This window comes from Caloenas nicobarica, chromosome 16 (genome assembly GCF_036013445.1).
Source record: "Caloenas nicobarica isolate bCalNic1 chromosome 16, bCalNic1.hap1, whole genome shotgun sequence".
In the NCBI taxonomy this organism is placed as follows: Eukaryota; Metazoa; Chordata; class Aves; order Columbiformes; family Columbidae; genus Caloenas; species Caloenas nicobarica.
Window position 1 is genome coordinate 12,610,580 of NC_088260.1, and position 243,793 is coordinate 12,854,372.

The 243,793-nt window shown below is 48.6% G+C and overlaps 6 protein-coding genes and 1 long non-coding RNA gene across 14 annotated transcripts; 2 read left to right on the top strand and 5 right to left on the bottom strand.

Annotated features, from left to right (window-relative positions):
• Window positions 1-9,811: 9,811 nt before the first annotated feature.
• On the bottom strand, window positions 9,812-15,753 carry SPRING1 (SREBF pathway regulator in golgi 1). Its single transcript, XM_065646369.1, has 5 exons — window positions 15,461-15,753; window positions 14,673-14,829; window positions 13,265-13,416; window positions 12,645-12,758; window positions 9,812-11,591 (listed from the first exon to the last, which is right to left on the bottom strand). Exons 1-5 carry the CDS (start codon window positions 15,569-15,571, stop codon window positions 11,508-11,510), a joined length of 618 nt encoding a protein of 205 aa, XP_065502441.1. The 5' UTR covers window positions 15,572-15,753; the 3' UTR covers window positions 9,812-11,507.
• Window positions 15,754-15,817: 64 nt separating this feature from the next.
• Window positions 15,818-43,757, top strand: RNFT2 (ring finger protein, transmembrane 2). Of its 2 annotated transcripts, none has more exons than XM_065646285.1 (11): window positions 15,818-15,988; window positions 16,666-16,852; window positions 17,845-18,335; window positions 21,097-21,575; window positions 22,703-22,779; window positions 24,249-24,457; window positions 26,839-26,992; window positions 35,687-35,836; window positions 40,184-40,249; window positions 41,678-41,779; window positions 43,552-43,757. In XM_065646285.1, exons 3-11 carry the CDS (start codon window positions 18,253-18,255, stop codon window positions 43,684-43,686), a joined length of 1,455 nt encoding a protein of 484 aa, XP_065502357.1. In that variant the 5' UTR covers window positions 15,818-15,988; window positions 16,666-16,852; window positions 17,845-18,252; the 3' UTR covers window positions 43,687-43,757. The 2 variants fall into 2 exon arrangements, with proteins under 2 accessions (XP_065502357.1, XP_065502358.1); XM_065646286.1 differs by having other exon boundaries at window positions 24,249-24,349.
• Window positions 43,758-60,760: 17,003 nt separating this feature from the next.
• LOC135995106 (uncharacterized) lies at window positions 60,761-62,749 on the bottom strand. The gene is made up of 3 exons (XR_010607073.1): window positions 62,002-62,749; window positions 61,708-61,828; window positions 60,761-61,445 (listed from the first exon to the last, which is right to left on the bottom strand). It is a non-coding gene; the product is annotated as an uncharacterized LOC135995106 (long non-coding RNA).
• FBXW8 (F-box and WD repeat domain containing 8) lies at window positions 61,160-113,969 on the top strand. Of its 3 annotated transcripts, XM_065646155.1 has the most exons (12): window positions 61,160-61,887; window positions 62,020-62,134; window positions 66,062-66,166; window positions 72,552-72,716; window positions 73,316-73,404; window positions 86,380-86,537; window positions 94,127-94,323; window positions 95,831-96,040; window positions 106,314-106,441; window positions 110,036-110,209; window positions 111,719-111,835; window positions 112,514-113,969. In XM_065646155.1, exons 2-12 carry the CDS (start codon window positions 62,114-62,116, stop codon window positions 112,656-112,658), a joined length of 1,509 nt encoding a protein of 502 aa, XP_065502227.1. In that variant the 5' UTR covers window positions 61,160-61,887; window positions 62,020-62,113; the 3' UTR covers window positions 112,659-113,969. The 3 variants fall into 3 exon arrangements, with proteins under 3 accessions (XP_065502227.1, XP_065502228.1, XP_065502226.1); XM_065646156.1 differs by lacking the exon at window positions 61,160-61,887 and having other exon boundaries at window positions 61,967-62,134; XM_065646154.1 differs by lacking the exons at window positions 61,160-61,887; window positions 62,020-62,134 and adding an exon at window positions 62,680-63,000.
• A 3,991-nt stretch (window positions 113,970-117,960) lies between these two features.
• On the bottom strand, window positions 117,961-125,825 carry TESC (tescalcin). Its single transcript, XM_065646581.1, has 8 exons — window positions 125,742-125,825; window positions 121,832-121,901; window positions 119,695-119,775; window positions 119,307-119,446; window positions 118,889-118,950; window positions 118,711-118,818; window positions 118,231-118,278; window positions 117,961-118,128 (listed from the first exon to the last, which is right to left on the bottom strand). The coding sequence occupies exons 1-8, from the start codon at window positions 125,797-125,799 to the stop codon at window positions 118,051-118,053; spliced, it is 645 nt and encodes a 214-aa protein (XP_065502653.1). The 5' UTR covers window positions 125,800-125,825; the 3' UTR covers window positions 117,961-118,050.
• Window positions 125,826-127,609: 1,784 nt separating this feature from the next.
• FBXO21 (F-box protein 21) lies at window positions 127,610-149,992 on the bottom strand. 4 transcript variants are annotated; one of them, XM_065646538.1, is made up of 13 exons: window positions 149,768-149,992; window positions 146,689-146,824; window positions 144,884-144,978; window positions 142,858-142,979; window positions 141,277-141,423; window positions 140,657-140,790; window positions 139,436-139,572; window positions 138,461-138,637; window positions 137,597-137,729; window positions 135,202-135,392; window positions 134,054-134,211; window positions 130,928-131,102; window positions 127,610-130,177 (listed from the first exon to the last, which is right to left on the bottom strand). In XM_065646538.1, exons 1-13 carry the CDS (start codon window positions 149,977-149,979, stop codon window positions 130,042-130,044), a joined length of 1,953 nt encoding a protein of 650 aa, XP_065502610.1. In that variant the 5' UTR covers window positions 149,980-149,992; the 3' UTR covers window positions 127,610-130,041. The 4 variants fall into 4 exon arrangements, 3 of the variants coding, with proteins under 3 accessions (XP_065502610.1, XP_065502611.1, XP_065502612.1); XM_065646539.1 differs by having other exon boundaries at window positions 127,610-130,181; XM_065646540.1 differs by lacking the exon at window positions 127,610-130,177 and having other exon boundaries at window positions 130,450-131,102.
• Window positions 149,993-152,107: 2,115 nt separating this feature from the next.
• On the bottom strand, window positions 152,108-236,126 carry NOS1 (nitric oxide synthase 1). Of its 2 annotated transcripts, none has more exons than XM_065646766.1 (29): window positions 235,981-236,126; window positions 202,111-203,205; window positions 192,086-192,218; window positions 186,746-186,883; window positions 186,136-186,281; window positions 185,338-185,500; window positions 184,092-184,183; window positions 183,713-183,854; window positions 182,302-182,441; window positions 181,692-181,866; window positions 180,048-180,149; window positions 179,076-179,270; window positions 177,009-177,094; window positions 173,752-173,896; window positions 173,228-173,332; window positions 172,983-173,041; window positions 169,809-169,925; window positions 169,393-169,567; window positions 168,846-168,984; window positions 168,020-168,098; window positions 166,970-167,163; window positions 165,867-166,036; window positions 165,424-165,634; window positions 164,590-164,677; window positions 164,187-164,308; window positions 163,548-163,696; window positions 162,119-162,313; window positions 160,999-161,117; window positions 152,108-159,764 (listed from the first exon to the last, which is right to left on the bottom strand). In XM_065646766.1, exons 2-29 carry the CDS (start codon window positions 202,830-202,832, stop codon window positions 159,749-159,751), a joined length of 4,317 nt encoding a protein of 1,438 aa, XP_065502838.1. In that variant the 5' UTR covers window positions 202,833-203,205; window positions 235,981-236,126; the 3' UTR covers window positions 152,108-159,748. The 2 variants fall into 2 exon arrangements, with proteins under 2 accessions (XP_065502838.1, XP_065502839.1); XM_065646767.1 differs by lacking the exon at window positions 235,981-236,126 and adding an exon at window positions 226,502-226,604.
• Between the last annotated feature and the right edge of the window lie 7,667 nt (window positions 236,127-243,793).

The following is a 243,793-nucleotide window of genomic DNA, read 5'->3' on the forward strand; positions in this document are numbered from 1 at the left end:
ACCACAGATCCTGCCCTAAGTTGTGGAAACCACCGAAACGAAATAGCAAAGCGCTTTGGCTTGCACAGAAGTTATTATTTTGACACATACACACCTGAGATAAAATCATCAACTATTTATTCAGCAGCTGACAAAGGGTACCACTCACTAACAACATCTGCCATGTAATTCCGTACTGGCACAACCACTTTTGACTCAGTGATCTGCAGTGTTAATTGCACAGTATCACCTATGAAGAGCATCCACAGTGCACAGAAGTGTTTATTTATAAACTGCTCACTCCAGCTAAAAGAGTACTCGGGCTGTAAAATTTGCTCCAACATTCATATGCACAATAGGGTGCGTTTAAACATGTCAACTGTCAAATACATTTTCTGACAAAGTGTTTGCTGATACGGATACTAGATAATAGCTGTATGAATGGAGTTGAGCATGACTTGTAAGAGACCAGGACAGCAGCATTTCAGGCAGCAGACAACAGATTAGAGAAAAGTGACAAGGCTGATCTCTGCAGCTGCAATTAACTGTCTTTCCTTCAGCCTCTCCTGCACAGTTCCAAAAGGGCTACGTTTTCCTCCTGCTGCTGAAGGTTGATTAGCAGTCAGGTGGGGAGAGGCTCTGGGGATGGCATGACACATTAATTAAATCACTTCTACCAGCTAAGTGATGACACTTTGATTCATAGCAGAGCTCATTCAACTAGACGATGGCATTTCCTGGGCACCAAGACGAGGAAAAGTCAAGCTGTGAAAGCAGGTGGGAGAAGAGGGGATGTGCACAGAAAGGAAAAAGAACAAAATGTGAAATAAATACCTGGAGCTCATAGAGGCCATTTTCCAAACAGAGTGCTTGCAGGAGCACTAGGAATGACCATGAAAAATGAGCTGAAAATTATTTAATTCATGTTGCTTATATAGAGAAGATTTTGTTTTGTCTGCATCTATAAGAATATCTACTTTAGGAGAGACTCTTGTAAAAATCTCTCAAATTAAACATAATATGCCTTATTTCATGACATGAGTCAGTGCTATCTTCAGGCACAACGGCAGCAATCTCAGACAGAGAAGGTAGAAATATCCAGAAAGCAAAGCAGGACAGGGACCCAGGGACCAGTTTGAGCTGCTGTGCCCCAGTCCGCTCCTGCTGCATCATCTGACAAGACTGATGTCTCCTAAACACTGTGTTTCAATTTCTCTATCTGCCAAAGGGCGATAACGTTATTTCACCAACCTTTGTAAAGGGTCACCTTTATCCAACTTTATCTATTTTGTTTAGGATTTTGACATTTGAAAAGGCTAACTTAAACAGTCTTCCTATTAGAAAAGCTTCTCATTTGGTGACAAGCCTACATATTCTTCCTTGTGAACCTTGTGGTCAAAATCAAACCTGCACAAGGGAGAAAATACTTCCACACTCTGGAATTTGAAATAGGTCAAAGCATGATTAGCATTACAGCAATATTTCACTCCCTCTTCTGAGTCAAGCATGCGTTGGTAATTCTTGGATTACTCTTTTCTTTGAAAACCTCAAGCAAGCATTTTAGAACACTTGGGATCCAAAAAATTCCACTATACAGGCCTGTGATATTTTTCAGTGAGGCATATCTTTATATTTCTTAAAACAAAGGAGGTTGGTTTGCTCACAACATTCTGTGAGGTGAATACCACATTTATTTTTTTCATAAAAGCTCTTTAAAAGATATGCAAATTTTTAGCAAAAATCATTTTGGACCTCTTAAACTACACCAGGCTCAATCTTGTTTCATACATGGAGAGGGAACATTAAAGGAAAACATCAAACAGTAAGGCTGATTCAGAGGGTATATTCCTTTTAGTCAATATTGCTATCTTTCTAGTTAACCTGTGTTGCTGCAGCAGACAATGGCCTCAGACGAGACTGAGGTCATGTCATGGTAGTTGCTTATAAGAAGATTTAATAAAAAAAAAATTCTTATTCACTAACCTTTCACTAACAAACAACAACAAAACCCACAAACAAACCACCTCTACTGATATGGCTCCCCCAGCAGTAACCAGTAGCAAAATGACTGCCCTTATTGTAAATCCAAATTCCGATCACTAAAAAAACCTCATGAGCCTCTTTGCTTGAGACATGCGTCATGTACATTTGTCTTATGTCATTAACTTTTGCTTATCTAAATTATATTTCTTCTTCCAGCTCAAAGCCTTGCTGTGTCTTCTATATACAATTTCCACCTCTCGATACTTCATCTCATTTATAGGTGCGATTACTGTTACACTTGATAATACCTTGAACTTTCCTAGCATACCCCCTACGACCTCCAAGTGCTTTATGGCTAATTTATTGTGGAAATCAGATGTGAGAATCCCTTTCCAGAAGCAGCGCCAACACAAATTTGGATCATAAAGGAACTCTGTAGCAGACCAGTACCTAGATCAATGTTTAACCAATATAATTTGTCCTTGTTAATGTTGTATAATGTATTTGAATTCTTTTGCATCATCGGCTCTTAATAACAAAAGATTTTATTTCACACTGAATTTGGTGGGTAGCCAGGTGGCGGCTGGAAAAAAAGCTAGCTTGCTTTTAAATAGATCCACATGCATCTCCTTTTCATCATTAGAATAAATTTCCAGAGAGGTGAGCAGAGGTTTAGCTGCATGACTCTCATTAATGTTAACTTTATTTCAGTAATGAGGTGAAAGCACAATCACTGGAGCCAATATAATCAGAGTGATGAGACAAAAGTCTGCTGCTGTAAATACTGCTGAAGATGGTGACACTGACAATATTGATAGGTAAGGAAAAATACGTGTCAGTAGCAAAATGATGCAGTGAGGGTAAAGACCTTGCTTTTACATATAGCAGTAAAAGTTAAGACTGACAGAACTGTTGCACTGATAGCAGTCAGACAACTAACAGTCCTGTCCCCTTAAAAATCATTTAGGAAAGATAAGGAGGATTAACATGATAGCAAAAAGGGAATGTTGAGATAAAAGAAAACAGCAGGTGTAGAAAATCAAAAGCTATTGGTGACAGCCCCAGAAGACAATCTCAGTAATCTATTGCACCAGAAAGACCTTATATAATGAAATGTGTGAGAGCCATCATGCCATTGCACTCCATTACTTTAGTTAATAGAATGATCTGAACAGAACAAGGCTGGGAAGAATTTTATAGTAATTAGCAAACCTGTTAGTGCTCATTTTTCTTCTGTGCAACAGAGGAACAAAAGAAAAGCAGACACAGCTATTAAGGGAAAACGACAGGAAGGAAAAGTGGGAAGGCAGACAATGAGTTGGGTACCTCTGCAGAAATAAAAAATAAAGATTACTCTTTCTTTTCATTACAAAACTGGCATACGAGGATTTTTAGCTTTGCACTAAAAAAAATATGCTGCCATATGAACACTACTAAATATATAGCACATAATCATCAACATCCAAGTACTACTAATAGAGAAGGAGCAGAGGAAACATAATGTATACATCCACTCCATATAATTCTTGCAACATTCAGTACCACTGTAAGTAGTTCAGTATAACTTTATCCAGAAACCACAAGCGAAGCTTTTTTTAAATCATGTGGAACTGATCCACTGCAAGCTGTTTGTACTGAATCCATGATTTTAACCTTATAGCTACAAATGAAGTGTATTTATAATGACACGAACAAGATGTGCCCTTTTCACTTGATTTCAGCATCTTACCAACCCTCTGAAGACTGGAGCAAAACTGCTCTGAAATTGGTGATGCTCAGCAGAGAAGCTGGGTGGTAAACCCTCTCGCTTTTTGGATCAAGTCAAAACATATTTGGTTTTGCCATCCCAGTTTGCTGCATTGCCCTAGTCACTGTTATTGTAGATATCCAACCACAGCAAGCAGAGCCTTGATCAATATGTCTTTGTTGTGTGGCCCTGAATTAACTACATCTCACTTCCCTTTGACAGCGACACACATCACATGCAGCTGCTGCTTCCACAAGGAGAAACACGAATTCTGGAAAGCATATTCATTATCTGGTTGTTAAAAGCAACGGAGCATGCAAGCCTCACCCTGCCTGGGTTACCCGAGAAAGCAACACCCTCGTTTGATTAAGTGACTGCCAGCCAGTCACCTCCTCACTCTAACCTTGATGTGGCAGGGCTGTGACAGGCGCATAGAGTGTGTCATCACAAAATGTTTCCCCGATGCTCACAAATAGACGGCTTAATTTGTTTTAATAGCCTGGTCCCTTGCAGCATTTCCACTGCAAACTCTGGTTTTGAGGATGGAATATATCAGCTCTTTCTACGGAACCCACCTGCAAAGCCAACTGGCAGACAGCCAGGGAGAATCTTGATGAGGTCCAAAGCTCTCAGTCTTGATCCAAAATACAACACTCAATAAATACCAAGGGAATTCCACCTCCCCTCCTTCCACCGTTTTTTCAGGTATAGGACTCAGAATCAGAAAAAAAATTACTTCATAAAAATTACAGCTCCTTAACAGATCTTCTGTAGCTATTACTTGTGTACCAAGAAAACCCTGAATGAATTTCCTTTTCATATACAGAAGCAACTAAATTCCTTATAGGGTAAAGTTTGATTTTTATTTCACTCATCTTGCAGAAACAGCAGGGCTGTCAGTCACCAGCTCCTACGATATTTTCATGGATCTCATAATATTTGCTGTTTTATTTCCAGTTGCAGCTGCTGGAGTAAGGTGACAACATAGAAACCTCAGTTTTTACACAAGAAAGAAAAACGAAACCTCTACAACTGTAGAGAGTAACTCAGACCTTTGAAACTTCGTTAGTCTGTCTTCAGAAGATATACAAGCACAGTTCTCACTTAAATTTATTTTGCTGTTAGGAGTGGACCAGTGATTGCTGAACACTAAGACTTAGAACTCTCAGCATTCAACACCGCTGCTTGGGTGTAAATCCAGTAAATCACCTCACTTCCACCTGCAAAGCTTTTATAAATAGGAATATGCATGATACGGATAGAGCCCAGCCTGAATTTACAAACTAGCGGCACGGGAAAAAAGTATGTTGAATACTGAGAACTAGTCTTCCCAGGTATGACTAAGCAAAGGAGATCATTGTTTATATATCTTTTTAGAATTACTTTTCAGCATCAGGCTGGGCTTCCCATACAGTGAGATGAAGGTTAACAAGCACAACTCATCTGGGCTCGTTTTGAAATAATAAAAAAAATTTAGGCAACTACGAAAAAAAAAACTGCTTGGCTGATCCTGGTGCTATTTTGGCATTACAACAAATTCTAAATAAAACTTTTCACAATGAAAGACTGCAACCAGAAAGCATATACACCTTTCTCTTTGGTAAGTCGTATTTCTCCTGCAAGCAAGTCTCACCTGCCGTTGGCAGCAAGCTAGGACATCGTAATCAGGGCAAACGCTTTCTTTGGCAACCTAGAGGTTTGCAGTAACTTTCAGATAGATTCAGAACTCTTGTTGCTGAAAAAGTAACTGTATGCTTACCAAAGTGAACCCTACCCATTTGAGATGCACTTGTGCAGCCGGATCCAGGTCTGAGATCTGAGTTCTTAGGGACAAATGCAACATCAATAGGAAAATTCCTACTCTACTTCCAAGCTCAGTAGAGCATAGGTGCCAAGAAACGCTAGCTTTCTCTCCTGAAACTTTGGATGGGTATGGCTTTTAACACGCACTGCAACCATGGTAGCATGAAATTTTGCGTAAGTTCTCAATGCAAAGGGGTACTGAGACACTGGAAAGCTACGGCAAGCACAGACTAAAGTGGGGTGAAGGGGAGAAAAAGAGCAGAGAGACCCCATTACCGGAAAAGCAAGGGAGAGTGCTACGCTACCTCTCTCTACTCAGAAAAGCAACTTTTCCTTCAAGAGGGAGAATTCCTGCTATTTTATTTCAACCTTCAGTAACTACAACTGAGACAGATCCAAGGCAGAGCAGGGGAAGGGAGAAAAGATACAGGGGCCTGAGGAGAGGAAAGGAGAAGAAGAAAAAAAAAATAATAATAAACCAGAGCAGTCAGTGAGCTGAGAGAACATGAAACAGGTTTATGGGTGGCAGGAGGTTAAAAAGCTGAGCCACAGACTCTGCGGTGAGGGGCTGGGAACAGGGAGGAGGGAAACGGGGCTGTGAGGGGCTGAACCCCCGGGAGCAGAGGCGGCTGTGATCACCGCACCCGCCACAGGCCCCGAGCACGAGGGACACAACCCTTGGGCCATAGGGAGGTTAAAACTTAACTACACGTTAAAATACGGCCCAGTGCATGTTTAACAAAAAAACCCAAAACCGCAGCAGGCTCCTTCAGCTATAATCAGAGGAAGCTTCGACGAAAGTGTAAACAAAACTACTGCTGATAGAAAGCAGCGCCTCGAAGCCGACAGGCGCTCGACAAGACCTCGACTGCCGCCTTACCTCGTTCTTCCCTGGCGGAGCCACCATCGAGGAGTCACCAGGCGGCACCGGCGCTCCAGCCGCGGTCACGGAGCTCTGTCAGCAGCGGGAGACCGGCCTGAGAGCCACGGGTGCCCTGTCCTGTCCGAGAGCCTCGTTCCCGGGCCCGGTTCGTTACCACAGCGGCCACCTCAGCCCAGGGCTTCCCTCACACCCGGCCGGGCAGAAAGGGGCAGCGTGAGGGGAAAAGGGCGGGAAGCGGCGCCGAACGCAGAGGTAGCGCTGGGCCGGGGAGCTCACTCTGTGCCCCGCACCACCGAGCCTCGGCTGTGCCAGTACCGCAGCCCCAGCCTCGATGGCAGAGCCCTCCCCTCACACCTCCAGCGCCCGACTGGCAAAGAGGAGCCTTTTTCACTGCCCTGTCAGAGCGCAGGGGCACAGCAGCCCTGCTGGGGGCTGAGGAGAAGCCGCCATGATGGGTCAGCACACAGCACCAGCTGGGCAGGACTCTCCAGTTTCCCCCAGTACTGTAACAGCCAGATTTTTTCAATTCTTATCAACAGCTGTCAATCAGGTTGCCCCAGTACCATGGCTATTTTCCCACATTAGTACCCAACAGCTTGAAAACAGCAGCCCTCAAAGATGAGTTTGTGGGATTAGGTGGCCAGCCTAAAAGTGCAAGGGTACTAAGAGTGCAGGGGTAATTCCAGACAGACACTCCACACGTTTTCCTGGAGCAATGTAATGATTTGTGTTCTGTACTTCTAGCTTTGCTGGCTTTTGCCAAGTGAAATTCAGCTGTGGGGCCGTCGCCAGCCCGGCTGCACACAGACCAGCTTTTTCCAAGTGCTGTGGTAACCTCTGCTGGCTGATCCTCGCTGTTACACCCGGTAAAACAGGCTGAGAAGCTGAGAAGACAAAAAGACATCAGAAGAGGTATGTCACTCTTGCTTATACTTTTGTATGCATTTGCTACTACAGACGATTTTAGTTTAATGAGGTTTTTTTTAACACATCAGTAATTTAGATAAATTAGGACCCTTGTTTTCCATGTATAAGCACATTTATTTCCTCGGAAAGCACAACATTTATTACCAAGCAGCTCTGTGACTGTAGTTTGAAAATAATCTGCATTTTCCAGTTTGAATATGTGGATGCATCTTACCCAGTGTCATCCTACACAGCTGATAGATGCGGTTTTATGCATATGATAATGTCAATAACTAAGGACACTACTTTGTTGTTTTAAAATAAACATGTCACACCTGTAACTTACACCCAACCTTATCCCTGTTCTTCAAATGGTGATAATTCATATCTGTGTAAGAAAGGTATTACTCATATCAATAGGTACATTAAAGCCCCCAGGTGAGGCTGTGGGCAGCAGCTGTAGGAACTACAGCTTACACAGAGGAGTTTAAAAGTCTAAACAGATTTTGTGCAGGACAGGGACAGAATACAGACGATTGACATATGATTCCCATTCACTGTGATTCCTGTTAGTGTGCCTTACTCTGTAGGTTCATGCAGAGAGAGAGAAAACCTGGGATAAATGAAAGCTGAGTTTTATTGGAAGCTTCCACTAAACTGGCAAGAAATCAGGTGCTTGTCCTCATTTTAACCATTAACAGCAGAAACAGATTAATTGTAATCTCATGAGCGGAAAACCTAACACTGGCCTCCCATTCCATTTGCAATTATAGCTTGTGGTCTTCTATGCCCTTAATTGAAACATAGCTAGAAAAGCTTCTACAAGGCAAGCTTTTCAACCAGAAATATTTATTTTCTCTACTCTGCAACTTTGTGTTATTTTACCATAGGCAAAACAGCAGTACACAGCAACAAACATGCTTCAGTCTAAAGGCATCATGAGAATTCTTGCTTAAGACCTATACTTCTAATTTACCAAGAACCATGATTTCTAAGAAAAATCCATGGCCTTAAAATGGAAAACATCAGGTAGACCACATGCATGTTTCTACAAGTCAGACCTTATTTGACCACAAATACTAGATAAAACTACCTGTTTAATTAGCCACAGATCAAAAATTAGAAACTAAGTACTTTCCCATCATTCCCTACAGGTTTCAAAGTTGGCATTTTTCCCTGCTGCATATAGTTAGTTGTTTGCCTCAGGTTGTAAAAAAAAAAAAAAAAAAAAAACCACAACACAAAAACCAAAAACCACACACACAGAGGGCTCTTATTAAAGCACCAATAATTTGCTGAACTCCATCTTTTGTGGAACTTGCTGAGTTAGAAAATTCCTTTTCACCTCCTCCCCCACCTCTGCTTGACTAGAACAACTGAAGAACAAATATCACATTATGGTGCTAGGTTAAAGGATCTAGAATGTTTGCAGTTTAAGAGACCAGCACAAGACAGAACAAATCCTAAAGCTCAAGCCTGTCCAGCTAAATGGCAAGTTAAAAAAAAAGTAAAAGGCATTTGCTTTTTAAAAGCATGTCAGAACAAAGACTCATGTTTAGGATTTGCTGTGCTTAGTGCTTTATATGCCAAAATTGATCACTAACATAGTTTCTAAGAAAGTTCTCCAAGCAATTGGAGCCTGAAAGCATACAGGAGATAAGAGTGAAGAATTGCCACTACAATGAGCGAGATTCTGAGAATGCAGAAGCTGTGATCCAAACTCATCAACTGTTTAGCATTGGACTCAAGCCACAAGTCTGCTTTTGCCTTTTCAGAACTCCAGCCTGTCGCAATAAGAATTTTTATGCAATTCTCCATGTACCATCCCAGTGGAGCAGTACAGCTGATTCTTTCGAGGCCAATGGCTCAAGCTTAAATTGAGCTAATGTGGCAGTTACTGCTTTGCCCCTCTGCCATAGATTACAGGCAAATACTATACCTGTTCCTCACTGATGTCAGCTGCTACCATTTTTCACTAGCATTAATTTTCTTGTGAACTATAGAAATCAAGGAGTACACAACCCATTCAATTATCCCCAGCACTGACCTCCGTGCAGATAAGCAGAGCTGGTCGCTCCATTAAATGCTCTCATTAAATCTGCTGCCAAGCACAGATCAACAACTTGAGGGTCTTGTCTGTCTCACAAATAGAGATGTCAGGCAGCCACTGACAACCACAGAATGCCAGAGGGATGGACATCACTTAAACCACACAGGAGCATTACCAAGAAACACAGATTTGACATTTCTCACCATATCTTCACAATGTGAAGCAATCATTTGAATTTTTCCCCTGCTCAATCCACTTTTGCAAAGGGCCAGACCTGTCTGTGCACCACTGAGAAGTGTGCGCTTTTCTTAGATTGAAATCAAATTTCCCAATTCCCTCTACTTGCTTACCTTTACTACACATACTCAAATTAGTGCCCCTCTGCTCTGCTGCATTCCTCAAACTTGTGTTTTGGTACAGTCGTCTTGTAATTCAGGGAAAGACATGAGAACAGGCAGTATTTTGGAACACAGATAATTTTTTAATGATTTAACATACAGTACAAACACTAGTTGAACAGCTCAACAGCCAGGGAGGGAAAATGCACTTTCTGTCCCACTGAACGGACAATGGTCACAATGCACTTCTGATCACATCTTGTTTTTCTAGAAGAGAAAGAGGCCAAGAATTCCTACTAATGTTTTCTGAATTAGATTGGTTCTTATGATTTCTTATGATTACTGCTTCAAGCAGCGGCATCACCCGCAAAGGAATTAACACCAAGTGGGAAAAGAAAGCAAGAGCAAACCATCAGTGTCTCGATCTCATCAGTCACGGTGCAACAACGTGAAGTGCTGGAAAACATCTCAGCAGGAATGCTACAACAGACCAACCTGAAGGCCTTACCCAAGGAAAACAGTTATGAAGTGCTGGAACAGTGACTTGCAGGGGGAGCACAAATTTAGTCAGCATTTGACAGTTTCTCTAACCATCTTTTCAGTGCTGAGTGGCCTTAAGAGTGAGACAGTTTAACCTGGAGCTTTACAGAGTTAGGAGAACCAACCCTGTGCTAGTGCCATTCTGATCACACGGAAATTCCAGAGTAGCAAGTATGTCAAACAGCAACCAAACCCATCACGACTGTTTAACTGAACTCATGCAACACAGTTGTCCTCAAAGAAAGACTTGCACCATGTTCTGACATTCTAATTACTTAATGCACAAGGACATCATTAAACTGAAATCCTAGAACAACTCCACCCTTTTGCCTCCTGCACAACCAGGAATGCACTACATTTGAATTACTGAGGCCTGAACAAGTTCAAACAAATCATCAGTGCTGCCTGTCAGAACGCGGAGAGCTGTTTAGAAGACTAAGACTCCTCTTCGAGGAAACTGTTGCAGAGAAATAAGGGAAGTGTTTAGAGGCAATAAACATCCCATCCTAGCCAGATCCCTGCTCTTCTGTCATGCTATGGGACTTTGACAGAATAACAACTCCATTGGAGTTTGGAATGCTTTAAACTCACTAAGAGGAACATAAGCACTATAGTGACAAATCCCCATACAATTCCTTCAGACTAAGGAGGAAAAAAAACCAGCCAATTTTAGTCAGGATCTAAAACATCCTTTCTACCTGACATAACGAAACAGGGACTGAAAGACATCAACCACTAGCCATGCAAAGCATCAATACTTGCAGCTAGTAATCCATATAAAGTGAATAAATAATTCATAATTACATATGCAGTGTATACTCTGCATGGCAAGAACTGCTCCAGAGAGAGAAGCACAACGGGCATGCTTTACCCTCTAAAAGCAAAAATCCTCTTATTATTACTGTTACTCTGGAAAGTGTCTGGACTGCAGAGACACAATTGAACCACTATGTACAAAGCTACAATAGATTTTTTTTTTGTATGGTGTTTTATAGCTTAGATCAACTCTGTCCATCCTAAAATTTAGGGGAAGTATTAAAAGAATGTACTAGCACTCTAGTACAGTACTAGTACGCTAAAGCAGGTGCATAACAAACTGAAGAAGGATTAAATCCTGAAGAATTTAAGTCCCCTGCTTGAACCGTGCACCTCTGGGTTTGTGCCCAGAAACAACATAAGCCATTTACACCAAGGCTCCTGTAAAGCACCAGCTGTTGTCTTGCTCTTTTGGATTCCAGTCTCCAGTTCCTCCTCTTTGTTGCTTACATCAGGCAGCTTTCAAACAGGCAGAAGCTCTGGGGGATATTCGCCATAGCAATATTTTGCAATTGGATCTCTATAGGTGTTTTCATGCTGCACGCTCTGTCAGGAACAAGAAGAGAAGCTTTAACAATACACACATATTGAAATAATACATCCTCCCTTCACTGAGGGCCAAAACCCAGAGCTTTTATACATATGCAAAACATTTCCAAAATTCTTCTGCACATTAGAGTATCATCTGGAGTCAAACATCACCACACTCCTACCACATAAGACAGTTGCTATAATATAGCACATTAACATTGAACCACACCCAGAACCTCCTTTTCAGGAGACTATCCAAGTAGGTAGGAACAGATTCTAAATTTAAAAAAAAAAAAAATCATATACACTTAGGCAGTATTGTCAAATGCCCTAAGCAGGCATAATGAAGTTCCTACTTGAGATGCAGGCTTTTTTCTTGATAAAGCTACAGTTCAGATACTGTGGGTAAAAAAAAAAAAAGAAAAAAAAGAAAAAAAAAAGCAGCCTCAAAGACATTTGGCACGACATCTTTCATTTGCAATCTATCCCTATTGCTATATTAAATACTCAAGTTGCATGACATCTCCAGCAGCACTTTTTAAGAGGGCCAGTGCTCGCTTAGACCAAAAACTCTGGTAAAATCACATGGGTAACAGAAGTTCCCCACTCTTCTTAAAAAGCAAAAAAATTACAACACACTTTGAGTTACTATGCAGATGATTGTCAGCATATGGTAAGTTTAAAGAGATACCATAAATAGCATTCTGAAGCTGCTGGGAACAACCCTCCCAGTTTTCATCCTTACAAGATCTTCACCAGTCACTGAACTCAGCTGGTCTCTTTTTAGTTAAGCATCTCTTTCCTAAAGACAGTGTAGAAGTCATCCTGCTCTAAATATGCACTTTGCCCTTCATTTACTGCTGATGCTGCTATTTCACCTTGAAAAAAAAAAAAAATCAGACTATTGCCTTCAGATTAGCTCTTAGGCATAGCTTCAGCATTTACGAAAACGCCCGCATGCATGCAAGCACAACAGACCAGAAATTCATAGGACCAAGGCCCATTTTTCAATGGCACTTTTCAGGTGTTTTTCCATTTTTGAGCCCTGAACATGTACTGGTGTCTTACCTGTGATGAGGTCCTACATTTTGCCAGACACAACTCAAAGCGATCTTCCACTGCCATGAAGAGGTTTTGGAAAGCAACTGCTGCCCGATTCAAGAAACGTTCCAGAAGATGTTGCTAAAACGGTTAGCAAAAAAGATAACAAAACAAAAAAACCCCCACAAACATCATACTTTAGCAAGGAGTAACCAAAGTCCACCTTAACCTACGCAGCTCAAGAATCAGAGGAATAGTAAGCAACTCCACTTAAATTTTCTAGCAAGCACTGCAAGGTTAATACGTCACAGAACCCCAGCAGTAGGAAGAAAAGAATACAGGGAAGTACAAATTGCAAAGTTGATACTGGCTAGAGTAGCTTTTCTGCAATCATTTCTCTCCAGCAAATGCAGTTCCCCTGAAGGTGAAACATTTTGCCAGGCTCCCAGTATTTCCTCTCAAAGGTGAGAAGAACTTTTTTTTTTTTTTAAAAGCTTTATGTATAGCTTGCCATATGATCCTTGCAGGCCTTCCTCATCCTTCCAAGAAAAGGAACTGTCCCCTCTAAGGGAAAAGCTCCTCACAAACAAGCGCTTTTAGCCACATAGGAACCTGAGAGCACCCAAAAAGCAGGAGAGTCACTGCACCTTGCTGGGCTGCAGGCAGCAGGACACACAGCACTCGTACACGCTGCAGCAGCCGTTGGGAAGGCAGCTCTCGCAGCTGTACAGCTTTGTACTGGGCACGTTGACGTTACAACAGCCATTGACCAGTAGGTCCTTCCTCTCACAGATGTATCCTGAAAAACAAAAACAGTAGGACTGACAAGAGGTACTTGTTTGTACATTCTGTAGAAATGCTGTAGTAAGATTCACATTACTTAAGAACAGGCTTATTTATCATTAGTAGATTATGATCCTCTCTCTTTGGCTGAAGTCCTAACTAGCAATTATTTGAAATAACACTTGGACATAGAGCTGAGTTTTACTACAACCTGGTGTTATCTGTACAACTATTTTGTACCTACTCTACTATGCTGCACATACAGTAGGAGTCTTTAAATGCAGAATACTTAAGGTCCGATTCTTTTCAACATCATTCATTGTAGTGATCGGAAGGGGAAAGGTGATCGGTGATGACTGTACTGGAGAAATCTATGACATACGTTCTTTCAACTGGTCTGCGTCAGGATAATTCTCTTTACAGTTCCATATGAAGAGACTTAAATTTATCCATGCAGGATAGCTGTAATGTTCGTTGTTGAGAGGAATCCTTAATAGTATAGAACCACAGTGTATGTCCTTAGGGAAACTACTACCACAGTGTTAGACCGTGAAAAATCTGATTTCAGAGGCCTTAGTGAATCAGCAGTACGCATATTTCAAGTAGTGCTTAAACTTAATATTGATGCAAATCACAGATGATGTGGTGGTTTTTCTACAGCCTTGATTTCTGGTCAAGAAAGGCCCAGTGTCTGTGCAACAGGCACGTCTGCAGATGGCAAAAAAGGCTCCATACACTTAAAACCAGTGATTAATTTGAGAGCCTGCAAGAGATATCCTTGGGTTTACAAGGGTCAGGTGAGCCTGTTAACTGTGACTGAGCACTAATTACACCAGTCCTGAGGTGCCTCCACACAAGGCCAATCAGGTGTCCCTGATTACTCTCCCTAACATACCTGGCAGTAGGAATACACTGCAGGGAGGTACAAACAGCTCTGAAAGCAACCACACTAAATTTAGCAGGACTCAATGTTTGAGTTCTGTGCAAAGGTGACTGGAGATCATTGAGTCTAAGGTGGTCCTGGAAACAGTAGAGCCACACTTCTAAGCTGAGTCCAGCTGGACCCAAGCCTGCTGTGCACAAAATTAAATCTGCAGAACCTGCAGCTATAGCAAAATTAATCCAGTCTGAGAATAAAATGCCAACAGCTGAGGTTCTGCAGTAAGAATGCCTTAATAAAGCACAGTTCTTGCTAGGAAGTGCCATCAATAATCGGACAGGCAAACATTCAACACTGCAATACGCAGAATAAATTCTTAGTGTCAAGTATACCCAGTTCATCTGTAATGAGGAGCTTCCCCTGCACAGAATTCCTGCACTGGTTACTCAGCTGACTGCCGTTTCCCGAACTGAACTTCACCTTCCACACGATCGGCTGCTCGTGCTCTTGCACTTGGAGGAGGTTCCGATCTCTCACTGTCCTTTCTTCCTGCAAGGAAAGACAGCAATGCCACCAAACACACAAGTTCCTTCTGCCCTTCCAGTCCACGTGCTTTTCCCAGAGTTAAAAACGCTTAGTAGTTGTAAGCTCCACAGCATGGGAAACGCACAATGGAGTAAGCAACATATGAGTTGCAGTAGCTGACTTGTTGCTACACGCAGCATGAGAGCAACATAACCCCATAAAACAGGGGTGTGCAGGTTCACTATGAGATCAGCTCACACAGCCAAACTCCGTTACTACAACCACAAAAGCAGCATATATTAAATAGCCACAGCTACACATATTTCTCTTTTCCAAGCCCTTTGCTAGTGGAATTACAGTTCACAACAGATATTACAACAGAACAATCAGGCCGCTTTGAGATTTTTTTTTTTTCCCCAGTTTTGGCTCAAAACACTATTGCTGTCAAATATAATATCACTCCTGGCTCTTTTTCAGCTCTTGGCTTTATTTAATAATAACGATGTAATTCTTAGGGCAAACATATCCCAGGAGTTCAGTGACAGCACTCGAAGAACAAAAGCAATCCCGGGAGAAGGGATTTTTCTAACCCGCCCCGCAGTGTGCCGGGCCGGGGCCCGCACGTCCCGCCGGGGGCTGCGGGGAGGGCACTGACCTGCTTGAAGGTGCTGCTGAGGAAGTAGACGAGGGAGAGCCCGAGGACGAGGCCGAGGACCCAGCGCTTCCTCAGCAGCCGCCGCCACAGCACCGCTCCCCAGGGCACCATGGCGGCCCCGAGCCCGCGGGCTGGACCCTCAGCCCCCCGCCGCCGCGCTCGCCCGCCGCAGGGGACAGTGCTGAGCAGGGACCGGCATCCCCGGTTCAGGCAGAGAGAGGAAAGAGCGAGAGCGGGGCCCGGGCGGCCTCCCGGAGAGCGCGGCCCAAGCGCTTCCGCCCGCCGCGGGGCGGGGGAGGCGGAACCCGCGGATGTGCGTGCGCGGAGGGGGCGCGGCCAGGGCGGGGCCGCGGCCGCACGGTAGGTACGGGGGACCCGGCCTCCTTGGCTGGGCTTTCTGCACCCCAGAGCCGGCCTTTTCCCGCCCCCGCTGGGCCATTTAGCCACAGACTCCAGCGAGAATCTCCTTCCCCGACCTAACTGGAATAAAAAGGCCCCACCTGTGTCTCTCTGTGTGTGTACATATGTGTATGTATGTGACTATTTATAGATATATATATGTGTTTGTGCATATATACTGTTTCCCCGAAAATAAGACAGGATCTTATATTAATTTTTGCTCAAAAGATGTGTTAGGTCTTATTTTCAGGTGGTCTTATTTTGCCGTGAACCCATGTTGTTTTGGGTCTCATGGGGTCTCTTGAGCGCCATTCTTTGGGGGGGTGTCTCCTTTTCTTGGTAAAGGGTCTGTCTGTCCTGCTGCATTCTGTTGCCAGTTAACTTTACTTTTTTACATGTATAGCTGCCTGGACGCAATTTAAATTGACTTTTTTAATGAACTGTAACTAGGGCTTGTTTTTGGAGTAGGGCTTATATTTTGAGCATCCTCAAAAATCCTGGAAAATCATTCTAGGGCTTATTTTCCAGGAAAAAGGGTATAAATACATTTATGTATATATGTATTTAGCAGACACTGACACGTGTGTGTATAAACAAGGAAGGCAGAATACAGCCCAGCAGGTGCCTGTGCAGCAAGCAGAGCTGTAGGTGCGGATCCCAGAGGAAAACAGCCTTATTGGATTGTGCACGCGTGCAGGGGTTGAAGCATCAACGCTTCCTGCTCCTCTCTGCCTTTCCCAGGGAAATGGAGAGGTGGAACTCACTGTGCTATGGTGAAAATGACTCTATGCATGTGCTTCTTACAGATGCGCCTGTTTGAGTGTGGCAATCAAGGGGCCTTACAGTCATCCAGCTTGAAGACCTGTGATGGGTTTGAAATTTGGACCAGCTTTGATTATCTGAAGGACTCCATGTGTGAGATGTCTGCACCCTCTTGAGCTTCCCTGTCTCCCACCGTGGCACCTTGCACCTCTGGTTAAACCTGTTGTCCAGGTACTGTTAAAAAAAAGTGTTGCCAGGTGAAAACCCCCAATCCAGAAAAGGCAGGACCAGTCAGTATTGAAGCTGAGTGCCTTTTGGAACAAAGTCCATTTAAATTCTTTTGGATCATAAATCTGTAGGGCTCTGGGCAGAACAGAGGATTACATCTCCTGACGTCCTGCATCTTCAGTACTTAGCGCTCATGTCACTGTCCCCTTCATGGCTGATACCAAAAGAAAAAGGTGTCTCCCCATAGAGCCGCATGTGCCTTTACAGAATATAGATATAGGGCTACGCGTTTGTTTACATATATTCATGCAGTATGAAATGTTATAAATAGTGTTATAACTTTCAATATGCAAAAGTATTTTCAAAAGCCTTTTACATTTTATTCAGTAGCTATTGTAGTCGAGGGCTGAGTAGGATCAGACTTCAATATTTAAAGGATGTCTCTCTGAATCATCTATGAAACACCTGTGGGCACCTGGACAAATCACTTGCAAAACTAGCCCATTTCTCAGGTTTTATACAACTAATATAACATAAAGCAGTGTCAGACTATTTGCCAGGGACTTTGTGCTGTGCCTTGGTGATGATGATTCTGTGTTCTTCTTTGCTTTTGAATTACCTTTATTTTAAAGACGTAATGTGTTTGCAGTTGCTCCCTTAAAATTAGACACTTGAAAGCAGAGAATTAAATAACAAAACAAAGAACTTCTCTCCTTGTTCTAGAAAAAGTTCCTCAAGTTAATGCAACTTCAATGCCTTCTCATTTCTCACTCCAGACCTCTCTTTATTTCTGCTGGCAATTCCAGAATGTGGAGCAGGAAGATGTGATCTTTTACATATCTGCATATTATTTATAACCATTGTGCAGAGTTTGCTAATGGCATTTCTGTGGTTTAAAAGGGATGAGTTGCTTATTTAAAAGAATATTATCATGGCCTGATTGTATTTTTTCAGAAAAAAATGTTTATACATTTTCTTTTTTTCCTCCCTCTCAGTTTTGCTTTACAAAGGAAGTTTCTTCAGAAGGGGAAGAAGGGATTTCATTTCCAGAGAGTGTATGCTGATTCACATGTCACATCGAGAGCTACTGTTCGTTGTCCTCAAGTTCTTCAGCAGAACATGTCACGGCACAGCTGGACGCTCCCTGTGACTGCCACACACTGCAGAAGGGGATCAGACTAGTTCCTGCCCTGCCTGGAGGCCTGTTGACGTGCGCTTCCATTTGCCAGTTGAAAACTGTTTCTTCGCCAGTGTACTGAGAAACAAGTGCGAGCTTGAGGGGCTGTTTCAGAGAAGCACATGGTTTGTGCCAGCCATGTCACCAGCCGAATGGGCTCCACAGCCCTCTGACTCTGTGGGGCTTTGTTAGTTGTCGCACTGGGAATCGTTGCCCTACAACGTTCATGTTGAGCGTGTTGTGTTTTAAGGTTTTGAGGAAAATGCAGAGACGGCATAGCAGCAACACTGACAACGCTCCTCCCGAAAGGTACAGCTTTTTCTTTCTTTTTTCCTCTGTTTTCCTCTCCAGAGGGAAATGTTCTGATTAAAGTGCATGGTGTGTTTTAGAAGATGAAAGTTCAAAAAGTGCATGTAGTGTGGCCAGGCGTTACGCTTGAGTTTAGAGACAGATTGACTTTCCTCCTCCATGTCAGTTATTGACTGCTGTGAAATACAGTGTTTCAGGTTTCACAATCCAGCATGGCACATATGGAGACAGTTGGCTTAGCATTGGCAGGACGTTTTGGAGCTCTGCAAGAACAAATCATGGCACAGTCCCATGGGAATCCTGAGTGCTATCCTGAACTGAAAGGATCTGCCTATATGAAAAAAAAAAAACAATTTATACTTCTGTTATTAAGGTATTTAAAAAGTCTGCTGGTCTGAAGCTCCCAACTACTATGACAGTATTTTATAAAGATTTTGGGTGATCCTTTACATCATCCCAGAATCCGTACCTAGCTTCATGTATGTGAATATTTAGAAATAGAATACCTCTAATTCATTTCTGTAATTATCACATTGGCAAGGGAGGCTTGCCACTGTTGTTGTTCTGGTACTAAATATTCCCTTGCGCTTTCCCAGGGTTAGAGCTTGACTTTTTTTTTTTTCTGAAGAAGAAACTAATCTAATTACTCTAAGACAAAGACGGAACTGACGAATTTCATTGCTCTGGCTAAGCTGAGATTGTAAGTGAAAGATGGTGATCACAAGCAGTCACTAAGTATTTCGTAGTGGTTTTGCAGGTAGAGGTGAAGACTGATGTCGTGACCACTTCTAGCATGGTACCATTCTTAGTTTCAGGGGAAAAGAAAGCCAGCTTCAACTTTTTCTGCATGATGCTGCTGAAGCCTAAGTGCAGCCTGTGGGTTTTACATGAGCAGGCAAATCTGGGCTCAAGAGGCACATAAGATGTTGTATGGGCCCTCTCATCTGCAGTGTAGAGCTCTCAGAGTCTGTACAGACTTGTAAGGCACTTTAGGGTCTGTTCGAATGGTTGAAATGTATTCAGGATAGGTGTCTGTTACTGACTGCAAAAGATAAGCAGAGTAATGTCAATTGTTTTTTAGAAATACTTCTGGTTTTTAACAGGGTAAATGTATGTTGTCAGTAACGTAGGCTGAAGGTTTTCTAGCTGTAGAATTAAATGCAGTTGCCACTGGTCTCCACTTCTGTTAACTTCAGCAGACTCAGAATTAAATCCTTGTTTGTTTTTAAATGTGTTCCTGATTAATTCCTTCCTGCTGAAAGCATAGTCTTGTATCTTGGTAGTGTTGTTTCAAACAATACTTGTGCCGTTATCTGTAACACTGGGTCCCACCCAGTTTGTTTGTTATGCTCCCGGATGTAAGTACTGTCACATTATGGCCCTGTCTTGTGTGTACATCCCTGAATTGTAACACTAGGCGTAAAATCCGAGACCTGGTTGATGAATATTTTGAACCAAAAAGAGATGCGCAGTGTCTTGTTGACTCGATTCCTTGCTGGAGCCTGTGGAGAGACATTGGGAATGGGGTGTAGCTATAAAAAGCCTTATTAGGAGTTTACTTGGTAGGAAGCTGTGCCCAGAGAGGTCTGAAGCTCTCTCCAGAGTGAAAGGCAGTGCTCTGTGCTCTGTGCCCTGTAAGATGCCCGGGGAGGCTTTTGAACCCAAGGGAGAAAGAGGGTTAAGGGCCCTGTGTGTGCTGCACATGCTGCCTCACTTGTGACCACTATTTCTAAAGTTAGAGATCTCCAGGGATTAAAATCAAGAGAGACCAAAGCTCTGCAACGTGCCTTATTTGTGTGCTTTGCCTCTTGCTGAGCTTTATATATACTTTACTCTTCTTTTAGTTAGAAAGGTATTTGCTGTTTGCCAGGCATTTAGTGCCTAATGATTGTTCTACTTGTTACCTGTATTGTTCCCTGTCATCTAAACTGTCCATGTATTCATTTCAGTACCACAGTACTGAGTTCAGGTGAAGAAATACTATTTTCTTTTGGTATTAGGATGAAGATAGTTAAGACTCTCCTTTTGGAATCTGGCTATAATCCAAGAAGCTCAGAAAAGAATCAGTGCCAGATCTAATTCTGTCCAGTGCCCAGTAATTTGGGTACATCCATGTCCAGTTTTCTGAGAGCATCAAAATAAAACAATTTCTCCTGACCCATGAGCACATCCTTCACTTTTAGTATTTGTTGTGTCATGGACACACAAGCAGCTCTGAACACTTTTCTTCCCCAGTTGACTCTGTCTCTTGTTTGTGTTTTTAATTCAGTAGGCAAGCAGCCATCATCCTGAAATAGAGAGAGAAGATTTTGGGGATAGATCATTTCTTTGAGTTAGCTTGATTAATTTGTTTGTATGTAATGTGACCTGTCTTGGTTGTGCTGTGTAAAGTTACTTGAGGTTTTGTATGCTTTTCTTTAAATGTTAAAATGCTTATAGAAGATGATGGATTTGGTATCATATGTCTTATTTCTTTGGTCCTCCCAAAAGTAAAGGGGATGTCTGGGAGCTCTGTTCCTTAGATGAAGGAACTGGTATATTTTGATCAGTCCTTTAGAACTACTCTGATCTTACCTTAGGAGTCTGGTTACTGGCCTCTAGTTCTGTAACTGTGACTTTCCAACAGCAAATAGAGAGAAAAGCATCTGTCGTCTGGAGACCTACATATTCTAATAGTGTGTGAGGAACTCTTAAATGACTACAGTCAGGACTGGGCTAAAAGACTGTATAACGACTTTTCTTTAATCTCCATCCACTGCAGAAACCGGAGCCAAACAGTCAGTTCTGAAACCAGCGTGGATGAAAGCGGAGTTTTTGAAAGTCTGAAGGCCGAAGCTTCCTCACCGCAACAGCTGTTCTCAGGCCTGGCAGGAATTCCGTCAGGCACCATCACAGCCACGCCGTTCCAGTCAGGTTTGGTTCTGGGCTCTTCTGCAGGCGGTGGGGAGGTTTTCATTCAGATGCCAGCCCCGAGGGAGGAAGGGGCCAGTCGTACGGAAGGAGCCCCTTTTCACCACCGGCAATCGTCACATCCTTTCCACCATGGCCACCACCGGGGTTCGTCTCTGCTGCACATGGCAGGAGGGGACCGCCACGGGCACGCTGAGGAAGGCAGCGATGAACAGGCTGGGACGCCAGCCCCAGCTCTTTCTGAGTTAAAAGCTGTGATCGGCTGGCTGCAGAAGGGACTCCCCTTCATCTTGATCCTCCTGGCTAAAGTTTGTTTCCAGCATAAGCTTGGTAAGCATCTATCCTTTCTGGATTCTAAGAGGGTGGTTGGGAAGCTTTATCATGCTGTGGTGTCTGATATATTTATCGACGTGACAGTGTCTAGAGGTAGTCTAGCATGAAGGGGTTATATTCAAATGCGTGGGATAATGCATTTGATAAATGCACCCTACTTTCAGTCCAAGATGTTTTCATCTGTGTCAGTCCCATCTGTTTGCTGTCCTGGGAGATCAGTTCTGTACCTTTTCCTAATTTCTACTTGACATTCCTGTAGGGGCTGAGGATGTTACCAAGGCTTCTCACACAGACCTCTCTCTAGGAGAGATGTGGAGAGCTCACGTTGGTGATGAGCAAAGGCTTCTGTGTAGCACAGAAGGGTCCAAAGGGATGAGACACTTCTATAGCTGGAAGGATCATAGTTGTGAAATCAAACCAGTTACATCCTACAGTCGAAATCTTCAGAGTTCCCTAAAGAATATGTCTGTCCAGGTTTCTTTAATGGTATAATACCTGAGTATTTCATCCCCTCCATGGTCACATAAAATCTATTAATCTAATCCTACTCTTACTATGGAATTTTATGTGTAGCATAGCTGAGGATCTTACTCGTGGGAGTGGTATGCTGAGATTATTATCCCAGGGAAGCCAATAATGCTTGAGTTTAGTCCACTTACCATTCTGTCAGCATGCCCAAAACCAGGTGTTGATTCTTGTCTACAACATCTTGTTCTTTGAACCTGGTATCATGTATGGTTTTGAAAGTGCGCCCTGTCCTCCATGAGCTGCTGAACTGCTGTTGTAATATTGTCACCGAGCTGAGTTCTGTTTGCAAAGTACAGCCCCAACTTGCAGCACTTGGGTTCTCCTTCAGCACAGAACCTGACATTAGGATGGAGTGTCTGTATTGGGCTGGGCGGCAAGTGCTCACTGCAGCACCTTCATTTTCGTTTAGCTTGAATTTGAACTTCTTACGAGTCCAGACTGCCCTGTTTTAGTCACCTATATATTTTAATTCTCAGTGCATCCAGAATATCACCCAGTAAATTTTTTTCTAAGCTTAAGATGCTGACACTAAATGGTTTAGGACTGCAGATCCTCCTGCCCAGCATCACGTACTTTGACAGTGCCTTTCCCCGCAGGGATTGCCGTGTGCATTGGGATGGCCAGCACCTTCGCATACGCCAACTCAACGCTCCGAGAACAGGTTGCTCTGAAGGTGAGTACAGCTTCTTACAATCTGTCAGAATAAGAGCTGTAATCTTCGCTTTGTCTTCTTCCTGCTCCTCATCAATACTCTCCCACCGTTTCCATCCTGCTCTTTTGTGAAAGTGTGACGTGATAAAACAAAGAGAGAAAAATCAGGGATTTTGTAATCTGCTTGTGGCTCTGCCACTGACTGGCAGTGCATCTTTGAGCTCTTCTCTGCGCCTTAGTTCCCCATTATGTACAGCAGAGGTGCTGAAACCTATTTCACTAGTTAATGATGAGATTTAATTGATTAGGATTTAGATGCTGTTTTGAAATGTTCAGCTGAAGGATTTTGTAGATGTATTACTTGTTGGTATCTTATAATGCTCTGTTGATAATATGCTTAAAATATAAAGAAACCAGCAGATCTTTACAGGCCTTATGATCTTTGATGTCAGCAGAATATTTCAACAGCACTAAAAGCACAAGACTAGAATTGCTTTTTTGTAAAAATGATGTGGGTGGCACAAGTGTATATTTCTACCTACCAGCAGCAGTGGAATAAATGTGAGACAATGCTGAATGAACAGATAAATTGCACAATCACGTAATAGATTGCTGTTGCCTTGCACTTTCCACCTCTGTCTTTCCAGCAGTGTGCCCCTTAATCCACCTGCTTTAAATCTCAGCCTAACATCCCTGGCTGTTGAATCACTGCAAAGAGCTATTTTCATAATAAATCATCTCACAAGAAAAATGCGGGTGTTTTTCATCCCAGGAGTAAAATTTACTTTCCAGAATTACACTGGACCAAGACCCAGGACAAGATCTTCTGCCATCCAGCTTCCGTCTATAATGTTCCATGTCTTTTGAAATGCAAAATTTGCACTTCTTTTGACCTTTAATTATTTCTCCAATCAAAAATGCTTGTTCTAGAACCTCCATGCATTCAGATAACATTCATAGGTGCTGCATGTAATGATGGGTTATGTTACATTTGATTTAGTTAAGCCACCTTCTAAGTGACTTTGGATCTATTTGTCAAACATTCCTTTGATGAAGTGTCGTTCCAAACAGGTAACAGCTCAGAATTACAGTACAATATATGGAATTGATTTTTTCTTCTTTTTTAATCTGCTTGTCAAACCGCATTTTAAGTATCAGGAGAATTTAGATGTCCCAAGAAAGATCCCTACTCTGAAAATTGTGTTTTGCAAGTAAGGCTGTCATTTTCACCATTGTATTTTGATTAATTTCTCTGAAGTTGCTTTATTTGAAAAGGTTAGGTGAGTGAGAGCCATTTATGCTTGTCTTTGTATACGTCTTTACCTAGCAGCCTATTTCTGAGTCTCAGTCCTATGTAAATAAACTAATTACTGAAGACTTAGTTGCGTATTTATGTCCCCTGAGTTGGTCTTGCATTGTTTCAGCAGCTGAAGGCTCAGAGTGCAACCCTTGAGACTTTTGAATTTATCTTTGCTCCTTTTTCTTGCTCAGGAGAAGAGGTCCGTGTTGGTTGTCTTCTGGATCCTGGCCTTTCTCACCGGGAACACCTTTTACTTGCTTTATACGTTCAGCTCTCAGCAGCTGTACAACAGGTGGGCAAAATTTACGCTGTATGTGATGGAAGCAAGTGGTAATTGCCAGAGAGGAAAAGAGGGAAGCCCACTTTTCCCACACTTTGAGAAGAAGTGTGCGTATTTAAGGTATCTGCTGTCTTTGTTAAATCTTTTAATACCTTTCGATGGAGGAAAATAATGTCAGCATAGCCAGGTCTGAATGGGCCAGGCTGTGATGTTGCTGCTCGAAACATGTACACTTGCAACTTTTTTCTGTATCGAAGCAGGGTGGATACTTTTTTATAGTGGGACTTCTGAATTTCCATTCTGACCATGGTGACCGAATATGAAAAGCAGGTGGTAGAAGCAGATAAGAAACTGACCCACCGATTTTCCTCTTCCTGAAGTGTTTTCTTTTCCCTTCAGTCTATTGAGCTTTGAGTCTATTACAGGAAATAAAGCAGAGGTGAAATAGTAGTGTTTTCCTTCAGTGTCCTCAGGGCTTGGAGGCATTCGGATCTGAGGTAGCTAAGATAGCCTCCATTTTCAGATTCTGACTAAAGTGGTCCTCAAATACAGAAAAGTTAGTACCCGTGGATTTGGTTCAGTACTACCCTTGCTTATTATAAAGCAAGGATTAAATGGCAGATAGGAAGCAAAAATACAGAACTTAAATGAGGCAATGTTAGTAGAATAAACAGGAAGAAATGGAGCAATATCAAGCCTCGTTCCTTGAAAAAATAGTTTTGATATTAGTAGCTAAAACTGTATGAATTATCTTCCCAATGAAAATTTTATTTGTCCCATTGAAGGGGACTTAGAACTTCAGACTGAAAACACAATGTGTGTAACACGCGTCTGTTGGGTTATGGCTCGATGGCTGTTGGGTGTGTTTTTTCTGTTGTTTATTTTATTGCATCCCTGCTTCTTCCCATCAATACTGTCTATGCAGTGCAGGAGTCACAGTCTGCCCACAACCCTGGTATCCTTTGGAATTGCCCATAATGGGTTTGGGTATGAACATTGGAAAGCTGGGTATGCAAACACTTCTAGAAAGGGGGTGAGATGAGAAGGCTTGTATGTGTGGGTCCAAATAAGTGGTGGCAAGTGTGGGACATTCTGTATGGGGCTTGTGGAGGGAACGGAAAAGAGAAACAGGTATGGCAGCAAGGTGTGAGAGCATTAAAAAGAAATTTGCACCACAGGGAAAAACTGTGGCCCAAAAAGAGGGTTAAGGTTAAAAGCATGAATGGGATTAGTTTAAAATAAAGGATATATAATCTAAAAGAAAAGGGTTTCAGCAAATTGGGGGCATCCTACACGCTCTTTAGGGTGTGGTTTATTAACAGTGAGCAGACTGGGCAAGAGCTTCACAGAAAAGCCCTATTTCTGCAAGTGTTGTGGTGCCTACTGTATTGTGCTTGGGCTAGTGTGGAGACCTGTGACTATTCATGAGGGAGGCCTGTGAAATTAGAAGCAGTTGCTTTGGTTTTGTTTCTTTCCAGCTTATTTTTCATTTCCTGATTTATTTACTTTTTGCTTTTTTTCTAGTGCATGAACAGTAGTAAAGTCTCTGATTCTGTTTCTGTTTTTAGGGTGTAATTTTACCTGTTGTGCTGTGCCAGTGTTGTGAGTATTTTAAATTCACATTCAGGCTTTTCATTTTGGGTTGGTTATTTCACTTTTGGATTTTTTTTTTTTTTTTTTGGTTAAGTTTTTGCTTTCTACCATGAGACTTTAGTAGGTAAATATCCTGGAGAAGAATCCCGGTCTTTCAGTCTGAGTAGGGTCCAGTCCTCATTACTGCTCAGGTCAGTAGCTCCTGCCCATTGCTATGTGAAGTTCTGCTGCCCTGGGCTCCTCCTTTTAAGGAGCAAATGTTCAGCCCAGTCAATAACATTATGTAAGGGGCACTACATTTTTGATCTTTGGTTCAGTTAAGAGTTGCTAATTAACACAGCCCAGCTCTTGGTCTGCTTCAGACAGTGGCAACGCAGTGACACACCTGAAGTTCTGACCTGTCTGCCGTGTCTAATACACCGCTTGGTTTCACATGCACAAGTAGCTTCAAGCCACACTCAGAGGAGCAACACACAGTGGCCTCAACTTGGCCATGACTTCCCCAAGGTATCGTAACTACCAATGACTTGGGCTTCAACAGAAAAATCTTTTACAGTCAGAGCTGATAAAGCAAGCTTGTGGACTTACAGCACTGTCATTGGACAAAAGGCTCTTTTGGATTGCAGGTTATGAAGAGTGCAGTCTTCCAAAGCACGTTTTTTGGGTCCTGTTTTTGGATAGTGGGCAAGCCTGCTGACCTCAGTAGAAATGGGCAAGAACAAAGTCAAGAGGCCCAGAGGAACCATGGGACTCATTTGCATGTCTTATTCCTATTGCCCTTGAGAACTTTGTGGAAGTTCAGTGCAGTTTATAGGCTTTCTCTAGCCAGCAGTGGATACAGCTGGTGGCAAGAAGCTTCAGCAAGGTTCTCCTCATTGGTATTTGAGCCTTCTTGTCATGCTTTTCAGCCTCATATTTCTGAAACCCAACCTTGAGAGGCTGGACTTCTTTGACCTGATGTGGATTGTGGGGATCGCAGACTTTGTACTGAAGTACCTCACCATAGCATTGAAATGCCTGATTGTTGCCCTGCCTAAGATCATCCTAGCTGTCAAGTCAAAGGTAAGAGTCTCTTTTCTTCATGATGTTCAGATGTCGTTGATAATCTGATACCTTTACAATGTGTTCACAGCATGAAATATGGGTGGAAGAATAAAAATAATACAATCTCTGACAAAACTTTGGCAGAAAGTCACCTGAGTAGTGAGTTTTGGTTTTTGAGCCATCACAGACCTGAGCAAGGGTTTGGTAATGCCAGCAAGTAATTATAGTCCAGAGAGAGGTAAGCATTGCCTGAAAACTAATAGGTACTAGCAGTGAGTTAATTGCTTTTCAGTTTGATTGTGTTCCAAGTCTTGTTTTCTGAGTAATCTCTGTAAACAGATATTTCTGAAGCACAAATCTCTTCATTTAATGGAAAGAAATTGCAAGTGCTTGTCTCTTTGGCTTTCCACTTGGGTCAAAGCAGCAATGGTATTAAATTGAAGCTACTGATACCACAGAAGACAGTGCCAGTTTTAAGCATGGATGAAGAAATATTTTAACTAAATGGTTAACATACTTAAGTGTTTATAAAATCATATGTAGACTAGGTCTAACTTTTGAAACTTTCTCACCACATTCTCTCTCTTGAAATACCTTCTCATATTTTTTTGATCTTGCAGATCTGTCATGTTGCCCCTTCCTCCACTTAGTAGTGTCTATGTTTCAGTGGCAAATGTAGCAACATGTGTTGTTTGCGTTTGGTAAAGAAACTTTCTGGCAGCTAAAGGGACTAAACGCACTATATAGATGCAAGATATTATTAATCACTGAAATTCTCGGGCAGGGCACTTAAGGGGATATCTAAACTGGGAATAGTTTTGCTTACAAATGACATGGGTGGCAGGGGAGTTGAGCAGTTTGTTCCTGCACAGCAGGGCTATATGAGATGGTTATTAATTTATTTCTGGCAATTGTCCAGCTCTTTTTTTCCCCTTCATCTTCTATTATTATTATTTTATTTTGGGAGATTAATGTGCTAGGTCAGAGCATAATCCAGCCTGGGGAGGGAGGGTAAAGTGATGTGAATAGTCTTCCCAAGATAAATTGCAGCGTTGGAAAAGGTTCACAGCCTTTGCTTGCTTGTCTGAGAGCTATCCCAAGTACTCATTAATCCTTGTCGGGAGAGAAGAAAGAGAAGGGGTCTTTATTTGCAGCTACAGTGGGAGGCTGGTAAGACCACATCTGTCAAGGGCCTATAATGACTCAGAGCACAGATGCTTCATTTTTAATACCTTTTTCTGGATAGCAATATTTCTCACTTTTTTTAAGTCCCTTTTTGTCTTAGGATGCTGTTGATGGTCTCAATATCCCTTGACATCTGAGACTGCTGTTACCTACTACTATGGATCTGGATTTATTTTTATCCCCCTCTCTGCACTGCATCCATTAAGCCAACCAGGGATGAGATCTGGTGTAACAAATTCAACAAGATCAAACTGGGATGGGAAACCTCCAAGAGAACCCCAGGATGCCACAGAAATTGTAATTGCTAACCACATAGCTGAGCTCTTTCCCTGAGCTTGAAGACCCAGCTTACTTCTTAAGCCAGCTCAATGCGACATCTTAATTTTCAGATGATTATTTTTAATGTAAGCTTTTTCTGAGCTAGAACAGTTCTATTGCACTTTAGACAACCAAATTCTTTTCAAGTTATTTGCTATCTTAATACTTGCCAGACACAAAGTTACTCTCTTCCTCCCCCTGTGCTTGTTGTGGTGTTCCTGCTTGAAGCCCAGCTTGTAGTTTATGAACTCCTGGATGGCTGTCACTTAATGATAGCAGGTAGAAAGCTGCTGGAGAGATATAAATTAGTCACAGAGTAGAGCTAGAAGATGTTTTCAAGATACTTATATATAAATATATATATATATACTGAGAATTCTGCTGACTTAACTGGTCAGAACAGCAGCCTCTAGCTCTCCACAATACAGGGCCTGAAGTTGTCAATGGGGTAAAGGTATTTAATCCAGAGTGTTTAATCCTCATAGTACCTTCTTGCTGGCAGTCAGTAATAGATAATAAAATTTGCCCATAGATGAGATATCTCCCCCTCAGTTCTCTGTAGAATGAACATCACCAATTTTTTGAGTGTTTTCTTGGAGATCACTCATTCCAGATCTTATTCTCTTCTGGACTGTCTTCCGTCCCTCCTGTTTTCCAGGTCTTTTCTCCAGTCTGTCAAGTTGAGTTTGGATTATAATCCTTCTTTCTAGTGCATTTTACAGCCTTTCCCAGTTTGGTGTCAGCTGCACATTTGATAAGCATTCTCTGTTCCATCAATATCATTAATGAAAATAGGGGGTAGTACTAAACTCCATTTATCTCAGTTAGATGCATCTTTTCATTTTGACAATGAGTAGATTACAATTTTGGGCTAGAGCACTCAGTTCTCCAGTCTAAAGTACCTGGATCATGTCTTTCTAGTATGGCCCCATCACAGGAAGGGCAACATTTGGTTTAAAATGATACCAAGAACCATCTTGAATTAGTAGCATCAGTTTACCTTTTAACTGAGAAAAAGTAAAGTAGAAATAAAAGGCAGAAAAAGAAGTTTGTCTTTGCCATCAGAATACAGAGAACAGTAAACATGATGAGTGCTTAAAGCGTGAAACATGAAGACTGCTGTATTATCAGGATACTAGCCAGAGTTCTCCAAGCTTGAATAACTCAGGAAGGGAATATCCCTGCAAGCAACCCCTCCAAAAAACGAGGAAAGATTGAAAAATTGGCAAAATAATCCCCGACTTTCCCAGGTTCCAAACCAGCTCAGAAAACAGAGGTGCCCAGAGAGGCTGTGAGACAATTGGGCTGGAAGGCAGGGAAAGAAGAGCTTGCAAATAGAGGAAAAAAGCAGAAAAAGGAAGGTAACCCCAACATCAGACTCTGATCTTACACCTCTGCAGTCAGGGGGAGAAGGATCATACCTGTGGCCAAGGGTGTCCTCTCCTCCCCGTGCACATCCAGCTGAGTACAAGTTTTAGTAGCAGCTGGGCTCATAATTTCTTTGGAAAGGGGGCTTGGCTCCCACCCTGCATGCTGAAGGCTCTCCATTAAAAAAAGGCAAATAAGATCATTTGGTTCAATATAAAATGAATTAAAGTAAATTAAACTGCAGGAGCCATGTGGCCTGCAGAGCCCTCCATTGTTGTACACACATAAATGGCAGCTTTTCATTTTCACTGCTAAGGAATGACAGCTTGAGGGGGGTGGAATTAAAAATAAGGAAATAAATAATAAAAAGACACAGTTGCCAAAGATTTCGTTTAGGAAATCCCAGGTGCCTGCAAGTCTCCCATCCCCTCCTCATGCTGTTGTCAGCAATCTAAGCTGATATCCTGGAGAAGGGAGTGAAACATGGAGGGTGGGGGGGAGAAACCAAACTGTAAGAAACTGGTATCCCATGTTGTTTTATATAAAACACATACATATATCCTTATCTCTATAGGGGAGAGAGATACCAAGGACACGTGTGTTTCCAACAGTCTTGGAAAACAGTATGTAAGAAAGGTCCTAAGTAAGACTTCTTTGTGTGCCAAATACAACCAAGTTACAAGGGGCTACATTTCCAGAAGACCGAAATTTCAAAAGAAAGACACTAACATTTGTCTGTTGAAAACATAGCATGAAATTCATGTTGAATAAATACTTAACAGTTTTGTTTGAAAGCTAGATCTAGACATTGCAAGTTAGGTTTCTTTGTGGCAAGACTGGCATTACTCATGTTTTTTCTTTGTGCTGTTCAAATGGTGTCAGTGGCAAGTGTACAAACCATAGTCAACACTAGCACTGTGAACTCACTGCATCTTTGAAAATATTTGAAATATTTGCTTAGGTTGTGTTTTGTTTTGAAGTACCAGCTCATCAAATCTGGTTGGAGGACACTTGGCCCGTACGTGGCAGCCATTCTTTACACAGTTTTGCACACAGACTCTGGACCAGATCCCTTTTTCAGGCACGTACTATGTTTCCTAGCATAGATGGGTACAGCTCTGCCATGTAAACTACACATTAAGCTTTCTATACGCCTTCTGAAACTGCACCTTGGACTTGAAAGAAATATCAGAATGTCTTCTGCACAATATTTTGAATCATTCAGCTGAAGCAAGCTTTAGGCAATATGTTAGTGTCAGCTGATCCGTGATAACTGTGTATCCTGAAGCTACTAAGACTTGATTTTGAGTAGCACCAGTGCTCTTCTGTGTTCTAAAGGAGCACAAGCCTGTCCACAGTTACTTTGGTTCTTGTGTCTCCACCTGTTTCTGTCTCTGTGCACAGCCTTGTTCAATTAAACTGTTATTGTAAGGAACACGAGCACTTATAATGATGAGAATTGTTCTGCAACCTGCCTCCATCTTGTGTCAGAGCTCAGCTCCGTGGGAGACCATGGTCCTGCATGGATTTTCACCAGCATCCTCTGTACCACAATCCTGTTTACTGCTCCTACCCAACACCTTCTTATATTGGCAACATGACCTGCAATCCCAGCAGAGCCTGCTCTCCTCTGATCCAAATTGCCAGCAGGTCTCAAAAGTTTTTTTCCAGCATCTTCCTGTTTCAGAATATGTCCTAATGCTGCTGGCAACAGAACAAGTGAGACTTGGATCCTCCCTTGAGTGCTAATCACAACTTACAGTTGCCTCATTGCAACTTCTCTCACTTCTTTTGCATCCCGTTTTAATTCCACTGTGTAAAACCTTAGCATGCCTTTCTGTTTCCTTCTGTGGAGGCAAACATGCACACATATGCAAAGCCTTATGTCAGAAGAGACTAGAAAAGTTAACACTCAGGCTATGTGGGAATTGGCATTGCTTCTGCAGCTGTAATTTGCCCCCCTTTGGTGTGTATATATTATGATTCGATTTTTAATCGTGTGACTCCATATTATTTTTCTGTAAGACTCCTTCCATCCGTCACCTGTGTGTGCTGTGCCCCACGGATGAAGCAAGGTGAGGTGCTGAAAGAAGCTCTTGTAGAAAATGGAAAGTGCATAGAGAACAAAGAGACCATTGGAAGAAGAACATTCTACAAGTTATAGTTGAATGCTACACTGGAGAATTAAATTCCATCCTTTTCTTTGCCAAATTACTTCTATGTGATTCTAGAAAAGCCATGTACAGCTGCAAACTGAAGTCAGTGGTTTAGCTTTTAATGGTAACCTGGTCTATAAAATTAAGTGCTTTACAAAAAGTCTAATCCCAGTCATCTCCATTTGGAGACCAAAACAACCTTACCTTAACCTTAGTGTTTCCACATCTCACATTTTCATTTAGAAAGTGCAGAGAACAGCGGTCCCTTATGTCAGCCAACAATGTGAAAATAAGGAGGTTTTTTAAAAAAAATCTTTTACTGTAGCAGTGATGTCATTAAAAGAATGAAGAAATTTTATTAATTTTCTACTCTGAGCAGAGCTCAAATAGCATGAAGTGATAGGATGCAGACCTGCCATCAAGTAATGAGGCTGTAACAAAATAGTAAAAAGTCACATGCTTAATGAGTACCACTCACCCTCAAAAAATAGTATGTGCTGACATCATTACAGACTTTATAATATTGCATGGTCAGAAGGAAAATTGCAATTGTACTAAAATCCTGAGTTCTGTGCATGATTTAAAGTGTAAAAATGATCTATGTGATGAAGAAGGTAGAGGGAAATGGAGGGTTACACATGAGTAGTTGATTTAGTTTTTAAAAAAGCATTCTGGGAAAAAAAAGTCAAAGTTCAATCTCTGTAGAGTGTAGTCAACAGAAGAATCCCAGATTTACATGGATTTTTATAAAAAAGGAAAAGTCACCTAACACAAGCAAGGCTTGCCTTATTTCAAGCTGTTGTTCTGAGTCAGATAAACAGGAGAAATAATTGTACTTGTGTATAATAGAACACAAAGTTTTTACTAATCTTGATAAACAATAGCTGAATTATTTTAGCTGAAGTTTTCAGACAAAATACAGCTTGAAACAAGTATTTGGCTTTGAAAACTTCAGCCTAGATATCGAAGATACAAAACCAGCTAAAAAGCAGAAGACAGAAAGGTGTATTGAATGTGCTTCCAAGTGACGGGCACCATCTGCAATAAGTTCCTGCTATCAGAAGGCTAAGTTTTGCTGCTCAAATTATGGGGAACAACCTGTGTTTTCTAAGTGTCTGGCTGAGAAGGAAGATGCTGCTTCAGCTGCAGCCCTTTGTAGAATTACTTCTGATTTTCTAGGCATTTTCCTAGTCTAAAAAAAGGGCTGGTGAGTTGCACTGGGGACTAAGATGCCAGACAAGCCTTGCTTTTCTGTGATCATTTACTGGAGCACTAGTTCTCTTCTAAAGGATGCTCAGCTGTCCTTGTATTGCTTCCCTCCTCCTTGCTGTGATCACCCTGAGCTTATCAACAAGCCTCAAATAGTCAAGTGGGTGATGTTAATGAGCTGGATGGAGAGATGCATCCCTTTAAAACATAACTACGCGCTTGTAAGGGTCTTTACAAGTATCTAGCTGCTCAGAAATCCTGATACTCTGCAGTTAGCACTGAAAACTGAAGATCTGCATTAGATAAAGGAACTATGAAAGCTTTGTAAAGGGTGGAGATTTTGTGGTGAGGAAACTGAAATTTGTCACTTGTTGCTTGTTCATTTTAGAGCCACACTCTGTCACTTCCAGTTCCACAGTCTGTCTGGACCTCTAGGACTGCCTGTGACCCATTTTTCCTTAAGTTTTGCTGTGGGCTCTAGTGTTCTAGCACCTCAAAAGCTTCTGTTGTACAAGAATTTCAGCTTTGATGCCCCAAATGCTGGATCCAGAGGTTCCATCTGATGCAATGAGAAAGTAAGCAGTGACCTGTCCCAGCCCAGCCTGTTAGGGAAGAGATAAATAAGAGATGCTAAATAAGAGATGATGGGTATGAGCCTGGTGGGAGGAACAAGTCTGAGATGGAAAAAAAAAAAATACAAACAGTTTGGTGCCTTTAGCTTGCTGATGGCTTTCATCAGAGCTGGCGAGGAGGGGGAAAAGAAGTGACAGCATAGTCATTAGCAGCCTGCGACCCTCTGTCACAGGAGCTCCTAAAATAAACGATGATTATATTGAAGCAGGAGGCTGGATAGAGACCTCTGTGCTAATTTAATAAATTGCTTGCATTTAGGAGCCCAGATTGTTGCTGTTAGATTTTTGCTATGTGATGCCACCTGGGATTAACAAGGAGGAGGGGATGGGGGCAGGGAGAAGAGGAAGAAAGCAGCTCAGGTCCGTTAGCAACCGCTGGTGTGACCTCACTCCTTGTCCTGGGGGGGAAATGAGATCATGAGAATGCCAGAGCTCTCTGAAGGATTCGATTTGTTCGGTACATCAGGATGGCCTGCCGGATGATCTCATCCCCAAGACCCGAGGGAAGGGCGCGAGCTGCCGCCAGCCTCACGGACTGCAGAGGACTTAATCCCCCACTTCCAAATCTCTCCAATTAACAACTGACCTGAGATGACATCACTGATGACAAAGCTAACTGGGACAGCACAGCAAAATTCCAGGGGAATTTCCTCTTCTCCATGATCTTATCAAATAAAGGAATTTTGACATGTCAAAAGCAAATCTTTCAGTCCAGATAATGAATGTCACTGCAGATTAAGCATCGTAGTCGGCTCACAGCTCACCCTGAGTGCCCTGTCACCAGGGTGGGACAGAACATAAACAGGTCCTCATTAAGACTGGGGAGCCCTAAATCAGCCTTATTTAGCCAGCTTCTCAGCCCTAGTCTTACTTTAAAATAGAAATTACACGGTAAGAAAAATCCATTTCAGTTGTTACACGTCATGGTTGTAGTAACCCAGGAGGGAGTTTGTTACCTTGCAGGTATCCTTCAAGGAAGGAAAGTTTTCTCTAATAATTGGAGTAAACACCAGAACAGCAAGGACAGCTTTAGTGAAGGTTTACAAATGATATTGCCCATTCTTCAAATCTCTTTTGAGAGAGAAGTGTTTCAACCAGCATGCTTTCACTATTTTCTTCCTTAAAGTCCTGGGGAACATTTGGTATCTGAGAGTTCAAAAATGCCTTGAGGGTTTGTTTTTGTGGTGGGGGTTTGTTGTTGTTGGTTGGTTGGTTTGGTTTTGGTAGTGGTGTTGTTTTCCCCAGAGTCAGTCTTTTTATCTGTGTACTGCACAAAATCCAACATACCCAAGTAGAAAGGGAAGGACACTGGCAAACTGATAATTATTTGGATTCTTTAGAATTGTCTAGAAGGTTGTTAGAATGACTGATCTCACCTTACATTTAAATCTTTATACCTTCAGAAGGAGGTATAGGATCAAAGAGGCTTGCCTTCCATTCTTTTTTCTCATTATTAATAGTTTCTACAGTTTACATCATTTTCAGCCCTGTAAATCTTAACTTCCACTGCCAGCATTCCATAGCGTTGCACAGATATGCAATAAGGTGTATATCTATAACCTGCTCTGAAAGTTTAAGATTCAAAAATGTAGAATAGCTGTATAAATGACAGAGCAAGAGGAACACTAAGGAACAATTAAGTGATAGCTGTCCTCTCTAGGCACTGACTTCAATGGCTGCAGAGAAAGCTGCACCTCATGGGTACTAGTCTTTGCACCATTTAACAGAGTGTGTAGGTGCACAGCGAACACAAGTCCTATAAACTTCAAGCCCTGTACCTGTTAAGTGCTTTTCTTTTGGCTCCCTGATAGTAATAGTGTATCACTTGTTTGTCTGTTTTCCAGGGAAAGTTTTACCTGGTTATTGAAGAGCTGAGCCAGCTGTTCCGCTCCCTCGTCCCCGTCCAGCTGTGGTACAAATACATCATGGGAGATGATCCATCCAGCAGCTACTTCCTGGGTGGGATCCTGATCATCCTGTACAGCCTCTGCAAGGCAAGTACCACCTCATTAATAACCCTTCTGGGAGCTGTAGCAAAAGCAGAGAAAGCAGCACAGCTGAGGGGAACAAAGACACCTTTTGATTGTTGCTGTCACTACCCAGGAGCAGAAGCTGCAGCAGCTGGGGACAAGATGTACTTTAGTTGCCAAAAGCATTTTGTTTTGCCAGTGTGTGGGCATTGGTGAGCTCAAGGAAGATCTGTGACTGCTCATGTAGTGTTGCATCAGGCTGATGAGGTCATTGCTGCTTTCTAATACTTTTCATTAAAGGCTGGAGGAGAACAGGAGTGGAGTCTTGGGGAACCGGTACCGGAAGAGAAATCAGCTATCCCCAGGCTTCTAGAGGCAATACCGAAAGGAAGGTTGCAAACAGTTAAATGTTTCTCTCTAAGCCTTCCTCTGTCTTTCAAGGCAGGAGAGGCTCTATGTCACTCACAGCACTGAGTGCAGCAGGGTGAGAGAGAATCATCCGAGTGCTGCCTAAATAAAGGTTGTACTGGTCTCACTTTGGTTCCTGGTCTGGCTGATAGAAGCCCAGAATCTCAGCAATAGACAAGAGTAATTAATGTTTCCTCAAAAATAAGAATGCTAAGAGCACAAAGTCTGCCTGTACAATTGTAAATGAATAAGTGTGACTTATTTAGAAGAGTCCTAGCTCTGAGGTCTAGAAATAGCCATGTTTCTAATTGTGTGTTGAACCCTGCCAAGGGACAGGGTAGTAACTGAAGGAAACAGTGATATACCTGTGTTATCCCTCCCTCTGAGAAAGGCCAAGTGAGTCAGGCTTGCTGCAGCCCTGGTGCTTGTTTCTGCCTAGAGAAAAGGGACTATGGCCTTGCAGACTGAAGAACAGAGAAGAGAGAAAATATCTGAGCTGAAAACAGCTCAAAGGGGCTAATGGATTGCTGGGCAATACAATATAATGCTATAGTTCTTATGTGATATGTGGCTGCAGTTGCAGCTATATCTTGTATAGGAATGGGGCAATGCGACCCCTGCTGTAAAGGAATTTAGAGTTTTTGTAGTCAAGACAGGCAGAGGAGGTCATGGGAGGTGACTTGGTCACAGCAGGTCTGATCAAGCCAGAAACAGAGCAAACAGTGCTAGAAAGGAAGGCACATGAGACCAGCGTAGTTCCCTGCACACCCATCCATTCTATCAGCTGCATGTTTCCTGCTCTTTGCTCTGTGAGAGGATTGTTGCCCCTTTCAAAGATGTCATTGTCTGGATCCTCTCTAGACAACAGCATCCAACCCTTCTGTGCCCTTCTGCCTTGTGAGGTCAGGTATACAAATCACAATTACAAGAACAGATTTCAAGTGATCTTTCTGATGTCCCTTCTTGCAAAAGTAACTCATCACCTGCAGAAATGATGCTTACCTGCAGTTCTACACGCCACTTGTTATATCTGGAAAAATCATAGTGCGAAGAAGCACTGGGGTCCACCTGCTCCTTGGAGAAAGGGGAGCCAAGCACAAAACCACAGCTGGCAGAGCAAGGACCTCACCAGCCAGGGCCCAGCCCCACAGCACCCAGACAAGGCAACAGGGCAGGCCTGGGGTAATAACCAGGTTCAAAGAGTCCAGGTCTTCAGTAGCAAGACAGGTCTAAGATAAAGCCCAAACACCAATCCACAGGTCAGGATGGGGTCTGGTGAAAGCAGCTGGGGTCAGACACAGTCCAGGAATTGCAGCACAAAGCCACAGTGGTGAAACAGGCTCAAGGACACTCTGTATACTGGGTGTTCAGATCAGTAGTATCCATAGCAAGGCACAGCCATAGCTTAACTTGAAAGTAGCACTTGCACAGCTCATGTATGAGCTGAGGCCTCTAGGCCTGAGTTTAAATAGAGCTCCTGGCCCATGGGCGGGGATTGTGGGTGGAGACCCCAGGTGAGGCTCGTCAGGGCCTGAAGGCCTATTAATGCACTCAGGCCATGGCACATGGGTGTGACTAGTTCTTCCTGGACTAGCTTGATGTTTATTTACTATAAAGCCTTTATAGGTTGTGTTGTGATAGTCTGCATTGGAAAAGCAACCTCATTTTGAAAAGTTCTGCTGCTCTGATATTTAGAAGCTCTATGAGGAGAAGATTATAGCTGTTTACTGGCCTTGGCTATAACTTAGGACTAGGACTGTGGGGCATGCTTGTGCGAAAGTGTCTTGGCTACAGCCTGTGCCTCTAAGGTATGTGTTTCTTCTTTTGATTCATCTAGCTCGTCAGTGGTTTAAATGGATGGATAGGCCAGCTGAAGGGTGGTGGCTCCAGGAACATGTCCCAGGTCACTGTGTAGCAGCTACTTAGTATCACAGATGTGTCCAGGTTGGCATTAGACCTCTGCACAGTGAAGACTTTACCTGGAAGCAAAAGCAAAGCGAGAGCCCACTCCTCCAGTACAGATCACAAAATACTAGGTGTGTGCATCCCATTTACAATCACAAGGGTTGCAGGTCTAATTCCTTGCCTGAGACACTGAAAATATACCCAAAGGAGTCCACATTAGCAAAGCCACAAACCACATTAGAAAAACCACAGAAGCCAATTTGGCACTCAGACCTTCTGTGCTCCTGGCAGAAATCCAGGGCTCAGCCAGGGCCGCATCCCCTTCCCCTACACAAAGGGCAGGCTCGACTTCAGTGCAGCTGGTGGGAGCTGTCGTGGTGTCTCTCACTGGCCTCTGTGAACATGAACCTCTGATTTTGGCAAGGAAATCCCAAATGTTCATCAGTAAGGGCATCCAGGTCTTATTTTTTTCCCTACCCCGAACAGAAGCACTCACTGTGAACGCAACTGTTGCAATCCTATTGCTAGCAAGATGACTGATGCAACATAGACTTCAGTGCAGGGGGTGATAAATGGATGTTAAAGAGACAACTGAAACATGCATCTTTTGGGAGTACAGGAAACTCCGGAGGAAAAAAATTGAAGGTGGGAAATAGATGGGGAGAAAAGGGGGCATCAGAGCCAGAGCAAAGGTACTAGAAGTCATGCTATAAGCAAAGCAACCAGAAAAAGCTGTGAACTGGACTGTAGGAAAGAACTGATCCCTGTCCTTGTTAGAAGATAAAAAGCCTGTAGCAGCCAGCAGCCTCAAGTGCTGGTTGCTGACTGAAAGCATTACTGGTAGGACCCCGGGAGCCTTTTTACGTGCTGACTGGAAGCATTATTGGTGCCTTCATTTGATTCCACATCTATTGCACGATGATCTCATTGGCATTCCCTGCAGTGAGCTCACTTAATCATGCTAACCAAAAAAAAAAAAAATAGAAAGCCAGCTCCAGGCATTCTGGTGCCTTTCTACTGCTGGTCCAGTGCAGTTCTGCATATTCTGCATCACGTCTCCCCCTGCCCTCGCTCGGGTTAGAAATGGAAAGGTCCTGCTATGTCATCTGGCCCTTCTCCCAACAGATGCAGGGCTGTTCTTTGCACAATCATTTCTTCACATCTTGTCTAGTTCATAGTGTCTTTGTCCCCGTGTCCTGCCAGACAGGGAGGATGAAGGTGGCATTCCAGATGAGGTTTGTCACACTGTTTTCCTTTTTATTAGTACTGTGTCTTCACTTTAACAATGCTGGGTGTGTTCAGCTCTTTGATATTTGTAGGCAGTTTATCATCTTTTCCCCTCACTTTTGTACTGCTCAGCCAAGCTGTAAATATTTATGTCTTTCAGTCTCTTTTCAGAAATCAGTTTTCTGTTCTTCTCTGAACTGCTTTCAGTCTTTAATGAGGAGCCCTGAATAAGTACGGCTCTGCAGGTGCAGTTACATCACATTTACTGGGCTATGGAGGAAGTGGGGGAGAAAAGGACCTGGTGGTGCCCCTGCTGTTGTCCATCCTGGGTGGATTAGAAGGGAGGTGGTCAGTAGGTGGAGAGGCTGTTCTTCTCTTGGCAGCATTTAATCACTGCATTCTGCTAAATCGCTCTGCAGCACGACAGGCAATTCCCACTTCTTTCATAATATCACCTGGGCATTCAAATGCCAAGCTGTGTGGCAGAGCCGTGGGTCCATTCAGCCCTTTCCTACCTACTGGGGCTGGGCAGCTTACTCTGCCACAATCTCCTCATGTCTGCACCTCTTTCTCTCCTGTAATGCCTCTGATCACAGTCCATTGCTACCAGAGCTTTTCTGGTTACCCTTCTGCACCGTTAATTCTCATTCATTACATATTTTGTGATCACTATGAAATATTTTTTTGGCAGCATTGTTTCTTAGAATTTTTGTTCCCTCCAAGTATCCATTTGGAGAAACCGCGCCACATGTTTCCTGCGTTTCTGGACTGTATACACACATGCGCACACGTTGTCTGAAAGTTATCTAAAATGGAATGTCTTTATTGCAGTCTTTTGACATCTGCAGTCGTGTGGGAAGTGTCCGAAAGGCACTGAAGGTCCTTTGCACCCCACAGGTAAGTAGTCATATGTATTAGACCAGTTTCATAGGTGGAATCTTGTTACTGTTGAATGATGGAGTTGACAATTACTCAGTGTGTCAGGTCCGTAGAATAAAATTTGTTGTCCCATGTCTGGATAAGCTGGTGTCTCTTGTCAGGGATGTTAGGAACATTTTGTCATATCTGCCCGGTCCCAGCTGGTCTGGCCTGTTTTGTCTGATTGGAAGCCCTGTGTAATAAGGATTAATCCGCTGAGGCCCAAACTGCAAGAAGCTGACAAAACTTCGTAGTGCAGAGTGTGAGAAAGACTTTGAGTAGGGGTATGTAGAGCCTACTGTGCAGTGACTTTAAAACAGATCCTACAATTGTTGTGGTTTAACTGCAGCTGGCAACTAACCCCACACAGCCACTCGTTCACTCCCCCCTGGTGGGATGGGGGAGAGAATCAGCAGAGTAAAAGTGAGAAAACTTGTAGATTGGGATAAAGACAGTTTAACAGGTAAAGGAAAAGCCCAGCATGGACGTCATACAGTGCAGGGTATCCCCTGGTCACTGGGGTCAGCTGTCCCCGCTGTGTCCCCCCCAGCTCCTTGTGCACCCCCAGTCCACTCACTGGTGGGGTGAGGAGCAGAAAAGGCCTCAACTGTGTAAGTGCTGCTCAGCAATAATGAAAATATCCCTGAATTATCAGCTCTGTTTGCAGCACAAACCCAACTCACAGCCCCGTACTGGCTGCTGTGGAGAAAACTGACTCTTCCCCAGCCAAACCGAGCACACAGGAGCTGCCGCAGGCACAGCATTATGCGGTCCTGATATTTAGATCTGCTGCAGTGAAATACTGCGACTCGTATTTTAAAATGGTCAAATCAAGGACTGTAGAGCAAAGGAATATAACATCATAGAAGTTTGTTAGAGCTCGGCTTGCTTATTCTGTGGGCTCGGGCTGGTCATTTTTCCTCAGCATGTTTCCATTTCCCCTATTACTGTTACAATAGGAGAAGCAACATTTACCTTCCACATATTTAAAAAGTGAGAAGCCTGTGGGTTCAGCTGCTGTTATTCTTTCTTCTATTGTCTAACTTGCTAATAATAATACCTCCCACTATCTAAACACCTCTGCAAATGATGCTGAATTAATCCTTTCAGCTCCCTGTTGAGCTCATTAAATTTCATTATCATTGCTCTGCAAGTGGAGGCACTAAAAGATGGAGTCAGCTCGGGGGGAAAACAAAACAGAGACCGCAGAGCTACAGACTCCCTGTGTTGTGTGTGCTGGTGCCCAAATCTCCCTTCCCCATACAGAGCGACATGACACCGGTGTCCTTCCCAGGCCGTGCAGGGAATCTGGGTGTGAAAAACAATGTCTGTGTGGCTGCTTAGCCACAAACCAGATTATCTTCAAACTGTTTGACAGTGGGGTTTTCTTGCACCTCTCCCTGACAGACCTATGGAGTTCGTGCCACCAGCCAGCAGTGCAGCGAGGCAGGTGACATCTGTGCCATTTGCCAAGCAGAATTCAGGGAACCTTTGATCCTGATGTGCCAGGTAAGACCCCGAGCTTCCCACGTCAGGCTCCCCCGTTGGCATTGCTGTGGTTAACTTCTGCAGCTGGGAAGAGGCACAGGTAGCCTGAGAACTTCTACAATTATTTGCTAGGTCTTGATCAAGGTCCTAGTGAATATTTATTGCCAGAGATGCACGAGAGCTGGGCCACTCTTGAGGAGCTGATGAGCGAGATGGAAAAGAGCAGCCCTGTGGTCCAGGGCCTGCAGTTGGCAGTCCAGACCTTGGATCTAGAGTGCAAGACGTTTTTATCTGACCCTTGGGGAGACTGGCTGGTCAACAGGCCAACCGAATTATGGGCAAGTGTGATCAGAGGGGCACAGATCCAGCCTGGGCCTGATAGGATGCACGAGGACTGATGCAGCACCGTGTAATTACAGTCTGGCCTCTGAATGCCTGGCCAGGAATAAAAGTAGTTCTGCGTGTAGAAGTTGGGCGACGCTGCCAGCACCTGGGAATTGTTTTGTTTCTCATTTGGTAAATGCTGGCAAAACCTAGAGCTTAAGAACGGTGTCCTCAGAGTAATGCAGCAGTCATAGAATCATAGAATCATTTCAATTGGAAGAGACCCTCGGGATCATCGAGTCCTAACCTGGTGCTGGTAAGACCTGTCAAACACACTGCGCTGCCCTGGGTTCTGCTGATGTACCAGAGGGCAGCTAAAGGCATCACAAGGTGATGCTTCCCCAAGATTTTCTCTTCAGTTGCTTCTGACCCGGTCACGCTTCGTCTGTTGGGAGTTGAAATTTTGCATCCCGGAGCCTTTTTCTGGCTGATGTGTGGGAGCCTGCAGGAAAAGCTCTGGCAGAACGATTCAGCCTTTTCTGGGGATGGAATTGGTGGGATATCTGCTCTCTTGTGATATCGGCATAAAGCTCAAGAGCCTTTTTCTGAAGAGCTTTAACATTCTTACGCTTTGTAACAGGGTTATCAAATTAAAGCAAGTAGGTCACGTGTGCATCAAAAGTGCTATTCATGTGAACATCTGTGCAGATGTTACCAAGCTGTAAGCCCCAGAGAAACTATCTTTGTATGTGCTTATCAGAGTCGAGATTTTGAGGAGTAACATTTCTGCTGATTCCACATGTGTTGACCACGTCTCAGCTTCTTACAGCTTCTAATTCTCCCTTCTTGCCCTGTTGCCTAGGAGTTGGACTCGATCATCTTTATGGGTTCCTTCCAACTCAGGACATTCTATGATTCTATTCCTGCTCTTCCAGTCTGGGGTGGACGGGTCACGTGCTGGACAGTCATCCCTCCTCATTTCTGTTAGTAACTCTGTGTAGAAATGAGAGGAGATAAGGGATTAGAACTAAGACTTATAGAGAAGGAGAAAGTGGGACTGCGAAGCTTCTGACTAGGAGTGGGTGATGTTAGCAGAAAAAAACAAATGCAATAAGGAATAGGGGAAAGAAAAGGGGTTGTTTGGGCTAAGACCTGTAAAATAACCCCGGGAATTGAGGATGGGAACAGGGTAGACAAAAACCCTCTGAGCTGCTTTGTCAGCCCAAGTGTCGTTGGCCTTTTTAATGTTTCTTTCTACAGCTATATTAAGAAACGATGTAATATATCATTAGCTTTGGCAGACTAACATACTAGTAATGCTGGGATTTATTTTTTGTACCATGTGAGTGTTGCTGATCAGCTGCACTGTCCACCTGAACTGGAATCCTTCCTTACTCCCATCGCTGTCCTACCGAGTGTGCACGCGTAGGGACAGACCGGACCTTGATGATGCCCTTTTGTCCCCGCAGCACGTGTTCTGTGAAGAATGCCTCTGCCTCTGGTTCGACAGGGAGAAGACCTGTCCTCTTTGTCGCTCTGTCACAGTAGAAACCCTGCGATGCTGGAAAGACGGCACCACCTCTGCTCATTTCCAGGTGTATTAAGCCCAGTACCTACGGACAAATGGAATAACACATGCAGAGAGAAGGAAAAGCTGGAAGACCTGGTGATCCCACACCCCTATTTAGTTGCCTGTGCATCTGTTCTCCAAGAGCCAACATAACAATTGTGACTAATTGGAAACTTTATCCTCAAAGGCAAGGAAGATGTTTTACGTTATGGCAAACTCCATGGCTAAATTACAGCCAAGGTTTTTTCTTGGTTGTAAACTGCCTGAGATGTTTCCTTTTCTTTTCTGTCCTTTTAGTATAGATAAAAATCGTGTGTATAAGGAAAGCATGCTGTGAATTGCATGTGTATAACCTGGTATACTGGAAAAATCTGTCCCCCTGTGGCTCAAAACATTGATTTTTCACATTAAATGGGGATAACTTCCCTGAATCTGTAACTTCAGAGTATATCACACTGTTGCTCTTGCAAAACACTGTTTCAGAACCACCAAAGTTTCTTTGGGGTCAGAGAAATGTCATTTCTCAGCAGCCGTGTTTTTGCAGTTGATTCCACAAATTGCACATGTTGTTATCATAACGAAATCTCAAGAAACTTGGGAAAGACCATGCTAGTGAAGCTGGAAATGTTGCTTGCTTTTCTCAGGAAAGTTTCTGCTCTTTAATTTTCATAATCAGCCTTTCTGATTTCCTAGCATATGGAGAGAACAGTGAGAGGCAAGGAGAGACTGAAGTCAAGTTGGGTTTGACTAGGTGAAAAGTTGAGACCCCAGCCAAGAGCATCTCGCCAATTCAAGTATCTCTGCAACATGCACAGCCACTTGAGACAAGGCGTCTTGGCTTTGAAAACCGGTGCTGCTCCGCATCCTCAACCTGCCTGGGTCCAAAACCAAAACAAAATGTGCTCACACAGCACAGAGCCCATAGAGCACGGCTGGTACCAGCGATGTTCAGGCATCCGGACGCAGGGCCCCCTGCAGAACCTGGGTTTAGTCAGGTTGACTAGTTTGAGGGCAGAATTACAGAGGCAGCTGCATTGCTTCAGAAGCCCGCCTGGCTTACACCGGGGCTGGATAATCCACTTGTGGTGGTGGAGTCGTGATGGTAACACCTCTGCTTCAGAAAAAGCTCTTCAAGGAGATACCTCGGACTGTTAACAGAATTAACACAGAATCACAGAACGTCAGGGGTTGGAAGGGACCTTGAAAGCTCATCCAGTCCAATCCCCTCGCCGGAGCAGGAACACCCAGCTGAGGTTACACAGGAAGGTGTCCAGGCGGGTTGGAATGTCTGCAGAGAAGGAGACTCCACAACCTCCCTGGGCAGCCTGGGCCAGGCTCTGGCACCCTCACCGGGAACAAGTTTCTTCTCATCTTTAAGTGGAACCTCCTGTGTTCCAGTTTGCACCCATTGCCCCTTGTCCTATCACTGGTTGTCACCGAGAAGAGCCTGGCTGCATCCTCCTGACACTCCCCCTTTCCATATTGATCCCCATTAATGAGTCGCCCCTCAGTCTCCTCTTCTCCAGCTCCAGAGCCCCAGCTCCTCAGCCTTTCCTCACACGGGAGATGCTCCACTCCCTTCAGCATCTTCGTGGCTGCGCTGGACTCTCTCCAGCAGTTCCCTGTCCTTCTGGAACTGAGGGGCCCAGAACTGGACACAATATTCCAGATGAGGTCTCACCAGGGCAGAGCAGAGGGGCAGGAGAACCTCTCTGACCTACTGACCACCCCCCTTCTAATCCCCCCCAAGGTCCCACTGGCCTTCCTGGCCACAAGGGCCCAGTGCTGGCTCATGGTCATCCTGCTGTCCCCAGGACCCCCAGGTCCCTTTCCCCTACACTGCTCTCCAACAGCTCGTTCCCCAACTTACACTGGAACCTGGGGTTGTTCCTGCCCAGATGCAAGACTCTACACACTTCATATTGCCATAGTTTCCATCTCTGCTGAGGGGGCCTCGTGGCACTTGCGTGCAAATGGAGCTGCTGTTTGTTTGCTAGAGCTTTCTCTTTCACTAAACCCAGAGAAAGTGCCTCATTAGGCACTGGTGGCATCTTCCGCGCTCATTACTATGGAAATGGCCGTAAGGTTACAATCCCACTTGAGTGGATAATCAGGAGGAACGGTACCTGGGGGAAATGAGCCGGTGTGTGTGGATGTACTGACTGCACCTTCCCCTCCTGCTGTGCAACTCCACAGGGAGGAGAATTAAAGCAAACAGGAGCTCGTGGTAACAGGATTAAGGCTGAACATTTATTTGGAAATAGTTCAGTATGACTAGAGGAGAAACGAGGAGCAGCAGAGCCTGACCGGGGAAGATGCTCCAAATCTGGCCTGAGAGGTATGGGGAAGTTAACGAAGAAAAGCTTGACTTTCTGAAATAAAGTGATGTGATTCTTGCCAAATGGATCCCTTGAAAGCGGAGAACTAAGCCAAGGAATCCAGGGGCCATCTCCGATGGGAACAGCCTTTTTGGGATGGGGGAATAGAGTTCAGTAGGACGGAAGCAGGATTTTCAGTGGCCATAAAGATGTTGTTATGTACAATAGTCTGGTATATTCACTAGGAAATTGGAAAATTATTCTGTGGACACTCAGTTTATTAAAGGTTTCAGCGACAGTTTTCAGGGTAATGCCAATTAATTAAAGGGTTGGTGGTATCTGCTTTGAAAATGTTTGAAAAGCCACCTCTAATTCTGATTTTTTTTCTAAATGCTCCTGGAAAATGTGGATATTCATTCTACTGGAAGAGATCATCGTAATTCCTGCAAGATTAAAGAATTTACTAGAGGCCACTATTACATAGCTTTTAAATTAAACCAACATCCTTCAGCCCTTATTCTTCGGGCCCGGACGCCGTGGCAGGAGTGGCTCTGTGATGGGTTTGGCCAGCGGGACAGCTCTGCTTTCCGACACAACACCACACTTGGACCAGAAAACGTACAGGGGAAACTTCAGTTCTAATGACAAGTGATGAGAAACGTCTGTTGATGTCCATGGAGAAACAGGGTTGTGGAAAGAAATTATTCTCTCAGAAAGGAAACAAAACTCGGAGCCTTTTTTTCGCCATTGAACAGTTATTTTTCTTTTTTTTTTTTTTAATAAAGTCATTATAAATATGTACAAAGAGTCTCAGCATATGAAATTCCTTTTACAAAAGAGAGAAGCCACATCCAACCATGACCAGGAGCCTTCATGAACTGGGATGATCAGCAGGGAGCAGAGGGGGGAAACTCGCACAGTGACTCTGCAAGAGTTTAAATCCAAACGGTCCTAAAGCGGGAATGTGCAGGGAGCTGTGGATTCACTGCGTTTCCTCTGGGTTATCCCGTTAGCAACGCACCTGGGAGCAGACGGGAAAATCTGCAAACGTCCTAAGGACTGAAGGTGATGGGATAAACTCTGGTCTTTGAATGGATTGGAAAGGTTGTGCTGTAATAGCCCTGAAAGCCCAATTGCGTTGTAGCTGGTTTTGCTCTCTGCTTAGATAGCATCTGTAACTAATAACGGATGTAACTAATAATGGCAGTTCAATCCCCAGATGCTTTCAGTGAATATTTGTCAAAGCTCCAAAGTCACTTTCTGTAAATATTAAAAAACCCGTGAAATTCAAGTACTCAAGTATTCATGCACTGAACGCTGTAGAAGTGTCATCGGAGGTACATGAAAATTCACTCTTGTATTCAAATAAAGATTGCCAGAAAAAAAAATAATAATCACCTGGTTTGTATTTTGTAGTTTTAAATGGAAATTCTGCAGGTTTGAGTGGCCCCGTCCGCTTTTCCACACAGCTGCTCAGGGCAGAGCTGGTTGGAAGACCCGAGTTTGGGGCGAACGCTGATGCATTCTCATCACGCAGCTGCAGCGTGAGCCAAGGCAGGAGGGAAGAACCACGAGAGTGTCTTAGACTGGGAACAGGGATGGATTAACACCTGTACAGTGAGCAAAGCCGGGCTTTGGAATGAAAAGGACAGACGTAAAGACCAAGGTAGGAGCAGCAAGGGAGGATTCCTCTCCTCCAGTCAGACTAGCTGATCTACTAGTCTCTTCCTAAGGATTTCCTAAGCTTTTGGATTCTGAAATAACATGGGCAGTGTCTCCTCTCCTCACCTTTTGTACCATGAGAGATGAACAAGTCTCGCTCAGCACGCAGCAAGCAGTGCCTCGCAAAGCGTTACACAAGAATGAGGCTGATCTTGAAGCTTGGATTCAAAATCAAATTTGCCGTTAGTAAATTTGCTCTAAGAAATGTTGTGAAGGTAGAATACCTTAAATTTGCTCTAAGCAAAGTCGTGAAGGTAAATACCTTCCTCTTGTGGAGGTAGGATACAGCCAGGAGGCTTCCACATGGACAAAAAAATGTGAGTCCAGCATTTAACGTGGAGTCACAGGTAGTTCTACGTAACTCAGCCTTCTGTCACGCTCATGGACAGATGTTTTAAAACCACTTGTCAGGAAATTAAAATTAAGGTAGGTTCGCTATTCTGCCCTCATCACGAACCCTTTGTAAGTGCTAGTGCAGTTTTTCAGAGGCAAAGATCTTTAGTTTTGCTTCCCCGTTCTCCATCGTCCTCCCCAAAGTGAGATTCTCCTCTGGCTGCTCCCCCTGCGATGACGACAGCAACAGCAACGCTGAACCAAACGGTTTCATCTGGGGGAAAAGTGCCCGATTCCAAGGTGCATGTGGACACAGAAACAGCACCGGTTTCACCAAATGGGGTTGTCATCTTTTTCCCTAGAAGGTATCGCTGCTGCTTTTGCAGTGGCGGTGAGACCCTTGTAATCTTAGCTTGATAGAGAAACGAAGCAAATTCACAAATCAGATTAAACTGATTTAACGAGTGTTTCTGATTCAAGTAAATTGCTTTAGTAATGGGCTTCAGGGTAATTTCTGCATGCTCTAAACCAGCAGTAGGATGGGTTTCTCATTCTTCACTGATTTTGATGATTTGCTTTATGTTTTTATCAGGTGATGCCTCTCCTGGGCACATGAAAGTGTCTGACACAGGAGGCATCACTGTTCCAGCACAATACAGGAGGTAGAACTGCTCCCATTCCGTATTTTTATAACTACTGAAAATAATTCTAAGGTAGAGGAGGAATCTGGAATCGAAAGGCTAAATTCTGTCCTGGGTGTAACACTGCAGACAGCAGTGCCATCTTAGAAGTAATTTGCCCAAAGGACTTATTTTCACAGGCAGGGGGAGAGGAGATGATTTGCAGTCCACACCAGGCTGCTTTTTGAACTTGAAATATGAAGTTCCAATATGCGATGGGAGCTGTCTTGGTGGAGTGCCGCTTTAAAAATTAATAAAGACTTTCCTCACAGCCACATTATGCGGCGTTCTATATAGACTATGATCTCATAACCTCCTCCTCCGGCTGCTGAAACCTAAGCTGAGCTCTATTTTTTCATTTTGAGAGCCATCCCCAGTCTTTGTGGAGGCACGACTGCAGAGCCGATCAAAATCAATGACTTCTTGGCTGCTGTAAAAAATAAAGAAAAGAGGAGCGAGAGGAACTGTGCTGGTTTCCTACCCCTTGGTGCGGTACAGAAACCCCGCATCTCACACAACGGCTGCAATACAGTCCGGACAGCACTAGGGGAGTACACGGAATGCTGTCTTTTCCAATACAAACACCAACCAGGGTTAAATCAGAGATTGTAAAAAGGATAAAAACACCCCTTGTCAAAAAACAGAGGCATTCAAGAACAGCAATTATACCGGAAAATGTAAGGCTTTGACAAATACATACCCTCTAGTCAGTCATTTGATTTATGTACAGTGAGTGCTGGCTCTGAAGTGCTGGTAAGCTGTTTCTCTAGCAAAGCTTGCTTGACCCAGCAACTAAGAGATGAAAGTCTCCAAAACTTAACCCTTGATTCACACGAAACATCTGATTTAGAACTGCAAAAGTGAAGCAAATCAGGATTAAAGCAAGATTTGGGGTACTGGACCTGCTCTTGTTTGCGCTTGGGAAGCACCACGGATTTGCTGGTTGTTTTACGGAAATCACAACGGGCAGCACGTGTCTGCGGAATGTTGGGAACCACCAAGGAGGAGACTGATCAGGCAGTTCTGGGGCTTGGGGTTTTTGCAGAAAGGCCTGTCCAGGGAGGGTTAGGGCTGAGGGACATTGGTCCGTCACTTTGCTACTGAGGTTGATGACAATTCAAGGGGCTTTCCCAAGGTGAGGATACCACGGTAAGAACAGAACTTTCCTTTTGCTGTGCTGTGCTGTTTCAGGGAGTCACCTCTTTGGGAAAAACACTACAAGAAGGCTCAGAGCCAAAAAGCTGGCGTGGCAGAACCAACGGCCGTGCAAACTGCACAGGAGATGCAAGGGAAAACGGAATAATGCAGATTCCAGGTGAGACATTGATTCAACATCCAGAACTCCGGAGCTAATACCTGTTACAGGTGAGGGATTTTGGAGAGCCCTCTCTCACACTGTCACCAGCCGGCCCGTGTCGTGGGTACACACACAGGGTGGGGGCCAGTTCTGGGGGGCGTCCTGCAGCCTGCGTGTCCTGCGGAGCAAAGTGACGCGTCCAGTCTTCCCCAATCAATTGTTTTCTGTTCAAATCTGACTTGTCCAACCCCATAAACACAATTTCACTTCCTCATTCGAGTGATTTGCAGCAAATTTTATTTTTAAGACTGTCAGATCCAGCAGTCACTGACCCAGCACTTGCAACCCTGCTGAAATCAGCGGCGGCTCCTCCTCTGGAAGAATTCTTACTGACTTCAGCAGGAGACCGAGCCGGGATTGAGGGCAGGATGCCGAGTGTTACTGAACATTGGGCCAAAACTGGCAGGAAAATGTTTTATCGGTCCCTGTGGTTCTGAGGCCACCCAAACTCCGTTGACAGCCAAACTACGCACTGAGCTACACGATCCCTCCCAACACTGCACATTATATGAAGTAGAACAAGGTTATTCATTAGGAACAATTTGCTCCTTTCTGCTGTTTGCAAACTGACTGGGATCAATAATACCCACAAATATGTGCACAGGGGGCCAAACCACATCGGTGAATATTTGATAAAGGGAGAATTCAGCTTTTAGATTTCTTAGAAACATTTTTTCTGCAGTAGCGAGAAACACTTGGACATCGTGGCCACTTGGCTCGTTCCTTGGCTGGGCAAGGGTTAGGAAGTATTTTTAAAAGACATGGAGCCAAACTTCCTTGGGAAATTGGGTTGTTAACATTCCTTTATGCCTTTGACAACTCCCTCCTGCCATGGGAGGTGCAAATATCTGAAGCTGGGAAAAATGTTTCGGGAAAAATGTTTCTAAAACAATGTGCATAACAATTACTGTAAATCGCATCTGGAAGGTATCCTGAATGTGACAGGTAAGTTTTGGCTGCGAGAAAAAAAAAAAAGTGCTCAGTACTAGACTGAGAAAAGCCCTTTGACTTGTAAGGCCAAGTTCTCCTGTTATCCCCTAGTCTGTTGATTGGCCAAGATGCAGTTGCCAGAATTTGAGACTGCTCAAATCACCGTGCAGGAGAACACGCAGCCCTGGAGCCGCAGGACGTTCGGCAAGAGCTCACTTTGACGTGTACGCTGCGCTGAAAAGCCCTGGTGTGTCTTTGCTGCCTCATGAATGCTGCTTCCCAAGCTCCAAACTGTCAAAAGAAAAAAAAAACTGCCCCAAAGAAAATGAGTTTTATAAAGTTCTGGGCTAGATTCTTTGTTTTGTCTTAATTTATGCAGAGATTGAAAGAAAGGAAAAAAAATAGCACCTTCTCAACAAGTATTATTTTTTGCTATCTTGTGTATAAATATTAATAACCAAAATAGATTTCTCCTTGTCCCATGTTTCAGAACATCCTCCTGGGGAAACTGTAGCACCACAGAGAGGCAGTTTAGCCCCAGACACATATTAAATGTAGCACCAGACAAACTAAAGTCATAAGAACAGCTTCTCTCACCTGGTGCTATAGCGCTTAATATATACACACACAAACTGGCTGTTGTCCAAGCTGCCAAGCACCTGTTCCCCCACCACCCAGCCTGGGACGTGCCCATTTTGCAGCAAGTTTGGTCTCTCAATATATTCCTTAACTCTGGATGGACAGATTATTTTTCATCCTGCTGCATTGAAAGGAATGTTTATGTTGCCATAAACAAGGTGCAGTGAAGAAAACGCTAACGGCACAGCGAGGACATCACTAATCTTTTGACTCAGACTGCAAGAGCATGAATGCTCAGACCACCATCATCTACAAGGAATGTTGCTTACGTTCTCAACAAGGCATGCACGTTTTAACGTATGCATACAGGAGGGTTTACATTCTTCTATATATAAGCATGTATGTGTCTCTGGTTTGCTGCTGGGCCCTTGAACAGCTCCTTCCGTGCAAATCCTTCTTCACATTGCCCAAAGCACTTCCAACATCTTCCACTTCTTTCTTTCTCTCCACTCTTCACAGCTGCTGCTCGGGCTCTGGATTCCCTGGAGGAAAAGGGGAAACAATTTTCTCCAAGGGCACAGGGTTTTCTCCAGCCTAAGAAAGGAAAAGAATTGTGTTTGGTTTTAATTATATTGATGCATTGGTTACAATAAAAGCTTCTTTTAAATTTATGCTTGAACCCTCCCGCTAAATTTACCGACAAGAAGAGGTATATAATTTATGGGGAGGATGGTTTTGTGGTTCAACACGAGATTGCGCCTTCATCCCTGGGCTATGGCAGGATTTCTGGTGAGCTCTCATTTTGCAAGGCTCGTTCTTTTGGGTGCTCCATCTTCATTTACATCGTGTTAACAAAAATGCTAAGTTTTAGGGAAGCCGTTAACTTTGTTACAGGTAGGCAATGGGTGCATTGAGTAGCACAGGAGGCGGGCAGAGCTCACTCACTCCTGGTTCTGCCACTGATTAGATTTGTGGCTTCGGGCAAACCACTTCTTGCAGTTGCTGCTGGAAAATGAGGGCAGTAATAACTTATTTGCCTCATAGGTGGGCTGCAAGCCTTAATTAATAAAGTGCTCAGGGAAAGGCACCCATCTAAGTGCAAATTAGCAGGAGAGGTGCCCAAGGGGCATCTGCTCTGAAACTCCCATTTCCCGCATTTATAGCGACATTCGCTGGGGTGGATCCCGTCTTTGAGACTGCGCTGTCTGCCTCGCAGAGACTGGGACAATGAGCGATCTGGTGAAAACCTCCGCGGAGAAATCTCTGCCGGCCGCCTGATGAGGTGATTTCACCCGGCCAGGAAAAAGGAGGGGGGAGCAGCTGACTGTGCAACTGCATGGGCTATGAAGTCAGAGCATCATTAGGGCCGGCGAACAGCTCTGGGGCAGATTCCGATCGGCATTACTCTGCTGCAAACCCGGGATCAGTTCCCTTCCTCCTGCAGCGCCCCTCGGTTTATGAAGGTTCTCACGACCCAGCGGCCCTGCTGCCGACATGAACCGAAACCTCCACCATGAGGCAAGTGGGTAAATTCTGGTGCTGTCACGGATTCTGAGTAACCTACAGCATCTCTGGTTCAGCCTCACAAGATTGAACTGTATCTGCTTTATCCCAGTTAGTGCCAGCTGCTCCAGCTGCTGCTGCGCACTGGACGTGGCAATTAAAACCTCCTCTTCCCTCCGTTTGCAGTTTTGCTTTCTAGTTTTGGGGCATCTGAAGCAACAGTGAAAACAGCCCCAGGGACTAAAGCCAGAATGGATCATCTAGAACAGAAGCACATTTTATTTGTCTTGCTGTGATCAATGCTAAGCCACACAGTTTCTACAGCTTCTATATCTGCACGTGCACAGACTTTCGCACACACCCCTACTCCCGGGAAGCACCGGAGGTGTTTTACAAGGGTGTTTTGCAGAGAGGTTGGAACATGTCCCCGTTCGGCCCCCTGGGATCTCAGCCCGCACCTGCACAACCGCACGCTCGGGTCTAGGCCAGGACCGAGCAGACGGACGGCCAGCACTGAGCAGCCAGCCAGCCAGCACCACGGCTCGCTCCGGACGCGCGCAACGTCACAAGGAGGAGATTTGGACATGTCTCACACAAGATGAATTTATAGAGAGGTCGTCATAATTCACCCTGAGGTGGTGCGGAGAAACTGGGCTGGCGATGCGGAGGAAGAACCTGTGACGCGGTTGCTTACCCTCAAAGAGGTGAGGTATTTACTCAGGTCACACTGAAATAAAGACTTCAGCGGTCGATTAAAGGATTTCCTCCAAAGCAAAAACATTTAATCCTTATTTATTATTTCTCCTGTCGCAGCACTTCCAAACGGCAGCTGCAAACCCCTGTCCTGCTGTGCCATCTACGGCCTGCAACAGATCATCCGTGCTGGCGTTACATTTTACAAACTGTCTCTCTGTGTCACTTAAAGTATAGAAAATCTTTAAAAACCTGTAAAAGTTGATAAATCCTTGACCGTCTTGGAACTCCGAGCGATAAATCTGCTCTGGGGCAGGCAAAGCATAGTGTTTATGCATCTCACAAGCGCTATTCTAAGAGATTAAATGGCTCTTAAGTTTTGCATCAGCCCCGCGCTGGCTTTCTGCATAAAGGTGAGTTTCATGGAAAGAATAAAAGAGAAGCCCAGAACCCTGGCCTTCAGCCCATCTTGCAATAAACCGATTTTGAATATCCTAAGCTGTGTTAAAGCCATTTCTGGGTGCATGTTGGCTGCATTGCCAGTATCTGACTCATTAATGGAATATAGTTGGAGCCAAATTCTGATCTCATTTACAGCGCTGTAAATCCAGGGCAACGCAGTTGACTTCGGTGGAGTTCCTCCAAATTTCCCACAATAGGCACTCAGAAGATAGATCAAAATTTGGTACTTCAGGTTTGAAAAAGGCTGAGGAAAACCAAACTACATCCCATTTGTAATACTGGACTTGATAGTAAATCAGAGTGCCACCATAAGCCCTCTGTAGAGCTGCTGAAATATTGTTTATTTTACATGTCATTCTTATAATGTTGCAACTTTGGGGGAGGATTGTCCATTAAGGTTTTTTATTTACTTATTAAAAAAAAAAGGAATTCTAGCTGAGTTCCTATATAAAAAATGTGATGTCTTTTGAAAACATGCATTGAAGTGCTAAAGGAAAAAAAATCACTTGCTTTGAAATTTTTCATGGGAAGCAACATTCCCTTCGGTGACATATCCCCCTCTTCCTGGTCATTTTGGGAGATGCAGCTTCTGCTCAGAAAATTGCTCTTATTCGTTGCACCTATTAAGCAATAAGGTTGTGAGACGACAAATCACATATTTGCAAAACCATCTCAGCCAGGCTTGACACATCCCATCGCTTTTAATAGATACGGGCGTCTCGTCTTCGCAATTACTTTGAACTCCGCAGCCTTAAATCCTACGGTTTTATCACACAGCCTGCTAAGCTGGTGTTTACCAGAAAAAGAAAAAAAGCTGCTCTTCTCTGGGATGCTGAGTAGGACAGGCATGAAATGACTCAGGTAGGGGGTCCTTAGTCTCATCTCAGCATTTCTGTGACTAATCTTTATTCAGAGACAGGACGCAAAGCCGTGCTTGGGTACCACGGGCGTAAAGCCGTCGGAGAATCTGAGCTCACGTCCCCTAAAGTGGTTCTGCTCACAGCTAACGTGTCAGCGTGTGACTTCTTGACTTAAATAGGTTACACAGGCAATTCGGTTGGCACATGCTCCATTCCTAATAAAATAACAGTTATTGATATATTTAAAGAAAATAAACCTATCCAAGGGCTTGGATTGCCGAGGGAAAGCTCGCGGCAGGGACAAAACGAGGCACGCTCGCTTCCTTCCTCACACAGCAGCAGGTTAATGAGAAAACAAGGGCTGGGCAAGTGCCCTGACAAATTCCCGAGCAGCCTGCATCCGTGTATGCTCACACTTCATTAGCAGCTCCGCGGGAGGTGGAAGGGTAACTTGGAAGCCCAAAAAAACAATTAGGAGGGGGTTCAAGAGGTAAGAGAAGAGTAGAACTACTAGGGAAGAACTCCAAGGAATGGTGTGTCTGGGAGAACTTAGCACAGGAAGATTGAGGAACCCAGACAGGGTGAAGAAACATGTTGGGGCTCCAATCTTCCCGCAAAGAAGTGGCCGGCTTGGCCATAGTCTCCCTGCGGAAAGAGGCATTTGGGGACTGCTGTTAATTTTTGAAACCTCCGCTGCTTGTTTATCATGAAAGTTAACGCTGAAGGTTTTTCCTTGTGCAATTTAACTGTGAAGCTGGGGCAAGGGTGGTGGGGACCTTTGGTGTTTTTGAGCACGACGCTCGCCACTAGGACGAACAGACTCCTTCTTCCTTCGTTATCCGGGAGGATAAACAACAGCGCTCACCCCTTTGTGTCAGGGATGCACAGAGGGTGCAATAGGCTGAGTGTTCGTCCTCCCGCACAGCCGCAGCTCACCCTGAGCTCCTCAGCTCGGTCCCGCACTGGCTGCACCGCCTCTGGTCCTTCATTTGCTTTGCACTCCTGCACAGCTCAGCGTGACATCTCCAGAAATCTTATCAACCTGATTTTAATACAGATAATTAACTGCACAGAGACTTTGGACAGAGTGGCTCTGCATGAACCTCGCAGCAAACAGTGGGGGGAATTTCTGGCAACACAGTGGGCACGGAACCAGGCTGGTGAAGCTGGCAGGGACAAGCAGGGTTTGATTTTAATACACTGCCACTTCTGAACTAATAGAGCAAAACACGAGTGACATTGTATGCCAAACTGGCAGGTGACAACTATACTTCATGCCCTGGCTGGATATTTCAAGGTGATGTCAGATTATACATTATAAAACTGCCATTTGCAAAGCATTCATCCCCAAATCCCAAGCATGATCCACAGAAACAAGAAGTTGGGCACATGCAGTGGCCCTAATGCTGCTTTCAGTGGAACCAGCCAGGGGCTAGGAGAGCAGAAGTTCCCTGGTGCACGGGATTATTCCCTTGGCTGCACCGGTGTGTGAAGCCACAAGGACCTGAGGGAACAACTACCAACCCTCTTCCTCAGAAACAGTACATACATGCGCAGCCGCCAATGCAAAACGCCATCACCCCTTGGAAAAGCAGGAGGGGAACTTGCATAGTAAGCCAAGCTGAAACTGGCCTTTAACTTCTCTGTCCCTTCTGCAACCACCGCATCACAAGACAAACGTTGACTTTGCAGCCCATTTAGTAAGTGCACAAGTTACTCTCCTCTTATGAGCTGTTCTGTGAAATCCCAGGATCACAAGTGCTCAGAGCCTGGACTACCCATCTTGTTGCAGAACAATGTTATAATCGCTGCAGAGTGTCCCTGAAGATGGCAGAAAAAATATTTATTTTGTTCAGAAATACTCTGCTGAGTTAATAAAATGCTGCTGTCTTACCACATCTCTAAGTCTAATCCAGCTCGCTGCACTATCACTTGGGCTCCGAGATACTGCAGATAATCAGATACTTCAACTGGTGTGAGCAAACTACTAGGCAGAAAGAAAAGATTCTTAATGGCAAAAATAGCCCAGACACTGAGGTGTAGATGATATATTTAATGACCCTGGGGTTGCATTGTGTTCTCATCTGCAGCTTGGTCACTTGTGCCTTAGGAGCTTGCCAGGAGCTGGGCAGGTCAGGCCGCTGTGCATGGGGGCACCCAGGAGGCTGTTCCCAGCTCGTTACTCTCCCACATCTGGCCTCTGTATCCCTGAAATTGCTTCACACCCCGCACAAGGATCTTCTTTTCAGACCCTTACATTTGTAGTTGTGTCAGGGAAGCCCCAGAGCATGTGGAGGAAGCTCAGCACGTCCCGTCTGCGGCAGCCTTTGAAGCCGCGAGGAAGGGCTGTGTGTGCTGAAGGAGCTTGCCCTGGTTGTGTTGAGGATGATGCTTTGCTTTTCTGTAGTGTCTTTATCAAAGCAATTTAATAAGCAACCGGTTATCGTTGGGCCTGAAGTGCAGAAAGGCAGATGGAGGTGAGGCCTCCACAGAGTCAACAGCAGAAGAGACTGGGAAAAAAAATAATATCTGCCTAACCAAAGCTACGTGAACCTTTGCAAAGACTAAAAATCCAAACAGCTTTATCCTCGCAGGATTACCAAGAAGTCTGGACTGAGTGTGTGCACATGGGGCCAGCAAACCGGTTCCCTCTGCCAGCACCTCTCACCTGCCACCTTCCCTACATGGGACAAAGTCCCCAACTGGGCGGGGAGGAAACTCCCCGGGGTTGTTAGAAAGAAAAGGACACCTGAGACACTCGGTAAGGGAGATCACTGCAGTCCCATGTGGATTTCCACTTTTTGAGCAGGCAAGTCAGACAAGTGGGTTTGCTTCCAAACACTGGAACCAAACTTGCCACAAACTGAGGAGAAGGGAAAGAAGATCTCTAAGCTCTGCTCCTGACCACAGCCCCATGTTTCTAACCACTGCCCCACACCACTGACACTCTCTGACACTCTCCATCCCGGAGCCTCATACCTCTGTGCTGATGACTTTATAGAAATTGAGGCTTTGATTCAGCAAAAAGAAAGCTTTCCAAAAGTAACCAGCTGAACCTGCTGACAGTCGCAGCAGTTGTGGCTCAGACAGACGACAATGCCCCCCCATACACCAGCGCATACACACACATATAGTGCAAACACACATATCTGCTGGAAAACCTTACTTTTAAACTCACTCAAAAACCATACTTTTCCCCGCACCATACATATGTATCTAATTGTATTTCATGCACCTACAAAGCATGCAAGACATTTTGCAATATAAGACCTGACTCCCAACAGCCAAGGTCTGGCCCAAGAGTTGCAAACAGCCCAGTTAAGCTGAAAGCCGCAAAAGGTCAGCCCAGTTGGTGGCATTTTTCAACTGATTTTAAGCTCTTGTCGAGACGTTAACCAAGCTGGTGGGATGTGAGCGCACACTGAAAGTTAGACATGCACTTAAGGTCCTTCCTGAACACAGACAGACATCGGGGGACAAAAATATAATTTAAAGCGCCAAAAATAGAAGCCCTTGCTCCTCATGTTTGTGGGGAGAAACCCACATCCCAAAGAGCACTTCAGAGCACCCAAAATCCCTGAGGTGACCCCAGGTATGCTCAGTATCCCTGAGTGCTCCAGGGCTGAGGGTGCAGACCTGTCTCCTCCAAGCCCAGGAGATGTCACCGGGATGACAACGAAGGTTACAGAACCATTTCCCCGCTGCTGGTTTGCTCGGTGGCTCTGGAGCACAGTGGGGGCTCTAGGAACCAGCAGTAACTGGGCTTGGATGCTTTTCCATGGCTGGTGGCTTGGGACCCAGCTTAGGGAAAGCCTCCAGCACATTATCCAAAACACAGTGCCAGGCACAGCCAGCCAAAGTCCCAGATTGTCCCACTGGATGGTCCTGTGGAGACATCCCACCACCCAGGGACTTCAATGATGGGTGCCCTGCAGTACTCATGGGTCTAAAGGCCACCAGGCAGGACACAGGAGAAGCTCCTCCGCTCACAAGAGGGCTGGTGGTTTGGCAGGCACAGGTGTGTGGCTGGGCCAGGAGGCTGTGAGTGTCCTCTGTCCCCATGGTCTGGCAGTCCGGGTGACGTGGGACCTGCTCCGATCCCCCTGAGCTGCCCTGTGCTGCTGCCACTGGGGACACAGGCTCACCCAGAGCAGGCACAGGGCTGAAAGTGCCCTGTGAGAGCATGGATCACCCGGGCGGAGGGGAGGTCCCGGGCTGGAAGCCATGAAAGTTTGAGGAAGGGGAAAGGGGGTGTTTGGGGAGTCCTGGGACAGGGGACGTTGAGGAGAGAGGAGGTCGGTGCGATCTGGCAGCCGGTGCCTGTACCGCCGGTATCCACAGCCCGCCATCAGCCGCCACAACCCGGCGAGTACCGCGGACAGCGCGCTGCGCCGGGCCGGCCCCGCAGCCGGACCCCGACCGTACCGAGCCGGACCCGGGCCGTACCGAGTCGGGTGCCAGGGCCGTACCCTGCCGGGCCGGACCACCCCATGCCGGCCCGCGGCGTACCGGGCTGTACCGACCGCTGCCCTGTGGTGCCGCACCGGGCGGTACCGGACGCTGCCGCTCCGTTCCACGCCGTACCGCTCCGCTCCGTTCCGTGCCCTCACGGCCGCCCCGCCGCCGCCACCCCCGTCCCCGTCCCCCGGCGCGGTGCCGACCTGTTGCGCGTCCCGCCTGCTCCCCGCTCCGGCCAGCGCCCCTCTCTCCTAGAGGCTCCTCCTGCGGATCAGCCAGGCCAGCGCGGCCGCGGGCGGGAGGGCGCACAGCAGGCACACCACGGCGGCCAAGCGGCGGGCGGCCCCGTGGCCCCGGCCCCGCGCCTTGCGCCGCGCCGCCCGCTGCTCCAGCTCATCGCCCAGGCGGCGCAGGCGGGCGGCGACCAGGCGGGCGGCGACCGAGGGCCGGGCGGCGCGGCCGGGGCTGCAGGGGCAGGGCGCGGGGGGGCCGCCGTGCAGCGCGCAGGGGCACATGGCTGCGCCGCCGCTCGCCGCCGAGTGCCGCGGCGTGTGCGGGCGGGCGGGCCGGGGCGGCGGCGGGCGGGGGCCGGGGGGGGTTACATCATCCCCCGCGGGGCGGCGCTCGGCCGCGGGGAGCGGGGGGGCGGCGCGGGGTGGGGGAGTTTGGGGGGGGGACGCTGTGTGGATGGGGGGGCAGTGGGAGATGTGTGGGACTGGGGGGGCAGTGGGAGATGGGGGGACAGTGGGGGACTGGGGGGGCAGTGGGGGACTGGGGGGGCAGGGGGAGATGGGGGGCAGTGAGGGAACTGAGGAAAGCGTGGGACAGTGGGACTTGTGGGACACAGAGGGTTTGTGTAGTGGGACATTCTGTTATCTACGGATGGTGTGGGAGCTTGACAGGACAGCACAGGGATGGAGGGACAGTGTGGGGATGCAGGTGACATGAGATGGAGGGGACCACATGGGGATGCAGGTGACAGTGTGGGATGCAGGTGACAACATGGGATGGAGGGGACCATGTGGGGACGCAGGTGACAGTGTGGGATGGAGGGGACAGTGTGGGGATGCAGGGGGCAATGTGGGATGGAGGGGACAGTGTGGGGACGCAGGTGACCGTGTGGGATGGAGGGGACAGTGTGGGGACGCGGGGGACAATGTGGGATGGAGGGGACAGTGCGGGGACGCAGGGGACAATGTGGGATGGCGGGGACTCTGTGGGGATGCAGGTGACAACATGGGACGGAGGGGACCCTGTGGGGATGCAGGTGATAACATGGGATGGAGGGGACCGTGTGGGGACGTGGGTGACAGTGTGTGATGGAGGGGACAATGTGGGATGGAGGGGACCATGTGGGATGGAGAGGTCAATGTGGGATGGAGGTGACCGGCTGGGGACGCAGGTGATAGTGTGGGATGGAGAGGACAGTGTAGGGATGCAGGTGACAACGTGGGATGGAAGGGACCGTGTGGGGACGTGGGTGACAGTGTGGGATGGAGGGGACAGTGTGGGGATGCAGGGGACAACGTGGGATGGAAGGGACCATGTGGGGACACAGATGACAGTGTGGGGAGGCAGGTGACAATGTGGGATGGAGGGGACCGGCTGGGGACGCAGGTGACAGCGTGGGATGCAGGGGACAGTGTGGGATGCAGGTGACAGTGTGGAGATGCAGAGGGCAGTGAGGGGATTACACACAGCTCGAGGGGATTTCATCACCCAAAGCATTACCGATTCTGATCACATTTTGGGTGGCCGAGGCAGGACTGCACAGCCCCCAGGCACTCACCCAGGGGGACGCGGAGCCCCCTCAGCCATTAGGGCGCAGGAGTTGGGCTGGGACCCCCAGGCAGGACTCCCCATCACACATCCAGTCCTGGGATGGCAGCAGGGGCTCCCTGTGGGGCAGGAATCGCCCCAAAGTGGTTCATTTCTTTTCCACCTGGGCATGGAGGCTGCTGCCACCTTCTTAGCAGGTCACCCTGGTATTGCAAAGGGCTCCAAGGAGACTCTCCTGGGGCTCAGCACCTTCCCAGCCCGTCTGCCCTCCCCGGAGCAGCCCTGCATCCCGCTACAGCGGAAGCTCCTGCTCTGCAGCCCCTCACCGCACCCCAGGGAGGTCCCGCAAGTTCAAATGGTTGTTTTGGAGGGAAAACAAACCTTATGTGGAGTTTCTACAGACAGGAAACCCTCTTCAAAACGAGGCAGTTCGTGTTTTTCCTGGAATCCAAAATGCCTGTTCATTAATTTGGGTTCTGTAACCAGCATGGGCAGCAACAAGCTGCAAAGGAGAAAAAACAGCAAGTGGCCTCTGATGATGCTGAATGGCATCGGCTGGAGGTGGGTGTGAGGGTGGAGGTACTTGGGCACGAGCTGCCTAGAGCAAGGGCCACAGGTTTTAGCACGTTCACCAGTGCCCAGCTGTTTGATTTTACACAGACAAGTATCGCTTACCTGTTTTATTTCGCCAAGCGCTTCACAGAAGTTGCGCTGAAGACTCAAACACTCGCAGCTTTTCCGCTCGGCAGCTGGACCGCTCAGCGGTTGGGTTTCGCCGCCATTTGAAATGCAGATTTTAAGCAACAAGGTGAGTTGACGCTGGAAAGCTCTGGGGCTGTGGGGGCTGCAGGAGGTGGCGGCTGCGATTCGGGGAGGTGAATCTTCCCGGGGAGGCGCGATGGCCGCGGTGCGGGGCAGGACCGGCCAACGCAGTGGCTGCAAGAAACGGGCAGACTGGGGCCTGTCATCCGATGGGAGAACAACGTGTCTCTGCGCCTCCTCTGTGGGCAGTTGCCCCCTCGGTGGTGACTCCTCAGCTTTTCTGGGGGCGCGTTTTCCCCCGTGTGGCCACCCAGGCTGGCCATGGCTGGGAGGAGACCGAGGGATTCCCACCAGAGCCCGAGCACCCGCGCAGGACTCTGCCCTCCGCACCAGCGGCTCTCCCAGGCCGGGCTGTGGCCCCCTGGCCTCTCGCAGGTCCCTTGGCCTCCATCGATCCCTCGTGTGCCCCAAAACCGCGGACGGCCTCCTCACTCACACCCGCCCCGGGCCCACAAAATGGCGGCCGGCGGCGCCTGTCAGCCGGGCCCGGAGGAACCTTCGTGCGGCGGAACGCGCGGGAGCGGGGGCTGGTTTCCGTGCGGGCCGGCGGGAGGCTGGGCCGGGCCCGGCCCCGCCGCCATGGCCGAGGGCTCGGCGGAGCTGGAGCTGTTCCGCCGCCGGTGGCGGGAGGAGCTGGCGGGGGGCGCCAAGCGGCGGCGGCGGGAGGCGGCGGCGGAGCCCGGGAGCCGCCGCAGCGCGGAGCCGCCCGAGCCGGCCTACCTGGCGCTGGCCCGCGGCCTGCTGGACGGCGGCGCCCCGGCCGGCCCGGCCCCGCGCAGCCCCGCCGAGCAGCCCGCGGGGGACGGAGGCGGCGACGGCGACGACCTGTTGGGGCAGCTCATTCGGGACCTGGTAGGGCTGGCGGTGCTGGGGCGGGAGCCGGGGGGGTTTGTGGGTTTGGAGCCGGGGGGGTTTGTGGGTTTGGAGCCGGGGGGGCCGCTGTGAGGGGAGCGGAGCGGTGGCCTCATTCATGGGGATCAGTATGGAAAGGGGGAGTGTCAGGAGGATGCAGCCAGGCTCTTCTGGGTGACAACCATGACAGGACAAGGGGCAATGGGTACAAACTGGAACACAGGAGGTTCCACTTAAAGATGAGAAGAAACTTCTTCCCGGTGAGGGTGCCAGAGCCTGGCCCAGGCTGCCCAGGGAGGCTGTGGAGTCTCCTTCTCTGCAGACATTCCAACCCGCCTGGACACCTTCTGTGTAACCTCATCTGGGTGTTTCTGCTCCGGCGGGGGGTTGGACTGGATGAGCTTTCGAGGTCCCTTCCAACCCCTGACATTCTGCGGTTCTGGGATCCGTGAAGGGCCCAGTTGTGCCTCAGCCCTGGGATGGGGCGAGTTCTGGGTTCCCATGAGCTTGTTTGTAGCCTCAGCTTCTGATATGTTTCATCTTTTCTTCTCGTGAGATTTTTTTTTTTCTCTTAAATAGTTTGTTGCTTATTCAGGCTATTCAGTGCAGGTGTGGTAATTAAGGACATCCTGCCTTATGACGCAGCAGCATAGTAAGAAAACAAGTGTTAATTCTTTAAATAAAGGAGTTAATTTGGAAATAGTCTTAAATACAGTTCTGAACCAGATAAAAGTTATTTTGGTAAATCCTCTATATTCAATAGAGATTTTATTTACAGGAAAACTAGGGGGGAAACCCATTTTCTTGCTTTTCACTAACCGAACTGTGACTAATTACTCTTTGCTTAAAAAAAAAATTAAAAGGAACAGATTAGATTTCTGTCTGCAAGGCACAAATTAATCCGTTTACAGAATTAGTTCTCCATTAGCACACGGGAGCCCCAGTCAGTCTCAGAGGGGGTGGTGGTATTTGAGTTTTGGATTCATTCCAGTACTTTGAGAACAGGCTGGTGCTGACTTAACGTCACCGTTTGGTTTGCAGGGGTGAGCAATGAGCTAAAGACAAACTGTGGGAGTTTTGGGCATGTACGAAGGGAAGACCTTGATCTGTCTCTAATGTTAAGGTTTCATTAGAGTGGAATTAGTGTGAGCCGTTGCTTGTGCTTTGTCACAGGCTTGTACTTACAGTTTGACTCTTAGCAGGTTAGTTTACTCTTACTATTACTATTTAGTTTACTCTTTACTCTTAGCAGGCTAGTTAAAAAAAAACTATATAGTTGTTTGTTCTCTTTTTTTCCTCATTTTTTTCATGAGAGCGCTGTCAGTCTTGACTGTTGTGTCTGTATCTATCAATAAGCAGCCTGTCCTTCCGATGATAACTTTTTGCAGACAGAGCAGGTTCTGCTGGTTGGATGCGAGTCAGCTCTGATTTGGAAGCGATATAGTCATAGTGGTGCTGTGCCCCAGCTCATAAAGCCCGGAGCTAATTAGCCTTGCCGAATGGCTTGTCTTATTTGTTTGGGTTCTGCGGCTCCTGGATCCGAGCGGCTTCACATCTGGCCAGCTCGGGATCTGCCTGCGTGTGGCCGCGGAGATGTGCTCTCAGAGCTCCTGTTATCTTTGTCTTTGGTGTCCCCTTTGGAAACAGATGCAATTTGAAGCACGTGAAAGCAAATCCACAGCAGGGAGCGGAGCCAGTGGTCCTTACGCAGAGGGAAAAGGAGCCGTTTGTGCTGGAAAACTGCAGACAAGAAGGGAAGGGAGCGGGAATGTTGACTGCAGGTCTGGCTTGAGTAACTTTAGAACAAACACAAGGTTCCAGTGTTTGTACATTAGTGCTGTCTTCCTAAAAAGGCCTAATGGGAAAATTGCACATATTTGTGCTTTCTAAACATTTACCTAGTGTAGAATACCTTTTGCTGTAAAAACTTTCACGCAGCTGTACTATACAATGGTTTCCTTGTGTAACTGTGCTTTAAATAAATCCTGCCTTGCCTGTTTTTGCAGCTTCATTGGCATGTCCAGGTTTAAATGAGACAGGAATAGCTGTAGAAGAGACCTACAAAGAAATAAAGGTCTCGGGGCCGGAGAAGTGCCAAGAGGCAGGGGATGATCCTGGTTTGGGATCTGCCTGATTTCCTGAGGACAAACAGTGGACACAGGTTTTAACTGAGCAGCTGGGTTTGTGCATGAGGATTGATGGGGAGTGATCAGGTGTTTGGTACACAAACCAGGGAAAAACGCTCGAGAGCGAAACTTCAGAATAGGTGGCATAGAAATGGTCAAAATGGGCTGATTTTTGTACTCTATTATATACTATAACAATTTAGAACATCCAGACAGAAATGGGAGAGAAGACAAATCTTGATAACTGCAGGAAGATGATTTAATAATTATGTTGTTAAAACAGACAGAAAAGCTTCTAGAAGAAATGTATCTGTGCATTTAGCTGTTAGATTAGAGTGATGGATTCTTTGGTTTTATTTTTTTGGGGGTACTTAATCAGTTGAAGTAGCAATTCTTTCAGCACATTTAATCTTAAAAAGGCATTTATATCTTACTAATTAAAGACAGAAACAAACTGTAACATCATCCTCATTCAGCTTTATATAAAACATTAGTTTATTTTTCTTCATCTGCATTTGAAAGTGAAATTAATAATGGGCGTATGTCTTCAAAGCGCTTAGTTATTTGGTCTTTCTGATGCTGAAACTTTAGAAAGACTTTTCTTACTAGAACTTGTGTCTTGTCTTTCTCTGCCATCTGACTATAGATAAGTCTTGTAGTTCTTGACTTGCTTTAAACTCCGCTTGGCCATGTAAAATTCTTTACCTGACATGGCTCAGAGAAAACGAAGAGCAGTTCGGGTACCTTCACACCAGTGTGGTCTGTCTGATGTTGTGCAGTTATGGGATGGAGAGACAGAATTACTCCTTCATTTTGATGGAAATGAGGTGGCACTGAAGATACAACATCCTTTCTTCGTACTATGGGAACTTTTGCCACTACCTAGCCATGCATTAAAGAAGCCTAACAAATGATTTTCTCTTTTTTCTTTTCAGAATGAAATAAATGAGGTTCCGTTCTTTGATATCCAGCTGCCTTATGAGCTGGCACTGAAGATATTCCAGTACCTGGGCAAGACTGAATTGGGAAGGTGTGCTCAGGTCAGTGCTGCTGACAGTTTGCATCTCTGATACGATGTAAAATTGGCAGAAATAGTCAAGAAACAGGCACCTTGATGCAGGGAAAATGTGTGGTAGCCCTAGTAGCTCAGCTGATTGTGCTTTTACTTATTGGAAATACTTCCAAAGCTGAATATTGAAAAAATAATAATAAGTGAGCTGGATTTATAGCTTGCAGTTGAGTTAAATAAAACATTTGTGGCTTGGACAAAAGCGAAGCCGTCAAATTTAAAGTAACTACTTGCAAAGATCTTTTGATTCAAGTGAATGTATTTAGAAACAAGTGAGCGTCTTGCTGGAATATTTAGAACTCGGTACTCTGCAGAGTTAAAGGCATGGCAACAAAGCTCTTCCCCCTCACTTTTCAGTGTGCGACTTGAACTGTAGAAGTTGTCTGTGGTAATATCATGTGAGAATAAATTCTTACATGACACCGATTTCCTCCTCCCCCCCACAAAGGGTTTATATTTTTTTTTGGTGATAGTTTAAGATAATGCTTTCACCAGCATGTGCTCAGACATGGTCTGTAATTTACGTGTAGCTGTAAACTGCCTGTTTCTTTAGGTAGCTTTACTAACTTAGACACTCGCACACACCTGACTACACTTAGGAGGGTTCAGCCCACACTATTTAGCCTCTTTATCTCCTTTCTTCACACATTGAATGATTAACTTCCTCTCTGAATGAGTCTGTAAAGCTAACTTAATTGGCAAGTGCTGATTACCCTGCGAAATAGAGTGGAATATTGAGGATATTCTCCCACGGCCACTATTTAGTGTTTCAGGCTGGTGTTCATTGAATTCTTACATATAAAGGACATCTTGCAGCTTCACAAAAATCCAGCCAAAACCATTCCTTGTGTTACACTCCAATCACGTCCTGGACTGTTTGTCAGATGAAAAAAAAAGATAACATGTAAAAATTGAAAAGTGACAGCGTGTAGCTTTGTGGATAGTAAATGAGACACCAAGTGGCACATGCATTGAAAAGAAATTGGGCTTTTTATGTCCAATATGAGCAAGTTATTGTGTTAAATAGCTACAGGTGGTTATTGCTTAAATCTTTGACTTTCTAATACCCTTTAGGAACAAGAGCTGTTGGAAAGGGAACTAATTCCCTTTGCAGGGCTTCTGTTGTGGAGGGAAAAAAAATCTTAGAGGTTATTTTTTGGTGCTGTCCAGGAGACTGAAGCTTTCAGATATGCTCGAGTTTCTGTCATTTGAGGTAGAGATACACGATCAGTCAGGGCCGCATCCCATGAAAGAGAACAGGTTTGCCTTTTTCAGGTGGATACTTTAAGGCGATTCTTTCTCAGCTGATGAGTTTACCTCGTGGCATAGTAAAGAGATTGACTGATGAAGGGCTGCTCCTTTTCTCTGTGCTGGGGCTGCACTTCATTTCTCTCTCGCTCACTTTGCTTTTTAACTTGACACTGTTCTCATAAGGTGTGTTTAACACTGAGAAAATTTTCCACGTTTCTCATTCGCCTCCCCAGACTGAGTCAGCTGGTTCTACATGGCAGCTCACAGGTAGCTGAGCAAATGCCCGATGTTTTACAAGGCTTTCCCAATGAAATGAATATCAAATGCTTTTAGTGCACAACTGGCTTCTCTTTTAAGCGTTCAAATAAAAAGCAAAGCAATAAAAACAAGTACCATTTTCATTTTTCTCTTGGTGATTTTGGTTTTTTTGGGGAAGCCTCCTCCTCTGTTAAGTGGAAAGCCCTGCTGCTTTATGGTGATGTCGTAGAAAGGTTTTTTTATTCAGGCGCCTTGGGATTTTAGTGAAATTGGGCCTGTTAGTGGAATTGGCATCATGAACCATGTGAGTGCCTTTGGAGAAAACCTGTTTGCTTATTGGTAACCAAATAATAGTAAAGTAGCCTGACTGTGGAGCCTCTTTGAGATTTAATCACATCACAGGCTGCCTCGGAGAACTTTAATTTCACCCTGATATTTCCCCCCACCCTCAGCTTTTCTTTGATTTTTTTGGAATTAGTACTATAAAACACAAACTATCTGTGATGAGCAGGTTTGAGAACAATCTCTCCTTCCTCATCGTGATGGAGAGGGAAGAGAAAAACAATCGCTTGGGACACCACAAGTGTGACAAATTGAAACGCATCAGGGCTTCTTGGGTTATTTGGAGCTGATCCTGCAGATATGTACAATTAACTGGCCTTTAGACTCTCAGCTTTGTGATAAGGTGATGTGTCTTATCTATGAACTTCTCCATATACAGTTGTCACTGCTTGCTAGTAAATACCAGAGACTGCAGAAATTGCATTTTGTGGTGCGAAATACTTCTCGACACTATCTACTGAATCTCTCGACGGTATGTACTGAATCTTGGCGATGCTAAGGCAGTTTTATTTCTGAGCAAATCAGTGGGAAATTGCCTTGAACTGTTCGCGTTTTCATCTGAGAGATGGTTTAGAAATGTTTACCAACACACCACTTGTGTATGTATCTAGGACAAGGGAGCCTGTTTCTAGGAATTTAAGAATTAATTGTCTTGCATAGATCAAGAATTTCAGATGTTTTCCTCTAGAGCTTCTGGCATTGTCAAACTTTTAGTGTTTATACTTTTAAAAATAGAAACTGTAATGTGTTTTTTGAGCATACTTTTGCATCAAGGTTGTATATGGGTAAAACTAATCATCCATCCTCCTCGTAGAGAGAGAGCAGAGCAACGGGTGGATCAGGGTATCCTGGGCTCAGGATGAGATGTAAAATGACATTATGGCTGTAACTTGAAAAGATGAGCAGCTTCCACCTGGTAAATATGCATCTGAATAGCTTCAGATTAAATACTGTTTGGTGCTGCGTATTGTACTGAATTGGAAGTCCAGATATTTTGAATTGAGGCTCCAGGCTTCAGCGAATGAACCTTGAATATGTCTTTGTGTGACTAGGGGAGAAAATAAACCTCACAAAACAAAGACAGTTTATCAGATGGAGAGAGATGAATAAACCTTCAGTAGGATTTGAGCCAGTTGATTTAGAGAGGATTAGAAGAAATTTAGGATTTGATGGAAGAGGTGGGTTTATTTATTTATTTATTTATTTTCCTGGGGACAAAAAAGTCCCCCGAAGGCAAAACCAAATAGCAAAACCTGTGTCAGCAAAAGCCTTTGAAGTCCTTCAGAGCATTATTACTTGCTGAACTCTAAGATACAAAACTATCCCTGTGTGGAGCTCAGGGGAAACCAAAGTTTCTTTGTTGAGAGCTGCAGTAAAAAGATAACAGGAAAACTAAAGACGAAATTGAACTGGGGACTCTAAACCTATAAACGACCCTGTAAGGTGTTGTCATTGATTGTTGCTGGAGTTTCTACATAGTGTAGATTTGGAAATAATTCTGTTCATTGTTTATTAAGAGCTTTGCGCATCTCGGCGACTCCCCAACCAGCAGAACGTACGGGTGCGTATCAATAAAGCCGTAACGCTCCGGCTTTCGGGGCCTCACCTGGAACTCTTAAGTCAAGCAGATCTAATAAAGCTGACTCCGAGCCAAAGCCCGGTTTTAATGCGGCGGCTCACAGTGGCGCTGTAAAGCGAAATGCTTGAGACACTTTTATTAGAGGTTTCTTGCAGCTGGGGCTCGCTCAGTGGGGCTTTTACAGGGGCTCCTCGTGCCAGTTTTGGTGCATTAAGAAAAGGCTGCGTTAGGGACCCTTTGGAAATTCATGCTTGTAAAGCAGCAGGATTCGGTGTAATTTGATTAAAAAAAAATCATAATAGGATAGGATCTTTATTCCCCTTGAACGTTTGTTACTGAAAGTCGAAAAGGCACTCTAAATTTGATGTAGTCCCCCCCTTTTTTTTATTACTGTCTTTGTAAAATGCTTTTAAGACCTTGAAACTAGAAGGATCTGTACAACATTGTCTGTTTTGGCAAACTCCAAAGGTGTGCATGATTGCTTTTTTTTTTTTTTTTTTTTTTTAAGGAAGGCAAAAGCTGCTGTAGTTTGGCTTTGTTTGTTTGTGCATGTGTCTGTCCCCCCCATCCCCTCGGTGGCCGCCGAACGTGCTGCTGTGACCGGAGGGGACAGAGGACAGAGGTGCCGTCGCTGCCCACCGGGCTTGACCGGCGGCTCCGCTCCTGCACAACAGCTGCTTTTTTGTGTGTGTCAGCAAAAGGCTGGGTGTTTCTTCTTTATTTTTCCTTCTTTGAGCAATAATGTATGGATTTATGTTACTCTAAAAGCAAATTGAGAGCAAATTCCCCACTAAACTGTTCCGGTTTGAAATTTGGATTGCCTTTTTTTTTTTTACTTTTCACCTTTCTGAGTGTTCCCCTATAGGGACAGGAGCATTAAGCGCTGCTTTTTTTTATTACAGGATGATGTATAATGCTCGAGAAGACTCAGTGCTGTTTCTATCACTTGTAAGGCAGCTACGATTGCCCTACCCAGGTTGTTTTCTTTGTCTGCTGATGGAAGGGGATTGTATGTCTGGTAGTTTGGATCTAGGTCTTTTGTTGAATAACTAGAATATTAGCTTTGCTGGACTTGGATATTCTTGTTTGTGAGCTGCTCTTATATGTCAATATCAAATCTGTCAAAAGTATGAAGGTTACTCAGTCCACCAGAATTTTTTCTCCCATATTATTATTATTTTTTTTTCTTTGGAAGGAACAGATCATGAGATCCATCTTATGATGCAATTCTTGATTCCTAGCGGGTTGTTGGTTTTTGAGAGCAGGGATGACAGACGTGTGTTGTTACAGCAAGACCAACAGGCAACACGACGTAAAGGAGACGGCTGGAACCTTCGGAGAGTTTTCCAGGGGACATCTGGCCGTTTGCACTGTCCCAATTTGGGGACGACAGAGCGTGCGAGGAGGTTTGGGACCACGTGCACAAGATGTTTTTTGAATTTACTGTGACCCAGTGAGACCTGTAAAACACAGGGCTGCGCTGATGGGGGATTTCTGGATCTCAGCTCCCGTCTCCCTGCAATTTCGGCTGACTAGTCAGTCTTGGCCCGATGCTGCGTTAGATTTAGCAGACTAAGGCGTGCGCTTCCAAATCGTCACATGCAATATTTTACAGATCATGTTACAAACTCGGAGATCGCTTCATTTATTTAAGGCAGGGGTGTTGTTTCCCTAACCTCTCGGTAAACCTCACTGCACGCTGTGTTTCTCCAGCCCCTTGTGTTCTGCAGGGACTTCTTCCAAATCTGTACCAGCCAACAGGACCTCATAATTTCACTATTCCCCGTGATATATAATTTTGTGAAGCTATAATTTCAGTATTCCCCACGATATATAATTTTGTGAAGCTATACTTTGTATTTGAAAGCTGTAGTTTTAAGAAGTCTGAAGCAAGGTGTGCACAGTAATGTTAAAATACGAAGGAGATTGATGTTATAAAACAGAGAACAGGTAATATTTCACCTTTCACCTCCCTGTGCTGTGTTGTATCTGTGCGTAAATGTGGAATGAATGGCAAGGAAACACGGAGATGTGGTCTTGTGAGCTGGTATCGATGGGAGACCTGGATTCTTGGTATAATCTTGGGACTGAAATGGGCATTAGATGCTTAATTGCAAGTTGCTAAAAAATGATGTCAGTCTGAGGTGGGTTTTCATAATCCTTTGGAAACGGTGTAGAATTGATTGCTGCTTTCATCGGTAGCAGTTTTCATTGGTTACATCTGTTTTTTTTTTTTTTTTAAATTAAGAATAACAGAGAACAAATGCTGCTTAAGTTGGCTCTTACCTCTTGAATCTTTAATTCGAAGCCCACAATTGATTATGATGAAGCTGTTCTCTCTGAAATGGACGGCAACTTGAGGCTACTTGAAAAACGTAATAATTCATTCCTATTTATGCACGCTGTAATACAATAGGTTATAAATCACCAATGTCATACACCTAATCAGGCATTGTCAGTAGGAATTTAGAGATATAGTGCTGTGATCTGAGAGTTTTTCTTGGCTACAAATATGAAAATAAATTCATATTTTTGCTCTAAACTTTCAATGCTGTCTTAATTGTTTTCTTGCTTTATTTCCTTCAAGATTTTATAATACACTGACATTTCGAGTTGGTGGCGTGGCCATTACTCACTGGTGTCCATGTCAAGTTTTAGTGGAGTAGACTCGTTTTTTTTCCAAAAGAAGCCATAGAAAACAAGTATTTTGTTAAAAGGGTTTGGTGGTTTTTTTTCCATACTGTCAGTAGTGTATTTGTTTAGGTAAGAATTTAGTCTCAGTGCAGGCCTGTATTGTTTCGTATGCGTATATTTCAGATGTTACTCAAATAACTTTAAGTGTAATTTTTACTTTAACTTTGTGCTATATATATGTATAAATATATATATATTTATATATATATTTATATAAAAATTTGATTTCTAGGTCAGCAGGACATGGAAAATACTCGCAGAAGATGAAGTGTTGTGGTACCGGTTGTGCCAGCAGGAGGGATACCTGTTAGATACGAGCATCTCGGACCGTTCCTGCTGGAAACTCGTCCTCAGGAACTGCCGTGCCAGAGAGCGCGCTCTGAAAACCAACTGGAAGGTAAAAGGGAATTTATTCTTTTTAACGGGATCCAGGTACTGCAGAAAAATGGGAACCTGGTTCGAGCAAGCAATAGCGAAAAGCTGGTGTTTGGTGTTACAGCTTTTTGCCAGTTGAGAAGGTAAAGCAGCTGAAGGATTGATGAGGCTTTGCCCAAGCTGCGAAACCTTTTTTCTCCTCAATGGTTATTCTGAGAGTGAGTTTTTCTGTTTGCTCTTCTACTGCATTGACTTCAGCAAGAGATGTTTATACATCAACCATCCCTTGATGATGAGAATCAGCTTTAAAGATGAAGACTCTTTCCCTGCTCATTACATACCCCAGCTAAAAAAAAGCTTTTTTTTTTTTTTTTAATTGTTCTGATAGTTATTTCTCTACCTGCATATTATGAATGATAATGAAGAGTGCTTGCTGCTTTCTCCTTCATTTCTGCCTGTAAATATTCCAGGAGGCAAACATAAAATAGATGAGTGTTCTCTCAGCTGCTCTGCCACTTGTCAGTCGCAATAGTAAAGCTCGGAGTTTTCCAAGCAGCAGCAAATGAACTTAGTTGATGAATTTGTTGCAATTCCAACGCCCTTTCTTGTCTTTCTGTGCAGAACCGCATTGGTGCTGTGAGCCAGCTGCAGTACGAGACGGGAAAAATCCTTTGTGATGTGCATTCTTGCGATGGAGTTGTTATTGCTGGGTGAGTACGAGGTTGCATAATGTTCATTTCATCCTCGTTGTTTGAGATCTCAAGTGCTGCTTTTTAGCAAATCCAAAAGAAGCATCCCTTTGAGGAAACAAGCATGCATTTTTCTGACTGCAGTTCCTTTGTGGGTGAGGTAGATTGTCCTTAAAGTGACGGATAATGGTGGTTATCTACGAGTCATTTGAGCAGTGCAAATTTTCATTGTGCTATTCAAAAAACTATCTCACGAGCATATAATCCCGGTAAAGACAATAGTACTTTCTGATGAACTGTATCTATTTTGCTGCGGAAGCACCCAGCATGTGTTAAATATAGTAGACTGAAAAGTGCTGGTTTTATTATTTTTTCCATAAAAATCTCTTAATCACAAGGATATTCTTGTGTACTGTGGCAAGGTAACTTCAGAAGGACTGTTACTTTTCTCCATTGTAATTTAAAATAAATTTGGGGTGGTGGAAAACACCCAAAAACCAGAGGAACTCGAGCTTCTCATTTCCGAATATAAAGCTTTGTTGGGACCTTCATTTAATGTTAACTCTTCGTTGATTTAATGTTAACTATTCATTTGCTTCACACTCTTTAAATACCATTTTGAGAACCTCCCAAACTCTTGGAAGAGATTGCTGTGACTGTAAGGCTTTACTGTATTCTGCTTGGATTTTCCAGGTTCAGTAATTAGTAGCCCTCCAGAAGAAGTCATGTGAATAAATAGAAATTATATCATCATGAGGGCAGAGGACATTGTCCTTAACATCCCAGAGTTCCATATTTTATAGCAGCACTTCACGTTAATGGTGTGCTTCTGCATTGTGGGAGTAGAGAAAACTATTTATAAAAAATACTGTAAAATTAACTCATTGGTTATAAGGAAGGTGCCTTGAAATAGATTGTGTGTAGATAACTCCTATATACGTTGAAATACTTTTGGGTGCTGTTGGGCAAGTGAGAGTGGAAATCTAAACCAGCAAACGGCAGGAGGGGAATTTTAATATTTGATGGGTTTGTTGGTTTGGTATTAATTCTGCATTTGGAAGTCTCCTTTTCTGTTCTCTCTGCCATCCTATTAATTGTTGCTTCTCTTTCTCTGCTTTTCACGCGATGTTTTCGCTGCTGTAACCGTTGACTTCTTTCGTGGCCCTCTTGGGCAGTGTGTCCTGGCCTTGGCTGGGGATCTGTGCTCCTGTATCTGTTCCACTGTCTCTAATGAAACCTCCCGGATGTTTTTTTGGGGGCCAGAAACCCCATTTGTCTCCACGCTGCTGCCAACACCTCCAGCTCTTCTTTTTCTTCGCTTTCTCCATTGTATTTATATCCAAACATGTAGGAGGTAGGCAGCACAAACGTAGTTTCTAAAACATGTGTTAAGCTCGAATAGTCCATATTTTAGCTTGATGTACTATGGAAGTTTGGTTTATGCAGTTTGACACTGTCTTTTTGTGTTGGTTCCACGGTTCCTCCAATATCGCTTGATTCTTTTGATGAATTTGCTTCAGTTGTCATGGTGAAGGGAGGGGGGGAAAGAATTGAGGTTCCTGTAAGACTCATAATAGGTGAGCAGGTAAGACACCACCGAGGGAAAAGCTGCACACGCGTATCCATTAGGAAAAGTGATGTTATGGGTTTCAGTCAAATTACTTTCCGGTAATTACCCTTCTCTGAGAAAATGAATTTTAGTAATGAAGTATCTTTATTTTTGATAAAACATGGGGAAATCAGACTTTACCTGGTTAGTATATGAACTGTTTAGAATATTAGAACACAAAAATCACATTAATTCCTTTGCAGTTTACGACTTGCCCTTCACTCTGCTTTGGTAGCTCGAGGTATCCGAAAGTATCTCGTGAATTGCTGCAAGCGGAAAACTGTTCTGTGAATCTTACCCGAAAGACAATGAATTTGTTGTTCTGCCGGTGATGATCGAAGTCTGCGAGACGGTAGCACACTGTGACACCCCCCAGCAATAGCTCATGGTAAACATCAAACAAGACAGACCTAAAGTTATAACTGAAACTTCCAAGGACATTAGCAGGGTGTGCAGGGAGAGACATAATTCATTATGTGCGTTTGATAAGTTTTCAGGAAAGGTAGATTGAGGAATTTGTTGGGATTTTGTTTGTTTGTTTTTAAATCCAAACATAACCTTTTTTTTTTTTTTCTCCAGCTTATAGTATTGTACTTAATGGCATTGCGCTTGCAAATTTGTCATAAAAGTGTAATGAATCTGGTGATCAATAGCTAGCTGTTGCGTTCTTGCAGTCCTGAAGAAGTAATTTAATAGCTGAGGTTAACAGAAGTCAATTTTCTTCTCGGTATAAATATCAATTATCTGTTACATTTAATGATTATATCTCCAGTTTCACAAACACTTATGTTCTTGGCTTTACATGTGAATAATCATAGATTACAGTGACACCATGTACATAAAGCTAAACAGATGCGAGACTTGAGAAGCTGGCGATGATCTTAAAGCTAATTTTGTCTGTGGCATTTCCCGGGATTTTCAAAGCAGTGGCTTGTGGCATCATTTACCTTTCTTTCTTTTGTAGTCGGGTTGCTGCACTGGAGAAAAATAGGGCTGCTCGGTTTTTCGCAGGTTTTCTTGATGTCTGACGTTGGGGAGCAGCTGCGACGCTCTGGCTCAGCCCAGCCAGGCCAGGCAGGCGTTACACTCTGTCTTCAGAGCTGGAAACTGTGGCAGGGCGCAGCAGCTGCTCCCTGCTTCCAGGAGCTTCCACTCAGCATCTTGGAAGATCAGAGAATTGGTATGAAAATTTTAAAAAGGGGGCGGCGAGAGAAGGTTCTCTGGCAGAAATGCTGGGGCTGTGGTGTATGTGGGGTCTTGGAGCGAGCCTGGGAACAAACTGATTTGGACCTGTGCTCTGATAGACCTGGTCTTGTGTTCTTCACTATACTGCTCCAAACTCTGCTGGGACGTAGAATAATCTTTATTTTAGCTGCTGGAGAGCTTTTTCTGATCTTTCTGAGAAGGAATTTGTACAGGTTGTGGGCAGAGCGACTTAAAATAGCAGCTACAAGTGTAATACACAGAGGCACGGTTTGTCTGAACTGGTTCAGGAGCGGGTTTCTTTGTTAACTAAAAGATTAACCATTCGGGGTTAGCTCTCCCTTAGAAAAATGTACCTATTTCACGCACTCTCCTGTTTTCTCCGCGCTGCTGCCAAAGCTGGAGCCAGAAGATGGCAGAATATCAAGGACCGAAGAAGTGCAACCTGAGCTGTGAGTTGAAGGTGGCTGCGAGCGGCTCCTCTTGCTCCGAGCGGCCCGCATTTACTGCCTGACATCAGATAATTCAATCTGGCCCGCGTGCAGAGCATCTTGTGTTTATCATTAAAATTTCATCCCAGCGGTTACGATGCTTGTTTTCTGGGTCAGACCTTGAATCCCTTTTCATTTGAGACAGCGGTGTTTGTGGTTACCTCACTCCCAATCAATGTTGTATTCGCCAGCCTTTCTACAGTTACACGTCTCAAAGGAGCTTCTTTAAAGGGATATTGTCCTCCCCCCTCTCCATATTCAATTCAAATGTAGTTTCTTCTCTAAGTCAGAGTTTACTTAAAGCAATTATACGTCTGCCCGCTTGACTTTTATGAATTACTACTGATGATTAGGTTCACCGTAGCTAACACTGTCGTACGTTTGGTTTCAGTACAGAATGCCTGGATTTCTTCACCTTCTATTAAGAAAATCTTCAATATATGGGTTGTTTTGGTTTTTTTATTTTTATTTTTTTTAAGCGAGTGCATGTTCAGATAGTAAAATTGCTACTTTTTTTTTTCTTGACAGCGTTGCCATACACTGGTGGGCATTTGTAGTCAGAGATTGGGTCTTCCTGGAGATACTGATCTCGGAGCATGTATCTGGTCCTTGTTTGAAGTGCGCTCTCATTCCCCTGTGGGTCCTGTGGTGTAACATGTCTGTAACATGTTGTGAGGCCGTTTTGCTGTCTGACCGTGTGAAAATACTGACTGTGCATGTATTACACTTGCTGTGTATGTAAGTCTGACTGCATGAAATACTTAACATGTGGCTGCCCTTAAGCTGGGTGGTAAAGTTGCCTGGTGTTGGTGGCGATCATCTCGCCCCTTTAAACCGCGCCAAGTCTGCTGTGAGTCAGGGTGCTGGTTTATTGTGCATTGTTTTAACTTCTTTATGCTTGTGGAAGGGGCACCGGGGCTTTACTGGTGCCGTTGGTGGCTCTGAAAGCTTCCCGAATGAAAATACACAGAAGAGATCTACAGTCAGACCACCCCTCCAAAGGCCCAGAAATGTAAAGGTATCTGCTTTGTCTTTCTTCAGTCGTCTTTGACCGAAAAAAGAGTGGCGGACTGATACTTTAGAGTTCGCATAAATGGAGAGTTAAGGGCCAAGTCCGGTCTGGCAGATGTTGCATGGAGTCCCTGCACCCCTGACAGACTCAGCTGGGAATCAGCCCCTGGTTCTTCACTTTACATTTTAACTTCAGGCTTTTTCCTCCTTCCCCCAGTAAGTACTGTCTTCTTTCCTAGACATTTTATTTTCTTGTGTTAGGGCTGGTGAGATTCATCTGCTCCGAGTGCCTTGATAAATCCACAGGTTGACGCTTCCTCCCCATCCAGGGTGAGGCACACCTGGTGCAGATGGGATTCCTCCAAGCGATGCTAGAAAAAGGTGATGAGAAGGAAAAGAAAACTTCCTAAATATCCTGTGCGGTTTGGGGAATCATCTCTTTTTGAGGTAGCGACATGTTTTGATTCTCTCATACTGAGAAACTAAACGCACTGAAATAATTTTCATGGAGTTGTCTTCGTGCTGAAGGAGTTTTAGGGGAGTCGCTGTTTAAACACTGCAGCACTTTGGAACAATTTGGGCCTTTCGATTTAAGTCTTTATGAGCAATAAGCGTATATGTCTTTATGACATGTAAGGAGCTGCTACTATATGGTAGATTTCTTTGTTCTCTAGATCACCTCCCGCTCTGCTTTCCTCTTGCTTAAAGGTGACCTGCAAATGACTTTTTTTAGAAAAATGGGCTTGCCACTCTTTTTAGCTTTATAATGATGTGTGAAACTAGCCCGAGAGGCTCAAAAACACTTCTCTGCACTTTTAAAACTTCATGTCAACTCTCATCTAATTTGGTTTTTTTGCTGTAGGGCTTGTGGGCTATTCTCAAGGTATTTCTTATTAGCTCTTGCATCTTAATTCACTGTGCAGACCCGAGGAAACCAAAATATTAATTAGTAATGAAAATGAATAAAAGTTAACAAACTGAAGTCTTAAACCGCCTGAATAAACCCGTGCCTTATTTAATTGCTTGAATGTCACTTGTTTAATGGCTCAACTTTGATAGATTTTTCCCTCCCCACCCAGCGACTGAGCCTGGATGTAAAACAAAGCGGTAAGACAGAAGGTAAAAATATTTGCCTTTTTCCTTCAACCTTCCGCAAACCCCTCTTCACTCTTCACTCATTCTCATCATTGTTAAGAAGTAATAAGTGTCAGACCTTTTTTTTGAAGTGAGGGTTGAAACCGGGATGACATCATGAGTTCAGAGGGGTCGGATGACAAACTACGGGAGTTAGGTAAGGTTGTGTTAAGTGACAAACACGTTGGCTTCTCTGTCATCTTGTGAAAAAAGAGCCTTTCAGGTGAAACCAATAGCAGAAGCTTGATACCGACCCTTTGTGAAAGCTGCTTTTCCAGCCTGAAGTTCTTGGTTTACCTGTGGTTTGCGGGATGCAGAGGAACACGTTGCTGCAGGGAGATGTGCCGGTGCATAGTGATGCCCAACATGCTGAAGTCATGGTATTAATAGTTAATTTTGAGCTCGTGAAGCCTGGTTTTCTGCTGAGGCCAGGCAAACCCATCCTTTTTCTAGCAAGCTTCTTGAACGTTTCATTTTTATACACAACCCACCAGCCTCTGGGCTGTTGCCATCAGTGCCTGGAGTTCAGGTGATACTTCTCCCTTCTGCTGTTTGCAGTGTGGTGCAGTTTGTGTTCCTTCCAACATGGAAACCTATCGGTTTACATCAGCTTCAAATGGTGTTTTCTCCCCTGCATCTGAAACTGGAGCCATTGTTTCATTCGTTGTATTACATGTTTGTCTTTTGTGAATTAATAGGGCTGATGGACCAGATCCTTCCCAAATTGTGTCATAATTCTTCATGAATTCGTTTGAAAAGTTGTTTTTTTTTTTCTGCTGTGGCAGTACCCATAGTACAATTAATATGTTTCCTTGGTCAGAGCAGCTGGTTTAATTAATGGACCTGGGCTGATGCAAGCCACTGGAACCTCGATGGAAATGATGGGAGATTCTTGGCCTTAAAAAAGAAAATTACTAGAGTCAGTTTGACTTTCTTTAACTTCGGCTTTTGTAAGTGTTCATTAAAATGTTTTGCCTACCATATAACCCTTTGGCTTGTTTCTGTTCCCTTGGTATGACATTTGCATGCACTTGAAATTAATAAGAAAGCGAGGCATGCAGAAGCACTTTAGGATGGTGAAATGTTAATTTTGTTACAGATAACCCACTTTCTAGAGCTACAGTTTCCTAAATAAGGCCTTAAGAAGAAAGGAATAAGCTCGGTTTCTGTGAGCGTGGTCCGCAGATGGACCTGGGTCAATGGATTGGAAAGTCAAGTTCCCAGCAGAAGAGTTTGGGAACTGATTTCAGGGATGCCCAGAATGTATTTCCTACGTGTTAAGTCTTAAAATATTTCCAGATCCGCTTTGGTACAAGTTAGTCACTTTTTTTCATAGCTGCACTCGTATATCGAGCAACTCAAAGTAATGTTTGGATGGAATCAGGGACATTACTTTTCTCCTTTACATTCTTCTACCAGTGTTAGGATTATTTCAAATGTTGGTTTTGGTTTACCACGTCTGGGTTGGGTTTTTTTGTATTTTGCGGTATAGCTTTCTGCCAGGCTATGTAATAGCAGAATTTTTTCTCTTTTCTGATCCAATTCTAGTAATTTTTTTTTGTCATTGTGTTATTTATATCCTGTTGTGCCATATAAAGTAGTTCTTTACTCCATTGTTGCTACTAGACTGTTTGTCCTGATTCCTTCCCTTAGGGAAATATATCTAAGCAGCCTATCTTTATCTCTCATTTCAGAGCAGAATTGTGGGTATAAAGAAAGTATTAGAATAATTCTAATAATTTCCATTTAATAATCTCAATATTGTGTACAGTGACTGAGGTACCTTCCAACTTGCAGTGTTTTTGATGAGGTTTTTTTATAAATCAAACATTATGAATTATCACTTTCTTGAGCCTTATAGGGAAGATGAAGCCGAAGGAGCAGTTTGAACCAACTCACAAAGGTGTTTGGGCTTGGGTTTGCATGTTTAATTGGGCTTTATTCTTAAGCCTACAAAGCAGGTCACTGAGTAGATACTTTAATTAACCACATGAAGAACTGGTTAGTTGATTTTGGTGGAACGAGGATGAAAGGTCTTGAGATGCTTCTTGCAGCAAGACAATGCAAAATACTCATTATTTGACTTGCTTATCAACAGGCATCCGTTTAAACAGAGCTATAGTTAGAGATTGTTACTTGAGCAAAATTCCTACCGACTTCAATAAAATGCATTGACGTTGTAAGGACTTCATAATAAGATCTTTTGAGTATTAACAGATGGTCACTGACTGCCTGAAAGAAAGTTGTGGGGTTTTTTTTGTTTTGTTGATCACCGCAGGTATCTGGAAACTGAACAGACTTTGCCTTCTGGAAATCAAACCTGACTGTGAAACAAAGGGGGTTTTTTTTCCCTTTCTCTTTCCTTTTTGTTTTCTTGGTACGATTTTTTTTTTTTTTAGAGAAAATATGGAAAACATAAACTGATTTCTGACATGCCTTATCAAAAATCTTTGGTGTTCAGACCAACTTAGCATAGGAAGACTTGCCCTGGAGTGGGATGCTTGAGGCAGCCTACAAAATGGACCGACACCGGCGTCTTCTTTCAACAGAAACCCAGCGACGGTGTAGGTGACCCGCTTGTTCGAAGTGGAATTCTGCGGTGCCAGCAGTAAGCGAGCCACGAAGGAAAGCGGTTTGTCTTTGCTGCTGCCATGGGCTGAATGAGCAGAGTCTCAACTGTTTTCAAAATGTTCCTGTTAACAGTTTTTCTTTGTGTATTTGTCAGTTTATATATTAGTTGCAGTTGTACTTTGCACAAACACTAATTAGACAGCCATCAACACTCAGGGCCAAAGGCTTACTAACAATGCAACTGTGATAGCAGTGTCTTAATTGGTTGAGTATAATTGTCATTAGGCAGCGATAAAGACATCTGGGGCTCTGGAGAGAGATCAGCCTCCCCCTCCTCTTCCCCAAATTTGTTCTGGCTATTGCCATCCAACACAGTTGAGCTTTTTCAGATGCGACTCTGTAGTTTGACCGGTTTCCTGATGTTTTTCTCCTCGTGAAATCGTCTGCCTCTTCAGCGGCACTTCATTAGAGCTCGTGTGCTCCACGCTTCGCCACCTGCTGCCCGGCCATCGCGGGACATCGGCGGCTTCTCACCCCCAACTCCTTCTCTTTCCACTCGCGTGAGAGGGCACGAGGAAACGGTCCATCTCATTACAACATTACTGCCCATAAAAAGTAGTTGAAATGCTTTTGATTAGTCAGTAGATATTTTTATTATGGTACGTTTGTAGATACCATATGAATTTAATTTTTTTTTCAGTTTCTCTACACCATGTGCGTTCCACCTATTGTTGCTCCGTTTCAGCAAGTTTTTTATGCGTGTCTGTAAAGCTTAAACTGGATTTGCAGACTAATTTTTACAGATGTATACATATGTGTCCAGAGTTACAGACCTGGCTCGTCAAAGAGAAGTACGATTAGAAAAGGACAGTTAGAAAAATATAGCACTTGTCATTCTCCTGCTGCTACTTCTCATGTGGATATACTGAGATGTTCAGCAGAACAAGAGCAAAGTGAAATGTCAGTCTCTGCGGAACACTAAGAGAAGTTGGGCTGTGTCTGCTGAGGAGGGACAGACACACAGACCCAGAGCTGAAATCTGTGGCAATGAAACACCTTGGGAGGCATTGGAGTGTCTGGAGAGGGGAGACCTGGGGTTGTAACCAACAGGCTTTTTGTCTTGTGCTCCAGAAAGTGAGACTTTGAGCAGCCTTTCCAGATGAAGTAAATCAGGTGAGAACTCGGAATTTGTAGGTGTTGGGGTGTGGTTCGTGTTTTGTTTTTTTTTTTTTTTTGAGCAAGTGGTGCATATTAGACATTTGAGTATTTACCTGCCACTGCAATAATCATCTCAATACCCGCATCAGGGGGAAAAAAGCAGCAGCTGAATGCTGTTGGTGTTATAGCAAATAGAATGTATTTGTTGTTATATTAAACAGAAAGGTTTGAGGGGGGTTTTTTTATTCACTCCAGCAGAAAGTTATGTTGGCTTTTCATAGCCATCCTGATAGAAAAGTCAGTAACTGAACGAGTTTGGAGGACTGTGCCTGTTCTCGGGCGAAAGGCTTATGTTGGGTTCGTTCATTCAGGAGCTGGTAATCCAAACCAATTTCCATGGCAAAGTATAAAGACTGTTGTGGTAGGAAATGAAGAGGAATACTGAAATTATCTAGAAATAGGTTCTGTACAGTGCAGCGTGCTCTTCTCTTCAACCATCTATACTGACATGGCAGATTTGCCAATTATCTGCAATAAAGCAGCCTTTTTATTTTTTTACAGCAAAGCAATGCTTTAATAGTTTAAAAGCCTTTTGTTGTGGTTACAAATTGAAAGTGTGGTGCTCTTTACAACAGCATTAAAAGCGGGGAGTTGAACTATTAAATTTTTTAGTCCTGAATTGGCTTCATGTGTGTTTTGAAATTCTTCCAGTTCAGTCCTGGTACAGTCCCAGTGTACACTGGAAACGGGCAGGCGGTGGTGATGGCCAACCGAGCGTGTTGTCAGCCGATGAGATGGTTTATATCTCCCATTTTCCCATGCTGGTTCCCTGCCCAGACCTGAATGTCCACTTGTGTTTCCAGCCTGGACTTGTCACATCTCTCCAAATCTTTTAGGTTCACCGCGTGGGACTGAGATAGAATCACAGAAGGGTTTGGGTTGCAGGGCCCTTCCCAGCTCCCGCAGTGCCCCCCCTGCCATGAGCAGGGACATCTGCACCAGCTCAGGTTGCTCAGAGCCCCGTCCAGCCTGGCCTGGGATGTCTCCAGGGATGGTTCAGCCACCACCTCTCTGGCCAACCTGGGCCAGGCTCTCCCCACCCTCAGGGCCAACAATTTCTTCCTCATGTCCGCCCTGAATGTCCCTCCTTTGGTTTAAAGCCATCACCCCTTGTCCTGTCGCAACAGGCCTTGCTAAAAGTCTGTCCCCATCTTTCTGATCGGCCTCTTTTGAGCACTGACAAGCTCTTGTGTTCAACAGGTCCTTGCTGGGGTGGGAGAGCAGTTCGGCTTCATGGGAGAAAAGTGGAAGCTCTTCAGCATGTACCTGTCCATCGATGGAGAGGAAGGGCTGAGGATGAGGAGGCTGCCGGTGCTCTGATGCAGAGCCTGCCAAGCAGAGACAGTTCCTGCGTCTAAGTCCCACCACAGAATTTTATTCAAATTTATTTCAAACTGGTAGTTGGAAACGTTTGGTGGTTCTGTTCCAGTTTGAGCCCAGCTGTAGAGGTGGTTCAGGTTCTTCTTCAGGAAGAAAGTATGGTTCAAACTAAATTTAGGCTTCGCTGGATTCTCAGAGACGATTAATTTAAGCACTTCTTGTGCTCCTGTGATGTTGGATCTTTAATTCCAAGACTGTGGTCTGTGTTATCTTTTTTATGGATGCTCACGTGTCTTGAGCCCTGGATCACTTGTGTTACACGCTATGTAGAAAAACCAGAAGCAGAGTGCTCACAAAATCAGGCAGCCCTGTGTCTCTTCTCTATTCCCGTTTTTCTATTTTCTCCATCTATTAGTCTGTCTTTTTACATTCCTAGACTGGACTATATGATAGTGAGCATGTATATGCATGAGGAGGAGATGCTGATCTTGCATATTTGGGGATGAAAATGAATATTCTGTCAGTTCAGTCAATTCTACCAGTCCCTTGAAACTTGCTTTTTAGGGTCACATCATGACAAGAGAATTTTGGGTTCCCCTTTGAGAATAATCTGCTACACTTTGCAGTTAGAAGAATTTTTAAAACATGAACCCAACCAACTCAGACATAAAGGGAAACAAAAAGCAGCTCAAAATTAAAGTGCTCCCGATGTGTTACATGTGTCTCCTGCTGAGTGGGACTGCAACAGATCTGCAATTACCTACCCCATTGTGCTTTATCTCCAACTTTAACATTATCTGAAATGAGCACTTCTCAGTTTTGTAAACTAAAGATATTTATTGTGGGCTAATCCGCACTGCTTATTTGGTCCAAAATGAAAGGTTTTGCATTGCTTTAGGGAAGCTTATTTTATGATCTTTTCTTTTAAATAATGCTGCTATAAATGGGAAATGAAAACAAGATTCATAGAGGAATTTGGGGCCTCATTTGCAGAGGGAGGAGAAGGGAAAAGCGCCATCCCACCCTCTTCTCTCATTTCCTTCTGTGTTACCGTGTAAAGCTCTGAAGAGGAATCCAGGTGACAAGGACACAGCTTCAGCGCAGAGAATTAATGTGCATCTCTTTCTGCTTGACAGATCTCGCCGCCCCCTCAGGCACTTTAATTAGGTGTATAAAGTGGAGCATTTTTGCCCAGAGCTGTTGGAATTCACCTGCTCCTGTGTTCCTGTACCCCAGTGCTCCCCAAAGACCCAGGTCACCAGAGTCCAACTCCAACATCTTCTAAATCTTTATTAAGCACCTTCCTTTGCCTCCTTTGTAAATAACTATTGTCTTATTTTCCTCATAAACATAGGGCAGCCAGGTTTCTGACCTGTAGACCTTTGCAGCTTATCAGAATCACTCTTTTGAACTTTTTTACCGCTAAAAGTCAGGATATAACAACAAAGCTGACAGAGCAGGAAGGACCCGTCGTTTTCCAACAGAATCCAAGTCTCGGGTATGGCAAAGAAAGACACTTTAGACTGTTTAACTGTGTTAATCGTCACAGTTCTGTCAAAACTTATCTTAAATAGTTATTGAACTAGTCCAAATAGCTTGAACTGTGCTCTTTGACCAGTTGTATAGGGAGTTTCTCCTTTATTTTGCCTGCAGTGTTTTTTATTTTAATAGCATGTTGTATAGCACAGAACAGTTTCCGTGTTGCTTGCTGTGTTACAACCTTTGTTTATTTAGATATATTCACTATTATCCAAGAAGTTGAGTTCTATTTTTTCTAATTTTCTCGCTGGCAAACCATAGTTTGATGTTAGACTATAGTTTTTCTGATGTTTCAGTGAGAGCGCCTTCTGCAAAGAAGACAGCACTGCCTTATATTCTAAATACAACATTTAATTGTATGAATAAGTTCATTAGTCTTCAGAGAGGCATTAAAAAGTTTCTTTCTATAAAGAGCAGTAGGTTGGACGAGTGTTTGCGTGAGTGCTTGTATGTATGTACATAAATACTCTGATTAAACAGCCTTTCCTTGGCACCACCACAATCACAGATTTTTAAAGACTGAAAGGAAACGCTTTGAAGTTTTGCCATGATGTAATTTAGACTCGTTACTGATTATCTTTCTTCCCTTGAGCCCAGCTCTCCTTGCACGCTACATGTAAAGCTGATATCAATAGTTGGTAACCATGGTAGCTCAGGCATGTCGTTCTTGTAACTCCAATTTACCTGCCTGTCTTAGTAGAATTAATGCTGCATTCAGTAAATAGAAATAAAACGAGCAGAATTGATGGGCTTGTACACAGAGTGTGTGAACAGGGGGAGATTCAGTCTAGGAGCTGTAAAAGGCATTAGGTTTTAAAACACAACTCTTGTTTCTTCCTCCCTTCTGCAGCTCCCTATTCTCAGCTGTTTTTTGGGATGAATAATGGCTTTCTCTTCCAGATACACATCAGGAGAGGTGAGGCTGTGGGACACTCGCACCTGGGATTACACAGCCCCCATCCTGGAACCGGTACACAGTCCTGGCGATGCTGGACCTCGGCCACGCGTCTCCTGTGTGAGGATAAGCAGCTCTCTGGCTGCCGCGGCTCACGAGGACGGTGAGTAACCACAACTCTCCTCCCTACTTTAAAAAAAAAAAAAAAAAAAAGGCTTTACAAAAACGTAGCAGCTGTGCTCAGCTTTTTGTGTGTCTGTAATCCTGTGTCTACACACACACACTTGCTTTTATGTGAGAAAGTTGGCCAATAACCCTAAATGCATTAGGAGGCGCTGGAACACAGCACCCATTAAAACTGATGCTTAATTCCTACTGGAGCTCCTACGCAAGGCTTGAGTGCCAGGCTGTAGTCCAGCCAAACTATCTTAAGCAAATAACTTGTTTTGCTATAAAAATATTAAATATTCTTCCACCAGCTTTCTCCTCTGTCCAGAACTCCCTTGGGGCGCTGCGAGGCTTTGTAATGGGAATACTGGTAAACTCGCATGTCTGATTAATGTGTGTTCTCTCTTGCTCTTGGCATAGTGTACGGATGCACGTTTTCTTAGCCGAAATATTGGTTTGCAATGGTGGGTTATTATATAGAGAGAAATAAAACCTGTGACCTAATATTTAATGAAAACATAATAAAATCCTGGTTACATGCATTGTTTTAAATGCTTAGATGTTTATATAATGGGCAACAAGAGCCAGAGACCAACCGTACATCTACTGGACATGGGACTAGCAATTAAAAAAGTCAGGTTTGGACTGATCCCGTTGGGATCCTAGGCTGAGTTGCTCAGGCAGAGCTCAACTCCTATCATCTTTCCTCAAAATGTATGATTTGACACTTAAAAACCTCTCCTCAGGGATTGAATAAAGAGCATTTTCAAAGTTAGGGAGCTTTGTGCACATACTGTCTTTGATCCCGGCATTTCCGCATGTGGGAACAAAACCAAAGATGGGTAATCCAGACAAAATCTCTAATCCATGTGTTTTATTTTAGAAGTAAATTAAATGCTTTATATGCGAAAACAATTGTTTTAAGATGATGAACATCCTTAGGTGTGTTCTTTTTAACGTGGGTCATGCTGGAATGGTTTTCTGTGGATGTTGTTGGTAGGCAACATTTTCTGACAACAGCAGTTCTGATATTACAGAATACTCATTAATATTATTTACTTGAGTCATAGAAAATTATAACTCAATGATAGTTTTAATGTTGGCTTTTTGTCCAGTGTGCCAAACAATGACTAGCAGAGGGTCTTTGTTTTCTAGTCTCCCACTGACTAATCTAATAATTTGTCGCGGGGTTTTTTTTTCTGTCGTACTCCTTGTCGTCCATCCTCTGTGTGCTGTGACTAAACCAGTTTGCAGAAATTCTGGCTTCTTTTATTCTTTTTGGGTAGAAATTTTAATGGGCTCTGTGATACGGCAGTTACTCTGATTTGAGAAGCCTGGTCAGAATAGATTAGTTTCTGTGAGAACAGGGAATTGTAAAGACCGATTTTTAGAAACATTTACTAACCGCAATCTGAAAGCGTGTGTTTACAGTTTGGCGAAGAGAATTATTTTAAACTCGGCGAGGACAACTTTGAAGAGAATGTGTTTGATTGTTCTTTGTTGTACTTTTCCAGTTCCCTTTTCTCTTTGTTCGTAAGTTTGACTAACGCAGAGGAACCATCTGCTGATGTTGGAGGTGGTGCTGTCAGGCAGAGAGTCGAGACTTCCCCGTTGAATCCCTGCCTCGCAGACTCGTTCCGATAACATCAGTTTCTCCCAGTTCAACAGAGCTCACGCAGCGATGTCCTTGGCATCCGATCACAGGGAAGAACTAACAGACAGGCTCCGCTCGCGCTCTTTTGCTGCTTCGCTGGTAGCAAACGCTTCCCGAGGCATGTGAAATATAGGAAGGAGAAAGATTTATATATTTTTTTTTTTTTCTGGTCTTACTGGGATGCCTGCGTCCAAAGTGAATTGTAACTCCGTGATGGCACTAAAGGAAAAATTGATTTGTGACTTCTGGTGAATGTTTCCGACGGCGTCAGCCTCTGAGAAACAAGGTAAATGAGGGGAAAATGAGTGGGGAGAAAATGAAGTTCCCTCCGCCCGTGCCAGTGCTCAGCGGGGACGCTGGATGTACACCTGGGGCAACGGGACTTGGCAACTTGATCCACAGTTGTGATTTTTGAATTCCGACCCACTGGCCTCATATTTCTTCTGCCTTGTTTCCTATTGTCAGCACTGGCAGTCCTCCAGTTTGATTTTACCACTAATTGTGTTGCACGTTACCGCACTGAAATGAATCAAATCAAAATGCTTTTCCTGGAGCATTAGATAAAGCAGGCGAGGGTTCTGGGTAATGAGCAGATGCTGCTAATGCAGGGACAGAGGAGGTCTTGCCAGGACTCCATCTGCTCCATGCTTGCCTGGCTTTGGCTGCAAGCCACAGCTTTTGGGAAACAGCAGTCTACTTTAGCCACCACCCTACCCCCAACCTCCAGAATCTCGGAGTTTGACTTGAAAACAATGTGCTGCAATAAGAAAACTTACTTTTTTTTTTTTTTTCTTTTTTAAATGCTATGCTTCATACTCGTGTAGGCACAGTGGGGAGATGCTGCGCTGTCAACCTCCGTGCTGGTGTTTGGAGACCCGTCGGGAGGAGTTAGTTGGTACTTCACAAGTTGCAGAGTAGCAACCTGGAGCAAAGGAAGGTGGTTTCTGCGGGGACCAGAAGAGCTCTTGCTTGTTGGCAGGCTCCAGGAAGGGAATTTTGGCAGCGCCACTTTCTGGGATGGGAAATCTGCCGTCTTGTCCATTCTGATGCCCTTGGAGCTGCTTGCGGGCGTTGTCCCTTCTGTACCCTCCTTGCAAAGAATTTGGAGTTTTCCCTAAGTGCCAGGACATGCTGTAGGATGGCAAGAGCAGGGACACCAGCGAGCTGGAATAAAGGAAAAGTTTTTTAAAGAAAATCGCGTGTAGCACGCAGTAGTATAATATATTTATTCCCATTGGATATGTACAGGTGGATGCCAAACTCTTGCTTTGGGTAAATAGGATGTGATTTCACATCATGTTAAGGTGAGGCTGCCTCTTGAGTACCCAAGTTGGGAACAAAATACCGACTTTCTCATCTGTGGCTTTTCTGAGGGACTGGCCGGTGATGGTGTCATTTGGAAATCTCTGTAAGAAGTGTGATGGAGATTAAACCTGACAACAGTTGGTGGAAACTGGTGTGGTCATTGTAACATAAAGGCACAACTCTTACAACTAAGGTTCAGTCTCTCACTCTCAGTACGGTAAGTAGCTTGCTGTACCTGCTGAAAGTTGAGAAACTGCAGTGCAGTGAACATAAAATGCAAAATTTTAGTCAATAAACACCAGGCATCTGCTAAGGTCGAGCTGGCTGTGTGTTGGTGGTCACTCAGACTAGAAAAGCTTTTGGGAGAAACTCCAAATTCAAGATAAGCAGCTTGGAGACTTCAGGCTGGTGCTCGTTTCCACCTGTGTGTTTTAACTGTCTGTACTTTGTAGAAGTATAATGTTATCTGAAAATTATAAGGCTATAAATTAATGTTCCCAGCTTAGAGGGAAAAAAATGCATGTAAAAAGTGTTTTCAAAACGCGAAAAAGAATTTTGTTTTGTTGAAATCGAGGTAGGAAATGTCAGGACCGTGACCCACAAACAGGGAAAACATCACGCAGACAACGTGGATTAAGCAGCTTCTGTCCTTCCCGGGCGACTGCGCTCAGGAGCTGAAGGGTATGAGCATGAAAATACACAAAATTCTGTCTTTTAAAAAATTTATTATTGCAGATAACACCCATGTAGATTGCTCTACGTCTTTCCTGAGGCTGGCAGCAACGTGCAGATGATCCGGCTGGCAGGTGAAGAGCTGATGTAATGGGTCATTAGGATCCGAGCGCAGGATCTGCACCGAAGCGCGGCCGTCCCTGCAATAGCCCAAGGGTTCCCTGGTGGTGAACGGCTCTCCGCTCACTCTTAGGAGGAGCTGCGGCATAAAATCGTAGCATCATTTTGTTTGGAAAAGACCTTTAAGGTCATCGTGTCAAACGGTTAACCTAACACCGAGTACATGCTGTATTACGCTGCTGAACGCAGCCAGTTTATTTACAAATGTGATTTAACATTTTCCCCCTCTGTGTTCAAGCTGCCTTTCCCTGTTACAGCATTAGAGTATTTTATAGGAAAAGAGATACTTTTTTCTTTCTTTTGCGGCAAAAGCGTTGCTTTTTACACCAGAGAAACCCGTGTGAAAACAGATGTAAAACCCAGCTGGTTTTGCAGGATGGCTTTTGTGCTTCCAGCGGGGAATATACCAGAGACAGGCACCGTTAACAGAACTGTCCACCTTTGTTCACAGCCGTTCACCTTCGATATCGCAAGACTGGCTGATGCCTCCTAAAACTGGAGTACAGGCGGGATCAGCAGCGCGCTGTGTAAGGCACAATAGGCTCACAGTGAAATGTTTTAACCAAATACCTCAAAATCTAGAGTGAACTGCAATAAATGGACCTTTCATCAGGCCACATTTCAACAATATATTGAATTAGAAGTTAGAAACCTGAATTCTTTGTACAATCTGGGCCAAGGTGATAAACAAGAAGACTGGCGCAGCGACTGTAATGTCAAGTGTCAAAACCGTCTTCATCGGCGTCTTGTACTTAATTTTTTTCCTCGGGCCAAGGTGAAATATAAGCCAGCTGTAAAGTCTAAATCATTTTGAGATGTTATTGTTAAATTGGAATAATCACAATTGTGGTGCGGATTTTAGCGTGCTGTGAAAGCGTTGCTTATAGTTTTGATTTAATGGCTTTCTAACGCTTTTAAGACTACAGTATTTAAAAAAAAAAAAAAAAAAAGATACTGTATGCTTGCAACCTTAACTTCACCTTAGCATAGATATTGCTTTGGAAATGAAGTGCCGGTCAGTGCTGGAGGCAGGAAGATTGGCTATGGAGAGTAGTGATCTCATCTGCACTGGTAAATCTTACGCCTAATTTTTTTTATGTTGCCATACTAACAACTTTACCTGTAACGGTGGCTTTTTTTTTTTTGCTCTTACACAAACACGATTGACTGTTGCAAAGGCTTGCACGCTCATAAATACATTTTGCTGTGTCTGCCATGAAACAGAATATTCTGAGTAGCGCTTTAAGACCTAGTGGTTTTAGCTATTGATAAATATAGCGGAGCATTTGTTTTTTCTGTGTAAAACTTGATAATATTTTCCTGCAGGAATGCATGTGCCTGCTTTGATAGTACATTTCCACAGCTGATGGAGGATATACCTACAGAATCGGACGCTCTTTTGGAGGAGGAGACAAGCAATACTTTTGCAAGCAAATAGTTGTTCATCCTAATGCAAGAAAATAGTATTTCTCTTGCTCTTTGCATTCCTTCTGAACTCTCCTTTTTACTATTTATATTGTGCTCCTTCATTAAACAGATGTTACCTTACAAGTCACTTGGGGTTTTTTTGTTACTAGGGATGTTTTCACACCATATTGTGTATCAAGTGTTGCACACAGTCTGTTTGCCTGATTTAATTATAAGATATTTTGGGTAGATTTTGCTATTGAACATCTGGTAAAAAAATAAAAGTACCTGTCTCCAATTGATTGTACGATTGCATGAGCCGTTTTCACTGCATTCTCTTTTATTATGTTTGAGATGCGATAATAATAGTAATAGTGGCTGCTTTGCCCAAATTTAGAGAGCAGAACTCCAAATTCTGGGTTTCCCAGTTTGTTTGCATGGCCAGAAGAGGGTTCTTTGGCTTGAATATTTTTTTGGTATTTTGCAGAACTTTCATACGTTAATAAACTCTGTTGAAAACAGTGAAATGCTCATCACGGAGATGTGTAAATAAAAGCCTTCACTGCAAGCAAGTCAGCTTTACCCCTTCACAAATTGGTCTTTAATTGAGATAAATGTTCTGTTTAAAAAAAATAAAGCCGACAACACTCCTGCTCAGAGGAGCTGGGCAGCGATATTCATCGTCTGATGAAAAAGTCCAGTTCTAACATCCATGACCTGATATCACCACTGTCTTTTATCACTGATATTTGTTTCCTTCTTTAAATCAGCTGTCCTGGAGATAAAACTTCGCCCCTTTTCTTTGTTTTAATTTGCAGCGCGGACTCTGCGAAGCCTTCGCTGGGGCAGACGGGGCTGCCGAGGGAATTGTAGCCTGTGCCGTCCATTTGTATTTGTTAACTCGTTTTAAGCGTGTGTGTGATGCGAGCTAACGTTCTGGTTTTCAAAACCAGTTCAGCAGTTATTTACCTTTCAAGCAATTAACATAATTACCATTATGCTAAGAAGTAATTTTGGGAAGTTCTGCTCTGAGCCCTTATGACTCCACCGGGACAGTTTTAGTCGGGACTTATCTTTTTGATGGAAGCCTAATTGCAGTTTTGGCTTTGTGTAAACAAACAGAGGCAGCTAATTGTTTAGGCAAATAGCAGATTAATTTAAATATGCATCCCTAATAAAACAAAAATGGTCCCCATTATGGTATCCATTCCCATGGCGGGGAATATAAATATTCAGTGGGAGTGCCATTAGACAGGGATCTTAAGGATTATCTGCATTATTTCACATGGCAAGCACTTTCCAGCTACCAAATAATCTTTACAAAAGCAAACATAAATCAATTTAAACTCATTTAGATCCCATTTCGCTCTGCGCAGTTTCATTACCACACTCTTGCTTCGCCTCCTTTGGGACGCGGGAGGAGTGTTTGCGAACTGGCACCGGTGCCCGTCCCCAGCTGCCTGTCAGGGCTTTTATGTCTCCTTTTGAAGGAGCAGCTCCCATTAATCATTTCATCATTAATGGCCAAGGCTTCTCCAGCCCCGTCCATGGCATCTCAAGATTGCTTCTCCGTTAATTCCGTGCAAAGGTGGCCCCGAAGTCTCCGGTTCCGTCTGGCCCTTCTGTTCCATCATACGCTCCTGATTGCCTCAGGTTGCGCTTATTCAGATTATCGCTTTAATGTTCCGTGCTTTTAAGTAGAGTGTCGGTGATCTGTGCCGGGGGAAAAAAAGCGATTGCAAATGTTTCGTGTCTTGTTTTCTTTGGGGTTTGTGTTCTTTAGCTCTCTGAAAGCATCGAACTCTTTGCATTTTCTGTTGTTTTTTCTTTCCAGAGCGTCAGGATTAGGAGCTTTGCTGCGGGTTGTAAGCTATTTAAAATGGTACTAAAATCCTTGGCTTGATAGCTGTGTGCAGGGCTTCGGATTCTTCACTTCAAAACTTTTCTCTGTGCAAAAACTCTTCAGTGTGCGTTCTGCCTCGCTATTTTTAGTGGTAATTGAGGGCGAGTGTGTAGTAGAATAAAAATGTAGGTGTCTGTTTAAGTCTGAGCTTCTCCAAATGTGGAAAAGTGGGAGAATTCAAGCAGTCTTTGTCAAGGTAGATAACAATGCTATCTAAAAGTAAAAAATTAGGAATTACGTAGAGAGCAACGAGCTTCTAATGCCAGAGCCCATAATTTTGAGAAGTTTCCTCTGACCCTGTTACATGGTGCTGTGCAATGTCCTGAAGTTCTGGTTTCCTGCCTTACACTTTCTTTGTATTGTTTCCCTTAGAATGCTTAAAAACTTTCATCTTTAAATGATCTTTTAAAGTTTTGTTGAATTCTAAGGTGACGCGTAGCGTTTACGTTCTTTTTGTGCGCAGGAACCGTTAGCGTGTGGAGCCTGATGCTGGGGCGGGAGCCGATCCATCGGTACCAGCACAACCAGAGGATCCAGGCTTTAGCTCTCGGCTCAGCGGGCGCGACGGTAGCGACGGCGTCTGGCTTCGAGGTCAAGGTGGAGAGCGCTGACGACAGAGGATTCTGGCAAACTACAGGAACATTTGAAATCCAGAAACTGGTGAGTCTCCAGGCTACTCAGCTTCGCTCCAGGAGCTCCCGATCCTCTAATTATTTTTGGTACGGTTAAGAGGGATCTTATAAAAATCTTACGAGAGCGTCGCCTGAACTAGATAACGGCGTTATCAGCTAGAGGCTGTGATTTCAAAGCAGGTTAATGGCTGAGCCTTTCCTCACTGAAGAGCAAGGGTGAAATGCTGGCTTAAGCTACAAGTGAAAATGAGTACAAGTCCATATGGTGCAGGAGGTTGGCTGGTTTCAATTATTTTTTTTTTTTTGTCAACATTAAACTACGTTGGCTCATTTTGTAAATCAGTTTTCTCGCGTAGAATTGGAGCACAAACTCAAGGTCTCGTTCCAGATCAACGCTATCTGATTAATTCTGAGGCAGGATATTGCAGACGAGCTAATAGCACCACTTGTGAAGCCGTAACTGGTCGTGCAGCTTCTTCAGGTTGCACCTTCTGTCACTGAAGTTTTGAGACTATTTTAATTAGAAATCAAAAGCTGTCTCATTCTCTGAAGTTTTTTATGTCTCAGAGTAGCAATGCTTTTTTGAAAGGTGAAGTGCGTAGGAATAAATTGAGTTTTGCAGCTTTTCTCCTGTTGCAGCAAGCTGGCTGCGCAGGTAACGGGTATGAAGTTGCCATTTAAACCACTCCTGATTAAACCACTTCTCTTTTAAAGCTAAGTCTTAAAATACTTAAATCCCCAAACATTTTGAGAGGTTTCCCGATGAAAAAATGTTAAAAGACCACCACGCACTCCATTGTAGTTGGATCCATTTTACTCTTGCATCTCGCTGTGAAATGTCAGTTTGCCACGCGTGACAGACGGACGCTCAGGACACCACGCTCCCTTCTAAGGCTGGGTCAGAAATCAGCTGCGCTGTTAAGCGGTTTAAAACCTTCCCATGGTGAGACTTTTCAGCAGCGTCTTAACCTTATTTCCTGAAATGGGAAGAACAACATCATTCTGGTCTTGTGACAGAGGATGGGGGAACTGAAAATATGGCTGTCCTGGAGATGTGTGAGGACTTTTCTGTTGATTTAGCATATATATACATACATTTCAGGGTAAGCATCAGCTATTCCACTTTCATTGCACGAATGTGGTGCCTCTTCTGGAGCACTGTATTCACATTCTCGCCATGATAATTGCTTCACGAGCTTTAACCTTATGGCTTTCTGTCCTTCATCTGAACGAGTCCATTAAGTCTCGCTCCTTTCATGTGACATTTTGGTGTGTTCTGTTGGAATGTGTTCTGATTAGTTTTTTAAATGGGCTAATTTGAAAGACTGTAAACTCGATATCAGCAGACGAGCTAAACTTGCAAAAGGGCAGAAATAAAATTGATCCTTGGTCTTGGTCTGAAGTTTAATCCATAATTGGGATGATTCAAGATAGCCAATAACCACACATCGGTAGTTCGCTCAGTTTAGCGTGTGGCAGTAATGATGCAAAAGAATTTTTGTCTGCAATAAAAATAAAAAGTCTGCTCTTTTTAGGTCAACTTCCTTAATCTGGTTCCAGATGTTACGGGGAGTCCAGTGACAATAGCAGCTGCCGAAGACATTGTCTATCTCCTGAAAGCAGAAGTTCCTGGCAAAGTGCTCCATTCTGTCTATGGTCAGCCTGTCACATGTCTCGACGTGTCTGCTCACGAAGCAGCTTTTGGGGTGAAAAACTTCGGCTGGTTATTGAATGAGCCAAACCAGGTATTTAATTTTGGTTTTTTGGTAAGATTTTTTATACCTTCGTAATTAACAAAGGAAAAAAAGAGTTCATGCTACTGATCATTTCCTTCCCTGCTATTCAGCTTTTGGCAGTAGAGGGAAGACGTTTTTGTAATGCAATAACCTGATGCTTCTCTTAGTTTTCTCGCAGTGGGCTGAAGTAGGGATATCGTTCAGCTAATGAGGTTCACTGTAAATATTTTGCATTCTCTGTTCCTCAGCGAGTCCCAGCTCCTCCAGCTGTACAGCAGTGTTCCTCTAGGGGGAACTCGTCTCAAAAAAACCCCCAAAAAACCCCTAAAAACCCTAATAAACAACCCCTGCCCAAAAAGCCAAGGCATCCCTTGGCCATTCTGATGAGGAATCCTGAGCCGCATGTCATTGCCATTGTGCAGTCTTAGGAGGATGCTTCTATTTTCTTGTGCACCTGAGTTTTTGAACTAAGTTACTTCCAATGTGGTGATGAGGGTGGTGTGACTGTTGTGTTAAAGGAAGCTCGATGATAATCGTAGCTTTGAAGCCCCCATGGCACAGTCTGTGTCTTTTAGCAGGCACAGGCTAGATCAAAACTGGACTGTTTTTCTAACCCTGCTGAAGACTCACAGCTGAGGCCTCTAATGCAGCTGTTCTCAAACTTCTCTGCTTTCATGAGGGACTATTTTGGGCTTGCAGACCCAAATAAATGCATAAATAATTGTATTCTGTTGGGGCTCAGAATCCTGCCTGAGATCCCAGCCTACTCCTGGACACAGCCCCACTCCAGGGCAGGGACGAAGCTGCAGAAAGACCTGTTTCCAGATGCCTCGAGGAGAGTTTCTGTCCCTTTTCCTGCATCCTCCCTAACTTTCCCACTCTGTAATTTCCATTTTTTGTGATTATACTTCAGGGCTATCAGCAAAGAGGGAAGGAGAGTGCTTCAGGGAGGTGGAGAGGGAAGCAGGAGGTGAGCGCCCAGATGACAGGAGCTGTGGTCTGTAGCGTACAAATGCAGCGTTTTCTTTGGCAAGCAACTAGAACAAGAACATTTTATTTAGGGCTGCCGGTGTGTTAGGAATAAATGTGTCCAGCTGCATCTAATTTCCACTTTAAATTCACTTTCACTGGGGAAATGCTGAGGCCACCATAAATACCTCTAGGGCTGAGAGACACTGCGGGGCCGTGCTGGCTTTATTAATTCCTTTGTCGTCCTAATCCAATTCTTTTTCCCTCCAGAGGTGGGAGGTTAGAAGGTAAAATTGCCTCATTCAGGGGCATTATATCGGTGATCACCTTTGCGCCTCGTAAAGGAACAGAGAAATCTACTTAGACCCCTGAGCGCCGCTCTGTAAAGCCGGACATATTTCCTAATTTAGTTCTGAAGTATTTGGCGTTTGTGGCAGATCGTATTAAGCCGCGCATCCTAATCAGGGAGATGGGACCAAAGTCGTCCAGACGGCCGGGGTGTGTTTGACAAGGACGCTCACTTGGCATCACCGCACCAGCTGACATCACGCCGGAAATTAATTACTAATGTCTATTATGATAATTATTCGCCTCACGCAGACGTGAAGGGACTTCGCATTGGCTGATTATGCTGGTCACAAGTTGACAATCTGTCTTTAGGAGAGCTTTTGGTCTCGGAAATGTAACGGTGAAGAATTCCAGCCCCGTTTGCTGCTGGCTGTGTTGCTGTAGCAGGAAAACTGGGGGGTTTTTTCTCAGTTTGGTGTTTTCTTTGTTTTTCCCAAGGGATGTTCTTTTTATTTTTTTTTTTTTAGCATAAGCTGCCAATCCTAATGCTACTGCCTAGTAACTGCTTTCTAATGAAAATATTGTTAGGGAAACCATCTTCTTCCCTCTCTCTTTTTTAATCGTTGTCTAATTTTAACCAAATTTGACAGCAGAGTAGAGATCTGAGGCATAAATTTTGTAGGAACTTTTATGTCGAAGAGGAGAAAAACATCAAATCCGTGGCATAGACTTGCCTGTTGTTAGATGACAGGCATCGGTGCAGGAGAGAGGGGAGAATAGAAATGCTTCATCTGTGAGAAGTTCAACTTCATTAAGCATCAAACAGCACAAACGTGATGCTGTTTCTTGAAAGTTTTAGTGCTCCTGGAACTCTTTATGTTAAGCTAAGAGAAATTTCTTTAGTAAGGGTTATTTCAACTGTATTAACTCAAGGTGGAATGTACTATCTTCCTGAAATTCCAAATTATTGAAATGCTGAGATCTGTCTTCCCATCGAGGGTCATACATGGCTAATAATATAGACCAGATAATGACCCACGGGGACAACCCTCACACTGGCTTTGCCTTTCAGCCTAAATCGATGTTCGTGACGTCTGGCAAACACGCCTTGAAGGACGGTGTCTAATGAAGAGCGTATTATTGTGTCAAGCGGTTGGGAGACCCGCGATCCCGACACTGCAGCAACATTGCAAAGTCTTGGCATTCACATTTTGGGTTTGAGCGTTGTACGTAAAATTAAAGCCGCAGATTTAAACGAGAGCTGGCTTTGGTCCCCTTCATGTCAGGGTATAAACCTCTCGAACAGGTAGCACTGTAACCATCAGGATTAACGTCGTCTGGTTTCTGATGCAGTTATGTCACTGACGGTAGGATCTGACCGAAGCTTTTCTCATAGTTGGTATATTTATAAGCTGCTCTGAATGGACCGTCTGCTATCAAGTCAGTCTGGTCACCTGCTGTAGCTTCAGGTGAGCGCTTTCCTGCTTGCGGATTTTTCTATAAAACGTATAGGTGCTTTATTCTCTTGGGGATAAGAGAACATTTCAAAATGTAGTTGAAATAATTTAATGTGTTCATCAGCTCTTGGTGATAGAAGATAATCAACACGGGAGGATTTCTTTGGGTTTTTTTCCACCAAAGAAATTCATATCGCATGCAAGAGCGTTTTATTTTAAACTCATGCGGCTGAAGAATTCTTTTTGTGTTGTGTGTGTTACAAGGCGCTGTTCAGGGTACGTCTGTGGTTTTGTTTGCTTTGTGCACAAATTTGAACCTTATGTCAGAACAGGCAGATGGGGAAGAAAGGAGCGAAGGGACGGTGGTGATTTTTAGAGCTTCCAACACAGAAAGAGGAGGTTAAATATGTTGAGGTCTGATGTCTTGGGAGTCGTTTGTTATGCTGTCGCCTTTTCATCTGGCGATTGGCTTGTCCTTGATGAAATGCCGTTCAACATCACCCAGCTCTTCTCATCAGCCGTTGAAATACTGCCTCGTTTTGCCCCTGTATTTAATGCTTCCACAGAGTTCTTCAACCGCTTGCTAAGTGAGTGTATCCAGTAGAATTAACCACTTCAAATGGATGTTATGAGCGAATATTAACTAAAAAAAATTAAATAATCCTTTAAATTGAATTTCATACTCTACAGTCTCTCTTGGATGATGTATTTAGGTCATAGCTACTTTATATAAGCCACTACATCTTTCTCGCACCTTATTTTAACTAAAATCCTCCTCTTTTTTAACTGGTGAACTTGCATTGTCTTTTCTGCTGTCGTAATGTCTCCAGTTCTCATAGAGTTCCTAAGACTTCAAATACTTTTATCTTGATTTTTCTTATTTAAGAAATGGGGGGGGTGTTTTCAGTTTTGTTAACCACTGTGGCCCTCGTGAATAGTTGAGTTTTCATTAAATTCATCTCGATGCACTCTTGTTTTCACACTAGTAGGAGGGCAGGTCTTACCAATGGCTGAATTTGAACATCTGGGACTTACCCAAATGTTTCTCTTTGGGGAGCTATAGGACTGTGGAGTCTTAGCAGATCTTTGGAGGTGAAAGGTCTTTTAAATACCTTTTTCTTTATGAACTCTTTGGTGGCACATAGGAGAGACCGAACTCTTTATGAGGATCTGAACTGTGTAAATTTTATGGTCAGGCACTGGAAGAAATACAGAGACACCACAAGTTTTCCTTGCCTGAATTTTGCATGATGTATTGGTTAACCACTCCCTTGCTGAAAAGTAACCATCATCCATTTGGGGTTTTTTTATGTTTGTAAATGATGAAAAATAATTTTGCAAGTTTAAAAAAAATATAGATATAAAGGGATCCCTTTTGTATGGGCTAATGTTAATGACATTCTGCCTTTTTTTACCTGTTTGTACATTGATATGAATACCTGAGAATTGGCACAGCTGCTTAGGTAAGTGTCTCAGGTTTTGAAGATGTAGTTACTAGAATGTGCCTTGAGTATTCAAGGTGATAATCTATGACACCAAGAGAATTTATTCTGTTTTAAGAACTACCGCACCTTCCTTTAACCTGTCCTGTCCTTAGGTTAGAGAAAGTGTGGGTTTTTTGGATTAGGGCTTATTCCTTAGTGAGTGGGTGTTTCATAGAGTCATAGAATCATTTCAGTTGGAAGAGACCCTCAGGATCATCGGGTCCAACCATAACCCAACTCCAGCACTAACCCATGTCCCTGAGAACCTCATCTAAATGCCTTTTAAACCCCTCCAGGGATGGTGACTCCAGCACTGCCCTGGGCAGCCTGTTCCAATGCCCCACAGCCCTTTGGGGAAAAAATTCTTCCCCAGATCCAACCTCAACCTCCCCTGGTGCAACTTGAGGCTGTTTCCTCTTGTCCTATCACTTGCTACTTGGGAGAAGAGACCAACAACCCTCCAGGCTCCAAGCTCCTTTCAGGCAGGTCAGAGATCAGAAGGTCTCCCCTCAGCTCCTGTTCTCCAGGCTGAACCCCCAGCTCCCTCAACCGCTCCCATCACGCTTATGCTCCAGGCACAGTGGATGTTTATCAGTGGATAAACACAATATCCTTTCATCTCCAGATACCAGCACGTTTCCATCAGCCTGAAGCGGCGGGTCCTGGTGTCCTGGTTCCAGGTCCCAGCGCAGTCTGTCCCCGTCCCCAGCCCGTGGGGCTGGCAGAGCCGGGGCCGCTGGCAGAGCCCCCAGGGCTGGAACCGCACGGGTTGCAGGTGCCTTGGCAGAACCTGCACCGCGCTTGGCTCTTCTTCCCCCTGCCAGCTTGGCCTCTTCCTTTTTGACTCCAGTCAAATGAAAACTTTCAAGGAAAAAACAAACCCCACTTGTCTCCAGCACCACATCCAACTTTTACGGCAGGTGTAGATGTTTGGAGGCGCAAATCGTGAGTATCGCTGGGATTTTTTGCTGCTGGGTTTGCTGCGAGCCGTTTGTATGGTTATTTTTGCAGCCCTCCGTGCGGGTCTTTCAGCATTGCTTGAGGCCGCTTGGTGCAGCTCAGCGCCTGCAAAATAATCTGAGTTCTCGTTTGCCAGCGTCAAGTCACCTTTAGGATGGCATGAAAGTCAATTTTCCACATGCTTGGAGAAACAGTCGTGTTACCAGCTTTACACAATGACTTATATCTGGCAAGAACTTGCAAAATAGTCTCTCTGGCTGATTGTCAAAAATTACATCATATTGGAGTAAACTGCTTTTAAATCAAACATCCATTATTCATGTATATTAACTGCTTTTTCTATTATTTTTTTTTTTACTGGCTGTTTTGTGTTTGATTTACTCTTTTTCTTTCTCTCTGATTGTCTGTCTGTCTCCCTCAGCTGCTCCTTTGAAATCTTAGCTCATCTTCCAATTTATGGAGCCAGAACACTTATCTCTGTGTGCAAGTATCAATATGCTGACCTTGCATTTGTTAATAGTAAAATTTTGTTGTTGTTGTTGCAGTGTTATGTGCCATATTTACAGTAGGCAATTCAATACATTTGCACTGGGCAACTGTGCCCCTGAGGCTTGTAAACTTGGAAAATATTCTTTTTCCACATCCCTTTAGAAATAAGATTCAAAATTGCACTAGTGTGTGCCATATGTTGTGCTTAATTTGATGACTTATGCCGCAAATGCATATGAAATACCCCTATTGCTTTTGTAGACAGTGTATCTCCATTGAATTGAATGGTTTTGACCTGAGCAAAAACCAGATCCCTTTTTATTCGTGGTGGGCTTGAAATTTCACAACCCTTTCTTTTGCTGGCAATGTTTGTGTGCGTTCAGGCAACGTTTCTTCTGCTTGGCAGAAGGAAAGGGGGAGAAGCATAATCTGAAAATAAATGCAAATTCTGTTCCCAATTTTGCCGCTTGTTCCTCTGCCTCTTTGAGCAACCTGGCTTTGTTTGTTTTGATCCTCTGTCTCTAAAATGATGGTTAGAAACCTCTATCTTAGATGGTTCTTTATGAGAAAGCGCTTCTTGAATGTATCCTGTGTGTCACTCAGTAAGGAGCAGGATGTAGGTTTTGCGTGTGGTTTCACAGTGTACTTTTCGCTGATATTTATGATGCTCCGTTCAACACTTCATCTAAGTAAGAACTAAATACACCGTATATACAGAGTGCTTCGCCCAATTCTGAGAAACAACGCAGCTTTCACCAGCCGTGCGATGCGGTAACTCGCGACAAGAAGCAGAAACGCGATTGCGGAGGGAGAGTCGCCGTTTCGCGAAGCCGTTGCCGTCTGGCTTTCCGCCAGGACGGTGGGTCGAACACCCCTGCTCTTGTTGAAAGCACCACAGGCTCTTTGATAACAAGTGCTTGGGGATTTGTTGTTTTAATGTTCCATCCAAAAAAGACATCTCCGACAACGCAGGATCCCGAAGCACCTGCTGGGGTCTTGGACGCGCGTGGCCGAGTTCCATCAACAGCATTTCCTTCCATTCCTTGGTTTTTCTTGGAAGCGTCTCAACCAGAGCACATCGCCCACACTTGACCTCGCTTAGCTGCAAGATGTAACAAAGTTCCCAGCTTAGCTATTCTGTCTACAGAGATTTTCATTCTTTGTGAATTAATTTAGTCTTCTTGGACAGCATTTAAAGAGAGTTCATGGTACCCGCTGCTCTGCGGTTTCCTCAAGTACAGTAACTTTTTCCTTTTTTCCTCTGCCCGCTCTCATCAACGCGCCAGCTTCTCAGTGCATCTCGCCCAGAACAATGGCCACAGGTTGAGACTTGCCCAACTTGCCCGGTAAAGAGGGAAGTTAGTCTAATGCACTGCCTTAACAAAAGAGAGAGTATAAGCATGAATAATTAATACCGCTAGTCTGTGGCAATCGGATAAAATGAAGTCCCATTTGCTCAGCCTTATTAAAAGAGAGAGAGAGAGGGAGAGATGGTAAAGGTCGTTAAGGGACTTGTAACATGGAAAGAACCACCTCTGAGATGGATAATGTGTTTTCTAATCTCTGTGGTCTTTAACTAAACATAATGGTAAAGGTACTCTGGCTATTTCTGGCTTGTTGAATTATTAAGCATTCTGGGAGATTGCTTGGCTCCCATCCAATAACTTAAGACTTCTTCGTTTGAACAATGTTAATAGGTAACACTTTTTGTTTTGTGCGTTAGGTCCTGGTACATCTGCGCAGGGTATTTACTGCTTGGGGGAAGGGATGCTCGTTAGCGTGTCATCCCAGGGTACTTCATTTCACACCCAAATGCTCTTGGTTCACTTAAACCTTCAGTTCCGTACCTATTAGGTCACTGGTCTTGGGTGTCCATTATAGGATTATAAATATCTTTAAAAGGGTAATCCCTTTGCAGTGTGCATTATAGGATTATAAACCTCCTCAAGATCTTACGCTTTATCTGCCCTTTCACATACAAGCCCTTATTTCAAGTCCCTGTTGACCAGGTATTTTTATTCTTTTTCCTTGGCCTTTGTAAAGAAAATCCTCGTTGCCTTGGGATATTATAGGAGAGCTCATCAGAAGCATTCTAGCAACTTGAAAATTGTCATCGGTACGTTTTTAAAACCCTGTCTTCCAGAAATTATTATTCAGACTTAAAAAAGCATTCCGAGTTCCTTATTTTTTTCTTTACCTGTCGGTTTGTCAGGATGAGGTTTTGAAATCCATTTGCAAGACCGTAAAATTGCTCAAGACAGAAGTAGAGTTTAAAGACGGGTAAAACCTGGATACTGCAAGTCGCAAAAAAGAATCATTCTTCCAATGGTATGGCTAATTGGCTAGAAATACACCTGTGCATTATAAAATTAAAAACCGAAAACAACTCAACGATCTTTAAAAGAATGGAGGCTGATGTGAGAACAGAAGGAATTAGAGGGAATAGGAGAAGATAAGAGACAAAAGCTTTTCTTCCAGTTTTGTGTATCCGAACCTTTGTTGTTTACAGATTCTCTTAGACACAAACACTTTAAATTGGTGGCCAATTGGAGGAGAAATGAACAATTTTTCAGCTGGTGCTGCCTACAGATGAAGATTGCTACAGGTCTAAAATCGAGACTGCAAACAGGACAATACGTAAAACAGGGGAATCTTTAAATACGATTGTCGCAAAATAAGGGAAGCAATTTTTCATTCTAGTCTTTCATGGCCATAACTGACTTTTCAAGTATGTATCGTATGTTTATAGGGTAGATGGGAGCTCTTGTCATTTAGATAAATTAATAGTTTATGGATGTTCACTTGAAGCATTAGCCCCAGGGGGTTTGGAAGAAGCACTTGCCCCAGGGCTGATTCAGAGCCCCAACTGGGACCCAATCCTTCATTGTTCCTAAGTTGAATTCAGCAGTTTATTGACTTTGTCTTTTGTTCAGAACTTTCCAAGGAGAAATTCAGTTGCCAGGCACAGAAATTAATTTCCTTTGCATGGAAAACTGTGCAAAGTACCTTTGCCAGAACGTCATTATCTCTGGGTTTGGTTCGTGAGCTGTTGGAAGCTGCGCTGCAAGTGAAAACAGGCTGTAAATTGGTCTTTACCTGGAAGACCAACGTTTTCATGCAGTTTTTAGCAACTTTTTATAGGTGTGGAAGCTTAAATTTATTTTTTAGCAACTTCTATGTCCTAAGGCTCCATGCAAAAGTAGAGTCTTCCTTGCTCTACAGAGCTTGGGTGAAATTGCTTTGAGTTTTTGGGTCTTAAGCATGGAAAATTATATTTTAAAGACTGGTATTTGAGGCAGATAGCTTCACAAAGACAAGGCTGGGAAAGGGAAAGAGTTGGAGAATTATAAATACTATAGACAACTGAGGAGGTGTTGGTTCTAATAGGGAGTTGATAATACGTCTGAATAAAACCTGCTCTTTAGCTGGGAGAAATGGCAAGTGGAGGAAACCTGCAAATTCTCTGCCTTTCTTCGCAGTATTCCTAGAGGTTTTTAAAACTTCACTTTCGTTGTCTAGAGGCACCCATCACAAAATGATTCCCTCCTGCTCCCTTAATTCAACCTTTCACGTGCTTATTAAAATTGCACAGATAGGTAAGTAAAAGGCCAGGCAGCATCGCTGTTGCTGGACTGGCAAATGCTTAAATAATATGTACAGATAGTGTCGTATTTATTAAGCTGCATGTGGATATAATTAGAAATTAAGAAATTAACCCAATGCTGATGTTGCCGTGGAAGCCATAAGGTTTTTTTCTGATGTTTTAACTACTGTTCCTCTCTTCATGGTCATAGGTTTCTTTTAAATTAAAGAAATATCGCTGTGAAATTTAATAATGTTTATAAAGTTATGTAAGACCAGGTAATGTGCTGAGCTCCGCTGGGCTTTGACCAGTACATTTTTCTGTTTCTAAAAATACCTCCTTTCCTAAATCGAAAGGCCTAAATAGATAAATTTTATCTGGCCGCACAGGAAAGACAGTGACCGCGATTAAAGTGATCGCTGCGCCGAGCAGAGGAGGGCGAACAGACGGGAAGCAACTCGTCCCTCTCTTCCAGTCTCTGGTCGAATCATCTTGGATGTTACTTAAAATAAGAGTTGTTTTTATTCCTTTCCCATCTGAGCTGCCACTTCAGATGTAACGTAATGTTTCCCTTCATCTGTTCCTGCCGCGTGATCGGCACAGAAGCGATCAGCAGGGCCTGTCAGCGCTGAGTCAGTTCTGCTCTGCAATTTTTTTGCTTATTTGATTGAGTCTGTCTCGCACAGTCCATCTGCCTAAACCTGCTCCATGTTGGTGGTTTGCTTTTCCTATTTTAAATATTAAAATTGATGTGGAAACTCTTTGCTTTTCCACGTGAGCCTTAAAGACTTGACCTGGAGCTGTACCTGTCTGATGCTGCTTGGCAGGAGCCTCACATCCCTGCTTCTGGATGGATTCCATCCTGCAGCTTGATTTCCTTATTTCTGAGGGCGTTGTTGCCCTTCTTAATAAGGATACATCTGTATCTTGGTTGTGGATTAGCATATTGAGAAACGAGTCCCGCAAACCCTCTCCGCTCTACTTTATGCTGCAGCAGAGCGTGGTGGTTGTGCTCACGCTACATTAGCCGGTGTTTGTTCTCTTTCTGCCAGGTTCTTCTTTACGATCTGGAAACAAGTCAGTGTCTGAAGAAGATGGGCAACTCCATAGGTGACTTTACGTGTGTCAACCTCCAGAACAGTCCTCCAAACATGCTTGTTTCGGGCAATAAAGACAGAAGGTAGGTACATCCAAGAGCTGTGACCCATCTCCAATTAGCTTCCTTCTTGTCCTGCTGTCCTACATCTGGACCTGCTTGAATTTGTTTCTCCCCTAATGCTTCAAATGCAGCCTACGTGAACTTCGGGATCAAAATATTAGGTAATAGTTGGATGTGGCTGCCAGTTTGCTTTGTTTCAGAAAGCTCCATGGGAAGACTTTCTTTTTAAGCCATTTGGTGGACACAGTTGGTGTACAGCCCAGCGAGACCACTTGGAATATCTTCCACTTCCCCACCACCACCCGCAAAATTAGTTTGGCATTTAAAAGCTCACTTTCTGATATTAAAAAAATAACCTAAGGGATGAATGATGTAGGATGAGATGGGTCCGGCTGCCAAATGATGTCAAGAGTGTATTTCGGAACACTGTGATGTCCCTCAGGTGACAAAAAAAAAGAGACTTTCATATGAACAGATTCCAGCTTCTATTTAGCTGATTAGCAGCTTTCTCTTTAACTCCTTGGCTTGGGGAGTAGGATTTTCCCAGCACAATATCTGGTGCCAGGAACGGACGCGCTGGGAGCAGCCAGTGCGAAAGGATTAAAGTGCTTAAAAAGACCCTTTGAGTCCAATTTTTAGATTTTTCCTTTTTTTTTTTTTGGCCGGTTGTTTGCGGGGTCTGATCCAGTGCACCAAAGGAGACGTGGGGTGGCGAGGAGCCAACCCCTAATGGCTCCCGGTTCCTTCCCCCTCCGTTGGGCACCGGGCTGCAGGTGGCTGGTCTGGTGTGGCGGTGGGGATCAGATTGTGAGGCGGGTATTTCCCTTTGCCAAATCCCAGACCTCTGTCCCGCCAGCGCAGCAGCTTGCGAAAATGATTATTTTGTCAAACAGCTTCTTTTTTTTTTTTTTTTTTTCCTTCTCGGTGAATAGGTAGCGCAAGCAAACCTCACGCTTCCTCGGCAAAGAGGATAAAGGAAGTATCTGAAGTTTGAGACGTGTGGTTGAATCCTTGGGAGTTTTTTTCGCCTAAAAAGCAGATAATTGGTTTTCCAAAGCACCCCGGTAAAACTACCTCCAGTTTTGATCTCTTGAACGATGATGGGAGAGTAGATAAAGTTGATAAGCCTTAAGTAATATTGAAATTTACTCCATACCAGAGTAAATGTTTGTGCCCTTTCCCCTCCAAAAAGCTTTTCAGGTTTTCAGCTCACGCACGGACTGAGTTCAAGGGGTTGCCCGTCACTAAAATAGCAAGAGGTTGGAAATCGATAGTCCAGCAAATAAGTTTGGCATCCAGGAGGCAAGACCATGGTGTCTCAGAGGTCGGTTCCTCATGTGGTTCTGCACCGAGGGCACTAACAGGCGCTGGGCATCCACAGGTGGGATGGGACTTGAACCCCCTAGCCTTATTACGGAGCAAGTGTACAAAACAGGGACCTTGGGAAGACTTCTTGCTTGAATTAAATATAGCAATTTCACCATTTCTACTACTATATGCTATTCTTTTATTCAACAACATGATTTTGAAAAGTAACACTCGTAAAATATTTTTGGTAGAACCTGTAAAACCTGTGTTTCCATCAGAAAAAAACTCCTGATGCATTGCTGATGGACTTGGTCGCTTAGCTGTGCTCCGCGTTGGTGGGAGATCTGGTAACGGGGAGCATGAGCTGATGCACCACACACCAGCACTCAGTTTCTTGGTGGAACCTGAGGCAGTGAGCAGCATTGGGAAAGCAAACATATGGCAAGCCCAGTGTGTGTAATCGCTGAAGGGTGCAGATCAAAACATGTATTTCGTGCTCTCCTAAAGGCAAGTGAATGTTCTAAGGTAATCTGACAGGAGAGGCAAAGCCTGGTCACGAGAACACCTTCCTTGTGGCTCCTCAAACTGGGACGGATGCGACGTGCGCCCGCTGAGCCCAGCTGTCGAGACGGGAGATTTGGGCCGTGCCGGGTCCGCATTAGAGCATCCCATTAGATTTGCAAAATGCTTTTCCTTTTTTTTTTTTTTTTAATAAAGCACATCTAAACAAGTCAAGTGCTTCCCAGAGTGTGCCAGAATGGCCACCTGCCTGAAACCTGGGCCCTCACTAATGAAATAACCAGGACACGATCAGATCTTCATTTCCAGCTGTGCTTGCGAACAGCAGAAGCTTTGATTTCCATGCAGAACACATGCAGGAAGACAGGGAGAGCGCTGGGTGTGAACACGTCCAAAATCCCCCATCCTTACCCAAAGCACAGCTCTAATATGGAGCCAAAGCTTCTCTCCGCTGGAGGTGGAGAAAGCCAGAAGTTCTTTTCGCCATCAGCAACTGTTGTGGGGTTTTCCGAAGGGCGGCTGCGGAGCCACACGACGTGTGCTCCTCGCTCCCTTCAGCGTGTTCTGCATGTCAGATGGATGTCGCTGTGCTGGAGTTTTGGGCTGTTCCGTTGCCTTTTATTTCAGTGTGTTATTTGTAAAATCATATGATGCAATTTCTATGTGAGAAAGGAAAAGGAGAGACTTGCAACACCGTCAGGATCATGGCAGGAGTACGGAATAACGTACAGTTAATGTGTTGGAACAAGTGTGTTTTGGCCTTTTCTGGAATTAGTGTGTACCTGGTGGTTTTATTCTTGATAGCCATCAGCTGGGAGGAACTTTCTCTGGCTTCTTTTCAAATCTGAGATCAGTATTTTCCCTTTACTTTTATTTTCACTCACTGCATTTTTCTGTAATTCACTTATGTATTTTGCTTTACCTTGATAGAAAAGGATCAAAAACCATACTCCTTTGTGATACGTACTGGATTTAAAACTTAACACCATTAGCTTTAGCTGGTTTTGTGGACTCAGTGCAGTGGTTGAAATCTAAGCTCCTTTTCTACAGTTCTGCTTCATTAAACATAGCCCCGTTTTTGATACATTTCTCTTCAAAATGCCTTGACCGATGGATCATTTCTGGAAAATCTGACATACCTAAAAGCTGCCCACAGTCACTGGTCGTGTTTTTGAAGTCTTTTCAGAAGAGATACTGGTTGCTGGGTGCTTGTGGATAGATTTGTTCCAATATTGGTGAATAACTCAGGCATATAAACCTATGATTTCCTTGACTCGTCTGTTGAATTGCTCACGTTCAGTCTCTTCATCAATCTTTGTAATAGTAATTCTCTCCTTGATCCTCATAATATTATTACCCCTAGGCCATAGTGGCCATGAGTCCAGTATCCGGGGGTAGGACGTGTTAGCGGTGGCCCCAAAACACTGTCCTTTACACCTCACAGCACCGCTAACGCTTGGGGAGGCAGAGAGAGAAGAGCTTGCTCCGAATTTCACTTGCAGTTTATATGACCTTGGACTTAAAAAAGAGACAGAGACGTCCTGTACGGTGTGAAAAATCTGCCTCAAAAAATCTTTCGTAATAGGCATCAATGTGAAAATTTGGTGGTGAAACAGTGTCAACCCCGTTGGTTTTCTGTCCTGGTGGTGGCTGTGGGACTGCTGCTGTCCCATGAAAGCAGCGTGGCTGTCCCAGATTGTCATAACCCCACAAGTATTTATGCTCTTGATAGCCCCAGACTGCAGATCCGCAGCTGCTTTTGTCTGTTCTTCATTATCTTTCCCTTAGGGTCAGGGTGTTCGATCTCCGCAGAAGCGAATCCTTGTGCTCCCTCTATGCCCACCAGTTAGGAGTGTCCGCGGTGCAGATGGACGACTGGAAGATCGTCAGCGGAGGAGAGGAGGGCTTGGTCTGCGTCTGGGACCAGCGTATGGGCACCAAGCTCTGGGAAATGCACGCCAGGTAGTTTTATCTTTTTGGGGTCTTCTTGCAAAGGTGTTGATTGGGTCTGGCTGACCGGAGGGACACGGGAATGGGATGATCCACGACCAAAATGATAACGTGCCCATGGCTAAAGCTTCTGAGAGTTCTGTTCGTTTGCCTGTGATTTGCGAACAGATTGCCTCCCCACCTGGAGTCCTGTGCCTGGTTCTTCGTGTGCCCTTTAGCTGTCGTAGCTTTTTACTCATTAGTTAAAAAGAGCGCTTCAGTTGGCCTAAGGGAGCGTGGAAATGCTTTCCCCTGGATTTTCCGTTAGTATCTTCTCCCTGCCCCATCCCCAACCAGTATTTACTTTATCAAACCTTGGATTTTAAATGCCACACTACTGGCTGCTGTCTTCAGAGCAGCTGGTTCTGGCTTTCCGTTTGCTGTATCCTTACACGATACCTGCGTTTCTGTTCACCTCGTACTCGCGTTCCCTTCGCAGTAACGGGCAAAGCCAGGCTGGTACTGAAACTCACTGAAATATTGAAATACCAGTTTGTACCGAAAGCACAAGCAGTGCAGTACTGAAAGTACAAACAGCCGTCAGTATCCTGGAGTTGCAGATGACTGTTAGTTGCTACAGCCAAATTATGATTTTAAGGGAAAATTCCCAGGGAGTCAGCTTTGAATGAATGAAGGATTTAGCCCCTTGTAAGTCTGAGTGATACACTTAATGCATTTTCCCCAAAGAGGAGCTAGATGAGGTATTTACAGTCAGAGAAGTTCAAGTTGGAGTTGGCACTGATTAATAGCAGGTATCTCCTTCTCTTTTGACCCTGTGAATTATAAAGCCTGTTGTGATGCAGCTGATGCATTAAGGACAATATTGCATTGATTACCTCCTGGAGCAGCACTAATGAGCGTGCCAAGGAGGAGAGCAGGTCCACTGAGCTTTGGGGCTGTACTAAAAGTGAAATCATTAGATTAAACGTTTAAAATACTGTTTAATCTATATAGGAATCAGAAGGGATCACTTCAATCAAAAACGCCTCCAGAGATAAGGTGTGCGTGGTGTTATCCGTGCGCACAGCCCCGTGTTGTGGATGGAAAGCGAGGGCAGAAACCAAGGGAGGTGACAAGAGACACGTTAGGGTCACGGAGATGAGCTGTCGTAATCTGAGAAGATAAGTTGCTGCTACTTGAACAGTAAATCCTGTTAAAATGGTTCACTGTTAGTTTATTTACCAGTGAGAGGAAAAGAACAACAGACCACATCTCTTACAGCTTACGTGTTGCCAAGTGTCTAAAATGTTTTCTGGCCTCCACATGTGTTCTGGTAACAGCCCACTAGATGGGGGTAAAAGCTCCAGATATCTGCTCCAGACAGGGGAAGAGCCAAAGGTGCAGGTTCCCCGTCTCTGACCATAGAGAGGGTGCTGATTTAAATTATTTCTCCTTTAATCCAGAGCTATTCCTTTCCTGCACTTGCATTTTAGGAGTCTAACGCAGGTGGCATCTCACCCGGTGCTGTGGGTTATTTTTCAGGCATCCAGTCCGCCACGTCTGGTTTAATTCTCACAGCCTCATCACTGCAAACATCCCTGATGAGAAAAGTCCCCGAGGCGGCAGCATCACGGACGATGACCTTACCGCGCACCGCAAGTGAGTAAGCCAGCTCTGAAGGGCAGGATTTTTGGCGCTGCCAAGATCTGCTTTATTATATATTTTTAAATGGCACCTGAGTCATGATCCAGAGCAGTAATAGACAAGTTATAGCATCTAAAAAATAAAAAAAGGTCAAACAAAAGGCTTTCAAAACCATCAATGAATTGGCTCTTTATTTTCTTCTGAGCACCAGCATGGTGATATAAAGGCCACCGAAGCCAGAGAGGGAACACAGCCTTTTCCTTTCTCTAATTATTAGTAGTGATATCTGCCTCCTAAAGGAAAACCACTGGTGTTTAAACTCTAAGTTTTGGTATTTGCATCTCAGATGGCTGTTAGCATCTCTAATTGAACTATCAGACTACAATGTACTTATCTTCCCCTTCCTGAAAAGACTAGAGATGTCTCAGCTGATGACAGTCATGTCTCTGCAGCGCTAAAGTGAATGATTCACTCTTGGTTTCATTTCCAGGGCTCGGTGGGATCCCTGGAAGGAGGCAGGAGGGAGCTTTTTCTGTTCAAACTGCACAGACAGCCCTAGCGCAGAAGGGTTTTTATATTCAGCTTCTGAAGCGTCAAATTTTGATCCTTTATGGCAATCTCTAACTTTGTTAGTGTCCCTGTTGAAATATATAATTAAGGTAAAATGTTCTGCCCTGGCTGTGTTTCGTACAGGCACCGAGGGATCATTTACGCCTACGAATTCTCGGTGGACCAACTGGCTGTGGAAAGCGTCATTCCGATCTGCCGCTCGTCCTACGACGACGTGACTGGTTACAACTACAACGTTGGCCTCGCCGTTCCCTACGATAACATTTAGGTAACTCGCTTCACTTGGCTCCTGTGGTCCAGCCCCTCTGCCAAGTACCTGACCAGCGGCAACAAGAAGTTCCACAAGAGACAAGCGCCAAAAAGATGGCATTAGCTGCAGGCACGTCAAATGGGCTGAGCGTTTGCCAAAAACCTGAGGATATGAACCAGAACAGAGAGGATGGCTGCCCTCGAGCACAGCGCTAAAATACGTTGCTGTGCAAATGTTCAAAAGTCCGCTGTGGTGGAACGGAGAGGCTGAAGAGAGAAGGGGAACAGTACGTTTCAGTGTCAACAGAAACATTCCTTCCTGCTGCTCGTGGGACGAACACTGCTGGTCCCATCTTGGCCGAGGACACGGTCGGGAAGCAAGAGCCCCGAGTGGCAAAACGCTGAAGCGATGGGAGCACGTTGAGGAGCTCATGCCTCTTCCTGAGAGGGGAAGAAAACACACCAAGGACTTGGAAACAGCATCTTACTGAGCCACATGTTTGAAACTTCTTTCCTTCTAATGAGCTGCTCATTCTTCTTTTCCTTGGAGTGCATCAGGATGTGTCTAGGAATAGGACCAAGAGGGTTGGGAGAGGGGAGTGTGATGGAGAGAGGGAAGGTTGGCCTTGGCCAGGCTGGACACGTGGAAACTCAGCAGGCCACATGGATCAAAATTATTTTAAAATAAATTATTTTTTTAAGTCTCTAAAATTCCAGATTAAATGTTTTCTAATTGCGTGTGTATGTGTCTTTGTGGCTTTTTTGACCGTAAGTCTTTTAGGCTGAACTAGCCCCTGTGCACTGAAACAAAAGGCTGTTATGTCTCAGGTTAGTTGTCAGGTATGTTTTTGCTGGATTGTGCCCTTTCACGGCACCGGGGGCTTTCCCCAGGTGGCTGGGACTTGAGTTTCTGACACTGTCCTCACTTTGGAGCTGGGAATTGATCGTATTGGTGTCATGAAGCAGAAAGTGAAACCCAGGTTGCACTGACAAAGGTAGAGCCAGTTTGGCGAACAAGAGCTCGAGACCTGCACAGGTATGTTTTACTGATTTAAAACTCTTTTATTCTTGTGCTTTGCCCTTGTAAACTTCCTGGTGCAAACCAAAGCCACATAAATCAAGTTTAAATTGAGGTTAAGTTTTAACTTAACACCTTTTTGCTGGCTTAATGGAATCAATTGAGAAGGGCGGTGCCGGAGCAGGGCTGGCACTTCGGGAGAGCTTTGTGCTGGGGACACACATTTCACAGCTCTTTGTTGGCTTTGGCTCTAGGGGGGTTTCCATGGCCCCTAGGCCAACTATCACCTTTGGGTTTTGGTTTTTAACAGATTTTTTCCTCACGATGGACTGATAGAAGAAGTGCAAGAGGCAAAGGTCTGTCTGACCAATAAATTTTATCTTTTTATAAAGCTTTGGTTGTCTTTTTTTTCTTTCTCTGCCCTCTTGGGAAGCCAGCTCCCTTCCTTCGTTCCTGGAAGAGCGAGAAGTGTCACGGATATGCAGTTTGGACAAGAGCTCAGCTGAAACCTGTCAAATAAATAATAGTTTCTGTAGCACAAATGATTTTGTGGGTTGCTTCAGCCCTGTGGCTTCTGCTGTGACCGAACACAGAGAACTTCTGTCACTGTTCTCTGTACTGTGACCTGCTGCTCCGTCTCAATAACACCCTTGGCTTGTTCCGCGTGTCACTCTCCTCATCTTGCCCCGGTATCTCGGGGCAGCGTTGTTCTTTCTTCATCTCCCTGCCGCAAGTAGCAGATCAGTTTGTCTTGTGCCCACCCCTGCAATTCCCCTCTCCTGTGGTCATTTCTTCGTCCTGGGGGTCACTGAGCTGCCAGAAAATGATGTTTTGCAGCACCCGCATTTATAGAGATGTTCACTTCTTTGTGTGGGGGAGACTCACATCGACCCGTTGGGGACCAAACATCAACCCATCCAGATCCTAGCAGGCATCACCTCCAGTGGAGAAAGAAATTCTCTGTCCCCACAGCCACCGTTTGATTGCTCATGGTCTGGATGCAGCTCCTTGGGGTGGGTCGCAGGGTGGTCCTTTTGGTCTGTTTTTTCTGTCCCTGGAATTAATTTAGGAAGGTTGTACCACAGCAGAAGATTGTGTATGTATTTAACGTGCATTCGTAATGCAAATGAGGGCACTCAGGCTGCTGGAGAGTATCCATGTTGGAGTTTAATTTTTGTTTCTGAAAAGGGATGTTGTCCTACTTCACTGGGTAGTCATTAATACTGCGCTGAAGTGGGTGCTGGAGTGTAGCAAACGCAGTCGTGGCTGTTCACGTCCTTGCCAGGGTTTGCTGACATGTAAATGGAGCCTCTTCAAGAGCAAGAATGGAGTCACCGTCCAATCTTTACTGGAGATAGATGTCACCTTCGGATTTCCCATCTGGGGGCTCCCTAGGACGAGTTAGTGCCACCAGTTTGCAGCAGGTAGGGGTGAAGCTGGACTCTTGTCTCAGCAGAGCCTGTTGTGTGCCCCAGGCAGAGATCGTCCCTCAACAAGGAGCTGTCTTGTCTGTGCTGGGTGGTGCCCAGGGCTGGCGGCAGCAGTTTGAGTCAAGGAGCTGCAGTCGGGGTGTGTTGGACCAGTGCTGGGGACTGATCGGGCAGAGGTTGGACTGGGGGTGGCGGTCCCATACTGGTCCCATACTGGTGCCATCTGCCAGGTGACCATCAGGTGGGCTGTGTAGCTGGGGACACCTAAAAATCAGCAGCAAAGGAGGTAGAAGTTTGGGGTAAAGAGCCTCAAGAACAACTTCTGGTTTCTCCTGTTGATGACAGTGAGCCTTAGCACAAAAGAGATGTCCGTTGTCTTCGTGAGAAGGATCCTTGGATGTAAGTATCTTCCCTACTGTTCTCCAAAGAGAATATATGATCAAAGGGCGAAGCTGTTACCAGGCTCTGGAGCTCCGAATTCAGTGAAAACCGATGCGTGGTGAAGAGCAAAATGGTCTTGATGCAAAGGACGTGGTGGGACACGCTTGGCTGTGATGCCAGACTGGGAGAAAAACCAGCTGTCCCTACACATATTTGGGGTCCAAGCCACCAGCAAAGGCCCCAAGAAAGGGCTTTTTGGGTCTATTTTGTGTCGTTGGCCACCTTGGCAGTGGGGGAAGAGCGATTCCAGTGTTCCGTGGGCTGCCGTCCCTCTCCCCGTGCTGAGGAGAGGTGGGAGGAGGAACAGCTGCTGCTCTCGGTGCAGGGAGGGGCTGTGGGGGTCTCAGCCGGGGGGTCGGGCAGGGACCCCCCTGCACCGGTTGGTGCTGACACAGCACAGCTGGGTGCAAGCCCGGGAGGTGGAGGTGGCCAGAGGAGCAAGAGGAGAACAGGACTAAGAGGAGTGGGTTAGAAGGGGGGTGGTCAGTAGGTCAGAGAGGTTCTCCTGCCCCTCTGCTCTGCCATGGTGAGACCTCATCTGGAATATTGTGTCCAGTTCTGGCCCCTCAGTTCCAGCAGGACAGGGAACTGCTGGAGAGAGTCCAGCGCAGCCACGAAGACGCTGCAGGGAGTGGAGCATCTCCCGTGTGAGGAAAGGCTGAGGAGCTGGGGCTCTGGAGCTGGAGAAGAGGAGACTGAGGGGCGACTCATTCATGGGGATCAATATGGAAAGGGGGAGTGTCAGGAGGATGCAGCCAGGCTCTTCTGGGTGACAACCAGTGACAGGACAAGGGGCAATGGGTGCAAACTGGAACACAGGAGGTTCCACTTAAATTTGAGGAGAAACTTGTTCCCGGTGAGGGTGCCAGAGCCTGGCCCAGGCTGCCCAGGGAGGTTGTGGAGTCTCCTTCTCTGCAGACATTCCAACCCGCCTGGACACCTTCCTGTGTAACCTCATCTGGGTGTTCCTGCTCCGGCGGGGGGTTGCACTGGGGGATCTCCAGAGGGCCCTGCAACCCAGCCAGCCTGGGATTGTGTGAAAGGCTGCACGAGAAGCGCTGGCAGCTCCATCACCACTGTCCCCACCCCAGCCCTGCCTCAGCACTGGCACCAACCCTGGCTCTGCCACCCAGCCCAGGTCGAGCACCACAACGGCTCAACCAACGCCAGCGGTGCCGGCAGCGCTGCCCCAGCCTTGCCATGGTGACATCCCCACGTGTGGAGCTGCGAGATGGGACTGTGTCCATTCCCACGCGTCCCTCCAAAGCTGGGCCAGCCCCAGCCCGTCCCCGGTCCCACCGAGCAGGCCAGGGCTGGTTGCACGGTGTCCTTGCAGGGCAGCGCGGCTGCCCTCCTGTTGCTGGCTCCAATGAGCCCCTCAGCGCAGGGGCTGTGGGTCAGCAGCTCTGAGCAGAGAGCGGGGCTTTTCAGAGGGGCAAAGCTGCAAAAGCCCGTGAGGGTAGGTCCCTATCTCCACCCTCGGTGTGGGGCTGCCTGGGCAGTGCAGAAACCCCCGTTAACATGGAGCAGAGAGAGAAATTGTCCGTGCTGGGCACTCACCGCCCATGGGGAGACAGAGGGGGAGGCACAGGGCCGTGCGTCGCTCACCGCAGCCTTCGCTCACGGCCGCTTGCTGTGGCGGGGGCTATTTTGCCACTGAGCGTACATATCACCAGGAGAAGCTATTTTTTGATAAAACAAACAAATCTTTCCAGCTTTTCTAAAAATAGCCATTGCCCTTTTTTCTCCCCCCGCTTCCCTTCCCAGCTCAGGCTGCCTTAGAGACAGAAATCCGCCTCGAGCCATCCAGTTATTAATACGAGTAAATAAACCCTTATCTTCGGTGCCTTGTTCTAGCAGGAACACGTGGGGGCGGGAGGCACCCAGCTGCCGGGACCCCACGGCCCCCGCATCCCCGCTGCCTGCGCCCCAGCCCCGCGGCGGGGTGGGATGTGGACCCCCATCCCCAGCGCAGTCCCCCCTGCTCCTCCTGCCCGGCAGACACAACCCAGGTGCCTGGTTTGGGTTTAAATTGAGGTTTTTTCCTTGTGCTGCTGCCACCTTCACCAGCTTGCGCATCTCATGGGATGCGGGGGGATGCGACTGACCGTCCAGATGTGGAGGCTGCTGCCTTCGCCCCTCAGCATCCCCATTGCTGCCTGCACACTGTCCTCATGGCATGGGACTGGGGGGCTCCCAGCACAAGTTGGGCAGCGCCTTCCCCATGTCAGAGGCTAAAAATTCAGGTTTAAGTGGAGATGAGGATTTGAGGCTTTCTGCACAGGGAGAGACCCCGCCGGGCCCTGGGTGATGGACGGACAGAGTATTTCTCAGCAAGGAGTAAAAAGAGAAATACCTTTTATTACAGATAAAAGCCTCTTCTGTTTCTAGAGAGCAGAAGGCAGCCCTACCACGGCACAGGCACAAAGCGCTTGGTGCCAGGAACATGGAGCTGCTGCAGAGTCCCCTTCTTCCCCCACCTCTTCCTCCTGCTCCTCCGGCTCCCCGGAGGCGGCCGGAGCTCAGTAGCAGTGCGCGATGGTCTCCATGTTGAGGAAGCGAACGTGCATCTTGGTTTCGATGTCGATCCCCTGCCACATCTGCAAGGGGAAGGGGCTGAGCGGGGCCGGCGGCCGAACGCCGCGGTGCCTGCGGCCACCCGGTGCCCTCCTCCTGGGGACACGAGCGGAGATGCCACCAACCTTAAGGAAGTCTTCGAAGGTGATGCCCTCGTACACCTGGTCCGGCCCCTGTGCACGGCAAGAGAGAAAACATGACGGCTGCCCTCAGGGGTCTCAGGACACTGTGTCACTGGGGCGGGTCCCCTGGGGCTGTGGGACACGTCTCCCATGGGCGCCCAGCACTGTGCCCCACGGCCAGCCCAGAATTGCTTCCCGGAGCCACCAAGGCTGCGAGGAGCTGCTTTTTTCACAAGCACTAAAGCCCCAAGTACTGAGGATGGTGCTTTATGGGGTGCTGCTTGCGTATCCTCCGCGGCTCTTATAATGGAAAACAAGCCTCAAAAAACCCCCGCAAGCTTCTGCCTGTGAAAAAAATCATCTTTAACCAAAGCAGCCTGGGGACAGGGAAGACGCCTCGGGCAGGGCAGACACCTTCCAGCCCTGTTTTTGATACCATCTGTGTATCTCTGCGCCACGGTAGAGCAAGGAACCGGCTCCCACCATTTGTCCCACACAGACGCTGGCCGCCTCCATCATGGCCCCGTCGGCGATGGACCGCGCCGACTCCTTCTCCAGGTGGGGGTTCCCTGACAGCAGCTCCTCCACCACCTACAAGGCAGCGGGTCAAGCCGAGGGCTGGGAACTCAGTGGTGATGGGGCAGGAGGGACCATACGTTACATTTCTGTACTCCTGCAGCGTGATCTTCCCGTCGTGGTCCGAGTCGTACATGTGGAAGAGGACTGGGGAGGGACGAGAGGAACACGGCAGGGTCAGGGGAGCCCCGTCCCGCCACAGAATCACAGAAGGGTTTGGGTTGCAGGGCCCTCCCCAGCTCCCCCAGTGCCCCCCCTGCCATGGGCAGGGACATCTGCACCAGCTCAGGTTGCTCAGAGCCCCGTCCAGCCTGGCCTGGGATGTCTCCAGGGATGGTTCAGCCACCACCTCTCTGGCCAACCTGGGCCAGGCTCTCCCCACCCTCAGGGCCAACAATTCCTTCCTCATGTCCAGCCTGAATCTCCCTCCTTTAGTTTAAAACCATCACCCCTTGTTCTCTCAACCATCTGACCCCCAGCCCCGGGCTTTGCACAAGCCTCACATTTGAGTTTCTCTTTGCGGAAGCGATCGAGCTGCTCCTCGTCCATGTTCATCTCGATAGGTCTGAAGTAGGACATGATGGTCAGGAAGTCTTCGAAGTTTATCTCATCCGCCAGCCCATCTGACTCCGGCCGCAGGTTCCTGCCAAGAGCGGAGCCGCTGGTGACAGGGGACCGAGACCCCCCGGTCGCCCCCCGCCTCCCACAGAGCCCAGCGTGTCCCTCGGCAAAACTTTAGGACCGTTTTTTTCCCCTAAGACTTAGCTTTAATGTCTTTAATTTTTACCCTGGCTCCCTCCCAGCCTTCAAGGAGAAGGTCTTTGCCCTCCTGCCTTTGTAGGATAAACCAACTACCCCTGACCCTCCCGGCAGCGCCGTGGACGTTCTTACCGCTTGTCAAAAAAGGCATGAACGATTTTGGCCCTAATCGGGTTGAACTCCAGGTCAGGGATGCTGTCGAAATTCTCCTTGCTGCAAAGGAAACACAGACAGCCCAAAATGTGAGGGAGCCGCAGAGGAAGGAGATGCTGCGACAAGTCACTGAAGGGCCGGGGCAGAAGCCCTGACCCCATTCTTTCAAAGGAATGCTGGCAAAAAAAAAGAAGAGGTTTTGCATGGAAACCCCTGTTTGCCTCAATTCAGAGCGAAATCAAGCCGTGCTGCTGCATCGGTCTGTGCTTGGTGGAGCTGCAGGGGATTTTTGTCTCCACTAAAATGGGTCTTTGGGGAGCTCTGGGTCGGAGCAGCTTGGGGCTGATGTTTGGGCTCTTTGCACGGTTTTCAGACAGTTGTCCCAGGAATACGGGGCTGGACGAGGTGGGGGAAGGAGCTCCTGCCGCCCACCCTGCCCTGGGCTCCCTCTGCCCTTGCATTCGCTGCCGCCGGGCTGCGCGGCACCGACGCCGGGTTAAGCCTGGGCTGGGTGTTTGCTGTCAACATTTTACAAAGCAAATGAGCCAAGAAATCATCTCGGCTTGGGGAGAGGCAGAGGGCAGCTTGGCTCCCCGGCTCCTCGCGTGGCTGGTGCAGCCGGTCGGGTGTGCCAGAGCTTTCCCGAGCCACGGCTTCGGTGCACGATGTCCTGCAAAGACACCGAGGACGGGGAAAAGGGCAAGTGCGGCAGGAACGCCTCACTCCCCTCCCCAAAACTGATTTTTAAGGCTGGAGAAAAATGGGATGTGTGGCAGGAGCAACCCTGCTCTCAGGCCACGGCTTCACCGCTCACTTTTCCTCCTATTATTTGCAATCCTAGAATATTTTGGGTGGAAAGGGACCTTCCCAGCTCCCCCAGTGCCCCCCCTGCCATGGGCAGGGACATCTGCACCAGCTCAGGTTGCTCAGAGCCCCGTCCAGCCTGGCCTGGGATGTCTCCAGGGATGGTTCAGCCACCACCTCTCTGGCCAACCTGGGACAGGCTCTCCCCACCCTCAGGGCCAACAATTTCTTCCTTGTATCTAATCTAAATCTCCCCCTTCCAGTTTAAAGCCATCACCCCTTGTCCTGTCACTACGTGCCGTCATAGAAAAGTCCTTCTCCAATTAAATTTTACAGTGAAGATTTTAAGTACTAACTCAAATTATTGAAGACATCATATAATCTCTTTTCTGTATTTGTTTACAGACTTAGATTTTTCTTTACATCTTTACGGGAAAATGGATTTCTTAATTCCTATTTTGTTAAGGGTTATAGCCCAAGCATTCACAAAAAAGACTGAAAATACACATGTACGAAAAAGAACAATGGAGCCGTATGAAGCTAAAAGTCTTTCAGATTAGGTTTTATAATGAAATTATAATATGCAACTAGGTATGAGACTAATCAGCCTAATCAAACTCTGTTGATATAAAATGGTGAGATATCTGAGCTGGAAACTATTAACTGTAACTGCAATGCCAGGCTGCAGAGGGCAGCTCAGCATGGCCAGGGGTGGCTGGGAAGGACCCAGGACCAGGCGCACCCCGGGGACCAGGCACCCCAAATTGGCACCTTTGCCGGCCCGGGGGACGCAGGTGCTGGGGGTGCTCTGGCAGCTCCCAGCAGGACAGGGATGGAATCACAGGATCATTTCAGTTGGAAGAGCCTCTCAGGATCATCGAGTCCAACCATAACCCAACCCTGGCACTGCCCCATGTCCCTGAGAACCTCATCTAAATGCCTTTTAAACCCCTCCAGGGATGGTGACTCCACCGCTGCGCTGTGCAGCCTGTTCCAATGCCATGGAGATGGAAATGATGGAGATGGAGATGGAGATGGAGATGAGATGGAGATGGAGATGGAGATGGCGATGGAGATGATGGAGATGAGATGGAGATGGAGATGATGGAGATGAGATGGAGATGGAGATGGAGATGATGGAGATGAGATGGAGATGAGATGGAGATGGAGATGATGGAGATGAGATGGAGATGGAGACGGAGATGATGGAGATGAGATGGAGATGGAGATGATGGAGATGAGATGGAGATGAGATGGAGATGGAGACGGAGATGATGGAGATGAGATGGAGATGGAGATGGACGTGCCGTACCGGATGGTCAGCTGGTCGCGGCTCAGCTGCTTGAATCGCCGGTGCAGGTGCTCGATCTGCTCCGACGTGACTGTCGGGGGGGAAAACAGAGAGGTGATGTGGTTGGAAAGAGGTGACGGGGGAAAAGAGAGAGGTGACAAGGGTGACGTCCCTTGGGAACAGTCCCTGGGGGCCCCGTCTGCAGGGCTCCTGTCCTGCCCACTGCCACGGGGAGACCGGGGGGCACCAAAACCTGCCACAAAGCTCGTTCCCTGGGGACACCAAAGCCCACTCTGTCCAGCAACAGCCAAAAGCCTTCCTGCTCCTGCATTCCCTCCGGCAGCCTTGGGCACTTCTTGGCACAGTTGTCCCCATCCCCGTTTCCCTTTGATGGCTTTGTGCAGCCCTGCAAGGCCCATCCTGCTCTGCTGGTCCCTGGGCGCTGTGTCCCTTGCTGAGAGGCGGGTGACAAGGTGATGGCAAGGGCTGGTTTGTCACCAGTCCCCTGGCCCAGCACAGCACGGCAGGATCCCACTTCCCCCAGTTTAGGATCCGCAGACCCTTCGAACAGGCTTGACCGTTTAATCCGGGGTTTGTTGGCAGCCTGGGCAGGAGCTGTGCCCTGGGAGCACATCTCAACCTGCCCCGGGGTGTCTCTGCTTTCTGCTGAGAAGTTAACGTGCTCATGGCCACAGCTGTGAGGGGCAGACAGAAAATAAAGCTAAAAAAATGAAAAGAAAAGCCCAGAGCTGACGACAGCCAGCTGTGTTTTGCCAGGGCAGAGGAAAGGCTGAACATGCAGGAGATGCATCGGCACCCAAAGAGCAAAGCCGCGTTTTGAAATAGCTGCTGCTTGAGCAAAGCCGGGGCACGGGGGAGCCCCGAACCATCAGCCTGGGCTCTGGGCTGGAAGCAGAGCCCGTCAGCCTTGCTTTGAGCCCCAAAAATGCTGAGGTTACGGCATGAGGCTCAGCAGCATCTCTTCATCTTTTTCATCCCACGATACAGGCTATTTGATTTTTTCCCAGCTACTCTCTACAGGCTGTAAACAAGCTCTACAAACCCCCGAAGACTTGCAGAGCCTGACTCTCTTGTACAAATATTGACAGTAGCAATTCCCGGGAGCCGGGGAAGTGGCTTTCGGTGCTGTTCACGTGGGACGGTGGCGTCTGTTCGGGCACCACCTGGACCCCGGCGCTCGCTGCAGCTCCAGCCAGGTCATCAGCCTTTCCCGGCAGTGGGGAGAAGGATGAAATCACGTTCAAGTATAATTGAGAGATTGCAAATGGTTAACCACTGCAGCTGAAAGACAACAGGTCAATGCTGAGCTAGCGTGCTCGCTGGCTGGTTCTCTCTCTCTCTTTTATTATGTTTAAATAATGTCCTCTGCTCCGTTTCCCTCTGCTGTTTCACAGCCTTGAAATAGAAACGGTATCGATCAGCGAGGCTGAGCCGTTAGAGCCCTCTGTTAATGGACTGGGAAACCCATCTGTGCTGCTGGGGCTCAGTGCCTGCCCCCACATCTCTGTTCCCTTTGCAGGATGAGGCCATTTGAACCCCCTGGACCAACTTTGGGGGTCCCCCCTCTGAACCCACTGGCTCTCAGGCTGCACAGACACCACTAATTCACCCATTTGATGTTTTTTTCCCTAATGCCTCCCCTGGCTGGTGTTCTGCTGCTGTTCACACGCAGACACAGAAACTTCCTCTGGTCTTTGCTTTCCAATTTTGGCCACACAGAAGTGACCTTTCACTTTTTCCCTTGACAACATCACCGTCACCATGGGAGCAGCTGGGCCACCAAGCCTTCAGCATCATCTGGGACTTGGTCGGACACCAAAGTCTTTGATCCCTTGGAAAAAAACTTCCCAGGCGCCGACATGACAAAAATGTGGGGTCACTGGCTGGATGCTCACGGTCAGTCCAGCCCCACTCCCCATCCAGCTGCAAGGCAAAAAAGAGGGATCTTCCTCCCTCTTTCCCCAAACCCATGTCTTCCTCGCCCGGCTCCGAGCTGCGGCACAGGCAGGTCTCTGAGGACGGCACCGTCCTGCGAAGGGCAGCAGCACTCAGCCGCTTCCCCCCCCAAAAAAACCCCACAAAGCCGCACCTACACAAAGGGCAAAGGCTTTTCTGCAAGCAGGACTGGCTCAAGGGCAGCACAGGCTGCTCGTACCACTGAGCATCATCCCCAGTGCTCTGATGCTGCAGGGCCGTGTCTGAGCAGGGTAACCTGTGCTGAAGGGGGAAAAAAAGGGTATTTAAAACAAAGGGTGTTGGGCTTGCTGTTTCCCAGCCTGCGGCAGTTTGTGCTGCTTCGGCAAAGGGTGTTCCCCAGGAAAGAGATGCTCTGGAAGGGCTCAGCCCCCCACTGCCCTCCCTGTGCCATCACTGGACTGGCCTGGCTGCGGGAAAAGATTGTATCGTCCCAGGAAGGGCCACTTCAGCTCCGGGCAGATGCCGCTGCTGCAGCTTTGTAATGGGGCACGTGGCAGCGGGGATGGGAACTGGCCCTGATGGTCCTGAGCAGACAATAATGGGCTCCCCTGTTGCTTTTGGGGAGGGAGAAGGCAAAGGAACACGCCATGGGCACATCCTGGGGAGCTGCAGGGACCGCTGCCCTGTCCCTGCCCTTCCCAAGGGTGACCGCAATGCCCTCCATGGGCTTGTACCGCAGTCGGAAGCCTGGGACAAACTTGCATTCCCCAGGTTTTTCCAGCAGCAGCCACAGCACGGTGGGAGCCCTGTGAATCCTGCTGGTCCTGGCACAGGGGCGTTGCAACTCCCCTCCACCAACCTCTAGTTTCGATGAGACTTTTTCTGGGTGTTGTCTCTATAAACCCTTCTCTGGAGTGATTCCCAGGGCACTCGGGTGTGGGGCAGGTGCTGGAGAAAGGCCCATGGGCAGAGCTGCCTGCGCAGGAGGTGCCTGGTACAGACAGCCTGGCAGCACCGGTGTGGCAGGATCCCCGGGTGAGAGTGTCCCCACAACAACCCCCTCCCACCCTGGTCTGCCACGCTCGCAGCCCTGGGCTCCCCGGCTCCTGCCTGCGGGCAGGGCTGAGCTCACCCCGAGGTGCCGCAGAGCTCAGCCCTTGCTGGGAGAGGAAGAGGAGAAGAAGCGCGAGGGGAGGAAGCGCGATGTGACCGTAGGGTTGGGGAGAAGAGGCTGGATCGCCCCCAAGCCCAGCACATCCTTTGGGTGGGAGCAGAGCCTCCACTACCCCTCCCTCCGTCCCAGCAGCAGCTGGGGGAGTCAGGGGGGAGCACCCCGATCTCTGTGCCCAGCGCTGGGCACATCCTGGGGCACCCTGGAGCGATGACATTTCCCAGGAGGGACACGACCACCAGCACCGACCCCAGCTTGGAGCCCTGGGCCACGTCCTCGCCGCAAACCCCCACCGGTCCCTTCTCCCCGCACCGCCGGGCGTTACACCCGCCCCGGCCCCGCCAGCATCGCCGGTGGCTCCTGGGCACAGCAGCGACGTGGGGACAATTTCTCGAAGTGGCAGCGTGGGTGGGCAAAGCGCTGCTGGGGCACCGGGGGTGCACCCCTGCGGGTGACACGGCTGCATGTCCCGCCCCCCACCGCCCCTGGTGACATGCCAGCACCTCCGGGTGACATTCCTACTTGTCCCCCCCCCCGCCGCATCCCCGGTGACATGCCCGCATCCCCCCCGCACCGCCTCCGGTGACATGCCAGCAGCCCCAGGTGACACGCCTGCATCCCCCCCCCGCCCCTCCGCAGGTGACATGTCCCGCACGGCCGCCCTGGTGACATGTCCCCTGCAGGGCCGGCCAGCCCGTGTCCCCTCGGGGCGGTGGGGCAGGAGGGCTCCGGGCGGGGCGGGGGGGGCGCGGAAAGCGAGCAGGGCCCGGCCAAGGTGCCCCCGGGCCGGGCTGCTCCTGCCCCGCAGCGGGCGATACTCACAGCCGGTCCTGTCGGCCAACTCCCGCATCTCGGCGGGCACGGAGTGCGCGGAGCCCATGCCGGGCCGGGCCGGGCCGCTGCACCGGCCGCCGCCGCCGCCGCTGTCGCTTATATGGGCGGGCGCGGCGGGGAGGGAGGAGGCGGCAGCGCGGCTCCCCCGGGTCCCTGAGCAACCCGCTCCGCCGCGCCATCGTTAGGTTCCAGAGTTAACAGCCGCCCCCCTTCCTGCGCTGGTGGCACTTGCAGCCCCTGGCCGTGCCCACTCACGCTGGGACCAGTCCCCAGGAGAAGGGCAAAGAGCGGCCCCCGGGCCCCCCCGCTCCCTGCCCAGCCTGGGCTGGGCTCTCCCCCGCTGTAGCAGGAACCCCAGTTCTCACATGAGCCCTTCAGCTTCTCCCAGCCCTGGCTCTGCCCAGGGCCACACAGGGACCCAGGAAGCTGGGAAGAGACCCAGGGGTCACACAGGGTCCCCCCAAAAGCGAGAACCCTCCAGCAGAGGTGCTGGCTGCGACCCCGGGGGTGCAGGACCAGTGGGGAGGCAGCACCCGGCAGGTCTGGCAGGGCCCGGTGCAGAGGTGGGTGTTTCTGTCACTGTCTCTCAGTGCCAGACTGGGCTCCGGCACTGGCAGCGACACGTCAGCCTCCCCCGGGCGCAGCGAAGAGCAAACGGTGTTCTGGAGACAACGCCACAGTTTGGGGAGAGGCGGCTCAGAAAGCACAGCACGCTAGGGCAGGAGGGAACAAGTGTGGTTTATTTTTTTTTAAAGCCAAATATAAACGGGAAAGGAATCAAATAATTTCCAGCCTCCAGCTGTCCCAGATCCAATAAAACACCTGTTTCATGTTTTTTAAAAAAGGATAAAGGAGAGATGTCCCCATCCTGCAGCCTCAGCTGTCACCCTGGGCCAGGACCCAGGGAGATAATTGTTCATCCTCTGTGTCTTTTCGCCCAGCCCAGGCTTCCCCAGCCGAAGGAGGAGGGTGGGAAACAGGGGTGACACCAACACAGCCAGTCCCCGTGTCCTCACGGTGGGAAAGAGCCACCAACCAGGCTGTGACATCCCTTGGAGATGTCCAGCACTAGGCAGGACAATACCCTGAGCAACCCAGCGTGAAGCTGAAGGTGGTCTGGAAGGGACCAGAAGACCCAAATAGTCCTTTCCTCCCTTCTCCCTCCCACACTCAGCAGCAGAGGCCCAGAAGATGCAGCTCTCCACTGGCCAAAGTCCGGGCTGGCTGGTGCATGGGGCGTTCAGGCATCTCTTTTTCCTGTAGAGGCTGGTGACAAACTGCCACGGTTTGTCACGGAGGCCACACGCCATGCCCTCAGCTCTACGGGTTGTCAGGGCACCCCCCACTGTGTCCCCATTGGCCCTGTGTGTCACCTCCCTGCGCCCTTTCCCTATGAGCCAGACAAAAATTACTACTTGTTCCTGCCCCCTCTTCTTCCCCTCTGTATATTTTCCTTCACCCTCCAGAAAGCCATTTCAAGGCGGTGGCACGCTGGCTGTCCTGTCCACAGGACAGACGGCCGATGACACAGAAAAGATGGTGTTGGCTGCAGGAAATTCACCCCTCTGCGCCAAGGGACCCAGGATGAGAAGAGCTGGGCACTGCACCAGACCAGGGGTGGCAACTCAGAATCACAGAATGTTAGGGATTGGAAGGGACCTCAAAAGATCATCTAGTCCAATCCCCCTGCCAGAGCAGGAACACCCAGATGAGGTTACGCAGGAAGGCGTCCAGGCGGGTTTTGAATGTCTCCAGGGAAGGAGAATCCACAACCTCCCTGGGCAGCCTGTTCCAGTGTTCCGTCACCCTCACTGAGAAGAAGTTTCTTCTCACATTTAAGTGGAATCTCTTGTGTTCCAGCTTGAACCCATTACCCCTTGTCTTACTGTTGGTTGTCACCGAGAAGAGCCTGGCTCCATCCTCGTGACACCCACCCTTTATATATTTATAAACATTGATGAGGTCACCTTCTCCAGAAAGCAGAATGTCCCAAGTGAGCTCTGCGCAGACACGACAGAACAAACCCGAGATGTATGTGCATCTTTAACATACATACATTCACGTGGACCCAGACATTACTCACGGACACAAAAAAACTTTTGGGGATCCACCGCTGGCTTCTTGGGGAGATGGTGGCTGCAAAGACACCCAGGCTGCCAGGAGGGGACAGGGGGACAGAAGAGCCACCTGAGGGACCAGCAATCACCTAAACGTGACCTCCACCAACCAGAGGTGTGTCCTGGCTGCGCTGGACCGTGGATGCTCAGCCCGCAGGAACGGAGGTTGCTCAAGTGTGGACACAGATGTGGGTTTTTCAGTTTTCCCCGAGGACCCTGGGGCCGAGGTCTCCACAGCTGCACACACACACAGCTGAGAACTCCTCCTCACCAAGAACAAAGACTCAATGCACAGCGTGCAAGACAGAACGCAGTAACGGGCACACCGAACCAAACCGGAGCGTAACGGCGGAGCCTTCCCACACTGTTTCCTTTGGTTTTGTCTGAAGTCCCAAAATGGGATGTGGACGCTGTGCTGATGGTGGTGCAGTGCCTACCGACGCGCCTCCATCTCTTCCCAATTTGGCACGTACGAGGGAGTGTTTGCGCTCCTGGATGCCACCAACAACCACATAACTGTGCTCCGACATGGTCAGCACAGCAAAGCAGGGAGGAAGCCCTGTCTGAGGAGGCAGTTCCCCTACAAAACGTTTGTCAAAGGGACAAGAGGTTTTAGCAACAGGGCTGGCTGGGTCACCTTGTGTACTCAAGTCACTTGCAGTCTGGCCCCTATTGCACCAAAACGCTCCCCTTTCGCACCCCAAGCAAAAAGGGAAACGGCGAAGTCTGCGGGTGAGGGAAGCGTGTGTGAACTGTGTGAGGAGCAGCTCCCACACCTCCTCCTTGTCCAGACTCTGAATTTCCAGAGTATAAACAGAGTGACTTCTATGTTTAGGCCATCATATCGGGCTCTTGCTGGCTGCTCTGGGAGCCCCACATTAAAGCACACGGCACGTTTTCACGTGGGTTAGATCAGCGCTGTCCAGCCCCAGTTTTCAGAGGAACTTTGGGCAGGCTTCTGTTGACTCCTGTGGCTTTTTTAATGGCGCAACCCTTCTCGAGGCAGCACCGCTTGCTGAGGACTCCTACGAGCTCGGTATGCGGTAATTCTCCATGCACTTGAGAGAAGCAAGGGGTCAGCAGGCTGCCCGTTCAGCAGAGGGGAGCGCAAAGCCCCAGGAAACTCACTGGTATCTGTGTTGTCGTAGAGCTGCTCTCGTCAAAGCTGAGGCTGGGAATGGGGAGCCCAGGCCCTGGCCCTGCAGGCCTGTTCTCAGCTACCAGCATCAACCCTGCAACTCCACAACCCCATTCCCAACCTTGCATCCCTGCTGAGGATCTTTTTGGATCTGCTTTCAACCCTTAAAAAGGGTTGGAGTCTACTCCAACCCTCAAAAACAAGAAACGGATTTTGAGATTTTGCCTAATGATTCCCTACCCTGCTTTCAGCTGGATCCATTCTGCTTCTGCAGAAATTCTTCAGCACCCCCTCCTCCCCTCCCTCCAAGTTCAACACCAGCTTTACAGACAGTTCTCCTGGGAGTAGAGCACCTCCACCGCTCCTCAGCACCAACCACACCGGGCTCTTCTTCCTAAAGCACCCGGAGCCCTACAGACCCACCACCACTCCGCTGGCAAAAGCGCTGGGCTTTCCGTATTTATTTCTCACATTTAATCAGTGCTTAATATTGCAAGAGGATGGCATGCAGTTCAAGCATTCTTTTAAGAGGTGGGCTGTGTGATTTTACATGGCGATACCTGAAGGGCTACAATAGGCTAAGAGCATCCACCCAATTCTATAGGGCACGGTTCTTAATGCTCATCTCTGGCATAACTACGGTTTTGCAAGGGGACAGTGACAGGAGACAGTAGCTGCAGCCAGTCTGTAGATGTTGCTTCAGAAAGCACAAAGATACGCAGGCTCCGTGTATGCACAAACACTGTGTCACTCTGCAGCCCCATAATACCCAAACCCAGAGGACAACCTTTGCTGCAGTGGCTGTCTGGGCCTTTAAGTCATGTTAGAATAAAATTCATGTGTCTTGAGCTGTTAAAGCTCTTTTCTCCTGGGCAGCAGAGTCTGCGCTCCCCTAAAGTCCATTCTCTTTTGGCAAAAAGGAAGAAGGACTCAAGCTGCAGGAATTAACATCTCTCTTCTGTACATGGTTTGGCTGATTCCAGGGTTGGCCAGTTTCCAGTCATGATGCCATTATATAATATTGCATAAATACCTATAGATCGGAGACTGCAGCGAGTGGAAGCTCCCCATACATCAAAGTCATTGTGGCACTGACCTCAAGGCTTCCATGAAACAGTGCTGTGAGGTTCAAAATCGTCCTGGGAGCTCCCATGGGTGTGCTGAAGATCCTGCCTTGGACATACACAACGAACAGATCAAAAAAAAAAAGGTGAGAACATGGAGTGGGTGTGTTTGGCAGGCATGGAAAAGGGCTAACGGCTCATCTTCTGCTTTGGGAGAGTTTGTATCATCAGCAAAGTGGCCTCAGTGTTAGCCCTGCACTAGTTTTGTTGCCGGGGCCCATAAGGATACTCAGAATTGGAACGGTAGCTCTATGAATAATCAGACTACAGAGGTGAAGCAAAACCTGACCAAAAATTCAGACTGGAAAAGACAACAGTGAAACGTAAGAGAGTTTAAAAACTATCACCTGTGTGAGATATACATTAAAACCAAACAAACAACAAACCCCAACCAAACGAAAACCCACAACACTGCAAGGACAAGTAACTTCCTTCTCTGGAAGAGGGGGGTTCTTCCATATTCCACACCAGGGATCTCACTGCGTCGACCTTTTAGGCAAGACAATCACAGAACGAGTAGCATGCGCAAATCCTCCCAAAGGACAACACGCTTCCTAGCACGACTGTCCCTGCAAGATCCCTACGCTTGGCCTCAACTACCAACACGTCTCTGTGCCTTTGGGCCTTGCAGGCAGGCAATGGAAAGATGCTATAGCACCGGTTACAAAATTCAATGCAGTTTTCAATGCATTAAGCCAACGGATTGTCGCCAAACTTGCCTTCCACGCAAGTTTTGCAAAGAGGGTAAAGCTACACTCCAGCTGCTTCTGTCCTCACGATGCTTTTTGCACTCACTCTTTGCCTGAGCTGTAGATCATCTGAACTGTGACACGTGTCAGGTCCATGTCCTCCGGGTACCGAATTTCTAGCTCGGTATTTGCTAGGTAGTGAATGCCGGTAAACTCTGAAAAATAGCGGCCGATGTCAGGGTGAGGGATCTCCCGAGGTTCAGAGTTATATTCCAGGTTCTCTGTTAGGAAAGGAAAGAAGTTATCACCACATGAAATGCCTGCTACAAGGCAATAAATCCTGCACCTCTCTCAAGTCTTGTTTCTGGCTCTAGAAACACCACCTGCTGCTAAGATTAAAAAAAAAAACCCAAAAACAACAATCCAGGAAACATGTACAGAGTATGCCAGTACAACTGCTCACAGAGCTGCATCTCCTAAGTGATGCTGACCCCGGCTACTGGTCGCACGAAAACTATTTTATGCCTGAGATCGCATTGTCTGACGTTGGGTTAGAGAAGGAGGACACTGTTGGTCACAAATCTTGGTTGTACGCACAGGGAGAAGCTGCTGTGCTGAGTTCTGATCCCTCAAGCACCATGAGAGATGAGTTTCCAGAAGGGATCCTTCTCAAACACTCCAAGGTGAGGGTGACTGCACAAGGTTGTCCTGGCAGAGGAGCCAAGTGTTTTCTTGCTGCTCTTCAACCACGTCAAGTCACCAGCCTGGTTTTCAAGCATGTCTCATACAGCAAAATTAACTTTTCTAAATCCAAACTTCCCAAAGCTAAGAGAAAGTCCCCAAGAAGAGCACATTCATTCTTTTCCCAGAGTGCCCCATTTCCTCCTCTGTACTAAAAGAGAACCTGATTAAGCACAAGAGTTAATCAACGCAGAAGCACTGGCATTAAAACATGAAGGTGACCCAGGCTGAGGGCCCCTTTGCTCCTGCAGTGTCTGTGTAAAGCAGCACGAGCGGGAGGCAGCCTGGCAGCAAATCACACGTGCGGGTGCCCTGCAGCGGTCCCCAAATGATGTCATTTTTTCCAGCACGGTGCCAGACACACAGGTAGAAACCAAAGCTACTGGCATCCCAAAGTCTGACTTATCTGCAAGGCAGGGCAGGCACAAGATGGGATGCAGAGAACATAATTCAGGAATAATTCACCTGTCAATCAAACTATTCAGTTCACTACAGGGAGCACATACAAGTCAATATAAATCCATATAGGCTCTTGGAAGCTGCCATATGTCGGTGTGTGCAGCCAAAAGCACGAGAGCTTTCTACACTTCACTGGGCTGGTGCAGCCCTACGGGCTTGCAAAGTACCTTTTCCGTATACTGCACCACTGCGGGAAAACAATTTGCACTCCAATCTGCTCTGCAGAAGCAGTGAGCTGTGTACAGAGGGAAAAACACAGACGAAAGAGAAGCTGGCAGGGGGGAAGAGACCGAGACAAGCAAGTTTGGCACAAGGTGAGGAGCCTGAGAAATATGCTGACTACAAGTTTTCGAACCACAGATATCTGGCCTGTGCTGCCACAAAGGAAAAAAAAAGAGTGGACAGGTAGATACCAAACTCACTGTATGAAATTGGTGTTTTGGCATTAGTTACAGCTCCACCTACAAATGTACATGAAGGACTCAAAGTGAGGTACGATTAACTATAAGCTTGGCGTTATTTCTGAGTTGGTTAGCTAAAGCTCTGCATGCAGATTTAAGATTCTTTCAGTAAAAAACTAATATTGCTTCCCCGGCGTCAGGTCACTAAGTTATGAAATAGTCCCTTTCCAAATGACCTGAGGATGTGTTTGAGAGGGAACACTCAGTAGCAAGGCAGCAAGATTTCAGCAAGCAAGGACAAACCGTTCAGTTTTCCCCAGCAATATCAAAACACTTGTTTGCCACAGGGATGATTGTGTCAACCTACAGCTTGGCTAAAACACTCTGTGCTCTGGAACCAACCAGCATTGTACTCGTTTATAAACAATTACACAAAAGATATGAGAGATGACTCAGCCCCAGAAGTGCCATGGCCAATTATCTGATTAGTTTTCACAGATGCGTATTCTAATTTCAACCCATGGCACACACAGACTTTTAGTTTTTTGAGACTTCAAGAAGCTAAGTACTGTTTAACATAAGCCATAAGGCTGAGCTCTGATATTCCCAGACCCCACTCCTAGACTGTGCTTTTGCAAGAAAGGTTGGACCAGATGATCCTCGAAATCCCTTCCAACCTGGTATTCTCCGATTCATCTTCTTTCACTACTGAATAGAAAGTAACACTCAGGATACTGAGAAACACCTGCACTTTAAACCTATAAAGACAGGAGTGTCCCCTCCTGTAAAACCACCTCTTGCTCACATGCACAGGACCAGGACGTGCTGGGGAACATCCCCTAGTGAAAGAGCTGAACTGCATTTTGTCCAGCATTTCACCTCCAGCAGCTTCTGCATGTTGTCTTAGCAAAACACAGTCGGGCTGTGCAGCTGCCCTGCCAGCTGGATGGGATGTCTCTGTGTCACAAGGAGAAGAACAAATACGAGGCAAAGAAACACTCTGTTTACAACAGATTGAGTTACGGACATATATGTATAAGTCTTTCTCCCCTTTTGAACCTCGCTTCAACATGTCTTGTATCTTAACCTCATATCCTGACCATCAGACACAAATTTCCTGTCTTACAGTGTGTTGCATAAAGAATGGGTGATAGCAATTTCACAAATGCAAAGAGGTTTAGAAGAGACTTTCACTTTTGTCCATTTTTTATGTGAGGTAGCACTAAAAGCCACGCTACCTGTTCTCTGGGAGCTTGGCATGTGCAGTCTCTTGATGAGAGAACCGTGCCCTGGCAAGCAAAGCCTGTGTGCTCCCCCACCAGATCCTATTTTGAGGTCCTGCCCAAAGCACACCTACAATTTCAACGAACGAGAGCTGCTGACAGAACTTCAGACTTCAGAAAAAGGTGAATTCTTTCAAAAGCAGCAATCATGGTTTACACCATAAAACCAATCACGTCCGAAGCACATTTCTTGGGCAAGAAGAGACTACACCAGAGTGGTCCTTGATGTTCATTCCTATCAGGCCATGAATTCAAGATCATTTTCCATCCTTACAGTTTATCGTTTAAGCATCCCTCCCTCCTAACATATTTCTAAACAGACAGCAAACACAGGAGACTCCTACTCACCTTGAGCAGCGTATCTGCAAGAGCCATCTTCCACCAGCACATTGTAGAAAGGCTGGTGGGGGCCATGGGAAAGGCTGTGGACGTTCATATTTCGAATCCATTCATGCCCCATCATGCAGGCGGGATCCCAGCCATAAATCACGCAGTTATAGCCATATCTAATTAAAAAAAATTGCACACCGAAGACTGTGAAAACTCCAGGGCCAGCTCTTTTTCCTCAAGATTAATAAAGCACAAACTGGATAGGAGCCTCCTGTCAGTTGGCACAAGGGGAGGACAAGAGGGAAAAAAAAAAACCAATTCAAAAAGATTGTGTGTATATGCATGTGTATTTTGAGGTGGTGGAGGGAAGCGACTAGGAGTGACTGCATAGATAGACAGGAACAAACAGCTGAGGACAAAGAAACCAAATATGAGCAAGAAAGGAGAATGGGAGAGACTGAAGTCAGCAACCAGGAGAAGATGAAACAAGAAACAGGTGGGGAAACAACCATCCTACTGTGTTGTGCAATTCCTTTTGAGCCCATCACATAGACGTGGTAATCCCAGTGCTGAACTCCCAGAAACAAAGCCATCGTTATTTTCAGATTGTTTATGCGATTAATCGCGAGGTATTATAACTGCCACTGCCGACACCCTTAAAATAGGCTCCAGATGTCTTGTTGAGTCGGAGAAGAGGCCAGAGCAGCACAGTGCTGGCATGTCACTCTGGCAGAGTAGTGCAGACAGGAACACAAAGCCTCTGTGCAGTGCAGGAAGGGGGGATAATAATAGCACAGGGAGAGATTAATAAGCTGTTTTAGGAATCTTACAATCTCTTTTGAAGTCGACTCTGTTCCACGGTCCCTCATTAACTGATTATTGATGTTTCTTCGAGAGCTCTGGGCTGTGGAAATTTTAGCTGTGTGATATGTGATGACTCAGACAAGTCACATCACAAACTCTTCTCTGCGAGCAAACAGCAGTGAACACACTCGCTCTCTCAAAGGACAGACAGAGCTGCTTCCGTTTTTCTACGAGGTACATGGCACAGATGCACGTGCCTGGCATTTTCCATTCCAGGTACCTCCTTGGCAGACAAAACCACATCTCGTTACTGTCAGAACAAACACTTCTGGCTAATGTGAGGAAGGTTTTGAAGAGCTCACCTCTTGTGTTTCATAATGAGCCCGATGGAAAAGCAGACGTCTTTGTGCTTCTCATCTGAACGGTACTTCACCTCAGGTCCCACCTCCTCTTTCCGGCGCTCAATATGCTCCAGGGTATGTTGAACCAAGTACCTGACGGCCCCATGCTGGGATGGGTCCAAAGCCTGAATATGCTGCAAGATGTCCAGAACCTTCAGCAACCAAACCAAAGAGACAGATTCAGAACAAGTCTCTAGAGCAGTCCGACACTTACAAATATATATTGTGTTAGTGCCCAGGCCTAGAGGTCTCCCACACGAGTTTTCCAGAGGACTGAGAACCTTTGCTCCAGTTACAGGCTCCCAAGGAGTTCTTCACACTTGCTCAGCCTGTAGAAACTGCAACCGGTCCTTTTCCATTTGTAAAGCTCCCTACTTCCAAGGAAGGGCAGTGTTGAGCAAAGTAACTCCCTAAAACTAAATCATACAAGTTAATTGCGTCACATTTTGTCGCACTGACGAGACCCTTTCAAGGTGTCTGAAATGTTAAGAGAAAACTGTTGCTAGTCTCCCAACATGCTGCTGTGAAGTGACTCCAGATGATTTCTGCTGTACTTGAGAACACATATTTTAGTTTAAAAGAGGTCCTCAGCACATCTGTGGGAGCTTGGCAGAGGAAAAATGGACCAGCACAGAAGGAAACGCAAATAACCTCTATGATGTTATACCATGAAATAGTGAACGAGACAGAGAGCCTGCTTGTCTCAGGATGACTAAAGAACACTAACGTGCTTTCAAAGCAGCAAAGCCTGTAGATCCAGAAAACCAGCCCAGCAACACCCTCTGGCACACCTTCTTTCCTGCGCTTAACAAAACTGTTGTCTAAACAGGTTAGGAAAAGTCAGATGCATCCGTCCCAACATCAAATACCCCAAGTGCTGCCACAGTTTTAAAAATCTGACACACCTTAGCACCTGGCAAAAGGATTTTCGCCTTGATCACACATGCTGGAAGTTTTGGTCAACCCTAAGTTCAGAGCAGCAGCAGAAGAGGAATAGAAATCTCAGGCGTGAGCATCAGCCAAGAGGTGAAGAAAATAAATTCAGAAAAAGAACAGGTGAGTAATTAGGCATGAGAAGAAGAACTACAGCTCAGGCTTCTCGGCTACCTTAATTCTCTGACAGGCACCTTAAGAAGGATGTGAAAATCCTGAAAAATCCCACAGAAAGGGGGACAGTGACCGCAGCTTCTTGGCAATTTAATTTACTGTTATTTGCAGACATTTAGGACGATATTCTGGGTAGCCTTGCTTGACTTTTAAGATTTTGTAACCACTTTCCGTAAATCTGTCAGACCTCTATTAAAACTAGTATCCCCTGTTCTGTCAGACACAGAGCGTTCTCCCTGACTAGCTACAAACCCACCCGATACCCTGGAATGACTGGGTGCATTATGAGGAGGCAATACTGAGAAGTCCAAATTTGCACATTTTCAGTGGACCCGGAATGTAAAACTCAGCCATGGGGCTGTATTATTTGTCTGAGGGGCTGCAAAATGCAAGTATGTAAAGCCTTGATGCTTTACAAACACATCACTGAGTGCCAGAAAGGAGAAGGAAGATCTTCCCGTGTTTCACTGAGCTGTCCCCTATTTACGTACAGTTGCCACTTCAGCTCAGCGAGTCCCCCCGTACACAATTTTTTAGTTTGTGCTTTTCTTTTTTTTCCTGTGGCAACCCTAAAATTTGCTGCCATAAGAAAGGAACAGCAAACTTATGTTCTTCAAAAGGAAGGCAGCTTGTAAGTCTTGGCACCTTCTTTCCCATTTTCCCAGGACAGAAGGACTCAAGTCGCTACGCTGAAGGCAACATTAAAAAAGAATCTCAAGGACAGGAATATTAAGTTGCTTTTTCACATGAGTCACTGCTTGTGTGGCTGAGGTTTTCTGAGAACAGTTTTGATCATATTTATAAAAGATAACTTCCTGCAAGTTTTCTGATAAGGTGATTGCTCCTTTTACACGAGTCCAGGAGGAGTTTTACCACCACTACCACAATCTAGGCGTAAACCAAAGAAAATGCCCCTAGAACTTATAGCTAGAAGTCCACAGTATCAGTTGCAAGACAAGCTGTCAGACTTGAGCAGTAAATCATAAATTATGACTCAGACTCGAGGGTGCTCACAAGTCTCCCCCAGGGCAAGCAAGAATCGTCCTCTTTTCCCTGCTTCATATACTACGAATTGATCCTCTGAAACACGATAACCCGTTTAATTGTGTTTATTACAGAAACAACTTGTGGCAGACTGTAATGCAAGCTGACGTAGTCTAAAAAAAAAAAAAGAAAAAAAAAAAAAATCAATAGACTTGTGTTAATAGCATTTAGCCTAACAGAAAACATACAATGAGTGGTGAGGTACCTTTTCTGGCCAGATTCCCAGGTGGAAGTATAACCTGGCCTGGAGCATCAGATGCTGCACGTTGTCCGGATACATGGCCAGGTACAGATCCAACGAGTCTCTCAAGAGTTGGTAAGACTGATCAGTGCTTTCCCTGCCAGGAAAAAAGAAGCACAATTTTAAGGCTAGCTTTTCAACCCCTATCCCCGGCACTCTGATTTACAGAGATAGTCACAAAAAATGATGCTACGAGGACAGGCGTGCTCATTCAATCAGAGTGACTCCGGCACTGACTGTCACTCGTCACACCCAACAGCCTGCTCAGGAGGAAAAACACGACACAACTGACCGTTGGGCTCTACCCTCCCATTTCACTGGTCTTCTACTTGGTCAAATAATCCTACACAGAGAATTCACTCTCCAAACCATTTTCTTTTGAAATCTTCTTTTGTTCCCCTAGCTTAATTCCACCTAGAGCAACCCTTTCACTCTGGGATTTCTTTTTATGGCTACTTGAGAAAGTGATTATCAGGGACATTAGAAAATAAAACCAGATTTTCTATAAGCCAACAGTAACTATGAAACTGCCAGCGGGTTGTGTTTACCAGATCATAACGAAGGTCTCAGCTCTTAAGGGAACAGTGGGCAGTCCCTATCAGCTTTTCCCAGAGAAATAAAACTATCCGTCCATTTGCTTGTGGGGAACTAGTTTTACTAGATATTCTTGTTTCCACACAATACTGCTGCAGGTGATTAAAAGCAACTAAATGCAACGTGACATCCAGAATTTTCACAATCCCCTGGGGCGACTGACACCTTTTTAAAGCGCTCATTCAGTATCAGACACACAGACACTCTCCTTACAGGCCACTCTACTCAACTCACCGCTTGCCAAGGTTTAAGAGATTTCCCACCATCCGCTGCAAGACCTCTTTGGAAGTCACCACTCCATAGAACTCTTCTGTCACATGGTGGCCAATAAGGTACTCGCACTCCTTCACCGTCAGCTGCTTCCCCTTCCCAAAGGCATCGATGTAGGTGTAGTCAAAAATATCTGTGCTTCTAATGAATCAACACAGAAACGAAATTGTGAACAACACAAAACCTAAATTGTGATGGTGGGTCTCGTGGTAAAGCACGATTACCTACTTCTGTTCTTCCTTCAGCACTCTCAAGCTTGTTTTTAAAAGAAGTGTCATTCATACCTCAGCTCCCTCCCAAAAAGAGATCACCTGCCACCTTCTCTCTCCTCCTAGCTGCTTCTGCAGGCAAAAATATGTTTTTTTCCTTCAGATATTTTCAGGTTTGCTGCATCTACTGCTAGATTATATTACGACACTGCACCAGAAAGTGTAACACAGCCCACGCGTACGGCATCTGAAGCCTAGTGCCAAAATAGGTACGTGCAGACAAAGCCATCGACCTCAACTGGACTGCTGATGTCATTCACAAAATAGATTTCTGTAAACTGATCATGATCTGGTCAAAGATGTATCCTGCACTGACTCAGAGAATTAAATGAATGTATGAAACAACAGCAATGGTCTCTAGCTACTGTTCTGTACGAACGGTCATATGAAATCAGCACCTTTTATCTTATTTTCAGTTTTCCATTATTTTCTTCAATAAGAGAAACATTCCCTCATGTTTCCTATTATTTCACACTCAAAATCTGTTCTCATTCATCATCAGGAGAGCTGAGTTCTGGGAAAACTTCTTCAGAGATCTGATCTTGTCTTCCATATAGGTTATAATTACAGATGGAAAATAATTAAACATTCTGGTATACATCTGGAGCTGTAAATGCTTTCTGGCTTCTATTACTGTGGACACAACTTCAAAATTCAGTAGATCACTTACCCTTCTTTTCCTTGACACCATCGCAGTAGAAAATGGCTCGGGAAGTTGACAGGTTCAAGTTTGACTCCCAGCTGCCTGGCAATTGTTAAATAAAGCACAGACAAACTGATGGGAATTCCTGTCCTGCGGATCAAAACCTGGAGGATAAGAATGTGATAAAAACACGTGGGATATTAAGAAAAACATGAACCCCTAAGGTTCGATTTCACAAATGAAAAATACTGTGTGCTAATGTGCTGCCATCCAGCAGGACCTGGACAGGCTGGAGAGTTGGGTGGGGAAAAATTTAATGAAATATAACAAGGGCAAGTGTAGAGTCTTACATCTGGGCAGGAACAACCCCAGGTTCTAGTATAAGTCAGGAATGACCTGTTGGAGAGCAGTGTAGGGGAAAGGGACCTGGGGGTCCTGGGGGACAGCAGGATGACCATGAGCCAGCACTGGGCCCTTGTGGCCAGGAAGGCCAATGGGACCTGGGGTGGATTAGAAGGGCGGTGGTCAGTAGGTCAGAGAGGTTCTCCTGCCCCTCTGCTCTGCCCTGGTGAGACCACATCTGGAATATTGTGTCCAGTGCTGGGCCCCTCAGTTCCAGAAGGACAGGGAACTGCTGGAGAGAGTCCAGCGCAGCCATGAAGATGCTGAAGGGAGTGGAGCATCTCCCATGTGAGGAAAGGCTGAGGGAGCTGGGGCTCTTGAGCTTGGAGGAGACTGAGGGGTGACTCATTCATGGTGATCAATATGGAAAGGGTGAGTGTCATAAGGATGGAGCCAGGCTCTTCTCGGTGACAACCAATGACAGGACAAGGGGCAATGGGTACAAACTGGAACACAGGAGGTTCCATTTAAATACGAGAAGGAACTCCTTCCCAGTGAGGGTGACGGAGCCTAACCCAGGCTGCCCAGGGAGGTTGTGGAGTCTCCTTCTCTGCAGACATTCCAACCCGCCTGGACACCTTCCTGTGTAACCTCATCTGGGTGTTCCTGCTCCGGCGGGGGATTGGACTGGATGAGCTTTCGAGGTCTCTTCCAATCCCTGACATTCTGGGATTCTGTGATACACCAACTTGAGAGAATATGCACCAAATGATGACATCATATTGACTTACAGCAAGTTGTTCTTCAGAGACAAATATTTGTCTGACTACATCTGGATGAATAAATACTACAAATAGAATGTCTCAAGCCTGGCAGACCCTCCCTTTTTCCCCGCCATACACATACCTGGTGAATGTATGAATTCAGGGAATTATAGTAATCCAGCTCGTTCCCTTTGTATTTTAACTGCTCATACAGGACGCAATTCATAGCATCAAGCACCTGCCGCTGAAGCTCCACTTCTGGAATCAGGACCTCTCCTAAAAACACACGCAAAGAAATACAGACTGAGAAAACAAGTGTTCTTAACATTTGTGGAATTAACCTTTTAGCAAAATTCTTCATATGGGCTAAGAACATAAGAGACCCATCTCAATTCAGATTCAGCGCTGCCCCGCTTCCTTCTGTGGCTGGAGGACTTGATCCCCTGTCTCACAGCTCTGCTACACACATCGAGACTCAACTTCAGAGACAAATGGGAACAAAAAAAAGAAGAACTCCCCTCCCAGTCCTTTTTGCCAAAACAACATCAGACAGACAGGCAACCTTGGGCTATTTCGTTCCTGTGACTTAACAAATGGCTATTTCCTGAGCGATGCTTTAAGTAAATGTCAGAATACGCTTGCCAGGGGATAAAGAACGACAGCTCTTTAAGCAGCAATAATTCAACAGCTGTTTCATCTTGTCTGCCTGTATTGAGACTTACAGAAATGCTCTGCAGCAAAACATGTATTTCTGTACAGTACCTGCCTTGGAAGCCAAGCTGGGGTGCCTTGGATTTTTTGTCCGCAAGACTTTGCGTACTTTATCTGTGATATCATCCACCTGCGCCTGGACACTTTTTAAGCAGATGTCTGACAGTGGGTTACAGTACTGGTCAATTAACACAGCACCTGGAAAAAACAAACTATATAAGAAACAGGACTTCAGTTTTTTTTCTTTGCTTAGTTTTATCTGTTCTAAATTCTAGGCATGCAGCAAGCAATTGCAGCAGAACACAAGAGCTTTCTTTTTAAAATTTATCACATAAAATGCAAAGAATAAGCTGACACAATACCAATTAAATCCAGTATTCACCTCTCCACCATCTTGAAAAGATTTGTACATTGAGCAGGTATTCTGCTAAACCAAGCTTAACCATCCAGCTCTCCAGTCCCACTGCATCTCTTGGCATCCTCCCAACTTACAATAATTTTTATTCAGAGCCTGAAACAACCTCAACTTCACTTCTGATTTCTTCCTGACATATCCTCCATAGCTATCATTCTTGCTCATCATTCTATCTACCACTACATTCATCTTTCTCTTCCACACCTGCTCTCCATCTTCATGTCAAAAGCCCGCTATAACAGAACAGATTTTCATTTTTCTTCTGCCCAAGCCTCTTCTGTCAAACTTTTGCAGAAAAAAAATAGCCCTTTCTCAGAATCTTCTCCTTGTCATCTCATCACCATCGCTTTTTCCAAAGCCTCCCTATTGTTCACCCTTTGGAATCAAGTGTATCCACTTGCAGGATCTTTGCCTGGATCATACCTCTTCCAGCTTCCTACACTGCTTTGTCAGCCCGTTTGTGACAGGCCTGATCAAGGATTTCAGCAGGACTCCAAGTCACGTCTTCTTCCCCCAGTGCTCTCCATGCTGAGCAGGTGAAGTTTCCCAACAGACTACCTGTTGGTGCTCTCACAGTACCTCCATGGCAGACAAATGCATGTATTTGTGACCCACGTGATTAAGTCACACAATTAACTGTCTCAGTTGTTTCCAGAAAAAGCCACTTTTGACTTTTCCTTCTTGCCTTAACACAGTCCTTTCTTCAAAGTCTATTGCCACTAACGAGAACCAGTTTTGGTGTTAGAGACTCCTTTGTGTGACATTTTTGAGGTATATACCAAGAGTAAGGGACTCTTCTACATACACCCGCAGCTTTCAATCCACTCAGAAGACCATCTTCTCCATCGGAAGCTTGAAGAAGAGAACAAACTCCCAGACTGAGGACACAAATTGCAGAAAAGCCTTCTCTTTCTTCATATCAGGCGCCTTCTCATCATGACACTGGACATTTCTCTGTTGCTCTTCAGCTCACCTGTCTGTGTGTAATTATTCAAGCATACAGCACTGACACAATCTAATGGAATCCTGACATTCTGAAGCAACACTGTGCAACTATGGCAAGATTTGAAGGATTTCAGGCACATTAAAAATCCAAACTTAATTCAGAGTTGTCCAAGCGCTAGTTGAAATACAATCAAGGAAGGCTCTTTCCAAATAAAACAATGACAGAAAGCTGTCATTAAGTGTTTTACATGGGACTTCTGCCAAAGACTTACCCTCCAAAAATGACTGCCGATCAGTCGGGCGTTGAAGATACTCCTTCAGGTTTTTTAATATATTCTGTTGCCGTAGGAAGTATAGAATTTTCTTTGCATAGTACTTCCAGGTGAGTCCTTTCCTGCACATTGAAACACAAAAAGCTGTATTGCCCTAAAAAAGCACTTTAAGGGTGAACATTTGATTTCACTTTTCCAGTGAATACATGTTTACAATTCAGATTGTTGCTTTTCTAAACAAGTCTGACAACACCACTATCACAGAAGAGTCAACCAAAAACGTAAATGTTAAGAGGAAACTCATAAAAAACCCCCCCACAATATAAGACACTTGCAAAACATTGCTCCTATCATTTCCAATTTCTATCCTATCACCAATATATAATTTTGAGAAGACATAGTATCATGTGAAACAACACAGGTTGTAATTAAAGTAGCTCAGGAATATCTGGTTAAAATCCTATACTTCATTCTTAAAACGTTAGCCTCTGTTTGACTGGTTCCCTCCAAAAAAAAAAAATCAAACTATCCTCTCACCATTAAAAAGAAAATTGATGAGGACACAAATGTAGGTCCAATAGTATTCAAAAGAATAAAAAAAATCCCCATAGGAAAAACACCTCTGCTGCTCTGCAAAGGCAGGAACAGATCAACAGCTGGTCTGTAGATTACACAGCCCAAAACCTTACAGCTTTTATATTAAAGCCTCTTCTCTTTCTAAATTAACAAGTGAAGGAGAGTGCCCAAGAAGAAGCAATAGAGCTGGTTATTATCCAGGTAAGTTTGAAAAGGTCACCTGAATATGACAGACCAACTTTCTTCAGAAAAAAAACCTTCTTCCCTGCTTACATTTCCTCTCCTCCAGACTGCAGGTAAAAATCAGCCTTCTCCATCCTGCTGGACAGGAGAACAATCAAACCTCATCACATTTATCCTCTTCCAATAAATTGGGATGCTCAATAGGGACAACTGCTTTATCAAGATACCTTCCAGGGAAATGATTTAGCCTAATGCTCCCGAGCAGTAATGATGACAGCTTCATCAGGGTGTACTTAGCATCAATTCTGCTTTATCGGGAGGCATTTGGCCGGTGCAAAGGCTCAAAAGCTTTTTATCCAGTTGTCCAATGGGAGATGTTCAGTCCCAGTTCAAATAAAGGAAATAATAAAATGGATGTGAAAAACGCAAAAATGAGATGATTGTCATTACAGTTATGGGTTTTTTTCAAGCTCTCCTAACAGCCCCTTTAATCAAGGCTATTAGACTCCATTAAGAGCAATCTATTACTGCTTTGTAGCACAGCAAAATCAGCATGGTTTATATGCCACCAGCAGAAAAACCTTCAATTAAAGCAGTGACTTATCTTGCCCAGTGTTAACCGTGGTGATGAGAATACCTAGGCAGATGCGAACCAGAAGTTTTATTTACCTGCTTGGCATTTCACCTGTCTGAATAACTTACAGAACTGCAAATTTTGCAGTGGCTGAATTAAACTCAATTGCTTATTTGGGGACAAAAATTGTACCCACCTATAGAGCTAAGAAAAGCAGTAAGAGGGGGGAAGGAAAAGAAAAAAGTCTGTAATTTCATGATACATGCACTCAAGGTGACAATCCTCAGGGAGTATTCCTGCTTTACTCCAGTGCTGTGGCCTCATCCAGCAAATCAGTTCAGCAAACTGATCCAGATTTAAATAGAAAAGGAATGGGAGGATGGGAACTTCTTAAGCAAAAACTACAACAGAGAAGGGGGCACGTGGAACATGTCCCTAGTGATGGCATGAAGTAGCAAGGAAACAAGTAACAAACCACAACACAAAGCCAGAGGACCTTCTTCTTGTCGAACTTAATTTTTTTCCCGTAATTAAACACACAGCAATATTTCTCAGCCTTGGTAAGCCTGGGGATGTTGTTTTACGAGCGACAAAAGGACAGAAGCTGAGGGCAGGCGTTCACCACAGTGCCATTCTCCTTTAACTGGTGAAAGGGGCAAAATCTCTTCCATTTCTAACCCCTCTCTTTCTTACCTTCCTTCCATGTTAAGGATACACATCAGCTCATCCTCAAAAAAATGGCTTGGGCACCCGAGAGTCTCAATGTCACTGAATCCATCACAGGGGACCTGTCAAACCAGACAATGAATTATGCAGAGCCCAACAGATTCTTCCCAAAAGAACATAATCACAGAATATCATAAAAAGTCTCAAACCCAATTTTGTTCTAAATTTTAAAATTTATCTAAGATCTTAAAAATGCCCAGCTCACCAAATACTCATAGTCTCTACTCCATGGATTTACTGCAATTTGAGCTAAATACAACAGCGTCCGGGACTCCTCCAGTGGGTGTATGGACCACCCCAAGCGTACCAGATCTTATGCAGGCTGGGCACAAACTGAAAATAATTTTAAGGTGGAATCAACTGTGGTTGACTGAACCTGTACATATGCTCCTCGGTGTAGCAAACTGCTCCTGAGGAAAGAAATGAAGGACCAGAAGCCTTTGTTTCAGCCTGAAACTTACACTTAGAAACCTCACCTGATGAAGCAATGATGACAAGTGCTAACCCACAGTTACCAATGTGTTGCTAGAACAGTATTTTTTGAAACAACTTTCTTCGAACTGTAAGAAATATTCCCGCTTTCAAGCTTGTCAGTATAGGACATGGGCTAACAGAGGAAAAAGCAATTCCCATTATGCTGTATCTTAGTGGACATTCCACAGGATCTCATGGAATTAGATTGAAAATCTCTTCCCCTCAGTTCTAAGTAGGGAATCAAGCTGCGGTTTCCAGCCCCACAGGAGATGATCCTCATTCTTAGGCCTTTGGGTATTGCTGACTGGTCTCTCAGTCTTTGCACATGTGATTAAAACAGTAGGAAACCAGGAGCCTCTCCCCCGGTTATTAATGCCCTGACACACATTTCTCCATGGTCAAATGTCCGACTGATGTAGCTACAGTGGAACAATTCAAAAAGAACAGCTAAGAGAGACGCAGCTCCAAACACCCTACTGGCCCCACAGCCTTTTTCTCCAGGGGTGCAAACCCAGGTGCCAGCCCCTGGTTAAAACCTGATAAGATTTCAACACAGGTCTCCTATGTCTTAGGGGAATTCTCTACTGGACCACAACATATTCACGAAGGAGTTACAGAGGGGTAGCCCTTTAGTGGCTCTTGTGTGAACTTTTTAGACCAGCCAAAGCTACAGGCAGCATTAATTCCTATTATTTCACAAAATTTCAGGCTGACTCAAACTGTACGGCTAGCCAAAACCCACAGCCACCGACTAAGCAAACAGACAATGAAATAACTGTTGATCCTCATGCACGTTAGTCTCTCTGAGAGACTAGATTTCCACCTTATTCACGCTGAATGCAAAAGCATCTTGATGCCATGGTTGCGTAAAGAACTTAAATAATATACTTTACAATTCACTGAACCTATTGCGTCTTGGTCCTGTTTTCAAATGACTTCTGCCAACTCGCAGAACGTATCCTTGCACAAGGCCTGCACCAAGATAAATTCATAGGCTGCGGTATGTGTAAACAAGCCATCGGTCCCTCAGAAGTTCCCAGAGCCAGATCTGAACACGCAGCAACAAGCAAAGAGCTTTTAAAGCTGCAGCAGCAACAGCTGAATGTTGCGTGTAGTTTGCACCTTTGGATTTTGAACTGTCTCTCTTTTTGGCTGGTGCTCTAGCATTTCCACACAAAGTGAGGAAACAGGAATTTTCTGACTGGTAGTTGAAAAGATGTGAAGAAAGAGGAAAAACAAACTAATAAAAAATACTAAACAAGTAGTTGGGCTGTTGCACATACATAGAGATGACTTACATGTTCTGAAAAGAACCTTTTGGAGAATGATGCTACAATTCTCTGGGCTTCTAGACCAGCGTTGTGCCGTGCTTTGTACTCTTCAAGCCAGCTGACACTGTCTGTGTGGCTGTAATACTTCAGCAGTGACGGCCACCTACAGAAGACACCAGTGAAAAGGTTCATGAAAATTTCAACATCACTGAGAACCTCCAGAACTGTCTAACGCATATTGTAACCATGTGAGTCGAAGAGCTGAGACACAGCCAAGACACAGCACAACTTTAAACGTAGTTGTATAAATTAATCCAGTGACTGACTCAAGCAACAAAGCATAAATCCGATGGATTTCACCTGCGTATTTATTGTTATTTAGCTGTAAGCTCTCCTGAAGTCTTCCAACAGGAAGCCTTCAAAGGCTCAAAGGTATTTCAATATCTAAATACCCTAAACACTTGAGATTTCCTCTACAGCTTTGTAAGAGGGGCAGAGGTATCACATTAGCAGAAGAGATGCAGAGTTTTATAATAAAAAAGCTTGCCATTCTGAAGATATATCACATTTAAGCTAACCTGTCATCTAACAGACTGAGAATTCACTGTCCTGTGTTCTTCCTACTGCCTTGGGGGTCTAATTAAAAGGATGCACAAAACCGAGCTCCCTCTATTGCCTTCGCTGGTGGCAACATCTACTGGAGGAAAACAGAATTCTGAACTGACACTGTGACAGCTAAATGCTTTTGCAGGTCATTTTTAATGCAAGAAATAATTATTTTTAAAAAAACTCAAGCCTTTATTGTAAAGGAAAGCTGTACCTGCTTTATTGAGTCTAAAAATCCAAAAGCTAAAACACCCTCTACAGTTTACTAAGAAGCGTTTCAAGTGAAAACCTGCAAGTATTATTTTGGGGACTATTAGCAGCAGCATCTTTTCTATTAAAGTGAGCACGTGGTGCTACAACACAGCCTTGTGCAATAAAATCCGAGCCAGCGCAGCAATATCCACGACGGTTCTGAAGACACCGAGATCATTCGTGCCTGAAACACGAAGAAGAATCAGCACAGATGGAAATATTTTGGACAGCTTGGGAAAGCAAGCTGAGAGAAAAGTCTCTTGTAATTTACAGAGGGGTCCGTTTCACATTTTGCAATTCTGTTAATTATTACTGGTTTTTACAAAACATTTTCCTTCAGGTACATGGATTGCCTTAGGTTCTTTTCAGGTTATAAATACTTCATAGATACATATATGTACTTTTATATATCTTTATAAATAGAGGGAACACCAAATGTTTAAATCACTAGTTCTGTATAAAAATTGTTACCAACTGACCAAAATGCAGAGTTTTGTCCACCCACACACGGATGATACTTTACTACCAGTTAATAATAAAACTCCACTGCAATTGCAGTTACAAAATAATGTCAAAGACTAACCCAGTAACTTCACATCACATAACAACCGCTCTCCTGATGGATCCCTGTCCGCTCATCTACCGCTGAAACGCAGCCACGTCGTACTAACGATTACAATCATTTATTTTAGGATGAGAACTAATAATTTCTTGGGTTGAAATTATACCGAAAATTTTAGGACGATAAAGCGCAATTACTCACAATGGAATCCAGCCAGGACGACAAGGTCAATGTGGAAACTCCTGCCAAAGGTTCTGTTATCAAAGACGGAGAGGACGGCAGCGCATGCTAATCACCTACCACACTCCATTTCAGCTGTTGGATCTCAACCATTTTTAAACTTTCAGGTTCACTTCAGAAATTAAGAGCCACTGAATCGGTGAAAGGATCTGGCTAGCCGTCCCGAGCCATAATTCGGTGAATTGAGGAGGGTGCAACTGTCCAGCAGTCTTTTTCAACCGTGAAAAGAGAATCATTCTCTCAATTGAGCTATACTAAATTTTAGAAGCCAACTGGCGATTAGAGAAAGCAATATTGCTACTTTTTCTGTGCCAAAACACAGACAAAACCAGGTAGCAGATGAGCGTCCTCTATTCTAGACAGGTTGGCAGCCCCAGTGAAGAAGTGGCATTTATAGAACTGTTGAAACCAGCATAGCATAAGCAATACAACACTCGCACTTTATTTCCAGCTAAAGTATTGATAGGTTCCCTGGTTACAACACAGCTCTGCCCTCACCATGTACCCTGTGACAGCCTCTGGGGGAAACTAAACCCACAAGCAGCAAAAAATCCATCCAAATGATTTTGGTTGCTGCGGAAATAACTCTCCCAAAAGCACCACAAATAAAACACCGCTGCAGAGTATTAGTCCTGGGACAGGACAAGTCTCAGCGGTTACTTTGGAAGCTGCCAGCTATAGCTGCCTACCTTTGTGCAGCCGGGGAGGTCAATCCACAACTCCACTGTGCGTGTGGCTCTATGTCTGTGACACAGACACCAGGTTGGATATGGGATGATCCACAGGCCCAGCTGTGGAAGGATTGATTTTCCCCGAGTGACAAGGCTCAGCCTGATCCCAGCCCATGGAATTCAGGAGGGGAAGCAGCCCGGCAGCAGTCCCTGCGGGGAAGGACACCTGCATCTCCTCACCCCTTAGACACACAGCAAAAAGTCGCAGGGTTCATCCAGCCCATGGTTCAGATGGGCTATCAGGAAACATTTCTTCCCCAAAGGGCTGTGGGGCATTGGAACAGGCTGCCCAGGGCAGTGCTGGAGTCACCATCCCTGGAGGGGTTGGACAGACGGAGATGAGGTTCTCAGGGACACGGGGCAGTGCCAGGGCTGGGTAACAGTCGGACTCGATCTTCAGGGTCTTTTCCAACCAAAATGATTCTGTGAGGGGTTCAGCACGCACCTTGTGAAGCCGAGGAGGCAAAGATGGGGTGTGTGGGGGGCACTTCACCACCCCAGGCCCTCCCAGGCCCTTGCACCGAGGGCCCTGTCCCCGGTGCCCCCTGAGCCCCACGGGCAGGCCCGGCCTGCGCTGACAAGGCCCGCCCGGCCCCGGGGCCCGCGGGGCGCTGAGGAGACCCCGGCCACCCATCGCCCGCCTTCCCCGAGCCGCGTCCAGCCAGCGCAGCCCCGCGGCGGGCCGGGCCGGGCCGGGCCGGGCGGCGGTGCCCACCTGAGGCGGAAGCGCTCCCGCCACACCTTCCCGCGGGGCTGGCACGCCTCCCGCAGCCGGCGGCAGGTGCACGACACCCGCCCGATGTCGGCGGCTCCCAGCACGTCGCAGCAGAGGATCAGCTCCAGCAGCTCCCCCGGCAGGTCCGTCAGGCCCATCCCGTCGGGCTCGGGCCCCCCCGCCGCCGGGCCCGGGCTCTCCGCCGCCGCCATCTTGGCTGTTTACCTGCCCGCGGGAGGGGTTAGGGAGCGTCTGCCGCTTCCGGCGCACGGAGGCGGAGGAACGGCCCGGGGAGCGTGTGCCAAGTGCCGCCGCGCCGCAAAGCGCAGAACGGAGCGAAGCGGCGCTCTCCCCCATGCAGGCGCTAGGGAGCGTCTGACAAGTGTCGCGGCGCAGGGCGGAGCGCGCCGCCTCTCCCGCTCATAGCGGCGGCGGGGCCTAGGGAGCGTCTGCAAAGTTCCTATCCGCCGAGGGGCGCTGTCAGCCCCAGGGGCGGTGCGGGGATCCTTAGTGTCTCCAAACGGCGTCTGCTCCCCCGGCCCCCGATAGAGCTGGGCGGTCAGGTAGAGACCAGGGCCGGCCCCGCGTCCAGGGGAGGCTGCAGGGAGCCAGGGGTGTGCGAGTGGTTTGTGCCTGTCTGCCCTGGGCTGGCAGGGCCTGGGGCGGCTGAGGTGAAATGCAGTGAAACGCTGCCGCCACGTCTGTGGTGACACCTGAGGTGCCACCTCAGTGTCAGCAGGAGCACCTGAGGTAGCGCCACCGCCACGTCTGTGGCAGCACCTGAAGTAACGCTGCCGCCATGGCTTTGGTAGCACCCGAGGTAGTGCCACTGCCATGTCAGCAGCAGCACCTGAGGTATCACGGCCACCATCTATGTGGCAGCACCTGAGGTGACACCAGTGCCGTGTCTGAGGTGACACCAGTGCCATGTCTGAGGTGACATCAGTGCCATGTCTGAGGTGACACCGCTGCCATGTCTGAGGTGACATCAGTGCCATGTCTGAGGTGACACTGCTGCCATGTCTGAGGTGACACCGCTGCCGTGTCTGAGGTGACATCGGTGCCATGTCTGAGGTGACACCGCTGCCATGTCTGAGGTGACATCGGTGCCATGTCTGAGGTGACACTGCTGCCGTGTCTGAGGTGACACCGCTGCTGTGTCTGAGGTGACACTGCTGCCACATCTGAGGTGACACTGCTGCCATGTCTGAGGTGACACCGGTGCCGTGTCTGAGGTGACACTGCTGCCATGTCTGAGGTGACACCACTGCCATGGCTCAGGTAACACCACCGCAGTGACCAAGGTGACACTGCTGCTGTGTCTGAGGTGACACCGCTGCCATGTCTGAGGTAACACCACTGCCATGTCTGAGGTGACACCACTGCCAGGTCTGAGGTAACAACATGGTTATGTCTGAGGTGACACTGCTGCCATGTCTGAGGTGACACCACTGCCATGTCTGAGATAACAACATGGTTATGTCTGAGGTGACACCGCTGCCATGTCTGAGGTGACACCGGTGCCGTGTCTGAGGTGACACTGTTGCCATGTCTGAGGTGACACCGCTGCCATGTCTGAGGTGACACCGGTGCCGTGTCTGAGGTGACACTGCTGCCATGTCTGAGGTGACACCACTGCCATGCCTCAGGTAACACCACGGCAGTGACCAAGGTGACACTGCTGCAGTGTCTGAGGCAGCACCACCGTGGTCTCCGAGACAACTCTGTGGTGATGTCTGAGGTGTAACTGCAGCGATGTCTGCGGTCAAACCACCGCTGTGCACCAGGTGACACAGCAGCCACGTTCCCCTCACGCCAGCCAGGGGAGCAGCCCTTTGCTCCCGCACACCAATGCCTTCCATCCTCCCGCCCGCTCCTTGCAGAAAAATTGGGGTCTTTCTGCCCTGCTCACATCCCTGGTAATCTGTCCTGCTGCTCTTGAGGGAGTACTAAGAAATGAACTCTTTAAATAAAGGCAGATTAGCACCCCATTACCACAGCACGCTGCCTTCCCGTGCAAAAAGCCACGTCCATACTTGCGGCTCTTTCGCCTCTCCATGTGCAGCTATTATTTTTGCCAGCTGGGCTGCTTGGGTGGCATTTTCCCAGTGGACATGGTATAAATGATGTGAAACATATAATGCTGTGACTTAAGCAACCTTACAAGAAAGTGTTTCTGTCTTGCAGATAAATAGATATTGCTGATTGATGCCATCATCCTATGTATAGTGCTCTGGTGTTACAGGTAGCGAACCAGAGCAAAGCCAAGATATCCAGAGAGGCCTTTCGGCACTAAAACCCCAGAGAGAAAAGAATGAGGTCCACCAGATTTTTGTTCACTTTTTTATTTTGACTGTAATGCAAACAGGCATAAGTATTCCATAAAATCAGAAGATCGGAACTATATAGAAAGAGGTGCATGCTTCAGAACAACGTGGATATCTTGCAAACAGAGCCAGAGTCAGTCCGAGAGAGGGGGCTGGAGTACATTGTACGAATGGCAAAGATTTTAGCAGCATTGAGAGCTCAGAGGTAGGGGAAAACCATGTTTCTGACCGCTTAAAGCACTGGTATGATCAAACACAACACCGGCTCATCCCTGCTCCCACTGTCCCCACCCCTTTACTCAGAAAAAACCCACCTTAGGATCACATGGAAAGCTACAAAATAAGCTACTCCCCCCGCCCCCCCCCCAACACATACCTGTCTTATGGGATGCAAAGTGAGAGTAAAGACAAGGTGCCAGTTTTAACTCACGGCATCATTTTATAAACCCAATGAAGGCACAGTGACATGAGGAGGTGCAGAGGGAGGGAGGGAGGAAGGACCAGAGAACAGCGAGAGGCTGGAGCCCCATCGGGCAGAGCAGAATTTACCCACAGCTGAAGAGAGAAAAACCTCTGTGATGGAAGGTTTGGGACTCGCCTGCCCCAAAACTGCAGCCCTTCACAGACCGGTCCCCTTTCTCATCTGGGCACGACTGCTCTGCATGAAATAGGCCACCAGAAAAAAAAAATAAATAAAAGCCAAACCAACCTTTGAGGCTTATGCTTTTCAAAAGTGCCTAAGGGAACCGAGGGAATGAATCTTTGTTACAAAAATTAATTGGCACTGAATATCAGATTCCCTGGGCGGCTGGCAGAACTCATGTTTCTAAGTACATGCAATCGCAAAAGCAATGAGTCCTGGCTGAAAGTCATCGTATTCCTGCCTGGGGAATTGTGTGTACTCTGCAAGAGCTGGGGATGGTGCTGCAGACCAAGGAACTCATTCTCAAGTTCTTTTCAGCGTGCAGATCCCAGGGTTTTTTGAAGGCATCTCAAGGCAGCAGAGCACATTTAACCTTGGGAATTGTGGACATTGGCCTATTTCATAGAATTCGAGCAAAGCAGGAATTTTACATTGAATTTCATTGGCTTCAAAGCCATCACTTCAATGCTGGGTATGGGGAGATTCTGAAACACCATCTTCTGCTTCTGCAAATCCTGTTAAGTTAAGTACATTTTGTTAAGACATGATTCCATGCCATGATCACACAGAGAGAAAAATTAAAAAGCAGATTCAGAAGCAAGTAGTGCTAATGCCTCTTGTTGGAATTGAGTATATATTAAGGCAGTTTTCTTGCCCTTGGAAAAATTTAAAATCTCCATTAGCAATTATTTTAGGAACAAAATATTTGATTTAATCCAAAACAATTTTATATACTTTTTGTTTGCTTTCCCAATGTCTGAAAACAAAGGAACAAAAAGAAGCCCCAAATTGGTTGCTCTTTTAGACGGAGTTTTTTAGTATTTAATCTTTAAACTTTTAAAGTATCAAGAATGCCCCTGGAAGAAAAATACTTTTCTCGGTGTTATTCTCTACCAGATTTCTGAGGAAGCCTCGCAGACCTGTGTGCAGACGCTGCGGTCAGGCCATGCAGGACTCTCACCGCAGCCCAGCACCACACCCCAGCTTCTGCACAGCCCCACAACAGCTCCTCAAGCTTCGACCCATGGGTACAAGAGAAGCCACTGGTGTCTTGGCATTTTCTTGCTTTTGAAGTGCTTTCTCCTTCTTCCCTCCCTGAAATCTGGCCAGGTAGGTACATGAATAAGGCAGGAAAGCAGCAGCCCTCACGGTGAGGCGTTCTCGCTGCCAAACAAGCTGCAACTGCTCAGCTATGAACTCACAATCTGTTTTTTCTTTATTTTTTGTCTCCTGTGATTTTGATGGCTCAAACTTCCATCACAGCCAAACATCTATAGGGGTGGAGGCCAAGAGTTTCTAGTCTACTTCATTCCTGGCACAGCAGGAAAAAGGTGTATCTGCATTACAATACTTCAATATTTCATGAGTTACCCTTCTACCCGTGCTAAAATCAAGCCAATTACAACATCTGGTAAGGTCTATTTTACTTCTGGAACCAAGTGCTTTAAAGCAGCAATCTCATCAGCTTTCTCCAGCTCCCCTGATTTCCTATTAAATACACACAGCCGTATGGAAGAAGCTCGAGCTCAGGTCTCCCTGTCGAGGGTAGATTTCGAATGAATTGCTAAGAGTCATGCATTGCAGGCAAGTGCAAGTGCAGATTGACACATGCAAAAACACTGCTGTCACAAAACTGCTGCCGCTGCTGTGAAAGTTTGAACCCACAAGCTGCTGAAATCCCCAGCACCACTGAAGCCGGTGGGTGCAGAAGGTGTTTTGTATCTGGGAGAACTCAGATTCTAGATTAATTTAGTCCAAGTTTGGCAATACAGTTTTCAAGAGTGTTTAGCACTGGCCGAATTTTGCTCTTCCTCTTACAGCAGAAGAAATTGTTATAACAAAGACAGAATTACGGCAAAGTTGAATGTTCCTGTCTCCATCTGTTCTGTAAAGGGATTGCGCTCCCCTCTGGAACTATCAAAGCAATTGCAAAGTAATCAGGGCAATTCTGAAGCTGAGAATTGGTCCCCAGTGAAAGCAGGAACAAAATTTAGTTTTAAGCATAAAATTCTCCTTCCAAAAAACGCTGGGAACTCTCTACAGCTTCCCCACAGGTATAAATCAGAAGACTAATGGCTTCAGTGGTTGTGAAATTGGGAGGCAGCAGCTTCGGCTTGGGCTTGGTGCAAGTCCGTGAGGCTTCAGCAAAAACATGCCCTCTCCCCCCAAACAGCTTGATAAAAATGTGGTTTCCAGTATGTGGTGGGTGTTCACAGACCCATGGTGCTTGCAGAAGGTTGTGTCCAGTTTGCAACCCCACTCTATCCCTGCCCTGCCTCCGTTCCCCTATAGAACCTCATCAGTGGGAGACTAATTAGCGAGCAGGGCTGTAAGTTTGCTCTCAGGGGGAATTTGCCCAGCAAGAATTTAATTTATAAAATGATGTCGACTGCTCCCCTCAGCACCCAGGCTCTGTGTGCAAGGAGCGTCTCTGCAGAGAGCAGGATCGGGAGGGCACCCCTGGTGCACAATTCTTCCCAGCACAAGGCACTGTAAGTCCATTGCTGTCCCCACGACTCACCCTTGCTGAGCAGCTTCCTGCATCTTTTGGCTGGGCAAACAGGGCTGAGAAGGAGAAAGGAGGGATCTCCAGGGGGATCTCCGGAGGGAAGCAGTGGAGGGAAACTGGCTTACAGCCCAGGACAGGGTGAGAGGTGTCACGTATAGAGAGTAAAGGAACTAATGAGCAATCCCATTTAAACTAGACACAGGTTCATGCAGCTCCTGTCTCTTCCCATCTCCTCTTCTGTGTAGGTACAATCGCATTCGCACAGGACACAACCGCAAATTTGCCAGTCGTGCATGGAGACATTGGCTCACACTGCTCTGGGTGTGAATAGAGTCCCCTGCTTGTCCCTGGGCACGTGTAGGCACAGGACAGGGGACAGGGACCGAGGACAGCCCAACCCCAAACCCCATTTCTCTGGCCAGTATGGATGCGGCTGACTCAGTTCCTCTAGTGCAATGAGCTCAGGCCTACCCAGCATCGATCGTGGAGCTGTCATCTTTGTGAGTCTACTCCTGGTAACAGAAGTCTCATTATTTTCCCGCTGTCTGTCATAAATAGAAGAACAACAAACTCCCGGGCAGTCCTTCTAGGGAAATGAAACCTTTGAAGTCATCAACAACACAGGCAGTAGATACCCTTGCACTGTATGAACAACTTGTTTTTCCCTGTTAGTGGACACAGCAGGTTGTGAAAACAGAGAACCATTTCCCACGAGTTTTCAAATTCATATATAACTTCCTCTGAACATGGAAAAACCTACAAATTAGAATCTTTGAGAAAAAACCCCTCACTTCACTGTGCCTTGAAAAATCAAATCTGTTTAGAGAAGAGCCTCTTTAAGTTTAATCCCTGGGGAGCTAAAAGGAGCTGAGCTGCTGCAAAAGCAGCAGTGACAGACATCCTCCATCGGGACATCGGATCAGGCCGGGTGTCCATCAGGCCCAGTGTCCCCTCACCACGGGAGCCACGTGGGGCTGTGCCGAAGCCCAGACAGGCAGCGGCCACCCAGAGGTGACAGGTTTGTGAACCAAGTGCCCCAGACACAACCCCTGCATGCATGACACCCCCGAGCAGCTCGTGGCACCCGTCTGCGGCAGACCTCACCTCGCTCTCTGCTGTTTACGCATGCCGGAGATATTGTGCCTACACCCACGTGTCAGAAATGTCACACCAAGATGAGCAGAGTCGAGACAACTGGTGGAAGAGCCGCATTTGTGGGATGATAAAGCAGATCCACAAGTTTATTTCCCCCTTCGCTGTGGGAGAAAATGAAGCTCGAGGGGAGCGCGAAGCCCCTGCAGGTAAGGCGGATGAAGTTAAGACGTCTGAGACTGACTCAACCAAAAACAATGAATCAAAATTCCCAGCGGTGCAGCTTGTGAGGAGCAAACGGTCCCACTCAGGCAGAGGGAGCAGAGAGGCAGCTCGGAGCCCTGGAGGACATATTGACTTCATGGACCTTCCCGGCAGGGAGGGGGTTTCTTCTCCAGGGCCAGGCAGGCAGGCTGGCCTTAAAACAGCATTTCCCTTCCCAAGAGCTCTGAAGAACTCACCTACACGAAGCCCATTGAGATGGTCTTGCCTGTCTGCCCTGCACAGATCCTTTTGGAGATCCCAATGACACTGACGCACACACCCTGGTCCCTGCTCTGCTGCGCTTCCCGCTACTTTCACTGGTGGCCGAGGTGGATGGGGTAGATGCAGGTGGCAATATTTGAGGTGCAGGAAAAGCAAAGCCAATTCACCCCAGACACAGACTGCAGCAGCAGTATGACTTCCAGCTGGGACAATTTATAGTGATACGGGCAGAAGGCAGCACAGGAGAAAATGAATTGCCAGCAATACGGGATGAGCTGGGAAGAGGACAAAGACAAGGGCATTTCTTTGGGCACTACCTCCTCTTCAGTTTGCATCACTCCTTCTACTAAAAGGAGGACCCGAGCGCAAAGTCCAAAGTCAGAATAAAATTTCCCAAAAAGAGGAGATGAGTTTGAATTTGTTCTTTAGCTCTACTTCTGCAGCTGTAGGACTGGGGGTTTGGGCCAGGCTTGTTGTCTGTGCACAGCCCTAGCGCCAGGGAGCAGGACCTCTGCCCAAACTCACACATCCCAGCAGCAAAGGGACCCGGTTCTCCCATGGACCCCGGTTCTGCCTGCCCTGGGGTTTGAGCACAACCGACAGAGGTGAAGCAGGGGCTGCCCTTTTTCCTGTCCTGTCCTGCTTTCACTTCCAGGCCACAAAGTCCCCAGGCGGTGACACAAACCCAGCCTTGCACCTGGCTCCGGCCACCCCGCCAGCCCAGCGAACTCGGCTCTGGCCGCATCGTGGCAGCAGTCATTCGCATTGTGCACCGATGCTCTGCTGCGACCAACAAAACTGAGACCTGGATCTTGAATTCTCCCGGTGCCCGGATGCCTTTGCTCCTGGATTTCAGGCTGGAGCTGCTTCAAGCATTCAGGGAGTCAAAGATGCAGAAGATGGTCACAGCACATGGAGATGTGGCCAAGCCACAGGAAAGGGCAGGAAGTGCTGGCTGAGGGTGGGGACAACTGCACAGCCTTGGGCCAGGGGAGCCAGCACAGCTTGTACCACGGGCTGGGAGGGCAGCAAACCTCCGGCAGCGATTTTTGTTCTGACTTTGGCTTAGGGAAGTTAATTTCAGCCCTCTGAAAGCAAAGCCTACCATTGCAGCTCCTGGACAAACCCTCTGCTGTCACCGGTGCAGGTGCTTTGCTCCATAGAAGCATCAGCACATGGTGCAGCAGAGCAGAGAGGGGCAGGAGGAAAGGATCAGCATTTAGCAGCTTAAAACATTAACACCATCTCCCTGCCTCCAGCAAGACACAGCCATGACCTGCTGTCCTCGTTCTGGCAGTGAGGGCGGATGAACCTTCTTCAGGGTGAGGAAGGGAGGAGGAGGAGGAGGAAGGACACACAAGGTCAGACATGCTTTACCTCGCAGACATCTTTTCTCTGTTAAAGACACTGGGACCTTTCTGTGATCGTGTCCACAGATTGCTTTCGGGGCTGAGGTGTGAGCATGTCAGAGCCCAGAATCACACAGCATCTTTGCAGCCGATCTCACCTCCCTTCTCAAACGAGATGTCCTGGCAGAGACAGCTCGTGCCGCTGGCAGGTGGCGCAGAGCCTGCAGAGGGGACGCGCTTGCCACTGAGATGCCACATGTATTTCTTTTGGCAGGCAGGTCGCTCAGTGCTGGCACTTGCTGCTCCCAAAGGTGTGGAAGTGGCTGGGTCTACTGTCCCAGAACTGCTCGTGAGACTGTGCTAAGTGGAGCTGATGGTCTTTGGGATTTCAAAAGTCCTTGGTCGGCACAACCTCATCAGGAGCCTCCTTAACCCTCCAAGTGCTGCCTGAGGGCTTCTGCACTCAGGATAATGGGGGTTGGGTTTGGTCAGAATTAGGCCTTCCAAATAGGCTTTGTTACCAGGAGGTTGGAGCTGCTTTTCTCGCATCCTTGTGGCTTTCCAGTCTCACCTGGGAGAGGGTTCACACATTCGCAGCATGCAAAGCGCTGGGATGCAGCCGGTTCCTGAATGTCTCCCACCAGCATCATGGCTGCAGATCACAGATCTCCTGGAAAGCCTTCTGGAGGACATCCTGGCCAAGCAGCACTCATTGCCGTGAGTTTTTTCCCTAAGATACACATCAGCCTGTGTGTTCGGTCCTTGGCTCCTCAGCGGGAGGACTTTCATGCCAGCAAAAGTGGGGACTGAGCAAAAGGAGGGGTTCATGGGGAACAGGGAGCAGAGATGGAGGCAAACACAACACAGAGTCCATTTAGGAGAAATCACGATGTGTGAATCAGAGACATCCAACCCTTCAGATCAAAACAGACACATTGATACCCACGCTTTGGGGACAAACAGAGTTCATAGGCATGAGGGCATTGCACATCATCTGCCCCCACCCTTGGGTGTGCGTCCAGGTCTGTACAAGTCCAAAGGAAAGCCAAGAAAATGCAAAGATTCAGCCAAGCCCTGACCTGGGGAAAAGGGGAGCCTGGGGCAAACAACCCCCAGCTCTGGTCAAGCAACAAAGACCTTGCCATTGCCCAGCCCCTGCCACATCTGCTCTCCCCCAAAACGCCAAAACCGTGGATGATCACGAAGGTGGTGATTTCATGCAGATGCAAAATGCCCTCATGAGAAGAAGGAGAAATGTGAAGTTCTGTTAAGAGCCACTGCAGATTATAAAGCCATCGTACTTTAGTGGGGAAATCCGGGGAAAACCAGGGAAACAGAGTGAAAAGAAACGGCCACAGGACAAGAGCAAGAGAAAGAGGAAGAAGAGGAAATAAAAATCATCATCATCATCATCAGGACACAACAACAGGACAAGAGACAGAGAGCTTTCCATGGGCAGTTCCCCACGGAAAAGGATCCACCGTGTCCGTGAAATACAAAACCCAGTGCCCTCCGGCTGGAGGGGGCAGCAGGTGCTGGGACTGGTTTGGCATCCCCTTGGGGCGAAGGGTCCAGTTAGGAGCAGAAAACCCTGCAAAGGAAAGGGGAGAAAGGCTGGGCTTAGAGCGGTGAGGAGCACCTAGGTCTAAGGACTTCCCAAGGGACCATGTTGTGGATGGGAATTTACAGAGCCCTTTGCAGGTGGGAGAGATGAGCAGGTAGGTGACCCTTTTTCCAACCTAGAGATGGGAAACTGAGGCACTCTGTGTACAGTGTGGACCTCAGAGTATGGGTTGTGTTGGAGGAAAACTCCTACCAGACCTCAGGGAGGTTGGGAAACCTGCTCTGGGTCAGCAGGGCACTGCCTGGCACAGCCAGGAGTGCGGGGAAGGTGCTGCAAGCCCAGCTGCCGAGGGGCAGGACTGGGAGCGAGGGAGATTCAGGCCAGACGTGAGGAAGAAATTGTTGCCCCTGAGGGTGGTGAGAGCCTGGCCCAGGTTGGCCAGAGAGGTGGTGGATGAACCATCCCTGGAGACATCCCAGGCCAGGCTGGACGGGGCTCTGAGCAACCTGAGCTGGTGCAGATGTCCCTGCTCATGGCAGGGGGGCCACTGGGGGAGCTGGGAAGGTCCTTTCAACACAAACCATTCTGCGATTTTATGATCCATGCAGCCGCCCATCCCTTCTGCTAAGTAATCCTGCTCAGCCAGGAAAAATCCTGCCAAGGCAGAGCTGAGCAAATGGCAGGACACGGTGGAGCAGAAACAAACATAGCAAATGTCAAGGTTCTTTTACTTCTTTTGGTTGTTTTTACACCAGTGGAAAGAAAAGTCTCTAGATCTTTCCTAATCAGGCATGCAGCAGCCTGGAGACCTCTCCAACTGTGGGTACCTGCTGCTGCACCCCTGGAACCAGCCAGGCCCCCCCAGCCAGCACTGGAGCTGGGGAGAGTCCCCCCCGCCATGGACCCTGCAAACCTTGTACCCGTGATCCGCTGGCGCCCGGCCGGGGAGCAGAGACAGATGGCAGGCAGGACTTTTGCTTTGCATCCCCATTGGGATGGGGTTGTCAGGGCTGAGCACATTGGTACAGTGGGTGCAATAACCCAGGAATGCCGGGGGGGATTTGTCCTGGTGAGGTGACAGCTATTTCACAGAGACTGCCCGGCTGCAGCCACGGCTTCCAGTGCAAAAATCAAATATCTTGTCTCAGCCTCTGCTATAAGAAGGACCACATGTGTGCAAAAGTTAAAGCTCCCTTCCACATCCCACAGCCCACATGCTTGGGACATCATCGCAGGGGTTAAAATAAACACGTCAACTCACTCGTCCGTATCTTTTTTGCTCTCCTCGATGAATGCAATAGACTCAGATCTAAGGCGGTTAGTCACTTCGTATGTACGCAGGGTGACTCCAAAAATATCCTCGTGGTACCGGCTGTCATCCTGAAACAGAGGATGGGAGAGGGACAGTGGGAAAAAGAATATTTACAGGGAAAAAAGAAGAACATTTACCAAAAAAAAGAATATTTACAAACAGTTGGCGCTGCTGCAGCACCAGAAAGCTGTCGTGTTGTGAGTAGGTACCAAACACACATCAAGTGTCCTGGGGTCTGTCACAAGAGCTGGTGGGACAAGAGGGGCAGGGACAAGCAGGGAGGTGACATGACCTTCCCAAAGTCACACTGTGGGGTGGTGGCAGAGCTGCTGGGTGCATTAGACCTCAACTGCTGGCAACCCAAGGACTGCCTGGCTGTCAGTGGGACAAGGGGCTTGAGGTCAGCCCACATATGAGAAATTTGTTTGCAAACCAACTAAAAATGTGGTTCTGGGCCCCCCTGGCTCCTGGGTGGAGTGTAGGGACATGGTTCAGAAGGGTAGTCCTGTAGGAATCGGGCTGAGTGGTCCTCCTGGGCAGAAGCAGAGCAGTTTGAGCATCTGTCCTCAGGCCTGTGTCCCAACCTGAGCTCACTTCTGCTTCAGCTGCAACGTTGGCAGCAACTGCTTGCCCAGGGGCAGCGTTCAACCAGACAGACAGGAGGTTTTGGGAGGGACACACACACTGCCCTGTTAGCTTGCTGCGATGATGGAGGGACAGCGGGGACTTAACCAGGTGAACAAGCCCTGCCTGGGCTACTGAGGGTGCCCAAAAAAGAGCTTGTAGCAGCGCTCAGCACAGCAGCAGGCTCATTGTGGGTGCCCAGCGCAGGCTGGGGGGGGTGCAGCCTGGAGCAGAGCTCCTGCACAGCCAGTGACGTCCACTGCACACCCAAACCTTCAGAAGATCACGCTGCCAACCGTCCCCGGGTGCAGGCAGCGTGCGAGGGATCTGCAGACCCCCCCCAGCACCCGTCTCCTCGGTGCTGCCCGTTCCGCAGGAGAAGGCACCAGGTGCAGCGCCCGTGGCAGGAGCTCGCCCGGTGTCTGGCGGTGCAGACGCGACTCACCCTCAGCTTGCTGATGAAAGCTCCTGCCTCCTCCACCGACAGCTGGCCCTGCTGCCTCACGATGCGCTGAATGGTCTTCAGGACGTCCCCCGCCATGGTGACATCCCCGCAGACGTAGATGTGTCCTCCTTGCTCCTTAAGTGCTTTGAACACGGTTTGGGCCAGCTGCTCCTGTAACACGTCCTGCACGTATTTCTGAGGGAGGAGGAGGTAGGAGCGGAGATTAACTACAGCTCATAGAATCATAGAATGTCCTGAGCTGGAAGGGACCCGCAAGGATCATAGAATCCAACTCCTGTCCCTGCATATGAGAACTGCAAAATTCCCACCATGTGTCCAGTCTCTTCTTGAACACTGTCAGGCTTGGGGCCGTGACACCTCCCTGGGGAGCCTGTTCCAGTGTCCAGCACTCTCTGGCTGAAGAACCTTTTCCTCATGTCCAACCTAAACCTCTCCTGGCACATCTTCCTGCCATTCCCTCGGGTCCTGCAGTTTCTCAGCCCCGTCCACCTGCATGCTCTGGCCAGCTTTGTGTGCACCAGCTGCCTTCAAGGCAGCCATGCAATGCAGCCACCTCTTTGGGGAAGCATGCCTGCACCCCGCAGCACCCACAAGGAGAGAAAAGAGATGAAGAAAGCAGCAAAGTGTCATTTTGCTCTTGCATCTTCATACCTTTACTATATATAGAATCGCAGAATGGTTTGGGTTGGAGGGACCTTCCCGGCTCCCCCAGTGCCCCCCCTGCCACGAGCAGGGACATCTGCACCAGCTCAGGTTGCTCAGAGCCCCGTCCAGCCTGGCCTGGGATGTCTCCAGGGATGGTTCATCCACCACCTCTCTGGCCAACCTGGACCAGGCTCTCACCACCCTCAGTATCAAAAATTCCTTTCTTGTGCCCAGCCTGAATCTCCTTCTTTTAGTTTAAAACCATCACCCCTTGTCCTGTCGCAACAGGCCCTGCTAAAAAGTCTGTCCCCATCTTTCTTATCAGCCCCTTTTAGGTACGGAAAGGCCACAATAAGGTCTCCCCAGAGCCTTCTCTTCTCCAGGCTGAACATATATCTCATTGCCACGCCTGCTCGGGTGGCGGTGGGAATTTGGAGCAGATGTTTGTGCTGGCTCTGGGCCACCCCACTGGTTACACCCCTCCTTGCCCACCTGCTCGGGATGTTGTGCCTGGTGAGGACAGCTGCAGCCCTCCCATCAAAGTGTGAGCGATGTGGGGACATGTTCAGGCTGGAGCAGGGATGGGGATGGGCCCTGGGAACTGGGGCGCACTGGGAAGGGCACGATCCTGTACATTTATGCAACCAGAGCACTCCAGGGCATAAACCGCTGTGGCTTCGCCAAGGAACCAGCATCTCCACACCGTACTGGCCATGGCCACCCAGGGCCACACATCAGGACCGGAGCGGTGCCCATCACACACCTTTGGTTTGTCCGGTTCCCGGGAATAGGCTGTGTACAGCTCTCTGAAGACACCTTGGGTTTTGGCAAAGAGCGTCTCCTCTTTGTAAATATGGTCGATCCTGGACTGTCGGCAGCCGAATACCAGGACCATAGGACAAGGCTTCAGACCTGGGGCAGAGATGGGGGAAGCAGTTAGCCCAGGGAGCACCGATACCTGATTTCTGCAAGCCACTGCCCTCCAGAGCCGGCAGCGGCCCCAGCAACCAGTGTCAGGCTGCCGGGAGCTTTCCCTGGCCAAACTGGGAGGGAGGAAAAACCAGCAAGGAAGAGAGAATGCACTGGCTGAGTCTGGGATCACATGGCAGGGGCGCTGTGCCAGGTTTTGGGGAGAAATTAGACTTTATTTTTTTTTCCTACATGGTCTAAATGACCAGAAAAATCTGTATTTACATAAAAACAATATCAGCATTATATTTCTGGCCATAAAAACTTGCAAAGTTTTACAGGAGGATTTTCACAGCATTTCTTTTGGGGGTTTGGGCTGACCTCCAGTCCTGCTTTGAGGAGCCCTTTGCCTCCCAGGGCAGACTGGAACCCCCTTCTCCACACCACCAGCCCAGGCTGAGCTGAGGAAGAGGAGGAAGAAGCATCGACCCACCTTTTTGCTGGATTTCAAAAAGCCGCTGCTGCCAGAAGCTGCGGAAGGGGGCGATGCCGGTGCCGGGGCCGATGAGGATGCAGGGAACCTGCGGGTCCTGGGGCAGGTGGAATCCGGGCGCGCTGCACACATGGAAGGTGCCAGTTAAACCCAAGAAAGATGATCCCCCAGCCCACAGCAAATTGGGACACCACCCAGAGAAGGAGAGGTAGAAAACAAGGTGAAAGCCCAGAAAAATATATTTTAGCACAGAAGAACTGCATCCAAGAGGGACCCATTTGCTCACAAATCTAGCTCTGTTTTCTCCACTCCCTTCGTGCTTTGCAAAGAAGAGTTGAGGGCAAAGAGCTCATCCTGCAAGGGGGCTCACCCCATCTTTTTCACCCTTATGTGGACCACTTACCCTCTTACAAAACAGGGCACCACTTCATCGGTCTGTATCCGATTGAGCCAAGAGGAGCAGACCCCATGGTGGATTGGTCCTTCTCCATCTAGGAGGGGAGAGAAGGAGATCTGTGCTTGACACACCAGCCAACTACTCCAGTTACTTTCTTTTCTGAAACCCTCCCTGCTACTTTCCACATGAAAGCCACACTGAATACTTCAGTATCTCTGTGTCCATCCCCCATGAACTTAGTGGAAGTTGGGCACTTAGAACCCTCTGTGGAGCTATCCAAGTTCCCCCAGGACCCAGCCCTGGGAGAGCTGGACCTTTGCAATCCTTAGGACACATCCAGCTTCAATTTGGTCCTTTTTGGCAGAAGCAGCATCACGCCGTGGTGCTTCCAGGCACAAACCCTCTATGGCAACCCCAGGTGAATGGCCAGAGTCCTCCCCTGTGTCCTGCTGTCGCAGGAGTGATGGGGCTGTGTCCATCTACACCATGACCAGGGCCGCTTGGCCACATCGGTTCTTGCACAGGGACAGAAGTCTGGCTGGTTGTGGCAGTGTGGACTTCAGTGCGGGCAAAGAAATGATCTCATGTGGAGCTCGGAGCCACTGTGGCTGGTACCTGACCCAGAGCTGGCATCTCTGCAATACACTGATGGATGGCCGTTCTCCATAACGTGGGCCAGCACTGGCACAGATTGAAGGAATCTTGTCTTTGCAGCAGGTAGAAAGGCTTTAAAACACCATCTCTCTGCCGAAGACCTTGTGGTGTTGCCCATGAGCGAACACTTTTTCCCTGCTCCCCACCCTGAGCGTGTCTCCACTGACCCCTGCGTGAGTGCGGTACCTCTGGTGCGATAGGAGACCACAGCCACGGTGAGGTGGACCTCGCCGGGATACATCTCCGGGGAGGAGCTGATGGAGTAGTAGCGCGGTTGGAGGAGGGGGAGCTGTGTGAGCAGCAGCGTGGATGGCATCTGCACGGAGGGGAACTCCTCCAGCACCTCCACGATGGTGGGGTTCTTGGACCACTTCCATTCCTCGTACTCCTGCAAGCCCTGCAGCCAGGGAAGGAGGGAGGAGAGAGCTGCAGCATCGACCTCTTCCAAGCCGTGTCCCTCCACCAACATCCCACCAGGCCTACGGCAAAGCTGAGGCGGGTGGCATGAAGGCAGGAGGAGCTCTCCTGTCACAGGTAGAGACTCAACACAACCACAGTGTGGGGTGAAAGTGCCCTGGGGCTGTGATTGTCCCCAGGGCCTTGAGGAACTTGGGGCTTGGGGTTTTTACCTTGCTAAGGACCTGCAGATGTTTCTTCTCCTTGTCACTGGTGGCCAACAAAGCAAACTGCTGCAGCAGCAGGGGGGTGGGAGGGGTGGTGATGTCCAAATAGTATTTAAAAGCCTGGAAGATGGTGCATGGTGGGACACGGTTCTCGTCTGTCCAGTTGCTGATGACACCTGCCAGGAGGGAATTCAGCACAACCACGGGATCAGCTGAGCATAAAAGCCAAAGTGTACAAATTTTTGCTTTCCTTTCCCCTTATCAGCTCTAAGATAGTGAATGATGAAGAGATGGAAAGAAGAGTCAATGAGATATTCTCATGCTACAAGTTAGATGCTGTACAATTAGCTTAAATATGAGTCTGACACTCTACCACCTTCAGCCTTGGTCACTTCAAGTTAATTAATACTGTTTTCCACCTCTCGTTACACTGTGCATGGCAGTAGGGTATCAGGCTTATTCCTGAAATACAGCATCAGGATGGTCCATCAAGATCCCTTAACTCTTCTTTCCAGTCCTAGACGTTGTTTTTTCACAAGAGCATGTACTGACAAGACAAGGGGTGATGCCTTCAAACTGAAAGAGGAGAGATTTCGATTAGATACAAGGAAGAAATTCTTCCCCATGAGGGTGGTGAGGCGCTGGCAAAGCTGCCCAGAGAAGTTGTGGATGCCCCATCCCTGGAGACATTCAAGGCCAGGCTGGATGAGGCTTTGAGCAACCTGGTCTAGTGGAAGGTGTCCCTGCCCGTGGCAGGAGGGCTTGGAGCTACAAGATCTTTAAGGCCCCTTCCGACCCAAACCATTTTCTGATTCTGTGATTCTCTGTTTCTTTTTCCATGAGAATATAAACAGCTTTAATTCTTCTGAAGAACAAGGGAACATCTTGTCACCCTTCAAATCCTTACTGTACACTCCAAATGCAGATGAGCAATGGCTCTGCGCAGAGGAAGGTTGAAGAGGGTGCGCCCAATCCAGGCAAATACACCAGTGAGATGGGAACTGATTTCTCCTGGGGGCCACCTACCTTCCCAAGGAGCTACAAGAACCACTCCAAGGGAGGGGTGAGGAGGAGAGAGGCCACCTCTATACAGAAGCGGCTCTGGTTACCTAGAGCTGTGTTCCTCTCCTCCAGGAGCTCCACCTTCACCAGCTGGTTGGCTGGGGGAGCATCTTCAAGCCTGTCGATCAAAGCGTTGACCAAGTCTTCGTGGTTCCCTGGAAACACGCCCAAGTGGTCCCCGGGCAGGTACTGCAGTTCCTGGTGTCCGTTGGTGTGGAGGCGCACGAAAATTGTCAGGCGACTATAGGAACAGGGGAAAAAGCGGGATGGGTTTTGGGGGAGATCTTCAAGAGCCGCTGGTTGTGCTGGGCAGTGGTGGCACGTCCAAGCCTTGGTGCCTCACTGAGCACGTCCTCAAAGTCACAGAGAGAAAGGACACTACAGTGGCCACCTCCCCTCGCTGCTGACTCACCCTCAGGGACTTTTTAAAAGGGAAAAAGCAGTTTAACCTCTTGCTTCAGCAATTTTATCCGTTTTTTTTTTTTTTTTTGGCATGTACCCTGCCACTCCAGAAGTGCAGCCACCCCTCTTCTCATCCTTACAGGCAGGAGGCTCATTTCTGTAGCAGCAGATTTCACCGGGTAAGAAGGCAGGAAACATCCTTCCCTGGGTCAACGGGGCTTCCAGCGTTGGTCATAATTTGCACAAAGATGGAATCCATGGGACATTTAGGGGTCAAGGGATATTTGCAGCACTGCGTGCAGGGATGCTTGGCTGCACCACGAGTAAGTGCAGCTCCCTGGACAGCTGCATCAATACTTAAAAGGGGCTGATAAAGATGGGGACAGACTTTTGAGCAGGGCCTGTTGTGATAGGACAAGGGGTGATGGTTTTAAACTAAAGGAGGGAGATTCAGGCTGGACATGAGGAAGAAATTGTTGCCCCTGAGGGTGGTGAGAGCCTGGCCCAGGTTGGCCAGAGAGGTGGTGGCTGAACCATCCCTGGAGACATCCCAGGCCAGGCTGGACGGGGCTCTGAGCAACCTGAGCTGGTGCAGATGTCCCTGCCCATGGCAGGGGGGGCACTGGGGGGGCTGGGGAGGTCCCTTCAACCCAAACTATCCTGTGATTCTATTCAATGATGCTATGATCTCTTACCTGGACTTTGGGCTCTGCAGGTTCTGCCGTGTGATAAGCCGGGCTGCATAGACACGTTTTTTGTGGATGCTGTACAGTCCTGCAGAGAAGAATAGTCATAAAGCAATGGAGCAGAGTGTGGCCAAGGCAGGTGGCCTCTGGCATTTGCAGGGCTGTCGGCCACCACGCGGGTTCAGCCCTTTGGACCGGAGCTATCACCAGAGGACAATGGGCTCAATGACCCTCCTGTCCCCATCTCCTGCAAAGCTTCAGCAAGCCTGGGGGATCCAAAACCCCAGGGGGAAACCTGACACGTGTCCCTTGTGTTAGTGACCGAGGAGGACACCGAAACCACCCGCATGAGGTGCGGCGATGTGCCCTCACGTGCAGGAACGCACCTCTCTCTGCCAGAACCACCTGAATTTGGGAAGAGCTGAGCCGGTGCGGCAGATCATCCACTGCAGGAGCCGTGCGGAGGGGCCAGGTGTCGGTGGGCTGGACCTGCCATTGCACCGCCACACTCAGCCGAGCAACATTTGGACACAATTAGCTTGGAAAGCTCCCAGGTTTCCAGCTCTTTGCTTCAAAAAATGGGGTCAGGAGGAGGGAGATCAGATCAGATCTCAACATCTCTGTTACAGAATCAAACAAGGACCAGCCAGAGAGGCATGAGACCTTCAAAAACTGTTCCTTTGGCATGAGATGGAGGGGAAAAGATAGACTGAAATGTTGGGAATTTAACACAGAATAAGGATGTTTGGCCCCTTTTCACCCACTTGAGCCCACTATGTCGTCTTCTCCACCTGCCCCACACCCAGATCCCCTTGGGGTGACCCCACCTTCATACCTTGTGTGAGCTCCGGGGCCTCGGCCACGTAGGTCAGGCGAAATTTGCTCCTCTTCCAGCTCCGGTCGTTGCTGATGAGGGAGTTGTTTGCTTTCTCGATGTTGACGTCGTCCCCCACGCAGAACACGTCGCACGCTGCCTGCAGCACACACCAGCCTCTCAGGCACCTCCCCGCTGCCCCTGGGCTTCCCGACCCAGCCCCACGACTCTCCTTGTCCCTCCCCACCTCAGTCAACACGTGGAGGAGGTGGCCCCAATGGCGTAGGGCTATAGCAGAGGCCATGGGCATGTCCCGTGGTGCCCACCCCCACCAGGTGTCTGGCATAACACGGGAATTCAACATTCAGCTCTGGCAGTCAGCACAAACCGGAGTGTTGGCTCCACCAAAACATGGAGAACTTCTTTATTGTGGGCCAGGGTGATGGGCGGGTGTCCTGGTGTAGGGAAGGAGATGCTGGGTTTTGTTCCAGCTCAAACCAGCAGCTTTGCTCTGTCCCTGTGTCCTTCACCTCCTGCTCCTCCCTGGAGCACCAGGGATGTGAGTTACCTTGAAGACCTTCTTGGCCCAGGTCCTGAAGGACTCCTCTTGGCCACAGAGCTCATCCCCTTCTCCCATGCGGAGGATCCTCTCTCCACCCAGCTCCTCCAGGAGCGTGTCCACCGCCCGGGCAAAGGCGCAGAAGTGGGGGTACGCTCGGGACCCCAGCCCAAAGACAGAGAACCTGCGGAGAGGTGGCACAGCTGTGGACACCAAACTGGGAGGGATGTGGACATCTCCCCCTCCCACACCACTACGGCCAACACCAGCATGAGGGAGCATGGAGGGAACTGCTTCTGGCAAAAATACATCATATTTTAGGAAAGAATGTGCTGCGGTAGGAGAAAGGGGCTCCATGCAGCACCAGCTCCTGCTCTGTCCCTTCTGTACGAAGAAATTGTCACCTCCCGCCCCAACCCATTTACCTGACATTAGCCAGGGGCCCCGTGCTCTCGAAGTTGTCCCTGGAGTCGGGGCCATCGCTTGAGGATTTCCGCGCATCCGAGTAAGAGGACACGCTGTTGAAACGGACCTTGTAGCTCCTGTGAACAGCAACAGCATCAAGTATTAACCTTGGTGACCGATGTGCGTGTGCGTCCCACCGGGTCGCATGTCCGGAGGGGACCCCCAGACTGGGGAGGAGATGAAATCAGAGCAGGCTCAAGATCAGGGCTCAATATTTCATGAGCAGGTACTGTGATCAGTGGCTGGAGCAGAGAAATGTGCTCCCTCCTGGAGGTAAGCCATAGCAGCCCATATAGAATCATGGAATCATTTTGGTTGGAAAAGCCCCTCAAGTTCATCAAGTCCAACCGTTCCCCCACCCCTGGCACTGCCCCATGTCCCTGAGAACCTCATCCCCGTCTGTCCAACCCCTCCAGGGATGGTGACTCCAGCACTGCCCTGGGCAGCCTGTTCCAATGCCCCACAGCCCTTTGGGGAAGAAATTGTTCCCCACATCCAACCTCAACCTCCCCTGGTGCAACTTGAGGCCATATGTTGCACCCCTCCAGCTGGAGCTGGATTACTCCATGGGGTCTGCCTGTCACCTCAGTGGGGTGACCCAGCTCTTGGCCACCACACCGTCCCCAGTGATGCAGAGGTGGCAGGACCTTTGGCTCTCACTGTCCTTCCTTGACTGCACACAAGGTCGGGTGTATATCTGAACAGATATTCTGAAGGTTTTTTCATTCATAGCAAGTAAAAAAAAAAAAAAACCAGCTTGAGAGCAGGGGGGATGAGGAGGGGGAAAGGGAGGGGAGAAAAAAAATCTGACAACAGCAGAAGTATTTAAAAATTGCTCTACACAAGAGTTTCTAAATATACTGCCCGAGCAATGCAGCAGTGCTGTGTGGATGAGTCACAGCGTCCTCCAGCACCCACCGCGCTGAGGAGACAACCCCTGAGCTAAATAACTGCCCGGGTTGTAGAGCCCCGTGCTCCCCCTCTGCTCCGGAGCCTCCTCCTCTCTGGTCCAACAGCAGGACCTTAAATATGGATTATTCAGGCCAGACATGAGGAAGAAATTGTTGGCCCTGAGGGTGGTGAGAGCCTGGCCCAGGTTGGCCAGAGAGGCGGTGGCTGAACCATCCCTGGAGACATCCCAGGCCAGGCTGGACGGGGCTCTGAGCAACCTGAGCTGGTGCAGATGTCCCTGCTCATGGCAGGGGGGGCACTGGGGGAGCTGGGAAGGGCCCTTCCCACGCAAATTATTCTGTGATTATGAATGCCTCTGAAAAGGCGTGGAAAACCCTTGCTGTAAGACACAAGGAACCAAATATACAACTGGGCCATGATTGGAGAGCCACAACTGCAGTGCCCTGGCAGGCTCCTTGAGACGCGGTGGCTTCGAGAGGCCACCAATCCCCACACCGCGGGGTCTCGGCCACCCTCAGTGTCCCCAGGTGGACATGGAGCTGGGAGCCCATGGGGTGCAGGGGCAGGAGCTGCTCCCTCCAGACCTTTCCACCAGGCTGACTCTGCTCCTCTTCCCTAGACCGTCTTCTCCTTTTCTCATTGCAAAACCTTTTTTTCATGCTTAACTTCAGCATCTCTTCCTACTGTCCAGAGCCATGACCTCTTGGCCTGTCCTGGAGGGGGCACAGGGAGTAATTTATTCCCTCCGCCTCTGCAGTCACCTTTGCCGTATGTGAAGTCTGCTGCTGCGCTGCATTTCTGTCTCCTCTGCTTGACATAAAACAGCTCTCACCCTTTTGATCCATTCTCACAGGTCGCTGTTTCCAGCTCTCTGACCATTTTTGCTGTCAGGTAACCAAACCACAGGCAGTCTCGGCTCTTAGAAACTCCTGCCAGTCCCTTAAATTCCATTTAGAGGTGACTGGGCCAGCCGGCACGCAGCTCAGGTGCTTTTGTCCTCCTCAAACCTGCCAGGCTTGCCATGGGTGGCACCTCCACACCCAACCCAACCCCGAAAAGGAAGATCCTTGGGGTGAGAACCACGTGCAAAACGCCCCTTTCTCCATCCAGACACCTCCCGGGCAGCCTGCACGTCCCATTTTGTCAGCTGTCCCCATTAAGGCACAAGGCTATTAGACACCTAATGGGTTTTTGGCTGGTGAGCCCTGCGGGGTCCGTCAGATGACTTGGCTGCATAGCCAGGAGATCACTTTGGAGCTGCTGCTTCACCAGCAGCGGAGAGGTACAAATTGGTCCCTGCCCAGCGCTGTTTGTCACCACTCGTGCAGAAAGTCAGGGCCTTCGGTGCCCGGTTAAATTGCACAGTATCTCTGGCCAGTGCTCATTTTTCCTTAATTAAGGAGCAGCCTTTTGCCAATTGTGAGCATCACTGTGTTAACTCAGGAGAGACTCCAGAGCAGTGTCCCAGTTAAGCAAAATATATTGTATTTAACAGCTAAAATAAGAGAATTCCCCAAATGATTAACACTTTGCCAGCTGCCCTCACTTCCCAGCCTCCAGGACATGCAACAAGATGCTCAAGGTTCATCTTCTACCAATGGGGAATTTTCTAAAACCCCAGACTCTGTCTCCAAGGTACCCGTTCCAGACTCAGTGTTACAAACATCACAGCTGGAATTTATCACAGCTCTTATTTTCCCTAGAAACATTATGACATGATGCAAGAAGTTAAATTTGGTTCTCAAGCCTTGCCCCACCTACATCCACATAGCTGGGATCTCCCTTCTACCGTCAAATCTTACTATTTGGGTGTCTCCTGGATAGCCCCAGCACTTGGATTCAATGATTTGGAGGGAATTCCTGCTTTTTTATATATATGTAAATATATATATATATACACACACATACATATATATATATTAAAAAGTTTTTTAAATAGATGCCTGGCTCTTACAGCTGAAAAGAGAAACTTTACAATGCCAGCCCAGGGAATTACAAGCTGGAATCCACAGCCATGCCTGACTTGGTGCTTTTGTCCTCCCCTGGCACCTCCACCTCCTCCATCCCCTGGTTCTCCAGGCAGGTTCCATCCCTCGGACCTTTGCAAACTTGAAGCCCTCGTGGGGATTTCACACTCCCTTCCAAGAGGAGGGACACAGAGGAGCAGGCTGTCCTGGCTGTGTGAAGAATGAGTGGAAAAGAGGGTTTTGGGATGCTCTTACTTCCTCTCCTCCAGGTTGGAGTTGGGATTCTTCATCTCCATTAACGCGCAGCCAAATTTCTGCAGAGAAGAAATTTTTAAAAAGCTGTCAGTTTTGGCAGCATCTACAGGAACCAGAGCGGTGACCAAAGCCTTGGGACATTCCTGTTCAGGCTGAGCAAAACCAGGACGTTCCTCCCCATCCCCTACTGCCCATCCCCTGCCCATGTCCCCACATCAGCCACCCACCTGTGTGCTCTGTCCTACCTCTCCATTCTCAGGTGGGTCTCCATTGCCAAAGGTGCTGGTGACCACTAGGACCATGGTTTCGTGCTCTAGGTGCACGATATCATATTCGTCCATGGACATGACCTGGGAGCGACAGAGATGTTGTTATAGCAAGAGGCCTTTGGTGGGGAGATCTACCCCCAGCTGCTCTCCTGGGGTGGACCCCAGTCCACCCGGAGATGGGAGCAGCGTATCCTCGCAGAGATCTCCACACAGGGAGCATGAGAACAAGAGCTTTAAGGAACATGGACAAATTATGGGGCTACCATCTGAAAGGCAGTAGGCGTATGTATGCTACAAAGCCTGCAGGACCTGGAAATTAGCTGGAAAAATTCCTGTGCAGGCTTCAATCCAGACCCACAATGTCCAGTCCTGGGAGGTGCTGAAGCCCCTTGGCAGCTGAGAAGCTCCACACGAGCCATGTATTTTCCCAAAGCCACGTATCTCCTTGGGCTGCCCAGATGCGCACATTATTTTGCAGGCGCTGGGAGCTGGTACGGTACCTTGGCATCGAAAGCGTGCTTGAAGATTTCACACAGCGTTTTTGCATAGACCTGCGACTTCCCTGTTTCCGTGGCGTACAGGATGGTTGCTTTGACCCTCTTGGCCATGGCCTGTCCCATCAGCTTGGCTGAGAACTTCACAGCCCTAGGAAGGAAGAATAAATCCTGATAAGAGACCTTGCTTCTTTGTTGGCACTTCTAGCCCAGACTATTCGCACCGTGTTATTTATTATTAAATGAACAGTCTTCCTTAAAAACTGCAACGTCATTTTTTTTTTCTTGCTGTTGTATGCTGAACAGGGAAGCTATGGAAGAGTCTGTCTGTCTTGACTTGTCAGAGAGGAAGATGAGATGGGGAGCTTGAAAAAAGGGCTGAAATATCTGCATGGGTGTAGGGAGGAAAATGCTAAACCAAGTGCAGAGCTTCTCTTTCTGCGGGGACAGAGAAGCAGAAGAAGAATGAGAGGCAGCAGCTGCTGAACTCAGTGACCAGATAACCTCAAAGGCAAAGCTGGAGACCAGCTTCTCCATCTCTTCACATCTTTAAATCCTACCTGGCTGCCGTTCTGCGGGAGGTGTCTGAGCCGAGCAGGAGCGCCTGGGCTCCACACATCACACACAAAGCCCCAGGACAGGGAGAAGGTCAGACCAGGCTGTCGTCCCTTTGATTTGCACTCCGGTGACATTATGAACTTTACTCAGAGGAACAGCCCTCCCGAGGCTGAGAGGTTGCACATTTATTTGAGCGTTCGCAGGGCTGTGTCTAGCCGGCTGACTCCTGTGTCTGCAATCGTGACTGGAAGGATTTGCTCCGGTTTTCCCCACCGGCTGGGCTCTGACAGGAGGGCAGAGGGGCCCGGAGAGGTCTCCAGCCTCTCTAATCGTGGCCAAGGTGATGCAGCACTAGAAACACTGGCTCCTTGTCAATGCTAGTGCTGCTGGGTTGACACTGAATCATTTTGGTTGGAAAAGACCCTCAAGCTCATTGAGTCCAACCGTTCCCCCAGCCCTGGCACTGCCCCATGTCCCTGAGAACCTCATCTCCGTCTGTCCAACCCCTCCAGGGATGGCGACTCCACCACTGCCCTGGACAGCCTGTTCCAATGCCCCACAGCCCTTTGGGGAAGAAATTGTTCCCCAGATCCAACCTCAACCTCCCCTGGCGCAACTTGAGGCCGTTTCCTCTCATCCCATCATCAGTGGGAGCACAGTGGTGAGGGACACGAGCCAGCTTTGGGGTGCACAGTGGGGCACCAGACCCAATGTGGGAAATTTATTATTTCAGGGCCATTTGTAAGCACAACATTATTTTTTCTAAGTGCAGAATATCTTCACCTTTTCTAAATGGACCATCAAACCTTTATATAGAGCCACCAGAAAGGTAGGTCTGGATTTAGCCTGATATGTTGCAATAGGGAAGGGGCAGTTTTGGGGCAGCTGAGAGAGCACAAAGCATCTCTGCAGCCTTTGCAAGAACAAGGGCTGCTTGATTCACTTCTGTGGGGTGATCAGACCCTGCCCCGGGCAATCAAGTTCAGCAGGACTCCAGCATCCCCTTCAGAGGAGCTATGGGGAATGGAAATGGAGCTGGACTGGTTATGCTGGCAGGAGAAGAGAAGCCCAGCTTCCCCCTGCCCCTCCTGCCAGGGGGTAGGAAGTGCTCTGGGTTTGGAAAATCACTTGGGGGACAAAAAATAAAAAGAGGAGGAAAGAAGAGGTAGAAACCCCACCAGGCTGGTATGTTCTGCCTCCTCCAGGCAGCTCCCCTTCATGCCAAAGTCAGCCTCAGGAGCTTTTACATTATTGATATTTGCTGCTGTACAATCACTCCCCAGCATCATTCTGCACGTTAAAGTTGCCAATTTGCTTTCCCGTGACAGTAGTGTCACCTGTCCCCAGGGCTTACCCTGTCCCCAGGGGAGGGAAGGGGCAGGGACTGCAGGTTTGAACGCTCGGATTTGGCCAGAACCAGCACAGCCTGGCTGAACAGGCCCCCAAATCCTGCTGCAACCAGTGCCAAGTGCAATGCTCAGGGCTGCGGGGCTCGGTCCGTGGCTTGTTCAGCTGATTAGCTCAGATCCAGGCAGGATTAATGGTAAATTACAAAAATAATTCCTCTCCTCTACATCAGGGACAATAGGATTTATTTTTTTTAATTACCTGCCATGCTCACATTCTTATAAAATCATTCATCAGTCGCACGCACACAAATAAAAGCATGGTTTCTCCTGACTCAACGGCTCAATTAATCTTCCTGCACTCTCCAGCAGCCTCAGACCTGGGCACCGGTGTCAGCCCCAGGAGCACATCCATCAGCTGCTGATCATGTTTATGGATGCTCCATGGAAAAGACCTTCTAAAGAGGTGACAGCTGAAGAGTGGGAACAAACTAACGGTAGGGACTTGGGGAAACTGAAGCGTGGGGAGATGCTGTGAACAGCACAAGGCCACCTGGCAGCCTGGCCACAGGTACCCGGGCAGACCTGGACCTTCCTAGTCTTGGCCTAGGGCTCTGCTGTGGAGCCAGCAGCTCCTACAAGAACCTCTCTGCCAATGGCCTGAGGGGGAGACATTTGGGCCATGATCAGCCAAAAGATCCAAATTACACTCCATTCCTACACCCCAGGAGCTTTGGTGGGGAGAGGGACTCGCCTGGCCCATCACTAGGGGTCGTCTGGCCATGAAGTGCAAATCTGAGTTCAGCCCTGATCCATCTGCTACTTGTCAGGAGATTCCTCATTCCCATCTCCCCGCTCCTTGCAAAGTGGGTGTTTGGAGGTTTAGACACACACTGGAGACAAGTGCTCCTCAAGTAGCTGAGGAGTCGGTGAGAAAAAGAGAAATATGGACAGGAGTTTCACCTCACTGGTGCCAGCATGGCCCTGGACAGTGGTGGGTGATCCCTCTGGAGGCTGTGAAAGGAGAAAGAGGCAATATACCCCCAAAGAAGTGAGAAAGCCATTCACGAGCATCTCCACGTTAGTGGAGAATGAACCAGCTTGGGAGAAGAGAGCATATGCAACATCTGGTATTCACCTGGTCACACAGCTTTGGGTGGTCTCGTGGGGTGTTTAAAAGGCTGCCTATTTCTCCAAATGTCCTTCTCGGCAGCTGAAGCCTCCAGTGGCCTGAGATCCAGGCTCACAACCCATCAGTTTGCACACATCTGTAGGGCAGCACCATCAAACAACCCAGCTGCCCAAAAGCAGGACCAGCCCCAAACCCTTCAGGGCTTTTCAGAGCCCACTGGTACTTACTTTGCTAACTTCTTAAAGCCAATGGCCCTCTTCTTGGTGGGTGTCCCATTGACTCCTTTCCAGACGTGGGTGTTCCAAGGGTCCGGCTAGGAGAGAAAACAGCAGCAGCAGCTGATGGGCTTTGCTCAGAGCTTTGAGAAATGCTATATCAGCAGCACGGAGTGTTGAATTCCTCGAGTCATGAAGGGGAGGACTAGCTGGCCTCTTCTGCATCTTCTCTATAGGTCCCTGATCTAAGAGCCCCGTGGGTTTCTTGGGGCAGTTGGGCAATGGAGTATGCACAGAAAAACGGCAATATAGTAGAATTATAGAACTGCAGAATCGTTTTGGTTGGAGAGACCCTCAAGATCATCAAGTCCAACCGTTCCCCCACCTCGACACTACCTCATGTCCCTGAGAACCTCATCTCCGTCTGTCCAACCCCTCCAGGGATGGTGACTCCACCACTGCCCTGGGCAGCCTGTTCCAATGCCCGACAGCCCTTGGGGGAAGAAATTGTTCCCCAGATCCAACCTCAACCTCCCCTGGCGCAACTTGAGGCCGTTTCCTCTGGTCCTGGCGCTTGTTCCTGGGGAGCAGAGCCCGACCCCCCCTGGCTCCAAGCTCCTTTCAGGCAGGTCAGAGATCAGAAGGTCTCCCCTCAGCTCCTGTTCTCCAGCTGAACCCCCAGCTCCCTCAGCCGCTCCCATCACACTTGTGCTCCAGCCCCTTCCCCAGCTCCCTTCCCTTCTCTCAACTCTATAATAAAACCTTTCTGGCTTGTAACAGCATCTGGCCAAATGCTTTCTCATTTCTGAGCTAAGCATTAATGTGCCACAGGCAAAAAGAAAGCAGGCAATGCCAGAAGGGGAGAGGCAATGGAAACACATCTTTCCTTCTCCTCGGCCCACAGGTTTTTTTATTCCCTGTGGGAAAGGGAGGCAGCTGAAGTGAGGAACAAGCGCACAGGAGCTAATTCAGTGCCCTGGCAGGCGTCTGTCTGTAATCAGGGCCAGGAACCTTCGGGGCTCCTGGTGGGTTGGTTCTAGAAATGAACAGGCTGCTCCTGGTTTGTGATTGTTGCTTAAGGGCTCTTGACTAAAGGTCACATTGTGTGAAAACCACCGGAGCAGGGATGGTTGGCTAATGAGGATGTGTTTGCTTAGAGCTGTTTTTCTCATGGTTTGAAGTGTTAAATACTCCAGCACCAGCATTTCAAACTCGCTGCTTGGCCTGCTGGGCAGGAGTCCCCCCATCACACTGTTGGATCCCCAAGCTGGCGGGAGCCAGCCACTCAAACCTGCGGGCTGGAGAGGGGAGGGGTACGGCGACCACCAGCTCATATCCTCACCGAGCCACCAAAATGCAAAATTAGGCACTTCCAAAGGGAGGGGGCTCTGGTTAGTTCTGCTTCCAAGGTTAAAAGTTGGGGCTTCAGGCATCCCATGTCCCCATGGAGGGGCAAGAAGCCATGGTCCTGGGAAACAGTACAATATCCAGGGGATTATTAAACCAGAAGAGGGGGAATCACCAATTTGACTTGTACATGGTCTTTATTGCCTTGAGGGCAGCTTGTTGATGGGATTAGATGATAGAATCACAGAATCATTTTGGTTGGAAGAGACCCTCAAGACGACCAAATCCAACCATTCCCCCACCACTGGCACTGCCCCATGTCCCTGAGAACCTCATCTCCGTCTGTCCAACCCCTCCAGGGATGGTGACTCCAGCACTGCCCTGGGCAGCCTGTTCCAATGCCCCACAGCCCTTTGGGGAAGAAATTGTTCCCCAGATCCAACCTCAACCTCCCCTGGCGCAACTTGAGGCCATTTCCTCTCGTCCTATCACTTACTACTCGGGAGAAGAGACCAACACCCTCCATGCTCCAACCTCCTTTCAGGCGGTTGCAGAGAGTGAGAAGGTCTCTCCTCAGCCTCCTGTTCTCCAGAATGAACAACCCCAGGTCTCTCAGCCACTCCCCAGCACACTTGTGCTCCGTGACGTCCCTCTCCTTCCTGTGTATCCTGATCTCCTGTTCCCACCCTGCTCTTGGCTCTACCTTTGGCACCCAGCACTGCTGGAAGGTACCTGGTACTCAAAGGAGGGTGTGAGACGGTAGTTGAGCATTTCCTGATGGAAAACTGGGGTGATGCTGCCAGACATCGGTGGGACAATCCACACCCAGTCGGCAGGACAGCCTCCACGGCATCGGTACTCGTTCTCCATGTGCTTGATAAAGGACTCGGTGGCTGAGTGGTGATCCACAATGGTCACCTTGTCACTCTGTTGGAGGAAGAAGACAGCAGAGCCAACAACTGTGGGTTGATACTCCCCAGAAAGTGAAAGCCAAAATTCTATATTTGCAGTTGTTTGACCCAAATGCGCCGCATTCTTGTAGTCTTACGGGACTGTGCCTTTGGAGATGACACTGACTGCTGACCCTGGTCTTCCGAAGGAGCACAGTCACTGAGCAACGCCATTTTCCAGGGCTGAGAAGCTGCCCTTGTCCTCCCCAAGTAGATACGTTATGGGATGGCTGTTCCTCCTGTTATTTTTCATGGGCCAAGCAAAGACTACGATGGCATGGACGGGATGGAGCACGCCCTGCTCAGCCCCCTGGGGAACTCTTTCATGGCTTGCACAACTCAAGGAGCAGCTCTGATCCAGCTCTGGGAAGAACTCCCACCCTTTACAGTTGTGTTGCCAAGGACTAGTTTTGCTACTCAAACTTTAAGTGCAGGTGGGGGGATAACCTGGGCCAATTCTTGCCCCATGGATGAGACAAGAAGGGCTGGATCTTGCCCCCTTGGGACACTCCCTCTGGACCAGCAGAGCTCAGACACTGGTAGTGATGGCTTTACAACATCCAGGGCATAGAGATTATTAACTTTCACTGCAGGCTCCTGGAATGACCCAAAACTAGGAGGATGCAGCCCAATTTCAGTTGAGTGTAGCAGCTGCTGCCATTGTCCTTGGGCAGATGTCTCCATACTCATTCTGTCCAGTCCCTGCATCCCTCAAGCCTGACCCAAACACAACAGAGTCCTGCTACACAGGTACCTGGAAGCTGTACAGCACAGCAATGTTGATCTCCACCAGGGCCTGATCCTTCCACAGCGAGGAGGTTTTCCTCATATCCAGATTCATTTTCTTGGCCACTTGCTGTAACAAAACACGGTAGAAAGCGAACACATGTAATGGCCAAGAACCAAGGACTGAAGATCTCTGCCTGGGGAGAGGAACCCAAAGGAGGTACCCAGGCTGACACAAGGCACCTGCAGGGCAGGGCAGCACAACTGGCTGATGTTTTCCCTTCCTTTGAGAGATGTGGTCCTGCTCTTTCCTCTCCTTGACAGAGGCAGGGCCAGTTTGGTCTCCCTTCCTCCCCCAGGCCCAGGAAGATGACTAAATGCTGCTGAAAAGGGCCATCAAGAGCAGTTTCTCTTTCTGAGAGTGGAGGAAATCATAGAATCACTGCTGTTGGGAGAGATCCTCAAGATCATCGAACTCAACCATTCCCCCAGCCCTGGCACTAACCCATGTCCCTGGGAACCTCATCTCCGTCTGTCCAACCCCTCCAGGGATGGTGACTCCAGCACTGCCCTGGGCAGCCTGTTCCAATGCCCCACAGCCCTTTGGGGAAGAAATTGTTCCCCAGATCCAACCTCAACCTCCCCTGGCGCAACTCGAGGCCGTTTCCTCTGCTCCTGGCGCTTGTTCCTGGGGAGCAGAGCCCGACCCCCCCGGCTCCAAGCTCCTTTCGGGCAGTTCAGAGATCAGAAGGTCTCCCCTCAGCTCCTGTTCTCCAGCTGAACCCCCAGGTCCCTCAGCCGCTTCCATCACACTTGTGCTCCAGCCCCTTCCCCAGCTCCATTCCCTTCTCTCAACTCGCTCCAGCACCTCAAGGGCTTTCTTGTTGTGAGGACCCCAAAACTGACCCCACGATTCGAGGCTGCGGATCCATGTGCTGGGAAGAACAGACCCTTGCACCCCTTCCCATGCCAGACCCCCTGCTCCTCCCAAACTCTGTTCTTTCTCAGCCCGTTTCTTCTACCTGGAGACCTTCCCCCAAATGCTACCACAGACGGGCACATACGTGCACACACATGCACACACACATTCACTCTCACCTCTGTGGTTTTCAGACACCTGGGTGGGGATGCAGCCCCTCCACACAACACAACATGTCCCTTGGCAGGGCAGAGGAGCCCCCTTGATGGGTGCAGATCCCCTGCACCAACACCTCCCCATGACTTGGCTTCGTCCTGTCTCACCGTGTCTCCAAGCGTGGGGAGTCTCCCCAAGTGTGGGAGAGCACTCCAGAGGGACCCTGTGGGCAGGCGTGTTCCCAAGTGTTTCAGCCACCTCTCAGCCCCACCGCATCTTAGCACTTGACCTCAGTCAAGCACATGACCTGCTGAGCCATAAGGTGCTTTGAGAAGCCTATGGGGAGCTCAATAGGCATCACACTCACTGTGTTAGACACTAGCTGGCCCCATGGGACACAAAAAAACTTGCCAGCCCATCACACCCTTGGCCATGTGGCTCCGGGAGAATGAAACTGCCCTGTCTAAGAGACACTTGGATGTCCTGCACTTGCCCACTCAAGGCAACACTCTGCCAGTGTCCTGCCTGCTCCCCAGTACCTTCACACACACCCATGGCCCCCTAGGAGCTCCTGGCACCCTCCAGGAGGGGAATTACCTCCAGTATGTTGTAGCGAGAGTTGTCACAGTAGTCCCGGACCCCAATTTCTGTGCCCATGTACCAGCCGCTGAAGGGGCAGGCGGAAAACTCCAAGCCACCGATCTCGAGGAGCATGTTGGAAACCGCTGGCAAACCGTACCACTTCAAGCCCAGGTCCTTAAACCATTCAAACCTGCCGGGACACAAGAGGGTGAGGCGATCAGCTAGACCTCCCCTGGCCAATGCAGGCAGGGGAATGGAGCAGGTTACTTTGCTACCAGCCACCAGGCTGAGGGACATGTGAGCAGAATAGTTCCTGGAGGCAACATCTCCCTCGGGCTGTTTATGGGGAAAGAGCAATAGAACAGGAGTGGTACAGAGCGGCATAAGTTCTGGGAGATTTCGAGGAAAGGAAAAACAGCCCTGAGACAAAGGACATGACTTTTTTCCACCTCCACCCTCTGCCAGCTTTATATCGGAGATGGGGGAAGACCTGAAAGAGGGTCTTGAGTAAAGCGCCCAAGCGACAGCAAAGAAAAGCCAAGGACACGAGGTGACCTAGTGTGAAACCAGAGGAGCTGAGTCTCGCTGATCCCCTCCAGCAGTTTTAGGGCTTATTCTGACTTACTTGGGATGCCGGATGGGCACTTCCAGCACAAGCTCAGGGGGGATCTCAAAGAGCTCTGGGTCGTTGCCATTGGCTTGGAGGAGCAGCGGCAGGACATCGAAGCGCCCATACGGAGCCTTCCAGCCTTGCTGAATGCAGATCTACAGGCGAGACAAAGGTGGGGTTTAGACGTCCCGGCAAATCATCTGCTCTTCAAGCATTCCGGGCAGGGAGTTGCACAGCGCTGAGCAGTGGCTTCTAACAGCATCTCTGCTCAGCCCTTACGGCCAAGTGATAACTTCCATCTACAACATGGGGCTGCCTGTCACAGCCAAGCCAGGACCATGTGAGCGGAATATGGGCTGAAAATGAACCTAGAATCGTAGAATAATTTTGGTTGGAAAAGACCTTTCAGACCATTGTGTCCAACTGTTACCCCAGCACTGCCAAGTCCACCTCTAAACCATGTCCCTAAGAACCTCATCTCTACATCTTTTAAACCCCTCCAGGGATGGTGACTCCACCACTGCCCTGTGCAGCCAAACTGATCCCCAGGTAGGATCACAGCTCTGAAAAAGCTGTTTACCCTATTTGTGCCATAATGGTGAAGGAGAAAATGAGTAAGAAAAGCAGGGGAGTTTGGGAAGAGCTGAGCAGAGCACTGGTGCTGTGTGTGCAGGGCCAACAGGCAAAAGGCAAATCTCATTCCTGATGCTCAATGGCCAAGGTCAGCAGCGGGCACACATGTCCTCCTCCATCAGCACCACCAGCCGACCCCTTCTCAGCAAAAGCAAAAGGAGATAAGAGTCTTTCAGTGCAGCTATGGCCAACTGTGCATGCGTGGAAACAGCTTTTATTCCCGGGAAAATATCCAAGGATGAGACAAATCAAGCCCCACTTTGTGGTGCTTCAGTGGGTGTGATAAACCCTGCTTGGCCCAGCATGTTCCTCAATCCTGGGATGGTGATAGAATCACAGAATCACAGAAGGGTTTGGGTTGCAGGGCCCCTCCCAGCTCCCCCAGTGCCCCCCCTGCCATGAGCAGGGACATCTGCACCAGCTCAGGTTGCTCAGAGCCCCGTCCAGCCTGGCCTGGGATGTCTCCAGGGATGGTTCAGCCACCACCTCTCTGGCCAACCTGGGCCAGGCTCTCCCCACCCTCAGGGCCAACAATTCCTTCCTCATGTCCAGCCTCAATCTCCTTCCTTTAGTTTAAAACCATCACCCCTTGTCCTGTTGCAACAAGCCCTGCTGAAAAGTCTGTCCCCATCTTTATTGGCCCCTTTTAAGTACAGAAAGGCCACAATAAGGTGTGCCCGGAACCTTCTCTTCTCCAGGCTGGACACCCCAACTCTCTCAGCCTGGTCAGACCTTCTCCACACCCCCGCCAGCCCCATGCCCGTGGTGCCCGGGAAGGTGCTTCAGCTGGTACCTCCGTCAGCTCCACGTTCGCAGGGTCTCCCAGGATGGTGCCGTCGGGCTGTTTGTAGCCAGCGTAGCGGATGAGCTGAGCGTTCCAGATGCGGAAATCATGCTTGCTGTCCGTCCGCTGTGGGAAGATGGTGATAGCAGATCTGGAAAGAAGAGGCAGGGCTGGTGAACGCTGGGGACACTGCAAGGGCACAGGACAAGGGTCATCAGAGCAAGGAGAATACTGGGACCTCCAGGACACCTTCCCCTGACAGCAGGTCCCTCTAACGCTCCCTGGGGCAGGTGCTGGCTACAACCATCTCCTTAGACAATGTCAGCAAGGCCCAGAGCTGGGTTCCCACACATTCAGAGTCCTTCGGATAGAAACGCTGGTGGCTCACCTGAGGTTGCCTTTGTTGGTGGCGTATTTGATGTGGTTGCAGATATAATTGAACATTCCATGGGCTGTGGTGCAGTCCCGGGCATCAAACACCTGAAAGAGTGGAAGCAATTGTGGTAATGCTACGAGATGCTCCAGCTCCTAGGGCAGAGCCAAGCAGAAGAAACACAGCACAGGGAAAGCCCTAGAGGCTTTCTCTGTCTTTACAACACGTGGATGTCTAATCCAGCTGCCCCTTCTGCTTTGGAGAGTCATCTGCTGCTCAGGCAAAGCCTCCTCAGTGCAGTGCTCTCAACCTGCTGCTGTTCCTTGCTTATCCACCAACAGTTCTGGTTTCTGCTCTTTGTCTCTTGTAGACCAAGACTCGATGCTGAAATGGGACAGGTATCAATCAGGCCTGAGATGCACTGAGAGAATGGGTTTGGATTGGAAGGGACCTTCAAAGCTCATCTAGTCCAAGCCCCTGCCATGAGCAGGGACATCTTCAACCAAACCAGGATGCTCAGAGCCCTGTCCAACCTGACCTTGAGTGTTTCCCTGAATGGGGCATCTACAAAAGGATGGGGAAACCAGGAAAGAGGGTCAACAGGAGGCTTGAAGGCAACTTCTTGCAGAAATGGCTCCTCCCAGAGTTCAGATATGCCAAAACAAACAGCGGAAGAGAAGAACTGAAGGCTGCGCTGGGAGTGAAGGAGACCCAGCCTCCCAGGCCCAGGCAGCCGCAAGAACTGCTCAGCACCACCTGAGCTGTACTCTAGGTTACAGAGAGAGACGTCATCTCTGTACCAAGGGATTCCATCAGAGATCACCAATTTAGACCCTACCTTACACTTCCAGCTACTCAAAAGGGCACTGAGCCAAAGCTTCTCCTGCCATCACATCTCTGTACCAAGGATGAGTGTGTACTGCTGCCTCTCTTCAGGCAGAACAGTAGTTTTGGAAGCAGCATGCAAGATATTGGAGCAGTATCTCATTTTGGAAAATCTCTAGAGCACCATATTTGAGTCGGCCCCATTTCAGACACAGAGACCTCAGCTACACCAACCCCACAGCTGCTTTTCCAGCTCCTGCTGACTCCCCAGCCTGCGCACCCCCAAAGCTGTCGAGGAGATGGTACCTGCTGTGGGCTGAACAGCCCCAACCGTACCTGTGCTGGGCTTCTCTGGGTATTTGAAGAGCAAGATTTGCTTCTCCAGAACTTCAGTGCATCCTTGGCCAGGCAACCTGCCAGCTGTGCTGGTGCTCACCTGCAGCTTGGACCACTGGATCCTGCCCACGCAGCGGGCTGCATTTCTCCAGGCGTGCTTGGCTCCGTAGATCAGCTCTGTGTCCCGCAGCTGGTAGGTATCAGTGGCTTCAATCTCCTTGGTCACTTCCTCCAGCCTTTCCATGTGGGCCTTGGAGCCAGATCTGCGTGAGTGGGGAACAGAGGAGGTGTCAGTCAGCAACCCGGGTGGAGGGCAGGGAATCCTGCTGCTCTCCACCTGGGCTTGAGTTCTTTCTTAAGCACAGAAGAGATGACAAATGGGAGAGGTCAGGAATTTCCACAGAGGTACATAAAAAGTACTGGGAATGAAACTCCCCTGAAGAAGCAGCTGAATGTGGAGGAGCACAGGCTCACCCTGCTTTGACTCACCGGTGTGAAAGATCAGATCATATGGGACACAGTATCAGAGAATCAGAGAATCATTTTGGCTGGAAAAGACCTTCAAGATCACCGAGTCCAACCGTTCCCCCAGCCCTGGCGCTGCCCCATGTCCCTGAGAACCTCATCTCCGTCTGTCCAACCCCTCCAGGGATGGTGACTCCAGCACTGCCCTGGGCAGCCTGTTCCAATGCCCCACAGCCCTTTGGGGAAGAAATCGTTCCCCACATCCAACCTCAAGCTCCCCTGGCACAACTTATGGCAATTTCATATCATCCTATCACTTGCTACTTGGGAGAAGAGACCAACACCCTCCATGCTACAGCCTCCTCAACATCTCCTACAACTTCTCAGCATAAGCAGCAGCCAGGGCCTGCGACCTTCTCCAGCCAATACTTACCTCTTTATGGAGGAGTAGTACTGGTCAATAAAGTCCTTAGCCAAGAGGAGCACCTCCTCTTTTGTCCTGGTATCTTCTGGCTTGCGGACATGCTGGCTGGGGGTCATCACTGAGCCCATGCAGATCTGCTCGGTGCACGCAGTGGACTGAGGAGACAGAAGGAGACAAATATGTCTTGGGTTACTGCAGTGCTTTTGGTTACATGAGCTGGGCTGGGGGAAGTCAACAATTAGCCATGCAGAAGTCGGTGGCATCTTTGACAAACAAGGACGTTTCCAGCTTAGTTGTTTTCACACCTATGGGTAACATGTAAGACAGCTCAAGCATGTGCTGCCATTTCTTGTCCCACCCGATATGGACAATTGGGGCTCATGAGATTCTTGCCCCAGCTTGGCATGAAGTCATGTGCTTTTCCTGATTTATCCCAGAGGGGCTTCCCTCTCACCCAGCTTATTGCACCAGATGTTTGAAATTCAGCCACCACCAGAGACAAGAAGATTGGCCTGAATTCATCCAGTTCTGCATTTCCGGGTGACGCCACCTTGGAAACACTGTGATCCACTCTCTTATGCTCAGACAACTTTTGGCCAGACCTATCAAGCCTACTCACCATCGCCGTCTTGAGATGCAGCGTGTCGTGAAGCACGGAGCCTGTCTCCCAGTTCTTGATTTTGACAAACCGCGGGCATTTGGAAGGACTTCCATTCACCGTGTTCTTAGTCGGGGACTGCCGCCCGGATGGCGGTGGCTGAACAAGAACCAGGCACAGGGTTAGTATTTGTCAATGAGATACAGGAAAAAGGCCATAACAACAAGCAGCATCTTGTATTAGTGGATGCCCGTGCTTAAATCCTAGTGATAATATGTTGAGACAAGGTATATGATCCAAATATTGGCATCCTACAATGGAGCAACTAACGCTCAATGCAATTGAGAAGCCACCCTCCTTTTACAGAAGAGCCAAACCTGTAGAAGAAGAGTTAAAAACCAGGGAAGTGTTCGCGTTCAAGTTTCCCATCATGTCCAAATTTCCCAGTGGAAGACTTACCTCTTTAAAATGTATTAGATTTTTTCTTTAAGGAGCTTCACCTGCTCAGATTTTACACGTGCCAAACTCTGCCTCACTAATACGAGCACTGTAAGATAGACCTAACAGCCCATCGTTCCTCTGAGCAAGCCAACAGCACATCTCCTTTGATATCAATGCTGCAAGATTGTAGGAATAAGGATGGATAAATTATGCAGGTGGGAGGGTTGCTGAATTATGTATAGTTGGAGACTTTAATCTCAGCTCTGAATCTCTGCATCAGAGTGTGCTCATCCAGCACATCTCCAGTTATAAGCCAACGTTAAGTAAAGTCTCAGCCAGTAGAGAGTTTGTCAGGAGAAGAGCTGGCTGCAAGAGCTTGTGTTTGCACGTTTTCACAGATAATATCTCGTGTTTCTACTGTGACCCTTATTTATCCCGAGCACTTAAAGAGCAATTAGTGTCTGCCAGCATGTCAGGGGACAGCGAGATCTGCGGCGGTGCTGGGAAGCAGAGACAATTCTTTTAGGAATCAGATCTTATAGCAGGGTGGAATTAGTCACCGCAGTCACCACGGTGTTGCTGCAGGTTTCAAGGGGAGACTTGATCCCACACCAGAGCGTCCTGTCAAAGCCTCCATCACTTAAAGGCTTACAGCTCTGCAAGGAAGATCTGGGCTTGGACCAACTTTTGATATGGTCTTCCTACATGAATCCTGGAGCTCGTGTCCCTTTCTAATCCATCTGCAAGGTGTTTTAAAGACGGCACTGACTTCAGCAGAGCCGTGGAGAGTCTCACTCTTCTTTTTGGTGGCTCTGGGCTCACGTCACAGCTGCAGCAACAGCACAAATCCAACATCGCAGCCCAAAGGACCAACTGAAGAAGAACCAGCACACGGTGGAAGGAGGTCTTGTTTCAGAACAAGCACTTTTGCTAATGAGCAAACCCAGGAAGGAAAGCAACAGGGGCCACAAGGATGACAAAAGCAGATGAGGCTCCAGATCTAACTAGTTCATTGTTTTTCTGAAGCAGAGGGAGATTGATGCCTGATTAATTGCAAGACTGATGCCGCTCCAGACACCGCTCCATTGCTCTGGTGGCAATGTTGGCCGTATTTTTTGCCCAGTCCTTGTTTTTACCATATGCTCCACACTTTTTTCCCCTGGAAAATAGCGATTTTGCTGTCAGGTGGCCTGAGGCTCACAGTGTAACACCGCACACTAAAGCAGATGCTGGGAACAGAGAGGATGGAGGGGGAGAGGTTTATAACGTGACCCCTTGGCAGGACCCTCTTTGGTCCTCACAGTTTCCAAAAACCACTCTCTGCACACCACAGGCTGTGCTGTCACGGGTCTCTGTGACGTTCCTCATGTCACAAGTCCTGTGATCTTCCCAAGGAGTGTTTCGAAGTCCTAGCCCCTGGAGCCAGATGACCACACAGTGGATCTCAGCTTCCCCTTTCCAGGCCACAGAAAACAAATATAAGACTCCATACGTAAAACTTGTAGGAAATAAAAAGAACCTCCTAGGTATAGTCCTGGAACAGCACTATTTTTAAGTGGTTTTTGTTTTCTGTTTTGGGGAATCTGACCTGAATTATGGCACTGGAAGTTCTTGGTCATTTTATTCTGCTTGCTTTACTCTTTTAAGAGAATTAAACCATTCCTGAGCCACTAACAGCATCCTGTGCTCTCTGAACCAAACCGGGCCACCCTCAGGATGGAAGGGGATAATTTGCCACCTTTCTCCTGAGCGTGATTGCTCAGAGCGGCTCCATGACATTGGTAAAATGTAGTTGCAAACTGCCACTCAAAAATGCAAACAAAACCAACCCTCACCTGTACTTCCACCTGCCAGCCAGCAATCACCAAGCAGAACGTGTTGGATGTATTCAGCACCAGTTTTTTATTCTGATTTAGTTTTGACTTGCTGATGGGGCTTTGGTGCAGCTTAGGAGATGGGCTGCTAAACCACATCTTGCAAGAGCAGATCTGGCTCAAGAGCGTGTTATGAATGCAGATATAGCAATGACCCCATCTTTGGAGAGAACGAGTTCGTGGTCCAAGCTGGTGGACATCGGTTGCTTAAGATCTGCCTACAGATGTTCTACCTTCAACCTCTCTCAAAACTTCTTCCTTTCCTTTCTGTCTTTTCCCTGCAGAACTAGCAGAGTTTGAATCTTTGCTGAAAGAGGGTCACAGTGCAGAGACACGGCGAATTCCTGGGATGCCATCGGGGCTGGAGCAGCCGAGGTGACACCACCTACAAGAAACCGGGGTGCCAGGTCTGTCAGCAGCTGTGGAGAGAGCAACACCCAGCAGAAACTGGGAAAGAGCTTTGTGTGTGTGTGTGGATGCCTTTCCTGTGCAGCACAGCTGAAGCCAAATATTACCCCTGCTTCTGTCAGGGAGGTTGCGTGAGATCCTTTCATGTTTTAATTAGGCAGCTGTGATATTAGTGACTCAAGAGTGGGACAAACGGAGAGACGAACGTAGCTGTCGGGGCGCACATGCATTATGCAAACCTCTTTTCCAAGGGAGCGTGTTGGCACTTATCATCAGGCTGCAGCGTGCGAGCTGTCTGCGGCTTGCACAGATGCCGGGCAGAAACGCGTCCAGCCCCAGGATGGCAGGGAGCATCTCCCGTTCTGCGGACCCAGGGAGCTCAATGGGTCCTCAGCTTTCCTCCCGCATCCCAGCTGGCTGTCAGGAGTCCCCGCGACCGTGGCGTATGTCACCCTGCGACTGTGGGAGGACGAGGTCTGCAGCATTAGCCCTGGTTGTGGATGTATTGGCACACTGACATTTCCTTCCAGACTGCATTAACCCCGCTAGCTCAAAGTGTGTTTTTTGTTTTTATAAAGCTGTAAATCATTCTTACAAGTGCAGAGCTGATGTGACTCTTCCTGGTAGCTACATGGATGCAAAATCCACCGGTTACCCTGGAGCTCCTGACAAACCAACCTGTACAGGCTGAAACGCAACTCACACAGGACCTGGGCTGGGGCGGTCACAGCAACTTTCCATGGGTCAGGTTTAGGGTCAGGGGCTTGGGTTCCTGGTGAACAAGCAAAGCACACTGCCTGATTTGGAAAAAAAAAATAAAAATAAAAGGAATAGGGATTGATGACTAACAGGTCTTTTAGCACCTTATTACAAGCCTCAGTGAGAATTCCCCACCTGGGCAAGTGAATCCACCAAATCCTGCTTTAAAGAACAACGTTTATAGAAAGCTCACACCTGTCTTGACTTGCCCCTTGTTAGCAATATTTATTGTAGCTTGCAAGAAGTTCAGTTGCTTGACAGCTTGGGGAATGGCTGCAGGGAGCATAGGGGAAAAACCAAACTGACTCCAGAAGAGCAGGCATACCAGTCTGGGGATAAGAAGGATCAAAAGAAAGCTGCACATCTAGTGAAAAAGAAAAAAAAATAATAAAGAGTTTAATATCAGCTTAAGACTGGGGGTTTTGGCAGCCTTAACACGGTGAGGAATTAAGCTCTGAACACAGAAGGTTATAAAGTGCTTGTAGACAGACATGTACTTGCAAGGAGCTTAGCAAAGGAGGCAGGGACAGCATCTTTCCAGAGCTGGGGCAAAGGGACCGGAGCTGTGACCTGTCCTTGGGCTCATGATACCTGCCACAGTGAATTAACCGTGCGGTGGGACATGGGGCTGCCCGAGGTGCCGATGTAGGACGATACCCAGCGTTAGGTTGTCTGTGCTGAGCTGCAGCCAGGCGAGGGGAGGGTGGAAATCATTCCCAACTACATCTAAGCACCCAACCAGGTTGGTTAAAACCATGCAGCACGGGCGGGAGCATCTCAGCCACCCTGTGTGTGCATCAGCACCCGCACAGTGGGTGTCGTGTGTCCCGTGAGCCTCTGACACTATGCGTGCTGAAAACGTGCACGTGGACATTGTTCTGCTCAGGAGTCCCAGGAGTTAAGAGTTAAGCCACCGCAGCCAAGACTATGTCACCTCCATGGGTATGAAGGGACCACGTCACCTTGTGTGACCTCAGCCCTTGCTTCTGGCTTTGCATTTCGCAAAACGTCCGTGAAATGGAAAAACATCCCCCGACAGAGCCGTGGCCTGGGAGGTGCTGCTGGACACTACTGGGTGTCAAGGTCACGGTCAACATCCGGGGGACAGCCACAACACGAGTGGCACCCACCCTGGGGCGGTCTGCACATAAGGACATTCCTGAGCTGAGGAAATACTGATTTTCTCTGAATTCTTCATATGACTGTTTAATCGCTTTTCTGGAAACCAGTCACCTGGAGAAATATAGTGGGACAAGGGGAGCAGACAGTCCCCAGGCTGGTCTCCTGTGTCCTGCCCTGCTCCTGGTTAATCCCATCATAGAGATAGTTTGCCCAAACAGGCTCGTCAGTGCTCACACACGTCATGTTTTCCCCAAAGTGATCTTGCCCCGTCAGGGTCTGTCTTACATCTCTGGCTTTGCTACTAGGTGGAGTTAATCCACTTTTGGCAAGGAAGCCTGAGAATTTATGTCTGTAGAGCGTGAGGAGATGAAAAGGCACCGTACAACATATTATCTGAAGTGCTCTATTGAATTACCGTCGTATAAATCAAAAAGAACTTAACGATGCAACTCGGCTTTTTGCCACAAAAAGGGACGATGGTCCCGAGGGAGGTTTCACAGTCCTGGTCCCTGGCTGTGCTCCCATCCCACTCCAGCCCCTTGGGTGACAAACATAGTTCTCTGGTGACCTACAACCTGCCCGAACCACGGGGAATTCAGCTTCTGGACCAAATGGGCTCTACACCCCGTCAACTCTTGGGATCAAAGGTCTTCAGGGTAGTTCTTGCAGGTTCTCCATGGTGTGAGAGCCCACCAGGATGAGTCACGTTCCCCAAAGCCCCTTCCCATCCAAAGCAGCACAAGACATGGGCTCTTACCTGTTCTGCTTCAGAGTAGGGGTTGTTCAGGACCACGGGCACATTGCTCTTCCCCCACAGGTCACCAAAGACACGGTCGTTCTCCATCCGGGCTGGTAAGGCTTTCTGCAGCTTGTTTTCCCCTTCCCTGAAACTAAAGGGTTAAAACCAGTTTGGGTGAGCAGGCTGGAAGGTGGCTGGGTGGTGGGACCAGGTTCCAGATCGACGGCTCTGGGACCCGCTCCAGCTGCTTCCCGCAGGAGTGAAAACTCGCACATCGCCCTGTGGGAAGGAGGAAACACTTTGCCTGCGCCGAGGCAATGAATCACCGCAGCGAGGACAACCCAAACACAATGGAAATTGCACCACCCGGGTGAGCGCGGTGCCTGCAAAACAGCAGGAAAGCCCAACACTGGCTCTAGTGGGGTCACACACCGGACCCTCTGCACCCCAAAACCCAAGCTGGAGCCCCGCGAAAGCAAGCACGGAGCTGGGGGAAGGAGACCCGCATGCACTTCCAGCTGCAAAACCTCTTTGCAAAATCTCATAGCAAAATCTCATAGCAAAACCAGCTGGGTTTGCAGAGCAGCTTGGTGTTTATGAGCTGAAGAGAGGAAAAATAAAAGCCAAGAAAAAATAGGTGGCTCCCAAGAGGAAAAGACAGCTCTCTCTCTTCTTCCTGACCTTTACTGATGCTGCAAATGCTGGCGAGTGCAAGCGATTTTATTCCAGTGAACTGATGGATTGCCTCCATGGAACCGGAGGTGTTGGTAAGACTGAGGATGCCCCAGCGCTATCTACCCTGGCCTGTGCAGTGAGACGGGTGTAACTCACGGTGCACAGAGTCTACAATGCACGTTCTGTCTGGAGAACGTACCACGGGACGTCGGCGAGGCTGCTAAATGCCATGCAGGCAGGTGATGGAAAACCACTGCTGCATGAGCTCTCACGAAACACAAAACCAAATGGGGTTTAGAGACGTGACATTCAAAGAAGATGGGCTGCGGCATCCGCACCGATGGCACCAACCACCCAGGTGGGACCGCACGTGGGATGGAGCTCTGTGGGGCCACGGGCTGCAGTGGGCTCATGTCCACGTTGCCTTCGCCCTTGCTCATCCTGGTAATGCCCATCCAGGTAATGCACCCTGGCAATTGTTCTCCTCCCGCTGTCAGTTCTTAAAAGTCTTCCAGATGCCCACCAAAGTCAATAATGAGCTTTTCCATTAACGACAGCGGGCTCTGGGCACCGACCAAAGCAGGACACACGCGCTCAGGGCATAATTCACACCAGCACAGTGCTCTTGACACCATCGCAGGAAGATACAGATGTAAAACAAATTCAGTTTCACAATCCTCCTTGCCCCCCAGCTTGTGTCTTTAGGTATGGCTTAAGGAAAACACTTCACTTAAAGATGATCTCCCTGTGCTCTAAGCTTTCTGTAGTTTTTCTACCTTTACCGAGCAATGCTCAGCTGCCAAAACATGACACCAGGCTGCTGGACACCTTCCAAACATTGGTTGCCTTGGGGTGAAAGCGGCCAGCTCGGTGCAAGTGAGGAGGTACGCATGCAATAGGCATGGTTTTGACTGGGTTTTCTATACCCCTCCAGGCAAAATAAAAAAAGCTGGTTTTTTGTGACTTGGCTCCTACAAGCACATGAAAGGGTTTCCATCAGATAAACCACAAGAAACCCCACCCGCTGCACCGCACAGCCGCAGCCAAAGACAACAGGTCCCGGGTCTCTGCTACGCAGTGGCAGCCACGCAGGTCCCGGGGCTGGGGACAACGATGAACCGCACCGTACCCGCTCTGCCCTCCACCAGCCCATCCCAAAGTGAAGCTCAGGGTCTCCTGACACCTCCAGCCTACCTTCATCCAGAGAATTCCAGCAGCAGATAGAGAATTAGCAGGATGAAAATTCAGTCAGTCTGGCTCTTCCTACTAAGTTAAGGCCAGCTATTAAATCCCTTGGAAAACACTCATTTCCATGGCTGCACATGCCTGTTCTCTTGCCCTGAGCCCCGTCAGAGCAGGGGGAGCAGAGGCAGGTCAGCACAGAGCCACGGAGCACATGAAATGATGAGCACACACGAGCCATCTCATGTAGCTGCCAATGTGCTGCTCCCTGTGACTGGCCCAAAATCAAGACACAAGCACTAAATCCATAGAATCATGGAATCATTTTGGTTGGAAAAGCCCCTCAAGAGCATCGAGTCCAACCATAACCCACCCCTGGCACTGCCCCATGTCCCTGAGACCCTCATCTCCGTCTGTCCAACCCCTCCAGGGATGGTGACTCCACCACTGCCCTGGGCAGCCTGTTCCAATGCCCCACAGCCCTTTGGGGAAGAAATTGTTCCCCAGATCCAACCTCAACCTCCCCTGGCGCAACTTGAGGCCGTTTCCTCTGGTCCTGGCGCTTGTTCCTGGGGAGCAGAGCCCGACCCCCCCTGGCTCCAAGCTCCTTTCAGGCAGGTCAGAGATCAGAAGGTCTCCCCTCAGCTCCTGTTCTCCAGACAATGGAAGAAGGTGATGGAAGAAATCCCTTGGCTTTACTGGTGCCTGGGGCTCAGCAGAGGGAACCTGCCTCCTGGGACGCAGCCTTTGCCTCTCTGCAGGCGGGAACGGCTTGGGCAGACAGACCCCAACGTGCCAGATATCCCACAGGTGCCGCCAAATGACACTGAGCACACCCTGCAGGCACCTGGCATGACCCGCTGTTTCCAGGAAGGTGTTTGCGAGCCCATCTAAATGGGCATCTGCCAGCACGAGGGAACCTCGGAGAGGAATCCATCACTCGGCAGCAGCAGCGGCTGGGAGGCTGCACACATAATCTCATTGTCTGCACACCAGCAAAGCCATAAATGCTGTTACGTGTGCCAACAGCACCGAAAAAGACCAGATGCTTGAACTAAATCATCACCGTTGCTGGTTACTTTGTCTACTCCAAGCATTGCTGGAGCGGGTCCCTGCTCCCATTTATTGGCCTCAAGCATCACTTGACAGCAAGATGCTCCGTCCTGAGGAACGGTGAAGTCCAGGTGGGTGTTAAGGGTTGGATGCTCAGGAGCAAACACTCCACATCCCATTGCATGTTTGCAACTGGGGCAGAAATTGGTTGTGTATCACTGTTCCTGATGGACTTACAGCTGTGGGAACGAGGCAACAAGGTGCTGCCCTCCCCCTGCATCTCTGCTCTGAAACCACAGCCAAGCAGAGCTGCAACAAAGCCATTAGACTGAACTCGCGGTTGTATTTCTTGGCGTTGTGCTGCGATTTGTTCGGTGTGGGGTGAGGAGGGGCTGCGGGTACGTGTCCCTGCACAGACCTCTCCCCGATGAGGCTGCCCAGAAGTATCCGGCTCTGTCTTTTGGAGAGAGACAGGGAGAGAAAAGCCCATTCAGAGCAGCCGCAGCCTCACCCCAGATGGGGAAAAAAAAAATTTAAAGAAATCAATTGCTTCATTTTACAAATATTTCCTGCCCGTTTCTTGTAACTGCCTTGTTTGCGAGCTCAGGCAGGAACAGGGTCTTTTGGGTCAGTTATTTTCCTCTCTCGACTTGGCTTGCCCAGCCAGCAGCAGTGATGCAGGGTGACCTGCCACGTTCATACGAGGATGTCACTCACATGCTCCAGGAGCCTGGCCAGATGGTGAAAACACCGTGCCTGAGCTCAGCTCCAGAGAGCGTTTCCAAAAGCACTCCATTGACGGGAGAGCCCAAAGGGACATTCACAGGGGTGATGGGGGGACGCGATTCCCCCAAGGGGTGTTTTGAGGCAGGAGCAGCCCCGTTCGCAGCTCCGCAGTGGAGTGGGGAGCTTGGGCACTCTGGGGCATTGAACAGGATTTTTTAAATCATCACTTAGTGTCTTTGAAGAACTGGAAGCAATGCTGTAGGTCTGTCCTCAAAGGCACTTGTTTGGCCAGATCCAGGATTCAGAGATCCCTCTCTGATCTGGTCCCGCTGCCGGATCTGTTAAATAGTATTAGCGAGATCTCTTGGATCCAAAGCGGGTTTTTAGGAAGGGACCCCATCTGAGGCCATCTTTTGTTCTGAAAGCAAGATTTGTTTCTTATAAAAAGGAAAAGGGATCCTGCCCTCCCCCACTGGTGCGCAGGCAGAACCTCAGATGCTGCCCCACCTCGCAAAGAGCATCTGGCTGCTCGGAGAAATGAGAGGCACCACTGTTTTCTTTTGACTAATTTGATGATGTTGCAGTGCTCAGAGTGATGGAGCAGAAGGGAAGTTGCTGAGACAGCCCTTTGAGAAATTTTTCCAAAAAGAAAGAAGATTAAAAAAAAAAAAAAGGAGCAAAAAGAAAGTTTGTCACTTCGCTTCTTTCAATTTGCTTGGCAGAAGAATCTGATTTCCCAGGCAGAGATGAGAGGCACCACTCGCTACTGCAGTCCCCAGGGGCCAATTTGGAAGAACCGATAATGATGCGAAGTCCACACTCTGACGACGGCTCTCGTGCCGTGATGCCCATCGGGATAGATTCCTTCCAGCCCTCGTCCCGGTGGCTGAAAACCCTACGCTGGCGCTTGGGCGTGTGAGCTTGGGAAGCTCACATGTGCACACCTTGCTTACTTTGAGCTTTGGATGAAAAATCCCTTGTTTTTACTTTATTCCCCTCTCCTGGAGTGTCCTCGGAGACGGCGGCAAAGCTCTGCTGTGCATTGCTCCTCCTTCCAGTGCTAGAGGCTGGAGTAAATGGCTTTGCCTCACCTTTCTTTTGCCCCATGGAAAAGCGGACTCCAGAGGGCATTGCATGCTCAGAAGTTAATATTTCCTTGCTATCATGACGCTGGAGGCTCTCACCATCTGAAATGTCGGAAGATGTGCTGGCTGCAGACTCCTCGCCTTGAGGGTTAAAGCAAAATCTGACACAACAGCACAACTTTGGAGGAAAGACGGAAGAAGGAATGGGGCAGGAGCTGGGATTTGCAGGGTGCAGAGGACGGAGAAGAGCTCAGGAAGAAAGTGAGAACGTTGGAAGCAGAAGGAATAACTCCAAAAGGTGGGATGAGGCAGTGGGACCAGCATGCCTGGAGCTGATGATTGCAGAACGACTAAAGCAAGAAAACGCTTCCTAAAAGAGAAATGGGAGCTTGAATGGCACTGAAGGAGGAGGACAAAAACCTCACCAACAAGCACGTGGCACGGCTTGAAGAAGGTCTAGCACCCTCAGAAGGTCAGAGCATGGCTGGGCTGTGCTCAGTGCTGGGATCAGGGTCGAACGAGCTGAGCAAGCTGCGCGGAGCAGCTTTGGAGACAGACCTGTGAAATACGAGGCTGATAAATGCCATTGTGTAGGCATCAACAGATAAAGACCTGGGAAGAGATCCAAGCGATCCCAAAGTCCCACTGGCATCATTTGCGATTCAGCCAGCGTCAGATGCAACCTGTAGCCGTCGCGCTCGTCCCTACCCAGCCGTGCCCAAAGAGCACCCGGAGGATTCCAGCCTCGGCATCTTATTTGGAGGCCAAACGTGATTCAGATCTGTCGGGAGACCACGGGCTCATACATGGGCCATGGGTTTGTCTGCTGGGAGCACGTACAAGGAGATCAGCCACCCCATGGGGTGCAAGAGGCAGCACCAGTACAGAGCAGGTGAAGGATGCTTTGGAGACTGGTCCAAAAGGGCTCCACGGGGTATATTTGGGTGGAATATGCTGTTTGCAGGCACAAAATGCCTCTCTGGATTCAACTGATATATTATAGTCAGAGTGACGAGGGGGAAGAATCCACGGGGGGAGCAGGGGAGGGTTACTCACCGCCAAAGCTTCCCCCTTCACCATTTTGCAGAACGGCAATAACATGATAGTTTCAGGGAAACCTTTTCATTTCAGAGGTTTTAAAGTTTCGTGTCCAAGTACGGAATAATGAAGACATCAGAAATGCAAATGAAATGTTTTGAGCAACACAAAGAGATTTTTGGCGGTGGCAAAGGAGGTGGGAGGAAGAGAATTTTCTTTTCGAGAACTGCAAAATTACGGGGTTTGTTCCAATGCAGGATGGAGCCTGAAACCTTGAAACCCTTCATAAACAGAATTCCTGCTCTCAGCACACTTCTCCCTCTCAGGGCTGCTGATGCTGCTTTTTGGACCAAAACTGCCATGTTTCCATCATGCTGTTCATGTTATGGAATAGACCTGAGAGGAAAAATAAACACTGGCAACTCAGTGGGGGGGAGAGGGGGGGAAGACGGGACCTGACAACCTCCCTAGAGCTCCGAGGGAAAAACAGACCCAGGTTAGCTGGCAGCGAGTGAATCAAACCCTATTTTTGTTTTCTAGCCCACGGTGAGCCTCATGGCAGAAATGCCAGCTCTCATCATACCTTGCGCCCCTCTTCATGCTCGGTTTTAGGATCGACTTCACTGCAGATGGCTTGAGCCGAGTAGCAGACACTGAGCCGTGGTCGCAGCCCACCCCACAGGCATGACCATGGACCTGGGGCACTTTACAGCTGGAAATGAGCCGGGAGCAAAAGCCAGGTCACCGCAGGGACAACAGCCCTGGGGAATGCAGACCAGGGCTGCCGGGATGCAGATAAACTGACTTTTTCCCCCAGTGCAAACTTAGAATCATAGAATAGTTTGGGTGGGAAGGGACCTTCCCAGCTCCCCCAGTGCCCCCCCTGCCACGAGCAGGGACATCTGCACCAGCTCAGGTTGCTCAGAGCCCCGTCCAGCCTGGCCTGGGATGTCTCCAGGGATGGTTCAGCCACCACCTCTCTGGCCAACCTGGGCCAGGCTCTCCCCACCCTCAGGGCCAACAATTTCTTCCTCATGTCCAGCTGGAATCTCCCTCCTTTAGTTTAAAACCATCACCTCTTGTTCTATTGTGCCTATTGGAAACAATTTCCAGTTTTCCTTGCAAGTGACATTAGAGACACGGGCTGGAAGCCCAAAGCATCAGGTGTGATTGGAATCATTTTCGGCAAAGGTCACCTCGAACGAGAAGCGTTTGGCTCCTTCTGCATAAACCTCACACTTATACCAGCCCTTTCTGCCCTGGGAAAGCTGTCACAGCTCTGCCAGCCGGTCCAGCTCTGCCAAAGCGCTGCTGGCTGTGAAGGTCAGCACCACGAGAAGACAGGATTGATCCCATCTCCAACTGGATTGATGGCCAAGTCATCCAGGCTGCAGGTGTCCAGCTCAACCTTGAGCGAGGTTTTGCACCCGCCTGGTGTCTAGGTCGAGCTCTATTCCTGTTCTGACTAACGCTGGCTTTGCTTGCTCCCCCCAGCCTGGAGCAGTCACAGCCTACGACGTGAGAGCCGCATCGATCTGATCTGGCTTACTTAAATTCTGTGGGCATTTCCTTGGGTTCAACCAACACATTCTCCCCAGTTATCCGCTCCCCATCGCTTCCCGACCTCTCTGTGCTTCTCCTATGCACCAAGAACACTCTGGCTGTAGAAGACCTTCACGATGCCCCGGCTCTGTCTGAGACCAAGCCGGGGAGATGAATCATCTCCAGCCCGTCGCAGGAGTGGGAGGAAAGACGGCTGCAAAATGCCCTTTACCCAGCAGAGCAGCCCTCGACAAGTTCTCCCTGCAGTATATCTCTTTTCCCACTTCTCCGCTCCAGCCCAGGGCTTCTCGCTCATCCAGAGTTCGACCGCAAGAGTGAGGCTGCAGCTTTTCATCAAGGAGACTGAGGACTAATTTTGACTGAGAAGTGGATTTTCAGTCCTGAGGTACATAGATTACATAGACTTTTTTTTTAAAGGATATTTTAAAAAATGAAGTGAGTGGAGCTTTGGTGGAGTACCCACTTCACTAATATTCTTGCTGGTTTGAGGTCCTTCAGTTTAAGTCAATTTAAAGCGTCTGGGTTTAATCTCTTTATGAAAAGAAGAAACTACTCAAAGAAAAATCACATTTTTCATCCTTTCCCCAAGCCAGAGCAGAATTTCCTCAGACAGCCTGCACTGGTGGCACAGGCTGGGGACACTGAGGGACAGTTTGAAGGGTGATACTGTACCTTCTATCAATGCTCAGGATTGTGCCCTTGGGCGGCTTCACCAGATCGTGTCCCCCAGCTCCATCACAGCAGTTGTAAAAAAACAGAGGGATGGAAGAGATTTTTAAGCACCCTGGCACATTTTTTTGGACTTGTGGTCAAGCCCAACCCCTTCGGGGTCTCAATTCTTCGGTTGCTTAAACCAGGGCCCCCCAGGGATGGGTTGGTGCTGATTAAAGGACGTGGGCAGGGAGCCCTCAGCCTTCCAGGGGGTTAAATAACCTTCTATTGCCCAGCAGAGACCGAAACCAGCAGTTTCTGAAAGCAGCCAAACACAAAAAGCAGTGTGCGGAGACCTGGGGATGTGCGAGGGGACAGCAGGGAAGGATGTCCCCGAGTGCGCCCGGTGCCACCGCTCGTCCCCAGACGTCTGCCACCCGCCACTGGCAACGAGCTGAGATGATTTTTTGTTTCTGCTCTGACTCAGTGTGATCACCCTAACGGGCTTTGAGTAAGCATGTCCTCCGCGGAAAAAAATGCACCATTTGGGAGAGAGCAGAAACGACGGCATGAAAACAACTGAAAATTTTAAAAAATATATGCAAAGCACAGAGCGTGGGTGTTGGTTTGTGATGGGGGAGATTGGGAGCTCAGGTGCTGAGCCGGGCAGGGAACCCACCGCAGGGATCCTGCTCCTCCGCAGCCAACAGCTCTGCCTTTCATCCCTCATTGTTTCTGATAAAAAATAAATAAATACCATTTTTTTCCCCTTCCCTAAGGAAACGGGTGCAGCAAAGGAACTTGAAGTTACAAATTCCTCTGTCACTGAGCCGAGAACAGCAAACCCTCCTGAAAAAAAATCCTCCTGGTTTTTACAGCCAAGTCCATAACTGAGGGCAGCCCCAACCCGCCGCGGCACTTGACACGACTAAAATGTGTTCGGGGACTTGGGGAAAGGCAACAGGAGCAGGTGACTTATCATTGCTAATAAACGGCCAGGAGGCGAGAGAGCTGGTACAAAAGAAAAACAGCTACCGACAACATTTTGCAAAGCACGAAGGGCTGCGGGGAGCTGCTTCGGCTCAGAGCGATGGTCTGTACGGCAGGGAAATGCCGAGCAAGATCATCAGGTGGGCAGCACCCCACCCATGGCCCTTTGCAGGAGCAGAAATCAGAAATGAAGCGGTTCCATGCGCAGGATGGGACTTCATCCTTCTCAAGAAAGATGGGACAAGCATCCGAATGTCCCCACCCTCGTTATATGTGTGTACACATATTGAAATGATTAGCCTGATCAAGAAAGGGCGGAGGGGGTGAACGGCGTTTCGACATGGGATGGGCACTTCTGAGCCCTCAATGGGAAATGTTTCCCCCCTTCCCAGAAGAAGGGAGCACCCGAGGCAGGTCCCACCACCCTTGCACAGAGGTTCCCCGTGATTTCAGTGGGAGCTGGACTGGGGCTCCCCCTGTCCCCTCCCCAAATCCAGAGCCCGACTGTTAACATCGCAGAAGGTTTTGGAACTCATTTGTCCTGGGAAGCATTGTGCTCTGCCAGTCTGACCTTCCTTCTCCCTCTCCAGCAGTTAATTAACAGCGGATTTCAAGGGGAGAGCTCCGAAACAGAATAACAAGGGCAGACGTGACCATAAATCTGATTTGGCAGGTAGGGAAACTGAGGCACAGGACTTTGTTTAAGATTTAAAACCAACTGTGATCGAGAACACAGAAGAGAAGCAAATCCCAGCCTAGCCCACCATCCACCACATTGCACAGCTCAGCTCCCGCAAAACATCGCTCCTGCCCTCTCCCTGATTTCCCATGTTCACATCTTTCCCCCTTTCTTCCACCATCTACTCTTAATTTTTCATTTCTTCTATCTTCCCCTCATCATCCACGACCCCCCTCTTTCTTGTTTTTGCATCCCTTCCTCTCCATCTCCATCCTGCTGCATCAGAGAGCAGCCGTTTCTGCAGAGGTGCCCAACAACACCGAAACCAGCCGCGTTAGGCAGCCAAAGCCAGCACATTTCACCAAATGTAAAAAAAAAAAAAAAAGTATTTAGGGACCTACCAGTCCACCTGGACTTCTATATCTCTTGTCTCTACCTTGGAGGGTGCATCTCCATCGCCGTCCTTACTGCTGCTCTTCAGGAGATCCAGGACGGGCTCGATTTCTTTGAGCAGTTCATTGTCTTCCACGCCACCGTTGAGGCAAGGGTGACCACAAGCACCCTCCTTCCCCTTCCCAGCGTCCTGCCCTTTGCTGCCGGTAACGACGCCGTTAACGTGGACCATCGGCTCCACCTCCCGCCCGAACTCTCTTGTCCACAGGGAGCCCATGGTGCGCTCGGCTGCTGGCTGCTCTTTGCTGTGCGGGTTTGGGTTGGACAAGTCAACCGCCTTTGGAGCCGGGCAGAGGGGTCTGGTGACACGGATGGTTTTTGGCGTCCCGTCACCTGCAAAAGTGGTCTCCAGGTGAGTGGTGAAGCCCTCGGGGCCCCGCAGGATGAGGACCACGTAGGTCTCGGAGGCGATGCTTCTCAGTATCTCCAGCGCCGTCTCATAGCTCACGTCCACCAGGGGCTTGCCATTGACGGCTAAAATGATGTCCCCAGCCTGGATGAGGCCACTCTGCTCCGCAGCCCCTCCCCGGATCAGGTCGGAGATGATGACGGGTGGCTTGCTGACGCGCTCCTTCACCAGGAAACCGAGGCCGCCCACCTTGCGCTTGAAGAGCCTCACCGAGATGACGTTGGGCTGGATCTGCTGCACGCTGAACACATTCTCTTCCATGGCAGTCCCAGACCTCAACACCCTTTGTATGCAGAGAAATTCACTGCTCGAGATGCTTAACCATGCCAGGGCAGGGAAGGGGCAAATATTTGGCTTTTGAGCGACTGGTCTTACTGCAAAACTCCTCTGGGCTGTGGCTGCAGGCTGGATTTCTGCAGCATTCTGTCCCAAAGTGACGTCTTGGGGAAAACAGGGTGTATCACTGGTGGAAAGCACGGCGAGGGGCAGGATGGGCAGCACTGGGCATGGAAGGGGCTGGAGGGGACAACATGCCAGCTTCCCAGTCAGCCTCTGGTCCTGCGCTGGGCAGAGAGGGGCAGGCAGCCCTCTGGCTTCATCAGCATCCCTGCAAAGGGTCCGTGAGCTTCTTTAGCTAGAAAGAGAAAAAAAAAAATAAAAAAGGAGAAGGAAAAGTGAGAGAAGGCAGGCATAAGCGCGGCTCAGCACGGGGCTCGGCACGCCACAGACACCCCCATGCATCAGCACGTCCCCACAGATGTCACCCCCCAGGCTGCAGTTGGGAGACAGGCTGCAGCCTCCCAGCGCTCTGGGCTTTGTTTCCTCCGCTCCCCCTGCGAAAAATCGGCACCATCTGTTCAGCGGGGGCCGGGGAAGCACGGGGGGGGACGGGGGAGCCCTGGGAGGGGGCTGCTGGGCAGCCTCGCTCGGACCCTCCCCGCTTTGCCGTTGGGTCACGAGCAAAAAAAAAACCCGTGCAAGCGAGTGGCGCGAACGAATCGAGCCGCGTGGAGCTCAGCGGCGATTTTTGCCAGCTGAGGATCTTGTCTGCATGTGTTTTCCAGAGTATCCAACAACCTGATGGTTGAGATCGGTCAGGGTGACCAGGCAGGGGACATATGTCCCTGCCCAGGTGAAACTCGTTCCCCAGGTGCTTTCACACCGAGATTTTCAGTGCTTCAGGAGGGTCGCAGCCACAAGCAAAATGAGGCAGTAGAAGAGACATCCAGCTCCCCTTACCCTGAGTTATAGCAAAGCACTCAGGATGGCAACCGTTTTTAAGCCTGGTTGCAGGGATCACAGCCTCGACTCCTCCTCTCCCCGTGTTCCAACCCCGGCGCGGGGACGCGGGAGGCAAAGCTCATGCTCCCCTGTGCCCAGCCCTGCCATCCAGTTCTGAACAGCTCCCAGACTGATGGAAAACCATCTAGAGGAGAAGATGCGATGAGTTTAGCTGGCTCTCGGGGGAACCTCAGGCAGCTGGGCTTGACTTTCTACAGCCCTCGCGTGGCGTGGGGAGCCACGTCTCATTGACTCCTGATGGGACCCTGGTTCTCACATGCCTCCTCTTGTGTTGGAGAACTTCAGCTCCCAAATCCTCGCTGCGTTCCCCTCCTGTTTGTTAAGTGCTCTGGAGAACATTTCTCTCCAGGACTGTGCCCTGACATTTGGCAGCAAGCTGAAACGCAGATGCCTGGTTTTCCTTTTTTAAAATCCGAATTTTGGGGGGAGAACAGAGGGCACCAGATTTGCAGGCTGGAGGCACCGATGTGCCAAGGAAAACACTCTCCTGTCTCCCAGAAGCAGCACATTCAAACACCGAGTCCCCCTCTGCCAGGAGCTCCCGCCAGCACCCGGATGGGAAAAACAGGGATCTGAGGAGCAGGGCAGTGACACCAGCCCTGGCACTAATTCACTTGAGTATTTTAATCCTCATGTGATGAAGGCTGCTGACCCCAGCCTGGCTCTTTACAGGCGAGTAAAGAATAAAGCAATTAGAGCCCGATAACCCAAGCCAATAGATTTAACCCGGGTTGCCCTTCTCCTGCCATTACTCAGCCCTTGCGGAGTAGTAGCAGTGTACAAAGGGTTAAGTGCCACCTGAGTTAGTCAGTGGGGAGTCACCTCCTCAAGGGCTAATTAGCCCAGGTGACATAAGCCCTAATCGCTGGGTGAGTTCCCACAAGTGGCCCTGGCCAGAAGTGGCTGGAGCGGGACCTGGGCCAGCCACAATGGGCTGTGCCACCTCCCAGGGCTCAGGCCAGCCAAGCACCACATCTCCAGATCCTGGGGCCACCTGGGGAGGGAAGGTCACGTATTCGGGGAGGAAGGAGGGAAACAGAGATCTGCTTGGACAGGGAAGGTCCCTGTCCCTTCGCAGCCCTTCTCCGACCAGACCTTGCTGTCACTGGCAGCGCTGGACCCCGGCCAAGCCTCCCGCTCGTTCACAGCCGAGAGCCCTTTGGCTCTTTGGTGCCAGGGCCAAACCACAGGACCAGCTTCTTTCTCCTTGCACAGGGTCTGTCGTTTCCTCGCCCCGCTCCCAGCAGCCCACCAGCACGGTTTCTGCATCCCCCAGTCCCCCCACTGGTCCCACTGCCAACCAGGTCACTGTCACCCTAATGCCTGGGCAGCCACCGATTCACACAGGACTCAGATCTAACGCATTATCTGATGCTGTAAGGTTGAACAAGGCTTTGGAATCGGTGTAAGAACCACATGAGCGCAGGACTATCAGCTCCCCTGGCCAGGGGACAACCCTATTATTTGCTCTGGATTAGTCACCGGTTACACTGTGCTCACAGGCTCCTGGCAGTCGGTGAAGTCGTGCTCGCATCATCCCATCTCAGCAGGGCCAGGGACATCTTGGGGATGCCCGACACGAGCCCCTGTCCCTGCTGGCACGTGTCCCTGGCAGCTCCCGCAGGCAGATGTTCAACAGCTGGATGAGATGATGTTTTTCAGCCCAGCTCAACCGCTGTGATGCTGAGCTCACTGGAAAGGGTTCTCACCTACCCCAAAAAGCTGAGAAACCCCAAAGTGTTTACAGTCTCTCTTCTCCCACCCGGCAAATTTCCAGTTCTTTCCTCCCAAAAGCTTCTAGCGAAGCTTATAGTTTGTTACACACACACAGCTCCAGCCAGCAAGATCCCAAGGAACATTATTGCTGGTGCACGTCGTTCCTCACCCCCAAAACCCACCGACACCTCAGCATTCCTTACAAGTGTGAAGAGGATTAAAAAAACCAGATTCTAGGTGATACTTAATCACCCAGCCAGGGATTTCTCCAAAATGGGGGTAAGCATCAGCATGTCCCACACAGACAAGAGGGTGACTCGTTCCCAGACCTCGGATGCTCTCGCCTGTGAGTGATCAGGGTATCCTTGTCGGTTCCTTCCAACTCAGGACATTCTATGATTCTATGATCTCCCCCCGCTTCAGCTACAGGCTCTGCAGCAGCAGCTGGGGACAGTTGGAAGACAGGGAATGACCTTATTTACCTGTTCAGGATTTTTTTTTCCCATCTCTCAAACTCCAGCCTTTTCTTTCCTATTTCTCAGCCACTCTCCCGAGTAAGGAAAGTCAGAAGAGACCCAGCAGCAGAGGAGCAGGCAGGAGGGTAACCTGTGTCTAAGCCCCTGACCCTTCTGCTCCTTTGGAGAAGAGCTGGGCAAGCATTTTCATATAATCATAGAACCATTTAGGTTGGAAAACATCCTTAAGATCATCAAGTCCAACCATTTTCCAGCTACAAAATCTTGCATAAACTCAGACTGAAGGTGGGATGGAAAGGTTCAGGGCAGGAGAATACAGCAGGGGACACATGGAGCACAGGGGAGATTTCCCCGGACAGCCAGCATGGGTCAAGTCTTCCCAGGGTGACCCGGGATATCTGCAGGTCTGTTCCCAAAGGGGACACGTTTTGGATGAAACTTGAAAGATCTAATCCCCGAGCGGAGTGATGGGGAGATGCCGTCTGCTCGCAGCGCGGGTGGCTGAGCTGTGCTGGGCTCTGCTGAGCTCACTTCTCCCCACGAGCATCATTAGGAGTCTGATTGATGAACCCAAGTGCAGTAATAGGTTTGCCAGGTCATACATTTAAAGCTACTGGAGGTGTCACGTCTTACTGCTTAAAACCGGTGAGAGCAGCACCAGGGCAAGTGCTACGTAGATGGAAACACTGACTTCACCCCAAAGGACAGCTGGAGGTGGTCGATGCCATGGACAAAGCTGGGCTCAGCTCCCTGCTGAGCTACCCCATGTGAATAAATCTCCACGGATGGTGCCGTCCCACTTCCTGCCTCAGTTTCCCTCCCCTTCCAAAGCATAAAACCACCTCGATTTACAGAGGAGCAACAAATCCGCGCTGATATGCCTTGTTTGGAGCTTTAATCAGCGTCGGGCAGAGCAGAACCGGCTCCCCCACAGCAGTGATGAAGGCATTTGCTTAACGAACAAGCCCTACAAAAACTAATAACAAAAAGCTTTTAGAGTCACCAGATAACATTTCGAGCAACAAACTCCAGCACATATGTTAATTGAATGATTTGATTTAGAAAGCGAAGCGGAGGAGAAATAAATCTTCGGAGCTTAACACAATCTCTTAACTCTCCCAGCCAGGAGCCGCAGGCGATGGGGAGCGGGGACGGACCCAACACCGGCCTTTCGGTGGGGGCACCTAGGTTGTCCTTGCCCTCCCAAATCCATTTTGAGTCTTGTCTTCACTGCGATAATGGCTTACATTTCTACGTGCCAGCTTTAAATGGACACCATTGTCTTATTTAATTAGTTTTTGTGGGATTTATAGCGTTCAAAGAAGAACCCCAAGGGCTGATGGATTTATGCCCGTTTAATTTTTACGACCCATGGAGCGTCAGTGAATCTGATGAGGAGCAATGGGATGCAACATATGCACAGTTACTGTAAACCTGCGTGTTTGTGCATCTGAAAATGGAGCATTAAAGTGATTCACTGGCAGGCAGCTCGCTCATGCCAGCAGTTCGGCACTCAACTCCCGTTCGGTTCAGACCAGCGCCGCGGTGTATCCACGTACACGGCCTTTTAATTCTGAGAATATATAGACAATGTTCCCCCTGTTATCTCTAATTACCCACCTCCCATCAACTTTGCCAAAAGCCGTCTGGGAAGGAGGGAGCCCTTTTTCCTTCACAACCAAATGCTCTCCCCTTCTCCCTTACCACTCCCAGCGCATAAAGCCGGAAAGCGGCTATTTCACCTGGGCCACACCATTTTCTTCACCTCCAATAAAGCTGATTTGCACCTAGGAGTGAATTAAATAAGAGGCACTTCACCATCTGTACAACGCCCTGGTGCCAGCGCCCAGGGATGCTGCAGAGGTGCTGGACCAGTCCCCGCGGCCACAGGAACCAGCGGATTTGGGGAGGATGATGCTGGAGGGATGAAGCATCGAGGTCTCAGCCCTGGAGACCCCCTGACCTCCCCCACATCAGCAGGGCATGGGTGTTCACACTGAAAACATGCCTGGCACTGGTAAAAGAACAGTTAGGAAAAAAAAAATGCTTGGTTCCTCCTGGTCACATCGCTGAGCTGAAGCTGCCTCAAAACCCCACAACCTGCACTTTTATCCAAATCCTGACACTTGTTTCCATGTTCATCCCATCTGCCCCTCTCCAGGGAATTAAATGGCTGAGGAAAGCCTGGTCTTAGTTGGACTATATGATCATTGTAGGTCCCTTCCAACTGAAATTATTCTGTTCTTCTATTGTATTTTATTCTATTCTGGCCGACAACCTGCACACTCCTAATCACAAAGCAGCAACACTAGAGGAGGCAAAACCGCCCCGAAACTTTGCAGTAATTCAATGAAGTCTCTCATTCCTCTCCCCTTCGCTCCATCCGATACAAGCGGCATCTCTCCGAGCAGACCGCAGGCAACACATTTTAATGTTGCCAAGACAACTGTGTTGACAAAATTCCCCCTTTTTCAGATGCCAGAAGCCGGGTTTTGTTTTAATTTGGAGTTCAAGGCTTAGCATATTTCAGTAACACGCCTGCCATTTCTCTTTTACTGTTTCGTACAATATTTTCTTGGTGCCTGTGGTGTGCGGCTGAAACGGAGTTTAGATAAAACCGTCAATTCTGCCGCTAACCCTATCTAAAACTGATGTTCTTATTAGGGCTCAGCCCATCTGTAAAACATAAATTTCATTGCCATCAATTTGCCAAGGGGATTGGAATTACACCAGCGACTCCAGTTTGACAAATAGGACCTGTGTTAACACAACACCACTTTGTCCTAAATGACAAAATAGGTAGATAGAAAATAAATGAGAAAATGCCACTTGATAGATGGTGCCGAAATCCAATCGCAGCACGCAAGGGGAATCGGGGCGTCATTTAGGAAAAAAAAAAAATATATATAGAAAAAGGGAATTTAAAACTCGCAGCAGGTTGGCTGGAGCTGTAATAGCTCCAGAGCCGCCAGCCGGCATCAATAAAGTCAGCGGCAGATCTCTCAGCTCAGCGTCGGTCCAGGAATTCAACTCCCCGCTCATTTCTGCGACTCACGTTCTCATCCCCTCCTTTGCTGCTGACTCCCCAAAATCCTCCTAGCACGGCACTAAATTTTCCTACTCTAACAAGCCAGTGGGAGAAGTAGCTCAATTAAGACACTAAATAGCAATAAACCTTATTGTCACTGATCTTCAGCAAGAGTGACTCATATCACTATTTAAAAACCTTAGGAGAACATCAGGCTCCTCACAGCACAAGCCTGGGTTCCTCAGGCTGGAGGCACCAGGTTCCCATGAAATCCTGATGCTGAAGAGGCTGTGGGATTTTCTCCATCCCCTGAGCATCCCTACCACCGAAAGGTGCAGGAGGACCAGAGGTGCGATTCCCCACCGATTAATCCAGTACATGGAGCCACAGCAGAGCTCTCACCCTCTTTGCACCCGCATCCCAGGTGGTCACGCAAAGAAAAAAAAATCAGATAATTTGTTCCCCTGAGTTTCCATCTGCGCTTTTCTTAAGGTTTTGCATTAGCACTTGTTGCCATAGTATCAACGACGGCGGCAAAGTTCTCTGTGGGTCTCCTGGGACCTGTTCCTTGTCCCAAGGAGGGCTCTGTCTCTAATTCAAGCAGGATTGGGCTGCGGGGATGATGTGGAATTTTCCGCTTCCTGATTTTAGCTAAAGGTGCTGCTGGCGATAGCAAGGCTGTTCCTTAGGGGCAGCACCAGCCACATCACTCTCACCCCACCAGCATCCCTGAAAACGGCCCCGTTCAGGGCTAGGTGTGGGACACGGTGGCCAGAAGGCGTGTGAGGGCTGGAGTAGAAACTGGTCCCCTTCCTCCATGGGACAGTCCTATGCTGGTGATGCTGAAGAAGCCCCAGTCCTTACCTTGAAAACAGCTTTTTTTTTTTTTTCCCCACACCAGAGGATTTTGGCTTCCTGAGACCCTGCTTCTCAATACGAGCATCGTGGGAGGTGGCAGCTGTGGGACAGGTTGTCACACCGGGGCCACCACGGTCCCACCACACTGCAGTGGGACTGGAGCTCTCGGCCAAGATGTGCCAGGGATGTTTCCAAGGACATGTTCGTTTTGATGAACTGCTCTGAAAAGACAGAGCTTTCCTGACTTTCAGGGCGAGGAAGAACTGCACGTTTTCAGCACGGCTGCAAACATAAGCCTGAGACTCTGCAAAATGGGATTAAGACAAGCCTACCCTAGAAGGGCTTTGTAAGATCTCGTTAAGCATTTCTGAATTGTCACATAAAAAAGGAGCTATGGAAAGGGTTGCCTTAGAAGAAATGCCTCCAGTTCTGTCTATACACACTCAGTACTCGCAGGTTTCCACGCTCTGCATATAGAACCAACATACTGATACCATATGGGCTTTCCAAACCGTGTGTTTCTCGTGCCCGCAGCCAGATCCCAATCACTCACTTGGCATCATATCGGCACTTTGCTCCCCTTGCTTTCCAGCTGCAACCCGGGGTGCGTCGGGTCAGGTACCGCATCGCACAGTTAATTCGGAACAAGCGGATGGACATAAACACGTTTCATCCAGCTTCAGCCAGACAGTGACTTACAGATCTTTTCCCTCTTCAGGACACAATATGTTTATTTTTGGCTACATACAAGAGATCAGATCACATATATAGATTTGATTGAATGCACAGATACAACCAGAACAGCATGAGAGAGCAAAGGCATTTTAGCTTCATTTGGAGCCTCCTCTCAAAACCGGTCCCTTGCTATCAGGGTTGTATTTCTTTAGTAAAAATTGATGGTATCAACAAGTATCAAACAATATTCTTGTTACTCGGGAAAGGTAAATGCTAATCTATGCGAGTGAAGCTCATGTGACTTATCAGTTACTATATATAGCTGTTTTCAGGCACTGATTTAGGCAATCTGGCAGATTTCCTAAGCCCTTGTACTGATACACCACTGAAACAGAAAATACAAAATGCACGAGCAAAGCAGGGGAAAAGAAATTCTGACGGGGCTAAAATGTCCATGAGGGTCAGGGAGGACCAAACCCTCCCCATCAGTAGATACACAACATTAATTGTGTATGAGGATTCAGCCCAAACCCCTCTGCCTAAGATGGCCTCTGCGGTACTGGCTCACGATCGCCGCGCTGACGGAGGGAATAACAGAATTCAAAGGGCACAAAGACTTGTCACTCTCCTTTGCTCAGGAGGGAATGCAAATGCTTCTCCCAGTGCAGGTATCTGATCAGAAAAATAGCCCCTCAAAACCCACGTCTGCGTAAGAAGAGACTCTGTACTGGGAGTTTGTTTGCAAACATATGCACGTTTTAAAGCTAGAGAGTACATGACTGAGTTTGTAGCAGCTTTTAAGAAAATATTCTGGGTAATAGAAGCTAAGAAGAAAATAGGGGGGAGGAAGAAATTGCTGATGCAAACTCAAACTCTTTAAAATAAGACATCCCCACCTGAGACCTTTAAGAGGAGAGGCACAGCCAACCAAGATGTGCAGATAGAAATCTCCAGGAGAGTGTTATTTTGAACAGCCTCCTGTCCCAAAAGCGTCCCCACAGCTTTTGTATAGTCAGCCCTGCAGATCCCGCTCCCCCAGCTGCCTGAGCCATCAGCATTTGTGGACGCAGAAGAGGAAGAGGAGCTGGCATTTAAAGCATTTGAAGCATTTGAGTCCCCCCATCACTGCAACTGCCCCTCGCAATCTCCCACGTCTCCCGCTCCAGACAGCCTGTGCTCCCCCGGGGAGGAAGGAGACACTTCCCCTGCATTTCAGTGAGAGGCGGATCAGCTCCTCCGGGACTCAGCAGATAATTGTCAAGTTGCCTGCCAGAATTTCCTCCTGACAGTCAGAACTTGAAAGCGTTGGAAGAAAATGTCTGCACCTGGGCTGTGGAGTCAGCACGCTCAAGGGAGCGCGGGGCTGAGGCGGGGAAAGGCTGTGGATGGGGTGATGCACATCCACCCCAGCACCAGATGCTCCAGCTGTGCATACACAGAGGTCTCTTTTCCTCTGCTTTGCCAGTGAAAACCTAAAGCTTTCTACTATCTACTGCAAACCAAGCCGAGAGCGAGACCACAGGCAGGGCAGGCAGGGCTCATCTCCTTTGATCCGCGCAACAACTCCCTTATGCATTTCAAGCCCATCAGAGGCGATGCTGGGGGTGCTTGGTGCATGGGTCTGGAGAGGGAAGGGGTGAGATCCAGACTGACTCCCGGTTCTCCCTGCAGGACAGGAACCAGCTGTGAACGGGACATCCCAGGGCTTCACTCGGGGGCTGGAGCAGCATCGGGGTGTCCCTTCCCCACCCTGGGGATGGAGATCTTGCTGGATGAAGATCTTGCTCCCACCTCAGTGCCCTGGGGATGGCGGGGACACCCCGGGGACAGCGGGGACAGCATGGACCTCCCGACCCCGTGGGACAGGGGGAACAGCAGGGGCAGGACCCGGCGTGGGTCACCCTCCCACCCCAGCACTGGGGGGTGATGGCATCTCCGTCAGCCCAGAACCGGGGTTGTCCCCGGGGTGGGGGGGTCAGGGCTCCGGTCGGGCGGCGGCAGCGTTCAGCACCCGGGACAGCTCCGGCACGGCCCGCCGCGGGGGGAGAACAGCCCTGGCCCTGCCCGCCCCCCCGAGAAACTGCCCCCCACCAGCACCCCACCCCTCAACCCCCCGGGAAAACTGCCCCCTCCCCGGCCAAACCGCTCCCCCGCCCCGGGCACGACTGTCCCCTGCCCTCCCCAGGCAGATCGCACCCGGACCCCCCCCCCAGCCTGCCCCGGCCCCTGTCCTTTCCTTTCCCTCCCCGGGCAAACTGCCGGCTGTCCCGGGCACGCTGCCCGCCTGCTCCCTCCTGCCTTCCCTGGCCAAAATTGGCTCCCTGCCCCGCTCCCCGGGCAAGTCGTCTCCCGCCACCCCGCCCCCGCTAAACTATCCACCCGTGCAAGCGGCCCCCCCTCGCCCCATCCAAACTTGCTGTAAAGAGTTGCGGGGGAGGGAGATAACAGCCAGGTTCTCTCCGCTCCCCGCAGCTGGCTCAGCCCCCCCAGCCCAGCGGGCACGGAGGCGGTGGAGGAAGTTTTGCAGTGGATTCGCGGAGTGGCTGGGGGGAGATTGGGACCGACCGCGGCGACCCGACGGGCAGCATGGCCCCGGGGGGACGGGTGGGATCCGCGTCTCGGCGCGGTCACCCCCGGCTTCACTGCCCGGCCCGGCCAAGCGGCTTTAGCCGGGCAGAACCCACGCGTGCCCCCCACTCCCCTCCCCACCGCGGAATCCGGAGGCGGTTCGCCCAGCTCAGGCTCCCGCAGCCGGGGGCAGAGCCCGGCTGCCCGCACCGGCGGGGCTGGGGACCCGCTGTTGCCCCCCACCCCCGTAATCCAGCCAAGGGCACAGCGGAGCGGCGCAGCCCCGGTGCCCCGGCGGGGAAAGCGCGTCCGACGGGCGCCCGAGGGAGCGCACGGTCCCGCGGGGCTCCGCGTTCCCTCTGCCCCGCCGCAAAGTTTCCCGGAGAAGCGGGGCTGGGGGCAGCCCACCCGCCGCCCCACCTACCGTGCGGCGGAGCGGAGCCGGCCCCGTCCCTGGCCCCGTCCCCGCCCGGCGCATCCCTCCCGGTGGCTCCGGAGGGACGGAGCCCGGCGCGGCGCTGGGCGGGCAGGGAGGGAGCCAGTCCTCGCTGCGCCCCTTTATCCCAGCATCACCGAAACGAATCCGCTTTGACGTCCAACCAGGGTTTTTATGGGTGTGGAGCGAGCAGGTGCAGCCCTCATTAGGAGACACTCTGCTCTCCAAATCATACATCTTTTATATAACCTCATTCCCAGCGTGGCTTTTCTTCCCCCTCCCTCCTCTTACCGGGGAGCATCACCCCCCGCCCCAGCTCCCCCACCAATTAAAGAGCCAAGAGACACCCCCCTGGCCCCCACTTGTTGCCTGGAGGCTCTGCTGCCCACGGGCCACCTCAGCCTGCCCCAAGGGAGCTGGGGCTCTGTCTGCCCCGGGGGGCTCTCCCTGCCCCGTCCCCCACCCAGCCCCAGATCCACTACCAGCCGCCTCTGTACCCCAAGAAAGCCACAGTCCCCTCACCTCCCTGCTCCCCCCTGGGTTATGCTCTGGGGGCTCCATAGAAGCCCCCCTCCCTTTCCCCGACAGCCGGCAGCCCTTCCTGCCAAGTCTGCCCCTGTCCTCACCTCTCTCTGTGCCCAGGGCAGATGCCATCAGCCCCCTGGGGTCCCCCAGTGCCCCCAGCCCTGAGCCAGGTACTGCTGCAGGCAGAGACAGCCCTATCCCTCTCCCAGGTGCCCACACCTCCACTTCCAGAGCCAAACCTGGGCTGCACACAGGGGAGGGAGCAAAGAGGCTCCTTTTCACCCCTTCTGACTCTTTACCTGCCCCCAGTAAGGGCCCAGTGCAGACCAAGGCTTGACATCAGTCTCCAGGCTTCGCAATTGTGCTCATTCCCATGGCAACAAACACACACACAATTATAGATATATAATATTATATAAACCCAAGTGGGTTCTCGGGCAGGAGTGCAAGGTTCACCTGCTTGCAGCCTACTCCCAAGCCCAGGGGCAGCTGCCACTGGAGCACGGAGAGGTGGCTTCAGCCTGGTGACGATGCACAGCCCGTGGATGGCTGGTGGCTCCGAGAGCCAGCGGCCCTGGGCAGCCCCTGCCTGCCCCACCGCCTCTCTGAAGGCAGGCAGAGCAAGCACCGCACAGCAGGCAATTCAATTACAAAACTTCCCACAGGGAAAAGGAAACCGAGCAGCCCTGCTCCACCTCGGCACACAGGGAGTTTTGCAGAGGTGGCGAAAGGGAGAGGATAGGCAAACACGGCTGAAGAACTGGGGCTGCTTCTCCCCTACTCTCCCCTTCATACATCAAGCTGTAAGGCACTGTCCGGGGCTAATGAAAAGATAATTATGCTTATTTAAATGTGGGAGGACTAATCAAATAGTGAGCTACCCAATGACACCTGCTTTGATCCACTGGGCAGGGAAACCTATGCCGTGGAGGGATGAGCACACTGGAAAAGAAGGGCTTTGTGACCCTGCCACAAGCTGAAAATTGTAGCTTCAGCACAGGCTAAGAAAAGTCCCAAACCTTTTCTTTTCAGGGTTCCCATGAGGGCTAGCGATTAGCAGGGAAACTGGAACGATCCCCCTTGGATGGGGGTGCAGACAGACAGCGGTGAGGCTGATGGGCGCGATGGACTCGCAGGATGTTCGAGGGGACTCTGTGCTACCGAAGCCACTCTGACACATGACAGGAGCTCCTGCCATCTGCACCTTGCTGCTTCTCTGCCCTCCTGCCAGCGAGACAGATCTATGGAAGGCAAAACGCTGCTGGGGAAGCAAAGCCCTGGCTGCTGGGGTGCTGGGATCCAGGCACACGGGGCTCCCTGCGCTAGTCCAGGACCCGGCTCACCCACCACACGCTCACCCCCTCAAGCTGCACCCTCGGCAGGATCCCAGCCCTCTCCACTAGCCCTGAGCTCAAGGCAATCAGATGAGCTGTGCTCACCCGTGGGCCACATCTGCACCACCTTCTTCGCAAGCAGAAAACTTAGTGGAACGACGCTCATTTTTGTATCATCTGAAGCTTTGCTGAAGCCCATAAATCTGGGCGAGCCGGGAGCAAAGCGTCAGTACGAGAAGGGAGCTGCTGGCTTGTGCGTGTCCTGTGCATTCCCCTGAACCAGGGATGAGCCCCAGGTTGCTTTTTTCTCCAGCTGATAGCCATGAGTCAGCCCGGAGGTTCGTAAACAACGAATGAGACAGATGTTGGTCTGTTAATGATGGAGCGTGACCCTCTCCAGCCCATCTGCACCCAGTGAGCCCGCTCCCACACAGCTCTTGGTGTGACGGCAAACATTTGCACCTTCCTTCCTCCAGCACAGAACATTTGTGGAGAGAATTTCTCCATGGGGAACGTGTGCCTGTAATCCTGCCTCATCCTATTTGGGCAGCCAAGAGCCCCGGAGAAGCCCCCCCATGCCCAGCCCAGCCTTGTCCATGGAAGTTGCTTCTTCCCTTCTCACAGCTGGGAGCAAATGCAAGCGATGCTACCGAGCAAGTTATCCCCAAAAATGCCGCGGAGAGGGAACAGCCTCCTCCCTACCCCTCGCACAGCTGTTCCCCGCTTCCCTCTCTCCTCGGAAACCAGCTCAGCGCCGCTCGCTCCTGGCCATATGCTGCTAGCAGTTCGAGAAGCGAAATATAAACACAGCCGCTAATGCTCACCCAAGTTTCCTTCCCTCCCCACCCTGAATCTGAGTATTTTCCCCTCTCCTGCTGCCGTTCGCCCTCACCCACCTCTCTTTCAGGAGCCGGCGGTGGCCGTGGGCTCCAGCGAGGAGCTGGGGCGCCTGTGGAGGAGCCGGCGATGGGTCCCTCTCCAGGGCAAGCGGCTGGGGGGTCGCAGCCCGCCGGTGGGAACGTGCCGCTCGGGATGCTCGGCTCGCTAAGATCCTCAGGAAACCGCGGCCTCGGCACAGATCACACACACAATATCCCCGGCAGCCGCAGCTCAGGAGTTAGCCGGCTGCTATTTCTATGCAACTCAAAACGTGTTTGAGGGATTACTGCCCGGGGAATAAAGAAACGGCTAAACATATTTATGCCGAAGCTTAAGGAGCCTATGTAACTGCACACACACAGACAGCTGAGAGGGGGGTCTGGCACGGAGACTGCAGCGATTTGGGACAAATCCCAGGATTGTCTGTCCGTGTTCTAGTTTAGAGCAAGTGCCTTTGCTGGTGCTTGCCTAGAGGTGGCAGTGAGCCTTCGCGCTTGTCCTGGCCCCGAGCAGAGCAGCAGGGCCTCGGGTGTCCCCAGCTGAGCTGGAGCTTTGCATTCTCACCCCACAGGTGAAGTTTTGGCTGTGGACACAAATACAGGTAGAGGGAACTGCAAGGGGTCCCGCTGCCTCCTCCCTCGGTTCCCCGGCATGTGCCGCATACTCTGGGCTTGGGGGTTTCTTTGGCATCATCCCCCCCTGCAAGGTGCACGGGGAAAAGATTGGGGTGCGATTAAATCTAGACTGCCCCAAAAAACAGGGGCCAAGGGAGCTGCGTTTTAGAGACATCCCTGTGCCAGCTCCAAGACATATTTGGGGTCAAATCTCTGCTCCCCACTTTCTGTAACAGAAGATCTGAGTGACCAGACAGAGACGTAACAAAGTTAATCAGCACAAACATAAATTTCAGCTTTTCCCCCAAAACACCCTCCCTTCCAACAGGACGCCTGTAAATCCCACTGAAAGCCGAACATTATGTCTGAAACCTCCCTCGACTGGGGGTTACAGTTCAAAACATGCTGCTGGAAAGATTTTTTCAAAGTGTATGTCACAGCCTCCAAGGGTATAAAGTGGGTTATAAAGGGTGATCTCTCTCTCACACGTACACGTGGGCACGTACGCACACACAAAATCTAATAAAAAGATATTAGTGGAAGAGTATTTGGCTTCTGGCATTCAGCTAACTCAAGCTTCATACAGACACCAAAGAAATGAAATTATGGGAGCACACAAACAAGAAATTCCAAGGGGATGAATTAACGTTTCATCGCTGTTACAGGGCAGAGAAGTACCTGTCTGTCTTCCCTTGTGTTTGTACTTCAAAATGTGAACCCCCTACCTTTGCCAGCCACAGCAGCATGTTTCCTCCAGCCCAAGCCCTACCACCTTTCCATCAAAATCAAAATTGCTTTCATTATCATTTTAAGGACACGTTGGCAGTCTAACAAACACACCCAAGTTCAAGGACTTCTTGTAAATCCGAGGTCTAGTTTAGACAGATTTTTAAAAAAACACCTGCTTTAAGACCTTGCTGAAAGGGGTTCGAGTTACTTCTGGGTGATTCAGATGCAAACCCTGTTTTGAAACACAAGTGCCTGAGCCATCCAGCAGCAGCTGGAAGTTTGGGGGCAGATGCTCGGCAGCGGCAGAGCGACACGACTCCACTGAAATCAGCAGAATTGAGATCATTAAAGCCAGCTAAAACCAGCCACTTCTCCATATTTTATACCGTCTGAGCCCCTATTTCCAGCCTGCTCCTTTCTAGCAGGATCAACCCCCCCTCAAATGGTATCTTTTAACCTTTGGGTCAATTATTGAGATAATTACAAATTAGAAAAATCACTTTTGTGTCAACCTTAAGCAGTATATTTAGAGACTTTTTTTTTTTTTCCTATTAAGCGACACATTTCAGAGGACTGTAGGTTAAAGACTCTTTCGAAAAAAGACCTAAATCCCTAATCTTAAATGAAAAGTTATCACCGGAGGACCCGGGGGTGGGTGGTGACAAAGGCAGGAAAGGGCCCCGCGTCAACCAGCGCCCTGGGTAAACAGGGCCAGGGCTTGGAGCAGCCTGACGAGCCTGATAAGCCAAATCTGCAAAGCATTCATTGCAAAAAAGAACACAAAGCAAACCCAAAAGCAGAGAAACAGCTGCTGTCGAGTTCTTAATTTCTAAAAAAGAGCAAGAAGAAAAAAAAAAAAAAAAGCCAAAAATACTCTGCTACAAAGTCCCTTATGTGTCTCCCCGCAGGATGGGTGGGGAGGGAGGATCCAGCATCCCTGGTCCACCCCCCCAGACCCGCTCAAATGAAGTGGAATATTTGAGGCAGCCCACGAGGAGGAACGAGCTCCATCGCATCACCCCAGCCTGGATGGAGCAGCAAAGTGATGCAGCCCCAGCTGCAAAGACCAAAGCAAAGGTGAGACCATGGAGGGCTGATCCCAGCCCCCAAATTGCTCACAGCCCCAGAAGAAAAAGAAAAAACAAAATCCAAAAAAACCCCCACAACCCTTGGGGGATGTGCAAGCGTAAGGGGACACAAAGACATTGGTCACCCACCTCTGAATCAGCCACGTTTGGTCACGGCCAAACAGCAACCAAGGATCTCTCCCAGCCTAAATGCGTGAGTCAGCAGCTCCCCAAGAAAAGGGAGAAAAACAAGAAGTTGAGAGACAGAACTGTGGGTTTTTTCTCCCCCTTTTCTTCCACAAAGCAAACAAAAGAGAGACAGCGCTCAGCCTCCCTACCGACTGGGGAGAAGTTTGCAGCAGCTATGCCAGGAATTTAGATTTATTTCTGGAATGACTTTAATGGGATACTGAAAGACTGCTGTAATTTAAAGGTATTAAACGACTTCTCCTGGTTAAACCGCAATGAAGCAAACCCTTGACGAACCACTTTGCTTTGAGCCGACCAGCACGGCCGCAGCCAGGAGAGCTCAACAGCCCGATGCGAAGCCCTGGCAGCAGGATTGAACATGCCAGGCCCTGACTTTACAGCTTTTTTTTCTTTTTTTTTTTTTTTAAAAAAAAAAAAGGGCAATTTACAGCTTTTTGGCTACCTCCAGACACTGCTCGCCCTCAGTGATTCACCTATCTCCAGGCTGCAAGGGGCTCCCACAACCAAATCCTGGCTCAGCCACAGCCCCTCTGGTTTGAGGCTCCTGAAATCAGGGCTGACCCCACTAACGAGGGGAAATTAGGGCTGAGCAGCTCATCGGTGTCACCTGCAAGAGCTTCCTCAGCACCACGGACCCCATCCCTGAGCAGGGCTAAGGTTGGGTCTAATAAGGTTGATGGAGACTTTGCCTGTGGCTGAAACCATCCCTGGTGATTCCTTCTGAGATCACCAGTGCCACATGGATTTCAGTCCAAATCTCAGTGTCCTGCTCATTCCAGACACGTGGGACCCATTTTCATACAAATCACAATATCTTACTCTTGAAGTCTCAACCCTCCCATTACACTGGGTCAAAATTAGCTGGATTTTGTTAGGATGGGGTAGATTGATAAACACAGCACAGCTGGATAAACCTGTTTCCTTAGGGAAGTGGTACCACAGGTACCCCTTTAAAAAAACAAAACAAAACTCCCCAAACCTTCTAATGTTTTGGTGCTGTTGGAGAAGGGAAATTGTGCCTGTGTTTAAAAGCTGGAGGATTTCCACTTCTCGATATCTCCAGTGGGTGATGGCAACTCCACCAAGGGTGGCATCGCTACTCCCAAAACTCAAACCAGATGCTTCTGGGGGTTAAAATCTGTTTTGCTCCCTCTTTAGCTGGAGTTCCCCTCCCAGGCTGGGTCATGGGTAAGTCCCAGCAAGGAGAGGTTTCCTGATGGGCTCACACACCCCAGTCCTGAGATCCTGCCCAGTTTGTCGAGGGAAAAAGTGAAATCCCAGGAAATCCTGGCTCTCCATGCCAGGGCAATGCTGGAGAGACCCTGACTGCTTTTATTTCCAGGCTCCCACCTTCCCCGCTGCGTTTTAACACGCTTTGGCTCTTATGAGACGACTCGGTTAAGCCTGGATTAAATTGATTGCTGCAATGTTAACATCTGACCTCGGGTTTAGCCAGCAGCCGGCCACAGCGATGCGCTTTAGGGCTTTACCTAACGAGCTTGTGGATATCCTCGCCGTTCCGTGCCGCTTCGTGCGGAGCCGGGCGGTGATTTATCCGCCGGCCCCCGGGTCACGGCTGTGGGACTCGCCGCTCTGCAGCTCTCCAGCTCCATCTGCTTGAGCTTCTGCTCCCAGCCCAGCTCTGGACCTGCAGGTAGTGGGTCCCACCTTGTCCCCAAAGCGGGGGATGTGAGGTCCCAGTGGGAGTAGCACCACCATCGCGCTTGGGCTCTTCCAAAGGCCACTTCAGCAGAGGACACAGTCCCTTGGCCATCAGGCTGCTGGCAGAAGCCCTTTGGCCGTAGAAGTTGGGTTGTGGTTGTAACTCCTCAAGGCTTCACCAGTGTCCCCAGCGTCACCGCTGCATGTCAGATGGGTTGAATCCTCCTCTCACCTCACCACTAAACATCAAAGAGCCCAGGCGGGAGGATGGAGACCCACGGGTTTTGTCCCCGTGTTGGTGAAGCAGGACAGACCCAGCCCCATCACACCCATCTCCATCCCAGCAACATTTCCTGCTCCGCCGAGACCGATATCGAACAGTCATGGGTCAGGAAGGAGAACAGGTCCTCAGAAGGTACCAGGAGAGCTGGCAGCCAAAACACTCCGATTTTTATCTTATTTTTAACAAGATTATTTTCCTCTCTTTCATTTGAGGGAGATGTTTGCAGCAAGAGCAGCTGATGGCCTGGAAACAGGCGGTGAGTTCGGAGCAGGAGGCACATGTCCACGCAGCCCGAGGGAGAGCTTTGCGGCTAAAAGCATAGTAAACAGGGCAAACAGCCCGGCAAGTAAAGAAACCGCTTTGGACCTGTGAAGCACTACCCCGTGAAACACTTGAAAACAACCACCCGTCTCACCGATCCCCATTCGATCAAGGGGGAAACTGAGGCACAGAAGGGGCCAGGGTCAGCCAGCAAATTTGCAGCACCCCGGGAGCAAATTTCAAAGCAAAAAATAATTAGATCAAAACACTTCTCTTTCTCCTCGATCTGCCTGCTAGACGAGAGACAGGGCTCGGGGTTTTCACTGGGGGGTCGAACGACCATCAGGAGTCCCTGGAGTAGGGGACGGCTGGAAAACACTTGCTCAAAGCACCAGCCATGGCTGGCGAAACCCAGCCTGGGACTTGGCAAACCGAAAGCTTCTGTTTGCCATTTAGACAGAAATAAATTAGAGTCAGACGCTCAGAAATAAAAGAAAAATCCCGCAAGCAAGATCAAGCAAGAAAAGAGCTGTTGCGAAACACCAAGTCGCAGCAGGCGGATCGCTTTGGGCTGCATCAAAAGCTCCCAGCCCCAAACTGGTCCCCAGCAGAGAGACCGCACTGGAGCAAGCAATGGAGGGGAGAGCCCAGCCCTGCCTCAGGGGAGGCTGGCTGCTCATTCTGGGGTGAAATGAGGCCAATTTGGGACATTTGGGAGCACCTGCACGCAAGCTGATGGAGGAGGAGGGGAGGGACGTGGCGTTAGCAGAGGCTGCGGTTGCACCAGTTGCATTACCAGTGGCTGACCCAGTGACCAAGGTGGCACTGGTCCCGTACCCAGGCGTGTCCCCTGTGCCACCCAAATGTCACTCCTGCCACCAATGCCACTCCTGGAGGCTCAGCGGCAGGGACTCCTGCCTTGTTGGGGAGCAAAGGGTCACACCAGTGCTCCCCAGAGCCCCTTTGTGGGAGCAAGAGGAGCCGTTTGAATCAGAAACATGCTGTCTTACGGGTTTTGGGGGAGCAGCTCTTCCCAAGGAGGGAGTGTTTGATGCAGCTGTCCCCACATGTCCCCGGGGGAACAACTGTCCCCATCTGCTGCTGGCACAGCATGGGGACAGTGGTACAGCATGAACAGTGGATGGTCTTTGAGCTCATAGCAGCTTCCGCTACAGGTTTTCACCAAAAAACCCCCCTGTTTGCAGGTCATCTCTGCCCTGACTTCACCCCAGCCAAAGCACCAGGGCTGCAGTGACACTGGTGTCCCACTGCCAGACTGGGACAGGACTGGTGCTGAGCCGCCCCAGCCCAAAGCATCCCTCCCTGCAGGCTCTGCCTGCAAATACACCCCTGAGACCTCCTGGGGCAGAGCAGGAGGCTGTTGGCTTTTCTCCCTTGTAGCTAGAAGTCAGAGCAAAACGCACCTTGGATGCTCCTTGGTGTAAATTCAGCTTTCCTACGAAGAAATTGCTGTCTTTCTAAGGTGTGTTTTCTCCCTGCAGCCTGTTTCCCCTTCCCTCTCCAGCGTCCTGCTGGCTCGTAAAGAAGTCTCTCACCTTCACTGAATTTTGGAGCAACATCACAACCTCAAATGTGTTTTTTCTTGCTCTCGGGGTCCTATCAACTCCCCGCAGAGGAGGACAGTGCAGCCTGTTGCCCTGAGCTGCAACAGCCCAGCACATCTGAGAGCTCTTCACATCTTCGATACCATTGAGATGGACGGAGCCTGAGACAGGCTTCCCCCTCCCCTTCTTCTTTCTCTCTGTTTTTTTCTTCCCCCCCGACCTTCTATTCCCACTGGCCAAGAACATTTAGTCTGGCCGGGAAAAGGAAATCTCATTACAGAATTACGGCTCATTTAGCAGGTCCCACTGGAAGCCCTGCAATAACCACTGGCTTCCTAACAGGATTAGCCAGGGGCTGAACCTCCCCATCTCGCTGCCGCCGGCTCCGCTCCCCACCACAGTTCGAGGACCCCAGAAAACCCCAAGCAGCCCTGGAAAGCCAAGTTGCAGCTGGACATGGAGAAGGAAAGATCAAGAAGAGCCAAAGATCGAGGCTTTGCGAACGTGTGCACGGCTAGCAGAGGTTTGAACAGATGTTATCCCAGGCTCTCCAGCTACAAATCCCACCTTTTTCCAGCTACAAATCCCACTTTGTTTTGCTTTCTTGGCCTCTTCCAGCCTGATGGCTCATTCTCACTCAATGGTGCATGTTGAAGGAGAAGCACAAGCAAGATGTTGGGGTAATGCAAGTTCTGCCACAGCATTAAATAGGACATACCCTATGTGTTACACCTGAACCAGTACCGAGACGCTTGCCTAAGTTGGTTGAGGGTCCTCCTGATGTCAGCCTTGGAGTCTACATGAACATTAAGGTTTTCGATTAGCATCACATTGCACAGTAACATGTTTTCTCTGTCATTAAGAGGGTTTAGAACAAATAATTCAGAGGAGGAGAAGATCAAGAAAGAAGCCAAGTTATGAGGGGCCACCAGCACAGCCGAGATCAGGTTTTGCCTTCAGCAATGCTGAAATCTCTTTGCTTCTCCCATCCCTGTCCCCGCTCAATACAAGGAAAACGTGGTGAAAGAGCAATAAATTGTGCATGAAACCAGCTCTGCGATTTCACAGGGGTGAACATCCGCCTCTTGTCACAAACATGCTCCCAGCCTTTCATTACAGCACCAGTCTACACATAGAGAGAAAGCCAACGCTATCCCCAGCAGCAGCTGCAGAGACGTTGGGCTAAGGATGGCAAATCCAACTTTTCCAACCCAGCCTGGAGCTGGCAGCATGCTTGGCAAAGCAGGAACATTACAAAACACTTCTGCCTACAATGACTGATTAAAACAATGGGAATTGTCTCAGTGGCATCACTCCAAGTGTTACCTTGGAAAGAAGGCGTGCAAAACACGGGGAGGATTTGCTGGGTTTGCCTTCTACTTGGAGCCAGGAGAGATGACACAGCATTGGTCTCACCAAAAGTAAGAAGAAGGAAACTGGGTTAACCAACTTTGCCAAGACTCTGCTCTCACCTACTTTACTCCAGCACACATCTACTCAACCTTACTCCATCACACATCTGCTACAGGGAGCTTTGGCCATGGCAGAGACCACACCAACAACCACAGGGTGCAGCCCTGCAGATGTCCAGGTCCTCTGGGACCATAACCTGCTCTGGTCCTTCTCCAGTGAGGGGTGGGAGCCCTGGACAGGCTGAGAGAGTTGGGGGTGTTCAGCCTGGAGAAGAGAAGGCTCTGGGGAGACCTTATTGTGGCCTCTCCAGACTTAGAAGGGGCCCATAAGAAACATGGGGACAGACTTTTGAGCAGGGCCTGTTGTGATAGGACAAGGGGTGATGGTTTTAAACTAAAGGAGGGAGATTCAGGCTGGACATGAGGAGGAAATTGTTGGCCCTGAGGGTGGGGAGAGCCTGGCCCAGGTTGGCCAGAGAGGTGGTGGCTGAACCATCCCTGGAGACATCCCAGGCCAGGCTGGATGGGGCTCTGAGCAACCTGAGCTGGTGCAGATGTCCCTGCTCATGGCAGGGGGGGCACTGGGGGAGCTGGGGAGGGCCCTGCAACCCAAACTATTCTGTGACTCTATGGAAGGTATTGGAGCCCATCACAGCCCCACCTCCAGCCACGTCTCTCCTCTCTGACAGCACAAGGAGCCCAGAGCGTTGACTCCCAACTTCGATGCTCCAAATGAGCTGAGGCAGCTGAGAAACATCATTATACTGAAGGAAATAGAAGGCCACGTAGGGTTGTTTTTTCAAGACAGAGCACTGCAGCCCGGTCCCCGCGGCTCCCATGCTGTTCCAGCTCCACCAGCAGAGGTTTCCATCATTAGCAAGACTTTTGTCTGCAGGTGAAGGGATGCAGTGGCCTTGCACCGCTGCTAACGAAGCTGCGTGGGCAGGGGCTAAGTGCTGGAGGTCAGGTAGCAGCAGCAAGCAGGGGTTTGTGCTCACAGGGCCAGAGGGATGCTCCCACCAAGGTGGTGGGGACATCATGGGTTTTGCACGACCAGCCCAGGTGACAAAGCACAGTGAAGAGAAAAGCTGTGGGAAGCGAGGAGGGAAGGATGATGTAGAGCCAGCAGTAGGAAAAGTTTCACTCAGGCACACACTGTGTAATTCAGTTTGCAGCGTCTCGCTGAAGCCAAGGATTGAGTAAGAGGCCAAAAGGAATGAGGCAGTGATGTGGCTAACGAGAACACACAGGCTGGAATCATCCCTGCTGGCAAGAGCACCCAGCAGGGGTGTGAACCCCCTTTCCACCAGCCCCAGGTCACTGGGAACACAGCGGGATGAGAGATGAGCTCTGTCTGTCGGTCCGTCTGTCCTGGGTACTGGCAGCAAGGGGAAGAGGATGGGCAGGGGGAGGCACCGCTTGTACAGGGATGCTCTCACTCCCTCAGTGCAGAAATTGCTATTATACCAGTTACTGCAGCTTTTGGGAGGATTGTTTAGTCCATTTTGGCTGCAGATGGAGCTGGCACAGAGGTGTGAATGCTCTGCTTTCCTCTGACCCCTCTGAGCATCATCACCCTTCCCAGCATTGCTCCCTACCACTGCTGTGCAGGACAGAAATGTGACTTGGAGAGCTGCGAATGAAGAAATTTGACCTTCTAACCACGTACAATGCCTGAGAGCATCAGCCACCGCAGAGGAGATACGGGACCTGAGCCGGGAAACCTGTCTGGCAGCACGTCTTGCTACAACTACACTCCATACCCTGCCCAACGCTTCACGCCCACCCTCTTTTCCATTTTCTCTCTCTTCTTTGTTTGGCCATCCAAGCATTTCTCAGCAGAAACAGGGTCTGGCAGCCCCAAACTTTCCCTGGGGAAGAAGTTCTGGCATCCAGCAGCCAAGTCAGGAGATTCTGGAAAGCTGCTCTGAGCCTGTCTCATCTCAGGACTTGACATATCGCCGCTGTCCATTTCCCTTCCCAAGGAAATCTGATTTGGTCCAAAGTTTATAGTTTCAGTGACCTAATCCCAGCATAGTTGTTCCTGTTTCCCTTTAATTTACTGCCGCAGCTTGTATTAATTGATGTATTGCAGAGGGCTTGAGCCAAGCTAATTGTTTTAGAAAAAGAAAAAAAAAAAGAAAGAAAAAAAGAAAGAAAGGGAGATGTGAGGTCCCTTAGTGGATTACGAAGGTATTGGAATGGGGAACCGGCAGCCACCAGAAAATTGCAATAGCTCCAAAGAGAAGGAGAGGTGGAGGCTCTCCAGGCTGCTGTTCGCAAGATGCCATCATGCTCCCTGTGAACAGAAATATCTTCCCCGGGCTGACCTTGAGGAGAGAGGCAAGGTGATGGAGGCAAGGTGATGGAGAGGAGGATTGGGATGGCCAGTCTGCTCAGCCGGGGCTGCTGTCACCCCTCTGATTCTGTCCTCACCCAAGGATGTTGCTGTCGCTGGGTGATGCTCGGGATCACGGGAGCGTCCCAAGGACAGGACAAAGGCAATTGTCACCCATCCTCCTGGAAGCTGTTTCCATCTACGAGGAACAAGAGAGGCATTGGGAACTGCCAGCAGGGACTTATCAGACATAAATCATGGCCGATGGACCAGATCACCTTCCCGGGCGAGATGACGGGCTCTGTGGATCAAGGCAGAGCAGTGCAAGCTATGCAACTTCACTTTAGCAAGGCATTTGACACAATCTCCTGTAGTATCATAGAATCACGGAATCATTTTGGTTGAAAAAGCCATGCAAGCTCATTGAGTCCAACCGTTCCCCCAGCCCTGGCACTGCCCCACGTCCCTGAGAACCTCATCTCCGTCTGTCCAACCCCTCCAGGGATGGTGACTCCAGCACTGCCCTGGGCAGCCTGTTCCAATGCCCCACAGCCCTTTGGGGAAGAAATTGTTCCCCAGATCCAACCTCAACCTCCCCTAGCGCAACTTGAGGCTGTTTCCTCTGGTCCTGGCACTTGTTCCTTGCCATATATTGCATCCCCCCAGCTGGACCCCAACACCCTCCAAACCACAACACCGTCCCGTTGAAGTTTTCCAGGCAAGAAACTTGCTCCTTGTTGTTTTCCCGGACAAAACCACCCCCTCTTTGCATAAATCAGCCCCGGCTCTTTCAGCGTGGCTCTCACGGAGAGGTTGATTTATTCGGGAGCAACACAGGGAGTTTCCAGATTAACACTAATTGCTCTCCCAAATTACTTAATAGTTTAAATTGCAGTCCTCTCTTTGGAAATCATCTCAGACAGTTCAATAAAAAACTATCAGTGGAGAGACAACTGCAAATTGATAAAGTCTTCGAGACGCGGCTGATATCATTGCTGTCTGGCAAATTTATGCATCTGAAACAAAATGAGGAGGATAAACACTCTCGCGCGGTGAGGAAGACACCGCCTGCTACCGAGTTGCTCAATTTTCTCTTCCAGAGATGCTCTTATTACTCGGAGAGAACCGCAACACGTCTGAAACAAGGCAGCTGACTGCAGCGTTGGCGAATTAACAGCACCCACCTTTTCATCGCAGAGAAAAAACAAGATTTAAAAAAATATAACAATAATAATAATACAGCGAATGCTTGGGCTAGTTCTGGTGGAGGCAGGGGCTGATGCTCCCCTCAGGGGGGGTTCTGGGATGCAGGAGCCGGCTGGCAGGCACCGAGCTCCTGCAGGCTTGAAATTGTCACCCAGGAGGGGAGGGGAAAACTTGTTTCATTTTGGCCTTTTCCCAATTTCCCAGCCCCTCTGGGGCCAGGAGATGTGATGTGCCTGGCAGGGGGGTGAGGGGAGGCCAGGGCAGGGCTGGAGGCACATGGGGGAGAGGCAGACGTGTTGGGAGAGGGCTCAGCATCCTCCCGCTGTGGGGAAAAGAGGGGGCTGCTGGGGACACAACCCCGGCAAAGAGCTTTAGAACAGCCTAAAGGTGCAGGACCAAAAGTGCAGGTGCAAAGGAAGCACAAGGGCGGTTTGGGGAGGTGCTGAGAAGGACAGAGACCACCAGCACACTGGGAGCATCCCCTCCACCCTGCAATATTTTGGGGCTTACTGGGAGCATCCCCTCCACTGTGCAATATTTTGGGGCTCACTGGGAGCATCCTCTCCACCCTGCAATATTTAGGGGCTCACAGAGAGCACCTCCACCCTGCAATGCCTTGGGGCTCACTGGGAGCATCACCTCTGCCATGCAATAATTTGGGGCTCACTGAGAGCATCCCAATATTTTGGGGTCACAGTGCAGCCTGGGAAAACCTGTACCCCAGGTCAGGGAGGACCTCAGCACCCGCACGGCGGTGGCCAGACCCACCATCCTGGGGTGACCCCACTTACCGACAGCCCCCCCCAGGACCCCGCATGCCCCCTCCCACCCAGCCAAGCTCCCGTTTCTTCCCATGGCACGTGGTCGCCCGCCCTCCCTGGGATCAAGAGAGTTGCCCGTTTCCTCTGGTTTTAAAAACATTTCTGGAAGGTTTGGCCAGAGGGTGGGGGGGGAACAGGGTCTTTGCTGACACCAGCTGATGGGCAAGTGGTTCAGCCCCATCTGCCTGTGACACAAACCCTTTCCACGCCAGGTCCCGTCTGATCCCTGGCACAGAGCATCACACTGTAAATCACAGCAAGACACTCCTCAGTGGGTCACGGAAGGGGCTTAGATGCAACGTGCTCAAAGAAGAGAGAAAAACCAAACCAGTTATTTCCCCGGAGAGTGGTACGGGACCGAGGGGGTTACTGGGAGCCGTGGCCCAGCACGGTGCCAGGAGCCACGGGAATTTGAGAGAAAGCCCGGCCGATGGTTGCCATCTGCTCCTGGCACCTCGTGTCACCGCCGGAGCCCAAAAGCTCATGAGTGCATGGAGCAAACAAACTGCAGCCAGCCCTGCTCCCTGCCACAGCCGCCCCAAAGCAGGGGGAAGATGCAGGCAGCAGGGATAGGGCTGGGCACTGAGAAGCAGCAGCACAGCCACAAAATCGTAAAATAGTTCGGGTTAGAAGGGACCTTCAAAACTCATCCAGTCCAACCCCCTGCCGTAAGCAGGGACATCTTCGCCCAGATCAGGCTGCCAAACTGCCGAAGCCTTTCGGGATGTTCAAAGGGCTGTGAAACATCACCCACCTCAGTGACTTTACAGCTGGGGACACATCCCCCTGTCCCTCATGGGGTGGCTGGGGAGGCAGCGGGAGGGATGGGGAGCTGTGGGGTCCCCAAGGATGCACCGACAGCATCGGTTCCCTGTGCTATGGCAACCAAAACACCTATGCCAAGAGAGAACCTCGAGCAGGGACTCATTCTCCCGAGGATGCGCGGAAGCTCCTGGGGTGCAGCCGAGGCGGGGGACATGGTGGCGGAGCCCACGCTAAAGGCCACGGTGACCCGCGGGGACACGGCTTTGATGCCCCCCCCATGCAGGGAACAGCGGCGTGGAGATCCATCGCCATCCCTCCGGGAACGTGTCCAAGGGAACCGGCTAAGCAAAGCAGCCAATTAAAGCAAGAAACGGGCAAACGGCGAGCGCCGGCACACGGCCTCAGCTGCCACAGCCCGGTGGCCTCTGAGCCGCGGGGGAGAGCGGCTGAGTTTCCTGACCCACATCCCAACACCCGCCAGGGCCTGAAAGAAAGAAAAACCCTTTAAAAAAAAAAAAAAGAGTCTCATTCATCATTCAGCCTCTGTTTGTTTTCTGCACTCCGCTAAGCTCAAACAAGCAAAACAGATTAGCTGGGCTCATTTGTTTCCTACTTAATTACACCTCTTCGGTGTTGATGTAATGTTTCAAGATTTGGGTTGCTAAGGCTGAAAATCCACCTGCCCCACTCCCACACCCACCTTGGCTTTTCATTCCCATCATGAAAAAGCCCAGATGGATTTTTTTTTTTTTTCCCAAAAAAAAATCCCCCTCTAATTATTGAGGAATTCAACGCTCTGAATTCAGAAGCTGCCAGCGAGCGCTCAGGTTGTCAGAAGCAGATGGACGACGGCTCCAGCTTTTGATCACAGTCTCTGAATCCCTCCCCAAAAATCAAGGAGAAGTGTGTGGGGGGGTGGGTAAGGGCCCCGCATCTGCAGCCGCACGCAGCCCCGGATAACTTCAGTCATTCCTCCCCCCCGCCCCGGCTCAGAATTGCTTTGGCATCAATAGGACTTCCCAGGAAGCCGGAGCAGCTGCGTGCCAAGGCGGTTTGCAGGATGAGGTTCTTGCTGGATGGGGGAAGGAGCTCACGCCTCCCCACAGAAGCTGCTGCACAGGCTGGGGGGGCTCCCCCCCAGCCCCCAGCCGCTTTTCTTCCTCCCTTCCCCAGACCCCACGGCCGCCCCTCTGTGCCCCACGTCACTTTGCCCGTGTGCCGAAAATTTGCCACGGTTGATCAAGGCAGAGCACACCTCACCAGCCCGTGGCATGAAGGAGAAGCTAAAGGTCCCAAAAGATGCACGTGGGGAGGATTTTTCGGCTTCCAGCGTATAAAATGGTCCTGCAGACCCCAACCCACCGACCCGCTGAGCCGGGAGGGAGCTGCTGACCTCCTGCTCCAGCCAAAGGGATGGTGACAACGGCACCGGCCCCCACCCACCCTGCAAAGGCCAAACATAGAATGATTTTGGTTGGAAAAGCCCCTCAAGATCAAGAGTCCAACCGTTCCCCCAGCCCTGGCACTGCCCCATGTCCCTGAGAACCTCATCTCTGTCCAACCCCTCCAGGGATGGTGACTCCACCACTGCCCTGGGCAGCCTGTTCCAATGCCCCACAGCCCTTGGAGAAGAAATTGTTCCCCACATCCAACCTCAACCTCCCCTGGGGAAAATTGAGGCCGTTTCCTCTGGTCCTGGCGCTTGATCCTTGGGAGAAGGGATGTAACAAGTGATGCACGTGGAGAGTTGGAGACAAGAAGTGACCCCTCCTGGGCTAAGGGAACATCAGGGGATGGGGAGGTGGGGACAAGCTGACCCCCGCAATCCCATCCTGAACAAACCACGGCGTCCCCATGCTTGGAAACCTCCCAGCTGGGTGGGACCCAAAGACGTTCACCCCCCCAACCACTCAGAGCCACTCCCATTCTCCCCCCCGCCACCCCCCAGGTGTCCCCATCCTTACTTGTGTCCGCAGAGCTCCGGGCATCGCGCCCCGCTCGCCCCCGCCGCAGATGCCGCTTGGCCGAGGCCCCCACTGCCCCCGCCACGGGATTTCAGCCCCAAAAGCAAGAGCAAACAAAAGGCACAGACCGACTCCATCGCTCCGGAGCCGTTCGAAGGGCTTTGCTGGCGGCGGAGCGGGCAGGGAGGGGACAGGGGGAGCTGCGGGGGGGCTGCGTGCACGGTGCCGAGCCGGCTGCGCGGCCACAACCGGCTTCCCACGGTGGCATTCGCCCTCAGCGGGGCCCACCGGTGTCCCCGTCCCCTCCCCAGGCCATGGCCAACACCTCCCGGGACTCACGCTGCCCATCACCCCAACCAGGGTGTCCCCTTGGGCTCCCCAGGGTTGGGACAGGGGAGACATTGCTCCTGGTTTTACGTGACCCAAATACCCGCGGAGTCTCCCCGGCAGCTGACGGAGGAGTTTGGTTATTCAATAACTTTTAACCTCCCCAGGTGGAAGCTGCCTAATGGCACAAGCTGTGAGGGTTTCTTTTCAGCCAATTTTCAGGCATTTAGCGGTTTAGGGTCCGTCTCTCCCTCAGAACAACTGGTAAGGTTGGAAAAGAGGGTAAGAGTGAGAGCAAGCAACAAATTTAGGTTCAAAACACACAATCAATGGGGAAGAAAAATAAGAAGGAGAAAGCCCAGCAGACCCTGGGTGCTGTAGAAACAGGCTGCAGTGGGGTGTCCCCTCCTCCTGGGGACATGTGGACAGGGACCAGGACCTTCCCCTCTGCAAAACGCTCTTTGCAAAGCAGAACAAGTCACAGACCCAGGGAAAAGGCTGTTTCCACACCACAACAAGGGTCTTTTTGCCTTAAACCAAAGGAATTACATATGTCTATAAGGAAGGAGTTAGTTTGTTAACCCAGCCCAAGCAGAGCAGGCAAGGAGCTCTCGTCCTTGACGCAGCAGTGGGGTTTTGTTTAAACTTCACCTTCCCGGCTCGATCGGGAGATAACGGGTCTTTCCGGGCATCTTGAAGGGTTTTGCATTGATTTTTTTCTCAGCTACAAAGTGAGGGAGAGCAGAAAGGTGCGCACGGGCTCCTTCCAGCCCCTGCGTGATGCCAAGTCAGGTGTGCCCAGAGAATTAGGATGCATCCAAGAGTTGCTACATTAATTAAAGCAGTGCTCCGAGATTAAATTATCACCAGGGACACTATTGTCTTCTCTGCCCTCCAATCTCCCCATCCAGCATCTGACCAGCAATGGGAGAGCTGCACCTTGATTCAGGATCAGGTCCGGCTGCTGCAACGCTCCTGAGCTTCCCCAGCTCAGCCAGCGCAGAGGAAATTTGCCTTTATTTAAAATTTAAGAGACTTCAACCCTAAGCAAGAGCCCTCCAGCCCTGAGCAGGGAGGGTTGCACTTGACCCTAACTTTGCACCATGGCTGCGGCTCTCTTGCCCAGAAGCCTCAGCTCAACCCCAAGGAACCCAAACCTTGTAAAATAAAAATAGTTTCGAAAACATCCTGCCGTGCTTGCTGTCAGCACCTAGTGATCAGGTCCCAGCTACACTTCACACGAGCCCTTCCCATCCCAAGGTGACTCAGATACTGCTCTCTAGAGCAGGGATGTTCTGCCGCACGTCCTCCCATTGCTCACCGTTCACCTGCAAAGCCCTACTTTGATTCGACTGTGAGCAATTTAACCTGACGTTTTCCTCCTCCAAAGCTGGTAAGTCCCCTTTGCTCTGCACCAGGGACATTTTACCAAAAAGTCTCCATGCAAAATACTTCCAAGTGATCGCCTTGCAGCAGAGGCATCGGGACAGTTCAGTGATTCTGCCTTTACATCCCCAGCTCCAGCTTCCCAGGAGAAGCAGGATCCATCCCTGCACATCAACCGGCTTCACAGAAACAAGGTAGGAGGCAGGTGAAAATGGTGCTGTGCACCCGTTTACAGGAAATTTTTATAATTGACTAAAGACATGGAGAGAAGTGGCTTGGACATCTCCAGCAGCACAGGGGGAGCTCTGGAGGGATGCAGCACGAGCAGCAGCTCCTGCTGTGGCAGTTGCTATTTTATCAGCCTCCCAAACATTTGCAGGCAAACCCTTTGCTTTCCCCACTTTATTTCCACAGGCAAGAGGGTTTTGAGCCTCTGCAACAGTTTTTATAGAACCATTTTGATTGGAAAGCCCTTCAAAATCGAGTCCAACCCTTCCCCACCCCTGGCACTGCCCCATGTCCCTGAGAACCTCATCTCCGTCTGTCCAACCCCTCCAGGGATGGTGACTCCAGCACTGCCCTGGGCAGCCTGTTCCAATGCCCCACAGCCCTTTGGGGAAGAAATTGTTCCCCAGATCCAACCTCAACCTCCCCTGGCGCAACTTGAGGCCGTTTCCTCTGGTCCTGGCGCTTGTTCCTGGGGAGCAGAGCCCGACCCCCCCCTGGCTTCAAGCTCCTTTCAGGCAGGTCAGAGATCAGAAGGTCTCCCCTCACTCCCGTTCTCCAGCTGAACCCCCAGCTCCCTCAGCCGCTCCCATCACACTTGTGCTCCAGACCAGTTTCATTACCCTTCATCTGCTCCTTTAGGAGCTGAACATGACCTCCCCAGCCATTCATCCCCCAAAGTCCCCCCCTTAAAAAGCACAACAGACACCCCAGCGCACATCCCCACCGCAGAGCCCCATCCAGCATCACCCCCAGCCCAGGGTATCGAACCATCACCGTGTCACCTCGCTCACCACTAGGTCCAGGGATGCTCCCTGTGTTGTTCCCCTGGGAAAAACAGTCCCACGGTGCTCACCGGGAGGCTGAGCCTGCACCCACCAGGTGTGGGCAAGCAGCACCCCGGGGCCCTTCTCCTGCCAGGTGCATTGTATTTAAGGTGTGGGAGAAAATGCACATAATGGGGCAATTTATTTTCTTCCCAGCACCCAAGGCAGGTTTGCTCCAAGACAAGCCCAGGGGCAGGACCTGGGGGAAACCACCAAGAGCATTTGCCCAGCTGCAGAACAAGAGATCCCCAAGGTCAAAACCTTCTCCTTCCCAGCACCATGACTGCCCAGAGCCTTCCCCCCATCCCTATGGATGTGGGGAGCAAGTGGGAATCACGACATGTAGGCTACAGAACCAATGCAGAGCCAAGGCACCAGTGTGGATACACTGCTGCAAATGCAAAATGAACTCAGAAGCAGCCGAACGTGTTGGGTTTTTGGGGCTCCGGGTAGGGAAAAGGGACCGGTCACCATAGGGTAGGATGCTACGGGCTAATTTGAGCAGCAAATTCCACCTCGTGCAGCGGGTAAGCAAGGAGCCGTCCCCACCCAGGATGGTGGAAAAGGGGTTGCATGGAGCAAGCAGCTGAAAAGAAGAAAACATTAATTAGATTCCAACAAAGCAAGCAGCACAGCCAGGCTGAGGAAAGACCTGCTGCTCAGAGGGCGACTTTCCCACACACACGCAGTTGCAAGCGTTATCACTCATGGGATTTGCAGGCCTGAAAATAGCCGGCAGCGGGTGAAACCCAACCCGGGGCTCGGCCGCCGCGGTGGCGCTGCTCAAATCGTATCATCCACAAGCCTGGGGGTGACCGTCCCCTCCCACATCCCTCCCCATCACGGGTTAGCAGCCAAGGCCACCAGAGCCTGGTGCTGCAACATCAGCTCGATGGTGCCAGCAGCCACAGAGGGACAGATGGTCCCCAAGCTTGGGGCATCCCCAGGTACCTGAGGCCACAGCAGCCAGCAAACCCAGTGCTGCAAAAGCCCCCAAGACAAAAAGGTATTTATGGAGCATGATTTTCTAAGAGACCTTTACAAATCCCCTCACAGAATCATAGAATACTTAGGGTTGCAGGGCCCTTCCCAGCTCCCCCAGTGCCCCCCCTGCCATGAGCAGGGACATCTGCACCAGCTCAGGTTGCTCAGAGCCCCGTCCAGCCTGGCCTGGGATGTCTCCAGGGATGGTTCAGCCACCACCTCTCTGGCCAACCTGGGCCAGGCTCTCCCCACCCTCAGGGCCAACAATTTCTTCCTCACATCTCACCTGAACAGCCCATGAGCTTCTAGAGTTGCTGCATGATCTAGTATAAAAACATCCCTGTCCCAGGCATTCCCCTGCCATAGCTGTGCAGGAGGTGATGTGGGCAGAAACACTCGCTTTCATGCTCAAGGTCAAAAAATGGGGCTGCTGGCAGAGGAGGAAGGGAGGAGAGGGCGAAGGCTCACCCATGGTACCAGGTGGTTGGGCCGTTTCTCTCTACCAGCTGGAAATGGGGCCATGGTGTTACCAGGTACCACAGAGCATCCCTGTCCCATGGCTGCCCCTAGGATGGGGGGCACAGGGTCTTCCACATACCCCGTGGAGACCTGCAGTGATGCCCAGCACCCTGACATGTCCAAAAACGTCACCGTGTGCCCCAGCAGGATGATTTCTCCTCCAGCTCTCTAGGTGTCAGCTGCCCAAATCCCACCCAGGTGAGCGCAGCCCCCCCGGTGCCCGGGCACAAACTCAGAGCTGCAGGCTTGTTTTCCGGGGGGACCTTCAACACTGTGGTCCCACTTCTACACCATGGGGACCTCACAGGGCACCCAACAGCAAGGGGGTGCCCTGACACCCACCCAGGTCCAGGATTTGCAGCACAGCCACAGAAAGCCACCCTGTCCCGGTAAAACACAAAATAAGTAGCTGCAAAGCACGGGAAAGCCTTCAGCCGGTTTTTCTACCTGGTGCTGCTGTGGATGTGGCTCTTTAGCCCTCAGGGGAAGCTGCAGGTGCAAAGTTTAGGGCAAAAAAGCTGAGAACTGGGAATCGCTGCTCCTTCTCAGCGCTGCCAGGAGGAAAAGGTCCTGTGCTGGGAGCCAGGCGGGAGCTCACGTCGTGTCTCTGGGCACAGGGCAAGGCAGCGGCTCAGGTTTCTGCCCCAGAGAGCAGCATAAAAATAGAGGTGAGGAAAGGGAATCTGCTGAGTAACAGGACAGCAGGGACTGTGTGGCTGGGGCAGCCCCTTCCCCAGAAGCTGGGCAGGGAGGATGGAAAGCCCAGGGCAAAGCACAGCAAGGAAGCTGGGCAGCTCCTTTATAGCCCTGGCTGGCGTTAATCCTGCTAACAAGCTGGGTCTTTCTGCAAAGCGGGATCAGCTCTGCTCCAGCTAAGAGCAGCAATCCTGTTAAAGGGTGGGTGGCCATGGCAGAAACAGCTAATCAGTCTGTGCATCGTTAGCCGCCTGCCCAGGGCTCCCCACAGCCCCCGGGATGCTCTCGGGGACATCTGGGATGGAGCAGGCTTGGGCTGTCCCAGTGTGTCCTGCTCCTGGGGCAGGACAGCCCTTGATGAGCTAATCAAGCCCTAACGAAGGGCTGGAGCTGGGCTTTATTCCCCAGCCTGTGCCCACATGTGCGTCACCCAGGCGGGACCCCCCCAAGTCCCTGCTGGGGTGGCCGTGGGAGGCTCAGCTCACCCCCTGGAAGGGACCAGCCCTGTGCTGCAGCAGCCAGGGCTCGTCAAGGCTCCTGAGAAAGCCCAGGCGAGCCTGGGGAGGAAACATAAATTACAGGAGCTGAACAATACCCCATTGTGGGGCACTGCCACAGCCCCCCTGTGCCAGGGCAGCACCAGCCTGGGAGGGACCGGCACCAGCAGGATGGTCCAGGCCAGCGATGCAAAACCCCCACTAGCCCCATCCTGACTCTGGCTGCATTAATTGGCAGCGTTTTTCCTGCTCTGCAACCCCACCCCAGGACCTGCCGGTGCGTTGCTGGGATGGGTGAGAGCACTGGCTGGGGCCACCACCGGTTCTCACCCCCCAGGCTCAGGGCTCGGCTCCCTGCCAGGGTTTTTGTCACCCAGTTCTGCTGGTGCACAGCGGAGAGGGGAACCCAAACCTGCCGGCAGCCGACCCGGCCTGGAGCCATCCCTGAGGTCCCCATGGTCCCCAGGGCCAGCAGCGGCTCATGGCCAGCATGCAGCTCTAACAGCTGGGTGCTGCAGCTTGGTGCTCACATATCTGATTATTTTTTAAGTTCAACTCAATAAAAAGCTTCAGCATGTGCTTTATTTTAGGAGCAGACAGGGAACTGTTGCAATAGGACAAGGGGTGATGGTTTTAAACTGAAGGAGGGAGATTCAGGCCGGATATGAGGAAGAAATTTTTTATTATGAGAAACACTGGCCCAGGTTGGCCAGAGAGGTGGTGGCTGAACCATCCCTGGAGACATCCCAGGCCAGGCTGGACGGGGCTCTGAGCAACCTGAGCTGGTGCAGATGTCCCTGCTCATGGCAGGGGGGGCACTGGGGGAGCTGGGAAGGGCCCTTCAACACAAACTATTCTACAATTCCCTTAAGATATATGTGTACAAAACCCCATGTGTCCAGAGAAAGGGTGGGTCACCCAAGAAGTACCCGGGACACGTGGGGACAGCTCTTCAGCCAGCACCCCAGTGAAAACACAGATGCTCCCCGCTCTTCTTCTCCACCAACACTATTGACCCCAAAAGAGTCACTAGCCCAAAGCAAACCGCCCCGCTTGGTGACCATACCCCTGCACACCAGCCAGGCTGGCTGCACCCCGGTTGTGCCGATGCCACCGGCACCCAGCCCCGGCAGGGAGCAAAGCCCCCCTGAGTCACCATGGGCCCTCCCGGGAGCAGCGGCAGGAGGGCTGGAGATGACGTCCTGGGGGTTCAGCTCCTCTTTCAATCCCCGCGTTTATTCTTTCCCTGTGAAATATTAATGGCTCGTGATTCATCACCCGCAAGAAGGAGATTACAGACACGTGTACGTATTCATGTGGCTCTCCCATACACACACACACATATATATATATGCAGATATGTATTCAGAGGAGCCTGTAATCCACCACAGCCATTGTTCAGGCTGTTTTGGGGACATATTGCACATTTATCCTCAGCCTGGTGCTGGCATCTCATTAGCCACAAAGGCAGGAGTGAGCTCAGCATCCCTGCGCTGGGTTCAGCATCCCTGCGCTGGGTTCAGCATCCCTGAGCTGGGCTCAGCGGGGACTTGGCACTGCCACCATCGTTTCATCTAGCAGTTCTGTCCCTCGAGCACTGGAACAACCAGTGCTAACCCGTTACACTCCAAACTAGTGGGAGCCTTCCAGATTTGCACCCAGGCAACCACCAGCAGAGTTTAACCCCCTGTTTATTGCACGTATGAAGAGATGGTGACACCGTGATGTAGCCATCGTTCCATTTAGCTTGCAAGGCAGTGGGGGGCTGGAAAAGTCCCGTGTGGTGAGGGCATCTCTTTACCCCCAAATCCCCTGTTTCTGGCTGCTCTGGGAGCTCCATGCCCCATCACAGCAACCCCATTCCATCCGGCCTCGCCTTCCCCATCCCTCCCAGGAAAATCCCCCCGGCCGGCCCCGCCGCTGCTCCCTGCTCGGGATGAGCCTGATCTAATTGCTCCCCGGCTCCTGCAGGCTTTGGAAGATGAAAAGCCCTCGACAGGAGAAGTGTTGAGTGTTCATGGTTTATTAATGGCGAGCCATCATTATTTTACCTTTCAAGTGATAGCGAGGAGGGAAGGGAGGCAGGGGGAAGCGCCATGAACCTTCCCCAACTTTCTTCTCCATCTCCTGCCATTGGGTATCACAAGCGAACGCCACGGCTGCTGCTTCCCAATGGGCTGTTTTACAGATTTATGGTGCCCCCCCCCCCCAGTAAAACAGCATGAGAGAAGCAAACAAATAGAGCGGCAGATGCGAGGAACCTCCAGTGCTTCATCACGGGGCTCAGCCGTCCCCGCGGGGACCCGGCTGCAGAGGAGCATCCCCCCAGCCCACCCCAGCACCAACCCCTTCGCCCAGCAGAGATTTATCCTCTGACTACCCCATAATTTTCCCAGTTGCCGTGTTTTCAGCTGCCACGTCTCCCACCCAAATGTGAATTATTGTCCCCAAAGGGCTGACACCGTGGAGAGAGAAACAAAGGGGGTTCAGCAGCGCCGTGTCTTCCCCTGAGCATCCCTGGATGAGATGCTGATGGAGGAGAGTGGTCCAGACCCCCCCATGGACAAATATTCCCCGTCACGAGGATGCAGAGCAAGGAGAGGGCAAGGGACACAGAGCAGCACAGGGGTGCAACGGTTTTCAAAGGTGAGGGTTTTTTGGCGTGGGTTTTTTTTTTCTTTTTTCTTTTTTTTTATTGGCATAAATAATTCATACACTGTCACCTCACCAAACACTGCACGAGAAACCACAGGAACAAATGGCGATCCGTTTCTGCAGGTCACAGAGCTTCGCACCCAGTCAGACAGCTGAAATTATAAATACTTTCTTCAAGTGTAGAAAACGTTATAAATGTTACTGTACAAATTTACATCGGGGAGATCCATCGTGCCTTTCTCAGAGATTTTTTTTTTTGTTGGTTCACGGGTGATTTTTTTTTTTTTTGCACCAGAATCAACTGTTCTTTTCCAGTGACAAGAGTTTTGCAACAACGACAACAAAATATATATATATATATCTTTATGTATATATTTATAAAAAGAAAAGGGAAAGAGGAAAAGGGAAATGAAAGTCAGCTCATTCTGCAACAGTCAGAACTAACACAGAGAAAACAAAGCAGGCCACTGAGTTCAGTTTGAAACTGTACAGGATTTAGAGCTCATTATATATGTATATATCTATATACATACATATAGAGATATGTATATATATTTATATATACCTTATGTACAAGAAAATGTAACAGCATACTTTACAGGGACCAGAAATTAAGAAGGCTTTTGCAGCTGACCAAGCTTCCCGAAGAATCGCTATTGGCAAAAATAAAAAAAAATAAAATAAAATAAATAAGTGGTGAAGAAAGGAGGAAGGAAAGCAAAGGTGCCCAGTGGAGTGCCAGCCGATGGTGGGCTCAACCCAGGGCTCCCCGTGGCACTCGGGGGATGCAGACGGCATCATCAAGACATCTCCCTTCACCTTGGCATGGCCAAAGAGCCCAAGTAGGCACCGACCCTTCCATGGCATCTACCAAAGGTTGGGCAGCTCCTCCACCTCCAGGACATTCATTTCTGTCCTAAACCCAGTGGAACCTGCTCATCTTGGGTCCTGCCGTGGTCAAGTACCGGGTCAAACCTCATCACCCATGGGAACCACCCGGCTGGTTGCGGCTCAGCGAGGATTTGGGTAATTTGCGGGGAAAGGTGGGGAGAAGCAGAAGAAGCAGGACCACGGGATATAATTTAGCAGCCAAAGGAGGACATGGTGCTATGGGGCTGTGCAGCACCAGTCTTTCCATCACCGCCCAGCCCCACACAGCGTTGAAATGCTGGAAAAAAAAAACCTGCAGGCAGCAGCAAGGTCGGAGGCTGGGAAGCTCGGGGAAGAGCCTCGGAGGGTGACTGAAAGGATGGAGCAGCTGAGAGCTGGAGGATGGGGCCAGGAGAGCATGGCTGGGGCTGCTCCGCTGCCGGAACCCGGGGATGTAGAATAATGGAACCATTTTGGTTGGAAAAGCCCCTCAAGATCATCAAGTCCAACCGTTCCCCCACCCCTGGCACTGACCCATGTCCCTGAGAACCTCATCTCCGTCTGTCCAACCCCTCCAGGGATGGTGACTCCAGCACTGCCCTGGGCAGCCTGTTCCAATGCCCCACAGCCCTTGGGGGAAGAAATTGTTCCCCACATCCAACCTCAACCTCCCCTGGCACAACTTGAGGCCGTTTCCTCTGGTCCTGGCGCTTGTTCCTGGGGAGCAGAGCCCGACCGCCCCTGGCTCCAAGCTCCTTTCAGGCAGGTCAGAGATCAGAAGGTCTCCCCTCAGCTCCTGTTCTCCAGCTGAACCCCCAGCTCCCTCAGCCGCTCCCATCACACTTGTGCTCCAGCCCCTCACCAGCACATCTACCCAGGGTTGGGGATGGTTCTCTACATCTCAAGCTGCTGCTCAAAACACCAGCAGGCTAAAAGCAGCTCCACTCTCGCACGGCGCAGCTGGAAATAGCCCCTGTGTCTCCTCTGGCTCCCGCAGCTAAACTGAGCCGCCGGATGGACCTTCTCGCTCCTTCGGATCTCCTATTAGAGGGCATTGTGGAGAGCTTCTCCCACATTCTCTCCCTGCTGAAGGGCTGGATATTTTTAAACTAGGGAAAAGAAAAAAACTCACAAAGCTGGAGTCAAAAAAACAAAGAAAAAAAAATAAAAATAAAAAGTAAGATTTGTTGGTTTGCTTTTTTTTAATAATTAAGACTTTCAAAAATAAGAAGGCATGATGCAAATAACACGGCTGCATAAACAACCGTTGCTGCGCTGAATGGAAGGGAAGGAGCTGCTCCTCTGAGCTAATTTATGATAAATACAGGGCAGCTATTTTTCCATCGATATTATTGTGCGACGGCTCTGCTTGTAGCCTGGCTGAGACGTTATGGTGAGGAAACGGGGGGAGAAGGAGGAGGGAGATGAGGGAAGAGTTGGCGAGATTTGTTGGCTCTAGGAGCACTTGGCTCCTTTCAGATGCCCAAAAACCACGGCAGCAACACTTGGCCAAGGCTGATGGAGAGAGCCCTGTGCTCCTGGTGAGGACCTGACACTGTGGGGTCACGAAACCAACAGGTTCATCGGTTCACTTGTTTCCTTGAGTCTCATCTGATAAAAAAAGAGCAGGTGTCTGCCAACAGCTGGCGAGCCTCCATGGGGGTATAGGTCAAGGTAGAATCATAGAATCATTTTTGTTGGAAGAGACCCTCAAGATCATCGAGTCCAATCATTCCCCAGCCCTGGCACTGCCCCATGTCCCTGAGAACCTCATCTCCATCTGCCCAACCCTTCCAGGGATGGTGACTCCACCACTGCCCTGGGCAGCCTGTTCCAATGCCCCACAGCCCTTTGGGGAAGAAATTGTTCCCCAGATCCAACCTCAACCTCCCCTGGCGTAACTTGAGGCCATTTCCTCTTGTCTTATCACTGGCTACTTGGGAGAAGAGACCAACACCCTCCATGCTACAACCTCCTTTCAGGCAGTTGTAGAGAGTGAAGGTGAGACTTTCCAGGCAAGCAGAGGGCTTGGGGCACAGAGAGCAAACCCACAAGTCTTTCAAGATGGACGTTGTACCTTAAACCATAAATCTGCACAACGTCTACCATTTCTTTGCCACCCCTGGTGCTGAGCATCACCCACAGTATCACCTCCTTCATCCTCCCAACACGTTCCACTTGCTACTGTTCTCCTGGAAAGTTCACACCTACTTAGAAACTAAAACCACCAAGCGACAAGGACACCACCTTTCTACAGTGATTGCTCCATCTGAACGTGGTTTGGGGACGGGTGATTTCATGGTGTGACCTCCCCATGCCTCCCCGGCAGCTGAGACCTCTGGCAATGGGGTTGTCCTCCCTCCCACAGACCCCGGGCCCACGGCAGGTGAAGGCATCGGTGAAAACTCAGAGAGTCTCTGAGACTTTAGTGCAATGTTTATGGCACACGTGCACACACGCGCAGAGGATGAGGAGGGAAGGGGTGGGATGGGGAGGACGGGCAGCAGAGGACTTCGCTGGGGTGGGATGAAGAAGCTGGTTTGTGTTAGCAAGAGAAGAGGTGGGATGCAGAGGAGGCAGAGGGCGAGCAGCCACGGAGCATCCTTTGGGATGAGGATGATGCAGCATCACACCCAGAGGACCCCAACCTGCCCGGTGCAGGGGACAAGTAGCACAAACGAGGGCTCAGCCTGCCCTGGCTCACTCGTCCCGCTTGGCCTCAGCGTCAAAAGCAGATGTGGGTGATCCTGCCTCATCCCTACTTCGTGCAAAACATCTTAGATTGAGATGCGACCACACGGCACAAAAAATGCCCCAAAAGCATCACCAGGAGATGCATCCAGAGCGACCCCAGAGGTCAAACTCACCCCCCTGCTCCTGCTCTCCTCCACTTTTATGCATATGCACGTATGCACATTTTAAGAAATAAAAGCACCTTCTTACACACCCCCACAATTAAAGTAACATCTCTCCCTAGCAGCAATTAGGTTTCTAATCTTCATTTACTTATGCTAAAGTGGTTCAAACATCAGTGAGAGGGAGTTAGAGGAGCAGCAAATAAACCAGGGCTGGTTAAGTTTGCAGAGCCTCGTCACGTCCCCAAATTAAAGCCAACTTAGACTGCGATTGAATTATTCAGGATGGTTCCTGTCAAGCAATTATGCTCAATAAAGGCCTGAAAATGCAATTTGCTATCGTCTGTCACTTGACAACTCATCTAACGGGCTCAGGGGCCCGTTCGAGCCGAGGGGGAGAGGGAAATACCAGCACGTGGTAATATTCAGATGGCAACACAGGCTCCGAGATGCTGCCCGAAGAGCATCTTTTTGGGGAAGTCTGGGATTTGGCTGATGGAAGATGAAGATGCAGAGAAAAATGGTCCTGGGGACAGCTGCTTGGGATGCTGAGACAGCCCCGGCTCCCGCGCGTGGGGCTGGGAAGGGAGACGCTGGCTTTGTACAACCAGAGCCCGTCCACATCCCCGGCGATGAGCCCAGGGAAGAAAATGGGAGCAGGGAAGGACCCCAACATAAGCCAGTCCT

What these genes read in the sequence shown, in the direction of transcription:
- NOS1 (XM_065646766.1), bottom strand. Translation starts at nt 202,832, where the DNA reads ATGGAAGAGAATGTGTTCAGCGTGCAGCAGATCCAGCCCAACGTCATC. An exon ending in TACTACTCCTCCATAAAGAG is followed by an intron (nt 185,501 to 186,135) that starts GTAAGTATTGGC and finishes CCACTCACGCAG; the next exon opens with ATCTGGCTCCAAGGCCCACA. An exon ending in CTCGCTACAACATACTGGAG is followed by an intron (nt 180,150 to 181,691) that starts GTAATTCCCCTC and finishes GTTTTGTTACAG; the next exon opens with CAAGTGGCCAAGAAAATGAA.
- FBXO21 (XM_065646538.1), bottom strand. Translation starts at nt 149,979, where the DNA reads ATGGCGGCGGCGGAGAGCCCGGGCCCGGCGGCGGGGGGGCCCGAGCCC. An exon ending in AAAGGTTCTTTTCAGAACAT is followed by an intron (nt 144,979 to 146,688) that starts GTAAGTCATCTC and finishes CTGGTTTGACAG; the next exon opens with GTCCCCTGTGATGGATTCAG. An exon ending in TGGGAATCTGGCCAGAAAAG is followed by an intron (nt 135,393 to 137,596) that starts GTACCTCACCAC and finishes TGGTTGCTGAAG; the next exon opens with GTTCTGGACATCTTGCAGCA.
- TESC (XM_065646581.1), bottom strand. Translation starts at nt 125,799, where the DNA reads ATGGGCTCCGCGCACTCCGTGCCCGCCGAGATGCGGGAGTTGGCCGAC. An exon ending in CGCTGCAGGAGTACAGAAAT is followed by an intron (nt 118,819 to 118,888) that starts GTAACGTATGGT and finishes GCTGCCTTGTAG; the next exon opens with GTGGTGGAGGAGCTGCTGTC. An exon ending in GCGTCTGTGTGGGACAAATG is followed by an intron (nt 118,279 to 118,710) that starts GTGGGAGCCGGT and finishes TGCCGTGCACAG; the next exon opens with GGGCCGGACCAGGTGTACGA.
- RNFT2 (XM_065646285.1), top strand. Translation starts at nt 18,253, where the DNA reads ATGTTGAGCGTGTTGTGTTTTAAGGTTTTGAGGAAAATGCAGAGACGG. An exon ending in TTGTTTCCAGCATAAGCTTG is followed by an intron (nt 21,576 to 22,702) that starts GTAAGCATCTAT and finishes CTTTCCCCGCAG; the next exon opens with GGATTGCCGTGTGCATTGGG. An exon ending in GAGAACAGGTTGCTCTGAAG is followed by an intron (nt 22,780 to 24,248) that starts GTGAGTACAGCT and finishes TTTCTTGCTCAG; the next exon opens with GAGAAGAGGTCCGTGTTGGT.
- SPRING1 (XM_065646369.1), bottom strand. Translation starts at nt 15,571, where the DNA reads ATGGTGCCCTGGGGAGCGGTGCTGTGGCGGCGGCTGCTGAGGAAGCGC. An exon ending in CCTCATTACAGATGAACTGG is followed by an intron (nt 13,417 to 14,672) that starts GTATACTTGACA and finishes TTTGTTTTTCAG; the next exon opens with GATACATCTGTGAGAGGAAG. An exon ending in GCTGCCTGCAGCCCAGCAAG is followed by an intron (nt 12,759 to 13,264) that starts GTGCAGTGACTC and finishes TAACCGTTTTAG; the next exon opens with CAACATCTTCTGGAACGTTT.
- FBXW8 (XM_065646154.1), top strand. Translation starts at nt 62,728, where the DNA reads ATGGCCGAGGGCTCGGCGGAGCTGGAGCTGTTCCGCCGCCGGTGGCGG. An exon ending in AATTGGGAAGGTGTGCTCAG is followed by an intron (nt 66,167 to 72,551) that starts GTCAGTGCTGCT and finishes TTTGATTTCTAG; the next exon opens with GTCAGCAGGACATGGAAAAT. An exon ending in GACCTTACCGCGCACCGCAA is followed by an intron (nt 111,836 to 112,513) that starts GTGAGTAAGCCA and finishes TGTTTCGTACAG; the next exon opens with GCACCGAGGGATCATTTACG.